The sequence below is a fragment of the Cyrtonyx montezumae genome, unplaced genomic scaffold (assembly GCF_038088225.1).
Source record: "Cyrtonyx montezumae isolate F1298 unplaced genomic scaffold, pur_monq_1.0 scaffold_0, whole genome shotgun sequence".
Taxonomy (NCBI): Eukaryota; Metazoa; Chordata; class Aves; order Galliformes; family Odontophoridae; genus Cyrtonyx; species Cyrtonyx montezumae.
In genome coordinates this window covers 16,543,213-16,819,940 of record NW_027071824.1, presented here as the reverse complement: position 1 = coordinate 16,819,940, position 276,728 = coordinate 16,543,213, and the positions used below count along the sequence as shown (strand labels likewise).

The 276,728-nt window shown below is 52.0% G+C and overlaps 12 protein-coding genes and 1 long non-coding RNA gene across 23 annotated transcripts; 7 read left to right on the top strand and 6 right to left on the bottom strand.

Annotated features, from left to right (window-relative positions):
* Window positions 1-89,096: 89,096 nt before the first annotated feature.
* Window positions 89,097-97,544, bottom strand: MRPL14 (mitochondrial ribosomal protein L14). Its single transcript, XM_065755560.1, has 3 exons — window positions 97,500-97,544; window positions 91,442-91,535; window positions 89,097-89,738 (listed from the first exon to the last, which is right to left on the bottom strand). The coding sequence occupies exons 2-3, from the start codon at window positions 91,513-91,515 to the stop codon at window positions 89,372-89,374; spliced, it is 441 nt and encodes a 146-aa protein (XP_065611632.1). The 5' UTR covers window positions 91,516-91,535; window positions 97,500-97,544; the 3' UTR covers window positions 89,097-89,371.
* Window positions 97,545-97,719: 175 nt separating this feature from the next.
* Window positions 97,720-134,145, top strand: TMEM63B (transmembrane protein 63B). 3 transcript variants are annotated; one of them, XM_065755540.1, is made up of 24 exons: window positions 97,720-97,738; window positions 117,742-117,940; window positions 118,545-118,624; window positions 120,217-120,255; window positions 123,844-123,934; window positions 124,605-124,642; window positions 125,399-125,541; window positions 125,777-125,828; window positions 126,120-126,228; window positions 126,403-126,473; window positions 126,982-127,062; window positions 127,221-127,344; window positions 127,635-127,768; window positions 127,916-128,053; window positions 128,270-128,423; window positions 128,756-128,862; window positions 129,693-129,779; window positions 130,919-130,984; window positions 131,112-131,274; window positions 131,409-131,514; window positions 131,615-131,782; window positions 131,901-132,016; window positions 132,302-132,382; window positions 132,828-134,145. In XM_065755540.1, the coding sequence occupies exons 2-24, from the start codon at window positions 117,764-117,766 to the stop codon at window positions 132,987-132,989; spliced, it is 2,487 nt and encodes an 828-aa protein (XP_065611612.1). In that variant the 5' UTR covers window positions 97,720-97,738; window positions 117,742-117,763; the 3' UTR covers window positions 132,990-134,145. The 3 variants fall into 3 exon arrangements, with proteins under 3 accessions (XP_065611612.1, XP_065611603.1, XP_065611620.1); XM_065755531.1 differs by having other exon boundaries at window positions 97,721-97,738; window positions 132,825-134,145; XM_065755548.1 differs by lacking the exon at window positions 120,217-120,255 and having other exon boundaries at window positions 97,721-97,738; window positions 132,825-134,145.
* Window positions 134,146-135,874: 1,729 nt separating this feature from the next.
* On the top strand, window positions 135,875-147,983 carry CAPN11 (calpain 11). 2 transcript variants are annotated; one of them, XM_065755505.1, is made up of 22 exons: window positions 135,875-135,971; window positions 137,760-138,042; window positions 138,549-138,618; window positions 139,820-139,938; window positions 140,043-140,176; window positions 140,268-140,436; window positions 141,231-141,314; window positions 141,401-141,486; window positions 141,705-141,779; window positions 142,769-142,929; window positions 143,001-143,170; window positions 143,359-143,370; window positions 143,707-143,918; window positions 144,065-144,104; window positions 144,339-144,404; window positions 144,683-144,740; window positions 144,833-144,897; window positions 145,641-145,709; window positions 145,814-145,892; window positions 146,315-146,431; window positions 146,505-146,563; window positions 146,774-147,983. In XM_065755505.1, the coding sequence occupies exons 2-22, from the start codon at window positions 137,797-137,799 to the stop codon at window positions 146,798-146,800; spliced, it is 2,118 nt and encodes a 705-aa protein (XP_065611577.1). In that variant the 5' UTR covers window positions 135,875-135,971; window positions 137,760-137,796; the 3' UTR covers window positions 146,801-147,983. The 2 variants fall into 2 exon arrangements, with proteins under 2 accessions (XP_065611577.1, XP_065611584.1); XM_065755512.1 differs by lacking the exon at window positions 143,359-143,370 and having other exon boundaries at window positions 143,001-143,163; window positions 143,688-143,918.
* LOC136060743 (uncharacterized) lies at window positions 146,426-151,205 on the bottom strand. The gene is made up of 3 exons (XR_010623390.1): window positions 151,120-151,205; window positions 149,512-149,669; window positions 146,426-146,664 (listed from the first exon to the last, which is right to left on the bottom strand). It is a non-coding gene; the product is annotated as an uncharacterized LOC136060743 (long non-coding RNA).
* Window positions 151,206-151,536: 331 nt separating this feature from the next.
* On the top strand, window positions 151,537-165,343 carry LOC136060673 (uncharacterized). Its single transcript, XM_065755408.1, has 31 exons — window positions 151,537-151,953; window positions 152,966-153,073; window positions 154,223-154,375; window positions 154,729-154,860; window positions 154,939-155,130; window positions 155,207-155,290; window positions 155,414-155,532; window positions 155,640-155,754; window positions 155,975-156,061; window positions 156,247-156,362; window positions 156,444-156,588; window positions 156,799-156,890; window positions 157,101-157,173; window positions 157,272-157,394; window positions 157,503-157,759; window positions 157,881-158,001; window positions 158,135-158,320; window positions 158,524-158,679; window positions 159,248-159,468; window positions 159,789-159,966; window positions 160,107-160,253; window positions 160,420-160,773; window positions 161,412-162,788; window positions 162,865-162,945; window positions 163,038-163,124; window positions 163,222-163,313; window positions 163,383-163,468; window positions 163,609-163,675; window positions 163,898-164,058; window positions 164,429-164,578; window positions 164,900-165,343. Exons 1-31 carry the CDS (start codon window positions 151,546-151,548, stop codon window positions 165,133-165,135), a joined length of 5,904 nt encoding a protein of 1,967 aa, XP_065611480.1. The 5' UTR covers window positions 151,537-151,545; the 3' UTR covers window positions 165,136-165,343.
* An 879-nt stretch (window positions 165,344-166,222) lies between these two features.
* SLC29A1 (solute carrier family 29 member 1 (Augustine blood group)) lies at window positions 166,223-189,241 on the top strand. Of its 4 annotated transcripts, none has more exons than XM_065755473.1 (13): window positions 166,223-166,372; window positions 182,625-182,707; window positions 183,316-183,397; window positions 183,607-183,782; window positions 183,968-184,107; window positions 184,255-184,389; window positions 184,556-184,653; window positions 185,014-185,104; window positions 185,223-185,314; window positions 185,459-185,567; window positions 185,844-185,929; window positions 188,119-188,318; window positions 188,668-189,241. In XM_065755473.1, the coding sequence occupies exons 2-13, from the start codon at window positions 182,679-182,681 to the stop codon at window positions 188,777-188,779; spliced, it is 1,350 nt and encodes a 449-aa protein (XP_065611545.1). In that variant the 5' UTR covers window positions 166,223-166,372; window positions 182,625-182,678; the 3' UTR covers window positions 188,780-189,241. The 4 variants fall into 4 exon arrangements, with proteins under 4 accessions (XP_065611545.1, XP_065611536.1, XP_065611527.1 ...); XM_065755464.1 differs by lacking the exon at window positions 166,223-166,372 and adding an exon at window positions 172,342-172,391; XM_065755455.1 differs by lacking the exon at window positions 166,223-166,372 and adding an exon at window positions 176,944-177,215.
* Window positions 189,242-189,907: 666 nt separating this feature from the next.
* HSP90AB1 (heat shock protein 90 alpha family class B member 1) lies at window positions 189,908-195,434 on the top strand. Of its 2 annotated transcripts, none has more exons than XR_010623384.1 (11): window positions 189,908-190,117; window positions 190,242-190,448; window positions 190,640-190,799; window positions 190,995-191,128; window positions 191,564-191,872; window positions 192,254-192,419; window positions 192,606-192,796; window positions 193,066-193,213; window positions 193,474-193,742; window positions 193,870-193,981; window positions 194,199-194,289. XR_010623384.1 is itself a non-coding variant. In XM_065755392.1 (11 exons), the coding sequence occupies exons 1-11, from the start codon at window positions 189,971-189,973 to the stop codon at window positions 195,010-195,012; spliced, it is 2,175 nt and encodes a 724-aa protein (XP_065611464.1). In that variant the 5' UTR covers window positions 189,908-189,970; the 3' UTR covers window positions 195,013-195,434. The 2 variants fall into 2 exon arrangements, 1 of the variants encoding a protein (XP_065611464.1); XM_065755392.1 differs by lacking the exon at window positions 193,870-193,981 and adding an exon at window positions 194,903-195,434 and having other exon boundaries at window positions 194,199-194,532.
* Window positions 195,435-197,685: 2,251 nt separating this feature from the next.
* On the bottom strand, window positions 197,686-203,666 carry SLC35B2 (solute carrier family 35 member B2). 3 transcript variants are annotated; one of them, XM_065755373.1, is made up of 4 exons: window positions 203,619-203,666; window positions 200,876-201,069; window positions 200,220-200,380; window positions 197,686-199,038 (listed from the first exon to the last, which is right to left on the bottom strand). In XM_065755373.1, exons 2-4 carry the CDS (start codon window positions 201,030-201,032, stop codon window positions 198,100-198,102), a joined length of 1,257 nt encoding a protein of 418 aa, XP_065611445.1. In that variant the 5' UTR covers window positions 201,033-201,069; window positions 203,619-203,666; the 3' UTR covers window positions 197,686-198,099. The 3 variants fall into 3 exon arrangements, with proteins under 3 accessions (XP_065611445.1, XP_065611440.1, XP_065611452.1); XM_065755368.1 differs by lacking the exon at window positions 203,619-203,666 and adding an exon at window positions 203,383-203,485; XM_065755380.1 differs by lacking the exon at window positions 203,619-203,666 and adding an exon at window positions 203,406-203,412.
* A 641-nt stretch (window positions 203,667-204,307) lies between these two features.
* Window positions 204,308-212,547, bottom strand: NFKBIE (NFKB inhibitor epsilon). The gene is made up of 6 exons (XM_065755494.1): window positions 212,102-212,547; window positions 206,168-206,270; window positions 205,668-205,881; window positions 205,480-205,568; window positions 205,129-205,377; window positions 204,308-205,008 (listed from the first exon to the last, which is right to left on the bottom strand). Exons 1-6 carry the CDS (start codon window positions 212,437-212,439, stop codon window positions 204,943-204,945), a joined length of 1,059 nt encoding a protein of 352 aa, XP_065611566.1. The 5' UTR covers window positions 212,440-212,547; the 3' UTR covers window positions 204,308-204,942.
* Window positions 212,548-218,176: 5,629 nt separating this feature from the next.
* On the top strand, window positions 218,177-225,552 carry TMEM151B (transmembrane protein 151B). The gene is made up of 2 exons (XM_065736281.1): window positions 218,177-218,266; window positions 223,691-225,552. Exons 1-2 carry the CDS (start codon window positions 218,177-218,179, stop codon window positions 225,125-225,127), a joined length of 1,527 nt encoding a protein of 508 aa, XP_065592353.1. The 3' UTR covers window positions 225,128-225,552.
* Window positions 225,553-232,074: 6,522 nt separating this feature from the next.
* On the bottom strand, window positions 232,075-236,385 carry TCTE1 (t-complex-associated-testis-expressed 1). The gene is made up of 4 exons (XM_065735745.1): window positions 236,169-236,385; window positions 234,874-235,442; window positions 234,221-234,670; window positions 232,075-232,221 (listed from the first exon to the last, which is right to left on the bottom strand). Exons 1-4 carry the CDS (start codon window positions 236,344-236,346, stop codon window positions 232,075-232,077), a joined length of 1,344 nt encoding a protein of 447 aa, XP_065591817.1. The 5' UTR covers window positions 236,347-236,385.
* An 11,327-nt stretch (window positions 236,386-247,712) lies between these two features.
* AARS2 (alanyl-tRNA synthetase 2, mitochondrial) lies at window positions 247,713-264,276 on the bottom strand. Its single transcript, XM_065755420.1, has 22 exons — window positions 264,042-264,276; window positions 263,736-263,924; window positions 263,315-263,460; window positions 262,373-262,567; window positions 261,700-261,844; window positions 261,113-261,258; window positions 260,720-260,828; window positions 260,077-260,115; window positions 259,154-259,265; window positions 258,489-258,616; window positions 257,623-257,773; window positions 255,680-255,849; window positions 254,580-254,693; window positions 254,047-254,187; window positions 253,715-253,852; window positions 253,217-253,326; window positions 251,904-252,012; window positions 250,438-250,563; window positions 249,908-250,018; window positions 249,027-249,110; window positions 248,808-248,918; window positions 247,713-248,462 (listed from the first exon to the last, which is right to left on the bottom strand). Exons 1-22 carry the CDS (start codon window positions 264,258-264,260, stop codon window positions 248,298-248,300), a joined length of 2,958 nt encoding a protein of 985 aa, XP_065611492.1. The 5' UTR covers window positions 264,261-264,276; the 3' UTR covers window positions 247,713-248,297.
* A 50-nt stretch (window positions 264,277-264,326) lies between these two features.
* On the top strand, window positions 264,327-274,749 carry RNF8 (ring finger protein 8). Of its 2 annotated transcripts, none has more exons than XM_065755431.1 (8): window positions 264,327-264,455; window positions 265,682-265,810; window positions 267,370-268,110; window positions 269,050-269,112; window positions 270,972-271,061; window positions 272,029-272,136; window positions 272,683-272,887; window positions 274,422-274,749. In XM_065755431.1, the coding sequence occupies exons 1-8, from the start codon at window positions 264,366-264,368 to the stop codon at window positions 274,565-274,567; spliced, it is 1,572 nt and encodes a 523-aa protein (XP_065611503.1). In that variant the 5' UTR covers window positions 264,327-264,365; the 3' UTR covers window positions 274,568-274,749. The 2 variants fall into 2 exon arrangements, with proteins under 2 accessions (XP_065611503.1, XP_065611512.1); XM_065755440.1 differs by having other exon boundaries at window positions 272,683-272,894; window positions 274,422-274,558.
* Window positions 274,750-276,728: the final 1,979 nt, after the last annotated feature.

Here is a 276,728-nt window from a genome sequence, read left to right as displayed (position 1 = left end):
GTGTAAGGGATTGCCATGTGTTGACTTCTTGCAATATGCACTGATAACCTGGATGTGCAGCATGAAAGAATAAGCTGGAACCTGGGAGGTGCAGGCATGCCAAGATCTACTTGAGGCTGCCCACGCAGAGCTGTATGGTCCTGTATACCTGAGACCACTTTGTCTCATAGAAGGATTGATCAGAACCCCTGTGTCATCATCCCTCAATCCAGGACGCAGGGCAAGAGAGCACTAATGACTCTATAAAGATGGCATAAAGTCTCCACTATGTCCTCACAGAAGACACAGCCCACCATTCAGACTGCTCAGCTGTTATGCCTGCAAACTCTAAGTAGAAGAGCAGCTGATAAAAGGCATCTGTTAAATCCATAGGCAATCCAATGGCTTTTTGATTCACAGTGCCTGCATTCAATATTCTGCTGGAACAAATGTAAGTTTTCATTTGATGGTGTACCTAGTTGGATCCCTTTTTGAAATCCTGTGCTGACCACATCAGATCTTGCAATTCCTCTCCTCCTTGCCAGGATGCACTTACACATTGGCTGCCTTAGTAGTTGAGGTGGCACTTTTATTTTGAGCACTTCTTTTTGTTGGTTTCCGCAACCTCCTGAAACCAGTTGGTGTATTTTTTCCCCCTGGGCTGAAATTTCTCACGCTCATGCTCAGCCCCTGGTGATGAAAGTTTGATGATGATCTGCTGTTGCTGGTGTCTTAACTCAGCAAAGTGGTGATTTGGGGCTGGAGCAACCGGACCACCCTGATAAACTGATTGGAGGAGGTACGGCACAAATTGTGCCTCCTCATTTACTGTGCGCACTCTAATTTGTGTATTCCTGGATGTCTCTTCACCTCTGCTTAGCTCCCAGCAGTGCCTGCAGTCCTGAGCAGCCTCTCTGCTACCTGCTGATCCCACACACTTGAGGTCTTGGTATAGGGCTTACCCCTGCATGTTACTTCATTTAAGAGACATTAGCAAAGTGGTTGATATTGTTAATCAGAAGCACAATCAAAGAAAGCCTGCAAGCTTAAGAAGCCAAATCATTGCAGGATCAGACTGCTTTTCATTTAACTTCTTCCTTTGGCACAAACTTTGGCAAATCCCATAGGACAAACAGGCTTATTTACAGTGTGCTGCTCAGTGTTGTTTCCAGGGCTATCTTGATTGCTGCAAAAGATGTCCATCCAGCTGGCCACCACTGGATGAGGTGGCCATCCACTATAGAGAGGTGAGCTACCTCTGTGTAGGTTCTTATGGCTCTCAGGTTCTCCTTCATTCCTCTTTTCCAGGCTGCCTTCACCCCGCCTTTTCCAGTCCCCTACATCTGCCAGTGCCAGTAGATCCCATTAGACAACGCTTTCCCTGCCCTGTAGCTAAGCCCTTGGCAACATGATCCCAGCTGGGTACTTCATGTCTGTACCCCGATGGTAGCTCAAGATCAGTCAAAGGTGATATCTGAGCCCACACCCTATACCTTACATGGCCCCTGTGTGCCCTGCAACTGTTGGAAAGAGCTGTTCTGGAGAGCTCCATGAAAGGCAACACTGGGCAATGGCAGAGGACTTTTCTTCTCGTCTCAGCCCGTGAAGAGCCCAGCTGAGCAGACACCTCAACCTAAATGTCTGAAAAGGAAGGGACGAAGAGACAACAGAGAGCTCAAACCCCTTGAAAGTCATGGAACAATCTGAAGGTGAAAGCACCTGGCGTTAGCCAAATGCTATGGGGACATGGTGGGGAAGCATATCCAAAATGGGTCTAAGGTTAGGAGAAGGTCAAAGCACATCCATGGTTCCATGGTCCCAATTGGCACTGAAGAACCGTGGCTAAGAGGCTGGATGGTTTTGCAAAGGTCATGCTGTTACCTTTGAATAAAAAGCAGTATGCACTTTCAGGTCTGGTGGTGGGAGGGAGAGCTGGGGAGAGCATGTGGTCCCATTCTGGCCTGCCATTGGAGGCCAGCCGGTTCAGCTGGGGAAGGAGGGAATAAAACACCTTCAGTGGCAGTCAGCAAGGCCAACTTTCCGTTTATAGCAGCCCTGACGGTGGAGCGAGAGACACGTGGGGAGAGCCTGCTTAGAGGGACAAGGGGGGTGGAACGCTAGCCTGCAAAGTCAATAGTAATTCAATACCCTCCTGACATTTTTGGTTGGCAGAGGGATAGATATTTAAATCACAATCCTCTCTCTCCTTTAACCTCCATCCCTAAATAAATAAATAAATAAATTACAAACCCCCCAGTGGCCCCTGTTTTGGCCTGCCAAGAACTCAGAGCATTTGCAGTGCACTGTCTGAGCTGTGTTTCAGTCACCGTCAGCTGAGCCTTTTCCTTGACATCGCAGATGCTCACTCCACTCCAGCTTTTGGAGGGGTGTGGAGGACCAGGTGCCAGCAGAGCTGTCCCTGGGATTTGGCTGGGACCCGAGCATGTGTCCCCAAGTTGCTGTGCAACCAGAGGCACAAAGCACGGCACAGCGGTGCATACGTGCTGATTCGCCCATGCAACAGCCAGCTCTTGCCAGGGTTGCTGACCCCTGGCACGGCACGCACCAGCCCCAGCTGGGTCTGTCAGGGAAAGCAGAGGTAGAGAGTGAGAGTTTGGAAAGAAATGGGGGAAGATGGGGAGAAAGGGAAAAAAACTCTGGTTTCCATTTGCATCCTCTGTCCATGTGTCCAAATCCGCAGGGCAATGAATCCAGCAAAAATACATTACACTCACTGCACATGGATGAATGACATTAGAAGTCCTTAGAGATATTTAAATCACTTTCTAGCTGCCTAACTCTGGCTCTTGGAGGCAGTTTTGAGGTGAGGCGGTTTGAAAAGCTTGGTTTCATTTGTTAGCAAGTCCTCCAGTTCATACCCAGTGGAGAAAAGGGATTAGCAAAATTTAGGATTGCTATAGCAAAAGACAGTAAAGACAGAACGTTGTCCTGCTAGTAGATTTCCACTCATTCTTTTGTAAGCCCATAAATAAATATTTCTATAATGCTGCTGATTGTTTTTAATATTAATCCTGAAAATGCTACTCCTATTTTTTACATCTTTTTGCAATTCCAAGTACATTCTTTTATTAAAGGAAATCTAGTCTGAACTGAAGAAAGTCATGCTCCATGGCCATGTAGTGAGGAATTCTGATTCCCTAGTTCAAAAAATACAGGGATCTCCTAGAAGGAGTCCAGCAGAGGGCCACAAAGATGATTAATGACCTGGAGCATCTCCCCTGTGAGGAATGGTTGAGTAACTCGGTCTGTTCAGTGTGGGGAAAAGAGGACTGAGAGGGGATCTGATAAATGTTTATAAATATCTAAAGGGAAGTGGGAGGCAAATGGACGAGGTCAGGCACTTCTCAGTGGTGTGTAGTAGTAGGACAAGGAGTAATGGCCTGAAACTTGAACAATGGAAGTTCCATACTAACATGCGGAAGAATTTCTTTACATTAAGGGTGATGGGGGACTGGAACAGGTTGCCCAGAGAGGCTGTGGAGTCTCCTTCTATGGATATGTTCAAGACCCGTCACACCTACCTGTGAGACTTACTGTAGAGTACCTGCTTCAGCAGGGAGGTTGGATTCAATGATCTCTTGATGTCCCTTCCAACCCCTGCGATTATGTGACTGTGATAATTTAAGATGCCTCTGTTTGGCCTAGAATACAGTACTGGTGGCACTGGGTTATGGATTGTGTCTCTGACTGAATGAACATGGAAACATGTTCAAGGGATGTTTTGGGACACATATCATCACGTTTCTCCAAACTATAGGGTGTTCAGAGCCCATATGGATGTTCTCCACAATCAGGTGAGCACTCCTCTTAGATCATCTAACCCCAGCCTTAGCTTCAGCCCTGCTGTGTTCCCCACATGAGCGTGGGTATCTTCTTCATTTCTGCATCCAATAATCTCTAACCTCTTCCTTGCTCTCCACTAAAATGAGTCCATGCTCACTTCTTCCCATCCCACTTTGGACAAACCTAGATTTGAGACCAAAGCAGTCAGCAATGACAAGTTCAATTTTAAGGTCTAAATTTTGTTTCGAGTATTTTAGGGTTTTTTTTCCTTTTTTCTTTTGATTCCTCTGGAACTGAGGAGGCTGAGAACATGGAAAGCTAGAACTTCTGGCAGCTACCTTTGCTACTGGCACAACTCCATCTGCTTAGCCACAGCCTACAGTGCCCTTGGATGGGTCACAGAAACCCCACTGTTGAGAAAACATCCTCATCTCACTCATTTCTACTGGTTGCCACTATGCCTTTGCCATGCACACCTTAAGAGGAAACCACTCTTGCACTGTAACTTCACTGGTTTCTTAAGTCTACTTGTTTTGGGGCAACAACACAAGGGTCTCTCACTGATATCTCACCCAGAAATGACAAGTCAGCCAGCTGCAAGAAACAGGACCTAGAGCAACCAGAGACTATGCTGGGAGTCTGGAAGAAGGAACACTGGCAGCAGCCAGCATAGTGATGAAGGAGAAGGGACACAAGGCCAGCTCAGTGCTTTAAAGGAGGAAGAACACATCAGAGGCATCTAAGACAGCTGGAGATGACCTGCTTCAAGGCAGGAGTTGGAATGCCATCCTTCCCATGGGAATGCAGGTTACATAAGCAGTGGCACCACTCAGCCTGTCCAGAGGCCAGACTGCTTCTTTATAGATTTCTGCTTTCATAAACCAAGTTGAGTGAACATTGCCCAAGCACCCCAGCAGGCTGCTTCTTACAAGTCATCCTCATGACGTTCTCCAGGCATCTCTGACCAGCAGAAACTTATCATTTGTCCTAAATAAGATTAAATAAGTTTGAAACCCTCAGGCCTCTGATCCTTCTCAGCCCTGGCTGTTCTGCATATCAGTAGATACTAGCATGTGAAGTCCCTTTTCTTCAGAGTTTCATTGGCAAGGAAAAGAAGTCCTCATGCCTGAGGACCCTTGTGTGGGTCCACAGTTGCATTCTGAATTTGGTATTTGAAAAGTTATTCTCATGTGAAGAGAGTCCCACAGGAGGAAGCAAGACAAAATCAATTGTACAGATCAATACCTCTAATGATGTGCTTCCTGGTGACAGGCCAGATGGCCAATTGATGGTAAACAAAGTCTGAGCAAAGTCTGGACACAGCAAGAGCTTCCAGATGGGAACCAGAAGTTTAGAGCTCATCAGAGCCATCTCCACACACACATTACAGGCAACAACCAAGCACTAATAAATGATTAACAGAGCTGTTGCGCATTAGCCTCAAGCTTTTGGATCCCCCCCACTATTTCTGGATGATTTAAAAAAAAAGCAGATGAGAAAGATTTCTTCTGCTTTTGGAGAAATTAATTAGATATTCAGCTCTCTATAATACTAAGAAGGCTTTTTCCCATTCCCCAAATTCTTCAGACTGCAGATCAGTCCATTCATTTGAAGACTGCTCAAAGAGTTCCTTCCCTTCAGAGTGTATCCAAAGCATTAAGCATCCAACTCCTCCCTGAGGCTCTACAAAATAACGCAGTAAGCTCTTTTCTCCCTTTGTACAGTAAATGATCTTTTATCTTCAAATTTCTCAGTTCTTCATAGTATAGGAAAGAGAGATGAAACCTGGACAAGGGAGCTATTGCTTACGTTGAAGAGCTGATTGAAGGAAATTACTTGGACTTATCGCCTCCTTCAGACTCCACTCCTGCTTTTCCACTTTCTCTTCACTTCCTGTATATTTCAGCTGATGATAATCTGAACATTCATCTGCTGCTTCTGCCTCTTGGTCCATTTTTCCTGTGTTCAGATATATTTGTACCATCTTGGGTGCTGCACGCACTTTTCCATGGTGCAGTCACACTGTGAGGCCTTTGACAGACTGAAGGGAAGGAAGGTTTATCTCTTGGAGTGCCTCCATTTGTTTTGTCAGGAGCAGTTCCAGCTTTCAATAATGGCCTGAAATTGGTGGGATTCTGACATCCAGTGATGTCCAGATATAGCACAAGTGCACACTCACATCTGGAGCTGAAGTTGCTATTCCTGCTCCAGCCTCCTTCTTGAAGACAGACATCCAGATTTAGAGAAGAGTACCCAGAAGGAAGAGCTAGCACTAGAGAAGATTTTCCCTGATATCTTAGCAGAGCATAGTAGCTCTGCACCAGAGAGCTTCATCCTCATTCTCTGACCTTCAGTTCTCCCATTCAGTAATCTTATTCATTATACAACAGCAGGATTAGACAGTGCCTGCTGGTTGACACGCTCTGATGGTCATTAATACCTGCTGGCACAGAAGCAGGCACATGCCAGTACTCCTGTGTGCTGATGAAAAGGCACCATTTCCTCTCCCACTTCAGCTCATGCTGAGGGTTCCTGAGAAGCAGCATTGATCTTTGTGTCCAGGTGTGTGCTTGTGGCTCCAATATTCCTGCTGCTCAGGGCAATGCCAGCCAACAGAGAAATGGATGAGGCCAAACCACATCCCTGCTGAGTCTTCATGGGGCCAGAATTCATCAGCACTGTGTCACATTCTGGAAACTTCCAGCGGAACATTGTCTTCAGGTACACTGGGGCTATCTTGGCGTCCCACAGTGCATGGAGCAAGGAGCTAGCACAGGCTAGATAGTGCAGCTACTTAATGCACTTTGCCTTCCTCCAAGTTTTGTAAGAGCTTCTCCATCAAAATAGGCTGGATATGTTCATCTGCAGCCCTCTAGGAAGTCCTCCAACACTCTGACTCCTTTGGGGACCTCTGCCACCCTGGTGAACACTGGAGAATTGATAGTGATGGAGAGCTGTGAGAAGAGGAAGGAAGGAGAGGATGGAGTTCCCCAGCACTTTTGCATTTAGCCATACTTTGATGCCCCTACCCAGAGGAACTGGCTTCTAAGACTAGCCTCAGAGCAGAACAGAGCAGAGCAGTGAAAAATACTTGGCTTGCAGAGAAGATAGATGAAAGGAACTGTCATAGAAATGTTTTAACAAGCTAGAGAAAAAGAAGGTATCCTGAATTCTCAGTTCTACAGTCCAACAGCAGGACACCTCAGAGCTCTGCACATGACCTTACTGTCATCAGATTAGCTGGAACTCACTACCTCAGGGTGCTGTGGGGCACAAGAGCTAAGCAAGATTTTTTTGAGAGGAAGGTAGTACTTGTAACACTCTCCAAATGTTCTGTTGGAATAGGAACTATTTAAAACATGCCAGACTTCCAGCAGAAATATGTACATTCTTGATTCTGATAAACCATTCTCAAGGCCATGGGGCTGAGCAGGAATTTGCCCTCCAGCTTGGTTAGTCTAGAACCAACCACTGCAGAGCATCTTGCAGAATTTCTCTTGAGGAGCTGTTAATTATCACTTTTGGACTTAGAGTGGCCTACAGAGCTATAGAGCCATTAGAATGACTCAGATATCTGCTATGACCAGAATGGGCAGCATCTGGCCACCCGATCGGTGAATATTTATGGTTCTGACCTGACTGTGATGTATGGGAATATAAAACGCTTGAAAGAGCAGGGTAGTAAGTGTAGAAATGTGCATGACAGGTATTGGCACAGAGGGATTCATATTCTCCAGGTGATAGATCTGATGTTGTAAGGCAAACTGAATTTAAAACTACGCTCCAAGACTGCTAGCAGCATCCCACACTTCTGTAGTGCAGTGAGCCAGACAAAGGGTAGCTACAGCTCCATCAGCAGGACTGTAAGCACGCTCGTGCTCAGTGGCAATCTCCCCCTCCTGAGGCTGCTCAGCCTCAAAGGCTTGCTGTCCACCTCGTTGAGTGTGGGACTTTGATTCAGTTCCATGCAGGCAGCCTTGCAGTTCGGGCCCTGCAAACAATGGTTTGGCCACTCTGAGAGCAGTGAGCATGAAAAAGGGTGTGTCTGGAGCTGAGCCAGGCCAGTTCTCTCATGTGAGTTCAAGCAGCATCCCTGCTGAGTGTCCACGAAAGCGGTTTTGGCAGGCTCCCTGTGGCTGGTTCCAGTTCAGGAGAAACCTCTGGTAGATTTGGAGCAGGCTACATGCAGATCACAGCTGCATGCAGCCAATAGCACAAGCCCTCTCTGCTGGAAGAGAAACACCCTTCCAGCACGCGTGATCTTGATGTTTTATTCAACATATTGCACTGCTCCTGGGTGTCACCCCTTCTGCTCTCCCCATCCCAAAAGGTCCTCACTGCCACATCTCTCTGCTCAAACATTTTTTCTCTTCTCTGCTCTTCCCTTATGCCCTCTCCCAACCCTCCCCCTCAACAGATACCTCTTTCTCCTCCACTTCAGCCTCATATCTCACCCTAATTTGTGTGTTTATTAATGGAAGCACGGTTGACATAGGAAATTGTTTTGCTTAAACAAAAACTCTGCTGACAACCTGTGTGAAACAAACAGCCACCCTGTAAATTCAATGGGACAGGTACCATTTCACCTCTGAGAGAGATCCCCCAGCAAAAATCATCTGTATGAAGCTAAGCTGCAGCTAACAAACAGGAACTCTGAACTAAGCTTGCGAGGGATGAAATGGTAAAACTGACCTTACTGGAATAAGTTCATTCCCCTTTGCAATTATCTGGGGACAGACTTCACCTCAGGCTGAATAAATATAGCAGCTCAGTTTCCAGAGCTCCAGTTACTATTTCATACCCGGTGCTCAGTTGTGACTTGGCTTTGCTTCAAACAGAGATGGGTAGGTTTGCTCCAGCTGATTTGTTCTTTAAGTGAAAATGAGAGCTGGTACACTGCCAGCAATGCAGTGCCCATGTAGTGCATGATGTTAGACAGAGAATGCAGCTTTAGACCTCGGGCTGAGAGCTGGGCTGTGACACCAGCGCACCAGCTGATCTTCAGGTTCAAGTTTTAGCTTCTTGAAGGAAAAAGGGGATATCACAATGAAATACCAGAGTAACCATAACAGTTTCTTCCAATTTCTTGCAATCAGTATAAGGTCTCATTTGTAGAGATCACAGATCATCAGTTTGAAATGTAAGGAATAAGCATTCATACATCAGTGTGAGACCCTACCAGAGAGCAGAAAAGCCAAAACAAATGCTAAAGGTACTCCCTGTTGGTAAGAAGAAAGAGTTTTCTCCACCTCTTCACCATAATCCACTCTTGCATCATTTGTGTAGGTCTTGGTGCAGCATCACAGCTGGGCAACCATCTAAGCCCACCTCTGGGGTTTTAACATGGTAGAGGACACAAGCTATGAAAAAGGGGATCTGTGCCTCATTCTGTAGGTTTTTTGAGGCTGTGTGATTTGTGACCTGCAGTGAGGATTCCTGAGCATCAACATAAAACAGTTTAAGTAGGTTTTAATTGTTTATTTTCATCCAGTTTCAAAGTGTGTTCTCTTGATGGCTTTGAAAATCTCAAGTTCATTTTGAAAATCCAAATCTAAATAAATAACCAAATAACCAACCTAAGTAAATAATCATGTACTCAAAGGAGATAAATACTGATGCAACTTGTTCATCACAATATTTCATAGAATGATAGAATCATTAAGGTTGAAAAGATCATCGAAGTACAACCATCAACCCATGCCTGTGACCACTCTAGATCATGTCCCTCAGTGTCACATCCACATGGCACTGGAACATCTCCGGGGACAGTGATTTCACCACCTCCCTGGGCAGCCCATTCTAGTGCCTCAGTACTCTTTCAGAGAATAAGTTCTTCCTAGCATCCAACCTGAACCTCTCCTGGCACAACTTGAGGCCATTATATCTCATCCTACCACTGTTATCTGAGAGAAGAGGTTGAACCCCACCTCATCACAGCCTGCTTTCAGGGCACTGTAGAGAGCAATAGGGTCTCCCCTGAACCCCAGATATGCAGCGGTAGAAAGGAGTGGAACAAGGTCTGGGAAACTCCTTTTTTGACTGGGAAAAGATCTCTCTCACCTAGGACACAGATGTACATGCATACATAGTGCTGGTAACATATCCAACCCGGCTTTGGCCCCATGTCCTGTAGAGGTGAGTGTCACTCATTGCAAATGGATCTCACAAGCTCCCAGACCCAAATATGAGCTGCCTTGTTGCCGGAGGTCAAGGGAGGTAAAGACTTGACATCAATACGCTGGAAACAGAAAACAAACACACACACAAAAATCCCTAGCAAGAAAGGACAAGCCAACTTAACAAGCAATTCCGTTATCCGTAAATAAAAAGAAGGCAATCACAACATGCCTTAAGGCTGGGGGAGCCAAAAGCCATCTCCTGTCTGTAGGTGACTGATGGCTCTCGAGCTTTCCAGCACAAACTTGCCTGGTGTCGTTTGTCACCTGTGAGGAGGGGTAAGCCTCTCCTGAAGGCTCCTCTGTGCTGGTGTGTGTGCGTGCGTGCCTGCAACTCACGGAATTTCGGCAAAGACGCGTAAGAGGATTGTAGCCCTGGTTCAGCTAAAGACTTAAGATTCTGCATAATGTGTTAAGAGGAGCTTAAAGCAATCCTACTACTCTGCCACAGAAACCCTGAACAGCAGCCTGTCTGTTCTCACCTTTTCCCATCTGCTAGCCAGCTGTGAAAGAGCTGGCTTGCCCTGAGGCTGTTTAAAGGAGCAGGTGCACAGGAGGAGGTTGGGATTCTGCCTCTGTCTTCTCAGGGGAGCAGATTTTTGTTCTCATTACAATAAAATGATACTGTGCAGGTCACCTGATGCAAAATGCTTTCAGTGTGGTGAATCTGAACTTTGCAAAAGCTGGAGGCCACTTGGAGGTGTCTCAAAAGAAAGAAGGTTTCACAGCTCTGAAAGGGAAGCAGAGAGCCAAAAAAACAGCAGTTCTACATCTCCATGGCAGGAAATAATCTGAAAGTGGAGGAAAAGTGCCCTCGGCTGAAATGATATCATCCGGGAGGACGCATGCTGTTCTGGAATTAGTTATCATGACTATGGCAACATAGGTAAGCACGCACTTGAGGTGAGGCCAACTAGTTGAGAACTTGAGCAAAGATGGTAAAGGGTAGGGGAAAGGGAAGAAAAAGGCAAGGCACTTGTGAATCAGAGCAGGATGTCAGGCAGTGGTGAGGGCAAAAGGTTGGATGAGGGTGTTTCCTATTACTCATCCGCTGGGAAAGTTTGGTTATTGACAGCTAAGACATACACATCCTTATTTTTAACTTCTCCATGTCTTTGTCCCCTATCTGCAAAACAAAGCTAATGTAAAATCCTTTTTGCATTTCCTCGCCCTACACTCTGCATAAGTTATAATTGTTCAGGGCCATGGAATGTTTTTTCACATGTACATGTACAGTGTTCAACTCCTCTGGATCCTCCAGTCACTACTGTAAAATAAAGAAAGAAATAAGAATGCGGATCTGATTTTCCAAACATTGGCACTGATCAGAATGTGCAATGCAGAATGAGAAAAATCTAGAGGAATAAAAGGTATTAAAACATGGTAGGCCTATGGATACTGAAAAAATGACAATTTCACCTGAATTTGGGTGAGGCAGGGGAAGGAAGTGGGTGGAAGACAGAAGAATTCCATGCTCTGTGTGCTTGGCGGTATCTAAACAGAAAATGGCAGTAAGAGCAGACTGGTGATACAGAATGACCTCTGATGTTCATAACTGGGCAGCAGTAAGGTGGTGTGTCTTATGAGATGCATCCTAGATGAATGTAGCAGAGAATAGGACATATAAACAAACTTTATCTATTTTTGAGACTACATTCTGGAAAACAGTGACTCTGGGATGCTCTGATGGATTATGCAGATAATTCATCAGAAGTTGGCTTCAGAACAAGCAAGAAAGCCTAACTTCTTCCTGGCAGCTAACTTAGAAGATATGTTAGCAGTAAGGATGTGATTTTCCCACTGGCACAACACTGATAAAACATATATTGTAGGATCACATGAAGGGAGAAGCAGAATGACTGAGAAAGGTTCAGAAATTAGTTATAGGCATTACATAGAATGTTTACGATACTCTCCAATGTGAAAAACTATTCAGGATACCATACAGTCTATGAGAAGACAGTAAAGGACACTCATGTCTTAATGCTCTACCAAGGAAAAATGCATCCAAGAGAAGAAAGAGCTATTAAACTAAAAGACAACCCTAAAAAAGTCTGGTTCAGAAGATCAGACCCATCAAATTCAAACTGGATGTAAGACACACACTTCTGGGGAGTTTGTTGGGGGGGAAAGGGTTGTATGTTTTTCTAATGCTTTATCATATCATTCAAGAGTCAATGAAAGAAACAACTGAAAACATTTCCTGAGGAAAGTGGTAGATTTGTCATCATTTGGATTCTTTATGTCCAGACTGCAATGGCTGCTAGATATGTGGTCTAGCTTACCAGCATGTATCGGATTTGATAAGTAGTGGGGAAGAACAAATTGCTTGGACTGCCAACTGGCTAGGCAGAGTCTTTCATGTTGGGTTTGCAAATGATGTGACGAGATCAGCCACTGCGATCCTTGTGGCTGTAACAGTCAGCTCCCATAATGAATTTTCCATCTGTTATTCTGAAAATTGCTTTCATAAACAGCCAGTGAGGTGGACTGACCTACTGTGGCTGTGACCAGAAAGTCTCCTTCTTCAGTTCCAGCTCAAAGCTAAAACCTTTGTTGGCAGTGCCTAGTGACCACACTCCTTCTGAGAAGACAGATGATGAGAAATGGCCGTGATGGGATTTCTCCACAATGTCCAAGCTGCACAGAGTTTGGCATACAGGCATTGCTGGAAACAGAACAGGAATCTCAGCAGTGTTGTCTTTATGTCTAATGGCACCGATTTCATCATGTAAGTGCTATCTTTGGAAATCTGTGCACAGGGTTAGATGGAAGCACTGATCTTTTGTACCCATTGAGACAATGACTCAGTTCTTACTCGGCATTTTGCTGGGGGCAGCATTAGATGTAGAAAATCAAACATATAAATAATAACTATCATCACATTCAGGGAGTGGCAACAGATGAGTTCAGGTCTAATCAGGAAACTTCAGGAAGACAACGAGTTCTTATGCTTAAGCAACAGTAATGGAAAGTACAACACCTGGCTTCAACTCTGAGTTTTGCCACTAAACCTATGCAATCTCATGCACATCCTTCTCCATGCCTCAACTTCCCTATCAATGAGAAGAATTGCAGTCCCTGTCTCTCAACCCTTGCTTTACAGATTCCCAAGGCTGGGGGTTGTCTCTCTTCAAGTTCAGGTGTCATCTTTCCTTACCTGTTCTTGAGTGATGCCCAAAAAAGAAAATTACATTTGGCACTTTTTTGTGTGTGCTTTTTTTTTTTTTTTCTACAAATTATCTGATTATAATAACCCTCTTGTCTGCTGAGTATTATGACAATTTAGGGATAAAAACACATAGCCTTAGGTGAGATTTCAGTGGAACAAGGAAGATTGTTATTGATGACTGCTAAACTGTTTATATTTCTGTCCGTCATAAGTCACAAAACTGGAACAGATCTACTATGCTAAAGTTCATACACTTCTTTCAAAAAAGAAGAGAGAAAATTCCTCGTCTATTCTGCAGTCCTTGGCTTCATATCTTTTTAAGTTAAACCAGTATTCAGATAGTTGTCCACTAAATAAAATTGATTTCTCATCTTATTTCCTACTTGTCTCTCTCCCTGCGTACTCTATTCTTCTCTGCTTGCATCATTTAAATGTGTGTGTGTCCCTTCTCCTCTAGAGCGATTTTGATTTAATTTTGTACTGTGTTCACGCAGAAGCTTGCTAAGAGGTTATTAATATCATTGGGAGCTTTTCCATTCCTTTCCATGAGCTCTTGAGATTCATTCATATTTTGAGTTTACCTTTAGCACCTTTAGTGCTGAGAGCTGATTTATTATTTCTGGCAGGTATGGGAGACCAGACAGTCATTCCATAATGAATGGGTGTTGTGCACTTAAAAATGTTTGTGGAGAAACCAGTGGGAGCAAAAACTAGAAAAGGGATGAGTCTGGGGAAAGACAGAAATACTGGTATGCAAAGCCCCCTTTGTCCAATGCCAATGAAAAAAACAGTCCACAGAAGCATTCACAGGAGCAAGAAACACCAGATGTCTCACGTACTGGGAAGAGAATGGCACAAACTATTTCTGGAGAAGAGATTGAGGTTCACTGAAGAGATTTTGGGTAGTGAGTCACCATTTGCTAATTCTTTCCCACATCAGAGAGGGGATGGAAATATTCTTCCCTAAATCTTTTGAAAGCTACCAAATATCTACAAAATGCTTAAAGGACTTTTGAAAGAACCTAGCATTTGTCACTTCCCCAGTCCCGCATGATGATGAGGAGAAATGAAATGCTCTTCACCCCTAAAGCAGAGGTAGGCTGTAAGTACTGTGGCTTCCTCCTTAGAATGCTGATGGATAAAGAGAAGGAGGTCATGGAGTCACTGTCCCTGGAGGTTTTCAAGAAATGTGGAGAAGTGGCACTGAGGCATACAGTTTAGTGGGCAATACTGGTGGTATGTAGACAGTTGGACTTGGTCTTAGAGGTCTTTCCCAACCTTAATGATTTTATCATTCTAGAGAACAGAAGCGAAGTTCCAGAGTGGGAAGGAGAGTCCCAATCACGGTGAGCTTGTGTTTGGACCCAAGTTAGAAAATTCAGCACAGGCCCAAGGTACTCAGCCCATAGGAGAGATATCCATGTGAATAATCTGTCAGTGCATGGACAAAGATGCCATCTCCTCATAACCTTTATGTCAGCTTTACAGACCAAGACCAGGGGAGAGCTCTTTCAAACAGATGATTAGTAAAGTAATTATGGCTCCCAGCTAGGTTTTTGGGTAATTATTTTTAGGTAATTATGGTTCCCTCTCTAGGGAAAGCTTCTTTATGGCTTCTTGCTCAATTTTTAGCATCTCAGTGAATTCAGCACTTCTCAACACCCAGTCAAGATAACTAGAGGATGGAGTAAGAAAGGCCTTCACTTCTCTCTGCACTGAAGCTCCTTGCTGGGAGCTGAGACTAGTTGCAAATGCATGCAAGGTGGGCTGCTGGAAGCTTGTCTCCAAGCACTTCTGCTAACAGGATCTAGAAATCCAGGTTCTGTGGTGCACAAGTTTTACTCTGCTATTTTAACTTTATTCCAACAGAGGCAGCTAATTTTTATTCAGCAGTGGTGGCTTCCAGAAACAGAGGGAGCTCCCATCCATCTTTGGACGGGTGCTGAATAGAAAAATGAAAATAACTCAATAAAAACTCCTGGAAACAGAGATGGTGACAGCAAAAAATAGAAAATAAAAAATAAAATAAAATAAATAAAATAAAATAAAAGGGAAAGTAACTTTGTTATTCATCAGGCTATTACCTTTGGAAAGGAAACCATGTAATTGAATATTTCTCTGGACCATACATCTTCATTCTCCTAACTTGATATCAACAGCTGCCAGGTGGTGCCTGCACAGGCCATCCAAATCAGATTATGTTATCATAGTTCTCCAATCATCGCCAAGAGCAGAATCATGGATATGAGAAGGAAATCTAGTTATTCAGGTACATGTTACCCTATTAAAAGTTTGAGGAAAGTACATTGAATCGTTATAATGGGATTAGAGTTTCAGTTCTCAGGGTTGCCATGACTCTGTGATTTTGGTGTTTTGCTGTTAGGCTTGGGGACCAGAGCTCCACTCCGGCCAGTTGCAGACAATCCATCATCATTGAGATGACAATTGCATCATCACAGAGGAGTGGGCACCAAGAGTGTAAAGCTCCTAGGAACCAGTCTTTTCTAGGTAGGAATGCCTCTGGAGCCCACACAAGAGCTGTGGAATTATCTGCATGTCTACTCACATATGCAGCAAGCAGAAGAGCTAGAAGAAAAAAGCTTTGTTAAAGAAGGCATCGACCTTCTAGATTCTCTCTCAACACTCAACTTTCTGCACCACTTTCACAGGCAAGATAATGTTTTGCTCCAGAGCCACCAACACTACCAAAGTTATGAAGTAATGCAACTACCACAGAGGTGAGTTTCTCTGTTTGGTATCTGCTCTTACAGTCCAGCAACACACCTGCTTATCCGGAAAATGCTATTAGTGGTAGTGTAGGCAAAAGGGCCATAATCTTCCAAAGATCTTTTTCCTGGTGCTCTCGTGGAGAGTGAAGAGCCTTCTAGTGAAGGCAACATTACTTCTCAAACTATTTCTACACCTAGGATAACACTGACATTTTGGGATCATTTACTAAGATCCTGTTCATAATATTCACAAAACTGACAAGACAGTTAGAGAACGGCCAGTGCTGACATCTGTCCACACACACTGTCCCAGGAGGAATTATGGCATGAGGTTCAACCCTTCACACTTCTAAACCACACAGCCACACTAACCACAGCCACACTTCTAGATTAGGGTGGCTCCACCAGATGAGCTGTGTACCTTCTGCCCATTCCCAGCTTTCGGTGATACAGAATCAGAGAATCATTCGAGTTGGAAGGGGCCATTAAAGGTCATCTAGTCTAATCCCTCTGCAATGAACAGGGACATCTATAGAGATACCTCCTTGAACAAGTAGCAAAGAAAAAAAAAAAAAGAAAAAAAATTGAAACACCTTCCAAACCCTCCACATTTCCAAATGTGACTCTTGGGTAAACAAATGATAGCACTATAGCAGTGTCCCAGCAGAGAACGAGACACCTTTCTATCCATTCATCAAATAACTAAACACATGCAATGCTTTCTCTTAGCCTACCCTTGCATCTGCACCTGAATGAAGCCAGACAGGTAACGTGCATCTGTAAAGTGTTCTTGTACCCAGGATTAACTCCTGAAAAAGTTACACATTTTAAGCCTTCTGCTGTCATAAAGTCTTTTGCACATATTCCCTCCCTGCATTGTTAAACAGACCTGACAATGTGCTCAGGGATAAATCTCCTGACAAAGCGATTTTACTTTTCTTTTTTTTTTTCCCATTTCATAATGTATTTTGTAATCATTTTAATCTTCACTTTTGCTCAGGAAAAGTAGATTTTAGATCCCGGTGTACTGAGAATACCCAAGCTTTTGACATGTGGGGAGGAAGAGGCTGTCCCAGAGCTACTGCAGTAACAGCCTCCAGCCCTTCAAAATAAGTGCTTATTTTCCAATGGAAATAAGCTGAGCTGAGAAGGTGTTTAAGCCTGGGAGGTTTCTCCCATTTGAACGCATACATGGGTTAAATGTGCACAACCAACACACTGACTCTTAGAATAGGATTCCCCAGGAACCCCATGACTCAGGCATCCCCAAAAATGGGACCAGCTCATGGGGTCTTGGCTTTGGTTCAGGCACTGTAGACCCTTTTCCAAGGCATTTGCTTCTGTGAGGTGACTGATAGAGGAAGCAGAGCGGTGGTGGGATCCTGTGGAGGAAACCAGAGAGCAAAACCCCTGCCCTGTGCTGGGTTTGCAGCAGCACACAGCCCCGTGCTGGAGGCAGCCACAGTGAGCTGCATTGTATGAAATCCTGGTCCTGCTCACAGCCTGCCATGTGTCCAAGAAAATCCTCTTTCTTTTTTTTTCTCGTTCTCATCCTCTCTCCCCGCAAAGAAATCCTTCCCCTGAATTTCTCAGAATCAGAGGGCTTTGGCCATTTAGCTGAGATTTCTGGCTGCAGCACAATTATAATTGGTCTCTCATGGACAGGCTCAGCGTGGAGGCCAAAAAACTGCAAGGGTTATTAATGGCTGAGTTCCCTTCTACTTCCTAAAGGCCAGACAGGCAGGGAAGTTAGAGGGGAAGACTTGGGGCTGAGCCACCCCTCTCCTACCGTTACACACTGTCCTGGTGCTTCAGTGCCTTCTTTCAGACGCAGGCACCAAACAGCACAGTAGGACGCAGATTTGGAGCCTAGCAGCCCTTCTGGTGCTCATTTGGGGGCCTATCTTTGTGTTCCCACAGCAGCTGAGGAGCGCACTGGGGTGAAGAAGGGCACACAGCCTTCCAGAAGCACCTGGTTTGCCACAGGCATGGTCGGAAGGATAAAGAGACCCAGCTGGAGCGGCAGACTGAGGCATGCAGAGAGACACAGACCCCCACACTCACAGCCCCTCAAATAAAAAGAGTGTCTCAGGAGAGGTTTGAATTGAGTGAGAAACATACTATTAAAATTATTAAATCCCCATTCAACAACAATTGTGTGGCATGCTGCCAGCTGGCACCAGAAAGGCATCTCTGCTTTTCCTTCATTGCCCGACACACACTGTGACAAGAATACATCCCTTGTTAGCTGAGAACCTAAGAATGGGAGAGGAGAAGCCAAAAACCTCCTTGAACAATCACCATCGAGTAAACAGAACTGTGCTTGGGAAACACATACTTTGAACATTTCTTTCCTGAGGTTTTTGGGGAGAGGAGATATGTACATGGGTTGTGAGCATGAGCATGTTCTCACTTGGGCATATTTCTGTGGTGTCAAATGGGTTAGTGGCAGCTAAGAGGAGAGTCTGTGATGCCTTCATTTTGTAGTGCAGGATAAAAGTCTGTGAAGTTGAGAATTTAGGGAAGTATGCCAACATAGCAGCCTGGGTAAATTTGGACTGGCACCCCATGCTGGTCACGGCTGCTCCCAGCCTTTGATAAGGGGTTGTCTCACAAGAGCTCTCAGTAATCTAGTGTCATTCCAGTGAGACAATTTCTTATCAAAGGTCATGTCAGAAATTTGGAGACAAGGGAGGAAAGCGAGACCAGTAAATGTAGCTGTCATAGGAAGTAGTTTATTCACTTTTTAATGTTCCTTAAATTGTACCTCCCACTGTCAGAACAATTGTATGAAAGCACTGGGAAAATCTGCTGTTTGTTCATCAACAAATCAAACATCAACATGCTGCTGTGGGTAAGTAATTTAGCACTGAGACTTGTACAGGGAGCCAGCACTAGAGGTCTGGAAGAAGTGAGTTACAGAAGAACTAGGGCCATATCCAACTTGTCTATAGACAAGTCACAGTCAAAAGGAACCATCACCCAGCATAGTTACTGGGTTCTTGCAAAGATACATCCTTTCTCTGTCAGTGTGCTAGGCCAAGGTGTTCTCTTCTGATAGCTGAAACACTGGTTTTACCTGAGCAACATTTGCATTGACCTAGATGAGTGAGCCAGGACAAGACTTGGCCTGTGCAGTCACTGCCTGGTTTGATAAACAAGAGAACCAACAAGTTTCTGTCCTGTCCTGGCTTCCCAATGCTGGCCAAGAGACTCTGTAAAGGACAAGGACAAGGACTCTCTAGGAGTCATAGTTGCCAACTCCTACCCAGAAAGAACTGCCCAAACATATGTTTCCTGTGACATAAATGGCCCCACTAAGTCCTATTTCTACTAGTTTTGTGTAATCTTTGGCAGTCTCTTAACCTCAGTTACATCTGAGATAGATAGCTTCAGCTCTGTGGACTGGAACAGGCTAGGCCTCATCTGAAGCTCCACAAGTCACCAAGGTTAAAGCTCACCAGGCACTGTCTCCTGAGCAGGCTCAGCACCAGTCTTCCCTGACGTTGCAGCCAAACAACCAGCATGCTGGAAGTGCCATGGTCTGAGGTACACATGCAATGAAAAAGTCAAAGACTAAGGAGGTGTCCATACCTTTTTTCTAGGCTGCAAACAGTTTGCAGTGGGTTTGTACAGCTCCGTGTAGATCTCTGCCTCTTCATCATGGAGTATCCAAACACTTTACAGAACAGGAATTCAACTCAAGGCTCTCTGAACAATCAGTGCTTTCTGGGCACATCAGAGATTTGGAGAGCATAGAAAGCAAAAGGGTCAAAAGATGCACATGTAGCACCTTGGTTATTAAGTCCCAAATTTATCACATCTGTTGAGTCTACACCAAATCATTCCTTTCATTTCTGCCTATACCCATTCCCCATTACTTGCTCTGCTAAGTTTCTAGTTCCCCCACAAAAGATACATCATCCCTGGGACCCTAATGCCCTCAGCAAAGGCACAGCACAGCAGCCCAAACCAAAGACCGTGCTCTACACCTTGGGGATAAAGTTTCAAAATGACTTGCTTGGTATCTTCATCTCAGAAAGCCTTTAGACCCAAAGACCTCACCTCCTCTCACACTACTGGACTCTGATAGATACTAATTAATAGCAGTAACTAGCAGCAGTGCTTTGTCACAAGCTCTGTCCATTAATCTGAGACCAGAAAAGATTTGATCCCTAGTGATGTTTTCTTTCTCCCCAACCACAGTTTGTCATACTGGGCCTCAATCTACATCCAACTCAAACCTGAGCTGAAGAATGTGTAGTCGCTAATGTATAACCAGGGAGTGAGAAGCTGCATGCGAGAACAGCAGACAGCACCCACGTGAGAACAAGTGGCAAGCGTTGGGGGCGGCCTTACTGTGCCAGTGCAGAGCATTGCTCTATGTCCTTTTCACAGGATTATATCAGGAGACCTCAATCTGAAGCTAGCTCCACTCACAGCCACCTGGCTATCACAAAGCCAAGCACTTCACAGAGGAACTTAAGACTCTTCCCTTCTAGGTGCTGGTTTTAAATCCATACTGCCAAAAGGTGCCTAAGATGTGATTAATGCCAAATCTGACACTTACACTATACCATTATGTGTGGAGTCTGTCTGGAAGGAAATTTAACAGGGAGTTTCCTACATCCTTAAGCAGTGAGAACCTGGCATCAGAACTTGCTTCTTGATGGGCTAAGATTGGATTTACTAAGCCTGCTGTCAGCCTCATCTTCCTTATGCTGTGTGATGAACTGAGAAATGCTGAGGCAAATGGGAAGCATCTTCCAGGATGACTTTAATGTTCATATACACCAAAGACACTTAATGACTGCAAAGACATAGATATATGTGGTCATTTAGGGGGAAATACTACTGCAGTCCCACAGAGAGCATGTATGTCAACCTGCTGCACTCTCTGATGCTAGTTAGTGTCACCAAGGCTTGACAAATTGGCACTCGCTTGCAGTGGGCGAAGGCAGTTCAACTAAAATCCCCCTGGATCAGCTGAGGCACTCCAGTGTGTGGGCACTTGGCTCTGCCACACAAGGCCCATGCTGCCTACTCCCACTCACGGCAGCAACACTTCCTAACGATCACTGATGAACTCAACAAGGGTATTAGAGGAAATGAGTGTGGACTTCGTGGCTCAAATGGTCCTAGTAGGTATCACTGAAGGCACACAGACAGGACAGGAGCTCTCTCTGCATCCCACCTGCTGTTATTAAAGGAATGACTCCAAAGCTGCAGCTTCTGGAGCTGTGTAGCACATCCAACAGATATGGGATGTACCCTGTCATGCCCCAGACTGCAGCATCCACTTGGGAGACAGGACTGCTTGTAAGAACTCACACACACTATAAAGCCAGCAATGGCACTGAGGAAGGACAGTGCTGGGAATCACAAGGCCTGGCTTCTGCCCTCAGCTCTGCCACAGCCTTCAAGTTGATGCTGGGCAAAGCACATCCCTCTCCTGTGCCTCTGCCTGAGGAAATGATGCTCTTTGAGTTAGGAAGAGGAGAATCAGGACAAATCCCTGTGCTCTGGGGACAAAGGGCCCCTGCAGGCTGAGGCAGATAGAAGATGAGAACACCATATTTGCCTGGCAAATCAACGTGTAGTGTCAAAAGATGACATCATGGGATATGAACAAGCATTTACTCTCCGAAAGGGAAAATAGCAGAAGCATGTGTAACCATTTGCCTTTTGTGCCAACATACTTTCCTTATGTAAAGAAAGGCCTTGTCGGCCCTAAGGAGGCTGAGAGATGCCCATGCTCCTCTGGGAAGGAGGAACTATCAGGCCAGGATGCCAGCATACCCGCCTAGGTAAATTTGTGCATGCACTTCAGGTTATAATAGACCTTAGTATCTGATAACAGAGACCTGCTGGAGTCTGGCATGAGGACAGAATGAATCAAAGGTTATGCCACGAATTCCAGTTATGCTGATAGGCATCTACAGCCAGAGGAAGGAGCTCATGAATAGCAACTGAATACTGATGGGGAGGGCTGGAAAACAAAAATCAATTTGGGGATGACAAGTACGGGTTATTTTGGAGCCCAGCTGGACAATCATGTCCATATTTGCCATGGAATACAGGAAGATGTTTTTCCTGATGAGTTCCCTGTGATCTGTGCCATTACTAGTTAAACAAAGTAAAGACACTGGAGTAAATACACTAAATAGGTGCCACGTCATTCCACGGGTCTCTCCTCGGAGAGCTCATCAGCAGACAGGCAGAGATCAAACACGCAGCATGTATCTAGCACTAGGGGAACTGTCTGCATACAAAAACAACAGAAGACCAACCTGACGTAGCACAGAGTTGCCCTGACCACTGCCTGCCTTTGTCTCACCATCTCATTGCATGCTGGAAGTCAGTTTGTCACCACCACTTGCCTTGTGCCTTATCCTTAGCAAATCCTGGGTGCACTAGTGCTCAGTGGTGCACACCAAGGTCTGAACAAGTTCACACAGAGAGTGGGACTCTGCATCTATATACACATGGTGTTCCCATACAGCCTAATGTAAACAGAGCTTTAAGGTCCTCTGGCACCCAAATGGGCGCAATGGGATGGGATGGGAGGAGACGAGACATAATGGATCATGACAGGGCAGTAGAGGATAGAATGAAAGAGAGATGCAGCATGGGGAAGGACAATTCAAGCTGCTAGCACATGTCATCATCACAGCAACTTGTTTCCTGGTTCCTCTGCAGGAATGCTGCTATAAAAACAGTTACTAGTGATGTGTCGTGTCAGGCAGTGACAGAAGCCACCTGCTGGGAGGTGCACTGGGCACTGATTTGTAACGACTGAGCACTCACCACTGTGGACTGCTGAAGGCTTTCTCCAGACTCCTGGCTGACTGGTGGGGAAAGCACTCTGAGTCCAGGGAGGTTTGGCTTCAACAGAGCTAAAACTGAAACTTCAGATGCATAAAACCCCATCCATCTTGTAAATACAGGGAAATTGGACTAAAACTGATACATTTGAGCCTCAGTGAACAGATTAAATCACCCAATTAAATTAGCAAGCAGGAGAGCTTAGTTTTAAATATTAATTCAAAACTGTTTTCCATTTATCCTTTTTAATTATTTTCCCTAATGAAAGGTTGATACTCATCAGGCTATAACCAGTAAGACTGTTGACTTCGAACCACGCATGGCCTGTCTACTAACTTTGTTATTTACTGTTAACAGTAGACAGTTTTATCTACACATATTTATTTAAGCTTTACATGCTTTTATTAGGTCTTGACTATTACATTTTTCTACCTGAAAAATGGCTCATTATTCATTTCTAATTTATTATGAGATTCTCTTTTTCTTTTGGGTTGATTTATATCAGGTTGCATTTAGAATGAAATTTGAGTCTGCTAAAATGTCCAAAACCATTTTCTATTAAACTCTTAAATTTTTATTACTTAAATAAACAACCACATTAATTGCAAAACAGAAAATAAAAAGTAATACTAAACAAAGGAAGTACTGTCAGAGGCTGGTGGGTTAAACAGGTTGTTCCAGGACACCATATACCCCAACATTTCAGATCTGCTGGATCTTGTCCTCTCGTTCTTATTTTCCTTGTAAACCAGAGGGGAAAAACAAGCTTGTCTGCTTTTTCCCAGACCTCATACAATTTCTCAGCTTTGAACGAACAAGCCGTTGAATCTAAGTTACTGAATAAACTGAAATGGAAAAATAGTCATCTCCTACTCACAGAAGAGTTATAGTACTCAAAAGTGGATTTAGCACTTACCAAGCTTTAGTTCCAAATGCTTAGGCAGTGGTTTGGTTCAACTTCCTGAAATGCTCTGGCAGGAAGCATGTGTTCTTTGATACTTCAAACGAAACAAAAAGAAGCTTTTTATCATATATACTAGAATTCCTCCCCTGATACAGATTGTCATTGTTTCACATTTATTTGTCATTTTCTTTCAAAAGAGAGAAAAAATTAATATTTCAAAATGGACTATAAAGTCTGTTATTGATATTTTATGTTGTCTGAGTTGGATGCTGAGAATAGTTTGGACATTAGGTTCCTGTCCAGTGACCAGACTCCTTTAAGCCTCTGTTAGCAGACTGTGGGTGCCTTCAGCATCACAAGGCACTACCCAAGAGACCATGTTTCCAGCTGGGAATTATAAGCTCCTCCAGCAGCTCCCTCCTTTGCCTGTTTTTCATGTTACAATAATCGGGGAAGTCTTTCCACACTGTTGCATTACGGGAGAAAGAACCTGTAAAATATGAACAGAGCTTGCTCAGATTGGCAAGGCACCTGGGCTCAGAGATCCCATGCTCCCAACTGCTCTGCCCATCCAGGCAGAAGGTCTGATCCTGTAGGAAAAGGGAAACTTCTCCATGTGGAACACTATGGAAAAGGTTGGCACACCGTGTCTTACATGGTCATTATGCTGCTCTGTTATATTTTCAGTTGGCATTACTGTCCTGTTTCCAAAGCATGTCAGCTGAGGAGTCTCTGTTAGTGATTTATACTTGGCACTTCCACGATAAAAGCTTTTGCATTGCAGCTCAGCTTGAGTTAAGATTCCTCTCTTCTTTGTGCCAACATCACTTCACCAAAGTGTCTCACCCCCCTGCTCTGGCCTCTGTTGATGGCAAATGCTTCAGGGGAGGTGAATGGAGGACCTTTGTGCCAGTCACCTGTCTGCTCCTCTTCCATCTCTAGTGCTTGGACCATTGTCTTGCCTGGTGCGAACACACATGTCATCAAGAAGCAGAACTGTGTCAGGGTAAGATCCTCCTATCTTCTTCACTGGCTTTTCAGTGAGATGAAGCGATGTTCTGCCTCCTGAAGATCAGGACCTGGAAAACAAGATCTGCTGGAACGGGAGAGAAAAACTGGGTTTCTTAAAAGGTTAGCTAATGCTGCTTTAGCTAAAGCCCACCACAGCCCAATTTCTGGAGGCTTATGGCATCTAAATCTTGGATTAACTCATTATGCAGTAGAGCTTTGCAGTCCACCCACAACACTTCCCAATGTGAAGAATTGGGCCTCTCATGAGGCTCTTTGCAGAGTTTCTCACAAAGCTCTGGATATCCTTTTCCAGAATGGGATTTGTAAGGGACTCATTATGAGCAGGACACTAATCTGCTCCTCCACTGTAGCATGTGGGGAAGAGAATCTCAGACAGCCTCCTGCTGCATTTGAACCCTAGTTGTTTCCCAGGATAGCCTGGTGGGTACACCGGTATGCACCCATTTCAGCCCAGAGCCCAGAATTAAACCGTTAGAAGCATTATAGTGCTTTCACAAATGTGAAAGAATAAATGTTAGTAATATTTTTCAGTGGAAGAATATATCCTAGCTCCTAAATTAATTTAAGCAGATGATGCACTACAAAAAACCAGCGCTGTCAGAAACTGTTCTCCAGAAGTCAATACCTACATTAGGACCCACAAGACAGGGACTGCCAGAAGCTCAGTCCCTCAGGAAATCACGGTGGCCAAAGTTCTAGTTCTCATGTTCACCGTTTCAACTTTTTTAATGCCTGCAAGGTCTTCTATTTGCAGCTCGCTCTAGACTCAGAAGAAACCATTAACCATGTCTAACTGCCTCCAGTCAGGATGGAAACAGAAAGGTACGGAGGGAACATTAAGATCAAATCCCTGAACATAAAAGGAAATGTAATGCAAAAAAAAAAAAAATTGAAAAGTGGAACGGCATACCCCATGTGCATCATTGATAAAACATTTTGCAATCCTGGAAAACTTAATAGTTTCTTTGGTATAATCTTTATGACCTTAAAGGAGTGATAAGGAAGGTAATAAAAAACTGTTTCTGAAAGGTTATGCTTTTTCCTAGACAACTCAGTTCTTCCTTCTCTTTTCCAAGGCTGACGTTCAAAAGGGAAGCCTGGAACATACGGGCTGTGTCAGAACATGGAAGCCGTTTATTTAACTTCTTCCAAGACATTTCCTACGCAACCTTGTGGAGCAGGGCAAGAAAGGGAGCCCTGTGGAGTGGCAATGGCGTCTGAGAAGTGGAGGGTGCATAACTCAAACTGCTCAAGTTTATTAGAACAAAATAGGTCAGCGGAGTTGCCCAGGGGGTTACGTAAGGCAGAAAGTAGCACTCCACAGGAGAGGAGAAGGGAGCCTGTTAAAAGGCAAAGCCACTCCAGTTTGTTTATGGCCAGAGATAACTGCCCTGTGTGTGTCTGCTCTCCATAGCCGACAGAGTAAATCACACTTTTTATCTCCACGGCAGATGAGAATTTGGACTGAGCTGTTGTTTTGCGAGCTGTGGAGTAAAGCAAATGGGGCCGTTATTTATTATTATGACTAGCGTTATTATTTTGTTCCTGTGATCCATACATTTCAGTCTCTATGTAGAGAATTTTATCACCTGCCAATAGTTTGCTTGCAGAGAACATCAGGGAGAACAGTAATAGAAAGAATTAAAGCTTGATCTTACCTGAAAAGCATATATAAGAAAGGTGAATCGGCAGAGGTTTACAGGCAAGGGAAGTGGGTAAATGTACTTTGACATCCTGCAGAGCAAAGCTGGGAGCAAACACTCCCACCCCAGCCCAGAGGTCAGGGCAGAGGCGGACAGAACATCTAGGAATGTGGAAATGCTCTGTGGCCTGCTGATACACCTGTCCTTGGCACCACAGCCTCACACTGTTCTGCCTGCTCCCTCTGTGCCAGACACCCAGACCTTAAACATTGTCCACTCTGTGCCAGCTCTCCAGCCCATAGGATGCACAGGGCAGAGAAGTCCTGGCTTGCAGAAATGCCACGCGCCCTCAGCACATCTCAGAGAGGGTTCATTCAGTTTTGGGTACCCATATCCCAGTCTCACTGAAAATGATACAGAGAACAGTTGGTACCATGAAAAGCACCAAGCATTATTTGTCATAATTCCAAAGCTGTCATAATGAATTAGTGCTCTTTGCTGGTTTTCAGACCAGGTCTGCACCATCCTGCAACTCCTGGCAGCTTTTGAATGGACCATGACCTAGGAAGCTTCTCAGCAGCTCCAGGAACAGGTCCATGGGAGAAAACACAGACATCATGTCACCGAGTCAATTGCTTTGAGAGCTAATGAGAGAAACAAAGGAGCTTTTTCTTCCATGGGAAAATGCTGTATCATCAAAATCTACATTTTTCATAAGGTTACATCAGTGCCAATGGCAGCTCCAGGAAGAAGGTTCTGATGCAGGGTAGAAAGAGGATGGTTATTTTTATTTTGGAGGAAGGTGGAGAACTGAAGGAGAGAGACATGGAAAAAGGTTGCAGTCTACAGACTAGTAGATTCACTAGTCAAGAAGTGAGAAATGAAAGAGCTCAAGGTTTGCTGTCTGATCTAGACCAGGGCTGAATCTGTTCAGTTTTTTTGTCTCAGCAAACACCTATGTGCTAGATAATAGCTGGAGGGCAAGAGGAGAAAGGTGTTTCTCTCTACATAATTTTTGCCAGACATGTTTGAAAAGGCCCAGGTTCATCTTGTGTCAGAACAGCAGTTCTGACATTCAGCAAATGCCTGTACATGAGGACTCGGCTCTAGTCAGACAAATGGTTTGCACCCCATCTTCATCCTTCCTGCTCAGCAAGCAGCAGTAGCATCTCTGACACACATCAGGGCTGTGTCCCTCGAGGATCAAATGCCCTGGGATAAGAAGCGAGTCCCCTCCTCCACTCAGAACACCACTTCCTTTCTTGCACAGAAACTTTCTTCTTTAATGGCCACACTCTGCCATGCCAGTGCAGAGCAGGCTTTCAGAAGGGACAGCACTGGCTTCCCATGTGATGCAGTGATTTACTCAGTAAAAAACTATCTGTCTGGAGCTTGAGTAGAATGCTTTCACCTGCACTCAGCCCTTTCTGGAACAAGCCCACAGAAGCACTGCAAGTTCCCATCTTGACCCATCAGATAGGTGTCAAGCTGCTACTGTCATGTCCACCCAGCGCACTGCTCTTCAGGGACACTCTTCCCCTGATATGCCTGGCCCTATCTCACAGGCTCTGGCTGCTGGGTGAAATACATTTTCTTTTGGCAGCAGATGCCCTTTTTGAGCTGGTTCTGTTCTTTTTCAGAGATTGCCCACAGCCCCTGCAATTCACTCAGCAATCTTTCTTCCCAGTACGTCTGGAAGCACGGCTTTTTCTGGTTCATTTGTACCAAGGCACAATTTCAAAAGGGATCAGATATGTATTTTTTCTTCAGTGGGACAGGCTTTGGCAAAGTGGAAATCCTCTTCTGGTGCGGCAGGTCTGCTCTCTTAACCTGTAGCCATTTCGGCAGCTGGCAGGGATATTCATTCCTCCTCACATGTGACTGGGAGACTTCATTCCTGAAAGGGAAAAGCCCAGCTTGAGTTGCACGCTCCGGGGTGTTACAGGCCTTTGAAACTGCATTTTCTAGTCCTTCGGCTTCTCGCAGGCTCAGAGAGGCCAAAATTTAAAGCAGGTCTGTGCTCTAGTGAGTAACTGATGTAATTACGCTCACTTGTTACAAGGGGAAGCTTTCACAAGAGGGGGGAGGCGGTGGCCCCTCGCCAGGAGGTGTGTCCCCGATGACAAGCCACAGAGCCAATCGCAGGCCTGAAAGATCATCACATTCATACCAAAAAGAAAAGAAACTGCCCCAGGGTATTTATATTGAGGAAGGGAAAAGAAAAGGGAAAAAAAAAAAAAAAAAGTTGGCAAAGAAAGAGAAAAGGAGTCTGAGAACCTGCAACTTTGTTAACTAACTCCGCAGCGGAATTCACAAAGGCCAGGCCGGTTCCCTGTGCAAATCTCGCTTCCCCTCTACTCCCTCCCCTGAAACATCCCTGGAATCGATCCGCAAGCCGGAGCGAGCAGTTCCGCTGCCCGGAGCGGTGCCGGCAGCCCGCGGGCTGAGCACTGCTCCTCCGTCCGAGCTCTGGCAGCCTCGGAGCCACGCGGGTTAATGATCGCCTCTGCAGCCCCAAGTGGGCTCCCGGCTCCCCCTATCTATAGTCAAACCGCTGGGGAAAGAGAAGGCAAGTTTAGCTTTAACCCAGGGGTAAACGGTCAGCATTTCCAAATGCTGAACCACCAAAAAACAGCCAGTCACAGGTTATTTATTCCGCTTGCACAAGAGGACCGTGCGGTCCAAAGGATGAGGGGCCTGCATGGGTGCAGAAGGTCTGTTTTGTGCCGCATGATCCGGGGGGGGAAGCGCTTCCTCTCCCCGGGCAGCGCTCGTTCCCTGCCCTTTCTGCCGCCGTTCCCGTTCGGACAGCGCGTTCCCCAGAGGCACAGGCCGTCTCCGAGCCGCTCACAATGGGGCTGTAATCTAACCTCAGCGCGAGCACGCTGACATTCATGATAAAAACGCCCATCGAGCAGCCTCCCTTCGCAGGCTACCAGGGAACAACTCGCGGGGCAGGGCTCTGGCCGGGCTCCCCGCTGCCTCCACCGTGCCGACGACACGGCGAGACCGAGCTCCCCGCGCCCCGCACCGAGCAGCACTCCCGCACGGCGCTCCTCCGCCCCTCCCGGGAACGCCGCGCCCGCAGAGCCGCCGGGGGCCGGGCCGGGCCGAGGCGCGGGGCTGCCCTGCCACCTGCCGGCACTGCCGGGCCGCGCTCATCCTGCGGCCCGACCCGGCCGGGGCCCCGAGAGGAGGAGGACTGTTCTCCTCCGGGCACCTCCATGTTGTCATCCGCTCCTGGTCACGCTGCGCTTTCAGCGCTGAGCTTTTGTTCGCTCTCCGCCCCCCCCCCCCCCCCCCACCATACAATCATCCGACTGTGGGACGATCTGACCACCCGGACCCTCCCCTCGCAAAAAACACGAGAGCGGAGGAACTCCTCTCCGTCTGCCTCTGAGCGAGGTGGGGAGGAGAGCTCTCCCACGCGGGGCTGGCCTTTCAGCCGTGTTCCGCTACGGCGCTGGAGTATCTCTCTGGCTCCAACCCAACGACTGGTTTCTCTTGCCAACCAACTGTTCTGTAGTGGCCATGGTGTGTGGTCGCCTTGGGATGGGCAACAGGCTTATTCTAACACACGTTAGGACTTGGGGGTGGGATGGAGGCGAGCAGCTTGCTGACGTACGTCTAGGTGGTGGCTTTCAGGCCAGGCAGAAGCTTTAGGGGTTCAGCGTGGTGCCCTGTTTGCCAGAGGTGATGGTCACTCTGAAAGGTGTGGCCTCTTCCAGAGGTGCCCATCTTGGAGCAGCTCAGGAGAGGACTTGTGTTCAAGGAAGCCACACCAACACCCAGATTTGTTGTCAGAGTCACCTGCCCTTTGCTGAATGTACATCTCTGACCATCTCGCACTGACAACTGCTGTGCAGTCCCTTCTCCCCCTTTCTCCCTCCACTTCCAAGCTGCTTCCCTCTAGCAATGCTCCCCCTTCTCCTTACCCTGACACTGTAGCTCACTCCTCGCTAAAGACCACCCATTGCCATGGTAACATTGCCTCTTACAAAGTTGTCAAGCAGACACAAAGATATGTTTCTCCCCTGCTTTGCACCCCCCTTCCAGCCATTTTGATTAATAGGCCGGGACTCTGCTTGCGAGAAGGAGGTGGAGGGCCCTTTCGTTTCATTTTCATTGTGGAGGGAGAGGTTATTCCAACCTTCCCCCTGTGAGTGCTGAAGCCCAACACGGGGGAAAAGCTCTCTTTCATGGGCCACCTGGAAGCCCTTAGGGCAGCTGTACCACAGGCTGGTACTGGTGATAACAGACACTGGTAATACTGGGCCAGCATGGGGGAACAGTGTCTGCAGGTTAGAGGGGGTAGAACCATGAAAAAGCATAAACATGGGAATTAAGAAATGCATGAACAGAAAATCTGCTGTGACTCTCTTCTGCTGCTACCTCCTTGAGTGGCTCTGGTTGTCTTCCTGAAAAGATTTCTTCAGCTTGTGGAGATGCAGCTCACTGGCCTACCTCCAGGACTGCTGGCAGCCCTTGCTACCACAGCTACATCACCAGCAGTGGTGCTACTACCTATGCAGCAGCACTGGCACTAATGTAAATCTACCCTGGTTACATCCATGGCTCACTGTAGCTGTGGCCAGGACTGCACTGGAGACCATCACTTCTGCTCACTGATCTCACTGGCTTTTCTTTCTCTTCTATGCACATCTGTCTCTCCACTAACGATGGATTTGCCCCAGATTTTTGCAACCCTGAAATAAAACCTTTTCAGTTTCCTCTTCTTCATGGCTTTTCTCTGCCTTCACTTTGGCCACGACACTTTTTCCACCTGAAATTGGTGAAGGATCCCCAGCAGTCTGCCTGCTCCCTTCCAGTTTTTCATTCCTATTGCATAGTCACCATCCCAGCCTGCCACATTTTATCTTACCTTCTTTCAAATCCTCCAGTAAGCCTTTGCCTCCTCTACACGCTCCCCTTCCAAGTTACCTTACTGCCATCATCACCAGCCTCTGCTTCACTTCTCCGTGATGTTTGTCCAGAGGTGGGTTTGTGGTCACCATGCTGGTGTCAAATACTGCTACTTGCCTCACGCTACTGCAGTGTGTCTGCGCCAGGTTTTTGCATCACAGCTGTGCAGCAGAGCTCTGTATGAACATCAAGATCTGTTTGTAAACGTGATGCTGAAGCTGTTAGCTGTCCCAAAGCAAGATTGCATTGCAGCACCCGAGAACAGGCTTTGAGCATTTGCATTCGAAACAGTGTTGTTAAAACAAAAATAACAACAATAATATTTTTTTTAAAAGCAGATGGCCTAAGGAGAAGGTGCAGTAGTATCAACAATGACTGTGCTTCTGGCAACCCAAAGAGACAAAACGGCATTGGAAGGAAAGGGATTTTCTCTCCAGATACCTTTTGCAGTAGAAAGTAGAATCTGAGATAATACTAGAGTTCCTGCCACTAACATGAAGAAAAGCAGTAGAAACTGTTTCTGATATACGCACCTGGGCACGTCCCAGGATAAGCAACGTATTTCAACCAAATAAAAGTAAGCACGTAAGTGATTCCAAGCATTAATTATCTTTAATGAACTCCAATGTCAAAGTCCCTCTGACTCGCTGCAAGTTTTCCATCCTCTAAAAGTTAGAAGGAAAATGATGGTAAACGATTCTGTAGCAACAATGGACTTTCCCAGAGTGAGAAAAGACCAAGAGAGGAAAACACCAAGCTTGAAGTGAGCAGCCACACCTGACCCTGCTGCTCCTGTCCCTACGTGTTCCTTCCCCCGTGAGGAAAACTGTAAACTCAGCAACACCCATGACAATCAGCAGGGTCAAATCCAAACATGAATTTTGTTTGCAAGTCAGAGCTTGGCCTTAAATCCTCCTCTGGTCCACCCATCTTCCAACCATTGTTCTGGGCCAGCCTAAGGAACCCAAATGTTTACCAGCACTCTGCCCTAGCCTTCTGCTTGCTCTCTTGGTCTTTTTCTGTAATGCTTCTTTCCAGACCTTTTTTTTTTTCCCTGGAGTTCTCCCCAGCACTCCACTCTAAGCGTCCACATGAAAACAGCACCCATGCCACACTAATTTTACCATCCCAATCCTCTCATTACTGTCTGGTCTCCTTCGCTCTGAAGTGAAGGAAAAGGTCAGGCATTGCCATGACAATTCCCCTCTAACAAAGAGTGTTCATCCTATAGGATCTTTCTTGAATGCCATACCTTAGATGCAGGGCAAGCAGCTTCTACACCATGTATAGTCACAGGACACACAGACCTTCAGAAAAAGCAAGATAGACCTTAGGTGCCCTGTGTCATTCTCTGCACATTTGTCTCTCTTCACTACAAAAGAAGGTCAAGGATTTATGGGCCCCTCCTCTTGTTTTAAAAGACATGAATTAAAGCTCTGCTGGACGCCATGTTATTTTACCCTGTCTTTTTTTAATTCCTCCCTAAAAACAGACCACAATCCCACTAGAAAAGCCTCTCAAAAAAATAGGATACATTTTCTCCTCGTTCCTATGCCACTGCTTGCCCATCTATCCAAAGGCAAAGCCTGAGTAGTTGCCATTCTCCCAGGGCAGTGAGGTTTGCTGCATTCAGCTGTAACTACTCATTCTTAGGAAGGGCACACAGGATCCTATAGATTCCTTAGAGCAAACCATGTTGCTTTAAACTTGTAGAATACCTCTGTGGTGCACATAGGATAAATCTACATCATACAGACTCAGACAAGATGTTGTGGGGCTCTCACTACCAGCCCTTAACAACATAATAACAGATCACCTAGGCTGCTTGGGAGGATCACAGTCCCTTCTGGGCTCCCACCTTCTCCTCTGATTCTTGTAGTGCTGCTATGGCTGAAGGAAAGTCACTGTTATAAAAAGGCACATATTACTCACAGTGTTCTTTCCTTGACAAGCTTGTCTTTGCTCCACCAAGCTCCCAGCCACAACAAGACACTTTGTCCCCTCTTCAGATCCTTCTCCCTGTCATTCCTTACCATCCCACACCACTGCCTTCCCCAGAGGTGCCCTCCTTCCCCCTGTATCTTTCCTTCTCCTCATTTGCATGGTCCAGAGAAAGAGATGGGACTGTTTACCAGGAGATAGCTTAGTGGAAATTAATTCTCCTGGCTAGGTCATACCTGATCCTGAGAACAATTTGTATTGGCTTATGAAATAATCATTTGGCTTGTTCTGATTCCAGTGGCAGGTGCATCTATGAGCAGCATGAGAGGATTTTCAAGGTCAAGATGTGATACTGCTTCTCCTCTTCACACTGAAAGAAGCCAAAAGATTTTGTATATTCTCAGGTATAATCTCCTCAAATACTTAATTAGAAATTACATAGAAAATTACGGCTTTTGTTTTGAAGGTGCACCACAGAAGAGCAAGAAGCAACAGAACAAGCTGTAGCAGGAGAAAATACGATTAGATATTAGGAAATGTTTTTTCACAATTAGGGTGGTCAGACCTGGAACACACTGTCCAGAGATTGTGTAACACCTGGCCTTGGTGATCTTCACACCTCAATGAGACAAAGTCCTGATCTAGCTCTGAAGATGGACTTGGTACAAAGATTGGCCACACTGTGCAAAGGGCTGGACCAGCTGTCCTTCAGAGGTCCATTGTAATGCCAAGGGTGTGATCAGATGACCTCCAGAAGTGCCTTCTAACCTGAAATATTATGGGTGTCATTAATCTGTAATTGCAGAAGCCAGTTGCATTTCCCTGTGTTACAGTGCCCTATGTAACACCCTGCAGCAACTGTGAAATCCTCTCTGCTAGTTCGTGCTGTCTCAGTCACTGGTCACTTATGGTGCCTCACTGGAGAAGCCCAGGTGACTTCCAGCAAAGTGAAGGCTAAGGAACTGCTCTGGCAGTCTCCATTATACACCCTCAGGCCACTTGCTTTGCCTGCCACGCTACAGAAAGAAATTATTACCTGCTGTCCAGTAACCGGTGTCCCCAAAGTACCTGCTTCCAGCAGCAGCAGTGGAGGAGCCAAGAGAGTGACAGAGGTTTGAGAGGTGCCTTTGGAGTGGCAAGCAGCTACCTTTTGGGGTTTGCATGTGGAGCATTGCATGCAGATAGATACATCCCATTTCCCATCCATCAACATGCAGTGTGTTTCCCCACCGCTGACTTCCCTCTCCCCCAGGGAGATTTATAAAACCGAAGGGTGAGCTAGGGGCTAGAATTCAGCCCCTGTAGATGGCAAAACTCATGGACTCAGTAAACACACTGTCTTATTACCCAGTATTGCTTATTCCTGCCTGTTTCCTATCCCTTGCCCTTTCAAGGGTTAAAGGCAAAAGACCTTTCTGCCTTTTTCTTGAACTACTCAGCTGACTGCCCTTCAGATTCACTGAGCATGACAGGAAAAAAGATGGCACAAATGGCCATGAAGAAGAAAACACTCTCTTGGACCCTGTGAGGATGAGAAATATAAAAGAAAAGGAGCAGCTGGAATTGGTGCTGCAAGAGATCTAAGTAACACTGCAGGGCCTGGGTGGGATAAATGACCCAGCTGGATTCTTGGTGCTGTTGGATGCAAACAGGCACGACAGAGACAGGAGCAGGAATGATCCTCCTTGTTCAAAGCCTTTCCACACACCACGGAATACCAGCAGATACTAACAGAAAGCGTAATGGTGAGAGCACAAAGACATAATAAAGACATAATAAAGCAGCAGAAAAATCAGAGCTGGCATCTGCTGTAAAGCATGAGCAGCCCAAGAAAGAAATCAATAAATTCCTGCCTAGTCACATAACACTAATGGCAAGGTCCCAGTGCTCAGTAGTCATGGAGGATTTTAATTACAGTTCCCACATATCTGCTGGGAAATGCACAATGCTAAACACCAGCCAGCAGGGTTATTCTCAAAGGGTTTCAATGCCATTTTCTGTTTCAAAGCACTGGAGAGATGTGTTAGGCTGCTAGCTCAGTAAACCAGCAATGGGATATGGAGCCTTTCACCTCGAGGTCACCTTCTAGTGACCCATGGTTATTACCATCTGATTGCTGCTGCCTGTGTGAAACGAGGTGAGGAGCTTGGACCAGCTCTTCGTGGCCAAGCATCTCTATTGCACTAAACCCAGTGCTGCAATTGTTGCTAATTGGCCTCTCTGTCAGAGAGCTTCTGCAAAAGGCTGGGACTCCTCAATCCCTGCTCCTGGGGGGCCATGTCCCAAGGCAGCGTTCCTGAGCATCGCCTGTCCAACATCCCTGGGGGGCTCTGACCAGTGCCCTGGGGGCTGGAGCTGGGATGGCTGGGTGGGCTGGAGCTACCAAGGGGACTTTCCTCCTGGGAAAGGAAGTTGGAGAGGAGAGTGATTCCTTCGGGCAAGGAGGATTAGGAAGGGCCGTCTCCTTTAAGAAAGGGAGAAGCCCCCCTTTCAGCAAGCTCTCCCAGATGACGAACAATGGCATGCCACCTCCTTGCCGGCACAGAAATGATAATCAGAGGTTCAGCAAACAGGAGAGAAAGAGAGCTGCTCCCTGCCCTCCGCCCCCCATCGCATGACTGGTGTCACACGAGATGAGGTGGCAGATGGGTCGTCCAGACCCAAGGGCTTTTTTAACCCTTTCCTCCCCCTGCCAGACTGCTCCCAGAGGGGCGTGGAGGGGGACAGCTGAGAAGGGAGCCTGGTGGGGGGCTGACTTTGCAGAGGCAAGGAGTCCAAGTGGTTTGCACGGAGGACCATGCTCTCTCATGGCAGTTTTACAGTGTTAAACTGGTTCTTTGTTCAAAAGATCATATCTGCATCTACACAGAGGTATCTGGACTGTGTGCCAGGCTCTCACCCCAGAGGGGGGAGGTGGGTCCAAATGGGATGCAGGGAGTGGACTTGTCTCAGGGGAAAGGCAAAACCATCATCCAACCCCACAGCTTGATCTGCTTCATTCTCTGGGCATTATTCACACAGCTCGACAGGGGATATTTCACCTTCTCCTCTCCACCTTGGCACAAGCATTGGCCCCATAAGCCTCGGTAGCAGTGACCCTTTTTGGTGGCCCTGGTACAAGAGCAAGGCTTTGCATGACTCCTCAGGGTCATCTGAGGAGTCAGGGTTTGCTCTCTGGCTTCTTCCAGCATGTGCAGGACCTCGTCAGCTTGAGGAATGGCTGCAAGATGATGCACGAACCCAGTACCTGCCTGTCTCTGGTGGCCTCTTCTCTATGGCTATGATTTGTACTATCAAAAATAAAATAAAAAAAAAGAGAGAGCATGGAAATCTGTGCTCTGTTACTGTTTGCATTGCTTCAGTCCCTGCTTGCACAGACCTCGGGTTGTGCCACTATTTATGACCAGCCTTTAGTAACATTAAATATAATAGGTCCTGGCATAAAGGTTAAAGGGGATTTGGGACATTTTCAATGAATTCTGCAGCATTTCCAGCTTTCTTTGGGAGTGTTTTGTTGTTCTGTTGTGTCATGCTTCTCATGTGCGTGCTGCTTGTACTTGATCCCTCTGGCACATTTTAAAAGGCCATACCATGCAAGGGAACGTAGCTCAGAAGGAGGCCATGTGTGCTCTGTTACTGCAGCCGGTGCTTTGCTTTGGGAGACATGTTCAGTACATCACTGTTTCGCAATGTCAGCACCATCCAGAACCACACCACTTTGTTGGTGCCTTTGCTCCTGCCTCACAGCCTCACCACCAGCCTAGTTAGCAGTGAAACAGTAACACTCATGTTTAGTCTCTGCTTGGAAGCAGAACCTCAGTAGCATGGGATGGGGGTCAGCAGTCTCTGAAGGGCAGCACACCAGGCTGCAGTTCTCCCTCCCAAGGCTGATCAGTGGTATCTTGTCCTCTGTGGGAAGCAGCAGATGCCCAGCTCCAGTTCAGTGTTGACATGATGACCTGGGAGTCCAGGTCTTGTAAGGAAACATGTTCAAAGTACACCATTGCTGCCTTCCACTGTGAACAAGCTGTCTTGCACACTCTCACTTTTCCTTTCCACACCTGATGGTGCTATGAGATGCCATAGCCTGTCAAGCAATTTGGGCAGGGGGGACTGGCAAGCCTCTGGCATGGTTGGATGAGATGATCTTAGTGGTCTTTTCCAATCTTAATCATTCTATGACCCAGGACTTGAAAGCAGTCTTTGTGGATTCAAGACATGCTCTTGCTTTCCTCTTCCATGTCCAGCCTCCCGGATGTGCCTGGAACCAGCACGGGAGCTGGGCTCGGCTGCAGCAGCTCCAGCAATGCTGCAAGGTGTGAGGCTGTGCTGGAGCAGCACAGGGCCAGGAGCAGACCCCAAGGAGCTGGGGAAACCCCACAGCACCAGGCGTGCAGGTTGTGTTGATGAAATGCTGGAGCAGCCTATGCTGCACAAGAAAGCTCTTGCTTTTTTATTATTATTATTTTTTTATTTTCCGGTGACAAAAAGAGCCCATGAAACAGATGTGCGGAGAGCTGGGCCGTTCGGGATGCAGCTCTACACTTGAGCTGATGAGCTGCACTCGCTGTCTCCCACCCTCCTCCCCATCCTGCGTACATGTGTTCCAAAGGACAATTACATCTGTGTTTTACAAAGTGCATTGCTCATGAGAGGAGAGGAAGCCCCCGCGCTCCCTCCCTCCCCCACTCCCCCAGGCCCCCGTGAAGTCTGCTCGCCTCTGGTTTCTTCCCCCCCGCCAGAGCCGGTCTGTTAGCAGTTAAGTTCCCCAGAGCTTGTCCTGTAATAACCCCGCTCCAGCTGCTAATTAGTACCAGCACCCAGCGCTGGCTGGCGGAGCAGGGCTGTGCGCGCTCCTGCAGCCCCTCTGGGTTGGGGCGGAGATGCTGCCCTCACCCGAGGGCCGGGGCTTTGCCCAGCAGCGTAGGGCTGAAGGGGCTCGGCCAGGGAAAGGGGGGCTCTGGCTGCACTCTGTACCCCGCTGCTAATTGGAGGCAGCAGTCCTTCTGTCTGGGCTGAGCACAGTCATCCTAATCCTCTCCCTATGACATCACGGTGTGTTGCTGTGGATACAGTGATGACATCCCAACATTGCCACAGCAGCATATGGCTTCGCAGCAGGGAAGGCAGAGAAGGTGCCATAAGATCTGGACGTCCGTGGGATGTGGTCTGAACAGCAGAGCTTCACAAGGTGCCCTTTGCATGCAGGCACTGCTGCGACCTGCCAGGGCTTAACCGGTAACACACAGCCCCATGCACGAGGGGGGATTAAAGCAGAAGGGAAAACTACAGGTCCTGGGATGGCTGCGCCTCTGGTGCTGCCTCGTCCCTTGGAGAGCTACAAGTGGGAAAAGGGTTGTTCTGTGCTCACAGCAACCGACTTCAAATCCTTCAGATGATCTGTGAGAGTGTATTACTATTTCACTTCCAAGAGAAGCTTCATTTTACCGCCAAGATCCTTGCAGGCATCGCATTTGAGTCCCCTGCACAAAGCAGAAGGACTGCTGTGGCCATTTGCCACACGGAGATCACAACACCCACTGTTTTGGAGGAGCCCCTCCCACTACCATGTACAGAATTTCAAATATTTGCTGTCAAGTCACAGGACACAGCAGAACACACGCACACTAGCACACACACACAAAGACGAGGTTTTTTTGTCTATTAAACCAGCAAACACAAGGAGAGTGCCACCTCTCAGCAAGCGCTGAGCAAGGAGAATAAGGCTGCATCTGACAGGCTGCTCGTTGTGAAATGTTTGTGCCACTCCTATTATTATTATTAGTCTCTTGTTGTACATTTCCGAAGCAATTAACTCCTTAATCCTCACAAGGCCCAGGGGAGGTAAGGCAGTCACTGCTCATTAAGGGAAATGGTTGTCAGTGGGGCCAAATGTTGGGCTACAGGAGGCTGATAGAGAGGAGGATGCTCTGTCAGGAGGCAGAAGTTCTTCCCACCTTGGCTGCATCCAGGGGATCAAAGCAGACTGGCTTCTTAATGTGAGGAATTTCAGGAATCTGCATGGGGAAGGAGCTTGGAAATGGCAGACGTACCTTGATGCTCCAGAGAGTGGAATGAAAAACTGGTAAATGTAAGGTGCTAGCAAAGATCTGCTGGTGTGAGAGATGTTCAGAACAGTCCCAGCCCGTGGTTGGAGAATTTGGGAAACAGCAGTCTGGGCTGGCTGTGAAGACCAAAGCTTTGAGAGCTGAGGAGCAGAAACCATACAGTCAGCACTTGCCATGTCTCTGAGCTAGTGGAGTAGTTGTAGGCGACCTCAATATGGAAGAGCAGCGAGAACTTGCAAGCCAAATGTTTTTCATTAGTGGTTTATTTTCTTGGTGTGAGGGATAAAAGCAGAAAAAGCTCAAGCAGCTTCCAGCATTTGAGGGGAGGGAGGAGGATGACTGCAAAGGATCACCCTCTCCCTAGGCAGTGACTGGAGCTTGGCACAACCTGGAAGCAGGGAAAGAGGGAACTGCAGGGCCTGTGCTGAGCTTGGCACTAAGTCTGAGAGTCTGCTTCCAACCTCAAAAAAAGGAGCTTAGAGATGGAGCACAGACAGGACGCCAGCAACATGTAAACTCAGCAGGGTGGGTGTGGAGCAGGGTGAGAGCATTAACATGGGATGGAGAAATGGGATTTGAAACCAAGGCAGATATCTCAGAGCATCTCTGGGTAGTGAGATGAGGAGAAAAGCTGAAAGAGTCAGCATTAGAAGGTAGTACTCTGGTGAGAGGTCCCAGGGCTGAGGAGTGAGCTGATATAGGATGGTGTCTTCCTAATGGTCAAAAGGAAATCTTTGTGGCACCCCTCTTCCCTTATGTTTGGAGCTGTGTTGACCTTCCATAATCTCCTCTAGGTTACAAAGGTTGAGCCCTCCAACTAGGTAACTCTGTGTTTCATGGTGCCTTTGCAACAGCTGTTGGCATACTTGGGCAGATTTTCTGCTCTGGGAGCCATCCTCTTGAAGATGTCACTGCATGGTTTTGTTCACTCTTCTGAGCACTTGGATTTTTTGGAGGGCAAGGTGGCAGTCCCAGAAACAAGGGCCAGTCCTTCTAACCACAGCAGGCCAGCCTCGTTCAAGCCCTGCTGGCAGCTGTGAGCTGTGACAGACTGTAAATCTGAGGGCTGGAGCAGGAGAACAGCTGGGTGGCCATCAGAGAGGGCTGGGAGGGGAACAATGGTGGGGGGAGAAGCTGGGAGCCATCAGGGGCACTGCCTGGCATTGGATCAGTCCTAGGAACTGGCAGTGTTCAGCAGATGCTTATCCACTCTTTTGGCAGTCCCTGGCCACCAGCTTCCTTTGACAGCTGAAGGAGGGAAAAAAGGTTACTTGATCCCAAACCTGAAGCTGATGTGAAACACAAGTTTGCTTCTGAACTGCTTTAAAATATAGAAGTGCAAAATAGGAGAGGGAAATGTAATTAAATACACATCAGATATTCACTCTACACGATGACACTTCATTAACTCATGTCCCCTTTACAATCAGATTGTTTATCTTTTGTTGTTCTGCTTTTCTAAGTTTGCCATTTCAAATGGTTTGGAGAAGGGATTTTATTCTCCAGATATCACACCTGGACACGTCTTCTCATCGCTTGCATGTGGCTCCTGCTGGAGGCTTCCCCGGCCTGCCAGGTACCTTTGCATTTGGAGCACCCTCTTGCACTGATGAACCTGAGAGCCTCAGCTTTTGCTGCAGATCTGTGTCTGGGAACCGAATCCCGATCCAAAGACCCTGAATGCCTTAGCTGTAAAAGTCTCATTGTGAAATCCTTTGTTTGAGCTGCCTCTTCAGACGTGTGGTGCTGCTTCTGGAGACCATAGACCACCCTAGAGCACATTTCCTCCTCAAGCCCAAAGTGAATGCATCGTTTAATTACCTTCAGGGCATAAACCCTATTCACTTACTTGCCAGGGCCACAAACCTTCCAACAGAAATGCTCATAATTTGCAGAGAACACGATGCCTGGTTAAAATGGAATTCACAGTGGGGAAAAAAAACAGTCGTCTAATGATTGACCATTTGTATCACAGCTGTCTTAAGGATGAGGGAGACTAGCGACCGGCTGTGCTGCACACTTGGAATAGGAAACCATCCCTGGCTCAAAGCTTTATTGTTTGGGCAGGGTCCCACCAGAGGAAGCCCTCTGCACGCCCTGCCTATGTGATGTGAATGGAGGCATAAAGAAAGTTACTTTTCCAGCATTGTGCTTCAAATCCAGATGATTCAAGTGCAAAACTGAAAACCCCTGAGCCCCACCCGAGTGCCTGACCTGCAGGACATCCTGCCTCTCTGATTTTCCCAAGCCTTTAAGCTGGAGAAAGCATACAGTGTCCAAGGAAAACTCTCTTTCACAGGCAGCCACAGCCACACTCTGTGGATCCAGACACCAGAGTAATGAGAACATGCAGGAATGTCTTCTACCACTAGAACATACATCTCAGTCCTCAGTCCCAAAGGCACTGACTGACTTTTAATTAGCAGCATGTGTCCGAGGAGACTGGCAAGATGTCTCCAAATTCACCTCTATCTTAATTGCATCAGGAAGCTGCCTTCTGGGGCTGATCAGCTCCCAGTTCCTGGCACATGTCACACTAACAGAGTGAGGCTGCAGCTGGCAGGCCTTCCTGGGTGCCTGCTGGGGATTTAATCTCACCAGCCTCCACACAGCAAGTGCTGCACGTGGGAGTGCAAAACCATTCAGAAGTTGTGGTGTCAGGAGATGAGCTGTCCCTCTGTGCAAGATCAGATTCAGGGAGCCAAGGTGATGCAAGAGGGGTTTATCTACAGAGAGCAGTGGGAAAGAGTGGGGGAAAGAACAGGAGGTTTGTACAAGGAGCATCCACAGGGTGAAGCTCAAGTTGGATTTGCCATAGGAAAATCTTACTCTAGGATTTCAAATTATTTTGACTCCAATTCAGATTCTATGTGGGTGGAGGTGTGTGTAAATAGGAATGCAAGCATGTGTACACACAGAGCAAAGCCAGCCAGAAACCTTCACAACCAGTTCGCTTCCACCACACGTGCTCCCGGCTCTGGAGACAGACACAACCCTGGCAATGAGCAGCCACACTTTGTCAGTGCAACCCATCCTGCCATCCCTCATGCCAGCTGGGGATGTGAAACACAGAGCTGTGGGGTCCAGAGCACATCCCTTCCCTACTCACCCCTCTCTCCAGTCTGGAGAACAGGCTCCCAGTGCCCACCTGCATCTTCATCATGATATAACCCTATGGGGACCAGGCAGAGGAGCTGTGGTGGGAGAGGCTGAGCTGGAACCAGCAATGGAGCTGAGCCAACCTCTGGCTTTACCTTCCTGACTATTACTTATTTTATCTCCTCCTGGGGGGCAGGTTCCTCCCATGACTTCCCTCGCACTAAAGGTTTGATTCCCACCACAAAAGCACAGCCTCTCAGAGAAGACTGCTTTCTTAAGCCACTTTTTTGTTTTGGTTTGTGTGGTTTTCAGGGTGGGTTCCCTCTTTATATCTGTGAGCTGAGTGCTCTCCTAATGGCAAAGTGTGTCTCCCAGGCCCCCTTTCCTGCACACCTAAGCGAGGAGATCTCTTACTGGTTCTGTTTTAGTTGCTCAGAGGCTGACAGAACACGATGAAATAGGGCAGAGCTTGATAGGGAATAAATTTCTCCAGAGGAGAGAGGGAACCGCAGACGCCTGCCCTTCTATTCCTGTTTACCTTTGCTTTCAGGAGGTCAATTGAATTGTGGGCATAAACTTACACTGTGGTTTGCAAACTGATACTCTCCAGAAGTGCGTTCTGGCGTCACAGAACATTTCGTGTTTCGGTTTCTTCTTTCCTTGCTCTTTTATGGCTGCATAATAACTTGCACCATATGTATCTCAGAAACAGTTGTTTACACAACATTTTCAAAGCATCACAATTAACATTACTTTGCAGAATTCCCATGAAGATATCCCTGACACAGTAATGACCAGCAACTCGTTTCAAACTTGGACTTCTTCAGCTCCTTCTGTATGTTACATCTGCAGGATTTCTCCAGAAGCATACAACAGTTTTTAGACTTCCACCGTGTGTGTGCTGAGGAGCAGGAGTGGAAGGCAGGGGCTGGATTTTGTGCAGTGCACCTTCATGAGGCCCCTCTATCCACTTAGTAGTGTTACTCCTTTCACATGGCACATGGCCATCCCCATGAACACCCTGTGAAACTCACTGCTGCAGGACACTGTGGGAAGAACTTACCCACGTGGCTCCAACAAGGCTCTAGGCAGCCTTCTGGAGAAGGCTGTCACTACTAAACACAACAGTCCAGCCAAAACTCCATCTTTGGACACGTCTGCTGTGTTAGCTGGTAGAAGCTAGGGGCCCATAGTGGGGAAAGATCATTCATCAGAGGTCTGATTTTTATTCTGTACCCCTGAACTTACACTTGTAGTTGTTGTCAAAGTCAGGAGAATGAACAAGGTGGACTTTTGATCTGACCCAATGTAGCACTTGGTTTAAATTTACATTGGCTGAGCATCAAGCCTGCTTTCTGGCACAGCGTGTTGTGCAATCCATGTGCTCATTCCTCTTGTTGTCCCCACCATCCCACAGAGGTTAGTGAGTTTGCATCCCAGGGAAAGAGAGAGTGCTTCTGCCTACAGTCACGTTTGCCCTGCCAGGCCTTGCCCAAGCTTTCTCCAGAGCTCTTGCTCACAGAAGCGCTTACACATATTTCCAAGAAAGTGTTTAAATTCTACTGACCTTAACAGATATCCTGGAGTGAGGTTTTACCAGCTCTACCCAAGCAGTGTGACGGCTCTCTCCTCATTTTCTCATTTATCTTCTGTTTTTTTTCTTTTATCTACGATCAGATGGGCACTGAGCTCTAACACAACTGCTTCAGGCTCTCCCATCCTACCTAGAAAATATCCAGTTGCTCAGTCCTGGTGCAGATCAGAGGAGCTGCTAGCTTAGGGCCACAGCTCAGAAGGAGATTTCTCTGCCAAAGATATGAGTCAGTAGGCTCATGAAAAGCTCCCCTAAAATACAGGGGACATCCAGCTCTTCAAGTCCCCCTTCTCCAGGCTCTGAAGCCAAAGTCTTTAGGCGGGAGCATCTAGGGCTGCCGGGATTTCTCTTTACACATCATGCAGGCAGTGCTGTAGAGCTGTACTGTCGTATTTGGTGGCATGTTTGTGTTTTTATCTTCCTGAGATCCCTCCAACACTCCCAGATCTCCCAGGTCTGGAGCTTGACACAGTCTTGTCCAGCAAAAGTAATGAAAGATGTACACTGATATGAGAAGGATGCGTAATTCAGTAAGGAAGATATATGAGAGGATATAAAAGTGATGCAAATACCTTCTGGACAAGAAGGAACTTGAGGACTCTTTGAGGAGACACCCTGAGATGCTCAGTGATGAGGGATTCCAGTTGCAGGAGAAAGCCCAGGATGATGAATACATGTTAATGCAGCCTGGAGCACTTGTGGGCTTCACAAGGTTCTAAGATATCTGTAGAAATGCCTGGGGAGAAGTTGGGCACCATGTATAAGGGCTTGGGAAAGCATGCTGCTGAAGTCCCAACATTTTTGCATTACCCAGTGTGCAGCTAGCACAGTAGGTCTCAGAAAGATAACATGGTGAGAATGGCCCTGGGCTAGCTCTCATCTGAATACCCTGAAAATGGTGGGTTATGTTACATCAGAAGGGAGAAGAGTAAGGGGAAACTCAATACAGGTGTGCTAATGGTCTCACAGGGGACAGCAAAGACCACCTCATAATAACAGAGGTGACAGAAAATTTAAAGGGTGGGGAATTCCAGTGAAATAACAGACATCTTAGCACTATCCCTGAACTTAGCCATACTCAGAAGGGGCCTGAATAGCTAGAAGGCACTGGGCCATTACAAACAGCACTAAGTTATGCAATTTTTATTCCCGTTCCTACTGCTGGCTTCTGAGAGTCAGCCCAGGGAGTTCAGTAAGTTTCCCCTCTGAGGGAAGGGGGTGTGCTGTCTGCCTTAAGTTAGCTCTGTACCATCAGATCAACTTCTGTAATTTTTCATGCAGTCAGCAAGGCTCAGGATCACTGTAAATAGTGGCCATGTGCGTCAGAAGGGTTTGAGTTATCCTGCTCCGGGGCCTGTCTTGGTTGCTCATGGACTGAGCTGCTTAGCTGGAGAGGACACCCATAACAAAGGATGAAGGCAGATGTGCTGGCTCCATACTTGCCCCTCTCAGCCCTGACACCTACCTCAGGGCCTCTGGTGCTGGTGGGATGGATCCCACATGGATATTTCCAATGCTGTCGTCAATGCCCAGTTATCCCTTCCCTTTTCTTTTCTGATGCTGCAAACCCCGTTGCAGAGTTGGCTAGCACATCCTCTGTTACCTTCCAAGATTCCCTGCTTGTCACACCTGAAGAGAAACCCAAAGCATCCCACATTTGATAGCCTGCTTCCACTTTTGGGTAATTTGGCCATCACGGTGATAGTCTGAAGAACCACCTGAATTTTCAGGTCACAGCGAGAGGGTCTGATTCTGACGGAGTGGATCCTGCATCAGGATCATTAGGGACTGTGCATGGATTGATGGGTTGAATGCTGCACTAGATGATCTTAGTGGTCTTTTCCTGAATGATTCTGTGATTCTAAGGCTTGGAAGAGACAACAGCCATAGGGGCTGCTCAGGGTTGTCAGCTTCCACCTGTCTGAGGACTCTAGTGCGGCTGAATGTCAGCACTTGACTTTACTCATCAAGAGTTATTTTCTTGTGGCTTTCTCTTAGCTGTAGTTACATCCTGTCTAGTCATTAGCAGCTCCAGGCCGTCACAGAGACTGAGGGAAAACTGCTCATCACTCATCAAATGCTAGGTTTATTTGCATGTTTTCCATTTTTACGCAGTTCTTTAAAGTGAAAACAGATGTCACAGGATTTTTATCTTCATTATCTTTGTATGGTTTTTATCCCCATTAAACAAAACAGAAAACTGCAAACAACCATGTTTTCCATCCAGCAACTACAAGGAGCTCCATGAGACAGAACAGCCCAAAGCTAGGTAGTTTAGATACACAAAAGGTTCAAATACTCCAGAATGGGACTGTTGTGCAGTTGGGGAGTCTTTATGGCTCTAGCTGATCCAACCTACAGAAATCTGCCTTTCTTTATCACCTTCTCTTATTCTTTCCTTCACCCCTCAGATAACGTTTGTATGAATTCCCTCCTCTCTATCCTGGAGATCCCTTGGCCTCTGGAACACGTTGTGTCTGCCCAATGCATTGCTTTTCAGAGCAGCCTCATCAGTTGCACTGTGCTCCTGTCCACAAGCTTCAGATGCTTGGAGTGGGGCAGAAGGAGCTGATGGGCACCAAAGAGTATGTGACTAACCTAGTGACCAGGCATCGTGTCCAGGCTCAGCTGCCTGGAAGACAGCCCAGAGGAAAGGAGAGGGTTTGAGGAGGGGTATTGTTGGGATTAAGCAGCAATAGAACAAGAGGTGATGGCTTCAAGTTGCACCAGGAGAGATTCTGGTTGATATAAGAATTTCATCTCAGAAAGAGCAGAGAGGCAATAGCACAGGATGCCCAGGGATGTGGTGGAGTCACCATCCCTGAAGGTGTTCAGGAAATGTGTGGATGTAGCACTGAAGGACATGGTATAGAGTGACCAAAGACATGAGCTGATCCTTGGACTAGATGAGCTTCATGGCCTTTGCAATCCTAATGATTCTATGATTCTGTGATTCTAAGAATGAAGACAAGGGAAGGGAGTTTCAGCATTGCAACTCAGTGATGGCTGCGCTGCTCCCAGAAGACTCCATTGTGCTTACCAGGCTCCTGCCTCAGAGAAGTGACTGCAGCTTTACAGCAAAAACACTGTTTTTTACCTCTTCCGGTGAAAACATTCTCACGTCTACTTCAAAACTGGAATTGAACAAAGCCTCCTTCAAGCTGTATTACATTGCATCCAGCTTGGATGCTGGATGGGGTGCTGCTCCAGCAACCAGAACTGCAGCAGCATGCAAAGCTGAGACCTTATCTTTGCCTCTGCACTGCCAACTTGCACAACACTCTAAAGCATACCGTGCTGTCACACACCAGGGTCATCTGCACAGGTGACAGGCACTGTTCACGCAGCACCACTCTGCACAGGCTTTGACCAGGCTGTGCAAATCCTCCTGCAAACAAAGCAGATGGGGCTAAATCTGCTGCTTACTGAGACAAAAGAGTGATGGGATCAGAGAGGAAAGAAAAAGAAAGAGCTTTATTCAAGATCACAGAACAGGTCAGCAGCATTAGGTAACATAATGCTGGACTGAATATCCAAGTACGGGTCCTCCCTGCAGGACTCCACCTGTACCTAAGCTAGTCCACTTGGGCAGGTTTTGTTAGGGAAATATTTATGGAGATGCTCACGGCTTTTGCTCAGGTTCGCAAAGACATCAAATGTGCTGCAGCTGTGTATCACCAGTCGGTGGTGAAAAAGAGAACAGACAATGCAGAATGAAATAATCTGTTTAACACAAAATAATGTTTTTTGGGTCCTACTTCTAGAAATAAAAGAAATATTTGAGTAATCACATAAACTATTAAACCTTCTAGCATCGTTATGCTGTTCACTCCCCTCTGTACCAGACGGGAAGGCCGTAAGACCATTCTCCAATCTGATTTTTGATAAGGCTCTTTAAGACCCTCTGTAAATCTTGTCAGAAAAGGTATTTGGCATTAAAAAATGCTTAGGTGAGAGTGCCTGGAATGCAGGGCAGTGCCTTGTGGAAAGATCTGCCTATGCTTCCTGCAGGGCTCAGGCCATGTCCTGTTGCCTCTGCCAAGGCAATGCCAGAAACTGGGGCACCCTGGTGCACGAAGCAAACGTCAATTTCCAAAAATAAACAAATAAATAAATAAATATCCCACTTTTCTTCCTTTTTTTTTTTCCTTCTACTAAACTAATGATACGAAATACTGCGAAAGGATACATAGATTTTGCTCCAATTATTTGCACTAGGTGAACTTCTCCCTGGCAGGACGCTGTTTCACATCGGAATCGTTGTTTCGTCGACAGATGTAAATCACAGCCTGGCTGGCAGGAGAAGTTCAGACAGCTAAGATGGCAGGAATCCATTGCTTTCAGCCATTCTCTCAGAAAGCTTTTTCTATATATATTTTTTCTGACAGCTTGTAAGTTGGTTTTTCTGTTCTTTTTTTTTATACATAATTAACTTAATCAAATTTCTTTTTTCTTTTTTTTTTTTTTTTAAAGGAAGGAGCCCAGAGATAGTCTGCAGCCCCTCCCAAGCGCCTTTCTGTCTGGGAGGAACTCGAGATCCAAATATTGAATGTTCCACTCTGGCACAGTGAATAACACACAAATATCAGCTGTGGTACAAGTGAAATGCTTTGGTGAATCACTGGACGGTGCCCGAGGCTGCTAATATTCAGTCACATCCTATTGTTACATTAGCAGTCCTGGAAATGAAATGGTCTGAAACCTATCAAGTATAAAACAAACACAATAAAATAATTAAGTGCAGATCTCCTAAAAGTAACAAAGCACACCCTAAGCTTCTCTTTCAAATCAGCTGTGTTGTTTTTGTCTGCAGGTAGTCATAAGTGGACTTTTGAAAGATTCAGAATGTGCTCTTCTTGCAAAAGCAGTGGCAGAGGGTGTGATGAGCTTCTGGATTTTAAGGCTAACGAGGGCTGTGCAGTTCATAGCAGAGACCTAAGCACCTCTGTATGAAGCAGGGGCTCAGTTACATCCTTGCATTGCTGAACCTTGTGCTGTGTTGGCAAGGAGAGTGAATTAACATAAGGGAGAGGCATGGCTAGTGTCTGCTTGGGGCTATCATGTGATGCCTAAACTTGCACCTACGTAAGAAAACCTAAGTGTGCTGAAGAAAACGCAGAGCTGACACAGCAAGGAGGCTGCATGTTCAGCTTATGCTGCTGCTGGAAGGTGATCTGCGCCAGAAGGGCATCTGCAGAGGAGTGGGAATGAGGTGAGGCCCACTGGGAAATGGGTCTCAGTCTTCACAATTCACCAATGTCCCAGCCTAGCTCCTCCAAAGCACTACTGCCTTCCTTCTGAACACCTTCCACTTCAGACTGCTGCAAGCCTAGTTCCCATCCTGCCTGTCACAGAATCACAGAAGGACTTGGATTGTGTTGGGTTGGGTTAAAAGGGACCTCAAAGTCTATCCAGTTCCACTCCCTGCCATGGGCATGGCTGCCACCCACCGGATCAGGCTGCTCAGGGCCCTCTTCAACCTGGACCTGAGTGTCTCCAGGGATAGACATGTCCCCATCAGTCAAGGGACAAGGGGTGGCAATGTTTGCATTAAAGCTAGCTGGTGCTGAAGGCTGCCTCCACCACTGGCCCTGCAAAGGACACATCAGCAGCATCAGGGCCATCAGTGTCTTTTTCGTTCCAATATTTGCTCTATTTTTTTTTAAAGCATTGACAGTAAATACATCAATTAGGAAGGTACAGCAAGTGGGAAACACAAGCTGGGATGGAGAGGTTTGCCCAGCTATAAATAGTGGTCAAATAAACAGGCAGCTGTGACTTATGGGCTGCAGCACGGAGCTCAGCACCTGTTACTAGGAGACTTCTTACCAGTTTGTTTGTTTGCTCTGAAAAGAAAAACTGTTTACAATGATAAACCCCAGGCTAACAGATTTTCCGCTTTCTGGGAAAACATTACTGCTTAACCATCACCTGCAGGTGTTTTTCCTGCCCATTGTGCAGTATTTACACTGCTGCTCACACCAGAGCTAGGAGGTGCTTTGGGCAGCATTAAGGATCAGGAGCTTCCCCGTGCTTCAGCCCTGGGTGAAGTGATGTGCTGACAGTGTAACCATTCTGCGCTCAGCACTTTGTGTCCATCTCCCAAAGAAACAGCCAGCATGGACACAAAGGCATAAGGAGCCCCAGGCTCTCCCCGCTCCCTTCAGTGTGTGCCAGCACGCCCCATGCAATGCGTCTCATTTCTTATTTACATTCACCTCGCTTTAAATTGCGGTCCCTGCTGCTTGTTATGCCTCTCTCTGCTAGATTAAAGAGCCCTAAAATGTCACCCTGGCAGTGTTATCAACTGCCCTCTGCTATTATTGCCTTGCAGTAAATAAAAGGCACTTTCCAGTCATTATTTTATACCCCACAACCGCACTACTTTTCCAGATAATTAGTTTTCACTCCTCTTATCTTCATTCAAGCCTCACCTCCCTTTCAGTGCTTCTATTGCCTGCTTGGGGACCTCCCCTATCTCTCCTCTGACCTTTGGGAGAGGAGCAGGGCAGCATCCAGGGGTTCTCACGGAGAGGACATCTTATCTGCTCACAGCCCTGTTCAATATAGTGCTCAGCGCAGCCAGTGTCTTTGTGCACACCTGGACACACCACTGAGCACCTGTGAAGAGAAGGTGATGGCTTGCTCACCTGCAAAGCTGCCCCCATTTAGGCACAATCAGCTTGCACGAGACCTGTCAGTCTGTATGACTTAGTACCTACCTGTAGGAGCTTTATACCCATTTGCCCAACTGCCTTTCAATAGGATACTGTACATGAAAATGATTTAATGTTATGCATTGTTCCCTTCTTTCATGGACTGCATAAAAATATTACGGCAAAACACATTCTGATCAAGCTTTCTTGGGAAAAAATAAGTGCAACAACTAACTCAAGTGAAGGTGCTCATTGGACTCTTCCTCTCTTTTCTAAATCATTGTTGGTTTTTTTTCATTTTGTCAAGAACTCATCCAAGTCCCCAGTCACTGCTTGATAATACATGGGAAGCAGGAATTCATCTTCAGGAGGTCAGCCCAACTTCCTAATTCAGTTTGAGAGAAATTTAAAATCTAAGCTATTGAGTGTGCATAGTGAAAAGAACATCAGGAACCACTGAAGGCCACTTTGGATGACATGCTGCCAAAATGCCCTTTAAGGACTGCTAGGAAACTATGTTTAGCTTTCAAATGTAGAGTTTAAACCTGCTGGTATGCCTTTACAAAATAGAGGCAGCAGCACTCTTCCCCAGAATATCCTCACCACACCATACTAGAAATGGAGATTTACTACTTCACTTTGTTTCCTAGTTACCAACATTTTTTTTTAGTTTAGTAGTAGAGATGAGCAGTGAAATTTGGCATTCATACTGTGACTTCATCAAAACCCTTTCACAAATCTCATACTGCATCTATATATATGTATGTGTATCTGTAACAATTGTAGATTTTCTCAGGCAGTCTTTCCAGAAATGTTTCAGTTATTCACTTTTATCCTGGATGCTCACCCATTCCTGCCCCACACCCCTTCCCCAAAGCCCCATCTGCTACGGGAGCACTCTCTCTCCTCTCCTCTCCCCCTTTCCAGCTCTACCAGTCCCTTTACATTCATCACATTAAAGAAAACATTTCATGGTCATCTCTTTTATCTCCTTCAGTGAGCAGTTAATCAGAAAAAATGCTTTCATGTTGCTAAATCGGGGCCAGTGGGCAAAGCCAGGCTGACAAGAGACATTTTCCTCTGCCACTAACCTGGGCTAAATAGTATTAATTACAGAGGCTGAGCTTTGATTGCTGGAGTGTGGTGGGGCTGGCAAGAACTCTCCACTGCCCCTCCACCCAGGCTCTTGCTGCATATCTCCACTGACACTGGGAAGGAATCAATGGGAGCTGGAGGTGGCTGAAAGGCATCATTTGGGCCTGGAGCTGTGCCCCCCTCTGGGCTGACAGTTTCATTCCCCAGGTGGGAGTCACCTCCCATCACACCACCAGCAAGCAGCTGGTTATGTATATCAAAACATGGTGGATGCCTGGAGATGTTCCTGAAGACACTCAAAGTCAGGCTGGATGGAGATCTGAGCACCTGATGCAGCTGTAGATGTCCCTTTTCACTGCAGGGGTGTTGGACCAGCTGGCCTTTAGCGTCTATTCCAACTCAAACGATTCCATGAGTCTATGAGTCTATGATTCTATGATTCTATGAAAACAGGCCAAAGATCCAGATGCATGAATCATCCTGAGCTCTGCATTGCATGGCTACAACATGGCTGCTCTTTGGACTCTGACCACCACTGACTGCTTTCCCTGCCCTCCTCCCAGCTCAGCAGAGCTTTATGAAAGAGACCACAGTACGAATGTGCATGGCGGTCAGGGATCTTCCCTTGGGAGGGGAGGCACAGAGTGGGGCTGGAGTCCAGCTGTGGTTTAAGCCAGTTGAGGTGGCCATCCCTTGTGACTGCGGTGATGAGCTCTGCAACCATGCAGCTGGTGAGCAGCACAGCAAGCACAATGCACAGGGAAGTTCCAGGCTCCCTACAAATTCTGTCCAAACCAACATTTTGAAATGTTTTTTTTTGTTTGTTTTGTCTGCTTACTGCTGTATATCAAGGCCTGTTGCTCTCAGTGTAAGTATAGCTGCTTTTTCACCGCATAAATACTGTTGGTATGAACTCAACTCTGTGTCCTTTGCAAGTCCAAGTCACTTCTTTCCACTCCATGGTACTGCAGATTCCAGGCCCTTCCTTCTCCTCCATGCCGCAAATTTCCATAGCCCATCCCAGACCTCGAGGTGATGATTTCCTCTACCCTACACATGTACAGATTGAAGCAGCATCATTAGTTCAGCTCCATTTCTTCCCAGTCTAATTTTCCTATCTGCTCTTTTCAAGGGAGCACAGATCTGGTCTTCCCAAACAAAAACAAAATGTTCTTCATTGGGCACAACCTTGGAAAGCCACCTGCATGATCTGACAGTTTAGCTCCATTTGGAGCGCTAAGAAACCGCCTAGGGTGGTCAGGACCCAACAACCAAAACCAGCAAAACCTTCCTATGCCAGTAGCTTCCACAAACAAGATGCTTAAGGCAGGACTAATTGCAGTTCTTTTGGAAACAGGGCCCTTTGGACAATCTGGATCTCTAGGGCAGAAGTCTCAGTTTTGGCTCGAGTCAAGACTTGTCCATAGTTGAATTTATACCTTCAAATTAAAGTGCAGCACTTGTGGGAAGAAATAAGTAAGGAACACAACCACTCCCCATTCTGTCCTTTTTCATGCTCAAGTGTATTTCACACATTGGGAGCGGTGTATTTACAGGAGGCTGCAGTTGCATATGTTGTCCTGGAAGTGATGTTGAGGGGGCACAAATTGGCAACCCAATGGCTAGGAGAAAGCAAACGTCAAGCAGGGCAGTAAAGAGCCTAGGGGGCGAGCTCATTCTCTGGCTGAAAGTTTCAGCCAACATCCAACAGTGAAGAAAACTAAGGCTTGAGTTGCCATTGCTCAGTTTAGAGTTAATGGCCTATTGATAGGAGTGACAGTTCAGAGCTTGTTGCAGCATACTTCAGGCCACAAACAATGAGGCTGCATCTTTCTGTAGTAGCTTCAAATATTTAGGGCTCTCATCATTGCCAGAGAGATGCATGTTTGTTTATTTTTTATAGTGAAAATGTAGATGATAAGAAAGGCCAGCCTGGTTCAAGTTAAGCCTCTATCTAGCCCAGCATTTTGTGGAGGCCGCTTTTAGTTGCTTCTGTGAGAAAGACAAGCTCTGCAGCAGTGGAATAATGTATCTGCCTAAAGGATTCCTCCCTTAGAAGTTGTCGCTCTTGCTTAGAAGTTGTCTTCTGCCTTAAGGCAGGATCGTTTATGTCCAAAGCTACTTGATTTGACTTTGTTCTTCCTTTGTTTTCAGTTCTTCAGGCTGTCAGTGTGAATAAGAGATCTTTGGTTCTGGAATTCTCTTAACAAATATTGGCTACCGTGGTTAATTCTGGGGCTGTTGAGTTGCGGAATAAATCTTACCTCCATTGAGTTTGTGGATGATGTCTTTGGAGAAGGTAGAGTGTGCTGGTATAGCACCTCCCTGAGGGTTCTCACAAGGTCATAATTCCTCCTTGAAAATCTGCATATGCAGAGCCAGACCATCCTCCAGCTTGAACAATGAGCCTGAAGCTCTCATAAGCTCTACATTCAGGATTCTGCTGCCACTTGGTGGCATCCACTCTCTCTTCCTGTCCCCAGGAATGCTTCCTTGGCTTCCAAGAGGTAGCACTTATGAGAAGAGCACATCTGAGCTCTGCATTGTAACTGCCCTCTGAGTTCCCAGGACCCATTCTGGAACCGCAAGGAGCTTTTCCAAGATCATTATTTCCTGTTTGGATCTACACAAAAGCATCACGGATGCTGGCAAAAATTCTGAGAGGATCTCAGGTGCTTTATGGCCAATTTGTAAATGAAAGAGTTTAACCAAATCTGGCAACACTAGAAGTGTTTTCACAAAGCAGACCAAGGCCTGCGTCTGTCTGCTTATAATTCTGCTCTGCAGCAGTTGCAGACTCAAGGGAAAGAGCAGGTGGGCGAAGAAACTCTCTAGATCGTTCCTCTTCTTCACTGAGACTGAAAAGCACAGATGTCACAAGAGCGGGCAGCAAGATAGACCTGCTTTGGACACACTAAGATCTAGTGAGCTGTGAGATTACCACACTGCATTTCACTTCCTGAGGCCACAGGTTGCTTTGTCCTGGGTCAGCAGCCACAAGCTGCTCAGACAGGATGGGAGGTGGCACTCCATGTGGCAAACCCACGGGAAGTGCTCCAGGTCCACCTTTCCTTTGTGGCCAGGAGGCAGCACACTGCTCCCACATGCTGCAGGTGGCAGCAGCAGTGAGCAGGCTTGTGTTGGCTGGGAAACAAGAGCCATCCAGCACAGGGCAAAGCAATGGGCCTGCCCAGCGGGTGACCTAAGTAGGGATGCTTGCTTTGCAAAGGACTAGAGGGAATCTGGCTCAATGATCCTGCAGATGAAAGGACTGATCTCTAGAGTTGACAGCATTCATATTCTCTTCCATGTCAAGACAAAGTTGAAATCCACCCAGCTCCCGCGAAGATGATGAGTTACCAAGGACCTTCTGCCCATCCCATTCCAGTCCCCTGCCAAGTGGCAAGAGCTGCATCTCCTTCCTCTCTGAGCTTCACCACACTGCAGCCCTCCAGCAGCCAGAGTAATGCAGGGCAGCTACTCTCTGCCTGGGTAGAGCAACACAGGACAGGAATGGTGACATCAGGAGCAGTAAAGCATGAGAGTAAGAACAACAAGGTGTGACCCTTGAAGAGGGAGGGGGGTTGTCCAAAAGCAGAACAGGGAGAGGAAAATGGGATAAGAGTGTTGTGGGCAACACATATTAGAAAATTCTGTACCATGGTGCAACTCTATGTTGGCAGGACACTGCTGCCCAGAGGCACTTCATAGTCAGGCTTGCAGAGCAGGGATTCAAGACAGCATCACTGCAGCAGGCCAAGAGGACATCTTCATGACACACACCAGAGCTGTCCCATCTCCTGCTGTTCTTCAGCTCCTGAGAAGCAGGGGAGGAAGGGATGGCCAAAGAAGGGGGTCAAGGGTTGTAAATGCTGAGACAAAATAAGCATCAAAGCCATTGCAAGCTCGGCAGCTGATATTCCATACTGATTGGTCTACTGTCAGTACATGCAGATAGGAGGAAAGCTTTTGAGGTCATCCATATCCAGTTGTTGAGCATGTGGGCCACTGGGAAGAGCCCTGGGTTTGTGCCATGGCCCACGTAGCTGTAAGCCACTAGCCTGGCTGAGTACAATTGTCCTCCCTGAGATGGAGGCCAGCTAGAGCTCCATCTGCCTGCACGCTGCCCTGGCTTGCTGCATCTTGTTTCATGAGGTAGGAGGCACTATGTGAGGCAGAGGCCATGTCTGTGCCCCAGGGGTATCTCTCTCCACCTCAGGTTTTGGGGTAACTGGCCTAGGCAATTAAGAGCGGTGGAAGGTGCTGCAGAAGTTCTGGGACTTGTTACGTGAACACATCAAAGAGGGTCACTCCTTCATGTCGGCACGCCGTGCAGACAGCTCTGAAGAACCCCTTCCAAGGACAATATGAGGGAGAACTCCAGTAACCTTACAGTGTGGAGCCCTGCCAGTTGCTTAGAGCAGCCGCTTTGGCGGCTGCTAAAGGGGCGCCTTCTCTGCTTCCACCCTAATTGCCCTTAATTGGCTCCTGCCTGTTGGCAGCAGAACAGCAAGGGCTCTCCAAGGCTTGCTGCGCCGGAGTGACTATGCTTGGAGAAGGATGGCAGGCCCCTGCCTTGCCCCACCTCCCTCCTGCTATCCCCACCCACGATAGCAATACAATAGCCTTCCAAAACACAGCCTTTTCTGTCTTTGTAGGGTTCTGTCTTTCTAGGCTCTGCTCCCTGCTTCTCTGGAGGGAGCTTTTCTGGACCAGTGGGGCAGGGAACTGTGCAGGGCCTGTGTCCGCCAGCCGCAGGGCTGTACACATAGGTTCATAGTTCATAGGTTCATAAGGTTGGAAAGGACCTACAAGATCATCTAGTCCAACCATCCTCCTATCACTATCCCTACCCAACTACTAAAGCAAATCCCTGAGCGGAAGGAGCGAGATAATAGGAAAGGCTAAGCAAACAACAGCTGTCCCCTCTGACCACATTCAAACAATGGAGAGCCCAATTGTAATTGGCCGTTTACTCAGCACAAAGGCTCAGGCACACACACTGGGTGACACCTATTGTTGGGCCAACGCCGGAGAGCCCACATCAGGGACAGCCATGGCACAAAACGCCCAACCTCTGCAGAAAAACTGGCACTGCAGGACAGCCACGCCTGCAGGCAAGCGGTTCATTGGTTTGTCACCCAGCACTGGAGATTTCCCTTCTCGCACACTGGCCTTCTCCTGGCTGACAGGAAGCAGAGAGCATGGTGGGACTGGGACAAGGGGGATATAAGCGTTGTCCCTTCATCTAGCTCAAGAGCACACATTGTTGCAATGAACCCTGCTGCTTGCTGGGGCTGCAGATGGAAACGTTAGAGCCTTGAGGCCCACCATGCAGAACTACTATCCTAGGGGAATCATCTTGTCCCACCTTGCACATGGTCCCACTTCCTGTTGAAGTGCTGTTGTCTCAGTGCATCCAGGAGCTGCCTCTCTGGCTGATTTCCCCACTACTGCATTCCTTGGGGAGCAGACAGGACCCCTCTCCTCTGCCTCTCTGTGTCCTGGTGCAGAGCAAAGGCACGTGAAGCACAGGTCCCTCACTGCCCCCCTTTTTGAGAAGGGCTCTTCAGGACACTGTGGGCCACAGAAGCACCCCTGGCTCCAGTTTCCTGTGGCAGACCTCCCTGCCCCACTCCCTGTGACACCCACACAGTCCATCTCCTTGTGTCTGCAGTGAAGCCACAGCATGAGGAGCACCTTGTAGCCCCATCCAGGCACGTCCCCACTTTCTACCTCCCCACTCCCAGCCAAGCCAAAGCCTTGCCGCAGCAGCAAAATATAGCCCAGCATCTCACTGGTCCCTCGTGGTCGACAGCGTGCCAACCAGGGCCAGTGTGTGCCGGCAGCGAGCACGATGTGAGCTGACAGCAGCCAGGGAAGGCAAACACGGGCTCCAACACAAACCAGACTCCAATGGAGGGAGCTGCAATGTCTTTCCCGCGGAGGTTATTTTTACACTGTTTATCAAAGGCTTGCTGCTCTTGGCATCGGGGTGGCAGGCTATTTTTGGATGCCTGCTTTACCTCTATGCGGAGATGGGCTGGCATAAGCTTGTCTCCGCTTCTGCCTGGCACCCACAGGCCTCCCACAGTCCCTGAGGTTTGCCCCGCTAAGGTCATCACTGCCTGCTTGCTCACACGCAGAGCAACTTTTTAAATAGGAGGTCTGAGCTCAGGCACAGCTTTGTAATTAATCTTTATTAGCAGAAATCTTTGCATCCATTCCTGCTATCAGCGGTGACACAGCTGCTTGGGTGTGGGCAAATTATGCACTTTGTCCTGCTGCTGTCCGTCAGAATGGTGACATATGTCCCAATCTAAGCTCTGGAGCTTTGTATTCAAATGATGCCTGTGCAGCTGGCAGTCCACGTGCTGCTGGAGTGCTGCTTTGCTGCCACTGCCCTTCAAGAAGAGCAAGACAATATTTCCATACTGGGAATATGGGACAAGTAACTAGGGCAGGCTGACTGAACTCAGCACATGCCCTCTTCTCTGTGGATCAGCAAAGGCTATGAGAGGTTTCCCTGAGGTTCAAGGTCAGGAGAGGTGGTGTGGTGAGGTGAGGGGGCTCAAAGTAACTTCAAGGGGATGGTTGGGGCGCAGCAATTGTGTGCCAGAGTCAGTGACAACACAGACTAAAATGGCACTGCAGAGCAAGCAACTAGGACTTGAGGTTAATAATAAGCTGCTTGAGCCTTAACTGTGCAAAAGAAAATCTGTCCTTAAATGAAGCTCACTGGGATGGTGCTTGGCCCCGATATAGCTATCCACAAGAGGCAAAACAAATGACTGGCCTCATTACTGAGCATGGCTCACACAAAGCGATCAGCACTGGCCGTGCTGCCCTTGGGATACCAGGAGACAGGTCCCAGAAAAGCCGCCTTCAGCACATTCAGGGATTTCCTTTTGCTAACAAAGCACAAATCAGCTGAAGGAAGATTTTCTACATTCAAATATGACTTTAGAGCATCGAAGATATGTAGAGGCCAGAAATGATGACAGAAGAAAGCCAGTGCTGGTTTGACTGAAATTTTGGACACAAAGAGGAAAGATGTGTCTATTCTTACAGGAAGAAACTGGATTAAAAGGTGAAAATCTGTCAGGACTGTCTGGATATCCTCCAAGCCGGGAAAGCATGCACAACCATGCTCTTCAGTCCTACAGGGAGACAGATTTCTCTTGAATGAAAGAATGGTGAGGGTACCAAAGCCCCATCTGCATATGCTCAGGAGAAAATTAGGAGGAGCCCACTGCTACATGTGACAATAACACTGCCTGCTCCCCCAGGAGGTAACAGTCTGCATGGGCAAGGCAGGCACAGCAGGGTAGGAACTTTGGGTAAGAATTTCAGGGGTGGAAGATCAGCGAGCTGGAGTTCAGTGGGGTAGGGAATTAAGGAGTAAGAACCGAAGGAGAAACATGAGGCAGGGAAGGGAAATGCCACTCCACACTGAGGACAATGATATCCAACAATACCTGCCATTGACAGTGAGTGCAAGATTTCTGTGCCAGCTTGAGGCTATCTGTCTGGGGAAACACAGCCACTCCAACTTCTGAGTTAGAACATGTTTATGGCAAATCCCTTTGTGTGCTGAGGCTGCTGGTATGTAGCTACAAGATGAGGAGAAATGGCTTTAAACTGGAAGAGGGTAGATTTAGACTAGACACCAAGAAGAAAATCTCTACTGTGAGGATGGTGAGACACTGTAACAGGTTGCCCAGTGAGGCTATGGATTCCCCCACCCTGGAAGCATCAAGGCCAGGCTGGATGGGGCTGTGAGCAACCTGGTCTAGAGGGAGGTGTCACTGCCTATAGCAGGGGCATTGGAACTAGATGATCTTAAAGGTCCTTTCCAACCCACACCAGTCTGTGATTCTATGATATGATTCCATGACATGGGATCACACTGCCAGCAGGAGATCTCACTGTGGGCATGGAAACATGAGATGTTGCTGTGGTGAGTAAGAGCTTGCCACGTGGCATGGTCATACATGCACATTCATCATGAAAGGGTCCAAAGGAAAAGTCATGTCCTTCGCTCTTCCTCTTACTAACAGGGAGGAACTATGGACTGTACGATGAGCAGGAAACCTATAGCAGTGACCACGAGAAACTGGAGCCTGCCTGGACAAGGGATGAGTTCACAGTTCCCATCCAGAGACCTCAAGAGGACAGGGTTTTTTTGGAGGGAAAATAAGAGAAGGGAAAAAAGGAAGACAAACCGCCAGCCAAAACCGGGCTTTGCACAGCCTCCTGCCAAGCTTGCCACTTACCCTGATGCCTGGGCCAAGAAGACCAACCCTGTGGGCCACCACACAGCCCTGGGGGACCCAGGGGAGGAAGGGAGGTGATGGCTTAGCACTCAGCAGCAATCCCCTGCTCCTTCAGCAGCACTGAGAGGAAATGTGAGGCAGAGCAGCTGCTGTGGAGACCATCCTCTCCTCCTTTGTAGGGGGGAACAAAGAGCCCGGGAAGGGAAGGAAGTGGCTGTGGCAGTGGGGTGAGCACCCACTGCTTTCCAGGCCGATGACGCCCCTTCTCCTTTCTCCTTTTGCTGCCCATTCGCTGCTCGCACCCCTTCTCCCTCCCTGCACAGCAACTGAGAGAGAGGAAAAAAGAAAAAAAAATAATAAATGCAGAAAAAGGAAAGCGGGAGGAAGCGCGTGGGGAACGTGGGCTGGCAGGGAGACAAGGAGGGCAGCCGGGAGCTGCTGCCAGGGTGCTGGGGGATGCGGGCACCTACGTGCGGCCTGCAGCGTGCGAGGGCCGTGCGTGCCGGGCCACAGGCAGGCCTGCTCCTCCGCGTGCCCCAGCCGGCAGCCCAGCAGCTGGCAGCAGCGCAGTGGTGGCAGGCTGCAGCTGGCCATGGGTGGCACGTGCCACCCGGCACATCCCCAGGGCCATGAGAGTTGATCACGAGCTTCTCAGCCGGCTGGAAAGCTTTTCTGGCACCCCGACCCGCCTGCTGGTTTCGGCTCAGGAAGGAGGAACCGTGACTGTCCCAAGGCCACGTGCCTCCTCCTCTGATTCCGTGCTCAAGAGCGCACTGCCTCTCTGCTGTGCCAGCAACATGCAGGCTGCGCACAGTGCTTGTGCTCTTGAGGTGTCCGCAGGGCAAAGAGAGGTCCTTACAGCCCTGCTCACAGACACCTCCCCACGTTCACCCAAAATGCACGCTTCATGCTCAGGCACACTTCCGCATTCACATCAAACCCAGAAGGAAGGCAAGGGAATGTGCAAAGTCAATGGGAAGGAAGGAGAAGGCAAAGGGAAGGCAAGGAAAAGAAAGGAAAAGAAGAAAGAGCAGACACAGTGGAACATTTTTTAAGACACGGTTTGTTCCCATGCATCCCTGTGCATTATGTCATAGGCCAGCTAGGAGTTAACTAAACCTTTGTCTCATTCTCCTCCTCATCTCCCAAAGATGAACGAGGTTTCCAGCTGTTTCACAGCCGGAGGTGTGCTGAACCCATGAGTCAGCAGCTTCGGTAATAGTTACACACATGTGGGTGACACCACCGGGGTTGGAAAGTCCCAGCAGTGTCAGGCACTGGACAGCAGGCACGTAGCAGCTCGGCTGCTCCAAGCCAGCCCTGGCGTGACCACAGCCGTGTGCCTCCATGTGGAGGGGAGCACACACTGCTCTGAGGCAGTTCCCGCTGCCACAGTCTTCATGTTGATGGCTGCCAGCCTTGTGTCACTGCTACCATGTTTGCCCACTTTTGGCCCAGACAGTGCCCCTGGGCAGCATCTAGCTGCCAGAGGGCAAAAGCATTAAAGGGTGTTAAATATATAAGCAGGCCTAGCACACAGTGACCACTGCACGAAAGCAACTCCTGACATCTTCCTGTCCATACTGCGTCTTGCTGGCCTGGCCCAGGCCCAGACCTTGGCTCTGTCCCTGCCCCTCACCCCTGCAGCATAACAAACCACAGATATCTGTAGTGCAAACACACTATAACTCAAAATAATAATTTCCCTTGTGAGAGGTGATGTAGGTTTCCTGAAGCAGATGTGTAAGTAAATACCTATAAAACGTGACTAAGCTAGATTGGAGATAGCTTGCACACCCTTCACTCACCCTGGCCTGCCTTTGTCATGCTCAGTGAGGTAGGACAACCTGGGCAGCCTGGCTCAAGAAGCTACTGTGAGTAGGTGTGCGAAGTCCATGCTTCTGGGTGCACCCAAAGCCTAAAGAGCAGACATGGGGGCTCTTCAGTGCCATGCTTCTAATGGATGGATATCTAAAGTTCTGTTTGTCTGTCAGTTTTCTGCTTGCCATCATTCATGGCAGAAATGTGGGGCCAATTGCGATGCTTGCACCAACTAAAGGTCCCAGGAGGTTTGATTCTGCCTTTCTGCCTCTGGAAATACCTCAGATTTAACTCCAGTAGGAGCATTACACCTGAAGGCAGGTGAGGGAAACCAGGATTTTTTTGCTCTGTGACAACACAGAAAAATTGCTGACAACACAGAAGAAGTGTTGAAGGCCCTTTTACAAGCACAGACTTTTCATGGGAAGGAACTCCTTCCTTCTCCTTGTCCCCAGCAGGAAGCAAGCAGGTCACGGGGGGGAGGGGGGGAGGAAGATCAAGAAGCAGAAAGCATGGATGAAGAGCTGAATGAGTGACTGGGTCAGACAGAGAAAGGGCATGCAAGAAGGAGCTGAGTTAAGGGATGAACTGGATGAACTGGAAATGAAGATGTTGCTCAAAGGGAATTGCAGGGGTAGTTTAAGCAGAGAACTACCTGGGAGAGGGGCTGCCTCCATGGCTGCTCAGCCTCCACTGGATCCCAAGTGAGCAACCAGTTAGCAGCCATGTGAGTGTAGAGGGAGATGAATAGGTGGGAATTACCAGCATCCGGAAAGCTGAGGAGATGTCCAGACCCAGAAAGGCAAACATAGAAAGGAGCAGGAAATGCAGAAGCAGCCAGGTCTCTTCACTGACAGGAGGCAGGAGAATGAAGGAAATGATGAAGCAGAGCTGGCACACCAGGAAACAGCCTGGCCCCGCTATGCACTGCCAGCACTGCTTTGAGGAGCTTAGCATCTGAGTGCTCCATTAGGGAAACGCCGCTCTGGAATTAACCTGCTTGTTAGTGAGATCATTCTTTCTTCTCAGCTGGAAACCTGACCCTGTCTCCAAACTTATTTTCCAGACAAGAAGCTGACGTTCATGGAAAACTTCAGGCCCAGGGTCTAAATATTGAGACTTCGAGCTTGTCAGTGCTGAGGTTCAGCACTGAAGGCTGCATAGCTACCTCAGATGTCCCTCTGCCTCGTTGCAACTCTGCTGGTGGCTCAGCTGAGGAACGGGAGTGCACCCACAGTGTTGTGGTGGTCCATCGCACTCCACACACAGTGGCCAACTTCCAGGCAGTCCATGGGCTGGCTAGCCTGAGGTTTGCAAGAAAAGCAAACCTGATGGTCTGCAGACAGAGGCCAAATCCTGGTGGCAAGGGGCCAGGGCATAAGAGGGCTCAAATGGCACATATGATATCAGGCCTCCTGTCTGCTGCAAAAGGAAACTAATCCTACCTGCACCTCCAGCAGCAGGAGGAGGGAACATGCTTTTGGAAGTGTTTTCTTGGCTTGAAGGATCTTATGTATGAGTGTGGATGTGTCAAACACTCTCAGGCGTAACTTTTGTCATGGAGTCATGCCTCTGCCAAAGCATCATCTTGCTTTTGAGGTTTGGAGTAATTTCCACCTGGCCATACCTGAGACATGAGCCCTGGTGTCGGCAGGCACACTGCACCCATTTGGCACCACCTGCCTTCCACGCGGCTCTTCCAGAAGCATTCGGCCCATATCCAAGGCAAACAGTAGTAGTGATGCCATGTCACTGCAAGCATCTGCAGGAGAGCCAGCCGCAGGCAAGCAGCCTTTGTGGAGCTTGGGGGGAGGCTGGGCCAGCTCTCGGCCCTCAGCCCAACATTTGCCATGACACCCAGATAATATTTGTATGTGGCTGGCAGGTGCTTTGGCTGAGGCGGTGTTTAAAGTGTGTGGTGAAGGTGTCAATTATACCTTGTTCCAGGCACTGTGGAGAGCTTGAGGAGCAGCCAGGCTTGCAGGCATCTCCCCTGCTTCCGGCCTGGGTTGCACACAGGCTCCTGCAAAGCTGCATAAAGCAATAGGGGAAAGCAGCAAGGTATCTCCCCAGCAAGTACGTGTCCTCAAGGCAGGTTACACTACTGTAGGCTGCTGCCAGCCTCCCTCTGCCCCATCCCCATTTTGTTGGAAAGGGGCTGATGATGTCCCACAAGAGGAAGGCAGACAGCAGCATGCTGCCAGCGCTCCAGCCCTGCACTGCCAGCTGAAGCCAGGTTCCCTGCTCAGTTTGGAGAGCTTAGAGCACTGCAGTTGGGAGGCTGGAGGGAACCAACATGCCAGGTGTCTGGATGGATGGGTGGCCCCATGGGGCTGAGATTCCCCGCTCCTAAGGCACTGAATAACCATTATCCAAGCTGCCTACAAAGGCAGTGGGCAGACGTGATGGCAAGCACAGCCACAGCTCTGCACTTGTGGGAACCAGCGGAAACCCTCCCGCTTCCCCCTGGACTCAGCTCAGCTGCGCTGGCAGATTTGCATTGGCAGCCCGGCAGCGGGGAAGCTTGCCCACCCCTTGCCCGCACGCTGCCAGCGTCCTGCCAGCACCCAGAGCTTTTCACCCGTGTGAACTTTTGTCTCTCGTGTGAAAGGGGACCATTTTCAAAAGGATCATTTAAAGGATCATTGGCATCTTAATTAGAAGCGGGCAAATGGCAAGGGAGCTGTACCTTTGGCTTGAAGCACACCTTTGCTGAGGCTGCTACAGGGCCCCCTCTCCACCACCAGGTGCTTGAAGAACTCAGCTCACACACTTCGTCCGTCCTGTGCTGGCAGCCCATGCAGCACCCTGCAGCCCCCTGTCATTCCCACGTTACACATGGCTCGGTACGTGCCCCCTTCATCCCCACTCCCAGCCTCCCGCTGCTCTCCCAGCTCCAGCTTCAGCCCCCTCCTGGTCACCCATTGCTCCTGACCCTTTTGTCACCTACAGCTATTCAGTCTGTATCCATTACTAAATGAAGCATCCTCTGTGAAGCGTCAGAAAAGCACCGGCTGTACAATGTGCCCGGAATGAAAAGGAAAGGCTGTTAACACCACTTGGAAAGAGGCCTGCATTTGACAACAAACACGGCCAAGTTTCGAGCTCCTTGCTAATTAGTCTATTAGCTATATGAGTATAAAAAGCCTCTCACCATCCCGTGCCGCTCCACTCTTGCTCTGCAGCCCTGTCACCTCAGGAATCCCCTGCCCCGTCTCCATGGCGCGGTGCTACGTAGGCATCACACCAGTGGCGGCCTGGCCACTCGCCTGTGCCTGGACGCCAGAGCCAGACGGGGATGGTTCCTCTCCATGGATTTTCTCTGATGGACAAAAGCTGCCTAAATGAAGGAGCCAAATCCCAGGTGCTGCTGGGATGTTCAGCCAGGAGACGAAAGGGCATCCTGCAGCACCCCGTGCTCACAGCATGGATTTCCCCAGATTGACCATGCCAGGAACACCCTGAAGAGAAGGTGCTGGGGACAACCCTGGGGTTGGGGACAATTCTCTGGAGATCCTTCAAATGGGAAATGAGTAGAACCATTTCCATTCCTCCTGACGCCACCACCTATTTGGCAGCTTTCTGGCAACCCAGTTGGTCAACCTGGCCAAGCATCCATCCATCCACCTGTCTGTCTGCCCATCCGTCCACCTGTCCACCCGTCCATCCAGGGAATGGGTTAAACAGCCCTGTCCCACCCGGTGAGGCCAGTCTGGGCTTCCAGGCATGGAAGGGAGAGGCTTACAGCTGGGGCTCATTACGGGGCAGCCATAAAGAGGGTGGAGGCGCTTCCTCCCACACTGATCAGAAGAGCCTCGCAACTGTGTGCCCTAGAGCCAAGGGATGAGGTCCAGGGCTTGTTTACTACCTCCTGTGAGACAGGGGAGCATTCCTGGGGTTTTGTCTGCTTCAAGGAGAAAGCCAGCTAACCATACAAGAAGGAGATATGTTTATGTGCTCCCTGAAGTTAGGGACCACTTGGTGACAACATGCACTGTTTTGGTTGACTTCTTCAGATCTAGAAGTCCTGGTCTGACATGTTTGCCTTGGGATTTTTATTCATCTAATATATCCCCCTCTGGGAAACAGGAAGGAATATGGTTTCCTAACCTTTTCCTAAGGATACCCTGCTCATAGCACCAGATCTGCAGGGACAGATGCGCCTCTGCTGCCTGAAAATAGAGGGTTGCAGCAGCAAAGGGGCCAATCCACTCCTGTTACACATGTTGTTGACATGCAGAAATCAAGAGAAAGGAAGAGACAGCCTCTCTGACGTGCCAGTGATGCACATGGATATAAATGAGCAGCCACAGTGTGCTGAGGGATTGACAGCAAAATCTTTGGGCACTGAGCTCTCTTCACACGGACAGGCTGTTCAAAAGACTCGGAGGTCTAGGAGGAAATTCATTAAATCCTAAGGGATAAAATAATGGCACAGGAACGAAGGAGAAGCCATTTTGTCCTGAGGATGGCATGTTGCCTGGCCATCGACAGATGAGTGGAAACCCACATGCCAAGGGATGCCGGAAGCATGGCTTTTTCCCTTGGAACGATGAGGAGCTCCAAATGCAAAATGTATGACTCATTCTCTCAAACACCACGGTCAAGCATGGAGAAGAGGAGGTCATGGTACTCCTCCAAGCTCAGCCCCCAGAACAAGCTTGCCAGATACCAAAATGAGATGTTATGAGACATTTGGCTGGTGTAGCTGGTCTCCCCACTTCACACCCTCAAGGAGCGAAGCAGTGCTGGCTGGTAGAAATCAACAGTGCAGACACAATCCTTTTTGGTTTCCAGTGAAAGCTGGGAATTTCTGGAGCTGTTTGTATCCCCTGAGGGTTTCTGGGTGAACCAATGTACCTCTCCATCCCAGTAGGAATGAACCAGCTGCTGGGGCCAAGGACAGACAGAGAAGTTACTTTCTGAGGTCTGTGTTTCGTTCTCCAATGTGGCTCTTTTCTTCTCCCCTCTACACACAGAGGATTTGGTGCTCTCTATGGGATGGCCTTGTCAAATACTCTTGACCTTCTACATGAAGCCTTGAAGGAAGGTATTCCCCTTAGTTTGATCCCCCACCATTGCAGTGAGATGAGTGTGGAACAATCCTTTATTAAAGGGTCATGAAATCACCGAGGTCACTGGTCTGTGAAGTCACTGAGGAGCAGAAAATGGATCATTGGCCTCTGAAAATCCTATAGAACTGTGGGGAATGTCTCCACTCCAGCCCTCCTCTGCTCTTGACAGCTTTTTACACCACAGAAGCCTCCCTTGCTTCGATGCTGTAATCCAGGCAACAGCCAGCCCTTTCCTTGCCAATGCCTCCCTTGATGTGCACTGTGGGTTGGCTTTTCTGTGTCATCGAGGCTTAGGGCCTAGTATTTCAATCCAACCTCCACCCAGCTTTGTGAACGTGCTTATCCTCCACACAGAGACAGGCGTTGGCTTCAGCCACTCTTTGAGATGCTTTTGGGTTTGAAGGGGGTGGTTTGTGTGCTTCACAGTGGGCTGAACCATAAAAGCATGAGGAGATTTCTTGTGCAAGATGTGCAGCTGCAGGCTATGGCACCAGGCATGTGTGAAAAGAAAGGCAGCTCAGACCTGCCTTTAGCAGAGTCCTGGTGAAGGCTGGCACAGCTCTGATGGACTGCTGTGGATTAGCTTTCCTCACCAGCTTTGTTTTGTTCTCCTCCTAAAGAGGAGCTGCAAGGCCTAAGGAAGAGTCTTCCATCTCTTGCCTTCATAAAAGCTCATTCAGGGACTGATGTTTGCTCCACAGTTGCATTTTACCCTGGATTAGTGGTTTAACTTCAGCCACAATAAAAGATAGTCTTCATACATCACTTCTCTAAGTATTCCCTTGATATTCAGCCAGAAAAGGATGAGGAATCCATACAGAAAGCTTTCTCATCTGCTTCTTGCAGACAAGAATGATGCAATGAACCTTTCTGGTTGTCCTCATTTCTGCCTTTGACCACCTTGGGTTTGAAAATTTGTAGAGAAGGTACTCGGTATGAAGGTGATAGGAGCTCCTATAGGCTTAAAGAGGTGAAAGTCTGACTATCTAATCTTATGCCTACTGGAGATGGAGAACAATCCATTCTGTTCCTTTTTTTAGGCATATTAACGTATCTGAACGTTGTTACAATTTCCCTTCCCTTTTCTCCTTTGCAGACTAAACAAATATAGTTCTTTCAACCTTTACTCATAGGTCATGGTTATTAGGCTGCTTCCACAGACTCTAAGCAGTTTACACCTACCTCAAACTGTACTGCCAAAAACTGTTGACATCCAGAAATCACAAGGCGTTCCCAATTCTGCATGAAATCGAATGGTTGCAGCATATGCGGTATACGTGGCCCTTTTGCTTACATGCCTCAGTAGAGGCATTTGTTTTCACATCTGTGTGCTGTCAGGTCAGTAATGACACCCGTGTCCTTGTTGCCCTCTGGATATGCACACAGCGGATTATCTTCCTAAATTTTGAGGCTTGCATTTACCCTCACTGAATTGCATCCTGTTTATATCCATTTCATCAGTGTCACAATCTCCTTGAACTCCCGTGCTGATCTCCAAAGGGCCTACAGCTGCCACTTGGCCAATCATTGGCAGCAAGTGTAATATGCCTCTTCCAACCCAGCACCCAGGCAGGCAAGACAAGCAGCTCACCATAGGAGAGCCAGGGCACGACATCCACATCCCCTACAGTCCCAAAGCCTTGTTGTATGAGGCAGTCCAGCTGCTGACAATCTCCACTGGCTATTACTTCTCACCTTGCTGTCTCAGTCAGGCCTACAAAGAGCTTGCCTGCTGCAGGGACCAGCAGGTCCACAGTCAACTAGCTGCATTTCCACTCCTTTGAGGCCAGGTACTATCTCTCTGCCTTTTCTTCCTAGTCATCTAGAACCTTGTGCCTTATTCCTTAGGTGATTATTACCATTCTGGTAATAATGGTTTCAGACAGGATTTTGGCAGGGCCAGCTGACAGAGAAGGAGGGCCTCACGTGAGGTCAGCACTGAGAGGATGAGGGGGGACATTTTTCTGCACTGCACAGCCTCTGCCCCATTAAGGGAGCCCACAGATGCCAAACCAGCATCTTCCACAGCACACAGAGGATACGTGAGCTTGCAGACAGCATCCTGCAGCATCTGGCCTGTTTACATAGCAGGGAGTTTTTGTTAACATCAGGAGTTTGGCCAACGAGGGGAAATTTTACAATTGCACCACTGAGCTCTGTTGATTCAAAGGAAGAGTTAGCTTCAAAGCAGAGCAGCCTCCACGTAGCCAGGCTCACGTAGCCTGGCCAGCTGCACAATGAAGCGTTTGAGTGGAGGGCCTGTAGGCTGCTGGATGGATGCACAGCATTCACACAGGGCAGGGAGCACTCTCGCTAGGCAGCTGGCAGCCAGGGAACTGGGGAGCACCCTGGGAACAGGGCAGGCAGTGGAAGAACAAAGGCTGGGGCATGAGGCAGGGCTGGGGTGCTCGGTGACACCCCCTCCATCAGGCAGGAGCTGGCAGCCACCCTGGGCACCCGGTAAGGGACAGGGGACCAGTGGGCCACCAAGTTCCCAGGCCCCTGGAGGGGATGTACAAAGTGCAGTGCTGCACATCGGTGAAGGGGGCTGCCCTGGTCTCCCTTCCCAGGGCTGCTTTCTGTTTCTTTTCCCAGACAGGAGAGGCCCAACTCTTCGGTGAACCCTTTCGCCTTGTCCTTACCTCTAGCCATGAATGAATTTATTCTTTGCCCTGCTTTTTGGTCCAGCGGTTTTCCCAGCCAGGCAGTGAGAGGGGGAGGTGTGACACCACTGCTCGCTTGCATCTCCCCTGCCCACCACAGAGCCAGGCAGCCCTGCACACCATTAATTACAGGGGACGGAAATGCCCCGTGCCCGATATCCGGTGCGGCTGAGTGATGACAGCCCGCTAATCATTTCCAGGATTTGTGATTGGAGTTAAAGGGCTCGGTGCTCCCTCAGCAAGTGTGGGCAGACAGCTGGGGGAAGGGAGCAGCCCCTGCTCGGGAAGAGCAACGATTAAATTGCACTGAGCATTGCTGTGCCTCTGGGGTGGTTCAAGCACTGGCCAGAAGAGAATTTATTTATGAGCCTATGGGACCACTACCCATGTCTCAAAGGAGAAGTCCCAACAGAGAGCGGTTACAGCTTTGCCAGATGCAGACCTTCCTCCTCACGTACCCAATCACCTCCATCATGGACATGGTCCCTCACTACCTCCTAGTGCTCTTGTGTGATGGCAGGTCCTGCCTGGGAGAGGCTTCTTGCACACCTCCTCACTGCAGCGCCCAGACCCAGGGGCTCTTCTTGCAGGAGCAGCACTTGGTCAGAGGCCCAACTCTCCGGTGGCCCCACCAGCTCCAGACATGACACGTGGTCCAGAGGTGCAGGACACTGAAGGCAGCAAAACCATTTATTGTTTCTCACATCTTTGCTTGAGTCAGTCATAGAACTGCTAAGGTTCCACCGTGCCCACCAACCATGTCCCTCAGCTCCACATCCACTTGGTTCTTGTACACCTCCACGGTTGGTGACTGCACCATAGTGGAGCTACACATCCAGGTTATGAAGCAACAAAGGAGCCTGTAATTGGCTGTCATGGTCTTCCCGTGCATTTCCACCCTGGCCCCAGCTAAGATCTTCTGAAGGGAGGCTTGGGGCAAAGTGCTGTGAAAATGGGATGGAGAGGGTTATGAAAAAGAGCCAATAAGAGGGTTGGATGCCTGGAGGGCTGTAAAGAGGCTTTAAAGGAGTTGTGTGAAAGAAAAAAGAGATTGAGCCATACAATAGAAATGTAATAATGTGCTGTCTGTGGGACACGTACAGGACAGACTGGGAGCCTCAGGAGCCTCCCACAGCTAGACAGCCATCTTCTGCAAGAGGGACGTCATTGTAAGTGATCTCTTGTGTCAACGAGCATTGGTGCCAAGCCCATACCTCTTGGGATAATCCTCACTGCTTGATTTCCCAGATAAGATTTTTACCAAGATTACTTGCTCCCAATTTAAAACCATGCAGATGTGACTTGTTTTCCACCCTCAGGTGGCTATATTCTCCTGACTGTCATGAGCAAGGCCAGGTGGCACCATGGGACATGGTGGTGATAGTTTGATGGCTGGACTAGATGATCTTGGTGTTCTTTCCAAAACTAATAATTCTATGGTTATACAATTCTTTGATTTCCTTCAGAGATTACTAGCACTGAAAACTCCTTCCTTCCTTAGTTACCAGACACAGAGTCTGACAGCCTTTTTCAGCCCCTGGCTGCCTCTGCAAGGCCAGGAGGGTGTTTGCAGAGGGTGCGGGATGAAATCCTCATTTGGGAGTTCTCCTCCCCCTCCTCACAGCCTCAGAGTGGAGCCCAGTGCCCAGCTAGGAGCCACTACAAGCAGTCGCTATTTGATGTGAAATCTCCATCCTAAGCCCAGGGCTCAAGATAGATACAATTAACAGATTTGATGAAACAGCTCAGATAAAAGAAGGTGCCTGTTGAATGCTGTACCAAGCCCTGCCCAGGGCTCTTCACATTTTGAAGAGCAAACATGCAATCAGGAGTGGGAATTAATTGCCAGGGCCGGTTTATCACGGCCCTCCCTCCCTGCCTCTCACAGAGGCTCACACCCCATCTGAGTGCCAGGCTGCACGTACGGCAGCAGCACCCTGACTAAGCCTCGCCCAGGGCTCACAGGCAGCACAGTCCCATCCCTACGGCCCAGCACCTCCTCCTTCCAGGCATGAGGGTCCAGCCACCACTCATGCATCTTCCTACAATGCAGAAGCTGCTCCCAGATAGAGCCAGTTCCCTCCAGGTAACTCCTGGGGATATAGCTTGCTGGCTAACTAGGGAATGGCCACGGGGCCAAGAAGAGCTGGGGGATGCCCAGGTGCTGATTTGCTTCCAGGAGCAGGATGGTAGCTACTGAGCATGCAGACAATGCAGGGAGTGTGGTGGAGGACCCAGGTCCAAACTTACAGCAGAGACGGGAGACAGGTGCCAAAATAGGACTGTGCACCTGCAGCTGTGGGTGGTGAGGAGTGGGGGACCCCGGCTAAGCCTTCCCAGCATGCTTCCTGTATGGCGTGGGTGCGCAGCATACGGCTCTGTCTCCCGGGCCCTCCCCTGGCTCCTGATGGGCTGCATCTCCCGTCACCCCATGGTGGCCTCTTCTGCCATTGGTCCCCAAGGGCTGAGTCCATCAGTGGTGTTCAGATCAGCCCGTCCCAAGTTGTTGGAGCTGTTCAGCATCTGCATGTCTGAACCATTCAAGTCCCTGCCACCACTGTGCATGTGTGCTGCTTATGTCTTTCTTTTGTGCTGGGTCCCTGTTGGAATATGTGGCACCTTGATCCAGAGACAGCCATGCCAGGGATGCAGCCTGTAGGGCTTGGGTCTTAAAGAAAACTTGGAGAATATTTAGATCTTGGGAGACAAAAGAGCAGACTTGGATGTAAAATATGCCAATGAAGAAGGAAATCTAATGAGCTCAGGGAGAGGGGCTTGTGGGAGGGCGCTGCAGGGAGCGTACTCTGAGGGATGGCAAAGCACAAGGTCTGCACACACACAGCAATTGCTGTGTGTGATGTGCTGTCAGAGCAGTGGCAGGGAAGGGATTCCAACATGACTCAGATGGGCGCTTAATGAGAGGAAGGAAAAGGTCCAGAGGACAAACAGCAGGCAGTCAGGTGGAGAGCCTCCTCCCCAGGGCACCACTCCCACCCTCATGTACTGTGGGTTCCTGCAAGCAGGACCGCTGCAGCAGGGGGAAGGCATCCACTCCACCTGTCCAGCTCACATCAGCAGAAATGGGGGAGCTCCTCAGTGTGCAGTCTCATAAACCACAGCAACAACCCAGCACGGAGGTGAGCTGGTGAGCTGCTAGCTGCAAAACTCACCCTTCTCCTCACACCATTTGAGTTTGTGCTGCATTTCTTGACTCCTCAAGTGCATGGCAGAGAGCTGATGGACAGCATGGGCTCTCACAGGATGTTTGTTCCAGAGAGCATATGTGCTGTCCTGAAATGGCACAGCGTGCTGCAAAGGGCTCTCTCTACCACTCCTGAAGGATGTGCCCAACCTGGCACTAAATCTGGCTAGCCCAAGTGCCAAAAGCAACAAAGCTCTGGTCCCATAGACTTCATGAGTCATTTACCCCCAGCATGAGGCCTGGGCCGTGTCCTCGTGGTGACTAACTGTTGGCACCTGCAGCTCCCAGGTGCCTGTATGCTAGGTGTATATATCCACCTAACTGTCACCCTCTCCCAGGAGCATCACACACACACACACAGCCTCTGGACTCTGCCACTGATGCCTTGCACAGCCCCTGGCCTCTCCGTGCTGCTTTGTTGCCTGCCCTTGTCTTGGCTCAGAAGCAGCAGACAGGGGACCCAGATCTCTCTGGGAACAAGGATTCTCAATGGCAGAAGTCCCCATAATGTAGCTCATAAGCCCTGGTGCCAAGCTTGCTGCCAGCCTCTGTTCATGATTCATGGCACCTGTCCTTTCTGGATCCTGGCATCATAGAATCATACAAAAGTAGAATCACTACAATTGGAAGAGACCTGTAAGATCATCTACTCCAACCACCAGCCCACTCACACCATGCCCACTGATCGTGTCCCTCAGTGCCACATCCACACAGTTCTCGAACACCTCCGGGGACAGTGACTCCACCACTTCCTTGGGCAGCCTGTGCCAGTACCTCAACACTCCTTCTGAGAATTTTTTCCTAATATTCAACCTGAACCTTCCCTGTCCATGTCAGAGCAGACAATGTCAGGTGCAAGAGATTCCCATCCCAGCCAGAATAGGGTTCCCTTGGCCATCCCAGTCCCACCAGCTGATGGGCAACTCACACATCAATACATGCAGTGTAGCTGTACTCACACGATGAGCCAAGGGCTCTTCTCCAGTATCTGCTGAGTGGTTTCACCTCCCTTGCTTACTGGTAGAATCATAGAATGACTTGGGCCAGAGGGGATCTCCAAGAACATCTAGTTCCAACCCCCAGCCATGGCCAGGGTGGCCACCCACTAAATGGTAGATAATATTCCATTGGAAATGTGAATGAAGAAGTATCCCTGTGCCTCCTCTGTGAGCAAACCCACCCTGGGGACACCAACCAGATGGGAAGGGAGAGACACTGGAGCCCCCCAGCTGTCATCCTATCACCCACACCAACCTCCCTCTCCCCATGCCCCAACACCAGCCTTTCACTGCTGTGAGTGCAGCTCTGCCTCCCCCAGCTCCATCCCTCTGCCATGCTGTTCCCACTGAGGGAGAAGCAACACAAGGGATCTCCAAAAGCCCTGTCCTACCCCCTGCTTCCCCATATCCCCTCCAATTCTCCCTGCTCCCTCCCTTCCTGCCCCTGCCGTGTCAGCCTGGCCCTGCTCGCTCCCTGATTAAGTCATTTCCTGACATTCAGCACTGCGCAGAATGACCAGGAGCCAGATGTACACAAGCAAAGAGTGGGAGCCCTAACGCTGTGTCCAACGGCATGTTGACAGCCTGTTGGGTGAGGGAAGGGGGAAAAAAATACAGAAGGAGGGAGGTAAAAAAAAAAGAAAACCCACAAACAGCTCAATACTTTCCATGTGCCACCACTAAGGAGGAAATTGCCTCCATTTGCTACGTGCAAAGTTTGGTGTCTGCACAGCGGGCCGGGAAGAGAAGGGAGCCTGTTTCCCAGGTGGGGAGGAGGAGCTGCTGGCAGTGGCAGTGTGCAGGGGGGAAGGCCCCCACACATCCACAAGGGACGGGATGGGACAGGGTGCTGGGAGGGGGCTGCAGGGAGCTGCAGGTGGCAGGGGAAATAGAGATGGCAGGAGGCTGTCTTGGCACAGTGCCGGGCTGGATACTGCCTGGATTTCCTGCTGCCAGACTGCCAAGGAGAGGGGTGAGAGCAGGCCCCAGAGACAGATGGGGCTGAGCCTTGGGCTCCTCATCCAGTGCTGCTCTTCCTTCCTGATGAGGGAAAGCCAGCTGTGCTTCCTTGTTCTATAGGGGCACCAGAGCTCTCTCGCCCCTCCAAACAGGGGCAGGAGCCTCCGGTAACACGCAGAACCCTTTTCCCTGTTCCAGTCCTTGCTCCATCTGCGTGCCAGCCCCACCATGCACGTTGGCCTGGCTGGCAGGGACAGCCCTGTGCCAGGAGGTGCCACCAAGTTGTCTCCTGCACCCAGACGGGAGGCAAAGTCCCTAATTAGAGCAGCTCTGCCACAACTGCTCCTGGCTTCTGCAACATGGGGAAAGTCCATGGACCATGCACCAGGTCGTGTTGGTGGCAAGAGGCACACCTGGGGACAAGAGGTTCTTCCTGCAAAGGCACCTCTGAGCAGATGGTGGGAAAATACCTTTCCTTCTCTGCAACAAGAACGAAGGTTGTAAGATTGTAAACATCAAGTCCTCCTGGTCCTGCTCCAGGCAGGCTAAACACCAGCTCAGGCCCCTCCCAAGTGCTTTTCCCATCACATCCGTGTGCTCACACCTGCTGAGGAAGTTCCAGCCCGTCCAGTCCGTCGCTGGAAAACCACTGCTCTGACCTGGCCTAACTGTGTCCCCAGAGACCTGATCTCATCCACACAGGTGTCCTGCAGGTGGGTGCTCTCGGGGCCTACAGACACACACTCACTCCAGACAGAGCAAAGTTGGGCTCTGGGCTGCTGCTGCTGCTGGGAAAAAGGCAGGATGAGCACAGCCAGGCAGCAGGAAATCATAGCAGCCCCTTGTAGAGACCACTTGGGAAAGTCCTCAGTGGGGAGAACATTCTGAAGGCTGTGGGGGTCCATCCACAAATCCATTGACCATAAGTTGCAGAGAAGCGAGGTGGTGTGAAGTACATCCCATACCACTTGGGCTGGTCCAAAGGCCAGAAGGCCTGGTCCTACATATCCTTGCAAGGCTCCATGTAGTGGTTGCCACTCCATTGCAGATTTTTTGAGATGCACTGAGATTGAGGCCACGGGAGGCCTATGGGACGCTCCAGGAACCAAGACCCTGGACAGCCCATTCCTGACCTTTTGCAAAGGGAGCAGGTGGGGAGCAGAACTTACCTCCAAACACCTCCTGGTGCTGGGACATCTCACTGTTCCCCTGCAAGGTGCCACGGCGTGAGCCTACTGAGGATGGTCCCGTCCATCAAAGTGCAGGGAAAGTGTCCTCCCCCACCACATGGAGAGAGCAGAAGCAGCTCCAGAAGCAGCCAAATTGAGTGCAAAGCCCTGAGACAAGGCCTTGGGAATCACTGTGGTACCCAGAGAAGCTAGCAGCCCTGTGCCCAGCAGGGGGCTTCCAGCAGGGACCCCCATTCATCTTCAGAAAGGTGTGGGGAGTTGACATCTTCTGCTTGCTGGTGGTGAAGGCACGGTGGGGACAACAGCACACCACATGCCTGGGGGATCAACAGCTCTGCAGACATCCCCTTCTATAGAGCAACTCTCACTCTGCTGGTTTATTAATACATTTCATTTTCTGTTCCTCCTCCTTGTCCTCCTCCTCCTTTCCCCCCATCCATGGACAAGGCTCTCAGAGCCCGAAGAGAGGCGAAAACCAGCACAGCTGCAAAGGCAATCAGTTGCGAGCTGGCAAGCGAGCACGCACAGCTGGGAGAGAGAGCACGCTCTCACACACACAAAGCAGCACCAAATGGAGCACGTGGATGGCGGCCAGCGGAGCCCGGTGACTCACACACGCCGGCCTCCATCAGCTTGCTTACGGCCGGGGAACATCAGCAGATGACTGAGGCTGGCAGGAGGCTCTGTGCTGAGCACCTACTGGCCACCACAGCCAAGGATGGGCAATGGCTCCGGTCTTCAGAGCCTGCTTGACACATGTTGGTGGCACCACCTTAACTTCCATGAGTCTGTCCCTGTTCTTGGGGTGTCCTCTGTCCTCCCCAAAGCACCTCAACACCACAGCAGGTCACACAGCGGCTGCCTGACTCTCCTTACCACTGAACTTCCAACATCCAGAGCATGGTAATGCCAGAGTGAGAGGTGTAGGGGACTCTGTGCTGATGTCCATACCCATCTGTCATCGCATGGTGTGGCACCATGGAGGTGGCACCATGACCAGGGACTTGAGGTTCCAAGCTTCTGTCCTCTTTAGTGCCTCCACCCCAGCACAAAAGCTGCCCACCCTTGGAGCCCTCCTCTTCCAGCACATCTGCATTTCCCAGCACATCACTCCATGCCACCTGGCTTCCTGCTCTCCTCCCTCCTCTCCCTACCATGAGGACCATGTGTGCATCTCAAGCTCCACGAGCTCCACTCAGCCCCCCCTTCCCATTCCAAGCACCAGTTTTCAGCTGGTTTCCACTTGGACATGCTTTACTGTCTTTAACAGAGCTTTGTCTCACTTGTTGGCTGCCTAGCACTGAACTATCTACACAAATATAGATGTAAAATATATAATTTCAGCCAAAATGATTCATCCGCTTCCAAGAACATTGTCAGGGAGAAATACTTTGGTTTCTCTTGCTTTTGTTACAGGGAAATCTGATGACCTTTCTTTTGAAGAGCTCCCGACGTGGCATGTTTCTGGCACACGGACCTGAAGTTTGGCAAAAAGAAGAGCAGGGAAGGCCTTTGCTTGTGTCCAGACTCACCCTTTGCTGCTGCCGAATCGGCCAAGCCTTTGAAATAATCCCTTTCACATGTGCTGCCCTGATATCACTCCCCAGCTCAATGCCCTGACATTTCCCCACTTGGGGGCTGAGCGGTGCTGCCAGGGCAGAGGTGTGGGTCGCTATGCCCCAGCACAGCCCTTCCTGGCACCCACGTGCTCCTTTGTCCCAGCCTGGGCAGCTGAACATCAGCAGCATGGTGTGAGAGCAAAACCAGGAGGTCCCAGGCAGCATCACAGGCAGAGGTGACAACCAAGGGGAGTTGGTTGTCAAGAGCATCAGGGCTTACATCTGGGGGCATCAGGATGAGATCACATCTGCAAAAAGGTCTCTTTGACACGAGGCATTGGGGAAATCTGCACACTACAGACATATTACTGAGAGTAATGTATCCTGTCTTAGCAGGAGGTGAGTCCTGCACGGAGCAGCCAGCACCCTGCCCTGCTTCTGGACATGTGAAAGGGGAGACCCTGCTGCTTTTTCCTGGGAAATGCATCTCCTCTTCCCCAACCCATGCCATGGTGAGACCAAGAGTTGGCATTCAGGCTGTGTCAGAGCTACAGGGAGCTTGCCCATCTTCCTGCCAAGTGCCAGCAGATGACTCATCTGCTGTGGGAATGAGGGAGCATGAAGCACAGAGGAATGGAGCTGCAATGGTCCGTTCTGATCCCATCATGCTGCTTCACTGGGGGATGCCTTGCAGCAGGGACACTGGGGCAGCCCTGGCACATGCAGTGGGCAGGGCTGCCTGCGGAGGAGCACAGGTGTGCTGTGACTTTGAGAGAAGAAGCGCAGCCCCCCATAGATCTGCAGCAGCTCAGCATTGCACTCCATTTGGCCAGGATGGATGGACAGGGCACAGGTTTCCTGGGCTCCCACACAGCAGGCCAGCACTTGGTGCCAGGGATGTGCATGGAGCCAGCCTGCCTGTTTGGGGACAGCAAGGCCAGGCCCAGGGGAAGAAATGAAGAAAGCCTCTGCTGTCAGCTGCAGGTTTTACAACCCTCAGTGAATGTCCTTGATCCCCAAAGTTCCCATGGTGACCATCCCGCCAGGAGCCCTGCTGGCTCCTTGCCATTCTGGCAGAGCGGGTACATCCTATCCCGTGCCCTGTGAGATGTGACAGAGCTCAGCACCTGGGGACCAACAGCTGAGGCACCTTGTGCAGCACCCGCTGACCAGGCTGCAACCAAAGATGCCCACGCATAAAAGCAGACATTGTTTTTGGTCCTGTTCTTGGTCTGCATGGTGACCACAGCAGGGTGAAGCAAGGCACCTTGCTTGCTGCTTGCTGGCATCATCACAGAATCATATAATGTTTTGAGATGGAAGGGAACCATAAAGGCCAGCTGGTCCAACTCCCTTGCAATGAGCAGGGGCACCTACAGCTCCATCAGGAGCTCAGAGCCCCATCCAGCCTGATACTGAGTGTCTCCATGGATAGGGTGTACACCACCTCTCTGGGCAGTCTGTGCCGGTGCTTCATAGCCCTTACATGAACAAGAATCATTACAACAGAGGGAGGCGGCTGAAGCGAACGGAAGGGGCTAAGGATGTGAAAAATGTTCCCTTCTCAAACCTGCCATCAGCCAATTGAAAACCTTTTTATTTGCACTGGGAGCCGATGCCAAGTCTCTGTCTGAGACTGGGTTCAAACGCTCCAGCTATATAATCCTTCCAGTCTGGGCTCATAATGGAAACGCCAGCAGACCGTTAAGCACCGCGGTGCTGCCAGGTTCTGCTATAATTAAACACACACAGGAAAGGTATAAATAACCAGGTTCAGTGGGGGGGCTGCGGCTGAAGGATGCAGGGGAGCTAACACTACCCTGGGCCAGCTGTGCTCTGTAATGTGGTCAGATGGCTGCGAGCAGTAGTGCCCTGGGACCCCCGTGTCCAGCAGTGCACACTGCAGGATGGGGACGCTCCCTCTCTCTGCAGGACCAGCTCCACGCACCTCTCCCTGCTGGCTCTCTTCCTGGGACTCCCAGCTCGGTTTCTCTGAGTTTTCTGGGCCAATTCTTCTACATGTGTAGGAGCATCCGGGGAGCATTGGTAAATAGCACAATAAATATTTGTTTTCAATAGCCCCACCACAAGCAGACAATGAGGCGGCCGCCGCAAAGCAGACACGCAGGATGATAGGGCCACGCATGTGGCCCCAAACCACCACAGCCCGTGTCTGAAACCCGAGGCTCGCCTTTCTATTCGAAGACATAAATCCAGCAGGATTAACATGAAAAAGACCCCCCTCAACTGCAACCAGGCGCACGCATGCTCCTGCACACACATACGTTTGTGTATGCTCGTATATTTCCCCGACCGCAGTCACCGAGCATCAAATCTGGCACTTTCCAAAAAAAGACAAAGCTGTTCCCAGCCTGCAGCACGGGCTCTGACCTCAGCCCGCGCCTCCCAGCTGAGCTAGCAGTGCTCCCAGCCCCCAGAACATGGAGGCAGCGCCGCATGGAAATGTGAAAGAGACGTAATTCCAGAGGATGTGAATGGCTAATTCTGTACATTCAAATGAAACAGAGGGGAAATATACTGAATGGAGCCCATGTATAAGATCATATGAAATGTAAAAAGCCTTGTTGTTCTGCGCACACACTGCCTCTTCAATCCAGTTCTGCTTAAATGCCCATTCTTTTCGTTTGGCATCTCCTTGTCCCTCTATGGCCGAATCAAAAGAGGAACGAAATAATGACACAAAGATTTTTAAAAACTCAGCCCCAGCTGCAGCAGGGAGAAGCCTGAAGCGAAACGTGAGAGCGTACGGCTCTTTGTTAGGGTTTCCTTGGCTATAGAATATGGTATATGAAACGCCTGGCGTATCCCATTCGGTCCTATGGAGGGAGAGCTCTTAAGGTGGCTCCCCCGGGTTTGGGGCGGCTGTGGGGAGCCAGCCCTGCATCTGCAGGCAGCGAACGTCCCACCTGCAGGACCCCGCACCCCGGGGCTGCTCTGCCGGAGGTGGGTGGTCCGGGTGGGATTTTTCTTTCTTTATTGTAGCTGCCACTTTGCATTGGGAAACCTAACTCAACATTCCTCACCGGGACATGGTTCCAGTTTACTCGGGCTTCTAGGAAATAGATACACTGTTTTCCATGCACAAATCAGCGGCTCAGCACCACCTTCCCCAGCCTCGGGCTGAGCTTTGCATTTAGGAGCTGGTGGACAGTCGGTGCCCCGATGGCTTCAGGCCCCAGGTGCCACCAGCACATCCCCAGCGTGTCCCCAACACAGTGGTGCGGGGGGTGGCAGCCACCCAGCAGGACCAGCGGCACTGAGCCACAGCCACTCAGCGTGGCGGGGAGCTGGTCTGAGCAGCTCTAAGCTACGTTGCTTAACCTAAACAAATGCACTGTAAACTGCAACACGAATCTCTTGTCCATGGGCTGCAATGCTTTCCTTTCCTAGGCTCCTCCAGAAGCAACCTGCTGGTGCCCAGTGCATTTTTCCCAGGACTCACTGCTGTCACAGCCACCAGCCTGTCTCGTGTAGGACGGGATCCTCTCACACCCCTTGGGACACGTTCACATGGGTTCCCCCTGGGAAAATCCAGTGATGCTGAGATACTCAGAGCCAGCATCACAGCACTGAAGGCTCAGCAGCCAGCCCTGCCACCTCAACAGGTGACAAAGCCATTCAGCAGTGCAGACAGTTCCTGCACTGCACATTATCCGGGGCAGGCTCAGGCCGTGGGGTCCCTGCACATCATGCCCACTCTTGAGGAAGTCTATCTCCCGGGCTCCTGCTAGCACATCAGGAGACATGTCACTCGCTTGTCCCCAGGGCCAATGAGGAGCAGCGCATTCCTTCGCAGCCTCTGGATGGTCTGCATGATGCTGGCATGTGTGGCTGGCAGTATGCTCTTGCAGAGCAGTGGGGCACAGCCAGGGTGGGCATGTGACACCCTGACTGCTATTCCTCATCCCAGGGACTGTCACACGGAGTGACAGTCACCCAGCAGCAGCACGCAAGGCAGGTGAGTCCAGCTGTGGTGACAGTACATTCGTAATTACTTCATTGCATCAGCTCTGCCAACCGCTCACCTTCATTACCCAATGATGTCCTACGTGCCGGGCAGTGCGTGCTCCTGGTTCCTGCTTCCCAAAACCCCTCCATATCTGCCCCATGCAGGGGCATGACCCAAACCTTCCTGATCACTTCCCAAGGATGGACTGAGGCCTGGAAGAAGCCACCTGGTACCAATGGAGCAAGGCAAGCTCTCTGTATGCTGTCAGCACTCCGCACAGAGCTCTGGAGGGCAGCGCCCTGTGGGCAGGCTTGGCAAGGAGCTCTGTACCTTGGAGCTGCCTTCCCACAGCGGTAGCTGGAGCTGGTTCTGAATACTCAGATGGTTTTAATGTGGAAACAAAAGCCCACGAACTGTCAGCTCTTCCCAGCAAGGCACCATCCCATGGCTCAGCAAACACAGGGCGTGGAAGACCTGCAGATGCCAAATAGCGGCTCTCTCCTTAGCTCGAGTCAGGCATGCAAGGGGTGCCCAATCCACCTGCTGCCTGATGATACCCACATTGCCCACATTGCAGGCAGAGGATCCCACCAGATTTAGGAAGCTGCTGGAGTGTGGAATCCTTTAGGGTGACACCTCGCAGAGGCAGCAATGCTACACAACTGGTTTGGACAAGACGTGATGAGAAACCCTGCATCTCACTGCAGAATGTAGGTCAAGCAGGTGGAAATGTGGGAGCTGTGGGCAGGAACCAGCACCCAGCTGGTGGTACGGACAGGCAGGGGCTTGGGGCCACGTCCTGCAGCTTTCCCCCAGCAGCACTGCCTGGGCCATCCTGGACAAAGACTCTACAAGATCTTGCCTATGTCATGGGCTGGCACTGCAGGGACGCCGAGATGTGCCCCCACCAAGGGCTGGAGGAAAGGGCTGCAGGGAAGAGCAACGCTGGAGCTTCTGGTCCAGGGAGTTACCGCTCTCTGGGGCATTCTCCAAACCTCCCGCTGAGTATCTCTGCACCTCCCAAGCCCTCACACAGAGCCAGGCGGTCAGGCTGCTCCCCACCACCGTCCCACCGGGCTGTGTCCGGACCCCCAGTGCCGGGGCAGGGGGCGGGAGGCAGCGGGTGCACGGCGACATCTCGGCGAGGACACCTTAAGGTGGATGCGTGCGGCCCGCGGCTGCCTCCCGCTCCCCGCGCTCCTCGCTGGGAAGCAGCTGACTCGGGGCGGCTGCCAGCGCTGCTGGCTGCTGGATCCGGCCGCTGCAACGTGCAGTCTGACATGTAAACCCCGGGCAGGCCTATGCTAATGGCTGGGGGAGGGCGCCTGGCTCAGGAGCGAGGGGGAACGGAGGTGGAGGCAGGAGCACAGCCAGCAAATTTCAACCCCCCCCCGCATCCATCTGCCTCCCCTCCTCCTCCTCCATTCATAAAATCCGGGCGGCACTGCCATCTACCGTAGCGTGCAAAGGCCGCCCCGCCAGCCTGCTAGGCCTGCGGGCAGCCTGCAGCCCCTCCAGACCAAGAAAACCCTCTCCCCACTGGCACCCTGAGGCCCCCCAGCCCACGGCCTGCACCCTCCCGTGACGCAGAGGGGACCCTGTTCCTTGCTGCCGGCTTGGGGTTTCCGTTCAGCCCCGTGAACCCCAGCTACAAGAGGAGGGCAGCAGGCAGCAGACTCCCACCCCTAGGAAGCCCTAAGCTCATGTTTCCAAACACCTCCGTACAACCGCAGTCCTCAGCTGAGATGGGGAGATAGGGGAGATGAAAGCCCTGTGCCTCGTTAATTAGGGCTTGAGGCTTTCAGAGCACATGGTGGCCAGGACAAGAGTGAGAGATAGCTCTCAGCCATAGGCCTCAATCGGGAGAAACCCTCCTACAGCCAAGCTGCCCCTCCAAGAGGTGATCATGGCAGCAGCCACTTTCCCAGCACAGCAACCCCCTTCCAGCTCCCCACCTAGGGAATGGCTATCCCCAGGAACCAAAGGGCAGTGACACCACAGCCCAGTGGGAAGCCAGAGCTCTGAACTGCAGTCCCCTGGCAGCTCCTATATTCCCCAGCAGCCCCCAAGCCCATGAAGCTCTTTGTTTCCCAGCACCAGGCCTGAAGCTGAGGGAAAAGGGGCAAGGGGTGGGCGTGGAGCAGACCCACAGGACAGCCCGCACGTGGGGCAGTGCGTGCAGCATGCATGCAGGTGGGGGAGCACACTGCTGGGGCTGAATGGGGAGCACTGTGTGAGCATCTCTGCAGGGAAGGGTGAGAGAGGGAGGGAGAGGGAGGGAGAGATGGGAAAAAAAAAAAATCCCGAGTGCAGCGTTTGCAAAATGAGCTGGCAGTAAATAGCTGGAGGACAGACAGCATCTTGGTACGTGAGGCGCAGCACGGAGAGCTGCACCTGAGCAAGGCTGGGCCACGGCTCGCTCCACCATCACACGTCACCTCCTGATGCATCCTCCCAGCCTGCCTCCCTCCCACCACCCCCTCCTCCACCGTGAAAAGGCAGTAGGAAAATGGGTTCCCCTTCGTGCCTGGCACGGCCGCACAGCAGGGACCCGGGAGAGCCATGGCTGGGCTTCACTTGGCACCCCTGCTTCGGGGGGGTATCTGGTGGCACCCTTTTTCCTGCTGGGGACCCCTGTGCCAAGCCTCGCCCCACACCCTTCCCCTCCGAACGGCGGCAGCCGTGCTGCCATGCTCCCAGCTTGCCGGTGCCGCTTGCTCTTTGTTCCCCTCGCGGGGCAGCGCGCTGTTGAGAACCGACACAACTTATCTCACCCCATGGCGAAACATAAAGGCCAAATCAATCCACGGAGCACCTGCAAAGGGCAGCACCCTTCCTCGCGTGCCGCGGGGACTCTCCCGTGTGCCGCAGCCTCCCCGAGCTCGTGCGGTTGACAGCGGGTGCCAAACACGCGGGTGGCTGCGGGTCCCCAAACCCGGACGTGCGGTGACACGGCCCCGAGCTGGGATCGGGGACACGCGGGACGGCGTCACGGGAGCTGCGCGGAAAGGACGGCGTGGGGTGACACCGTGTGGCCGCCGACCGCCTTGCAGCCTGGCGGTGAGCTCGGGGAGGGATGCGGAGGGACGGATGAGAGCCCAGGGCTAGCTCTGGGCCCGACAGCTCTGCGGGAGAAGCAGCGGGACCGTGGGCACCCTGCTCCCCGGGAACAGCGGGCCCCCTCATGGAGTGGACTTGGGATGGCACAGGTGGGGGCAGGGAGCTGCCCACCTGCCCTCAGGAGACATGCCGAGGTGCAGCACAGCAAAGAAAGGGTGAGGAGCAGCTACGTGTTGCTGTGCAGGGAGAACTGATCTTATTAATAAAAGCTGCTTCTTCCCAGGGTCTCGATAATCTCTCCTGCTACAGATTATTTACAGCTGTGGAATTTAATACTCCAATGAACAAAGCTCCCCGAAGCAGAAGGGAGTGAGCTGTTAACCCTTCTGCACAGCTCTTGGCAGGGGTTTGGCATCTCGATGCCATAGCCACACTGCATCCCAGCGCCTGGTACCAAGCTAGGCTGATGGCACAGAGCTGGCTTTATCTAGGGGAGCATTGCCTCGGACGTCCTCATTTGCCAGGAGCACCCAGCCTGTGCACAGCATCACAGCAGCCTACACCTGCCCTAAACCCCCAGTCTGTGCCTCCCAAGCTACACAGACCCTTCACTCTTGACTTGCAAGTGCCCCTTTCCCAGCTGGCAGAACAGCAACGGTCTCCCAGGGATCTCCTTCACTCTTCAGTCACCCCAGGCAGCTAGAGATGGAGGCTGTATGAGGGCCAACTTCCAGAGGCCCAAAATTGGCACAGCCCATTAACTCTGCACATCCCTGTTCTTAAAAATTTTAAGATTCACTCAACTTTCCTCAGAAATGCAAGATGCTACCTGCCAGCCATGAGCAGAGCATTTCACCAGAGTTTTCCAGCAAGCAATGTGAGATGCTGTGAGTGCACTAGAGCAGACACCAGCATGCCCAGGAGCCACAGTGGGTCAGATTTGAAGCCTCATGGCCTCTGTCCTCAGCTCACCTGGCTGCAAGTGAGGAACCTTGCTCCACAAGGCAGAGCAAAGCATACTGGGGCAGAGTAGCAGGCCAGGGAAGCCAGTAAAACCAGCTGTTCTCTGCTACCATAATCAGGAAATGTAGCTATAGGCTTGCCCAGGGCTGCTGAGGGCCTCCTGGAAGAGGACCAAGAGCCAAGCAGAAACATCAGGAAGCAAGGGCTGAGATAACATCTCCCATCCTACCACCTCCTCACTTCATCACCTGCTCAGAGATGTGAGTTTTCTGCTACTGGTAAAGATTAGCAAGCTAGAGCAATTAATTCTTTAAACCTGAGAGATGCAGATAATAGGGGAAAAGAGAAGAGTGATATGGGATGACGTGGTCTGACTGGGGAGGTTTGATCCAAAGCCTGCAGCTTTCAGTGGGAAGCATTCCAGTACCCAGCCTCATAGCTTGAGGCTCACTTTTATTTTCTAAGAGCCACATTAGGGAACAGAGTTTTATGGCCTCCAGCCACCTTCAAAGGAAGCTCGTATTTCAGGAGCCCAGGTGACAGCCTGCTTGCAGCGACCAAAGCACAACGACCAGGCACATCACCTCCCCTTGGGGAAGGTGTGTGTGCTGTGTCTGCTGAACATGGTCACCCTTGCTGCCCCACAGTGCTCAGGCTCATTGTGAGCTGCGTTAACCAGCTGTGCTTGCCAGTATCCTGGAGCAAAGAGTTCCACGGAGTAACTGGTGCCACGGGGGAAAACAAAAACTGGCAAATGAGCCTGACAACTTGCTTTTGACATATGTCGTGTCCCCCCTCCCAGCCCACTATGTGCCCTGCTCCCTTTCCTGATCCCACAGTCCCTCTGTCCTGCTGGCGCAGGGCCACGAGCCTGCCTCCCAGCCTCTGTCTCCAGGCAGATGGAAGCCATCAGCTTCCTGCAGCATCCCTCAGCGATAATCTGTCTCGCCCATTTCCTTTTGAGACACCCCTTCTCATGGCCAGCTAATCCCCTGTTTGCCTTCCTCTGTCCGGCCCCGGGCCCCAGCAGCCAGCCCTGCCCCATGTCTTTTCTGGGCACTGGCCACCTCTCCCCTGCCTTGCAGAACCCCCAGGACCCACCGAAGAACATCTAGGCACAAAGTCCTGGTCATCACCAGGGATGATGGCTCTTTGTGAGAGCTGAATCTGACTTTAAGCCCCACATCCAAACACAGGAACAGCACTAACACAGGGATTCAGGCAGAGCTGGCCAGGAAGGCACATTTGCAACGACCTGTGAGCAATTCTTTGGGGCAAAAGTATGGACCCTGGAAGGACTCTGGCTTCCAGCTTCCTTTTCTCTTCACAGCAGCTCACAGCTCCTCCACAGGCTGAACAGGAGATGAGAGAATTCCTCCTTGGCATCAACCCCTGCTGGGAAACTTTCCCATAGAAACATCATTTTAATGGCAGAAAAATAACCATAAACAGGGAGTGGGGAAGGGAAAGACAGCCATCCTCCTTTAAGGAAAGAACCTGCAAGAATCTCTGCTCTCAGGAGAAACCCAGTTAATTCCATTACATCAGAATGCTTGGGTTGGAAGATCACCTGGTTCATTGCATCCTGAGCATAGCATGGGACAGGCTGCAAGCCCAAGCAGGCAGGAACCCCACAGAACAGGGGCACATGTGTGGGGCCTGCTCGAAGGAGAGACCCTGGTGAGCAGCTGCCCCCAGTGAGTGCCTGGAATTTGCCAAGCACAGACACAGCGTCCCGGAGCAGACATTTCTGCTGAGGCCACGTTTCTTGTCAGGAAAAGGCGCATACAAACTGCAGGAGCTGCTCGGTGGGATGTGCTGAGCTTAGCTGTCTGCATGTCTGCTTATTAAGCTCTGAGGTTAAGGATTTAGTTCCACATATCAGTTTTCTTACAAATAAAGTGTCTCCATGTTTTAATCTCAAGTCTGCTCCATTGTCTTGCCTGCTTCCTCTGGTGCCCCCTCCCCACGACCTCTATCCCTGAGAAATGCTGTAAAGTTATTAGCAAATATTCTGTGAAATATTTAATATCCAAACAGCAGGGTCTGTGCATCCCATGAGGAACTCATAGCCCTCATGGTCAGGATAAGAAAAACAAAAGTCGTTTGGAGGTCCCCATGTCCTACCAGGGGACTGCTCCAAGGCTGGAGTTGTTGCTAAGCAAGACCAACCAATCTGCAGAGTAGCTTTGTGAGTTATGGACCATACCTCTCTTCCACCTTGCAGATAGCCTTGCACAGAAACCAAACATAGCATTGGAAAGCCTGTTTTTCAGCCTTAGGTTAGCAGAAGCAATTTTCCTTTTCTGTTCACAAAGGGATATACATTATGAGAAAATTTACATCCTCCCACCTTCAGGAAACACACACCCTTTTCTATTTGAAATAAGAAGTTTGCCTCTGCTACACTTATGAGTACCCCAGCTGTCAGTGCACCTGCGCAGGACCCTAACCTGAGCAGCCCAAGCAAGACCCAGCTTTGCAGAGGTAAGTCTCCAATGCCTGAGTTTGCAGAGCACCTCTCACAGCTCCACAGCTGCAGGAGCCACTAGGTGGCCAGCGTGCACACCCAGGGATGCTTGGCCAGTAACTGCAGCTCCTTCTAGGAAACAACAGGAGGGGACCCAGCCACGCTTCTGGTAACACGCTGTATGGTTCACTAACACGCCCAGCAAAGAGACATAAACGTCACCTTCCAGCAAAGAAATCTCTCCTTGAAAGCAACTGTGCTCAGACAGACTGGAAAGACTGACATCAGCTGGGCACCTGCTGTGCTGCTGCATCCAGCAGGCAGGCTGAGGGCTTACTGGCAACAGCCTGGGGCCTGGGAGGGTCTAGAGCAGCAAATCGAATATTTTCTGGTCCATCAAAAGCAGCAAACAAGCAATGTGCTGTAGGTAGAAGGCAGTTTTGCCTGTATTGAACTGGGAAGCCAATAGGCTCAGGCTCCTGTGCTTCACAGGGAAGTTTTACTACGGAGAACAGTGCAGCTACTTAAAGCTCAATTTAAACACAGATCGTTTCTTGGGAGTAATGCAGCAGGAGGGAATCCAGGGCTCTCCAGTGTCCCTTTACCCACTGCAAGCACCAAGTTTCTCTGCCTGACTCCATACAAATGAAGCAGTCTGGCTCCTGGACTGCAGACAGCCCTGAACACAACAGCACAGCACCTATTCACTGTTGTGCCAAAGGATAGGAAGCACTTCCACACAACAGCTGGCCTCACCAATGAGTACATGCTGCCCATCAGCAATAGCTAATGGACAAACCCAGGTTCCCTGATGCAGTCTCAAAAAGCTGTCCGGAAGAATGTTTCTTCCTGTCAAACTTCCAGTCTGAACCCAACCATTGTATTGTCCAGAGAGAATAGAAGTTAATTTCCTGAGGTTGATCAGGTAGGAAGCATAGGCTGTCTCAAACCTACCACATTCTCCTTCCCTTCCCAGCTCTGCTATATCCCATTCAACCACACACCACGAAAGTTGTAAGCCACTTCCCAGTTCCATTCACTCCTAAAGCCTTCTTTCTGAGGTAAATATGTACAAACTAACCCTTTTATCAAAGGCATCAATAATTCATAATACTGTTCTCATCTCTCTTACTTTATTGCGAGTGAATCCCAGAACCACTGGGCCAGGAACTGGGCTTTGCATCTTGCTCCAGCAGGACTGAGAGTGGTGGAAATAGGGAAAACAGAGCATAAGCAGTACAAAACGGGATGGATTTTCATGTTCTTACTTTAATAACTGGAGATCAGAGTAACACAAGCAGAGCAGTGTGAGTAAAGGACCGTTTCCCAAACACAGAGTTTTCTCTTCTGGAGAAAAACAAGGCATTTCAGTATTTAAATTAAGTGTCTGTATTTCATAAACAGGGAGACAGACTCTTAGTGAACTTCAGCTTCTTCATGTTTCACCTTTTTCTAGAAAAGGACCAAGGACTAGCTACTGTAGGTAAGGATACGAACAGGACTGCCAGAAATCTTTCTTGACTCTCACACAAAGTTGCGAGCAATGGCCAACACTTTGGAGAACTCTCCTTCCCTCTGCCGCAGGATATAAGGTATGGGTGTTTTTATTCTAGTTCCTACCGGATTTCCATTGTCTTCTATGAGCACCACATTGTTAGAATCAAACCTGGGAGTCATGTGAGGACCAGGCATCTTGTGCCCTACAATCAAAGCCTTCTTCTTTTCTCCTCTGATAGCCAGAAGGATCTTATCTCCTACTTTGCCAACTCCGCTCTTGTTATACACGTGGATACACTTTGGTGGCCGGTGGTACGGCGTGTTTCCCAAGGCACTGTTGTCCACCACTCGCACACGAGTAAGTTTCTGTATTGCTTGGCATGCTCCACTGACACTGGCGAAAGACAGGAAAGAATGAGAGACAGATCTCCCCAATAATCCTTGGGGAGCAAGGGCAAAACCAACACTGGATCTTGTCACTACAGAACCACTCAGAAGGCGCCAGCAACAAATACATACCATACGAATGACACATTCACTGCATTCAATGTGTCCTTTGAAAGCCAGATGCTACTTTGAGCTTTGCACACTCTTCAGTAAATGTCAAACATAAGACAACCGTTCTACTCTGAAACATGACTAGAAGATGGAGCGAAGAGTGGCTTGCATTTATTGCCTTCTGGTTTTCTTTTTTTCTAAGCAACTGCAGATGATTCAGTGGAACTTCCAATTTGCAAGCAAAAAAAAATGTGCTCACTTCTCCCACAAACAGCCTACAGGAAGCCAAGACTCCAGTCGGGCTCTCTGGATCCTGTACACAGTTCCCAGCAATAAGAGCCTATCTCCTTTTCAGTGAAGTCCACAAGGTGCTATCACCAACCCATCAATGAGGTCCTCCTGAGGCTGTGCTAAGCTGCTACCAATTAGAATCTAACAGAACATCACCTTCCCCGTGTGGGAGAAACCCAGAGAGAAGCATTCTCATCTGTACCTGTTTGCACTGTGGGATTATCAGGAGTAAGAAATAAGGGGGATACCCTGCATGGTTTTAAATTGATGGATCTGACTTTGAATACACTTGGAAGCAGCAGGAATACACTGAGAAAGAATTTAACTTCCCTTTCAGGAATGGCTCTTTTATCACACTCCATCCTCTGCCTGCAAGGTTATGACTGCACAGCAGAGAAGGCAGAACAGTGGAAGCTGGAAAGGAAAAGTATTGTCACAGGAAGGAGAAAGGGAAATCTAGGTTAGATGAAGTCTAGAAAGCAGCAGTAGCAAACTGACAGCTACAAATGTGTGACTGCCCAGTTACTGCTAGATAAGATAACTGCACAAGGTGGGCTTTTCTTCTCATTTCTGATGCAGTCTTGAGGCAAAAGTCCCCCACATCCAAAAGTAGGCTCACCACACAGGAACGATTTCCCAGTTAAGGTTACTGACTTGTCTTCCAGCAGCAGCACTGCTCACCTCGGGGTCTTTGCCTCCTTCTCACTGTCAGCACATATCCTTCAAATACATGGTGGAGGAGCCAGCAAGAAGAGGTGTGCTGCTGGACCTTGTTCTTACACATAAGGAAGGTTGGGGATTTGAAGGCTGAGGACAGCCTTGGCTGCAAAGACCGTGAGATAGTGCTCAGGATCTCATAGGTAAGAAAAAGGGCAATAACCTTGGACTTCAGTAGAGCCAACTATGACCTGTGCAAGGATCCAGTTGGAGGTATCCTGTAGGTTAGAACTTGGGAAACTAAGGGAGTTAATATTCAAACACCACTTCCTCCAAACTGAAGATTGGTGCGTCCCTAAGAGTAGAAAATCAGAAGTGGCAAGAGACTCACATGGATGAGCAAGGAGCTCACATTAAAACTCAAATGGAAACAACTAGGGAACACAGAATGTCTGCAGAGTTTAGATCATGTCCTGACTGTCAGGAACCTGCATCTGTTTGGGTTCTCTTTACAACCTGCAAAGAGACATCTACGATATTTTTCTTATATTATTATTTTTTAATTATAAACACTATATCTTATGCTCAATTTACTTAATAGCATCTCTTTCAACTAAGAAAATAAAAGCAAAAGCAGGATTTGAAAATCACCTGAAATGCCGCTGGGTGATTGTGTTCCTCAAATGCGCTAAGGAAAATCCCAACTGCCTGTGCAAGAGAGCCATTTGGATTCTGGTAAGCCACCCTGTGTAAGAAAAAAGAGAATTATGAACTCTATAGGCATAATACAGATTTTTTTTCACTTCCTTTTTCTGATGGCAATCACACACTAGAATCTCAGCAATTCTTTAGATATTTGCAATCCACAGCACACAGAGTTCTAACAGCATCTCCTGCTACAGAGCACACAGAAAGTGCCCCCATCTGAATTCAGCAGAGAATGTAATTCAGATTCTTATGCTATAAAGCAGAACTCAGTATCCCTGCACTGCAGTCTTTTGCGGACAAGGTTAAAGTCCCTTCTGTGCACTGTGAACCATGTAACAACAAATAGGTTTGAGAATTCTGGACGTGAACAGTTTCTAATTTAGAGACTAGAGTGACTAGTAAAAGCTACCAATGTTACCTACAAGACCAGGTGAAAAGCCAGAGATGCTCTGCAAGCTGTATCAAGAAACAAGTCGATAGACAAACCAGCTCAACCACCAATGAGGGAATGCCCCTTGCACATACACAAGCTGTCAAGCACTGTTTGGAGCCCAGCATCTCACCCCTACCAATCTTGCTTTGTTACAGCTGCCCAGAAGGAAGAGCCTCCCATACCCTCAGAGTACTTGCTCAACCCCAGCCAAAACACTACCATGACTGCAGCAGAACCAGGTTACAAGGCTGATTTCTGAGGTGACCACACCCTCTTCCCTAACTGCATCCTTAGCCGTTCCCTAACCCCATTCTGTCAAACTGATCAGGACCAGCCTGCAGAGTCACTCGTAACAGCTTATCTGACCCCAGCTCACTTTGCCAGACATGGATTAGGAACAACAACCCAGGCAGCACATCCAAGCAGCAGAAGGAAGCAGCAAGGACCCCAGTGCCATCCAGTCAGCTCACACAGAGCAAAGACTCTCTCTGAGTGCAGCTTGCTGTGTGACAACGCTCACCTGGACCTTGGCAGCATAACCACCAACTGTCCCGCTACTCTCCTGTCTGAACACTAAAAACATATGGACCACTTATTTCTCTTTGCCAGTGTTGATGAACATAAGGCCAAATTCTAGAGCACCACGTTGTAAAACAGTTTTGGTATGTTTTTTTTGTTAGATAAAGCTGACCTAACTCCCTACAGCACTCCCAAATATACAGCTTCAGTTGCTCTTACTACAATCAAGTAGAAGGCAGAATAATTTTTCACTTTCTCTTGACTCTTTTTCCCCCAATGTTTGCTTACCTGGGGACATGCACACGTGTTAGGGTTGGCAACTATCCTAGAAAGCAAGCATTGCTGACAACAGGATGAGAAGCACTGGGAATCTGCACCACAGCAATTCTGCTGCAGCACTGCCTGAGCAAAGCATGCATTCTCCAATACGTGACAAACCATCTCAGCCATCACCCAGGCAAGTGTGGAACAGATAACAGCTATAACCAATGCTTACATTTAGTCAATAACGGAACTACATTTCTGTTGGGCAGAAGACGAAGTCTCCAGATGATTCAGGGTAACCATTCTGAGCTCACCTCTACCACACCCTGTCCAAAACAAGACCCCAAAGAGGCTGTATTTTTGCAACAGCGCCTCACCTAAATGCACAAGCCTAACAAAAACAAGGCCCTGCAGTATTCACAGTGTTGCTGGCTATCAAGGCATGATTACCTGGCCTTCCTGCTAGGATTGCTACACAACTCCAACTCAGCTCCCGCTGTAATCCCACATCCTGTGCCAGCAGGGAGGAAAACCCATATCCTGTTCTGCACTCGGGTGTACTGTTTCCCAGCATGAAACTCAAACCCAGAGTGTAACAGTGTTCCCAATTCCTCCAGCAGCACAAGGCCTCAGAGCCCCTCCAGAGACCTAAACTAGCAGCAGTGCTGAGTCAGCCTCTCTATAGACTCTGAGAGGTGTGTTTTGGGGTGTCCACCATCACCTCTACTGCTACACAGGGCTAACAGAGTCCTGCTGGTTCCCGAGCCTGGGCTGCAGGACAGGCACAGGAACATGCTCTGCCCACTGTCAGAGGGCAGCAATACCACAGCCAGCTCAGCATGCTCAAGGCCTTGTGTCAGAGTCCCAAAGTGCTGCCTAAACCCTGAACTCACTACCCAGTCTCAGGAGGAGTCACTGCTTATTTCTACCCTGTGGCAGCAGTGAAGGTTTGAAGTTACAAAACTACCGAGTGAAGCATCAACGGTTTAAAAGTATCCAAAGACTGTTTATTTTTCCACATGACTCAGTATCCCTTCTCTGCTAGGAATTACTCCTCAGTATAATAAGATGTGTCATAAACTAAGAAACTCTGAATGATTGATTACTTGGAATGCAGCATCCTGTTCGGAATTGTGTAAACAGAATATCTGCAATGTGCAAGAAGGTTCAGGGCAGAGGGAAGAATGGTTCTATGGCACGAAGCCCAGCACGCAAGGAAGGGTGCAAGTGGGTTTCTGAATAATGAATCATACCCCCAGCTCTTGGAACAAGCCAGCTTCCCTTCCAGAAAGGAACAACCGACCCTTTGGATCTGGTTCCAGCATTCCTCAGCCTGGCCCAGTTCTACCTCATTCCCTCTGTGGCTGGGAACAGGCACCTGATCTCCTCTGCCCTTTGTTTTGCCCTTTGTGGAGGAGCTACGACCAAACTAAACTCACAAGGGCAAAGAAGTCATTCACTGCCTCAGGAGCGCTCAGAGCTGGTGCCAAAAGCTAAATGCTATTATGGAGATAAAAGTCCTTTCCAGTGCTGATGTTGTCTCACACCTTCTGAAGAAGGCTGTGCTTAGCACATGCTTGGGGGATGCACGTGAACTGGGTTTGCTCTCAAAGGTGGATCTTCAATTGTGGCCTCTTATTCACTTCTCAGAGTCACACGCCAAGAGTATTGCCATAACTATCAAGCACAAGAAAAGGTGCAGGAACTCCTAGGAAGTCTGCTGTTGATATTTGATATTGCCCAGCTGGCAGAGGAGTGCACTCTGCTGTAGCCCAGACAGGGAAAACAACACTGCTGCTTTGCATTTAGTCACTGATACACTCTTGATCAAGGAATTATCTTGGAGGAGACTTCTGGAGGTCACCTTGTCCTGCTCAAGGAGGATTACTTCAAAGTCATTCATACTAGGCAGCAGTAGTATTAAACAGCACCTCGTTCTAGCAGTCGCTCTATCTCATGGCTGGAGAGACTCAACTTCTTGAAATCTGTATCTTAGAGGCACTTGGCTACTTCCCACTCCACAAACCAGTTAAAAATTCACAGACTTCAGTTTGAGTTCAGATTCTGAAAAGGGGGAGGTGTCTGCTAATTAAATACTCACTGGGGTGACCCAATTTCTACTTCACTGAGTCAGCCTGAACAAGCAATAACCCACTACAGCAAACACTCCCTTCTCATCTCAAGGGCCCTTCAGCGTTACCACATCCAGTGCAACAAACTGACACCGAGTTCAAAACTCATACCACAAAGCCTTCACCAGTTTCACACTTCTGGAAGTTAAGAGCCATATTAAAGCTACTACCTTCACTGTTTTCCCAGAAGATTAAAGAAGTGATTAATATTTACCATAGGCTAAAGTGGTTTTTGAATGGAGGAATTCTGGAAAATGCCATCCCAGATAACAGAAAGGGACCACACACAACTGTTGCGTAAAAGACATGCAAACACATGAGTAGACCACCTCAGGAAGCTGATATGAAGCAAGGAAATCCTCTGGATAACGAAGGCAGAATTACATACACGCTTTATGCCCACGTCAGAGCACGCAAATGTGTCCCCACAACATGCATTTCCATCACTACCCCTGTGCTGGCTCCAGCATTCACGTCAGTCTTGCAGCCTGCTCAGTCTCGTGTTCATCATGAACATTGGGAGAGCACCTCAAGAGATTCCGACAAGAGAAGAATCACTCCCATTTAAAAATATGGATGCACTTCACAACACTCAGTATGAATCTGCTGTGCTAATGTAGTCATGGGAGCACTAAAAACATCTTTGTCTGAGCACTCAATGGAACAGTGAAACAGCTCTGACCAAGTTTTTAATTAGCAGTGCACAGCTTGAAACCCAGTCAAGATGTCGTTCTTACCTTGCCTGCATCCTGGAATAAAAGTACTTTTAAATAGTGCTATTAGCCAGCAATCCAGTATCACTTTCCTTCTTAATGAGAATTTGGAAATGACATTTGCTCCCTGTTCCCCCATGAAGACCTGTAGTTCCACAATCATTCTGTTATCTCTGCTAGTAACTCACCGACACCAACAAGCCACAGGGAGAATCAACGGATGTGCAAAGCAAGTCCTGAGGCCAAGCAAGCCAAAGCTGCTGTCAAAATACAAAATAAAACAGGAAAAAATATCCTCAACAGCAGTGACCTGATCTGAACCATCAAAGAGTGGTGGCCAGCATCCTAAGAGATGAAAAAAGACATGCTCTGGGCACTACAAAGATCTGAACTGCATCTGTCATCCATCATTAAAATGCAGGAATTAAATCCAACACAATACATGCAATGTAAATACCTAAACCCCTACTCGGGCACTGTGGGTTTATTTATGGAATGCCTGACAGGGTGCACTGCAAGAGGCAGAAGGGAGTTGTGGGGCTCGAACTATTCGTGGCCCTCCTTGTAAAAGAAGTCTGTGAGCATTAAAAATACACAAGACATCCATTACTGAGACATAATTGGTTTTGCACTAATGACAAGCAGAAAGGCCAAATTCAGAAAGAGGAATTAAGTCTTCATGGATTCCATTTATGAATAGGATTAGATATTAAACAGGATATTTATTGAGCCAAGTTAACAGCAGCAACACACTGCAGGTGCATCTGTTAACAGGTCTCCAGTGAAACACACTAACCTCATTTTCACCATCAGGAAAAGCAGATAAAAAGAGCTCAATACCTTTAATGGAAAACTTACTTCATGTATTTTAAATATCCATACATCCCAGCTCTAAGGTACTTATATCTATTTCAATATCTGAGCACACTATTACATTACATTCATATTTGCAGTGCCATACTAAAATAACAATGGACTGTTCCCAGTGTACCAGCAGGAAATTAAGCTACAGAAAGAACTTCCTAAGGTCAAAGGAAAGGGGTGGCACAGTAGGTATCTGATCCCAGAAGCACTGATACAGTCTGTGGGGATGAAGGCAAAACCCTTCCTTGTTAGGGTCTTCTGGAGTTACACATAAATTGAGAGAACCACCTGCAGTCCCCTAACTCATTGCTACTATCTCCTTTTGGTTGCACCTTTACTATGTGTAAAAGCACTGAGGTCTCCGAATGGGACCGCAGAAAGCAAGCCACAATCCCACATCCTGTTTCCAGCCCTAACCTGGGTGACCAAGTCCCAGCCAGCAAGGTGTGATCACAAACCAGAAAGCACTGAAGAGTGTTATGGTGGGGAGAAGGAGCCAGGCAAGGAGAAGGCGGGGAGCAGAGGTTCGACCACCGGAAAAAAAAAACAACAGCGAAGAACCACTGACCTAGGTCAAGCGTCCACAGAAAGATGAACGACAGCAGCTCCCTTCAAAAAGGAGTTCGTCCGAAGGAATTTTCTGGCAGGTAACCAGAGGGGCCCAGGCTGCGCACGCTTCCCCGTGCCACACAGCACCACTTGTACCAGCCTGTACTGCTCAGGGCACAGGAATCCCGCTTCGATCACACCATGTGACAGCTCCCACCCCCCGCGAGCCACATCCCGGCAGCACAGCCCCGAAAGAACCGTGAAACAAAGCCAGCGCTCGCTGGAGAGCATCCTCCGCGTTTCCCTCCTCCCAGGCCCACAAGACCCGCACAAGGCCACCCGCAGGCCGAAGCCAGGCCTGCACGGAAGGCCCGAGGATCGGCGGCTTCTAGTACCGACGGCAACGGGACATCCGCTCCCGCACAGCCACTCCCAGACGCCGGCTGCAACCCGCCACGCCGCACAACCCTCCCCCCTGCTCACCCCCGCTCCCGAGCCCACCCACCTCCCCCTGGCCCGCCGCACACCTCAGCGGCACCGCGGCACCCCGCCCGCCGGCAACGCGCACGCGCACTGCACCGCCCGCCGGCAACGCGCACGCGCGTAAGGCCCGCCCGCTGCTGCGCAGCGCTGAAGCCACGCCTCCTCGAGGCGGCGCCCCGCCCCCAGCCGACGCCGCTCGATCCCTCCCGACGCGGCGCAGCGCGGTACCGCAGCGCCCGGCGGGGCGGCAGCAGCACGGGAACCTGTCCGCGCCTGACACCGGGTAAGCGATGCGGTATCGCGGGCGGGAGGCGCGGCTGGCTGACTGAGGCGGGGGGCTGCCATCTTGGAGCTGGGGAGAAGCCCGCGGCCGCGCCGTACTGCGCTCCGGCGGCGAGCGGCGGGGCTCCGGCCTGCCCGGAGCGGGCCCCGTGCTGAGGGGGGGGCTGGGACCGCGGGGCCGTTCGCTCCGTCCCCTCCCCGTGCGCCTGGCTCCGTGTCTGCCTCGCTGGTTGTTCGCTGCCCGCTGCTGCGGTGCCTTCTAGACGGCCCCGCCCGTGCGTGGGACAAAGCTCCGTGAGCCCCGTGCTGCGGCCGCACCCCCTTAACGGCCCCCGCTGCGCGGACCTTCTGCGTTCTTAATGCTTCCGGAGCGCTCGGAGCCGGCTGCGGGAGGGCCGTGCTTTAAGGACGTGGATCCTAATGACCGTAATTAGCTGGCGTCCGCCTGGGAGGGCCCTTTTCGTGCCGGGCTCTTTAGCGGTCCTTACGGGCTGGGGCCCCCCTGCAGCTCTCACCTGGGTGCGATAGCAGCGTGAGGGGGATGGAGCTGGGAACGAGCTGTGCTTGGGCTCAGCGGTGTGCTTGGTTGCCCCAGGTTTGCTCTATTTCCATCGGATCGGTAACCTTGGGAGGAACCGAGGCTGCTGTGTGTTCTGAGGGTGTCGGTTTTCCTGTCAGGAGCATTGCTCTGAGGCTTGCGATGCTCCGGTTTCTTCCCCTTTAACCTGAGCGCAGAGTCACTGTCCTGAAACATCCCGAGGTCAGGAGTTGAGGCAGCGAAAGGAAGGTGCCGAGATGTGTGCTACTGTTATCTCCATCCTTGGGCTTTCACAATGTCACTGGTTGTGTTTCCTAGCAAAGAAAATGGACTGGAAACGCTCTTTCTTCTGATAAATGTTTATGCGATAAAATAAGGTTTGCTTCTTTCTAAGAACAAAGATGTGAGGAACGTCTCAGTGAGCGCAAGACGCACAGCAGAAGCCTGTGCACTAGTGTCCCATCCTTCTTGTCTTCTAGTTGTGCTTTCTGTGAGCTGAGGGCACCAAGTAGGGTCCTGCCAGCTGCCCACACTCCCTCCTGCACCCTTGGTGTAGTGGTTTTGACCTCGGTGTGCATCCCTTCCATCGGTGCCCATCCTTGCCATGGGATCTGAGTGCTGAATATCTGCTGGTGCTGCTCGCAGTTCCCTGCTAAAGGAGGCCCCAGTGTGGGGTGTTGTGCTGCCTGTAGGCATCGCGATTAGGGATCCGATGGCAGATTTGCATATCAAAGGATCGGCGGGTGCTGCGTTCTGGTGATGGAGGCAGGGATGATGGTAGGGCTCGCTGGGGAGCACGTTACAGCTTTCCCGGGGCTTTTTTAGTGCAGAGATGAATGGGGATGTTTGGAAAACGCGTTTGTTTCCACATCTTTTAAGGCCTTCTTTAATTAGCAGCTGTTTTCCAGGGGGGTGGGAACAAAGGAGTGGGGCCACACCTCCTTCTCGGGCCTGAAGCCCCTTCTCTCCCGTCGGCATCTGCCCTCGGGTGAGTCTGCGTTTCCTGCCCGTGCTGGGCTGCATCTCCATCCCCATGGCAACCAAGCAGAAGTAGCCATTCCCCTTGGTACCGGGTGTTGCACTGCCCTTCGACAGCCCGGCCCATGGAAGGGACACGGAGGTGCCGTGCCCCAGCCTAGCCATGCAGTGGCTCCGATGGTGGAGGCGGCAGGGAAGGGAGTGGCTGGGCTGTGTCCGTGGGGATGCTTCGTGACTCAGAGGAAGGCCTTTGTCTGGTGTCAGAGCGGTGCCTCCTGCTCCTCCCAGCCCCCCCAGGGCCTTGCTGAAGCTGAGCGGGCAGAAAGCAAGCACTCATCTGCAGGCATGGTTCTGCTTCCATCCGGGGTCTGTGCCATGGCTGTGGCTATTGAAAGCCTGAGTAGCTCTGGTACCTCCTACTCTGGCTGTAACGATGGATTCCTGATAAATACAAGTAAATAATAATCTAGGAATTATTTTTATTTATTTTGTGTGTGTGTTTGTATATGTAGTGCAAGAGAGAGGGCATGATTTGGGGTGAAGCAGAGGCTCGCAGAGTGAAATGGCTTTTCTGTGAGGCTGCAGGCCTGTGGTTGGCACTGCCTCCTTGCTCTGTGTTCTTCCAGCCTGGAGCTGGGTGCCTGCCCTCTGCTCCAGATACAGATCAGCTGCAGCAGGCGGAGGCTCCCTCGCTAAGTGTGAGATGTGAGTGCTTTCCTCTGTGTGTCTCCGCAGCATTTGTTCCTTTTTGCTATGTTCTCTCTATGTGCCGTGCAATAGCTGAACAGTGCTGCAAACATTTCCATTCTCCCCACTGCTTCTGCATGTCAGTGCTGCTTGCCTGCCTGCCCATGTCTCTGATCTGCCTTCCCAGGATACCAGCACCTGGGGCCAGGTTTGTAACAGTTTGGTGCTGGCAGACTTCTCTGCTTCTTCCAAGCTGGGTCTATCAGCTCTGGAGGCAATGGCTGCAGGTAGGGCTCATGTCTGGCTGTACTTGCCATACTCTGCAGGTGTTTCCTCAGCCTTCAAAACCCAGCTGCCACTCCTTTTCCCTGCCTAAAGAAGGCACTGTAATATTCCAGTGCCCTAATCTTCCTATTCTACTCTGACCTGTGTTCTTGCCCCTTTCCCTGGAGGTGCTTATGCTAAATTCCTTGCAGACCTCAACTCTGGGTGGCAGCCAGTGGGGCTGTAGCTTGGACTTGATGCTTTCAGTAACTAAACAGGGACCTTTAGTAGGCTCTGTCCCTGGTCCCTTCGAGGCTAGAGAATCTTGGTACTATCTGTTACTTAAAGGAAACCCAGATGGCTGCAGTCTCATCTCCTGCTTGAAGCAGTCATCAGCATCTGGTGTCTTCTGCTTGAGGGTTGGGCAGAGCCTTGTAGCATTGCAGACTGTGGAGGCTCTGCATCTGACTTAATGCGTGGGCTGTTGAACCAAAAATCTAGTGCCAGGGGTCTAGGGAAGATCTTAAAAGACATGCATCCCTCCATTCTGTGCATATCATCTAGCTTCCCTTTGCATTTAACCACTGGGCTCTGGAGGCTCTTAGGTGTTGCTGGTGAGTCTGACATCTTCCCCAGGGTGACTGTGTGTGCAAGCTGGTGGTTTGGTTTGGCTGGGTTCTTTTCTACACTTGAGGCATAGACCTGCTAACAAATTACTGTGTGCCTGTTACACTGTGGTAACTGCCCAGAAGTTTGTTGTTACTCAGTGCAGAAAGGCAGCTCGCTTGGCGTGACTTGCCACCTTATAAATCTGGAGGAAGGAACTGAATTTGTGCTAGACACAAAATGGTGTGAAGACTTGCTGCAGCAGGAGGATGAGTGCTGTTGGACAAAGGGAAGAACTGAGTAGAAAAGAACAAATGCAAGGTGACAGTAAGTAGGAACTCTATCTTCACCTGGTATAGAAGGTCAGGAGTGATGAGAGATTTAGAGGACTTAATTTTAAAGAGTGAATCCAAGCACACATGAAGTAAAAACAGGTGATGATCATTTAGGTTGATTAGATGTGATCAAGTAGACAAAGCCTGAAATGAAATTCACATGAGCGAGTACATTATAGGATAGAGCAATTTTTGTGTAGTGAGCAGCCGTGTTTAAGAACATCTAGCAGAGGGAGGTCTCAAGATTTGATACCCTGATACAGAGGGAGAAAGAATAGGACTACAACCAGCTAGTCTAAATAAACTGGAATAAATAGCTGGGCAGCTAGTGTTGTGCTAAGAGAATATGCTGATTTAAAAAGCCACCCGTGTGTTTTTGTCTGGAACATACGGCATCACATCAGTCAACTCCCTTGCCTAGAAGGATGGCTCGCTTAGTGGCTGAGCAGAGGCGATGGATGTGATAGATCCTGACTTGAGTCAGCCTGTGTCACTGACCCATGTGTCAGCCTCATAAACAAATGGGGAAAGGGTGGGTGACGTGAAGCATCCCTCAGGTGGATGTGGGACTGGTTGAAAAGCTGCATTCGAAGTGCAGGTTGATGACATTTCTTTCTGATAGGAGACCCTGCCTAGGGCAGAGGCAGGGCTGGGGAAAACGTTGGTGTAACCAAGATTTGTGAGTAGGATGAGTTAGTGCTTTGCTGGGGAGGAGGAATACACAATGTAAGCCTTATGCCAGGCTGTGTTGGGAGTGTCTCCTCGAAGGTGCAAGAAATAATTACTGCTATCCCCAGCATACATGAGGGGTTACTGAGGGAATAGGCTCAGATCCTTGGATGTGCGCAAAGAGTGTCCAGCAATGCAACAGGAATTATTAAGGTCTTTAGAAATATGGTGTGGGAGGAAAGATGTAAAGAAGTAGGACTGAGCTAGCCTGAGGAAGAAAAACTAGAAGAGGAAACTTCCTCAAGAATGTACAGCAATGAACGACTATAGTTGTCTGTCTTTGAAGATGGGGTAAGAATTCATTTCACCTGTAGTAAAGGGAGCTTACCTGTAATGGTGGAGTCACCATCAATTGACATGGTAAAGCAGAAGCTATCTTGAAGGTTCCTGAGGTTTTTCTGTCTGTTTTGGGTTTTGTTTTTTAACAAATTAGCAAGTAGTCCTTAAATATGGGCATGTTATAGGTGACTGTGCCTCCAAGTGAAGAATCTCACCAGGTAATTGCCAGGGTGGAAGAGGCCTTCATAGTTTATATGAAATGTTTGTTACCTGTGGAGGAAGCGATGAGTAGCCATGGGAATATGACTTCTGCAGGAGGTGTTCAGGAGACTGATACTAAAATACTCTATCTAAATCCAGTGTCTGTGCTCAGAAAAGGATGTTGAAAATTTGAAGAGAACTACAAAATAATCTGAGGGCTGGAGATTTATCTTTATGGTGAGAAACAGAAGGAGATCAATCTGTTTATCTAATCAAGGAAAAGATTAAGGTGGGACTTGGTTATCCTACATAAGCTAACACATCTTATGACTGTGTGTCATTAGTTTGGAAGGGTAGTGATGCCAGGCTGTAAAGGATAGCAAAAAAAACGCTGGGCTGTGATCGCTTCCAGGGCCCCGTAGGCAGCTGGAGGCCTGTCTTCACTCCTTCCCTTGCAACTTGTTACCACTTTCTCAGCACTATGCATTTTGGGTTTGCTGCTTCAGCCTGGCTGTCTGTGTTAGCCCTTTCCTCGGGACTATGCTGCCTTGTGAGGAGGCACCTCCAAATAGGAAGCAAGCACTAGCCTGAGCTCAGCTACTACAGGGTGTGATACCCTACACTCACTCTCTGTGCATGTGCCCGTGCAAAATCCCTGTCTTTTCTTGCTCCACAGCCTGTCTCTTTATAAGTATCCCTTCCCTTGTGGCACTTGGCTTCCTTGCCAAACAAGTACCTGTGAGCCTACCCACCACCTTTCAAACTCACCACTAGGGTCAAGGATGAATAAAGCTAAATATCACCCTTGCCTCTGGTCCTGGTCATCCTGTGGGCCTGGGCCTTGTCACCTGTGGCTGCTGTTGTACTGAGTTTCACTAAGTCAGCTTCCAGTCTGAGAAGCAACATTTCTATCGTAGCCCAGTGAACAAACCTTGAGAGGGAGATCGGCTGAGATGCTGCAGCAGATGGCTTGCTGAAATCTCGCTACATCCATGACTTCCCTTTCACCCACTAATGCTGTAATGCTGTTAAAAATAAAGATGATCCAGTTTGCCCGATGAGGATGTATCCTGTGTAAATCCCTGCTGCCTCGAGCTCATGGCATCTTGCACTCTCACGTCTTCATATTTTATTCTCGTCTGTGGTAAGAGGAACTTCAAAGCTGATGAATAGATAGCTCTTGACTGTTGCTGCAAGTCAGGGGAAAGAAATGCTTTGATGAGCATTGGGGGAAATCCCCCCCTTCAATGTGTCACTGCTTTTTGTGCTTTCTCTCAAGTGTTATTCCATTTGGATGAGAGCAGAATTTGGCTGTGCAGGAAATAACCTCAGTAGGCGTTTGTGTTTGTTCTGGGGAGTATTCCAGGTGTTGCAGCCAGAGTTGTTCCAGGAGAGATGTATGAAGCAGGAGCTGTAGTTCTCTTCTGGTAGGCACAGGATGTACCTCTGTAATGGATGAAGGCATGAAAATATTACTGGTGGTGGTGATGTTTCATCTGAACCGTGCCTGCAGATGCATTAGGTGATTCCTTCAAAACACCTGCAGTTTTCTGGCTGGCTTGAGGTGTGGGATTGCCTCTTTTGGTTGCTCTACTGATAAGTTATTTTGGCAAAAATGCTCCAACTCCTCAGTCTGGTTTCTTCCACCACCTCAAAACAGCTAGAAGCAGTTTTGCCGGTATTACTGCACCCCCATCAATAGACCTTTGCCTGTGCAGACATGTTCTCTGGGGACTTTGCCTCTGTGTCTCAGACCGTGCTGGAAGATGTCTGGGGCTGGCCTGGTCCTAAAGCTCAGGCAGGGAAGAGAAGGGGACTGGGTAATTGAACCAGTAGAAGTGTCCAGTTCTAGAGAGTTTCCAAAGTGTGTGAGTGAATGATCTATTGGTATGAAAAGTGCTGAAAGCACGTGGCTGGTAAATAGGGAAAAAAAGCAGGTTTCAGGTAAGGGAAGTTTGTTGTTTGGCTTGTGGCATGTATGCTCTATTGTTTGCACTGCATCTTTTCAAGAAAAGGGCTTTTTAGACTTGTTCATGAAGGTGAACTAACCCATCTGTGTGATGGTGCAGGCTGTACTGTGCATTGTGGCTGAATGGATGCATGGGCTGGGAACACCCAGCCTAGTCCTGAAAAGTTACGAAGTGCAGCTGTCTGGCCCACAGTAAATGTGCCTGCCTGCTTTCCCTCTGCTCCCTGTCTTTTTCCCCCTGACTGTTTTTGGCCTGCCCAATCACCACTCCCAATCTGTCACTGCCTCCCCATCTTCCAGAGCATCCCTGGGGTTGTTGCTGCCTAGATGCTGTCTTGCACTGCTGTTTGCACTACTACTTTGCAGAGCTGGCTCTGGTAGCCCCAAGCAGAGTTTTGGGTAGCACCCTCTCCTTCTACTCCTGTGTCAAGGCTGGCCTTGTTATTCCTGCTCTGTCTCTCAACGTACAGGTTCATGAGTGTTCATGTCTCATTTTGCCAGCAGACGCCTTGAGCAGGATGAATTTCAGAGCCCTTCAGGACAGAAGTGTTTTGTTCCTTCTTTATCGTGCACTGAGAAAAAAATTCTATATCATTTGGGGAAAAGAGATGCTTCTTGGGCTCTCCCTGACAAAGTCATGTGTCCGTACCACAACCCTCTTCCTTTAGAAGAGGGAATGTACCCTGTTCTGACAAGCCTGAAAACTGGTCTTGAGTGGAAGACTGAACTAGCAATGGCAAAACTTGATAGTGCACGATGCTGTTCTCTTGGATAGGCAGGCAGCAAGCTGCTCCAGTGAGTTAGTGCTTTGGTCTCCCTGGGAGGGCTTGCATGGGAATTTTCGTCTTTGCCAGGGAGAAGATGAAGTGTGGGGTGTATCAGCAGCATGCCTGCGACTTGAGGCAGCAGGAATGGCTGTGGGTGGGAGAAGATGAGCTGGATGGTGATTGTGGGGGTGAATCTGTGAGTGTTGGTGGTGGGAGGGGTGGGTGGGCCAGGGCACAGACCTGCTTGCCAGCAGGTAGCTGGGTATGTTTTTCCCCCCAGCAACTCCCTGCTGTGGTAGAGACCTATCACCCAAGTGATGTTCTGAAGCACTCCTTCACTTCATGCTGCATGACAGGTGCAATTTCAAGGTTTATCAGCAATGAGAAGCATTGTTGAAGGCATGGATGTGAGGATGAGCAGATCTCCTAGAAGGAACTCTTGTCCTGCAGATGGCTGGCAATCCCTAGGTTCTACATCTGATGATGTCCTGTCACTAATCGTGTGGTCCAGCCAGGCCTCTGGACTCCAAGTTGTGATTGGGCATACATCGAGTTGTCTGAGGCTTTCTGGTGAGACCACTGGACAACTTTCCCTGTGCCTGTTAGGAGAAGTGGAAACTCAGAAATCGATTCAAGTCTCTTAAATCTAAGTGCACGTCCTCTCCAAACTGTTTGAAGCTGATAAGTGCAATGGTATAGAAGATGGATCCTGGAAATGGTAAAGGGGAATGGAGCCAAGAGGTCCATTACCAGTTTAGTGGCATGGAGTGTGTGCTAAGTGTCTGAAAACAGGAAAGCAGTAACTTTCTCCAAGAAGGAGAGGAAAATATGAGGTTCTAAAAATGAGCCTGGCACAGAGAGACAGATGGGCTCAGCCAGAAGGAAGGAATGGAAAATGCGGTGGTGGCTTTAGGAGGAGCCAGGAGCCTGCACTGGTGGTTCTGCCTGGATGGGCTTCAAGACTCTGATCTGCCACCATATGGATGTTCAGCTCAGTAACATCACTTGAGGGTCTGTTTCTTGTGGGGTATGCCTTGGACACCACAGAAAGCCTGCATAATTTAGGGAGCCCTGGGAGATACTCTTTTCTCACCTTTTGTTGTTCAAGTGCCTGGTTCCTGGATAGTATTCCAAACAGGAGAGGTTGTCCTGTGGGCCTGGGCTTCTTAATCCCTTTTTGAGCCCAAACTGTCATGTGCTTTCTCTTCCCACAGCTGTGGGCAGTCATGTATACTTGCTTCATGCCCAGGGGCTCTGAGTCGATGTGAAGGGTGACCCTGCTGTGGAGGCAGGCGGGGTGGCAGCTGGGAGCCGTATTCCCATGTGCTAGCCAGAGGCCTACCAACTGGTAGGGCTGCTATCCCTTCACAGGAGCTGAGCACTGCCAGACTCACTGTCACACCATTACATCAGCTGCTAAACTGCTAGAACATCACGCAAGCTGTCAGGAGGCTTTCAGGGGCCCTATGTTAAATCTTTTCTTTGACACCATGTTTCGAGAGCCTAGGATGGTGGCTTCTTCTTGTGTGGTGGATCTAATCAACAGCATTTTCTCCCTTTCACAAGATCTGCCTGGAGTTTAGATGTCTGTTATTAAAAAGTGCTGAGTGTACCCTCAAGTCCAATGGCCGTTGGTGAGGGAGCTGCATGCGATCAGCCATCCTGCAGCACCCAGCCCTAAGTCACCTTCCCACAATCTTCCCATAACAGGAGGAGGGTTTGACTGATCCAGAGCGCTCATACTGTCCTGACTCATCCAGTACTCTGCTTCCATCACTGGAGCACTCAGTGTTGGTAAACAGCATGTTATAAATAGGCATCTGATGCTATATTGGGAAGAGTTCTGCCTGCTGTTGAGCACAAGCATTGTGGGACCTAAGTCTGGCCACCATGGGCTTGGCTGGTGCTGGTTGAGCCTCCTGCACTGAGTGGGCTCTGCCTTCTCTGCCCAGTCACACAGGTGTCACGTGCACTATTTCAGGGCAAACACTGAAGTATGAATTGAAGGGGCTGTGGAGTTCTGATGACCCACGGAAAATGTGAGTCAACCTCAAGGTGTTTGCACAGCATGGAACCCCTCTGTGTTACCTTGGTCCTCTTGTTGTCCCATGTGAGAGAATTGGTCACCCCGCTGTGGGTCCCCAAGCCTGGTGGCTGGTGTGGCCCTGACTTCCGCACTCGGGATTCCTCGGAGGCTTTGATCAGAATGCCAGTGAGGTGGCATCAGAAGAGGGCAGGCTGCCAGGGGTGAAATTCCAGCCTTCCTGCTTGCTTTCAGGGCTGTGGCCAGATCACGGCGTCAGGCCTCCAGTGTAAGTGGACAGGCGGGCAGCTGTGTAGGAAGGCTGGAGCGGGTGCTACCATCCTGCATCTTGTACTTTTCCACATGCAGGTGCTGGTTTCAAACAGGTAAACCCAGTGCTGGAGTATCAGGATGGCCCCTCTGAGCTGCTGGGATGAACTGGAAGAGCCAGGCCAAAGACTCAAAGCAAATAGACTGGTGTGTGAGCTGAGCTGGGTGGTACTATGTTTCCCTCACTGGTTTAAAAGCAAAACAAAAAACAAAAACAACTTGATGTCCTTTAAAAGGTTTCTGCCTTATCTCCAGCATGCTGTTTGTGTCTTTCTGTGCCTGTCTGGGAATCAAGTGGTAGGAAGCCTGTCGTGTGCTAAGGAAGTTCCTCTCTGTGCTTCATATCTGTAGATAATCTTCCCCAGCATGAGGTTTGATGGTTTTGTTTTATTGCTTTTTTGTTATTTGTTTTCCCAAATAGTTTTTTGTTTTATTTTCTGGGTGGTTTTTTTTTTCCAAAATACCCCACTGTGCAGCAGTGGAGATGTGAGGGCCATGTTTGTTGTGTGTGGTAGTATTTGCCAAGTGCCTGATAAGCTCTAATGCTGATGATACGAAGTAAGTCTGGCAACTGGGTTCAATTGTGTTCCAGTATTTGAAAATGAGACAGCTAAGAGATTTGAATGTTAGCTGATTTTTAAATGGTGAAAACTGAACTTCATATGAGAGTTGGTACTTGTTAAACTACTGTATTTATTAAAAGAAAAAACTCCTCTACTCTAGACAGTGTGGTCACTGTGGGAGGTGACTGTGCTGGGGAGAAGCAGGAAACGAGAGGATAAGCTAGGGAGACAGAGATTGAGTTTGTTGATAACTGGCTCTGGTGTTACTGAAGGAGAGCTCTTTTACATCTCAGGATATGGATGCAGAGGCAGTGTTTGATAGTTGTTGCTTCAAAGTGTGCCACTGGATTTTATTTCTTGCCATCAAAGATAAATTCTAGCTCAAATACTATACCCCAAGTTGCTCAACTGAGGGTGGACTGACAACCAGTATGCATAGCCAAGGGTCAGTGAGTGTTCAAGGAAAAACATCAGGTGCTCGAACCAGAGCACACTCCTTGAGTCTGTCCCTCTTTAGGTAAACACTTTAATTTACCCATGTGCTTAAGTTTGAAGCACTTCAGTGAGAGCATTTCAAGATAAGTATGTACTTGGGAACTTTCCTGAGCAGGGGTGATTTCTTTTGCATGAAGATCTTTGGAGAAACATCTTAACAGGCATTAAGTCCATACAGCTGCCAAAGCTAGATTTGTGTTGGGAGAAGCAGCAACCTCATCTGGGTTATTACTTAGTAATCAATCTCTGAATGCTATAATCTGTTAATTGCTTTTATACTCCTGCTTCTGTGATACATTTGTGAAGGCCAAACTTTGCTCCTATAAGGAAAATTCTGGAGGAGTTGTTAGCTATTCTGTCATGTTGCATTGGAGGCCTCAGCTGCAGCTTCAACAGGTGATTTGTCATTCTGTATAGTACACGTTGTATGTTGTCTGATTCAGGAACGAGATACGGAACAGCGTGTTCACTGATATCAGCATATGAACCAGCAATGGTTGTGGAAGTGCTGTAGTGGTCTTTGGGGTCCACTAGCTCCTTTGGATTTGGGTGTGTTGCTCCTCCTGACTCAGGGCATCTGGGTCCCAGCCATCATTGCGTACACAGTATTTTTCCCTTGGCACTAAAAGCAGTCAGTGGAAGCACACAGCATGAGAGTGTGCTTTGGGAGGGAAAGGGGCAATCAGAAAATATGGTCAGAATATGCAGAGGGTCTTGTGTCCCCTGATATGTAAAGATCAAGGCTCAAACTCCTAGCAGATGTTTGCTCCTGTAGCTTGTGCTTTGTTACCTAGAAGTTAAGGCCATTGCTTTGGATCTTGGTATTACTTTCTCTTAGGCCAGGCAGATGCCCAGTATTTGTTCCTCTGTGTGTAGGTGACCCACCTAAGCCAGAGAGCCCTTCTTAACATCACCACTGGCAGCCCTCTGTGCACAGCATCTGATGGATGCATTGTTGCTGCAGGTGTCATATTCAGGTCAAGCTGGGATTTCAGTGTTCTTATTAAGTGCAAGAAAGGGCAACAGGCAAGAAGAACCTATGTTACCAACTGCAAGTCCTTGGACTTCCATAGGTTTTGGTAATTGCTTTTGTGGAGCAGTGCTCCGTGTAAATGATGATTCAGAGTGGCTTTGCCCAATTGAAGTACCATTTCTTTGTTTATCCTACCATGGAGGTGGGGCTCTAGATTAAACAAGGCTTGCCCTCCTTCAAGTCTAAGTAGCTGTTTGATCTCACCTCTCTTTATTTGTGGACCTGGGAAGCAGGCTGCTTGCCTTGAAGTACTACTGCTGTGTTCTTGGGCTTGGCTGGCTACCCTCATCTCTATGCCCAGTGCCCAACCAGCACTTTGTTCCCTGCATTCCCAAGCATGGCCTAGCTCTTGCCAAGACCAAAAAGTGGAGAGAAACCAGGGAACAGAACAGCCCACTCAGCATCTCTCAAGGTCTGGTGGCTGGCCATATGCCCTGCATCCTCAGCCTGGTCTGTGTGTGCACTTCTGGCCTACCTCAAGAGCAGGTCTACCTCAAGAACTCATTTGTTCTGCCCAGCAGACACAGGCTGTTCAGGGGCAGTTCCCTGTCTCTGGAGCAGATCTCTTTGGCAGCATCAGAACAAGCATCCTGGAGGACTGCAGCACCTTGCAGCACTGTAATGTACCAAGTGGGGTCCAACAGTCTTCTATCCGTAGTAGTGTGCAGCAGTGCTCTGAGACAGTGAGTCTCAAAGCTGTGTTTAGTATCAGTCTCATTTTGTGACCTTCTCTATTTATTCAGCTCTCAGCAGGAGCTCAAAATTGGTCTCATAGGCTGGGCAACTTACTTGTCTTCATTTTGGAAGTTGATAGCTACTGGGACTGGGTACATGGGGGGAATTATGTGCCTTAAAGCATATTTTTTCAGCATCACAGTTTCCAAAGTTGGATGTCATGGCCAAGGTCACCCTGCTGCTTGTGGTTCTACCAGATGCTGTGTCAGCTCTGTGTGCAGTCCCCTCCTCTGTAGTGCTGTTGCTGAAGGTCTAGCTCCTATCATTCTTTTCACAGAGGATGCAGGATGCTGGCTGGTTCCTAGAGGTTCTTCCCTAGCTGTCCTGGCTTGCTGGCTGCATCCAGACCTCTTGCTGTGAGAGCCCTTTGCTGATGTTGGCTGCTGTTGAGGAACACTTGACTTCTTTCCTCCTTTTGCTCTGGCTACTGAATCCCTTCTCAGGGTGTAGTCATGATGAGAGCTCAACTCTGCGCGCTGCAGTGCTGTGATTGCAGTTGACCTCTGTGGCTTGCCTGTGCTGTAGATTCTTTGTAACCAACCCTGTCACAGAAGTGTTACTCTAGCTATGCAGTAAGGAAGGTGAGGAAAAGGTTAGACCATCTCCAGCCTGAGTGGCAGTCTCTGCGAGGACCATACAAAAGGATCAGCTTTGCTTGTTATAGGTAGGGTGCCAGTGACAGAACTTGGAGCGGATGTTCCCACCAACATGGAGAACCTGCTGCAGCAGCTCGTGTGGCATCCTGACTTCTTGCCTGTACAGATATTAGCCCTCCTGCCTTCACGAAGGAAAGGATTTCCCTCTAGTCTTCCTGGTTTTGCTTCCCTTTGTGTTTCCTGCTGGTTGAGATCATGACTGGTAGCCCTTTCCTGTTAGTGCCAAATAAAGGAGGGCTTTTTTCAGAGCTGCTAAGTGTTTCCAGGGATGTTGCTCTAAGCAGCCCACGTGCACCCTTCTGTTCCAGTTTCTGAACTGATGCAGGCTTTCAGTTTTCTTGGGTCTTTGTGAAGCAACTGCTCAGTGCACGAGCATGGGGCTTTTCTGCAGTACCATCTACAGGAACTCCCCCAGTTCCTTGCCTGTCCAGTGTCATGCTGTCAAATCCTTGTATTCAAAGGACTGAAAGGAACTTCCCCTGATAACCTCTGGGTGAGCAACTTGCATGATGGGGAGTGGGGATGCTCCTAGGACTGATGGAATAGGATGTCCTGCCAGCCTCTGGGGGGCGGCAGCTTTGGCAACTGAAATGTTGCTTGCTATCTCTTGGTTATGTGCATCGTTAGGGGTTTCCTTAGTGAGAAGTGCTGATCATGCTGTGTAGGTAAGGGCTTATGCCCAGTGGATGAAATTTCTGTATATTTTGAGCTCTGCTGCAAGAAAGTAAAGATTCCTGTCATGCAGAAGTGAGGAGGAGGAAACAGTCAATGTGACCTTGACAGACTAGCTCAGAAATCTGTAAAGGAGGGATTCTGCATTCAGAAAGAAAAGCTGGGTGTGGATAAGAATGCCCAGCCTGCAAAGTCTGGTAAAGGACAGATACAGGACATGAGAGAAGGCAAACATGTTAATACTCACCTATGCACAAGAAGATTAACGTCGGAGATAAACAAGAAGCTCCAAGATGAGGTGAGCTTGCTTATAAACAAAGAGGATGAGAACTGAAAGAGATGCGAAGCTTCTAAAATGTTCACCTGTGCGAAACTGACAGGGTAGCTTTTGGTCACCTAAATTGAGGGGAATGTGTTAAAATCCAGAGCATGTAAGGGATCAGTGGGGAGATTGGTCAGTGTTTGAGCCAAGCCAGATGTGGTGTTCCTGAGTAGTTCTGCTTGATGGTGCTCAAAAGCCAAAGTAGTATCTGTGCAGTGAAGATTCTCTGTAAGTAGTCATTCTCACCTAAAGAATGTATTTTGGCACAGCCCACCTGGAGCAGGCCCTTAGAAACTTTGCAGGCAGACATTGAGCAATAGCATAATTGCTGAAAAGACCCATTCAAGATGGGACCCAGAAGGCAACCCCAGAGGAACTACTGATGTGCTGCTGAGAGCTACACATCAGAAGATGAAAACCAGTGGTGTTAGGGGATGCTGGAATTTCCATCCTTGCCTTTAGCAAACATCCGTTGGGAATGGGTGGAGTTGCTGCTGTTGAGGTGCTGGGTGGTAGGTGAGGAAGCCACCTGAAGCGCTGTTTTCTGGGGCTCATGTGTATAACCACAGCACCAGGAGCTCCCAGCCAGGGCTTTGTTACCATGTGGCCGCAGCTCCACAAAGTATACATCATACGTGATCATGAACATGGTTGGTCTTGCTACTAAATGTTTGTGTTGCATTTGCTGTATCACTCTCAGCATATGCTTGCAGGAAGCAAGGAAGACCAAACAGTAAGCAGTATTTGTTTATGAAGTATGTGCTGGCAGACAAACTTGGGTTCTTTCAGATAGATTTACAGCCTGGGAGCTTGAAGAGGAAATGACAGGTAGATATATTTGGAACTGAAGTATTTGATTCGGTGACTCATGAAATCTAATGCTCAAAATTTAATGCAAATCTGATTGGCCATGGCACTGCTGTGCAGGCTGAGAGGTGGTTGCTAGATTGCACATGGAGACATGGTGGCTGGTGTGGGCTCTGTGCCAACGGCAGAGGAAGAGATGAGCCCTTGGCATGGACTAGAGTGGGACACATGGATGGCACCCTGCAAGTAGAGACTTGTAAATGTGTCAGGTGGCCAAGTGTAATGTCATCAGGAGGCAAATGCAGTGGATCTGGAGGGCTCTCATAAGCAATCCGGAAGTGCCGGGTGCTGTGTCTGCATTGGTTGGTTTCCTGTTGGATGAAGGCAGCTGTACTCAGAACACCCAGGAGAGCACAGCTCAAGGGGATGTGAAAACTCAGTCAGGAAGGCAGTGACTGAGAGAACATCTTGAAAGGGCCAGTTGTGAGATGGAAAAGTTCCCTGAACTTCATGAAAGTTGTACTCAGAGTCGTTTATGAGAAAATAGCCTGCAGGAAAGAAGAGGGCTTATACTACCTAGTCAAGAGAACGGTGTCCCTTGCAGCACAGTGAGCCTCTAGTGTGCTGGCGGTAGGACCAGGTCTTCCTGAGCAGCAGGGCATGCAGGCAGCCATAGAGCAGTGTGGAGCCAGGAGCTGGCCATGACCGTGACCTACTAGTGTCGGTGGTAGGTGCTGTTACACAGAAGAAAGATATGATGCCCTTTGCTAGCAGATATTTGAAGTCTGATGCAGAGCCAGCTGGAAGAACTTTGTACCCAGGGCTTTTGTTTTGACCTGGATTTTACTTTGAAGAAGCGGAGCCTACCAGATGAAGGCATTGGAGGCCCAGTAGTTGCTGGGAAGCTGCTTGGCCAGCTTATACAGAAGGTGAGAGGCATGCAGGGAGCTGTGTGTTGACTGAGGAGGCAGAGCACCCCCCTGCAGCCAGAAAGCTGTCTGTCCTTCTCTCTGCTGCTCTGCCTTCCTTACCCATGTGGGGCCACTTGTGTCCGCTGGGAGTTGGAGAGAAGGGTTGCTGCCCTCATCTCTGTATATCTGAATCTGCAGTGCCCTGCCCTTGGGGCTGCAGGCACCCAGCTGCCTGTCTTCATTGCCCTCAGCCCAATAGGAAGTTGCCTTGTTGCCATAAACAGGTACAGCTCTGCCAGAGCATGGTCTCACTCCTCTAATTACCAACAGGGTTATTAAAATTTACTGAGAGAACAAACAGACATTGCCGGCGTGCTTACGTCTTTCTGGCTACATGTGTGGGGATGTGCTCTATTGATTTATATTTCCTTGCAAGCGTTTCTCAGGTCACCTCCTTGCGTCTGGCTGACATCAGTGGCGCGGCTGGTAGAGCTCGCCCACGTCCGTGCCTGTGCCCTGCAGCTCTGCTCTTTGCTGTGGGGTGGCAGGTCCCCAGTGAGCATCCTGCTGCCTGGCTGCAGGAGGCTGCCCAGTGTAATGACAAGCAGACCCTCTCCTGCTGCTCTGCATGCAGCAGGGTAAGAGGGAGGCAGGAGGACCTCTGTTCTTCCCCTTCTTTCCTGCTGCATACAGGAAATGGATGTGTGTCTTGCTGAATAAGAGGCAGAATTGCCTTTGGCAAGTCTTTCTATGCTGGCCTTGCTGTTGGGGAAGCTCCCTTGCAGACTGGGGAAGTCAGCATTAAACGCATCAGGCAGAAGGGAAAGGCTCTGGGGTTGAATGGGGCCATGTCTGATGTCCTGCTGACTGTGCTGCAGTGGGCAGTGCTGCTTGTGCTCAGGAGGGGTCAGGCTGGCCTTCAGCACCCCAGCTCTCACAGTACTTCCCTGCCTGAAGGTTGGGATGGAGCAATAAAGATGGGCACAAAGGGTTGACCTTTATGCCTCCAGAGAGCTCAGTGTCTCCAGGACCATGCCAAGGTGGGCTTCAGCTGTCCTTTGCCTCCTTCAAGCTTCAGCTAACTCATTTAACCATTAATGTCCTCCATATCTAAGGGCAGTATTCTCTGATGAAGGGAAGACTGAGAAGCATTTATGGTCACCCAGAAAGGTTTTGGGGTGCTGTAAGGTCACCACAGAATGACATTAAGAAAGATGCCAGGTGAAAAAGATGTTCCAGGCATCCCTTTAAGCTCAAAAGCAGTGTAAGTCTTGGGTGCATGCCACAGCTTTTCCACTATGGGCTGTTCTGGCTGGGGTACTGGACAGATGAGGAAGGTTCATTTTTGTTCTCTTTCAGTCTGTTCTCTAGGATTTAGGGGAAAAAAAGTACATATTTGCTACTTGCTTCTCTGAAATGTGACTTATGATACCCACAGGCTTGCTAAGTTTGTCTTGAATGTGTAATGGCTTATATAAATAACGATGGAGTCGTGGACAGTGGGAGCGAATAAGCCTTGTTCCTTTCAGAAGGAAGGAAGTGGGGCTATAAAACATTCAGGGATTAGGTGAATGGTTTGGTCTCTGCAGAAGAAGATCATACTTTCCTAATCTGTTGCAAGTCTTTCAGTACTTTACTACAGTAATAGTTGATAGGTAATACTTGGCCAGCTTCTGTAATTTGCTTGGGTGTTTAGAAAAACCTCTGAAATTGACCATAAAAGGCAGCAAACAGAGCTCTCCATTGGAAGAGGTATAATGTCCTGGATCAAAAACTGGCCCAGCGTCCAGAAATCAAGGGCAGAAGTGGATGAGCAATTTGCAGTGTGATGAAGCAGGAGAATGGGGTTCTCTGTTGTTAGTGACCCCCAAAAAATGTGTAACAGGGTATGCAAAGTCTGCAGTTATCCCACAGTTGTTCAGCTTCTTCAAGATGAAGCAACTCTCAAGAGGCAAGATGTACAGTGGCATGAAGGGAGGAGGGAGTCACTACTGAGAAACACAAAGTCCAGTGTATTGTAAGAAATGATTTGTCCTGGGACATCACTGGTCCCTAAACTACTGCAGCTACTCAGGGTAATGGTGTGTGCAGACCACTTATAGCAGTGCTTTTCCTCAAGGTGTACGGATGCAGTTGGAGAAATAAATCATGATCAGATGCATGAGGAATTTTATAAGAGATGCTGAGAGCATCAGAATGCTGTTCTGGAAGTCAAGGTCATCTCTCACATCCAGGATGTTGGATGCACTTCTGGTTAAGTTTCCTTAGGGTGAGAAGAGAGCAAGCAGTGCTTGGGGTGTATGGTGAGTGGGATTGGAGCTGGAGGAAACTTTGTGCCATGGGAAGTGGGGGGGAACTTTGTTTGGGTATCATAGGTGGAGGCCTAGAGACAGAAATGGCGAGGAATAGAGTTGCAGTGGGATAGTAAAGTCTTACACACAACACTGCTAACATCTGGAACTTGTTGCTGCATCCTTTAAGGCCTAGAAGTTTTCAGTGTTCTCCAAAAGAGGAATTGGAAGCATTTCTTTTTGCAGTGAGCACTCTAGACTGGCACTTCAGAAGAGCACAGCCCTTCCTACTCCCAAGCACGCGAGTTCCTTGTGACGAGTCCCAGCCTGCTGGTGATGCTGTCAGCAAGGCAGCTTGGTGGGGTTGGTGGCAGGACCCTGTGTCCCTTGCTGTCCTTTCTCTTCCTCCCAGCTGCTGTCACATGTTCCCTGCTCCTGAGTCCCTCTCTGGTTCAGCTGGGGTGAATCCTGCTGGCCTGTCCCCAGCTAGTTGCCAGCTGCGATCTCATGGCTTGGCTTCCTGCTGTTTTTCCGCTCCCTTTTGCAGCTCCTGGCAGCTTCAGTCCAGTGCTGTGAATGTGAATCTCTTACAGGACTGCTCAGTGCTTTTCCCGTGGGGTCAATGCCCCTCAGTGCTTGTGTGCAGAGGGATTTTGCTTGTTGTGATACGTTTGCTTAGCTGAGCTGATCTGGGCACTCTGGGCATTGCAGTGAGCTGTGTGACGGTCATTACCCAGCCAGCACTGCGTTGTGACACTGATAAATCACTGCAGCGAGGCAGGAGATTGCCAGGATGCACCCTGTGGCCTCTCTGCTAATGTCACCATCTCCTGTGGTGTTGGAAGGGCAAGGCTGGTGGTAGCAGCCATGCCGTGCATCAGGGTGGCAGGATGGCTTGTTGGTGCTAGGGGCAATTGGCAACTCTTCTGATTCTACCCACTGGGGTTGATGCAAGCCTTCATTACCTGATGGGGTTTCATCTCTGCTGACCCAAAAGCGATTGTGTTTCTGCTGATCTCTCCTTCCCAGGGCATCCCAATTGTGCTCAATTTGCTCTTGACTATGCTGATGTGGTACACTCTGTGTTGATGAGCTGCTCTGTGAAGGAACATCTGCCCATCTCCAGTGATAGCACTGTGCTGGCTGTAGCTCACCTGCAGCATTCTGTTGGGGGGGGAGAAGTGGCCAGCTGAACAGTAGATCCTGAGTTTCCTCTCTGCCCTCTGCATAATGCTTCCAAATCAGAGGAAAGAAAGCAGGCAGGGGTGGGAGCATTCTGTGGTGGGGGCCGTGGGAGCTGAGGCATGCAGTGAGCCGAGAGCGGTGATTCAGCCTAATACAGCTAATGGCACGCAGCCAGGCAGAGGAAGCTGTGGGATCGTGATGCAGCAACTGTCCCATAGCAGTTTGTTTCCATCATCCAGATGTGACTTAATGCCACCTCACACGATCACTCTTTCCTGTAGCTAAATGCCTTCCCTGCCAAGGGGAAGGTGCTGAGACGCTGCACCTTTGGGAAGAGAGGAGGAGGTAGTCTGTGAGTCCTAAATGATGTGAGAGCTGGGAGCAGGCAGGGGGACTCTGGGGCTGTGCCTGGTGGGAGCAGCTTACCAGAGACCCCATGAGCTTTTCCAGCACCCCTGGAAGCTCTGCAGGTTTCTAAACATGATCCTGTTCTTGGACACTGGTTCTCAGGGAGAACCTGTAGTACAGGAAAGCCCAAGATAGTGGCTGAGTGTGGTCCCAACTCTGATGGGACTATGCTGTTAACCATCTGGTGTGCACTAACCAGCCTTTTCTCTCTGTTCTCCAGGGAAGACGATGAAGCTGTAGAGATGCTTCCCTACGTGATTGCCACCCTGGGCTCAGCAGGGTCTTCCTGCAAAGCCTCCACATGCAGCAACAGCACCAAGGACTACTGCTACAGTGCCCGTATCCGCAGCACAGTGCTGCAGGGGCTGCCCTTTGGCGGGGTGCCCACCGTCCTAGCCCTTGACTTCATGTGCTTTCTTGTAAGTTTGTCTATGGCTGTTTTGGCACCTTCCCCCCTAATTAGTCATGAAGGGAGAATTGTGGTCTGATCAGAACTGAAGGTCCCGAATTCCATTCCTGGCTTTGTTGCTGGCAGATCTTGTGGTCTTGATTGTGTCCATTAACCACCCTGGGCCTTATGACTTAATTCTAGCATCACTGCACTGAGCCTGTGGAAAGGTGTTGCCAGTGTTCTGTAAAGGCACAGGTTAGGTTAGTCTTGTGTCCAAAAACTCCTGCTTGTTGTGCTGAGTCCCTACAGCCTTACCTACCCAAAGTTTTTGCGTGGTCCTCCTTGGTGATTGTGGGACCATGGATGTTGTAGCCATAACCTTATCTGCTCAGGACAAGAGGACTTTCTGATCCTGTGACCAGCTTAGCTGTTGTGTGTTGCATCCTAGACCTCAGTCTGCCTCCAGCCACCTAGACAGCCTAATTTTTCAGCCCTAAGGACTTGAGCTGTTCTACAGTCTCAGCATTTTGTTAGCTGAGCAGTCCTGTCCCCTTTTGCCTTCAGTTCCTGTGCCTCTGTAAGCAGAGGTGAGTAATGTCTTACCTCACAGCTGTTTCTCTGCTGTTTTCCAGGCACTGCTGTTTGTCTTCTCAATTTTGCGTAAAGTTGCTTGGGACTATGGACGCCTGGCCCTGGTGACTGATGCTGACAGGTAAGCATGGCAGAGAGGCAGGAGAAAAAAAAGCACCTTTCCTTGCAGAAGGGATAAATCTCCTTGTGTATGCCAGAGGCAGATGAAGAAAGGCATGCCAGTTGTATCCCTTGAGCTCCCAAAACAGGGGAAGTCCCTGCTTACCATCTTTTTTTTTGTTTCAGCATCCTCTTACCAGTGCAGGGAGCAGCCTCTGCTGGCTCCAGGAGCTAAAGCTGCAGTGTCACCTTTGGTCCCTGTGCTGACAGAGCTGCACAGGGGCTGAGATGGCCTAAGGAACAGCAGGCAGAGGCCAGGGAGGAGGGAAAAGAAGTCACAGAATGGATATGAACTGCCATGCTGAAGTCTTTAAGACTGTGAAGATGACTTTGCAGGATGTAGCTTCTTGTAAAGGGCACTCAGAAGCAGAGTGCTACATTTCTGGAACTTGCTCATAAAGCTGAAGCAGGATGGGCGGGGGGAGGGATGGCCAGGATGCCTGTCTGACAAGCTGAGCATGTGACACACATGAGGCTGGAGCAGGGACCTGCCCAGGTGGTAGTGAAGATTGAAAAGTGAGTGCAAATGCAGAGTTCATCCTGTGCATTTCATTTTCCCCTGGCTGGTCAAAGTGTTGAGCCATCAGCTGTTTTTTGCAGGGCAAAGTGTGAACAAACTACCAGCTATTGCTCCCATGCTCTGCTTTATAAGACCTGTGATGAGCCTAAAAGCAGAGTCCAATAGGACAAGACTGCTCAGAGAGCTCTGCAGAGACAGAGCAAGGGTGGCAGAAGGGATGTATTCAGTCATGTCTCCTAGTAAAAGTCAGGGCCCCTTGGCAGTGGTGATCCCACACTGAAGACAGATGTCTGGGATTTTTTCCAGGAGCATACCTTTGCTGTTCCTGTTTTTACTGTAAGCAGTGGAAAGAACGGTTGGTTTCTTCCAGTGCTGAACGAGTAACTCATCTTGGTGCAGCTGGGAGGTTGTGCAGACTGTCTTGCCCTGTGCTATACAGTGTCCTGCGGTTTTTTTACTTAGCGTGTGTGTTGTACTTTGTCACATGCCGGAGGCAGTGTGGCTTAAAGCTGTTGGTGGTTGGTGCTGCTTCTGTTTTATAAGTTCCAATAGCCCATGGCACCCAAAGGTTAGAATGAGGCTGAGCTCCAGCCTGCTCGGTCCCCTTGGCAGTACAAGTTTAGATTAATTTGGTGCAAGTAATGCCAGCTGGTCTGAAATCTGCAGGAGGAGTTCCTGCTGCTGCAGGTATCTGTCCCTGTGTGTTTCTACTGCTTCACCTGTCCAGGGGACAGGGTGAGCTTTTTATGGGGCTGGAATTTTTGACCCAGGACAGATGTGTGTTGGCTACCTAGGATGGAGGAAAGAGGGACAGAAGCTGGGTGAAGGAAGTGCAGAGAGTAGGTGGGCAGCCTCTGCAGTGTGTGGGTTGCAGTAGCTTGGGACAGCTCTGAGTTCTGTAGGAAGATCTCCTTCTCCAGCCTCACCACCAGCAGATTTCTCTTCCTCAGGACCACATGGAGCCCTGTGATGGAGGAGACCTGACGCCTGCTCCCCTGGTTGTAACCTCTCCTTTTCTGTTTCTGTGCCCCCAGGCGCCGACGATGGCAGACGGAGCGAGAGGAGCGGGAATAGTATGTTGTTTTTTCAGGGTCTTGTTTATTCTCCCCATCTCTCTTTTTGCAGTTTTTCCTCTTGCTTTTGAACTAATCTAAGTGGCTGGGTCTTCAGGGCTTGGATTTGTGTCTCTTGGTGGATTTGTGGTCTTCTCTCCCCCTTCCCTTTGTGTCAGCCACCTACCACAGCTGGGTGCACCCTGGTTTTCCCCTTACAGCCCTTAAATGCTCCCTGTGTGCAGCAGTGCCAAGGAGCTGCTAGTTGAGGCAATAGTGCAGTATCATGCACCCTGCTGTACCTGCCAGTGTCCTGCTGTCCCACTGAGGAGTGGGAAAGAATGAGCTTGCAGCATACATGTGTCACCCAGGTAGAGGGCAGCTGCCTTTGCCTTGTTGATTCCTCATGCTGGTGAGCTCCAAGAGCTGTTCTCATGGCAGGTGCACAGAGGTCATTACAAAGCTTTTATTTTGCCTTCATCCTTGTGAGGCTACCAGGACAAGAGCAGGCATTGGCCCTTGTCCCTTACCACCTACCCCAGGATGGTGGTACGCTCAGCAAGGCAGCAGCATCTTTGTCCCTTTTCCCCATGTAGGAGACTTTCCTGCCTTAGCATGACTAAGAGCATCTTCTAGCACTTTGGCCTGACTTTAGCTTCAGGGTACTCACAGTGAAGACAGCTGGCTGCCAGTTGAGCACTGTCACAGATCATAAGTTCATAAGTTCATAAGATCCCTCTGTGCTCTTCTCTCTTTCTTGCTGCTTTTATGCCAAAGTAAAAACCATTCCATTGCCTTGCTGATGTGCTGAGTAGTACACCACACAGTCAGCCAGCAGAGCCTGCACTGATCACTTGTCACTTGCAAAGCAGTGGTCTGCTACTGCCTCGAGAGGGCAGAGGGGTGCTCATATTTTTGTGACTGCTCCTTGGCCTCAAAGGGCAGAGCAGTCTCATCTGTGAAAGCAAAGGTGATGGTAGCTGTGGTACATGGCATAGAGGGAACGCCTTGCTCATACTTATTGCTTTCACTAGTGTATGGCCCTGTTTCCAGTGTGTCTGGCAGCTCTTGGGTGCTAATACACTGTAGGAGGGCTAGCAGAGCTGTCATGCTCGGTGTCTTAAAAGTGGCTTTTTAGTGGGGGCCATCTGTTATCCTCACGAGTGTTTGTCTTACTCCAGGGTTCTGCTTCTTCCTCTTCCTGTTACTCACCTGGGCTTTCTGAATCTTTCTGTTGCCCTCCAAGCCCAGAGCTTGAGCTGTATTGGTTTTGCTAGGCAGAAGTTTCTAAAAGCCTTTGGAGCTTAACAATGAGGCCACATCCTGGTCTGTGTTTATCTAAGTCTGGCAGCAGACTGACATCTAGCTATCTTCCATGCAGAGATGCTGTGGAGTGTGGTGGGTTAGGAACTTGCATGCAGCCTGGCACTGCCTGTCACTGTGTGTGCAGGAATGCACTTGCTCTATGTGTCCCTTTGTCTGAAAACCAGCAAGCTCCCTTGTCCTAATGCTTGCCAGAGAAGCAGAGGTAGCCATCAGCTCTCTTGGTGATACAGTCTGCCTCAGGAGGAGGTGGCAACCCATCCCCACCTTCATGTGTAAGGGTAGTGATGGCCCTGCAGGGCTTGTTATCCACACAGACAGCTTCTGAATTGCGCCACAGCAAACTGTCTGTGTGGCTGCCTGGAAGCCTCTCCTCTTGGAGCCTGGTGTCGGCAGTGCTTCACACCCAGTCCCTCCTCTTCTCTAGCAGCAGGCATGGAGAAGGCTCCTTGGGTCCCACCTTAATATCCTCTTAGTTCAGGGCAGCATCACCTCCTTCCACTCGTTTTGTTAGCACTTCCCTTTAGGGAACCTCCAGCTAGGTGCAGGTACCCTCCTGTAGCTCCTGCTCCATCCTCCCAACCTTGGGAAGGCTTGGCACCCTCTGTCTTCTCATCTCTGCTGGTCATGTGCATCCCCAGGTGTGGTTCGTCCCGCATGGAGCTGTTAGTTTGAGCTAATAATGTGGCACTCTTTGCAGATATTCCCTCTAGTGCTGCCTCGTTGCTTCTTTCCCAGTCAGAGAGCCACAAGCATGCAGTGTCATTACTCTGGGGTCTCCTCAGGGCTGCAGGCAGCAGAAATTCACCTTCTCCCTGTATCCAGCTGCGAAGGCTCTGGGATTTCAGAGGGCGGAAGGTCTAAGAGTTTGATCAAGGCTTGTACTGTCCCAACAGCAGAGCAGAGTGTGGGTGTGGGGCTGTGCAGTTGCAGGGCCCTGTGCTGCTGTCTAATCTGCTCTCCTATAGTCCTATGACCTTCAGCTAATCTCTTTTCTCCTCTGGGTGTTACTCCCAGCTATGGACTAAGCAGGTGCTGCTCTGCTCCGAGGGAGACCACATGTCCCGTCTCCTTCACTTCAGCAGAGTCACAAGGGTCTTAGCTTGTTTGCCATTCCAGAGTGTCACCACCTGTCTCTAGTCTGTGCTTCTCATCTGTTTCTTCTCTGGGCTCTTGTCCATCTGATCCTTCTTTCACCTGCACTGGTTACAGAGAGTCTGTTTTTATTCTCTTGTTTGCTTTTCTTCTATCCATATCTTCTTGTACCTCCAAGGTCCCAGCCTGATGTCATCTTACTAGTGCTATTTAATCTAGGTCTCTGGACCATCCATTTTATCTTCTCCTTTGCCAGCCTACCTCTCACCTCCATTCATGTTGGGGACTATTATTTGCCTTGGATGCTAGTGCGGCTGTTTTTTTCATTTAGGTCCCTGCCTGTGTCTGGAGTGCAGCAGTCGGGGTTATTTGCCTCTTGCCCTTCAGCCCACAACCATTTGTTCCTATCTGCCTCCCTGCTCCCTCTCTGGAGACTCACAGGCAGACAGAATACCTAGCTGTGAGGGAGCAGCTGGGCTCAGCCTGGCTTTGGTCAACACAGTGTGACCAAGCCGTCAGTATCTTTCTTTCCCTGTGTTTTCACTCACTGAGGCACTGGTATAGCAGTGATGTGCTCCACCAGGCTTTCATCCTTCCTGTTTCCTGAGGCAGCTGAGGTCTACAGGCCTGGGTAGGTACTGGTGGCTCAGAGATGGGGAGATGCTGCCAGAGCTCTCTCTCCCTAGTGGCCTGGGAGCTGCTTTCTGCCTCTTGGTACCTTTAGTGCTCACCTCTCTGCTCATCTCCGTAGTTAAGGTGCAGAAAGGAAAATAGGAGCCCTCACCTGAGCACCCCACTTGTGGCACTGTCTCCTTCACACCTCTTTCCTATTTAAACTCTGTGCTAAAGAGACCCAACCTCTCCTCTGTGGCAGCTGCTGCCAGCTCCCCCTCACATGGGCTTATGTACCCTTTGTAGGAAAGGCACGGGGAATGACATCCATAAGCCCCTGGAGGCTGCCAGAGCCCAGCCCCAGCTTGGGAGCAGGCTCTGGGTGCCATCTGTGCAGTGCTGCCCAAGGAAAGGGGTCTGTGCTTACTGCTGCCCTCTGCTCTTTGAGGCTGTCTTGTCTCCATCTCACCTGGGGCAAACTGTCCCGAATTAACTGTTGGCCTTCTGGGTGCTCTTGGTTCCTGGCTGAGCTGCCTCTTCCCACCTATTAACTTTCTCCCTCAATATTTGTCATTTTAGTGTAGCCTCCGCTCTGCACTCTGAAAACCATGACCGTTATGAGCGCCTCACCTCCGTCTCCAGCTCTGTGGACTTTGACCAGAGGGATAACGTGAGTAGCTGTAAGAGGCAATCTTGCCTGTGGGCAGCTTGGGAGTCTGTGGCTTGTGGGAGCCAAATGTTCCTCAGAAGGAGCTCTGCTTGCCTATCCCAGATCCTTAGGTCACACACCTTGTGGTGTGAGGGTATGGTACAGAGCCCAAGACAGCATGCTACTGTTTGGGTTCTGATCATGCTCTTAAGCCAGATGCCATCAAACCACCTGGCTTGATGGGCATCTGTCCTGTAAACAGTCTAGTGCTGCAGTCCTCTCTAAAGGGCAGGTGCAGCTCAGTAGGTTATGAAGTTCCTGGGAGATATTCCTCCCCTAGATGTCCTTTGAGAAGCACTGGCTTGGGCTGTTTCTCTGGTCCCTGCCAAGCTCCTGTCCAGGATGGCAGCTGCAGGACCACTGTGTGTGGCCTGTGTGATTAATTTTCTGAGCATCTCTTAGCTGTTGAGAGCTTCTGTGTTAACCAGGAGGCCGAGTTACCTACTGGTGAGGGACAGCCACATGGTAGTGTTGTGCCCTATTGGAGCTGCTTGCGATCGGGGCTCCTTGTCCTGAGTCCTATCTGTAGTGGGTCAGGGACACCAGCCTGGTTTTCCAAGCCTTTGGAGGAGGGAGCAGGGATAGGGGAGCACACAATGATATGAGGCCTTCCCATCTTCTTTCCGCACAGGGTTTCTGCTCCTGGTTGACAGCCATCTTCAGAATAAAGTAAGTGCCCCAGGATCTGCAGAGGGGACTGCATAAGGAAGAAGGGCAGTGTGTGGCACTGGGACAACAGCTCAGTGCAGCATTGCGGAGTCACTGTCCTTGTTTTCCCTTCAAAGAAGGGGCTGCAGCAGCTTGTATGGAGGGAACAAGCAAAGGCAAGGACAATACATGGAGCACCAGAGCTGGAGGGTGTGACAGAGATGACCCAACCCACATCTCCCCTGTCCCCAGTCCTATCTCAGAAGCACTGCAGAGGTGCTCTCTTCCCCGTGGCACCTGCTAGGGGCACTGTTGTGTAAGGAAGGTTCCTGGCAGTGAAGGGTGGACTAGAGGAGGCAGAGGAGATGCCGCCAGCCAGCCAGATGGCACTCAGGAATGGTCTCAAGTATTTCTGGGATCAGAGCTCTGTGGAACTACGTCAGTCATCCTGCACTTCAGCAGGGGAAAGCAGGGCCCAGCAGAGGGATGAGTGTTAGGTGTGGATATGCATGGGCCCAGCTGTCCATTCCCAGTAGCAGAGGACAGGGTGTGGGGAGCAGAGCTGCAGCAAGCTTTGCACAGATAGGCTTTTGCCTGAGCTGATTCATGGCCAGATGCAGGATGCAGTGCCCAGGGCATGGCTGCAGTTCTGTGGGGTGTGTTCCAGGGTTTCTCTGTGCATTCATACCAGCCACATGGGCAGCCCTCACCCTGTGCTTGTCTGCATTCCATCCAGTGCTGGAAGAGATTGCCTGATTTCATTTCTTTCCCTGGCAGGGATGATGAGATCCGGGACAAGTGTGGAGGTGATGCGGTGCACTACCTGTCCTTCCAGAGACACATCATCGGGCTGCTGGTGGCTGTGGGTGTGCTCTCCGTGGGCATCGTGTTGCCTGTCAACTTCTCAGGGGACCTACTAGGTGAGGGCAGGAAGTCAGGTGGAGAAACTGCTTTTAGTGCCAGACCTCAGCACACCAGGGAGTAATACAGATAAGGCTGACTCCTGTCCCACTTTGGGCATGGAGTATCTGAAAGATTGTCCTGGGTTTTGGGGTGCTTTGCAGGTGAGGTCCCTGCTATACCACACCCCACTGGAGCTCTGCTACAGCCCATTGGTGTAACTGAATGTACCTTTGTCTGCTTCTCTCTCCCCAGAAAACAATGCATACAGCTTTGGGAGGACAACGATTGCTAACCTGAATTCTGGGTAGGTGTGGACAGGGATGAGATAGATAACTGTGGCTCTCAGGTGTGTTTTCTAGATGCTCACCTGCTGCAGAGCCTTACCTCCTTGAAGGTTGTGTTTCTACAAAAGGCTGCTACCCCTGCTCCTATTTCCGTGTTGAACTCCTGGAGGTTGCTGGCGGGGCATGTGTGTCCCATGCCTATTACGCTGCTCAAGGCCCCAGAGTCTTTGGCAAGGGGGTCCCTGAGAGATCTGTCTGAGTTGTTGTGGCAACCTCGTACTGGCTTTAAGCACTCCTCTCTCTTATGTCAGGAATAACCTGCTGTGGCTGCACACATCTTTTGCCTTTTTGTACCTGCTGCTGACTGTGTACAGCATGCGTCGGCACACCTCCAAGATGCGCTACAAAGAGGATGACTTGGTGAGTGGGGTCTGACCACTGCCCCAGGCACAGCTTTTTGTGGCCTCCTCTCAAATTGGGTGGCCTGGGAGAGGGTGTCAAGCACTCCCCTTCCCATTGCAGTTTGGAGCTGTTGTGGTTGGTCTGCTTTTGTTCTGCCTAGTCAAAGTCAAATCTGCACTTTCTTCCTTTCAGGTGAAGCGAACTCTCTTCATCAATGGGATTTCAAAATATGCTGAGCCAGAAAAGATAAAGAAGCACTTTGAGTGAGTCTCACTATTTTCCTGATTAAAGGCTGCTATGTAATGGGAATGTTTTTAGTGGGTTGGTGCTGATGTTGCATGGAACAGCAATAATATGTTGAAAGTGCTGAGGCAGAAGCTGGTCAGAATTAGTGAGCACTCTTATTTTGGGCAGCTTGCTGCTATTGTCCTGTGTGAGTTTTTATCTCAGTGTACAATGTGTTGGGACATGCCCAGCTATCTTTTTGCAGAGCCCTGGGGGGTTTGGGCACATCATGAAAAATGGTCAAGTTCAGAGATGTGAGATGAGGACAGGAGGCACTCCAGCAATGACAGTGGGATGCTGTTCTGTTGCTTCTCTGTTTGTCGTGCCCTTTGTAAAAGAGTATATTTTTCTTTTTAACCAAAATCAAAACAGCAACAAGTTGTCTTCCATTGGAACCTGAGTGAAAACTGTGAGGGTAGTGTTTAGAAGCACTATGGAGAAGGGAGTGGATGCCATGTATGATGAGCAGCTATTTTCCATCCACAGGGAGGCCTATGCCAACTGCACTGTGCTGGAAGCACGTCCCTGCTATGATGTGGCCCGACTGATGTTTCTTGATGCTGAGAGGTAACCAGCCCCTGGCTGGGGATGGAAGGCAGGGCTGGGATGGGAAGTCACAAAAGATGTGAATGAGAAGAGTTCACACCCCCTTCTTCCTCAGGTCTGGTGCCGTGGTGGTTTTTCTCAGCCACCTTCTTTCTTTTTCTTCCCCTCTCCTGCTTCAGGAAGAAAGCTGAGCGCGGGCGGATCTACTTCACCAACCTGCAGAGCAAGGAGAACACCCCATCCATGATCAACCCTAAGCCCTGTGGCCACCTGTGCTGCTGTGTCATCAGGGGCTGTGAGGAGGTGTGAGGAAAGCTGGAGGCACTGGGAGGAGGGGTACTGTGGGCACTGGGTCCCTGTGCTGCCCACGCTGCACAGGGACCCAATGCCCACAGCATGCTTAGGTCCTGCCAGATACACAGTCCTGGGCCAGGAGTGTATTGTGGCTCTCCTGGCACTCAGCATCAGAGCTGCTGCCCCACAGCTTAGCCTAGGTTGCCTTGACTGCCTGCTATCTCCCCGCTGTGCTGCTGTGACAGCACCTGGGGTTGAGGTCCCCAGGTCTCTGCGCTGATACATGTCCCTCTGCCCAGGTTGAAGCCATTGAGTACTACACCAAACTGGAGGAGAAACTCAAAGATGACTACAAGCGGGAAAAGGAGAAGGTGAATGAGAAGCCTCTGGGGATGGCCTTTGTCACCTTCCATAATGAGACTATCACAGCCATGTGAGTACTGCAAGAGATTCTGTCCTTCCTAGGACAGTGACATCTTACAGCTTTCCTTTAAATCAGAAATCCCAGACCCAAGACATCCATATCAGCTTGTTTCTGCCCTGGCCCAACTGTGACAGCATCTCCCTTGTTCTTCTCCAGAATCCTCAAAGACTTCAATGCTTGCAAGTGCCAGGGCTGTGCATGTCGTGGAGAGCCCAGGGCTTCCTCCTGCAGCGAATCTCTGCACGTTTCCAACTGGACTGTCAGTTATGCCCCTGACCCGCAGAACATTTACTGGTGAGCAGCTGTGGGGCTCAGCAGGTCTGTGGAGGTGGAAAGGGAGTACACCTCCCTGAAGGTGGGGATCTGTCTGAAGGCTAACGATCTTATCTAGCTTAGAGGGGGAAAAGCCTTAGATTTGTTCCCCAAGATCTGTTCGCGCAGGCTGGCCTGTACTGTGAATGTGATATTTGGTGTGGCTGTTTCTGATGCCCTTTTTCTCTCATCCCCCAGGGAACATCTCTCTATCCGGGGCTTCATCTGGTGGATCCGCTGCCTGGTGATCAATGTGGTACTCTTCATCCTCCTCTTTTTCCTTACCACCCCTGCGATCATCATCACCACTATGGACAAGTTCAATGTCACCAAGCCTGTGGAGTACCTCAATGTAAGGCCTTCAGGGAGGGATGTGCATTGGTGGGTAGCACTGAAGCCTACCCCAAGGCACAGCAGCACCTGAAAGGGAGTTGGGTAGCAAGAGAAATTGTCAGCATATCCCAGCTCCTGTCAGCCTGAGAGCAAGGGAGAGGTTCTTCAGGAGAGGGTTGCATCCTGTCACAGGCCCCTCAAGCCCTCCAGCATGGGTGTGCTGCGAGGGGCTGGGCTGCATTGTCATGGCAGCTGGCACTGCGGACTACATCAGCAAAGGCAGCACCTGTGATAAGCACGAGAGCTGCTGCATTGTGTGTAACACACAGTCTCTTTCCTGCCTTGTTCCAGAACCCCATCATCACTCAGTTCTTTCCGACACTGCTGCTGTGGTGCTTCTCTGCTCTGCTGCCCACCATTGTGTATTACTCTGCCTTCTTTGAAGCGCACTGGACCAGGTAAGGACAGGCAGTGCCTGTTCCTGGCTCGTTGCCTGGTATCTTGATACCTTTCATTAATGCAAAGCTGTGATCAGCTCCTCTTGCTTGGATTACTCCAAGTGTGGTGTCGTGTGGCACCTTTTGGTCACCTTGGGGCCTGCTGTGGACAGCTCTGCCAGCCCTTAGCTGAGTGGTGGTGTGCAGAATGGGCTTGTATTGAGCGGAGAGTAATATACTCCTGCAAGAAGAGGAAAACTGGGAAGAGGTGGGGCCATTGCCTTTGGGAAATGCTAGTAGCAAGGGAAGTCTTGGCTAAGGTGAATGTGCAGCTGCACTATGCCTGTACTCATGTAGAAGTCATCACCTTTTCCCAAGGGAAAATTGCCTTGGCTGCCATGGCTTCTGACAGTAGTGAGTTTATTTTAAGTGCAGAGCACTGACAAACATGCTGTTTGTGAGGTATGTGCACAAGACCACCCCAGCTGTGTGGTGGGACACAAGGCTGCTAGGCAGCCCTACCCTTCTCAAACCTCCCAGGCCCCACCATGTATGAAGACATAAGCTTTTTCAGCTGGCATTTCTGGCAGCTGCAGATTACTGAAGATAGCTTATTCTCCCCCCCCCCGCCCCCCGGCTCTCCTCCACACACACACCCCCCTTCTCTCCCCCCCAAAATAAAATTACCTGCATTCTGCTTTCTTTCACTGTTACCTCTGTCAGCCCCCACCATGATAGCCTCCTCCCTGTGGCCAGGCAGGGCACACACAAGGGAGTTTTCTGTCTCTGCTGTGTGGAATCATTCTGTGTTAGTGAGGTGATAATGTTAACAGCTTTCCCTCTGCCCTCAGATCTGGAGAGAACAGGACCACCATGCACAAGTGTTACACATTCCTTATCTTCATGGTCTTGCTCCTGCCCTCGCTGGGACTGAGCAGGTAAGTGTGAAGGGAAAGGGAAGCAAGTGCAGAGACCTGGAGCGTGGAGGTGGTTGAAATGCGCTTCTGGTTCTCCTGTAGCACTTCCTTACTCTCCTTATTTCTATATAAAGCTAGTGAATTCCCCCACTTGAGCCAGAAGTGAGTAGGCTGTACTGCTTGGCTGGGTGGTCTCCCTATTTGTAGGCTGCAGAAATGCTAATCCTGCTGGATGTGAGCCCCAAATCTTCCTGTAGAGGCTATAGAAATGCCCTGTGGGACATCAGCTGCCAGGCATCAGCATGGGCTCAGCACTGAACGAGAACAAAGCAGGAAAACTCTGAGAGAGGGATGAAATCTGGGAGGTAGAAGCAGGATGATGGGAGGGTGTACTGCAATAGGAGCTTCTTTATGTATTGTAGGGTGGGCAATCTGCACCTCATAAATTCAAGATACAGCTCAGTGACTAAATTGGGCAGCTCCTAGGGATGATAGACAGGTCTTTTATCAGAGGCAGAATTAATTGCCCTCCATCCTAGCGGGTGACTACAGTGAAGTTTCCCAGCCAGATTGAAAAGGTCTTGTTGCTTATAACTTTGTGACTTAAGCAGGTGAATGTTCTCAGAAGGTTACATTTCAGCTATGTACCAGCAAGTGTGTCACACTTCCTTCTGAGGACAGAATCCATCCCACTGCTGCATGTGGTGCTCTGTACTCTGCTAGAATCGTGGCTCTGGAGGTGCCAGAAGATTGTACAATTTTATATCAAAACAATGCAGAACTGGAGAGAAACAAGATTTATTTTTTTTTAACTCTTATCTCTGTACTTGAGGTTATGGTGTACCTGAGTAGTTTCCCTTGTAGTCGGTCACCTGTTCCCTGAACTGTTGTTTCACAGAGGAGAGGAAAACAGTGATAGGATCAGGGCAAAAGGAGAACAGCATGCATGAGAATGGGAAGCTTTAGATTCCTTTAAGGGTGCTGTACTGTTTTTCCCAGTGTCTGATTTACATAATTGCCAATGACATATTCTGAAGAGGAACAATGAGGTCTACGGTCAGAGCTTTGGGTCTTTTTAGAGCAGTTTCCATATATTTGCATGTCTATGTCTGTGTACCCTGCTTCTGACTGTTCTTTTCTTCTCACCCCCTTCCCCACAGCTTGGATGTGTTTTTCCGCTGGCTGTTTGACAAAAAATTTCTTGCTGAAGCTGCAGTGCGATTTGAGTAAGTGGAGCAGGGAAGAAATTCCTTGTTTAACAGTGGGGGAGCATCCAAAGGTGGTACCCAGGACTCGGTCCCTTCTGTGCTGCGGGAGCAACTCCTGCAACCCGCTCTCGTTGCGCCTTCCCAGGTGCGTGTTCCTGCCAGACAATGGGGCCTTCTTTGTCAACTATGTCATCGCCTCTGCTTTCATTGGGAATGCCATGGACCTGCTGCGCATCCCTGGCTTGCTCATGTACATGATTCGCCTTTGCCTGGCCCGCTCAGCTGCTGAACGGAGAAACGTCAAGCGAGTAAGTGTTGGCACTGGGGAGGATAATGGGCTGCACCCAGGGCTGCGGTGGAGGCTGTGCATTCTGGGGCTTGCCAGGTGCTGGGTGTCTTGTACCCTGCTCAGGGCCAAACAGGTCTCTGCTCTCCCCTGCAGCACCAGGCCTACGAGTTCCAGTTTGGGGCCGCTTATGCCTGGATGATGTGCGTCTTCACTGTGGTCATGACCTACAGCATCACTTGCCCCATCATTGTCCCCTTTGGTGAGTGACAGCCCTTTGCCTCTCTGCACAGGGGGTATTTCCTCTTGTACAGAGGCACTGGGAAAGAGGACAATGTCCTTCTCTGACATTTCTCCCTCAGGTCTCATGTATATGCTGCTCAAGCACCTGGTAGACCGGTACAACCTGTACTATGCCTACCTGCCTGCCAAACTAGACAAGAAGATCCATTCAGGTGCTGTGAACCAAGTAGTGGCAGCCCCCATCTTATGCCTCTTCTGGCTTCTCTTCTTCTCCACCATGCGTACTGGTGAGTGCTAGGCTGGGAAGTGTCTAGCTGAGCAGTTCCCCTGGCTGCCTCCCCTTAGCACCACTGCACCATCTGTTGGGCTTTGCAACACACTAACATTGATTTCTCTTCATCCCAGGGTTCCTGGCCCCAACTTCCATGTTCACTTTTGTGGTCCTTGTGATCACCATTGTGATCTGCTTGTGTCATGTCTGCTTCGGGCACTTCAAATACCTCAGTGCTCACAACTACAAGGTGAGGTGGGATGCTGGGCAGGGGCTCAAGGGTATAGGAACTCTTCCCTTGTGATCACAGCTAAGCAGTGAATGTAGGGCAGGGGAAGGGGTTGCCTCTGCTTGTTCTTTGGCAGAGCCTCAGCTCCATGAGGAAAGTTCCCAAGGTAGCCTGGAGCTGGATGCCATCCTTTCCTTCTGTATGCTGCTCCCATTCCTACAGAGAATTTGAGGACAGCCTCACTGGAATGCAGCTCCTGCAGCTGTGTCACCCTGGCATTCTCTTCATTTCTGCTTTCTTCTCCAGATTGAGCACACAGAGGTGGACACCACAGAAAGCAGGCAGAACGGGAGACCTGCCACCAACTTGCCAGCTCCCAAATCTGCTGTGAGTCCCCATGTCCCTGCCCTGTTAATGCTCCTTACCTGGGTTTAAGAAAGCAAGTAGCACCTGTGAGTTTTTCCTTCTTGCCCTAATGCCTTGCTCCTTGCCTTTCTGAGGCAGTACCCAAAGTCTATCAGTAGGGGTAGGAAGCAAGTGTTGGGCTCTCTGCTCCTCATCTAGGCTGGGTGATCAATTGCAACTCCCCCACGTGCACTCATTTCCTTCTGCTCCTTGAGTGCTGTATGTGTGCTTCCTGTCTCCCTTGACTAGGACAGTGAAACCTCTGGGTGTGAAACCCTTCCTTGCCCTCTCGACATGTTCCACACTCAACCTCTTCCCTATAAAGTCCTTCACCCCTGGAGCTCTGCTGAATCCTGTGGGCTGTGGGAAGCTCTGCAGACCTGAAAGTATTTCTTTTTCTCCCCCCTCACCCCTGCTCTTTCAGAAGTACATCGCCCAAGTGCTGCAGGACTCCTCACCAGAGGGCGAAGCAACTGAATCGGAGGAGCAGGGGTCACAGGATGAGGAGCTCATCACTACTGATGGCATGAATGACACAGATTTCCAGTCGTGTGAGGACAGCCTGATAGAGAATGAGATCCACCAGTAGGGACTGCAGAGTGAGGGCAGGAGGGAGGGAAGGGATGGAGTCCCAGGAGCGGGGCAGGCTGCGCCCACTGAGACTGGGAGAGAGGATGCAAAGGGAGCGCAGAGCTGAGGGGGCCAGCTGCTACCCTCACCCACCCCCAGGGCCACTACCTTCAGTGAGGGCAGGGGCACTGCTGCCAGCTCTCCATTTCCCTGCCTCCGCTGATGTGCTGCCTGGCCCTTCTGTGGGCTTGCTCCTCACCTGCTACCTTTGTTGATGTGTACCCAGGCTGTAAACCCCTAGGGGCTGGGCAGGAAGGGGACCTGTAACCCTGCCAGCACCTCAGGAGTGGGGGAGGGCTGGGTGCTCTATGGAGGGGTCTCAGGCTGATGAGCACCTCTTGCATTTCCTCAACTGCTCCCTCTGTCCCATGTCTTCCTGGGCAAGGAACACAAACACTAATTTATTAGATTTACAGGAAGATGATGAACAAAAAGCTTTAATCAGTGTATTGGAAGGGCGGGTGGCTTTGTGCCTCGTGCCTGAGTAGTGCTGCCTTCCCTTCTCCCATGTCCTCACTTAGCCTCTTGTGGTATCCCCTGGGTGTGACATCCTAGATGCTGGGAGGCGAAGATGATCTCCCTTTCTTCTCCCCCATGTGTGCACTGGGTAGGGGGGATAGGCTGAACCCAGGAGAGCAGCACAGAGCAGCCCCTCGCTGGGTTGGGGGTGCCGAGGGTGTTCTCACAAGCAGGAGGCGCAGGCAGCCTCTCCCCATACTGCATCCCCCTCCTTCCCCAGATGCCCAGGTGGGGGGTTGCAGCATCATTTTAAGTGGCATTTTTTGCACATTTTCCTTTCAAACACAAATCAACCTGACCTCTGTATGGTACTGTAGTTCTCTCTGCTGCCCTGTGTCTGCAGAGCAAGGCTGGGCACGGGGGGGCTGTACTGGGGAACTGCTAGGTGCTATGGAGAGGGGAGAAAGGGGTCCGGACCACAGTGTCCTCAGCACCATGCAGTGTTGGGCTGCTTCACCTGCCCAGGACTGTTCCTTCCTTGCCTCTGCCTTTGTCTTCTCTCTAGTGATAGCTGTGTCCTGGGCAGGGAGAAGGCAGGAAGGATGGGAGAGGGGCCTGGGCTGTCTGTAGAGCTGAATGCAGGTGGGAGAGGCAGACTATAACCCCTGGCCCTCCCCTGATTAGAGGTTCTCGTGAGGAGGTTTTTGGTCAGCAGTGGTGGCCCTTAATTGCTTTTCCCCTCCCCTTGTGTAAAATGTAAAGGAAAAATAATAAATCTCCCTGCTACTGAGCTATATTTATTTCCCTCAACCCCTTGCCACCATCCTCTTTGGTGCTCATTGCTGATACTGCTCCCTTCCCTCTGCCTGTTGTGGGTGTGCTCTGGTTCCTGGAGCTGTACCCAGCACCCTGTGGAGTCCCTCAGACTAGGAGGAAGGGACAGTCATTCACCTTTCCAATCACCAACACCGGCCCTGGAGCTCAAAGCACTTTATGGACCTGAACAGCTGAGGCATTCTGCTGTGTAGGAAGATGGTCACTGGTGCTGGCTTTTCTCCCTCTTGCTCTCCTTTAGAGGAGTGGATCCTGCTCTTCAGGGCTGCTGCTTGGAGGATGGAGCTGCCTTTTGTGTACACCTCTCTATAGGAGGACCCCAAGCCTGGAGGAAAAAGGGGGGCAGAAGTGAAGAAAATGTGGGTCCTGGAGGGGGGGAGATAGAGCACACACAAGTGGGGAGAGGCATGATGCTTGTAATGCAGGAATGGGCTCAGTGAGATGGGTTGGTGGTCCGTGCCCCTGCTATGGGATGCAGGCTGGAGCTTGGCTGTGTGCTCTGGCCCTGCTGTTGGGATGCTGCCCACGGAGGGCTGGGTTGGGACTGGCACTGTCTGTGTAGAGATGTGTATAATACCCTGTATATATTTGTGTACAAAAGGAGGAGGAAAAAAAACGGAGCTATTGTTCTTGCAGTCTGTCTTTGTGCGGCGGGGGGGGGGGGGGGTGGGGAGGCTGCAGGGGGGTGGGAGCATGCGTGTTGCAGCAGGGGTGGGGGGCTGCATTGCCCCCTCGCCCAGGATTCTGCTGCAGGGTGGGGAAGTGGGCCTTGTACTGTGAGCTGCCTGTGTGAAAGCAGGGGGAGGATGATTTGGGAGCAGGGCAAGAGAGGAACGGACTGTGGGTGTCTCCTTTGGGAGCTGTGAGCCGCTGCCCTCGGTGGCTTTGCTGCTTGCAGCTCCGCTGGGGTGTGGCGGCAGCAGGGCTGCTGGGCCTATCGCTCCGGTTGAGTTGTGGAAGTGACTGCTGCCTGTCCCAGCAGGTGCGGGCTAGCCCTGCCCTGACCTCCGCACCCCGCTGCCTTTCACCTGAGCACTAGCGGCCCTCGCTCCTGTGGGAAGGAATACTGGGGCGGCCCGCAGCCAGCGCGAAGGGGAGCTGGAACGAGCGAGCGCAGCACCTGCTGCCGCGTTCCTGTGGGCATGGAAGTGAGGGGGGTGAGGACTCGAAGGAAGCCGCTGCCAAGCACGGGGCAGGGCACGGGGAAGGATTACACCGGAGCTCTAAAAGCAGCTTAAAAGGCCACGGAGAGGGGATGAAGCGGGGCGAGCACGGAGCTGAGGGAGCCTAGACAAAGGCCGGCTCGGCAATCAGGCGCGGGCAGAAGCCGGGACGAGGCCTCGAGGCACGAATCCGCACCTCCGCACGCATCCCGCTGCCCGCTCGGGGGGTGGGCCGGGCGGCAGGTAGCGGCCGAGCCCGGCGCTGCGGGCGGCACCGCCCCGCATAGCGGCGCGCTGAGTCACGGCGGGGCGGCTCCGCGCGGCGGGGCGAGCGGGGAGCTGCGGGCCGAGCGGCCGCTGCGCCTTTAACTGCCCGGAGCTCCCCCTGCCCGCGGGCTGCCCGCGCATCCTGCCCGCCCTAACCCCTCCTCCGCGGCGTCGAGCAGGGCGGCGGCAACGGCGGCGGCTTCCGCGAGGGGCGAACGGTGAGTGCCCGGCCCTCCACTTCCCTCCTCTATGTGGTGAGCCCGCGGCGGGACGCCACGGGGAGACCCGTCCCGTCCCGTCCCGTCCCGTCCCGCTGCGCGACTGCGGGGCGCGGTGCCCCACCCGGCCGTGCGGGAACCGCCCTGCCCTCGGGCGCGGAGCTGAGGCCTGCGGGCCGTGCCTGCCTGCGGCCACATCCCCTCGGGTTGCGGGGCTCGGGCCGCGCTGAGGCTGAGAGCGGTCACATCGGTTTCGGGGCCGAGCCGTCTCCGCCGAGAGCGGCTGGAGGCCTGCGTCCTATTGCGGTTGGAGGTTGTGTCTTGCAGCTTGGCTCAGCTCTGCTTGGCTGTACACTTCTGCTGCGTGCCCTCGGCATCCATCAGCATCTCCTGTCCCCAATCCGCTGCCCGACGACGCTGGGGTCTGCAACACTCTCCTGTGCCGTGTGCGTTTGTGACCTCCGCCTGCCAACCAGCGCAGCCTGCCCCAGCCCTCTGAGTAATAGGGCTAAGAATAACCAGCCCGGTGCCACAGCTTGGCTGCCTGCAGCTCTGTGCTGCGGCCCTGCCTGGGGCTGGACGGTGAAGGGAGGTTGTGGGGAGGGGGATTTCCCCCCATTGCAGGGCTGGAGTCGGGTGCTATGCTTGGGTTCCTTGTCCTGTAGCCCCACTGGGCAGCTTCTGGGAGGAGTCAGCCCACTGGTCTCGAGGAAACACGCACCTTGCTGTTGTCCTGGTTGCCAAGCGCACGGAGCAGCAGTTCCGTAGGTTTGGGGCTGTTGTGGAGGAGAGAAGAGGGACTGAGACCACCTTTGAGACAGGAGTGGTGGAGTGGAGCAGATGTTCCTCCTGGGAAGCTGATGAGGACAGGCCTTGTGATTAGCAGCCATGTCTGTGGTCCATAGCTAGCACGGTGCATCCCAAGAGCTTGCATCCAGTTTTGTGCTGCCTGCCTTCCCATCACTACTGTACCACTTTGGAAGAGGCAGAGGCCTCTCCAGAGCCAGAGTGCTGTGCAGGCAGCAGGCCGGTGCTGCCATCCCCACTGCTGCTCTCTGGTGTTGCTGGTTCTGGCAGATCAGTCCTTCACCCAGGGCTGCTCTGCTGCCTTGTGCTGCATAACCTGGGGCTTTTGGCTGTACGAGCAGGAGCTGGGCTGCACAGTCCTCCTGCTGGGCCTGAGTCAGTCGTCCTGTGTGCTGGGGAAGGGCTGTCACGCCTCTTCCTTCCCAGTGCCCCACAGATAGAGCTGCCTCTGCTCCCCGGAGGGCTCCTCCCTTCCTGTCTCGTTGACTCAGTGCTTGGGCAGCCGTGGGCGGCTGTCAAGGAGAGAAGCAGCCCGGCAGCTGCTTGTGCTCATCAGGCAAGTAGGATAGAGAAGGTCCGGGTGCCTAGAAAGCTGTCCCCCTTAAGAGACTTAGTGGCAAGGTGCACAGCTGGAAGAAGTGATTTTCAGAGGCAGAAAGTGCCTGGAATTCCTCTGCATTCAGTTATCGTATGCAGAGGATGCTGGGAGGCTCCGCACAGCAACAGGCACGCTTCTTCTTTCCAGCCTGCCGTCAGAGTGGCTCCGTTCATTCAGCCTTCCCAAAGGCACTGGGAGCATGACGGCTGGGCTAGAGGCCATGGCCCGCTTCTGAGCAGAAAAGCACTGCTGTCTGTGCTGGGTATGGGGCCAGGGGAGGCCCTCCCAGTCCCAGATCCTCACGGTGCATCTTCCCGTCTCAGGGGTGCTTTTAAGGGCAGCCCATGTCCAGCCCCAGCCTCACAGTGCCCATTTCATTGCAGCACACAGAGGTGGAGGTAGCAGTGCCAGTGCCCAGCTATGATGCCCTTCGGGGGGATCGCTGCCCGGCTGCAGAGGGACCGCCTGAGAGCTGAGGGGGTCGGCGAGCACCATAATGCTGTCAAGTACCTCAACCAGGACTATGAAACCCTCAAGCAAGACTGCATCGAGAGTGGTACCCTCTTCAGGGACCCCCAGTTCCCAGCTGGCCCCACTGCCCTTGGCTTCAAGGAGCTGGGGCCACATTCCAGCAAGACACGGGGCGTGGAGTGGAAGCGCCCATCGGTAAGTGCTGGGCTCGTGTCCCTCACCTGCAGAGTCTGCATTAATGTGATGTGCCAAGCTGCAGCTTGGCTTCCATTTGCTTCTTGCTGTGCTTAAAGTCCCTCATGTGCTTCACTGCTCATTCCCCAGAGGAATAATGCTCACTGAGTACTCAAAGAACATTGTGTCTAGCACGCCCTTCTCCCTCTAGGCAATACGTTGGGCTTTACAATGGGAGAGTTGTTCCATAGCTTCTGGGTGTGGAACCAGCATGGGTGTGACACCCTCAGTGACTGGGGCTGTTGGGGTTTTGTACCCTTTAGTGCCAGGGCAATGCCCACCTAGCCATTTCCTGATGAAGGTGATCTTGCCTTGCCTCCCTGTGATGGCCTTGATGTTGCAGTCAAGCAGTTTTCCCTGGCAGAAGGCAGGTGGGGTACATCTCAGAGATGATACTCTTCCCAAGTCAGAGCTGCAGTGGGCGCAGGTTCTTCTGAGATCCGACACTTGATTCTCTCCTCATGCAGGAATTAGTGGATGACCCACAGTTCATCGTTGGTGGAGCAACCCGGACAGATATCTGCCAGGGAGCTCTGGGTGAGTGCTGGAGTTCTCAAACATCGATCCAAAGAGCAGCAGCAGCAGCTGGGGAGGATCAGTGTGGTTGGAGCAGAGACATTTGTGTAGGAAGGTGCTGAGTGGACAGCATCTTTCTGCAGACCCTTGTGTTTTCTTGTGTGCCTTTCCGTAACCATCTCTGTACTCAAAGCTCCCTCCCCTTGTAGTGTGGTGGAAGCTGTAAGGCAGCAGGGGGTACTTTGACTCCTGCTGGCTCTAGGCTAAAACCTCACAAAAATGGAATAGCACAGGAGAGTGGTGTTAGTGGGCAGGACAGGCTGGCAAGGCTGGGAACTGCAAGGTCAGTGATCATCAAAACCAGATCTGACTGCCATCAGCAGTGTTTCCTGACCTGGATCAAGGTGAGAATGTTGTGCACCTTAGCAGACTGGTTCCAGGACTGACCACATTTAACATATTCAGCAACTTGGACAAAGCCGTGGTGGTAACTGTAGCGTGTTAACAGCCCAGGGCAATGTGGTGTTTCTCAATTGGTCATTAGGAGGGAAAGGTTTGAAATGCAGTTTTGTCAACCACAGCACAGCACAGGTTGTCCAGGCTCAAGGCTATTGTATGCCAGGCTTTAAAAGCAGAAGAGAAAGGAGAACCGAGGCAAAGAATGAAAAAAGCAGTACTGGCGTAGAACAGCACTTGTGGTTAATAGCACTTGGAAGGAGTGTTGTTGCAGTGTTATTTCTTGCAACTTGAAGCCAAGGCACCAGCATTAAGCTTACTGCTTGGTGGCTGAAAACAAGGGGATACTTGTATTAAAATGCAAAGCATAATTGCATTACAGAACTCACTGTCCTGAGATACCAGGAGCGCTCAGGAGGCTCTAGGTAACTGTCTGCATGGGGGGGCTGTTGATGCTGACTGTCACGGTGGTCTGAACATGGACAGCAGGTCACAGAGGGTTGTTCCTTCTCTGCCCTGAGCTAGTGCTTCTGTCCAGGCACCTGCCACTACAGTATGTGGACTAGGAGCAAGGGGCATTGGCCCTTCCCCAGGCTTACCATTTGTTTTTTGAGCCAAGTGCAGGGCACTGTGCAGAGGAGAATGCTACCTCCCTGCTGGCTGCCTTCCTGACGCAGCACCTCATTTACAGGGAGAGCAAAGCAGGGACTTCTACACGGTCTGGCAGCTGTCACCACTGCTGGCTAAGCTAATTCTCCTCCCCCAGGTGACTGCTGGCTGCTGGCTGCCATCGGCTCCCTCACTCTCAATGAGGAGCTCCTGCACCGTGTGGTGCCCCATGGGCAGAGCTTCCAAGAAGACTACGCTGGCATTTTTCACTTCCAGGTAGGCTGGGAGCTCCTGGCTCTGCACAGCTGGGGGCAGGATGGGCTGTCTGGGGGCATTCCCCAGGGGATGTCCTCTCCCGCTCACCCCTTCTTCCCCCCCAGATCTGGCAGTTTGGTGAGTGGGTGGACGTGGTGGTGGACGACCTGCTGCCCACCAAGGATGGGGAGCTCCTGTTTGTGCATTCGGCAGAGTGCACAGAGTTCTGGAGTGCTCTGCTGGAGAAAGCCTATGCCAAGTGAGTCCCACCAGTGCTGGGGGGTGGGGCGGCGCGGCAGCAGTGTGTGCCCTCGTCACCTCACACGCCCCTCTCGCTGCCCATTGCTCAGGCTGAACGGCTGCTACGAGTCACTCTCGGGGGGCAGCACCACTGAGGGCTTCGAGGACTTCACCGGCGGCGTAGCGGAGATGTATGACCTCAGGCGGGCACCGCGCAACATGGGCCACATCATCCGCAAGGCGCTGGAGAGGGGCTCCCTGCTGGGCTGCTCCATTGATGTAAGCGTTACGCCTCTCTTCACAGTGAACCGTGGGTGTTTTCTCTTCCAGTGAGGGCCAAAGTGAGGGCTCACAGCCCTCCTCCAGACCCAAGGTGGTCGTTTTGCTGGGACGCTGGATGGGAGGGGATTTATTTCGCCTCTCAGCAGAGCACCTTTTCAAGAATCAGTTTGACAGCTGAAGGGCATGGGGCTGTACCTTAGTGACTGGGAATGGTCGTGGTTTGATGGAATAGGAAACATCCATGTGAAGCCAGGCTGCTGAACAAGGCTCTGCCTAGAGCTTTGGCTGCATCCTCTATCAGCGTCTGCGTGGTACCTGGGCTGGGGACTTCTCTCCCTTCTTAGCCACAGACAACAGAGTGCACCCTCTCTGTCACCACTGACAGCAGTACTGATTGGATTGGCAAATCAGAGTAGTAACAAACACAACTACCACAGTTAGCTGCTGCCTCCATTGAATGTGTGGCTGGTGTATAGTTTTGCTAAAGAGACTGCTGCAGTGCACATCACCGTGATCCATGTGTAAGCTGTTTTTTATAGCTGATGAGGACACTGTCTCTGTTTCTACTGAAAATACTGTATTTTGGGAGGCACAAAACATTTTCTTGCACTTTCTGAAGTTTGAGTGGTTTCACAATGAATCTTCAGTGCTCCTGACTGGAGCATTGCAAAAAAAAAAACAACAAACAACCAGGGTCATTGTCTTTCCAATGTCTCAGCCTCCTCTAAGAAAGGGTAGAGAAACAGAACCACATTAACCATATTCAGCTGAGATTTGCATGTTCTTTTCAGATCACAAGTGCTTTTGATATGGAAGCAGTGACCTTCAAGAAGCTGGTGAAGGGCCATGCCTATTCTGTCACAGCCTTCAAAGATGTGAGTTGGGTACATAAGTCTGTAGTAGCACTAAAGTGCTGTGGCCTGTGATGTGGGTTTGACCTCCTACATTTGGTGGCTGGCAGGTGAACTACCGGGGTCAGCAGGAGCAGCTCATCCGTATCAGGAACCCCTGGGGTCAGGTGGAGTGGACTGGAGCCTGGAGCGATGGGTGAGTTCAGATGGGACTTTAGCCAGCTGCTGGCACTGCCAGTGAAACAGCTGGGACACCTCTTGCACAGCACTGCTGAGTGGAAGTTCACAGCGTGCTGTTCCCTTCGTGTTGGGGAATGGGTCTTTTGAGGGCTGACTCCAAACTGCATAGCACTGGAAATGTCTCAGCTCGCCTTGAGTACTTCTCATCTGCTTGTTTTTCTCTGGCTATTCCAGCTCTTCTGAGTGGGACAACATTGACCCTAGCGACAGGGAAGAGCTGCAGCTGAAGATGGAGGATGGAGAGTTCTGGTGAGTGCCAGAGCAAAGTGCTGCTCTTCTTCAGGAGCCAGGAGTTGGCTGAATGATCCTTGTTGATCCCTTCCAACTCAGAGTATTCTATGATTCTGATGGTTTTTCTCCCTTTGAGGAAACTAACCACAGCTAAATCCACGTAAATTCTTAAGAATGATGAACATCCTTTATTCCACAAATCTAGCACTGGGCTTTAAGCTCAGTCTAGACAATATCACTGTCCTTTATTTTGTAGAAGTTGGCTGTGTGCAGTTGTCAGGTGGTTGAAAGGGGAACCTGGGTACTTGAGAAGGAACTGGAAATGCAGAGGGAGCAGGAAGAAGTTTGTTGTTTTTTTTTCTTCTGAAACCACCAAAGCAAAGGGGCCACCAGTGAGCAGCAGCTTAGGGAGATGTTGGAAGCCTGATGTGGGACCCTGCACTGCAGGGGTGTTTTGTAAGTTCAAAGTGTGACTTTTCAGATGAGTCCAGATCTTGGGTGGCTTTTAAAACTGATGGTCTGAGTGAATCTCAAGTGCAGGTCTTGTGTTTCTGCATGTTGGGGTAATGCTGGTTTTGATGTGCCTCCTCTGCCACCATTGCTGGCCACCACTGGAGATGGGAGATTGAACAGAAGGATCCCTGTCACCCATTGTGGTAGGCAGGCTGAAGTGTGTGTCACCTAGACAGGCTGCTTGCCAGTAATCTTGGCTTTTGTGCCCCCAGTACTCCCATCCCAAAGCCACCTGTAACTGTCTTGGTGCCTCTGTGCTTTTCCTCCACATTTCTTTGGTTCCTTAAGACTCAGAGTGAAGGACTTGGTGGGTACCAGCCCCCCCAGAGACAGCCTGGCTTATACGTGTCCTGTTCCACAACAGGGCGCCCAGCATCCAGCTCTGGGATGATTTCCATCTCTCTCCACCTAGCAAAAGCAGCTGTGGCTGAGTCCAGAGCTGCTTGTGCTCCTCAGCCACATCTTGGCGTCAGCCTCTACCTGCTTCCCCACAGGATGTCTTTCCGGGACTTCATGAGGGAGTTCTCCAGGCTAGAGATCTGCAACCTAACCCCTGATGCCCTCACCAAAGACGAGCTCAGCAGGTGGCACACGCAGGTGTTCGAGGGCACGTGGCGCCGAGGGAGCACTGCTGGGGGCTGCAGGAACAACCCAGGTACCTCCTGCGTCTCCGCTCTTAGTAATGTGACTCACCCAGGTGTATCATCCATATCTTCTTCCTCCCAGCCACATTCTGGATCAATCCCCAGTTTAAGATCAAGCTGCTGGAAGAGGATGATGACCCCGGGGATGACGAGGTGGCCTGCAGCTTCTTGGTGGCCCTGATGCAGAAGCACCGTAGGCGGGAGCGGCGAGTCGGGGGCGACATGCATACCATCGGCTTCGCTGTCTACGAGGTAACCCCAACCCCAGTGCTCCTTCCTTGAGACTGGATCAACCCTGCTTGTCCCATGTGGACCTGGCACCCTAGATCTTAGGGAATCCCTTCCCACCTGATTTGGCCAATCTGTGGGTCACCCTCTGTAGCTGTCATAGGAATGCCAGTGCTGGGATTCTGATTCTTTGTCTTCTCTCCTCCCTGCAGGTTCCTGAGGAGGTATGTCCTGAGCTGCCAGACCCATGCACCTCTTGGAGGGGAGCACAGGAGTGGGCAGGAATGGGTTGATGCAGACCCACAGGCGTGTGTGCATGCATGTGCCGTGTGATGTAGGATTTCCACCAGACTGGCAATGGTTGGGACATATGGTTGGGTGCTGGGTTACCTCTGTGTGGGAGGTATAGTCCGTGCCAGGGCTCTTCCACAGGGGTGCAGTGGGACTGTGGACCTGTTCCAGCAGCGATGCTAGAGCTGTGGGCTGAGGATGTCCTGCCCTGCTCCTTTGTGGGTCTCCCTCTTGCTAGGCTTTTCCCCACAACAGCGTGTGTTCCCCAGGCCCAGGGCAGCCAGAATGTGCACTTGAAGAAGGACTTCTTCCTGCGAAACCAGTCACGGGCACGCTCTGAGACCTTCATCAACTTGAGGGAGGTGAGCAACCAGATCCGGCTGCCCCCTGGCGAGTACATCGTTGTGCCCTCCACCTTTGAGCCACACAAGGAGGCCGACTTCATCCTGCGGGTCTTCACTGAGAAGCAGTCAGACACAGCGTGAGTCTCCACCACAAAGCCTTCTGCTGCCTTCCAGCCCCCTGTCCTGCTAAGGGATGCGATGGCCCAGGCCATCACGTGTGTTGGTCAGCACTGGGGCAGATCCCACTGCTTTCTCATCACTGTTTCCCCTCTTTCTGCCCCAGGGAGCTGGATGAGGAGATCTCAGCAGACCTGGCAGATGAGGTAGGAGACACCACTCTCCTTTAGCTGGGGCTGAGGAGGGGGAGGTGTGGGCAGGATGTAGCTGCGTGGGCTTGGGATGTCACTGTGGCAGAGACAGGCTGTGAGGGTCACAGTGATGGGGACATGAGAAGGAATAAAGGTGAGAGGAGTTTCTCACCCAGCTCAAATATTTGCTGAGCCTCTGAGGCAGGGCAGCGCCTTGGTTTGATTACTAACCTCTCTTTCTGGCCTCAGGAGGAAATAACCGAGGATGATATAGAGGATGGTTTCAAGAACATGTTCCAGCAGCTGGCAGGGGAGGTGGGTACAGATGTGCCAAGCCCTGGGAAGCCTGTGGCAGTGTGGGGTGTAGGGAGGGGATCCAGACCACTGGCCATCAGAGCTGCACAGGGTGGGGGCTTCCCTAAGGAAGGGCTCCTGGGGGCTTTCATGATTTCCCAGCTGCCTGCCTCTCCCATCAGCAAGCCCATAGTGTGCCTAGTCCCAGCCCTGCATACCAGTAAATGCTGAAATTCAGCTCAGCTGCCCCCAGGGGTGGGGGGAGGCAAGAGGTTCTACTAACTTTGCTTCCACTGCAGGATATGGAAATCAGTGTCTTTGAGCTGAAGACAATTCTGAACAGAGTGATTGCTAGACGTGAGTGCTGCCCTTTTCCCCTGTAGCCCAGGCCTGTTTGGCAGGTTGTGCTTTGATGCACATGATCCCCCTCCTCCTTCCTTCCTCCTCAGACAAAGATCTGAAGACGGATGGATTCAGTCTGGACTCCTGCCGCAACATGGTCAACCTGATGGATGTATCCTCTTGGCACTGTGGGCACGGGACAGCATTCCTGGCGCTCAGCCTGGCAGCCAGGACACTTCTCCGTGGGAACTAGGGCTCAGCTCTCTAGCTGTGCCAAGGCTGTGCAACCGGGAAAAGGGCAAGAAGGGGTCCTTGTGGCTGCACTTCGGGATGGCAGCTGGCAGCAAGCACCCAGTGTTTCACTTTCCTGTGGGTTTGTACACAGCAGCTAGCATCCACACTTCACCCTAGCATGGCATGCTGTGAGAACATGCAGGCTTAAAGCATTCTTGGTGGGGAAAGAAAAGTGCTGGGGTTCTTTCCCCCAAAATCATCCTATGGTTGAGGATGAGAGGTGTAAAGTAACAGGAGCTGTGGGCTGTGTTCCTGCTTGCACAAAGATGTATAGTTGGAGGGGTCAGGCAAGCATAAAGAAGTTGCTCTGAGCCCTTCTCCAGATATGCCCTGGGATCCCATTTGCTGCCTGGCAGCACTGTGCTCCCTACAGCCTAAGTACGGTGTTCCTGGGGAGCAGCACCACACCACGGCAGCTGCTTTAAGTACTGAACTTTCCCTTTTGGCTTGCAGGCTCTGATCTTGTCTATGCTGCAGAATGGGGAAGGAACTTAAAAAAGAGCTGGCCTGGCTGAAATGCCTCTTCTCACCTAACTCAGGATCTGATTGCTTTGCCTCTCTGCCTGCTTAGCTACACCACCCTTTTGCTGGCTGCTTTCTCCTTAACCCTCTGCTGTCCAGAAAGATGGCAGTGCCCGCCTGGGGCTGGTGGAGTTCCAGATCCTGTGGAACAAGATCCGCAGCTGGCTGGTGAGGAGGAGAGGGATGCAATGGGTAGCACCCCTCTGGGGCAGGGGAATGACCAAGCTGCAGGGAAGGCCTGCCAATCACGTCCTCTGTGATGGCTTTTGCAGACAATCTTCCGGCAGTATGACCTGGATAAGTCAGGCACCATGAGCTCATACGAGATGCGCATGGCTCTAGAGTCAGCTGGTAAGTCTGGAGAGGATGGGGCTGGGCTGAGGGTGGAGGAAAGCTGTAGGAGCCCTGTCCCAAGTAGCTGGAGAACCATGGAACCAGCCTGTATTGTGAGCTTTGAGCCAACCTGTCATGAGATGAGGCCCACGTCTAAGCTGGGTTCTCTCCAATGGACCCTTGCTTGTTGCTGGGATACACACAAGGTTGTCCCAGCCATCCTCTGACCTGCAAGGTCTCATCCTGGCAAAGTTGAGTCAGTGAACTAACATTCATTTAGCAATGGAATGTACCTCCAGGCAGAGCATCCCTTCCTCCTACTAAGGCTGGATTTAGTGGCCTTCCTTGGGTGGGATGTTGGCCCCTTCTGGTGAGGACATGAACTCTTGATAGTTGCATCTTCTGCCTCTTGTGGGTGCTGAGTACTCTCTACCTTCCAGGTTTCAAGCTGAATAACAAGCTGCATCAGGTGGTAGTTGCCCGCTATGCAGATGCTGAGATGGGTGTGGACTTTGACAACTTTGTCTGCTGCCTGGTGAAGCTGGAGGCCATGTTCAGTGAGTGCTGCTCCAGGAGGGGGAGGGCAGGGATAGAAGGACGTGTTGCTCATCTTGCCTTTGTGCCCTGCAGGGTTTTTCCACAGCATGGATCGTGATGGCACTGGCACCGCCGTCATGAATCTTGCAGAGGTGAGAGCTCGGTGCTCTGAGGTGGGGTGAGAGGGGTTGGAAATAAGGGGAAAAGATGCTAAAGCAGACAGCTGGGGTGGGTGATAGAAAGTCCTCCGGCCCTGTGGGTATAAAAGATTGAGAGATGGGAAAGGCAACACAGTCAGCTCTCATTCTGAGGGGCTTTGGATTGGTGTGCACTGGCTCCTGCTCATCCTCTCTCCTCTGCAGTGGCTGCTGCTGACAATGTGCGGCTAGGAGCCGGACAGATGCGCTGTGACTAGGACGCTCCGGCAGGCCAGGCCATCTCCAAGTGCCTCCCTTTGGGTCCGTGGACACAGGATAATCTCCCTCCTCTTGCTCCATCCTACACTGAGCCACCAGCCCTGCCTCTAAGCACGCCTTGCTCCACCCACACCCATGGAGCATTTTGCAGGGGTCAAAGCAGGCAGGAGCTGCCCTTCTCCTTTTCTGGGCTGGGTTTGCTTTCCACCCTTCTCCTCCTTTTATCCCACTCCAGAAGAGAAGGAGGGCAAGCAGCATGGGGTGCCTGTAGGTCACTGCACCTAGCTTCAGGGCAGCTGCTTAGAGGCAAGCACAGGGGAGCAGGCTGGGGCCAGCCACCCAGCAGGCAGGGGTGGGAGCTGTGGGGGGAAGAGAAGGAGGATTTGTTCTGCTTGCTCCAGTGCTGTCTTGTCCCCTGTGCCATGTGCTACCTGTCCTAGGGAGTATCAGCTGGTGCTGCCTTGCTTAGGAAGGGCGAGGAGGGAGCCAGGGTGAGAAGGTATACACTCTTCTTAATGCCATTGCCTTGCACTCATCAGCACTAAACATGACCAAAGCATGTCGCTGCAGCTGGTCAGGGCACTGTTGTTCAGTACCTCCTGCTGCAACCTCTTTCTGTGTGGCCTTCAAAGTGTCCCTCCCACCTCCTCACCCCCTACCCTGCTTTGTCCTACCATAGGGCTGGAGCCTATCATTTAAGCACTCTCCTACCACATGCCACTGTAACACATGCCATCATACTCCTCTAATCCCATGCACGCACAGCTGTACCACCACTACAGCCTTTCCCCGTGTCTGTCCTGGGCTCCCCTCCTGCTGCCACGGTGGAGTTGGGCCAAGGAGAAGTGGTGATGGCTGGGGGCATTTCTCCAGTACACTGTTGTCTGTCTTCCCCTTTCACCCTTTAAGCCCTTGGGCTCCTTTACCCAGCACAGATGTGCTCCTGTGCCAATGTATTTGCACTTCTCCATACTCCTCTCCCCTCATCTGTCCCTGTGGATGAGGGGTGGCTCCAGCATGGCAGTGGGTGAAGGCCCATCCAAGGCAGGCAGGCCCTTAGCCGCTCCCAGGCCCACGTCTCCAGAGGCCGTGCTTGCAGCAATAACCACTCCTGCCTGCTCTTCGTGCTCGGGGCAATAAACTTAGCTCTGTTGGACAGGGGCTCAGCTGGTAATGATTTATACAATGGGGAGGGGGTCCCAGCCTCGGCTGGTAGAAATCCCCAGCATGGGGTAGAGGGGGGCTGGGACCCAGCGCTGCCAGTGTACAGAGGGCAGGAGGCCCTATGGTGAGGTAAGGGGCTGCTGTGGGGCCTGTGGAAAGGGGGTAGTTCTTCCCCAATAGCATGGCTCAGCCAGGCCTGGGTGTGACTGGGCCCAACTTTCTTTCCCGGCAGTATGAGAGCTGTCAGCACTGTCCCAGCTGCAAGCCCCATGGCACACACAGGCCCCATTGTAGGGCACACACCCGCCCAGTTCTGGGGTGACAGGTGCCCCCTCCAGGCAGCAGCTGGTGGGTCCCCTCCCTGCTGGCCCCGACAGCTGGCAGCCTACTGTTTGCAAAGGGTCAGCAGGTGGGGTTCCCAGCTGCCAGTGAATGCCACAGGGAGTGGCCTGGCTTGTCCCCTTCCTGCAGCCACAGCATCCCATCCCCTTCCTTTTTGGAGTGTCCGCCTGCCTGGGAGTCTCCTGCATCTCTCCATCTGCTGGTGTCTGTCCTCCCCAGCCTGGCTGTGTGCGGGCTGTGGCTGTCCCCAGCAGCTGCCCTAGCAGCTGCATTCAGGACCCATCTCCCCCTTGGATGCTCTGTAGGAATGTCAGTCCTGTGGGTACAAACAACCTTTGTGTGAGCAGAGGGTCGGGGGGGCAGCCCCCTTCCTGCTCCCCTACAGCAGCAGCTGGGGGCTGGCAGCATGCTGTGGCCAGCACTGGTGAGCAGAGGCTCCCCAGAAAGGCAGCACATCCTTGGTGAGTCCGAGGGACAGTGTGGGTCTGGAGCCCAGCAAAGGGACCCGTGGGCAGGGCTGTGGGCGCTTGCTGGCAGCTGCAGGATTTGGCCTTTCTCAGCGGCGCAAGGAAAAGGGGAATGCATGCAGGCTTGAGCCTTTCAGGGCCTGGACGCAGTGAGTTAAACAAACTATTTATAGCGCTCGCCTCCCACCCCAGCAGTAATGGCCGGCATTCCTGCTGCGCCGAGCCGTGCTCTGCTGTCACGGGTGCTCCCCAGAGCGCTCCTGGCCAGCACTGCTGGCAGCCACACTGGGCTTTTTGGATCCTGGGGCTTTGTCCCCAGAGCTGGCAGCAGGGCACTGTGCCTTGCTGCTGGCTCACAAGGACAAAGGATGTGGGATGTGTCACTCACCAGAGGACTAGGGTTAACTCCCTCCACCCCTCTGGGCCTTGCTTTTGCCCGAAGGCCCTGAACTTCCAGCTGGGGAAAAGGGTCTCAGCACCTCTCTGCGTTCTGGGTACAGCACAGCAGGCTGGCAGGCAGGCCCTGCCCTGTGTGGGCTGAAGGTTGTGATGGTGCAAGCTGGCCCTGGCAGCGCAGCCATCGCTTCTGCTGCTCTCCTCTTGTGCTCTGCGATGGAGCACGTTCTGCAGCAGGCACACGGGTTGTTCCAGAGGGATTTTCCATTCCCCACCTGCAGCCCACAGAATGCCCCCAGGCAGGCACTGCATCACCTCTGTGCTTGGCTGGTGCCTTCCTTTCTCCTGGGACTACACGGACTGAACACACGGGAGGTTTCCTGACCCCTTCTGCTCAGTATCTTTTCTCAGCCATAGGTAAAGCTCCACGGGGAATAAGATCTCCATCCTCCATCCATCACTATGGTTGGTATCTGTGGGGAAATCAAGGCACAGAGAGAGGAAATGACTCACCCAGGTTTAGAGCAGCAAGCCCCAGAGCCTCACCCCAGGCTGCCCACTGCCCTCCCAGTACAATGGGACCCACTCCCTGCTAGGGAAGCACAAAGCCCCTCCTTTACCCCAGGGATGGAGGCTGCGCAGGATGAGAGCCTTCCAGCCCAGGCAGAGGTGAAGGCTGTGGGAGGCTGTTCCCAAGGCTGACATCACCAACGTCCTTCAGCTCCCAGAGCTCTTTCTGACCAAGGCACGTGGCAGCTCTGCACTGAGGCATGGCTGGCCCTTTCCCTCATCCATTCCCAGCTCTGCACTGAGGCATGGCTGGCCCTTTCCCTCATCCATTCCCAGCTCCCCATGAGGGATCTGCAGGGCTGGGAAAGGTCACCCTGGCTGGGCCACTCGAACGGGCTCTCTGGATGAAGGGTAGCTTGCACCAAGTGGCCTGGGGGAGGGGGGGGGGAGGAAGGGGGGGTAAGAGAGTGGGGGCTTTCAATCTCGTTTATTTTCCTAAGTTCTGCTTGAGCGGGAGCCAAGTGCAGGCTCCTGGCAGGGCTTTGGAGGGGAACAAGGGGAGGAAATGCGGCCAGACAGCTACTGGGAGCACAACAAAGGTTGGACGCAGAGGGAAGTGGAGAAACACAGAGGTGTACCACGGGCCTTCCTGCCCATGCTCCCCCAGCCCATGCGCCCTGGCTACTGCCCTTGGCCAGCTGAACCCAAAAGAAAGCCCCTTCCCCACTGACATCCCTATCGCTCAGTGCTTCCCCACCCTGTGTGCGTACACTCCTGTCCCTAGGGCGGCACTCTGCAGCACCGAGTGACACAGAGGAGTATTTTGGGTCCGCTTGCTCAGGAGCCTCAGCGCACGAGCCAGGCGCCGTCCCGCAGCTTGCACCGTGCCCCGGGGCAGGTGTTGGTCCTTCCTCGCCCCCTCCTTCCCGGCACGGCGACCGACAGATGGATCGGGGCCGTATCGTTTACAGAAGGCACGTGGGGGGAGGGGGCATTTAAACTCCCAGCTGCTTGTCGCTTTTATTGGTGACCCCCGCCTCCCAGATACCCGCGCCATTTGGGGTGCCGCGGCGCACGTGGGGCTGAACGGGACGGGCTCCTCCCGAGCGCCGTCCGAGGAAGGAGGGACCCCCAGGGCGCGGAGACCATCCGGGAGGAGGCAGCCCCGGCGGACGGCCCCAACGCCGCGCTCCGGCTCCCACCCGCTCCCGTCCCGGCGCCGCTCCGCTCCGCTCGGGGCCGCCGCTGCCGGAGCTCCGCGGGGGCCGCGATGCCCGCCGTGCCGCTGGCCGCCCCGCTGCTGCGCGCCCTGCTCGCCCGCCTGCCGCCGCTGGCCCGCAAGCGCCTCCTGCCGCCGCTCCGCCGCCTGGGGCGCCGGCTGCGCTCTCGGGAGAGCCGCCAGGCGCTGCTCACCTGCCTGCTCTGCATCCTCAACCTGCACAAGAAGGCGGACGCCTGAGGCGGCCCGGACCGAGGGCTCCCCGACCGCCTCGCCTCGCTTCGCCCCGCCGCGGGAGGAGGGCCCGGCCCGGAGGAGGGGACGCGCCCCGTCGGGGGCGGAGGGGCCGGCGGAGCAGCCGGCAGCAGAGGCCGCCCCGGCCATGGCGGCCGCGCCACCGCCCCCCGCGCCGCCGCCCCCCGCCGTGGGGCCGCCCCGCTGAGAGCCCCCGCGGGAAGGGGCGGCCCCGTCGCCGAGCCGCCCGCCCCGGCACCGCCGCGTCCGCGCCGGGGAAGGAGCCGGCCGGGGACGGCGAGCGGGGGAGCCGCGCCAAGCTTGGTGCCCGCGCTCCCCCCCCCCCTACCCCGGCCGCCCCGGAGCCTCTCGCGGGCAGCGGGAGGATGTCGGGCAGCACGGCGAGGAAGGTGCAGCCGTTCACCATCAGCACCAAGCTCTCGCTGCCCAAGTGCGCCGCCGAGTTCTCCGCCGACTCCTGCCCCGGCATCGCCCTCGCCTCCGCGCTGGACGGCCGCCGCGGGCTCCGTGCCGGCCTGGAGCAGCGCATCTCCCTGTACCTGGCCCAGGCGCGGGCGGGACCCCGCGAGCAGCCCCGCGGCCCCGGCCCCGGCCCGGGCGGAGGGGGAGAGGAGGAACGGGTGAGCCGCGGCGCCCTGGCGCGCTCCATCAAGAGGATCACGCTGTCCAACTGGCACGGGGGGGACGCGGGGGCACCGCGGGACCCCGCCCGTGCCGCGGGCGAGAAGAACCACAACAACAACAACAGCGGCGCGGGGACGGCGCACGTCAAGGTAATCGCGTCCCGTGCCCGTCCCTGCGGGCGCACCGCCGGGTCTCGGGACCTCGGCACCCCGGGGCCGCCGGGACGGCCGCTGTGCCCTCCTGCGCTTCTGGGCTCCGGGGGGCGACCTGGGACGGGCTTTCTCCGGGGCCGAGGACGGAGCGGGGCTCGGCCCTCGGGATGCGGCCGCGTGCGGGGAGCCGGGAACTCGCCCCCCCCCCCCCCCCCCGCTTTGACCAGAGGGGAAACCGAAGCCGGGAGAAGGGAAGTGAGTCACGGGGGCCGGGACGAGGCCGCTGCCCCCGCCGAGAGCGGGACGGCGCCCGGCAGCCTTCCTCCGCGCCCCGGCTCGGCGGGGACGGGGATCCCGCCGCGGTGTGACCGGGGCCCGCAGCTGCGGGACAGCGCCGGCAGAGCCGCGCAGCTCGCTGCCAGCCGCTCCCTGCATTGCCAATAAAGGCCAGGCGGAGCCGCGCCGCTCCTTCCGGCACGCGTACAGCTCCGGGCAGCGGCCGAGGGCTCCCCGCGCTCATATAAGGCAGCGCCATGTGCGCGGCCGGGAGCGGCCCTTCCTGTCCGCGCGGAGCGGGGCTGTGCGGCTGAGAGCGGGGGTCGGCAGCGCAGGGATGCGGGGTGCGGCTGGAGGGATGGAGCAGCCCCCCGTTTGTCAAGCGGCAGTGCCGGGGGCAGGAACGCAGCGGCTCCCCCTGGCTCCTCTCCGTGCTCCGCTCCATACCTACCCGCGGCTCCCTGGCTCCCTTCCCCTGCCTCTCCCGCTCACTCCCGTGACCCCTCCATCCCGCAGGAGCCCTTCCCTGTGAGTCAGCCGCCCTTTAGTCCTCGTCTCTTGGACTGCCAGGTGTGGCAGCCCACGGTGGGCTCGAGATTTCCCTGCCCTGCTTTGTTGTGCAGGAGAAGGATGCCCGCAGCTGGCACACCTCTGCATGGGGCAGGAGGCAGCTGGCACGTGGTGCTGTGGCCACTGGGACGCTGATGGGGATATAAACCTGGCCCTCCTCTAGGTCTTTCTCAGGAAGGATGCGGATGCTGAGGATGAGAAGCACGAGGCTGGCAGCCCTCGGTCCGGCAGTTTCTGTTCTCCCGTGGACAGAGGTTCCCCTTTTGGTATGGTATGTATCCCGAGCATCCCAGGCAAGGGCATGGTTTGGGGGTGACAAATGGGGCTGTGAGTTTGCCACCAAGGGGTCTGCTCAAAAATGAGGTGGAAGGAGCCTTGGGGATCTCCGTGGGGCCAGCAGGCACAGCGGGGCTGGCCTCGGGTTTGTGGCACCCAAAGGCAGTGGGCTATGAGATGTTGCTGGGTCCAGAGGCTGAAGATTTTGGAGTTGCAGGAGGGCCTGAGAGTCTGTGCTGCTATTTAAAAAAAAAAAAAGAGAGAGAGAAGAAAGAAAGTACTTCTGTAGTTCTTGTGGTTAGGCAGAAAGGCTTTGAAACGCGTCTCCCATGTCATCAGTGGGACAGCACATGCCAGAGTGCTTAGGGAGCCTGCGGCCGCTGCCTGGCCCTTCAGCCCTGCTGCCAGGAGGTGCCAGCCGGCAGGCATGCTGCCACTGGGTCCCTGCACTGTGCCACCCAGGAAGCCGGCTGTGGGGTGGAGGGCCCTGCACTTCCTCCATGCCAGGGGAGAGATGGAGGCTTGCATGGCCGGGCCTGGTATGAAGTGATCTCAGCTCCAGCTTGGAGTGGCAAGGTGCTTCCCGCAGTGCCCGGGTTTGGCTGTGACAGGGCTGGGGGCAGCTTTGTCCCTGCGGGTGGAGGGGCCTTGCCACCATGCTGGGAACAAAGTCCGGGTGGCCGTGCTCCCCCCAGCTCTGTGCAGCTGGGCCCAGGGCCGTGCTTGGAGTGGGGCCAGCCCCTCGCGCTGGCTGACCTTCGCCATGGCCCCCGGCAGAGCTGGAGCCTTGACAGAGCATTTCGTCAGCACCGAGCCCCAGGGAGAGGCCGCGCTTCTCCCTTCATCGGGAGCAGGGGTCTCCTTGGGTCACTTTGTGCCTTTCAGGTGACTCAGGAGAACCCCTGGGGTGTCACCGTGCTGTGGACACCACATGCAGTCTGCGTGCTGGGGGGGGTGGTGAGCACAGTGCCTGGAACCAAGGCCTGGGAACGGGCTGAGAGCACTTCAAACATGTTGGCAGGGCAGTGGGCTGAGGGCCGAGGCAGACCCACCAAGCTGAGCCGGGCTTCCAAGCCACGCTCCTGCCCTGGACGTGGTGTGGAAGGCCCTGGGGCAGCATGCTGACCCCTCCTCTGCCCTCCAGCTGGCGGGAACCCCCCCAGCAGCACCCCACAGGGAGAGCCCTAGGAGCAAGGAGCTGATAGCAGCAAGAAGCAGCGGGCAGATTGGTGCAGGATCCCCAGGTCTGCCTGAGCCGAGCCCTCCGCTCGCCCAATTCAACCGGGAGGTGCTGCAGGTGAGCGTGACGGGGCGTGGGTTGGGGCCCGCTGCCCTCCATGTGGGCCGTGGGGCGGGAAGAGCTGCGCAGCGGCTTCGAGCAGAGCCATTGTTGCGGCGTGAGATCATGCTTGGCCGCCTCCGCCTGGCTGTCAGCCCCGGGAGAGGGGGTCAGCCCGCAGCGGGCCCTGCTTCCTCCCCACGTGTGCGGGCGCCTTCCCGCCTTCCTCCTCATCTGTTCCCTCCCCGGCAGCATGGGAATGGGTAGCTGGGAGGGTGCAGGCAGGGAAGAAGGCTGCTCGCCTTCCTGCCCTGTTGTGCTAGGGTGGGTTGGGTCCATGCACTCTGTTAGAGGCTCTTCCCATGCTGCAGGCGGAAGGCTGGGTGCGAGGCAAGCTGAGGGACCTGAAGGATGGCTGCGACCTCCAGGACTGGGAACAAGCAGCTCAGACCCTGCAGAGAGAAATGAAGGACTTTGAGAACACGTTGATAAAGCTCAACCAGGTGAGCTCTCCACCGGCCCTGGGCTCTCGTGGTGGGGCACAGCCCTGGAGGCCCCTGTTGCTGAGTGTGGTCCTGCAGATGGGTGAGCAGCTGATGTGTGGGCCGAGCCCCAGCACGGATGTGGTGCGGAGGCAGCTGCTGGCCCTGCGGGAGCAGTGGCAACTCCTGAGACAGACAGCTGCCAGCCAGAGCCGGGCCCTGGGTGGGCTGCGCAGCCTGCAGGACTTCAGCAGGAAGGCGGAGTGGCTGGAGGCCTGGATGCGGAGCAAGGTGTGGGCTGTGGGCAGCGTGCCCTGGGGAGGGACGCTGGCCATGCCCCCGCCTGCTCACAGCCTCCCTGTCGCAGGAGGAGAAGCCTTCCCTGGCAGCCCTCCTGCAGGAGAGCCCGGACAAGATCCAGCTCACCCGCCGCATCCTTGACTTGAAGCAGGTGGGAGGCTGCTGGGGGCTGATTTGGGGGGAGCTCAGCCTCACAGCCCACTCCATCTCCCCCTTCCAGCCTGCTGGTGAGGCCTCACGCCTCTGTTTCTGCTTTCTGTCTCTGTGTGGGCAGGAGGAGCAGCAGTTCCAGAGCCTGCATGAGGAGCTCAATAGCCTGGCCCAGAAGCTAGAGAAACAAGGCAAAAGTGAGAGCAGAAGCATCTCTGCCCGGCGCAAGCACCTCAATAAGATGTGAGCAGGGGCAGCGTGGGCTGTGCAGGGCAGAGCTGGGCTTCCCACTTGTGCAGCCAGCATCACAGCACAGCTCACCTTTCACCTCTGCCTTGCCCTCTGTGTAGGTGGCTGCGGCTGCAGGGGACCCTAAAGGAGCATCACGAGGTTCTACAGGTGGCCCTGGAGGTTGCAGCCTTCCTGCAGCAAGCGGATGCCCTGCTGGATGTCATCCATGCCAAGGTACTGGCACTCAAACTCCAGGACCACGCACCCCACACAGAGTGAAGTTGGGTGGGGAGCACCCCATTCTCATGGGTTGAGTGAAGTCTGCCATGCTGAGCATCCTCTAGAGTTCGGAGTGGGATGAGAGCCAAGTGCAGCTTTGCTGGACAATATGTATGTCAGTGCTGAGAGCAGGTCCTATCCCCCTCCCACCACTGATTCTAGCTTCTTCTTGCAGCGGAGGAGTGTCTGCAGCATGGGGAAGCAAGGGGAAGCTGAGATAGGCCGGGACCAGGATGTCAGGGACATAGCCAGCCAAGTGATGGTAAGTACAAGGCTTCGAGTCAGAATAGCATCCTGGCAGACTGGTTCATATGCCTTACCAGGTCAGCTCTGGCACCCGTGGGATATTGGATGGCAGAGATACTCTGGGGAATAGCAGGGCAACAAGCAAACACCACATCCCTTGACAGTCCTGCCACTGCTCCCTGGCTTCTTCTTGTCCTCCAGATGCTGGATGTCACTGTGTCCCAGCTGCTCAGCCTGCAGCCCGGCCTGGCAGCTCGTGTCACTGCCAAGCACCGAGATGTGAAGGACAGCTGGGCCCAGCTCCAGCAGGCACTGAGGTAGGGCAGCTCCCACCTTGATCCCTGAACTCCAGTCCATCCTGTGCCTTCCATACCACTCTGCACTCTGCCACTTTCCAGGAATGAGAAGTCTCCGGCGCTGGCTCCAGCAAGTGGTTTCCCAGGGGTTGAAGCTGTGATCAGTGAGCCCTGTGGACGTGTTAGCATCCAGGAGCTGGAGGGGAAGAACACAGGAGACAGGCAGAAGAGAGGTCCCAATGTCACGGTGAGAATGGCGGCTCAGCCCTGCTGCCTGGCATCTCCAGGGCTGTGCAGTAGGGAGATGGGCGAGCCTGTGGGAAATTGGTCATTGGCCAAAACCCATCACTCAGCCAGGGATGGGATACAGAGAGCCATAGCAATGAGCCCCTCAGTCACACAAAGCTAAGTGGGCTTTGGGCTGGGTGAAGGAGGCATGGGCCCTTTTGTGCTACAGGTGCAGAAGGACACATCAAGGAGGATGGTGGAGCACATGCGAGGTGAGAGGAGCAGCCCCAAATCCCCAACATCAGGAGGGGACAGTAAGAGGTACGAGCTCGAGAGGTACCTGTTGAGAGTGAAATGAACAAAGGGGCACCCACTGGGACCCAGCTTGTCCCTTGCATCTAGAGTTCCTTCCCAAGGGGCAGGCAGAAAGGTGCTTGAGTTGGGGGAGCATCGTGGCAGCTCCAGCCCCTTCATTCCCAGCACAGCCCTGGAGAGGCCATTCCCCATGGCTGAGTGTCCCCTTCTCTGCAGGAAGAGGAGAGTCCCTGCAGAGGCTGAGCAGGGTGCATGGCCACTGGAGTCCCAGGTGCAGGATGCCTGCCAGGTAGGGCGGTGCTGGACCACAGCTCCAGCACTGGGGCTGAGCCCTATCTGACAGGGGATCACTGGACGTGTCTGTCCTGACCACTCTTTCCCCTCCAGGAGAGACAGGAGGCAGGAGGCAGCCCAGAGGTGGAGGCCATGCTGTGGGAGCTGGGTGAGCTGTGGGAGGATCTGCAGAGGAAGCACCAGGAGAATGGTGCAGTGCTGCGGGAAATCGATAAGGTGAACAACATCACCTGCACATTGGTACCCACAGCAGGGCTCTCTGAACCCCTGGGTGGCTCAGAGCTGGTGGTGGGGCTGGTCCTACCTCCCCCACTGTCCCTGTAGGCACTGAGGCTGGTGGGGGAGCTGGACCGTGTTGAACGATGGCTGCAAGCTGTGGCTGGGTCGCTCTCAGAGCCGGCCCCCATGCGAAGCCCAGTGGAGCTGCGCCGGGATCTAGAGGGAACAGACCAGCTGGAGAAGCAGCTCGTGCTGTGCAGCCTCAAGCTGCGGGCACTGCGAGAGGAAGCGACGAGTGAGACATCCATGGAGCATGAGGGAGCGAGGAAGATGCAGAGGAAGGTGGAGATGGTGGAGGAGAAGTGAGTAACAAGGGCGGACTGCATCCTCCCAGGTCACAGGGCGGGTGAGGAAGCAGACAGATGCTCCACCTGAGGAGCTGCAGGGGGTCCTGTTCTCCATGCCAGACACCTGTCCCCATAGGCTGGCACGAGTGCAGTCAGCACTGCGGCGCCGAGCTGCTGACCTGCGTGACTCCTTGGTGCTGTCCGAGTTCCTTCAGAAACTGCAGGAGGAGTCACGGAGCCAGCAGGGACCTGCAGCGGTGAGCAGCGGGGATGGACCAGCCCAAGGGTTGGTCTGTGGCAGGCACGGAGACCCTAGGGTGCCCCTCTACAGCCTGGCTGCTTAGAGGGTCACACCCCACGTCCCTCATGCCTGGTGTCTCTTGGCTTCAGCCAGGGAGCAGGCGTCATGTCTCGCAAGGGGCTTTTCCCCTGCTCTCGGTCCAGAATGAAGACAGCAAGGAGGTGAACAGTCCTTTGGGAGAGCTGCAGGAGGCCGTGGAGATGCTGAACAGTGCAGTGAAGGAGCGTGAGCGGGTTGTGGAAGTGGCAGCAGAGACGGAAAGCCTGGAGCACCTGGTAGGGGATGGGGTGTGAGGGTTGAGGGATGCCACCCAGGTTGTCCACCCACAGCTGGACGTGCCACCTAGTTGGGATGGGGAATGCACCTTAACTCATCCCTGTGGGGTACAAATGGAATCAGAGTTGCAACAGGAGGGTGTCCTCATCCCTCCCACACTGCTGCATCTGCACTGAGGCTCATCTCCCTCCTGCTCATCCAGGTGGCAGAGGTGTCCCCACGCCTGGAGGCCCTTTGTTGCGAAGCCAAGGCCCTGGCTCATGACACTGCCCAGGCAGAGAGCAGTTTCACCACAGTGAAAAGTGAGAAGGACCTCCCGGGGCTGCAGGGCCTGCAGAACCGGCAGCAGGAGATGGAGGTGAGCCCAGGAGCACCGTGGCCAGCTGGGTGCCTGGTGGGGAGGTGTCAGGGCTGGATGAGGCCATCCCAGGGAGATGCTGGCCTCCAGGGACCCAAGGTGTCGTCAGCTTTGGCACGCTTGCAGCATCCAGGCTGGAATTTTCCAGTGGAGCCCAGCTCAGGCCAGGGAAGGGAGAACACTTGCGTCAGCTCCCGTGTGCCAGCGCCTGGCTGCCAGCACCTTGCTCATCTTTCCGTCAGTAGGGAGGTGACTCAGGCGGGCATGCAGGGAAGCCACAGCCCTTTGCTTTGCTCATCCTCCCAATGCAGCATCGCTCTCTCCATGCCCTAGAAGAGCCCTCACACCCCAGCTGGTGTGCTCCTCTCCATCCCTGTGGCCCAGGATGCAGGAGAGCCCAGCCTGGCTGCAGAGAGTAGTGCTGCCTCTGGCTCTTTTGGCAGTGGGAAACGGGTTGGATGCATACTGACCAGAATGCAAAGTGGATCCTGTGCTCAGTTTAGGAGTTAAGAGTTCATTACTATGACATGCTAAGCATCCTGAACCCCTTTTTCTCTCTGGTCTTCAGCGTGCAGTTTCAGAGGGCCTGCAGGGGAAGCTGGAGGAGCTAGAGCGGAAAGCTTTCCACTTGCAAGAGCTGTGCCCCGCACGCCTATGCCCCATGAGCCAGGAGGCACAGCGCACGCTGCAGGCATGGGCAGGGCTGCAGGAGCTGCTGCAGGAGACCCGTGCCCGGGTGGAGCAGGCTGGTCGGCTGCGGAACTTCTTCAAGGATTACTTGGCCATGATGTAAGTGACAATGGGCTGCTGGGGTTGCCTTTGTGGCAGAGGTGCTGATAGTGCGATGTTGCCAGAGCTGGGGATGCTGGCATGTATGTAAGCAGTGCTCAGGCTAGAGCTGGGGGCCAAGACATCATTTGTAAGATCTCATGTGTCTCTCAGCTCAGCTGAGGGACAGCTGATGGGGGGAACTCAGACCCTGCACAGCCAGTGGCAGGTTTTGGGACACTTCTTATGACCACGTCCTCTAGGAGATGCGGACAGGTCAGAAATGCCTTCCCTAGCACTGAGCTGGTCTGTACCGTAGCCTGTCCTGTTTTTGCCCTCAGCTCCTGGACAGAGGATACACGGGCTCAGATCTTCTCAGAGAGCCCAGGCAGTCACGGTCTTCTGGAGCCCCAGTGTGAGGAGCTGGAAAGGAAGATCGAGGGGAAGCTGAAAGAATTTGAGAAGCTGGCAGCAGCAGGGCAGCAGCTGGTGGCTGAGGAGCACAACTTGAGTGCAATGGTAAGTGGTGGGCAGCCTCTTGTCATCCTACAGAAATCCTGCTGGAGCTGACCTGGAGGAGAGCAGGCTGTGGGCATGGAGCCTGGAGAGTGGTACAGGGTCCCTGTAAGCCACCCACCACCTCCTTTCCATCCTCAAAGATCCAGGAGCGCCTGGAGGAGCTGCACAGCATGCTGGGCTGGGTGCTGGTGCGCTGGCGAGCACAGAGGCACCAGCGGGACCCTGGGAACAAACAGGAGGACAGGAGGGATCCAGAGAGCCCCTTGCGACCATCCCCCACTGGCCAGGTGAGTACACAGCTGCACTGAGGGCTCTGGATGAAGCTGATGGCATGGAAATACGATATGTGTCATGCCGTGGGACACTCAGTGCTTCAGGCAGGACAAGGAGAGGATTGTCTTGAAATAGAACAACCCTTCCTCTACTGCCTCTTTCCTTTTTACTCCCCAGGAGCAGCATGCCCCATGTGCTCAGGAGAGCATCCTCAGCCCAGACAGGATCACGCTGTGCTCTGTTGGCTCACCAGGTGGTGACCCAGGTCCAGAGCCACAGGCGCTGGTGGGAGCAGCAAGCTCCCTTCCAGCATCACCTCTCTTGGACACCCCACTGGGAGGGGAGCGGAGCTGGGGGGAGCCTAGCAACTTGGGAACCCCAGAAGAGGCTCTGGCCTGGGATCCTTCTGAGACCTCTATGCTGCTGCTGCCACCACGGGGCCCCAGCGGGCTAGGGGGAACAGTCAACTTGATCCTGAGTATCAGCAAGAAGGGTGAGAAGAAGAAGGTGCAGATTGAGGAGGCACCGCGGATGGTATGTGGGGCTGCACTGTAAGTGTAGGACTATGGGAGCTGTGCCGGGGGCTTGTAGGGCATTTCCCATGGTGGCACCTGGCTGGGCTGTCCCAGGGCCTAAGTCTCTGCTAGATGCTGAGCAATTTCTAAGGGCTAAGGACGAACTCATGCCACCTATTTGCCTGTGCTCCCCTGGCTGAAGCTCCTCACCTCACTCTCTCTCTCTCCTGCTGCTCAGCTCCCTGCCACTAAACCCTCGGGCTCTAAAACCCTTTGGAAGCGTTGCCAGGGGCTTTTAGGAAACACTTGGGGTAGTTTAAAGCGAAAGAGAAAGCTGCCTCAGCTGCTGGAAGAGGTAACAGCCCGGGAAAGCTGCATGTGGGGCAGTGGCTGCATGGTGTGAACCCGCCTGCTCTGTGCTGCCCTGCTTTGCCGCAGCCACATGCCTGGCTCCAAGGGCAGGGGCTGTGAGGGGCCACAAGCTGCCTCAGGAACTGTGGGTAGCAGTCCCCAGGGTGCAGAGAGATGTGCTCCAGCTCCCCCAGGCCAAGCTGCTACCTGGAGACAATGTCCTGGGAGTGCTGGGGGAAGCTGAGTGGCTGTGGGAGAGTGTTTTGGGAGTGTGGCGGTCACCCCTCTGCTCCCTTGTGTCCACAGGCACTGCTGGAGGAGAGCTATGGGGAGAAAGGCAGCAAGAGTTCCAGCACACTGCAGCCTGCAAAGCGACCGCCTGCTGCATCCTGCCGCCCGCCAGCACCCGGTGCTGGCACACCGTCAGCTTCACACACCCTGCCCAAGGCCGGGGCCGGCTCCCTCTTCAACAGCCTGCAGCGGAGGGAGCGGGCGAGAGCCGAGCAGGCACGGCTGCTGACGCTGCAGGGCATCATGGGCTCCAGCTCCCTGCAGCCCCCACCTGAGGAGCGCAGCGGCCCCACTAACACGTGGCCTCTCAAGTGTGGCCGCAGGAAGGCGGGGGGGGCAGCCCCCAGCCCCCCACTCGGGGAGCTGCTGCTCTACGTGAAGAACCCCCTGGTGCGGGACATAGATGCTGAGTGTGGGGCGGCCCCCGGGCACCCCCAGCCCCGTTGTGCCTCCCCAGGGTCAAAGCCTGCGTGTCCCCAGCTTGCCCTGGGCTCCGTGCTGAGCCTGGAACTGCCCAAGGACCTGGGGCACCTCCGGGCTGCGGCACCACGGGAGGCGGAGAGGCAGGGCATGGGAGTGCAGCACTGGCAGCCCAGCAGCGAGGCCGGGCAGCAGGAGGAGGACACAGGGGGACAGAGTCAAGATCTGGGAAAGGCCCCTAAGGGCGAGCAAGGAACATGGTTTGAAGAGGTGAGCTTCAACCCCAGCTACGGCCGGCGCAAGGCCTGGGGCCTGGAGGAGCACGGCAGGCTGCAGCAACCCAGCAGTGCTAGTGAGGGAATCCTGGGCTCCCAGCCAAGCCGGCCACCCCGTGTTAGCACCCAGGAGCGGGACGTGCTGGCCTCCCACTCGTACCAGGATGGCAGCCCCAGCAGCAGGGCCAGGCATCATGAAGCTGCTCAGCTGGAGCTGGGGCCATCTCCCACCAGCAGCTCAGGCAGGGCAGGAGCAGGTCCCAGCGCTGCCTGTGCTTCCCCTGCTGCTACCACCCAGCTGTCTGTCTTTGAGTGGGCGCTGGGCCCCCCGCAGCCCCCCAGCCCGGCGCTGGGGACCGAAGTGTGCCACCCTGCCCATGGGCAGTTTGAGGAGGAGGAGGAGGAGTTGCAGGCCATCTGGGATGGGGCAGGCGAGAGACGGGCACCCAGCCACACAGCGGGCAGCCCCCCCAGCTCCAACACCACCGGCGGGCCCCTCATCCTCTCAGCAGCCAACAACATGCTGGTGGCCAAGTTCACCCTGCCCAGTGCTGCCCGGCTTCTGCACAGCCCACCTGGGGAGAGAAGCCACGGGGCCACCCCATGCCTGGAGGAGCTGCCACCCACAGCCCCCTCGGACAGCCCCAGTGTGTGGGATCAGCACAGACAGCAGGAAGAGGAGAGAGAAAGCAGTAAGGTCAGTGCTGGGCTGGGGGTCTGCCCTGGGCTGAGCCAGCACCGCTTCACCAAGTGCTGCTGTGTTCTGCTTGCAGGCTGCCACTGGGAAAGTGGACTTCCAGATGATGGAGGGGACACTGGAAAGGAAGCACGTGCTTCAGGCGGGGGGGAGAAAGGTACAGTTCCTTTAGGAGCAGGGAACTGGGGGCTCGAGGCCATGGGGTGAGCAGCCACTCTGTGTCACAGCCTTCCCTCCCACGTCCCACAGGCGAGCTGCCGTACTTGGGGCCTCTTCCACGCCGTGCTGATGAGGCAGACACTGTGCTTCTACCAGGACCGCAGGGACAGTCTCAAGGTACAGTGCCGTGGGCTGTGTGTGGGGGGGGTCCTCCCTGTTGGGGGACTGGGAGCTGCACGCCTCAACGCTGCTTCTGCCCTTCCCTGTGCCCTAGAGCTCCGTGGTGGCCCTTCCCCTGAACCTCTCTGGAGCTGTCTGCACTCCAGACACTGAGTACGTGAAGAAGACCAACTGCTTCAGGCTGCAGTGAGTACAGAGATGGTGTCTGTCTGCAAGGCAAGCTGGTCTCGCTGCTGACTTGTTCTCCTCTCCCAGGCTGAGGGATGGCTCCGAGTACCTGCTGAGGGCCCCCTCCCAGCCCCTCATGAATGAATGGGTCTCCAAGCTGCAGCAGAACTCAGGTGAGTGGCCCCTGTGTGGGTAGGAGGAGCAGATACCCTGCCTACGGCCCTTGGAGCTGTCAGGATGGGGACAGCCAGAGTTGCAGCTCTGCTGCTGATTTGTGCCTCTGTGCCCCAACATGCTGTTTGCTGTGTCCCAGGTTTCCCCGAAGTGGATTACTTCCAGGCAGCCACGCAGTGCATTGAGAGCCCAAGGGCTGCTGGGGGGTGAGTAACCAGGGGCCAGCCAACTCTGGGGGTAGCTCTGTGCTATGCTGATGGTGGGTGCTGCTCTCCTCTCACTGCACCTAATGATCCACACCATGGCAGCGGCATGCCATTAGGCACTCTGGGTCAGCAAGTACTAGCTGCTTCTTCCCATTGTCCCTTCTGTGGAAGTACTGTCTCAGCTCCGTCAAGCCCACCTGGTCCATCTCTGCTCTTTTCCAGGTTCAGCAAGGTGCTCAGCCCTGGGAGCCCCCACCTGCAGGGCCACCATCGGGCCATGACCACCAAAAGCCCAGAGATTGTGGTGCTACCCCGTTCTAACACCCAGCTGCAACTACCCCTGGGCACCCAGGATGGCCCAGCTGAGGGGACTGCAGCAGCAGGTGACTTCCTTGCCTTGGCCTCCCACGTCCAGGGCCCATAGGGCCTCCCCTGCTTGTTGCCTACATACAGCCTTGCACATACCGCCCCACATCCCCTCTCCACAGCTCTGAGGGGTGTGAAGGAGATGGCTCTGGGGGAAGCTGTAGGCTCTGGGTCAGTGGGGTGTGGGCCAGTTACCTGCCTGGGGATACCAACAGGTTTCCCTGTACTCTCTGGGGATGATTCCAGGTTGTCCTGTGGTGCCTTGCCTTGCTTCACAGCACTGTGTCAATTTCTTGAATTTGGGTCAAGGCAACCCACTCTTATAGGGACACCCTGCCTCCAGGGTCTTGCTCCCCCTGCCCCCAACACGTCTCTTTTCTTCTTCAGAGAACATCTGTGGGGCCACAAGCCCTGCAGCTGGGCCCAGGGACCAGCAGTGGTCACCCAGGATGTCCCCTGGGCTGTGGGACAACAGCTACCCAGATGATGACTACGGGCTGGTGGCCAACAAGCGGAGGTCCTACTCCTTCACCTCAGGTATGGCAACGCCAGGGCACATGTGTGTGTGGGGCAGCCCTGCCCAGCAGTTCCCATGGCCTCTAGTTCCATCAGCTCTGGCATGCACCCACTGGCATTGGTTGTGTGTCAGTTGGAGTGGTAGTGGTAGTGGGATGGGTCATCTATCCCACCAGGAGGCATCTGGGCCAGGCTGAAGGCATGGCTGCTCTGGGCTAGGTGCTGGCTTTGCTGTCACTGCCAGGAGATGGCACCAGTGCCCTCGTCCCTGCAGCCACCTGCATGGTGCTGCTCCGGCACAGAGCTGGTATCCCCATCCCCGCTCACTGCTCCCTCCCACAGCCACCTACCAGAAGATCATGCCTGTGGCCGTGCCCCAGGAGACAGCGGAAGCAGGGAGCAGCTACTCAGTCACGCTGTACATCAGTGAGCAAGCAGCTGCCATGCCCAGGGCACGCTGCCACTCCTTTGTGGCCCGGCCAGGGAGCCCACAGGATGTGCTGGGGGAGAAAACCCCGGCCCCCCCTCGTCCCAAGAACAAATCCGTCTTCAAGAAGTTCTTTGGGAAGAAGGAGTGAACCCACGCCTGTCCATTTTCCTCCTCTCAGGTGCCATCTTTGCACCACGTCTGCTCTCAGCACCAGCTCACCGCTCACCCCCTCCCGGGGTGGAGGCTGCACTGCCCCCCAGCTCCCCTTTCTGTCACAGGGTGCTCACCCCCGGCTGTCTCCCCACGTGCAGTACAGGCAGGGGTGGGAGGGTTGTTTTTATTAAAAAACAGATAGCCACTCGGTCTGGGAGCTTCTTCATCCAGCCTGCAGCGGGTCTCCGGGTCCTTGCTGGGGAGGGGGGGCTATCAGGGCCGGGCACCCCCTCGAGAACCTTGGGCCCACGACCGGGTCCTGCGGTTTCCCACGTGTGGGTTGTTTTGCAATAGCGGCACCGGGCTGTGCTGGCTTCAGCCTCCCTGTTCCCGGCTGTGAGGAAGGGGAAGGAGCAGCTCGTGCACACCCGGCTGCGTGCCAGCACCGAGGAAAAAGAGGAAGTTTCTGAGGCCGGGATCGGGAGCCCGAGCGGGTTCCGTGGCTCAGCCTCTCCTCCTCCGCAGGGGCAGGACAGAGCTTAAAATAGCCGGGCTGGCGGCCGCCCAGCTCCGCAGCGCGGGCGTGGGGCCGCTCCCCAAACCCCAGCGCAGCGCTCCGTGCCCACGTCGGGGGCCGGGTGGGGGCTGAGAGAAGGTGTGGGAGCGGGGAGGCCGCGGGGTCCCGCTTGGCTGCGGCTCTTGGCTCGGACACCTGTTTTTTTCCTCCCGGCCCGCGTGCGCCCTGCACTTCCTTAATGGGAAAAGAGGAGCGGCACGGGGCTGAGGGATGAGCTGGGCGTGGGCCAGCGCGCTGCCGCAGCGCACAGCCCGGCAGGTGCCGGTTCGTTCCGGAGCTGCTGGGGGGAAACCGGCGGAGCGTCCCCCTTCCCGCCCTTCTCCCCCCCCCCCATCCGGCCCACGTGTCCCAGGCGGCCCGCGATGGCCTGGGTCCGCTACGGCTGTGGCACCTGCTGACCCGCGGCACGTTGCGAGCGGTGCACGGCGGGGTGGGAGCCGTCCCAACTCCCCCCCCCCGCCCCGGCGCTGGGCTCCGCTGACGAATGCCGCTCGTCGTTCCTATGGCAGACGCCGCTTCCCCCCTGTAATCCGCGCCCGCACGCAGCCACCCTCCACCTGCTGAGCCGCCGGGAGCCGCGCCGAGCTGGCCGCTGCCAGAGCCCGGGGAGCGGCGGGGGGGGCCGCAGCAGGAGGGATCATCCCCGAGCCCGGAGGTAACGGCGTGGCGGAGGGGTGGGGGTGGGGAGCGGGGAGGGAGAGCCCCGCGGGGAGCCGCGCTGTGGCCGCAAGGTCACGGTGCCCCCGCAGCGAGCATTGCCCACCCCGCCGCGCTGCTCTGCGCGCTGACAAGGACGCCGCACCGGCACCAGGGCTGCCCCGCACCGCGCGTCCTTGGCGCGGGGCACCGCGCTACGACCTGGCGACCGCGGCGGGCGCTGCTGGCAGCCCCTGAACGGCCACGTAACCCCTCGGGGCTGCCCGACGGGTGCTCGGGCCCCGGCGTGCATCTGGCCGTGCTGGGGCAGTTTCTCGTGTGTCTTTGAGCACCGGACAGCCCTCCCTGTGCTACTCCGCCGCTGCACGACCTCCGCCTCGCTCGCCCCACGTCCTCGCAACCGCGTGCTGTCCCGTGACCCTTCTATTTGAGAGCTGACCGCCGAGCGCCCGCCCTCGGCCCTGGAGGCTCCCACTGCTCCGTCCTCCTCGAGTGTTGTCCCCGTGCCCTGGCGATGTGCGGCGTCTGGGGCTGCAGGCCCGCAGTTGGCAGTATCTGACACCGCGAGGGCTCAGCGGGAAGCTGCCCGTAGCTCCCCGGCTCCGCAAACGCGGTCGCCGCACCAGCGAAAGGCGAGCGAGGTTCTGGAGATGCCGGATCCCACAGGGACTTGGAAAAGGCAAAGAGCAGGCAGCGCCCTCAGCTCTACCTCGGGAGGAGGATCTCATGGGAAACCGACAGGGCTGCCGCGGGGGATGCGCTTGCCTTCTGTTCTGTCAAAAAGATCGCCCGGGGTCTGGGTCGTTAGTAGGTAGGGCAGGCTGTTTCCCTGGAGACTGCCTGCAAGTCCCGAGCAGCCGAGGACGGATGCGCCGGCTCAGCCCCCGCCGCTCCGCTCCCGGCTCCCAGCCCCGAGGCGCCGGGGACCTCCGGCCGCCGCCACCAGAGGGCAGCACCGCGCCGAGCTCCTCCGCGCGTTTGGTGCCGGCAGCGCCCCGTGTCCCCGTGCCCGCCGTGCGTGGGATGAGGAGCCGGACACTGGAGGGCTGCGGGACTCCCGGCTTAAGCATGGGCTGGGGGATGCTTTGGGGGCACGGTGAGCCTGGCACTCGGCGTCACTTGCCCAGGGAGAAGCAGGTGCTGCCGGTTTGAGGCATCCTTCTGGGGCACGCTGTGCTCTGCTCCGTGTATCTAAGCACCTGCGCATCAAATCCTGGTGGCATTTCCTTCTCCCAGCGCATCCCCTGCCCAGGGGCACGCTCTGCAGCGGGGCCATGGAGGTGGGGGGATAGCTGGTGGGGAGTGTAGGCTTTCCCCCCTTCCTTGGTGCTCAGTTTGCTCAGCGCCCAGCCATGGTTTTACCCTGTTTTTGATGTCCCATCACACTCTGCCGGTTGGCCCTGGGGCCCTATTATGGCCTGGGAATGCAGACGAGCTTGGCTGGCAGGAAGGGGAATAATGGGTGGCCTGTGTGCTGGAGCTGTGGGAAAGAGCCCTTCTGGACAACTCCCCAGGATATGTTTGGGAGCATTCAGCCACCGCTGATTTGCCCGGAGGGGAAAGCATGACAGGGCAGACTTCCTTCTCCAAACAGGATCCAGTCAGCCGTGCCAGGCGTTTACACAGCTGAATTCCTCCTCGGCAGCCAGCGGCTGTCAGGCTGGGCAAAGTCTGGGGCAGGCACTGCTAGGAGAGCTCCCGGGAGCTGTCTCTCTGCAGGTGGCTGCATGGTACGGTCCCTGTGATGCCATCCCTATGATCGCCATGGTACCGTCCCTCAGAACCCCATAGTGGATAAGCAGCACGGGATGCTGACACAGACACCAAGGGCTGGATGTGACATGGGTGCGTGTGATCACACTGCTGCCAAGGGCACTTAGGGCAGGAAGCATGGTGGCCTCACAGGACAGGGCACCGTGCTGGCCCTGGGGCTGCAGTTTCCCTTGGGGCGTCTCACAGGCGTTAGTTTGTGTAACCGGCAACCCACAACTGTGTGTTATCCCAGATTTCCCAAGGTCTCAGCCCAGCCCCTTGCAGGTGGAAGGTGCCTGCAGTGGGATAGAGGACGATGCTGCACCCGTGGTGCATAGGCTGCTGGGCTGTCATTCAGTAACCAGCTGCCCTGTGGCTCTGCTTAATAGCTGTCATTAGGCAGTAAATGCTTGTCAGAGGGAGCAAAGGGGCAGCAGAGCTGTAGAGGGGAGCAGGAGTGCGGAAAGGGAATAGGACTGGAGGAACTGCTATGGAAAGAGCCAGGTCCAGGAGGCAGCAGCAAGTGGCTTTGGCTGAGAGCCAGAATACCCCCCAGCAATGAAGGGGAGCACCAGCCCCATGTCCCTGCAGTGCTGCCCTGCCATGGGGGCACCCTGGGCCGCCTCTCGGGCAGATGGATGAGGCTGGAGCCCCACACATGCCCGGGCCCCTTGCTGAGCCAGCAGACAATGGGGTTTGTTTGTGCTTGCTGAGGTGGAAAGGCCCCCATGGCCCCATTTCAGCAACACAGCCTGCATGTCCCACAGGTCCAGTAGTGGGAGGATGCAGAGGGGCAGCCTAGCCCCCTGCCAGTGGTGATGGCACAGCCAGACACACAGGTGAGCATCACTCCGAAATGCAGGGCAGTGACAGGAGAGCCCTGTCCCTAAGGGACTGGTGAAGGAAGCCTGCACTGAGTTCAGCAGTGGGCTGGGGACCTCCAGAGCATGCAGGGCCGCTGCAGTCAGATGCATTATAACTGATCTCCAGTAGCCTATAGGGTTTTGCTCCATGTGACCGATTAACATGCTCCTTCACCTGACACAGCTCTGCTCCACTGCCCTGTCACACGTGTGTGGAACCGGATATGGCCACTAATCTGCTTCCACCCTGCTCCTGCTCTGCATGCTAATCCTGCTGCCTCTCTGCTCCGTGGGTACAGACTCATGAGTGGCTCCAGGCTCATGGAGTGCTGCCAGAGGGTTTGGCTTAGGACAGGAGCTGGCTGCTGCCATCCTTGCTGAGAAATGGGCAGAGCAAACCAGCTGTGTGTGCCTGGGGGGCCTGGAGGTGCCCCCGACATGCCTGCTGCATTTTATGGCCCTGCCTCCTGCAAGCAGGCAACACAGGTGGCTGGGGCTGCTCTCACTTCTGCAAAAGGCCCTTTGCAAGAGGAGTGCCCCAACAGCTCCATGCCCACAGCATCATCTGTGCACCCCAGAGTCAAAGCAGCCTGATATCCAGTTCCCACCAGGAGGCTGTGGCGCAGCCCTCTGTCAGGCACTGGATTTGGGATGGAAAGTGTGGGTGTGGGATGGGCACAGGATGGCATGCAGCTCCCCGCTCCCTGCCCACCCGCAGGCCGTGTCCTCGCGCTACCTCAGTTTCTTGTCTGTGGCAAATGAAGGGGAAAAGAGATCACATCCTGCAGGAGGAGGGGGTGGGTTAAGGAACGTATGGCTGCAGAGCGCCTGCAGAGCTCCGGGGGAATGCTCAGCGTGGGTGCCAAGTGGAAAAGCTCCTTGGGACGTGAAGTGCATACAAACAGTCACCAGCTCCTTCTAAAACTCACATCTTGCCTGAGAGGCACAGAGAATACTTCTCCAGCTCATGTGATGCATTACCACGGCCTGGAACAAAGCTCACGTTTTGCTTTCGCCTTCAAAAGCAGCTGTTTGTTTGCCTCCCTGCTTGGATTTGGTTGCTTTAGTGGAAGCAGGGAGTTGCTACAAAAAAAAAAAAAAAAAAGAAAAGGCAGCCTTTTGCAATGCTTGGCAGCAGGCATGTCTCAAAGGGGAGCTCTTCTTCTATTTATTCTCCTGTTGAAAACCAGTTGTGGGCACAGTGTGCAAACTGGGCTCCTGGTGACGGCGTTGGTCTGCTTGTGGTATGCAGCTGAGCTTTGGGAAGGGGCACTCCCCAGGATGAGCAGCACCAGAGCAATCCCGTGTTTTATAAAGGAGAGGCTCTGCTGCCTGCCTTCCCTCTGCTCACACGGCACAGCAATCAGGCAGCAGCAGCACTTTGTCAGCATGCCTCTCCATAGAGGGGGGAGTGCTGCGAGCCTGGCCCTGCTCAGCCTTGCTTTGTGCTCCATGGTGGTGCAGTGCAGTTGTGCTGGTGCTGGCTGCTGGGTGAGGCACCAGCTGTGCCTGGCTTAGAGCAGGAGTGCTTTCCGCAGCTGTTCTCCTCCTGGGAGCTGAGTTATTGTGCAAACTTGGCAACTCCAGAGTTGCTCGGCAGCAGTGATCAGCACAGGCACCGCACCCGGCTGGGATGGAGCAAGGCAGCAGGGCCCTGCAGCTGGCTGTGTGCTGGTCTGTGTGGGTTCATTCAGCACAGCCCTTGGTGGCATCCCCCAAGGCCACGTGCTAGGACAGCGCCGCGTGTGCTGATCTGGAGGCTGCAGCACCCCTTCAAGATGAGAAACGGGGTGGCAGCCTCATGTCCTGGGACATCCCTGAGCCCCAGGCTGGCTGGTAGTGGATGCTCTCCAGCAGCCCTGAGCCATACCCTGGGAATGTGGTGAGGGGCAGAGCGGGGAATGAGGCAACGTGATCCATCGTGTTGGCGATGGTAAGAGCTGTGCACACTGCTGCTGGCAGCTTGGGGTGAGGCAGCTGCTCCCACTGCTCTGCTCACAGAGATGTAATGGAAAATCGGGCTGAGAGGAGATGTGGTGCTTCTCCTCCTGGCAGCATCTGAGAACTTTGTCACCACCAGCTCCTGCAAGCCCTTGTTTGCAGGGCTATTCCCATAGCTTGTAGCTCAGATAGGAGTCTATAAGTGACACTAACTCCTTGTTGATGCTCAGATGTTTGCTTATGCTGCTGGGCTGCGAGCACGTGCTCTCAGCTGGAAGCATAGGGCCTGTGCCAGCAGGGTATGAAGGTGAATCCCACAGAGCCCACATGGCCCCATGGCCAGCAGTGCAGCAGATCCCAGGGCCGGAGGGGTAATGCTAGGCATCCCAAAGCAGTGCCACTGCAGCTTCTGCTTTGCTTTTTTTCCCCTTCTATCCATTCTGGGTATTCACGACGCTGGCTCGTGCTTGTGCCTTGACTCTGCTGGGGGAAGGCAGGGAGAGGGAGAGGGGAGCAGGGCTGTGCCTGCTGCTCGCCCTGAGCAACGCCTTCCCGAGCAGGGCTGTCGGGGAAGGCAGGCTGAGAAAGGCAGCCCCGGGCAGGGATCCGTCATTGCCTGCAATACACCACGGGAACTTAATTGCAGATGGGAGCTTTTAAATTTAATTTGGTCAGATACGGATCTCCCGGTGTGCGGCAGCCTCCTGCCCTGTCATCCAGCAGCCTGCTCCGTGTGTCTTTCAGAAACACAGAGCTGCAACACGTAGCCGACGTGGGCATCTGTGTCATTACTGCCTTCTGCTCCGGCTTTGAGGACTTCTGCTCCCGCAGACATTTTGCAGCTCTGGTTTAAAATGAAAGCGTGGTGTTTGGCTGCAGTTCCGCGTGGAGATGCGCGCTGCGGAGCATGGTGCTGGGAGCTTGTAGGGAATCCGCAGGAGAGCTTGGCGGCGTCTCATTTCCAATTTTAATTTCTAAGCCCAACTGACGGCTGCCCGCGGGGAATGTTCTGTTTGTTAATGCAGAAAACATCGGGAGGGAGCTCCCAGGCTGCGCGGTGCGGCGGGAGATGGAGCAGCAGTGCCCTGAAACACCGCTCAGATAAAGAACGCCTGAGACGCGTAAGCTCGCAGCCGTGGGACAAAGTACCCTCGGGGAGAATGTCCCTCGGCGCTTAAGCAAAACCGTACGCTCTACGCCGATGGCTCGCTACGGGCTGCGTACGGGCAGCTCGGGGAAACGGGCGCGGGGCGGCCGCTCGGTGCTCGGCGACGCAAAACCCGCCGGGCTCCGCCGCTCCCCGCGGCCGCCCCGTGCCTGGGGGTGTCCCGCGGGCCGCCCGGGGGCGGTGCGAAGGGGCAGGGCCGGCGGGCGGGCGGGCCCATAGGGGGAGCCGGGGGCGGGCGGTGTGGAGAAGCGGCGCGGCGCGGCCGTGCGGCGGCACTGAGCTGGGAGCTGCAGGTGGGTGCCGGGCCGGGCCGTGCCCGCGCGTCCGTGTCCCGGGACTGGGGGAGCTCCGGCGGGCGCGGGGACCGCGTGGCGCCGGCGGCGGCTTTCGGCCCCGCCCGCAGCACGCGGGGCGCGGAAGGCGGCAAAACGGAGAGCAGACCGCCTAGAGCGGACGGAGGGCTGGAGCGGCGGGGACTCGGCTCGGAGGGGCTGGGGGAGACGGACGGACGGACGGACGGGGCTAGAGCCCTCGAGGGATGCTCGGCGCTTTGGTCGCCGCGTGGGACGCGGGGCTTAATCTCTCGCGCGGGAACGCAGAGTTCCCTTCCGTAGTTGGCGGAGCGAAGCGGGGAGCGCGCCGGCGCGCACTGTCGGGGCGCCCCGCGTGCTGCGGGCGGGCCGGGCACCGGGCGCGGCTGGGTGAGCTGCGGAGCTCCGAGCTCCGCCGGGGCTGTGCCCGTCCGCTCTCGGGGGGATGCCCCGATCCGCGGGAAGGCGCGTCCGGGCTCACGTGCCGCCGGGCCACACGTGCTCCCTTCACTTTCCCCCCCCACCCCCGCTCAACCCGGCGCGGCAGCTTCTCGCGTGGAGCTCCGAGCGGGACTGCCCAGGTGTGGAGCGAAGCGATGCCCGCGGGCGGTGCCGACAAGGGTGTCTTTCTGTTCCTCGGCGAATCGGCTGCGTCCAGGAGCACAGAGAGCCCCGTGTGCGCGCTGCCGTGCTGTCCACACCTCTGCAGTTAACTCTCCGGTTTTGGAGACGCGGTGCTGTGGGAGGAGGCGGGGGCTGAGCCCAAGGACTGTGGGATCTCACACAAGCGAGCCTGTATCCCTGGGCCCTGCGCGTTCCCAGGGCTGGGGGCAGCAGGAGGGGTTCGTGCAGCTGTTGACCGCAGCTGGATGCGCTTCCTCGCTGCTGTGAAGCAGGAAGCAGCTGCGATGCCCCACAGTTGCCTGTGGCGAGAGGACACAATTGAGGGGACTTATGTGGGGGACTTCTGTGGATGCCGGCACGGGAAATCCCACTGCCCTGCGGCAGTGCATCCCAGCCTGACGGCACTGTTTCCGCTCCCAGCCCCTGCGGGCTGCATGCCTTCCTCGTGCTCCTTTGGATCTGCTTCAGTCTGCAGAGCATGATGGCACAGTGTGCTTTTCTCTCCGGTCTGAGAGTTCTCTGGTATGGCAGCAATACACACACAACACCTGCACCCTCCTGAGCTCTGCTCTGTCATCACCTTTTGCTCTCAGGTTGGCTTGCACTCAGCTTGCTCAGAACAAGGGCTGTGCCGGGCACAAGAGTGAGGAAGAAGGGGATGAAACTTACTGCATCCTGGCCCAGCCCATGGACCTGGCTCATGGTAGAAGGGCACTTCCATCCTTCAGTTTTCCCACCCCACACTGAATGATTAACTGCTGGCATTGTTTTCCCCATCGTGGCATCCTTGCTATCATTATCTCAGGGTGAGATGTTATTAATGAGCCTCCTCCTCTTTGAAGCCGAGCTGTAGGCATTGTTCCTGCCCTGCTGTGACCTTGTTGTGGGCTGGGGGGAAACCAGGGTGCAGAGTGCAGGGCACCTGATTGCCCATGCCCGCAGCCCTCACTGCCCTGTTCTGCTTGGTTCCTGAGCTGAGACAGGGCTCACAGTGGCCATGCAGTGATGGGGCACTGGGAGCAGCCACCTCCCCTGGCCGGGTGGCATAGCCCTGATTGGGGCCTCTGAGGCTGGCAAGTACCCACTGATGCTTTTCTGGGATGAACACTCACCTCAGTTGTTTCTCATCCAGCATAACAGCCAAGCGTTTGGGAATTGTTAGGGGAATCTGCAAAGCCCACTCTTAACTGTTGTCGGAGCACTATTTGCTTGCTTTTGTTGCTGATTCAATCTGACCCCGAAGTGCAAACTGCACTGACCTCTGCACATCTTCCTGAGCACCCCTGGCACCAAGCTCTTCCTGCTGACACCTATCAGCCTGTTGCTGGCCCTGCTGCTGCTGTGCAAGGCAGGAAGCAGCCACTAGCTCCATGGTGAGCGAGCAATCTCACTGCCTGCTGGGTCACGGCAAAGCAGCCAGCAGGAAGCAGGGCTGATTGCTGCAGTTTTGCCTTCTTCCCATCAGTGCCACTGGGATTTGTTGTAGTGCATTTCCTTTAGGTTTTGCCTGATGGGAAAGCACCTTGCTGTGAAGTTTCCAGTGCCTGTATTGACAGCTGGAAATGCACTCAGCAAGCAGCCCGTGGGGCCTCGAAGATAGGCACATGGCAAGGAGCAGGGCAGTGGGTGCAGATGGATCGAGGCAGAGGTGGTATGCAGTGCTCAATTTGGTGGGGCTGTGTTGCTCTGCAAACTTCCACTGCATGAATGCAGTGAGGGCTTTGAGGTGTGCAGCTTGCTATGAGAGATTTTCTGGGGAAGCCCTGGGGAGCCTTCCTGGGGGAAGGGGTGGGTGACCGCAGCTGGGAGCTCAGGGTTGTGGGAGCAGAGTGCTGTGCTGTGTGGTCTCAGACAGTCAGGCCCTGCAGGTGTTGTGCGGCGGTTGTAGATGTCGTGTTGGTTGGTTCCTTGCGCCATCCTTCCGAGAAGGGCTGTGTTACCCACAGCTGTGGGAGGCCATTCTCCAGTTGCAGCTCAGACAAGCTATTATGAAGCAATTCACCATCCCCTGCAGCTCCTTCTTCCCACCTTCACACACCCTTGTGGGCCTTCCCAGGAGCAGATCTCATAGATGCCCTCACCCCTCCCTGCTCCCCACATTAATCCTGAGGAGGCTCAGAGGCAGGCACAGCCCTGTGAGCCAATAATGTATTTTTCACTGTGCGCCATTCCTAGATGAGCAGCAGCATCAGGGCTGGCTCCCAGCCCCGCTGCCACAGGCTGGGCATGCTGCCCCAAGGATCCTCGTGGTGCAGCCAGGCTGTGGTGTGTTGGGCGGTGGCTGCCTGCAGGGATGTGGCGGTGACCAGAGGGACTGTGCCCTGCCCGTCCCTGTCTTGTGGCTGTGTTTGTTCCTGCTGCTTGTGGGAGAGAGCCTGAGGTGCTGTTTTTCTGGGATTTGAGCAGAGGTGGGAGGGAACTGCCGTCACCCTGCCCTGTCCCACTGGCATAAAGGCTTTCCTGTCCCACCAACACTGGGAGTAGGAGGTTTATTCTCTGACTTATTTCCTCCAAAGGATGTGTCCGCCTTGAGCCAGGGATGCTCAGTCTGCGCATTGTGCTCACTCTCGTGGGGGTGTGCCACCGCCGTGTCCCCCTCCATCGCAAAATGGCCACGGTGAGCAGCAGAGGGTGGCTCAGGGCGTGTGAGGCATTGTGGCCCTGTGAGGCCTAGTTGGCAGCAGCATTGCGTGGGCTGCAGCAGCTGCCCAAACCTGCTTTCCTGCCTGGCATCCCATTTCCAGCAGGGCTGCAGGCATTGGGTGCCGAATGCAGCAGTCAGCCAGGGCACCCAAAATAGCATGTGTATTTCTGTCCTGTGGCAAGGAAGGGAGCCTCTCCCCTGCCTGTCCCAGTGCCCTGCAGGCTGCCCTAGGCCAGGTGGCCTCCTGAATCCTGCTCATGGTCTTACTGGTGGATATGGCCCTGCAGCCCTCAGAGCAGGAGCTGTGTGGAGATGTGCGCCTCACCCTCCTCATTCTCCAACCCTGGGGCTCTCTCCTGACCCAGCCTGTCTGGGTTTTGTGCCTTTCATTCACCCTTATCTCCAGACCCGTCTATCCATGGGTGTTTGCCTCAGCCCTGTTGCCATGATGAGGAGGCTGCAACGGGGCAGCTCTGCCCTCCTTGGTGGCTGTCCTGGTGGCAGTGGCCTGTGTCACTGCTATGGTAAGCGTGGCAAGGAGGACTCACTCCCACCCTCTGCTCCCAGCTGATTTTTACATTAATGGTGTCCTGCCCTTCACCCCAGGGGTCCCACTGGGTTTTCTTGATTGGGGAGCGGAAACCCAGCTTCCTCCCATTGTGCCTCTTCCTGCTGTGGCCCCAGGATGACCCCTTTGCCCCAATATCCCCCCAGAGCCTGTGGGGCTACTGGCTGTAGAAGAGACAGGAGATGATGTGGGGGTGCACATTGGGACCACCTCTTCTTAGTGTTGTGGTTGTGTGGCAGGAGCTCTGTAGGGCCTTTGCCTCCATTTCCCCTTCCCTTCCCACCCAGGCAGTCCTTCTGGGCACTGAGCACTGCCTGGGAACCCCAGAGATGGTTCCCCATAGCTTCTGCTCTTTCTTTGTTGGCTTCCGCAGATGCACTGATTGGAGCCCTGAGCAAATTCCTCTCTCCACCCTGGGGAGAAAGTGGCTTTATTCGTCTCATTTTCCAACCCAACGCTGGAAAACCATGACCTCTTCCCAAACTTTCCACGAGGCATGCTGGTGTTGTGCTATGGAGTGAGTGGCCTTCTCCATGAGATGCTGTTGTGCCCCAGGGAAGACAGCGTGGGGGTGCACATTGGGAAACCAGTGCTGCTGTCAGCTTTTTGCCTCTGCCTTCCCTCTGTGTCTCCCCACGAGCAGGGCTGCAGAAAGCCTTCAGGGCTTCTTGGCCCCGTCCTGGTGTGAGGGGGTGCTACCTGGAAGCTGTCTAGACGGGATCTACCAGTCCCTGCCTGTAGATGTGCTCCTGAGAGTGGCTTATCTCTGCCCCTCCGACACTGGCTATATCTGGGAGCTCCCTTTCCGTGCGCAGAAGTGACGTGGCTTCCCTGCCCCCCCAGGACTGTTATCTCCATTCCCATCTCCAGAGTGCTGCCCTTGGAGCCATCGCCCGCTCAGAGCTTGGTGGGGTTTTACCAAAGTCCCAGAGTGAGCAGGACCTGGGGTGAGGCCCGCCCTGCCTTCTTGGTAAGCAGCATTAAAGCACCCATCCTGGGCTATGGGGGGATGGTTGCTGACCCAGATTTGGGGAGCAGCTCTTGCTGGGATGCTGAGCAGCAGCACCCACCTCTGCTGTGGGGTTGCTTGGGTGCCGGAGGGATTCACTGGCTGACGAACAGGCATTGGGGTGTGCTGAAGGATCAGATGTGTGCTCTCTGGCAGGACTGCACTGCTGGGGCCTCCCTTCTGCTGCTTGCCTCGTGTTGCTCTATGTCTTCAGCCAGCTCTGTGGCAGGGCTGGAAACCCTCATGGCATCCAGAGCAGGGAGGTGGGGACCCCGTGGCCTCGGGGAGCTGCAGCTGGGAGGAGGAATTTACGGGCAGCAGTGACCATGCATGCTGTCACCAAGGTGCTGTTGATGGCAGGTGAGCGACCTGACGCCAGGCATGTCACAGGGGTGTAATTGCCACGCTGAAGACAAAGCGTGCTTTGCCTGTCAAATTAGACACGTAAAAAGAGGGTGTGAGAGGATCCCTCCTTTCCGCCTTGATTTACGCACATGCCTGGGTGGCTGTACCTGCCAGAGGCCCCTGGGAGCTGCTTGGGGCTCCCTGAGCCTCCTTGATAAGGGGACTGCAGACAGCTGCTGCGTGTGGCTCAAAACATACCGTGGGGCTGGATGCCCCCCCGCCTCCACACAGCACCCGGCAGCCGAGATAACAGCCCCATGTGCTGGCAGTGGGGACGTCCAACCTATCTCCTGCTCGATGGGGAGGCTGGAGGGATCCTGGGATGCAGGCCCAGAGAGTGCAGCCTTCCCTTTTCCCAGCTGGTGGGAGGAGGCAGGGTGAAGGGGGCTCCTGGCTGGCAGTGTCCGCAGCTGGGATGCTTCCCTGGGAGGTGCTGAGGGGTAAACACCATGCACCTTGGTGTGGCTGCAGAAGTACTTTGTGATGCAAAGAGGAACGGGAGGGGGAGAATATGACGCTGGTTTCTAAGAAGGACTGGTGGGAACTTCTTGGAAAAATGGGCTGGTAATGCTGTTAGTGCTGCCTGCATGCAGCAGCCCAGCAAGCCCCTGGGCATGTGCTGGGGCCCGGGTCTCCTGCAAAGCCACATGGCTTTGCAAAATGCATTTGGGTCTTTCAGCCCAGGTTTTAGGGAGGGAAGGTCTTTGCATGGCTTGAACATTGGTGAAAAACAGGAAACAGGGCGTAGGAGTAAGCGGTCAGTTTCTGCGGTGGAAGGAGATCGCTGCGTTCAGTCCCATGCTTTTTCAGCAGTCATGAGTGACCTGGAAAAGGGAATGAGCAATGAGCTGACAGAGTTTGCCTGATGCTATCGAATTACTCAGGTTCATGGGGACAAATGCCAGCTACAAAGAGCACAGAGGAGCATTACAACAGCGGGCAGCAAGAAGATGAAATTCAGTTTAGATAAATATCGAATGATACACAAGGGGAAATAATCATCCCAAATCTGCAAACAAGATTACGCCCTGAGCTGGCTACTTGCAGCAAGACCTGGGGTTATTTCGGATAGCTCAGTGGGCAGCCAGGGTCATAAAAACGCACTGACTCCCTGAAAAAGAGCCTCTGTCACTCCTTGTGAATGACAAAGCACAAAGAAAGTAGGAGAGCCTCACACTGTTGCCCCAGTCTACTGCTCCTGTTGTGGCCCCACCATCTCCAGAAGGGTCTGGGAGAGTGGGAAAAGATTTGGAGAAAAGCAGCAAGGAGGATCAAAGGCACAGAGCTGTCTCCCTATGACTAAGTGAGTTAGAATTTTTCTGTTTGGAAAACATGATGTAGGGTGGCTGGGATCCGTGCCTGGAGAGTCATGGCTGGCATGGAGAAGGGGTCGATGCATATCCAGTCTGAATCCAAGAGCAGGAGCTAGCGGTGCTGTGCCACGGGGCAGTTTCGTGCTGCAGGGCTCCCAAGTTGCAGAGGAGGTAGAAAAGCTCACAAAGTGAAGCCTGCTGTGAGGTTATAAAACAGAACAAGCTGAGGGGCAGAACTGCTTGGAGATAGGAGAGCAGTTAGGGAGTTGCTATCCATGTCTGTGCCACGCACATACTTAGTGGGCGCTGGCTTTAGCCCTCTGTTGGACTTTGTTTTGCTGCAGGGCATGGCCCCCACTTTGACTCGGTCCCGGCACCTCAGTGAGACATGCAGCCCCGCCTCTTGGGAAAGGCAGCAGGCTGCTCGAAGCCGGGGGTGGAGGCATGTGGGAGGGTGACTGCAAATGAAGGAACCAGACTGGCGTGGCCAGAGCATGGAAGGGGAGTCTGGGTGTTACTGTAAATTGGTCGGTGAGGAAACCCTAAGACTCAAGGTGGGGTGTTAGAAAGCAGGCGTTTGTTATTCTCAGCACTGGGTGTATGAGGGGATCTGGCTGGAGGTGGAATCTCGAAGCTGAGTACCAAGCACCAGGGTTTCATGTGACTTGCACATGTGTGTCAGGCCTGCTCCCTGCCTGGAATGGGATGTGAGCTGTAAGGGGAGGCATGTGGCTCTCCCCCATCGTAGTGGCACTAATAGGAAGTGCTGACCACATCCCTACAAAGCTATCTGGCACGAGCAGTGGCAGGACGGTGCTGAGGTGCTTGCAGCTTGCCTGCCAGTAGCCCCTTCACTAGGGATGGCAGAGGTGACAGAAGGGGCTTTGCTTCAATGACTTGGAGGAGACCCTCCGCCATAGGAAGCCAGACATGCTCTCTGCTTCCTGTCAGCCAGGAGAAGGCCAGTGTGCGAGAAGGGAAATCTCCAGTGCTGGGTGACAAACCAATGAACCGCTGCCTGCAGGCGTGGCTGTCCTGCAGTGCCAGTTTTTCTGCAGAGGTTGGGCGTTTTGTGCCATGGCTGTCCCTGATGTGGGCTCTCCGGCGTTGGCCCAACAATAGGTGTCACCCAGTGTGTGTGCCTGAGCCTTTGTGCTGAGTAAACGGCCAATTACAATTGGGCTCTCCATTGTTTGAATGTGGTCAGAGGGGACAGCTGTTGTTTGCTTAGCCTTTCCTATTATCTCGCTCCTTCCGCTCAGGGATTTGCTTTAGTAGTTGGGTAGGGATAGTGATAGGAGGATGGTTGGACTAGATGATCTTGTAGGTCCTTTCCAACCTTATGAACCTATGAACCAAACATCACTTCCAAGGAGGCGGGAGGAGCTGCTCTGTGCCCAGGAGTAAACGGATGTCCATGTGGGGAGGCCCTGAACCGCTCCTCCTTTCCCACGCTCGCAGGGCAGGGTGGATGGCTGCGCGGTCCTTGGAGGTGCTGGCAGTGTATGGAGCACCATCCCATATCTGTTACCGTGTGGTTGATCTGGATTTGTGATTGCAGGGCTGCTCTCACCTGGTTGGAGCGTGGTTGCCACCTGTAGCTTGTGTTGGTTTGTCTGACCTTTTCTGTTTACTATAGTGTTTTTTGTAAGAGCTGGCAGCTGGACGTGTTTCCTGCCGTAATGAGCACTGACCCGCGTGCCCCTTGGCAGGGATTGTCTCTTTGTGGAAAAAATTAGAAGGCACTTAGCAAAGTGAGACAGAAAACAAACAAAGCTGGCAGGAGGCTGCGGCCGGGCACTGCCGCCAAGGAGGCTGGGCTGCTGCTGCAGGACGGAAGCAGGAGGCAGTGGGGAAGGCAGTGCCATGTAAGCACCTCTCAAACCCCACTGCTGTCCCACTGCCTGCTGCTCCAGTGCTGTCACATGCTGCGTGCTGCTGCCCGCCTGCCAGCCATGCTACCTGATACCTCTCCTCCACCTGCTCCTCTGCACATGCTGCCAGGGCCATGTGGCTCTGGCCCTTGTGACCTGATCACTCCCAAGAGCAGTGGGGCTGTGGAAGAGGGGGGATGCACTGCTTTCAAATTCACCATGCATAGGGTGGGATCGGCAGCTGGGGCTTGCCCCAGTACTGTCCTTTGTATGTATATCTGTGGCAGAGCTCCCTTCTCTGCTCCTTGGGTCATCACTGTGACCCCCAGGAAAGCTGGGGGGTGGTCTGGGAGCAGAGCTGGGGGCTTGTGTGGCTGAGTGCTGCAGAGTGGGCTGGGGCTCTCCACCTGTTTCTCAGGGACAAGTGGCCCCAGCGGTATTTCTTCCTATGGGGGTGGCAGTCACGCTGCAGGCCCTCTGCTAATCCAGTGGCAGGGAGTGTGCTGCCTCCTGCCTGCAGGAATGCTGTCAGGCTGCCAGGAGGGGATTTTCAGGAGGGGATTTTCCTGTGTATCCTCTGTAAGCGTGGGTAGCTCACAAGGGTGAATGGGAGCTGCCTTACCCTATGGGAAGGCAGGAAGCCGCATTTTGTCAGGCTGCCAGGACTGCGGGCAGGCTCCCCTGCCATGCACGACCTGCAGGACTGCACTACCCCTCACCACCTTTCTCAGAAAGGCAGTTGATGTGAAGGACATGAGCTGTGCATGGGCCCTGCGTTGCCTTTAATGCAGGCTGAGCCTTGCCAGAACTACAGATCCCAGCATGCTGCTTTCTGCCAGCCCCCACAGCCGCCCTACCTGGCAGGCAGGCTGCTGCTGGCAGGCAGAGATGCTGCAGCCCACAGCCGCGCAGGAGAGGAGGGAGGCTGGGCAGGCAGCTGGGGGGGGGCACGGCCGGCGGGGTGCCGGGGGTTGAGCACGTGGAGCCCTGCTGAAATCGCTGGAAGAAGTGGATGAATGCCCCATGCTGCACCGTTCTGAAGGGAAAACAACAAGGCAGGCCTGCGGCTTCTGCAGGGGGGCTGATTCTGCCCTGCCTGAGGGGTAGGGAGGGGGCCAAGGGATGAGGTCTGGCTCAGGGGCCTAGGGGCTGTGTCTGTAGGGTGGCCTCCTATGGGGAAGGTGGTGCTGAGTGGCAGCAGGGGCCAGGCCCAGAGCAAGGGGTGCTGAGAGGGGGGGAGCAGTGCTCGGGGTGCCCTTGGCTTTCCTAGGAAGGGCTGCTGGAGCCCTAGGGAAAGGGTAGGTGGAAAATAAGGGTTTATGTGGGTGTGACCTGAGAGACCACTGGATAAAACATGTCCTTTGTTCCTCTGTACCCCAAGGACATGTGGAGGGTGGGGGGGGTGGGGAAGGACACAGCTCGTTGCGCATATGCTTTGCTCACAGCCTGAGGATTGAGGGCAGAGCCATGGGCTTACAAATCCTTTAAGAGTCTGCAGTGGAGTGGCAGGTGGCTGGAGTGGAGCAGCACGGGCATGCCATGGAGGCACGTTTCCTTTTGGAAGGACAGGCTTGGCGTCCCCTGAGCAGCAGCGTAAAGCGCTGTGTCACAACCCCTCAGCTAAGGGCTCTGAGCCACAAGTCTCCCAAGCTGCTGAGCAATGCTCTTGCTGTTTCCTGACTCTTTAGTCCCGTGGAACCAACCTTGCCATCAGGTTAAAACCAGTGCTGCCCCTGCCTGGCCTCCCTCCCTCATAAAGCCTTCTGTTTGCTTTCCAGACAGAGAGCTACCACGAGACTTGCTGGGACCCGTGCTGACCCTCGCCACACAAGATGACAGCAAGAGATGGACCACAGGATAGGTAATGCCAGGCTGTGGGGTGGGCACAGGGGCATGTTCAGGATACTGGGAGATCTGGGATAATGTGGGGCTCAGCACCTTGGGGTTTGGGGCCCCAGGTCTCACTGCCAGCCCTATGGATGTGTGCTCTGTGGCTGGGCAGGGAACAGCTGGCTCCATCTTTGCCTGTGGAATCCATTCCCTTAGATGCTTTATCAGTTTTTCCAAAGCAAATGGGCTGTAAACAGTCCCCAGCATTGGGACATGGCCCCGCTGTTCCTGGCTGATGGGGCTCCCTCCCAGCTCTGGCAGGGGTCACTGCGTGGCTGGGTGCCACATGCAGGGAGCGTGTCCTCTGCCTTCACAGCTTCCTGGAAACCCTCCCTTGGCTACATTCACTGAGAAGAGCTCAGGCCAGATACAGGGTAACAAAATGTTTTGTGCTGTCCTTTATCAAGAGTCAGCTCTGCTTATTAAGAGCACTGGACCCACAGACAACACTGAATTGTGAATTTCATCCTCCCTTCTCTGCCTGGTGACTTTCTCTGTGGACTTGGAGACAGCCAAAAGTGACACCTGTCCCCTGCCCTGGCTGTCGTTCTGCTCCATACCTCTCTGCGCGTTTTGCAGGTACAAGGCTGTCTGGTTGATCTTCTTCATCCTCGGCCTGGGAACACTACTGCCATGGAATTTCTTCATGACTGCCAGGCAGGTGAGGGCTTGCCCTGACACTGATTATCCTTTGTCACCTCTGGGCACCAGGCAAGAGTCTTAAGTGTGGGTAATCTGGGTGGAACGCATGGCACTGAGGTGGCAGGGAGGGGTTCTGTGATGGGTGTGGGGCTGGAGAGGGGTTAAGAGTGACCTGTCTTGGGGAAAGCCTCGTGGCACCTCATCTCCACCTGGTTCCTTTACTTGCAGTATTTTATTGACCGTCTGGCAGACCCAAAGAACACAAGCTGCCTCTCGAACCAGACCAGTGTGGGCACTGCCTCAAACCTCTCCTACTTGCAGTCCATGTTTGACAACTTCATGACTCTCTGCTCCATGGTGCCCCTCCTCATCTTTACCTGCCTCAACTCCTTCATCCATCAGCGGTGAGCCCTACCTTATCCTTGTCCCTGCCAGTTCCCACATCCTGGCCCAACACTCTGCCAAACCATTCAAGTCCAGAGGCAAAACTCAGTCCTCCTGTGCTGTGGTTTGGCTGTGACTGCTGCAAGAGAATTTTGCAGACCTGTGTGTACTGGGCTTTCCTCAACCAGACCACCCTCTCTTGCAGGATTCCCCAGCAGATCCGCATCTCAGGCAGCCTGGTCGCCATTGGGCTGGTGTTCTTAATCACTGCAGTTATGGTGAAGGTCGCCATGGAACCTCTTCCCTTTTTTGTCTTCACCATGGTCAGCATCATCTTCATCAACTGTGAGTAAAGCTGTGGGGAAGAGCCCAAGGGAAAGAGGAGGTTGGGGTCCCTTCCTGGTCCTGCAGAGCCGGGGCACTGGCTCCCCACAGAGGTGCAGCCTGTCCTCACCTTTGGTTTCTCATCTCTGCTTATCTTACCCTTTGCAGCCTTTGGTGCTGTGTTGCAAGGCAGCCTCTTTGGACTGGCAGGGCTCCTGCCTGCCAGCTACACAGCTCCCATCATGAGTGGGCAGGGCTTGGCCGGCATCTTTGCTGCTCTGGCGATGATAATCAGTATCAGCAGTAAGTCATTCCTACCCTGCAGGTGACAGGGCACTGCTGTCAATGAGAGACAGTGGGGTCACACTGGACTCTCTTGGTGTGGGGGGTGACAGCAGGGCCTCACTCCTTTTGCCCTTCTTCATCCTTCTCCTTTTCCTCCTTGTCTCTTCTCTTCCTGTGCTCCCAGTTGGTGCTCAGCAACCAGAGAGCTACATTGGTTACTTCACCACTGCTTGTGTGGCAATCGTGCTGGCCATCTTCTCCTACTTCCTTCTACCTCGCATGGTAAGACTTTGTTTTTAGTGGGGAAGAATGTGAGGGCACGAGACCTTTGCACGTCCCAGCACAAGAATCTTGTCCCGATAGCACTCCAGCCTCAGTTTCTGTCAGCTTCCATCTCCTGGGTGACACTGGCCAAGTGTCCAAAGGAGTTCTCTGGTACTTCTCACCTCAGATACCTGTGGTATCCTTAAGATAATGTGGAAATGAGCCCCTGGATGAGCAGGAGAAGCATCAGTGTCAGAGACACAAGTGGAAGGAAAACTTGGCCCATCTTGCACTACATCCCATTATCAGCATGGTCTCTGGTGCCAGTTCCCTTGCAACCTTTCTTCACCCTTGACTGAGTTCTTTTTGTGCCTGCAGGATTTCTTCCGGTACTACTCCATGAAGGACAAGACAGAGTACCGTGTGTACAATGCAGAGCTGGAGACCAAGAGAGACCTGATTAAGAAAGGTGAGGGGCTGAGAGGAGAAAAAGAAAGAAAGAAGAGCTGAGAGGAAGAATGAAACAGGACTAAACTAGATCCCTGCTTGCAGGGTCTGTTATGCCATGTTTTTGTCTGTCCCTGCAGATGAACCCAATGGGATGGAGCAGAATAACTCAAAGGTCATCCCTGTTCACAGCCCCGATGAGAAGCCCTCAGTCGTCTCCATTTTTAAGAAGGTCTGTGAGTTGGAAGTAACCCCTGTGCTGCCCCTTGTGTCAGGATATGGACGCAGGTGCAGGAAGGCATGGGGAGAAGAGACCACCCCTGCACTGGTCTTTTGCCCTGTGTTTGGTACCAGCCTCTTTCTTTTATCTCCCTAGCTGTGGGTCATGGCTGTGTCTGTCTGCTTAGTCTTCACTGTCACCATTGGGGTCTTTCCTTCCATCACAGCTAAGGTGTCCACTAGCCTCGGAAAGGAAAACAAGTGGGGTAAGTGAGGTCAGGTGTGGGGTATGCTAGGAGGAGACTGGAAACAAGCTAAATGGGAGGTGGGAAAGTGGGGCTTGAAGTAGTAGTGGTGCCTGAGGGAAAGGGGAGACCATTGTGCATGAAGGCTTGGATGCAGAAACCAGTCTAGCTTGGAGACCATTCCAGCTGTTAGTGGGAAACTAGGAGGACCCTAGACCTGAAGGAGAGTCTCCATGCAATCAGCAGGTGGGCCCAGGGCACCCTGGGCTTTTCACTGATCTTTTTCTTCTCCTGCAGGTCTCTACTTCATCCCTGTCTCCTGCTTCCTGATATTTAATGTCTTTGACTGGACAGGACGGAGTCTTACTGCCCTCTTCACGTGGGTAAGATGGGGCCAAGGAGCACTCTCCATATCCATGCCTTTTGGCCATGGCTCTCACTGGGGCTGCCATCCACGGTTTGGAGGAGGAATTAGGGACAGAGCTGACTCCTGCTCTGACTTTAAGCCCTAAGCAGAGATTTAGAGGGTTAAGGAAAGGGTTAGAGCTGAAAGCCACAGCATTGCCCTGTTCTCCTCCCAGCCTTCTTTCAGCATGGCTTGGATGAAGCTGTCTCCTCTATTTCAGCCTCTGTAAACAAACCTTCACTCCAGCTATGCAAACAGCCAGGCAGGATGGCGGCAGTGAAAGAGGGTGAAAGACAGGGCAGCTTGAAATAAAACCTCTGGCCTCTGCACAGTACATAACTGCTTTAAAGAGCATTGTCCTGGCAGCACAGCAGAACCACACTATGCAGGTCATGGATCTATCCCTTCCCATGCACAGGTCCCTTGCTCTCATCTCCCTGTGCCTTGGGCTGAGTGATGGGAGTCATAACAGCAGTGTGTGAGGAAGGGGTCTGTCTGTGTCTCTTCCTGCCCCTTTGCCCACCCCCCAAGTGCCGTTTCCCCTGTATTGTTCAGGCTGTTTGTTTAGAGAAGCTCCTCACAGCAGCTTGCAATGCGGGGTCTGTCTGGCCCTTGCTGCGCTGGGCTGCCTTGCTGCCTAGAGCTGCTTCTCCCCTGGCCATGGCTGCTGGCTGCCCCCGGCCTTGGCTGCAAGCTGCCTTGACTGGTGTCCAGGCCACAGCCCCAGTGGTGCGATGAACCAGCAGGAGACATTTCCAAAACAGCACTGGGTGGAAAGTTTGACTGTTGGTGTGGTTTGTGCCTCATTTCCCTGGTTGGGGCCGTGCTCCCTGCTCTGCAAGAAAAACAGCCTGCAGCTCTCGCTGGTTTGCCTCAGACACAACAGTTGGCATCACCTTTGCCATCTGTTCATGAAGTGTCCCATGGCTATAACAGCTGAGAAGGGCTGCCAAGCTGGGGGCTTCTTCTGACCCCAGACCACAGGGCCCTATCATTGCTTCCTTGCTGAGGGGACTCAGGAGAGAGCCAGGCACATCTTGTACCAGGGACTGCCTTCATCCTCGCCGCATGGCAGCATGGTGACTCTTGCTTTGACCCAACTTTGCACATCCAAAAACTCTGTTAGGGTTTGGGGAGACCATAACTCAATCCATGCCTTTCCCAGCACTGTCCAAAACAGTCCGAACATAATCCCTTTCCCAGATTGCTGGATCTCGCCCCACTTGGCTAGGGGATGGCGTGGGAGGTTGGAGAGCTGTTTAAAGCCCAGTTCACAGGCCTTGGGGTGCCAGAGGGGATTTACCTCAGTTGGCCTTGGCCTGCACAGTGGTTTGCAGCAGGAAGAGGTTGCGTGTGTGTGCATAAGGCTGTCCTCACTCCCTGTTGTTTGCAGAAAGGGCTTAGCAGTTGATCCCAGACCCAGCTCTGTATTTTGGCTCTAGCACTGCTGGTCTCCAAGTCAGCTAAGGATGGGATTTTCAGAGCAGTGACCAGCTGTGGTGGGACTGGTGGCCCATCCATTTCCTCTGCACGCTGACCTCCTTACCACAAGTCCTGCACCCAGTCACAGCAGAGCAGCAACTGAGCAGGGGGTGCTTTCCAGGCTGACACAGCCTGAGAGAGGTAGGGAAAGAGCAAGTAGTATTGAATATTGAGCAAGTAGTATACTCCTCAATCTTTTTGTTCTGGGGAGGGAGTGTTTCCCACTCATAGTTATGCTAACAAATCTGAACTGTCCCTGTTGCCTCTCTTCTTGGAGGACAAAAACGCACTAACTGCATGTCCTCTGGGGAATGGCCAGGTACTGGATGAACATCTGGCTTGAGGAGAGAGTACTCTAAGCATCAAATAGTTGTTACTGATGCAGGCAGAGCCCTTTGGAGCTGCGTGCAGGAGGCTGCAAGAGCAGGACAGTGAGAGCCAGAGGATGGCAAGCAGGAGCTGTGGGTCTGGGAGCCATGCACAGAGGGGCTAAGGAGCTGCTCTGATCTGCCCCTTGCATCAATTGGTGATGCTGGAGTTTGTTGCAGCAGTCTCTCAGCAGCTTTGTCTTCTGCATCCCCTGCAGATGCAGTGCAGTAGGGACAGCCTCTTTGTAGCCCTTGCTGGCATGGCAGGGAATGGGGAATGCCCATTTCTCAGCTGTGCCCTGTGTTTCTCTCCTAGCCCGGGAAGGACAGCTGCCTCTTGCCGGTGATGGTGGTTTTACGTGTCATCTTCATCCCCCTTTTCATGCTGTGCAATGTGCAGCCCCGAAACCACCTGCCTGTCATATTCTCTCACGATGCCTGGTACATCATCTTCATGATCTTCTTCTCCATCTCCAGCGGCTACCTGGCCAGCCTGTGCATGTGCTTCGGGCCCAAGTGAGTAAGCTCTGGGGATGGAGGAAGAATTGGTTTTACCTGTGGCTGGCAGCCTGAGGCCGGCCCTGGCATCTGGGTGTGCTGCAGCACTTCAGCACAGGGGTCATGGAGGGGTGTCCTCGGTGGTGGAGCTTGAGTCAGCAGCCTGCCTGAAGCGTTTTGTCTTTTTGATGAGCCTATGATAATTGGAGGCAGGCTCTTGGAGTGAGGTGGGATTTCTTTTTGCCATTCTGCTGCAGAGGATTACTGATTCTGCCTCTGCTGGGGCCTCCTATTGCTCAGTTGAACTCCAACAAGGGTGTGGGCCATGTGTTGCTGAGGATGAGTCTGACACTTGTTTCTTTCCTAGGAAAGTACTTGCCCATGAAGCAGAGACAGCTGGAGCAGTCATGGCCTTTTTCCTGACGCTGGGCTTGGCCCTAGGAGCTGCCATCTCTTTCCTGTTCCAGATTCTCATCTAGCAGAGGCACCCAGAGGGTGCAGGGACACCGAGATGGCTCCGCATCCTCCTCTGAGGCCCTGGACACCTCAGTGCTGTGGGGTGGTAACACCTCACTCCTGCCCCTGCCATATCGCACTGCCATAGCAGATGTTCCATCCAGGGACAGTTCCACTCTCCCAGGGTTGGCGTGGCTCCTGCCATGCCCGGCTGCGTGATGCCTTCAGGCCTATGTGCCTTTTCCTTCCCCATTGCCATGTGTAAGACTCCCAGGACCTCACTGAGGTCCAGCTGCCTCCTGTGATGCGTAAGCCCCCTAGCTCAAGGCCGAAAGCCATTGCGAGCCTCCTCCTCTCCGCCAGGCAGAGCTGAAGGCTGTGCTATCCAGTGTTATTCCTCTCCTCTCCTCCTTAGGGTGCTTGGAAAGAATCCCCTCTGCATCTTCTCTCCTACGGAGGAGACTTGCAAGTGGGGAGAGCCCCAGCCGGCCTCGCCGGCCCCACGCTGCCATCAGCACACCCAGGGCTGCACTGTTTGAGGGACATAAGACACCCACGTCCCATCCACACCAAGATGCTTCTCCCCTTCCCCCCCCATCCGGATAACCGGTTGCTCATCCTGCCTTTGTTTGCAAGAGGACAGGACATCTCCCCGCCGCAGCCCTGCCCTCGGCTGCCCCCCGCCCTCTGTAAATGTTATCTGTACAGTTCGCCTTTTTCTATAAAAAGACTGAAACCCCGTGTCTGCGTCCATTGCTGCGGGGAGCGGGCCGTGCAGTCCGTGCGGGAGCGCCGCCTGCTGCCGCGGGGGGAGAACTGCACGGCCTCAACGGCCGCCCGCTCGCAGGGGCCGCCGCGAGCCCGACCGCCGCCGGGGGTCGCGTGGAACTCTCTGGAACGTCACGACCGCGCCGACGCTGTGCTCCTCCGCGGGCCGTCGCCGCCGTTAAAAGGGAGCCGGGGTGGGCCCACTGCGCGGCTTGAAGCCGCGCCGCGTTTCAGCGCTGCAGGGCCGCTTTAAGGCGGAAGGAGCCGGCGGGCGGGGTGGGGCGGGGCGCACCGTGCTTATATAAAGGAGGCCAAGTGGGTTGGCGGTCTCTTTCCGCACCGGCCGAGCGCAAGCGGCGAGGTGCGGGGCCGGGTCCGGTGTGCTTTGGTCGGGTGGGGCGTTAACGCTGCAGCCCCGGTACGAACGGCGCGGGTTTGCTTTGCAGATGCCCGAGGAAGTGCAGCATGGAGAGGAGGAGGCGGAGACGTTCGCCTTCCAGGCGGAGATCGCGCAGCTCATGTCGCTCATCATCAACACGTTCTACTCCAACAAGGAGATCTTCCTGCGGGAGCTCATCTCCAACGCTTCCGACGTGAGCCCCGGCCGCGGGGGGGTCTTCCTCTGCTCGGGGGTTGCGGTGGGGTGAGGCACGCGGTGCTTGGGGGCGGCTGCCGGGCAGGGGGCGGCAGCGAGCGGTCCCCTGCTCTCTCGTTAAGGCGCTGGACAAGATCCGCTACGAGAGCCTGACCGACCCTTCCAAGCTGGACAGCGGGAAAGACCTCAAGATCGACATCATCCCCAACCCCCGCGACCGCACGCTCACCCTGCTGGACACCGGCATCGGGATGACCAAAGCCGATCTCATCAACAACCTGGGCACCATTGCCAAATCGGGCACCAAAGCCTTCATGGAGGCCTTGCAGGTAGGTTGCTTTTGGCTGCCCCGCTCCCTCGCTCGCTGCCTGCCTTCCCGAGCGTGTTCCCACACCTCCGGCAGCAGGGAGGTGCTCGGCTGCCTGTTGGCCCTCGTTCCTTTAGCTGCGTGTTGACCCAGTTGTCTGCTGATTGAAGTGGTTGCAAATGCTTCCTGTGTCCTTTCTCTCTGGCTTTGCAGGCAGGTGCAGACATTTCTATGATTGGGCAGTTTGGTGTGGGTTTCTACTCCGCCTACCTGGTGGCTGAGAAGGTTGTTGTCATCACCAAGCACAACGATGATGAGCAGTATGCTTGGGAGTCGTCAGCTGGGGGCTCCTTTATTGTCCGGACTGACCGTGGTACGTATGGCATAAAACCAGGTGTATCTGTGCTAGAAACGTGCCTTTTCCTGATGCTTTAAAGAGCTTGGGCAGTCCTTTTAATCTCTTGTTAACATCATGGTATCAAGTAGCACTTACATTCCTAGGGCTGGTCTTGCTTATACATTGTCCTTCTACACCTGAAACCCAAACCTTTGCCATCTCACACAATAGGTGAGCCCATTGGACGAGGCACCAAAGTGATCCTGTATTTGAAGGAGGACCAAACAGAGTATTTGGAGGAGAAGCGTGTCAAAGAGGTGGTGAAGAAGCACTCCCAGTTCATTGGCTATCCCATCACACTTTATGTACGTAAGAGAAGTACTGTGGGGACCCCTGGGAAAGCTGGAGGGAGGAGAGAGGGAGTTGGGAGGAGATGAGGAAAGGGCAGCTACCATCTTCTGTGACCAAGGAAATAAGAGATTGGAGGTAAACATAGTTAATATCCAGATACGTGTTTGGTCCTTGATCTGTGCTGTTGGATGCCATCTGAATTAGCCGTAATGGGAGGAGGATTTCATGACTGCTGTCTTTTCTGACACTGTCTTTGGTTACATAAACGCTGTGAGGATTTCTAGGGTTGGTCTGGGGAAAAGCCCTGTTTCCAGGCGTTACACAGACAGGACAGTGAACTGCACCCAAGAGGGTACCCATTTTGCTTGTCCAGAGAGTAAAGGTTTTCTGGTAGCAGCTGCTAGAGGCTAAAACTGGGTTTATGACCCTGATTCTTATCCCTTCCACAGGTGGAGAAGGAGCGTGAGAAAGAGATCAGTGATGATGAGGCAGAGGAGGAGAAAGCTGAGAAAGAAGAGGAAGAGTCTAAGGATGAGGAGAAACCAAAAATTGAGGATGTGGGCTCTGATGAGGAGGAGGAGGGAGACAAAGGCAAAAAGAAAAAGACGAAGAAAATTAAGGAGAAATACATTGACCAGGAGGAGCTTAACAAGACCAAACCTATTTGGACCCGCAATCCTGATGACATCACCCAGGAGGAGTATGGCGAGTTCTACAAAAGCCTCACCAATGACTGGGAGGACCACCTGGCAGTCAAGGTGGGTCCTGGGAGAGATATGGCCCCCTTCTGGCTTGCACTCAAGGCCATAATTTTGGTACAAACACTTAGTGCTGTAGACTGTGCTGATTTCCATGCAGGTAGAGGGGTGGGCATTGCCAGTCTAGAAGCTTGAATGGGAGAATATTGGTCCTTAGAGAAGTGTGACTTCTCTGTCCAGGCCTACTGGATGCCAGAGAGCCCAGGCACGCAGTGGGGCTGAAGATGGGGAAATACTGGCTGTACTGCAGGAGACCCTGCTATGCCCCCCTGCCAGCCCTAGTGCTGAGGAGTGGTAGTTCAGCCTGCCCAGTGTAAGTGCTTGCAGGAAAGCATAGAAGGGGTAGACTGTGGCAGCTGTTTCTCATTTCTGACCCCACAGCACTTCTCTGTGGAAGGGCAGCTGGAGTTCAGGGCCCTGCTCTTCATCCCACGCCGTGCTCCTTTTGACCTCTTTGAGAACAAGAAGAAGAAGAACAATATTAAGCTGTATGTGAGGCGTGTCTTCATTATGGACAGCTGTGATGAGCTTATTCCCGAGTACCTGAGTAAGAGCCCACCTACCTCAGCCTCCCAGGTTGAGCTGGGACCCCCCCCCAGCCTGTGTGCTGCTCCCAGTGCCAAGTGGCTGGCTGAGATGCCAACTGCTGTGGGCTGACTGCAGTCCCTGTCTTAATGTTTCTTTTACAATGAAATCCAGAGGTCTTAATTGAATTTCTGTTTCCCTTACTTAGACTTCATCCGGGGTGTTGTGGACTCAGAAGACCTACCTCTGAACATATCTCGTGAGATGTTGCAGCAGAGCAAAATCCTCAAGGTGATCCGCAAAAACATTGTGAAAAAATGCTTGGAGCTCTTCACGGAGTTGGCAGAGGACAAAGAGAACTACAAGAAATTTTATGAGGCCTTCTCCAAAAATCTGAAGGTGAGAACTTGGACATACTGTATTTGGGGGAGGGAGGGAGCTGTGACCCATCTGCCTTAGGAGCAGGCTTGTTCCAGCACCGCTTCTTTGCTGTGAGGGTGTTGGGGTTAGAGGTGGGCTTCAAAAGTGCCTCAGAGAGCCTCTGTGGGCAGCTGGTCCTTCTGACTTCTCGTGGCTTAGAATGTATGGTTAGGAGATAGCTGTGTCTTGGGGATAGCCGTGTGTGTAAGTTCTGTCCTGGAGACCATGTGCATGTTTTCTGCCCCCAGCTGGGCATCCACGAGGACTCAACGAACAGAAAGCGCCTGTCAGAGCTGCTGCGCTACCACACATCTCAGTCAGGTGATGAGGTGACATCACTTGCAGAGTACGTGTCACGTATGAAGGAAACGCAGAAGAGTATCTACTACATCACAGGTGAGCCAGATTTCTGTGCACTCTTGAGGCAGGTTATCTGCTCTACCAGCTTTAAATTCTTCCAGGCAAGTCTTGCTATCTTCAACAGGCCCCCACTACTGAAATGGCCCAACTCTGGGCGCTGGGGGAAGGATACCAGGCCCAGAGCCCCACCAGCAGCCAACTTTACATTAGGGGCTTTGAGAGACTGGGGCTTTTTATCACACTGTAACCAACTCCTAAATCTTTGTGGTATCTTGATTCTAAACCCATAAACACAGGGGAAAGCAAGGAGCAGGTTGCCAACTCAGCCTTTGTGGAGCGTGTGCGGAAGCGTGGCTTTGAGGTGGTGTACATGACGGAGCCTATTGATGAATACTGTGTGCAGCAGCTCAAGGAGTTCGATGGGAAAACCCTTGTGTCAGTTACTAAGGAGGGGCTGGAGCTACCTGAGGATGAGGAGGAGAAAAAGAAGATGGAGGAGAGCAAGGCCAAGTTTGAGACTCTCTGCAAACTCATGAAGGAAATCCTGGACAAGAAGGTGGAGAAGGTGAGATGGTTGAGGAGCTCAGCCCAGGGCTGTGTCCTGGGCTGGTGGGAGGAGGGCTGGACCCCTCCATGATGCAGGCAAGGGTCCCAGCTCAATGCATGCCTCTGATCTCCCTCATCTCCTGCAGAGGAGCCGCTAAAGGAGACTGAAGGTCCCAGCATGCACTGCACCATCTTGCTCTAAGCAGCCAGGCTGCAGGCGAGGGGCACTGACCCAAATACGTGCATTGATGGGAGACGGTAAGTGTGGGAAACGTAGTGGGTACTGAAGGTGCTGGCTGAGCTGTCCAGACTGTTCTGTGAAGCAATTTTGGAGCTGTTTTGAAGGATCCCCGTTTGCTTTGGCTTGTCCCCAGGTGAACCTGGGGTGATTATGTGGGGTGTTGTGTGCTGGGGCTGGGTCCATTCCTGGGTATACTGGGAGCCTTGCTCTGCTAACTCTTGGCTACTTTGTCAGGTAACTATCTCCAACCGATTGGTCTCATCTCCGTGCTGCATTGTCACCAGCACATACGGTTGGACAGCGAACATGGAGCGCATCATGAAGGCTCAGGCACTGCGGGACAACTCTACCATGGGCTATATGATGGCCAAGAAGCACCTGGAAATCAACCCTGACCACCCAATTGTGGAAACGCTCCGCCAGAAGGCTGATGCTGACAAGAATGACAAAGCTGTCAAAGACCTGGTGGTCCTGCTCTTTGAGACTGCTCTGCTGTCCTCTGGCTTCTCCCTGGAAGATCCTCAGACCCATTCCAACCGTATCTACAGGATGATCAAACTGGGGCTTGGTACGTGTCCACGCAGCTCGTGGAGAAAGTCCTGGGCCAGGCTAGCTCTCCTTATGAAAGGGTTTTTTCTTAACCTGCTGTGAAATCACATCCTTGAGACTCACAGAGGGTGCAGATCCATGGTGCCTTCTCACCAGTAAATGCCAAAAGTCTACCATAGGTAATAGGGCCCGTGTGTTCAGAGAGGTTGCTTATGTTCGGGTTTGTCTCAAACTGTCTTTTTAGGCAGAAATGTAAATCAGGAAGTGCCGTGGCTTGTTGTAACTCTTGAGTACTGTCCCTTGGGCTCTGAGGCAGCCTTTGTTGTGGGATTATGGGACTCAGGTGTCTCTCAGAGGCTTCATCTCTTCTTTCCCCTTTTTTCCCCTAGGTATTGATGAAGATGAGGTGATTGCAGAAGAGTCCAGTACATCTCCTCCTGATGAAATCCCACCTCTGGAGGGTGATGAAGACTCGTCCCGCATGGAAGAGGTGGACTAAAGAAGGAAGTCTCTTCCATCTCCTTCCAGGCGTCTGTCCAATCTCATGTCTGCTTAGAAAAGGAGTCTCTGGTCCCACCAGCTGGCTCCTTGGTGGTGTCTTCTGGATTAACTTTTTTGGTAGTGAGGAATGGAGACAGGATTCCCTGTTTGTCAGTAGTGGGCAAGTCATGCAGCCCTGGGCATGTCTGTTGTGTGTGTATTTCTGCTTATGTAAGAGCATCTGATGGGGGAATGGAGGTGTGGAGGGGTCAGTCTGCCTCTTTCTCCCACCCCATGGGGTCTCCCATGCTCAGCTGAGGTGAGGAGAGTCCTTTCTCTCCAGCCCTCCCCAGAGTAGGATTGTATTTTGGTTGGCTTGGTTATTTTTGATTGATTTTTCTGATGTTTCATTCTACTGGAATTAAAGTGTCAAAAGAACAAGGTTTACGGAGAAGGTTCTGTTGTGTTTCTAGGCTGAGGCTGGTGATGCCCAGAATGAGGGAGGTGGTGAGGGTGCTCAGTTCCAGAGGTTTGAGCTCTGGGAGTTAAGCAGAGCCCAGCTGGTGCTGTGCTGAGAGTTGAGTCCTTTCTGAACTGCTGTGTGAAGGCAGGGTCTACTCTGACTGGATTTGAGCTCTGCTTTAGCAGATCTGTTACTTCCCTGCTTTGGCACCACGGAGAGAGTAGGTGAGGAAAGGACCTGCTGTGCAGGAGAGGCGATTCCCAGCTCTCTGCCCACAGCCCTGTGTGACCTGCAGCTGTTGAAGAAACCTTTTCAAGCTGTGCTTGTTATCTGAGTAAGCTGACAGGACATGAGCGTGTTGCTGCTGGCTGGTCTAATCAGAGCATCTCTGCGCTGAAGCAGTGGCGGGTGCCATCTGCTTGTTCCTTTGCAGCACAGAGTAGAGATGGGGATGGGAGGGGAAGAGTAACTGCTTAGGGCTTCAGCTGCCTCTGTTCAGCTCTTCTGTCAAACTGCTTTTGCAGGTTTTGCTCTAGGCTTCCTTTCCTCCCCCATCCAGCCTGCTGTTTTGGGGCTCCTGCAGCCTTTTGCACTTAGCAGCACCTTGCATTTACCTGTTTCTTGGATGACTGAGAGGCCTGGGGCTTCATCTCTGTCATCTGCCCTGTACATCAAACTCACACCCCAGCTGTAGGGCTTGTCACCTTCTGCCACGTTGGCCTCTGGGTTTGGGCAGAAGAAAGTGACATCAAGCCATGCTGCCTGCTTGCCAGCAGCCCCAGGCACAAAATGGAGTGGACTTTTCAGCCAGCATCCATCTTGAAAAGGGAAGTAGGGTGCAGAGCATAGCTCTGGTGGGAGCTGGAGTCATGCCTGCACACTGAGGCACTGCAGGGCACAGTACTGCAATAGCACTGTTTGGGTGCAGGACAGTGGGGTACAACTAGAGGTGTGTTAGCCAACTCTTTCAGGGTGATTTTCTTCCTAGACAGGAAGAAGGAGACTTACTATTTCTCCTAATTGGGGAAGTTTTGCCAATTAAGTGAGCCCAGCATTGATTCTTTCCAATGTAAAGCATTTTCCTTGTTTGTTTTTCCCCATTCTCATTTAAATTAGAAAAGGGGTCCAGTTCTGCACTGTGGTACAAAGAAACTTTACCACTCCTTCCCTCTTCATCCCCCAAACTCTTCCCCCCCCCACTCCCCTCCAAAAAAAGACACCTCAAAAACCCAAACATGTTGTCTGTCAGCAGACTGTGAGGCAGACACTTGGGGGAATTTGAATTTCTAAACAAAGAGTGGAGGCAAGGGGGAGGACCAGCTATAAGTGGGAATGGGGAGATACAGGGATAAAGAAAACAAACAAAAAACCTATTTACCCCTAGGGTTCTAGATGCAGCATATTTTTAATAAGATAAAATAAAAAGAAGAAAAAAGTTGCTTTTCAAAAGTACCAAAACTGCTGACTTGTCAGTCAGGTTGTGATGAGAAAAGGGTTAATAGGTACAACCCAGGCTTTGGGGAAGAGCAGTGGGAGCAGCCTCCACTGCCCCATCTGCTGCTGCCTGGGGGCAGGCACCTGCTCCTCCATCTTCTTGCCTGTAGAGAGGGGATGAGGCATGACAGAGGGCTCTGTCCCCTCCCACAGACCTCCAGGCACTGTGGGGCTCTGGTAAGGCCCCAAGAAAGCTGGGGCTGATGCCTCCAGTTGTCAGGAAAAAAAAAAAAAGCAACAAAATATGGGTATTTGTGCTTCTCTGAATGGCAGCTACAGAATCCAGAAACCGAGTTGCCCTGAGGCAATGCTGGGGATTCTGGGCACTGCAGCCTTTGGCCTGTAACAGCAGCAGATGTATCTGAAAAGCAACCTAGAACACAGCAAGCCTTGGGAAATGCATCGGCCAGCCTTTGTCTCTGCATAAAAATCAGCCTGGGCTAGGAGGAGCAAAGAAAATTGACTTAGAGCTGAGGTGAGGGACTGACAAACTGAACTGGGAAGTCCTGGCTTTGACTCCAGCATCCCCTCCCAGAGCAGATCCCAGGCCTCACGGTAGGACAAGTCCTCTCTGAGCTGTGCCTGTCCTACCTGGAGCATCTCCTGTGAAGGAAGCATGAGGCTGGAGGGGCTGGGAGTTTCTGTCCTACTCCCCCCCCAAGCTCAGCTCAGGACTTAGCCTCATACAGAGGCGTTTTAAAGACAGAGCTAGTGTTTTTTTCCTGCCCTCTCCTCCTGCTGAGCTCTGTAGTAGTGACAGATGTGGAGGTGCACAAGCAAGACGGTGCCGCTGAAAAGAGCTCCCTTGTTCAATCAGTGACCTTAGAGAGAAACCATGACACAGGAGGGGCAGGAGCACCAGCAGCCCCACACTGGTGTACCCCTGCAGCTGCAAGCCCCTAGGCCTGTGCCGTGGCTGGAAGGCTCTGACCTATTAAGGCAAATAGGAAGATTTGGAGCTGTGGCAGCCCAGAGCGTTCCCTGGGCTTGTTGCAGCCTCTTCCCCCAAGAAAAGCAGGTGGAAAAGTAAGCCACTTGTCCAGCCTAACCAGCCCACCTGGCTCCTCAGTGGGTTCTGACATTTCAAGCAAGCGCCCCTCAGCAGAGGCAGGACAGCAGGCACAGCTCAGAGGCCCTGGCCTCAGCTCCTTAGACCTTTTGTACAGGGGTCTCTCCTGCTGGTAGTTTCTTGCTGCGCTTCTTCATGCGGCTGCGGGCATAGACACGGAGGAAGAGGGCCACGAAGACAACAGCTATTCCCAGTCCACCCACAACAGTGACAGTGTGCCCATAGATGAAGCAGGAGAGGAGAATGGCAAAGGCTTGGCGGAGAGTCATAATGATTGTGAAGACAGCTGCCCCAAAGTGGTTGATGGTGCAGAAGATGAAGAGCTGGCCGCAGGCAGAGCACACTGACAGCAGCACCGCGTGGGCTGTGAACTCCGAGTGTCGAGCCATGAAGTGTACTGATTCTAGCAAAGCACCCTGCTCCAAGAGCGAGCCCACTGTGAAAAGGCAGGAGAAGACATTGACACCGAACATCATCTGCACTGGAGACATCTTGTAGGAGAAGAGGGCATCCTGCCAGTTGGATGTGAAGCTGTCGAAGATAATGTAGCCGGCCAGGAGGACTACACCAGAGAAAGTGGTGACAGTGGACACGTGTCTGTTGGGAGCACTGGAGAGCAGGAACATGCTGACCCCCACGGAGATGAGGGCAGCTGTCAGGTATTCCCAGTACTCGTAACTCTTGTGTGACACCAGTTTACCCATCATCATTACAGGGATCACTTTCGAAGCCTTGGCCAGCACTTGGGTGGGGAAGCTGATGTACTTGAGTGCCTCGTACTGGCACCAGCTGCTGAGGATGTTGGAAAGGGAGGCAAAGGAGTACTTGTACATAGCAGCCCCATGGCGTGGCTGCTTGGTCAGGGCACAGTACAGACCAGCCACCGTGAAGGCCAGGATGCGGTTCATGAACACTAGGAACTGGGAGTCCTTGAACTTCTCACCAGGGTCCGTTTCAGTAGCACCGTATGTTCTCGTCATCACACGCTCCTGGAGAACACCCCACGTGAGGTAGGAGGCCTGCAAAGCACAGGAGGAGCACAGGGAATTAGGATCCAGGCCAGGACCTACAAGCAACCACTGGAAGAATAGACCCCAGGAGATCCTTGTCTGCCCTATCACTGCCTCATCTTCTTCATAGCAGTTCTTCCCTGAGACACTGCGAGACAGGAAAGCTCCTGTTGTAACCAGCCTACTTTGTCGTTACACTTAGGAACAACTAGACCTAACCAAAACCATCCCTGCTCAATTACAGCCCCTTCAAGAAAAGAGAAGCCCCCAAAGCAATAGCTCAGTGTACAGAAAACACTTGTTTTAAACTGTCTGTTCATCCAGATGGGCAGGATCAGAGAACATTACTGATGTATAGCTCTATTTTTGGTGCCAGGTCCTGGCAGCTTTCCCAATGGCCTCTGTGTTAGTTTTCACTTCCAGCTCTCCAGGCCCAGTTCTTCCACCCAATTCAATTCTAATTTCAGACCCAGCAGACAAAATTGTGCTCCGGGGCTGATCGCTACTCTGGCTGTCACCTCCACTACTCATGCAGCCCTAGTGTTATAGCACTGAGCTTCTGACAAAAGTAACATGGACTTTTCTCTCTCAAGGAACTGAGGCAGAGAGAAATGAAATGGTTTGGTGGTGTCCTCAAAGCAAGTGCTAAAATACTAAGCCAGAGTGTGGGCATCTTCTGCTGGCTGCAGTATGTGTGTTTTATATAATAGTTATTTTTAGTCCTCACACAACCAAAAAGCTGCCTTTCCTAATGATGATTACACTGTAGCTGAGGCTTAAGGAAACTAAAATTAAAAGATCCTCCTCTCTTTTTGTAGCTGAATTCAGTACTTCCCCAGTATCCAAATCCAATCTATCAAGGGCAGTACCCATCGGTCCCAGAAAGTGACCCAGAAGAGAGCACCCTAAAAATCCTTCTCAATCTCAGAATTTCCCCTGCCCATGGATGCAGGGGACTGCAATTGGACAGATGAGAGAGGTCCCAGTTCAAATGACACCAGAATGGTACCTCAAAGGTGACACAGCAGCCTTGGTGGATGGACTATCCTAGTGGAGAGGCTGTGTCCCAGCCTCCAACCCTACCCTGTCAAGGACAGCACTGCATCTTCGAAGAACTGGCAGTCCAAACTCATTTTCTAGTCCCTCCTCCCCGAGTGGGACAACCACACACACATGCACAGGGCCCCTACCTGTAGACCAGCAGCACAGAAGAGCAGCTTCAAGACCTGTCGGGCTGTAGAGGACTCTGCAGGCTCTACTCGGGGTGGCAGGGAGCCATCCTCTGGATGTACAGACTTCACCTCAGAGCCAAACACACAAGATTTGATGACAGGGAAGCAAATACCTCGGCCTGAAGGGATAAGAGAACACAGAGACAGAATTAACCACAGCCTGGGACCATATGCCACACCAGCTTGAGAGGTGTAGCCTCGCTCCTTACTAACCTTCTCTGTGACTAACAGTCATTTCATTACACTACATGCATCACCAGATAGAGATTGGGGCCCTTAGCAGACCGGGAGACAACAACTTCCCTGTGCAAAGTCCAACTAGCCTAAAAGCGAGGAGACTCAGACAAATTCTCATATTACTTAAGCAGACGTGGATTGGGCTGTCTTGGGCAGACTCCAAATCGTTCAGAACAAACTTCTGTATCTACTGGTATGGGAGCCTGGGGGAGATTTGTTTCAGGACAGCTCCTAGGGATGGAGGTCTATGCCCAGCTAAGGGCTGGTCCAACAAAGCAAAGCAAGAGCAGCACCTGTCAGTACTGACTGGGAGTGACAGAAGGGGGTGCAGAGAGTTCAAAGGAGGCAGGGTATGGGAGGGAAGCTGTTGTCCTTACCTGTCTCCAAGTAATTCCTTCTCTTGAAGTACTGGATGAGGAGGAATCCCGGTATTACAATACTCGCATAGCCAGCAGCATTAATAAAGAAACGGAAGAGCCAGAAGTCCCCCCATGAGTCCTGCAGGGCAGGGGGCATTTCTTCACCAGTAGCCATGGCGGGGAGAGCAGCCAGCAGGAGGGGAACACAAAATCTGCAGAGACAAAGGCATATGTTAGGCAACCAGCATACAGACTGCTCCCCCTGCCTACCTGCACCACGCACCTCCCAGCTTGCTCCCAAGCAGTAGGCAACACCCAGATCCCACCTCAGCAATGACAGCAGTTATCACAATGCAGAGCAGGAAAGGCCTTCTGGAGTTTACATTTGCATCTGTTAACAGTGTTTGCTCTGGCTTAGGAACACATGGACTTAAAAGCTTGGGCTTCCAGGATTGGAGAGGATATTTGAATGCTGCTGTAAAGGGCTGGTTTTGACAACGCCTTTGTTCAAAAAGCAAGAAGCACCTTTCACCTCACCTTTTCAGGTTAAACTTTAGCGCAGCTAAACACAGATTTCTTTCTTCTGAGTGGAAAAAGAAAAGGTCATCAAACGGAAAGAGACTCCTACCTAGCAGCTCATGTTACAAGCCTGTAGCCAGAGCATCCTTTCTTTCAGGAAAAGCACTTCAGAGACTTCCCTCAAACTGCACCAGGTGAGCAGAGGAGAAGAACCAGGGGGCATATGGCTGCCAGGCTCACCCATCTCCCTCCTGGGGCAGCAGTCAGCCCTGGGGCAATGTGCCAAGGTTTTCCCTGCAGCTCTGAGGAAATTACCAGGGTTCCCCCACTTCACAAGGCACAGCCAGAGACCAAGGTTGGGAAGGAACTTTCTCATCAGCTGGCTTGTTGGGTTTTTACCAGTGCTACCTGTCTGTAAAAACATCTAATATTCTTCAGCATTAGTCCTGAGGGGTGATCTAATCAGCTTTATGACAGCTGTAATGCACCTATTGTTCTTCCCACTGTCCCCTCCACTGCACAAGCAAACCCAGAATAGTGGGCCACACCAAGAACAAAAGCAGCAGGTACACAACAAGGGGGAAGCTGAGACAGACTTCTGCACCCAAGGCCACTGGCATCCTCCTCTCCTGCAGCAGCCTGCTCCAAGGTCAAAGCAGCTTTCCGCAGGAGGGAAGGATGTACCTTTGGTCCATGCTCCATTCCTGCCTCTGTCTCCCCTGCAGAAAACCCCCCATGGGTCAGTGACGGTGCTGTGGGGCTGGTTACATAAACACATACCAGATGAAGCTCTGGGTGCCTGTGATAGAAAGGGACAGAGAAGATTTTAACTCCCCCTGCAGAAAACAAATGAGTCATAGGAATTTAGGCACTGTGTACCTTTCCCCAGTATAATACAGCTGTGATCTCCAGTACGCATGAATCTCAAAGTCCTGTACTTATAAAGTTAGGCTTGTAAAGGCAAAAAAGTCCCCTGCCATTTCACGAGCAACATGCTATCCCTTCCCACTGTTCTCCAGTCCCCTGGAAAGGCCTCAGGGCCTTTTCTAATCTTCAGTTGCTGCGGGCAGGCCTTGGTGTCCAACAACTTGACATAACCAAGCTGAACTTCACCCTTCTGTGACTTACAGGACACTGAAATTCCCATCTTGACTAGAAGTTCAAACAGCTTGGAGCAGGTTTCTGTGTCTGCTTCCTATTTCCTTGCTCCCTCCCCATTAGAAAAGAAAGCCTGACATCTCCGTCCCCACCCTCCCCTCCCTCAGACCTCTCTCCTACCTGGAAGCATCACAGGCTGCAATGGGTACTGGAGGACGTTAAGGAACACAGCTCAGCAGAGGCACAGGGGGCTGATGATGCCCACGTGCTCCAGGTTTCTATGAGGTAATTCTGGCTGACCGCAGCAGCTCTCTTGCCAAGGAGAGGGTGCAGAAAGGCCCTTTGCTTTTGCAGAAGTCTGATACAGACTGCAAGGCCAGTTGCTACACTCATAGCCACGTCTCCCTTCAACTTTAGAGACCAAAAGCCTGCCACCCCTACTGAGGGCTGTTCCCCGAGCGGCCCCCCAGCACCGCTCTCCCATAGGAGGATACAGCAGGACAATGGCTCTCTATGTCTGCACTGGCAGCTCCCAGACGCCAAGCGCCGATTCAGGGCCGCAGGCTCTGCTCTCCCCGCCGAGGCTCGGAGGGAACAGGGCCGCGAGTGTTCCAGATGGGAGGGGGCCGCGCGGGCGGCAGGCCGAGGCATGAAAGACGCCTCAGAGCAGGACCGCAGAGCTGAAGTAGGGGGGGCTGCTCTTGGACGCACCGCCCCAGAGCCGGGCTAGGCCCCGGCCCCACGCCTCGGGCTCCTGACTCAGCCGAACTGACGATTTGGGGCTGAAATGCCGCCGGCCCGCAGCCCGGCGCATCTCCAGCACCGCTCCGCTTAACGGGAAGCCTCGGGTCCGGACCCCCAAGGTCGGAAAATCACCCAGTCCGACCGCCAGCCCATCACCGCCTTACCCGCTATAACGAACGTCACTCACTCACGCGGCTTCTCCCCATCCGTGCCGGCCCCAGCTCCGCGCTGCAGGGCGGGCTCCGCCTCACGCCCCGAAACCGCACGGCTTTTTCCGCCCGGGACCGGGGACCGCCGCCGGGAATCGCGAAGGAAGGAGGAACCTCCCACCCCTCGGGGCTGCGGGGTTGGTCCCCGCCCGGCGGCCCCATCCGCGGGCACCTCGGGCCCCAGCACCCACCTGCGGCCCGCTCCGCTCCGGCCCTCTCCCGGCCGCCTGCCCTCGGCCCGCTCCAGGCGGCGGCGGCGGCGGCGGAACTCCCACTCGGGCCCGCAGCGCCGTCCCCACAGCGCCCCCTGGCGGCGCGGAGGGGCAGTGCAGCAAACGAGGGGGGCGGGGGCAGGGCCGGCTGCTGCCACGCACTAACGGTTTACGACACTCATTAAAAACAAACAAACCAACCAAACACTTTTATTATTCAAATAAAAAAAAAAAACAGGTGTAGATCACTTGCTTCTGCCTTTCTCCATGTGCTCCCACTCCTTCAGGCCCACGCGCTGCGAGATACTGCTCTCACCCAGCACTGGAGCTGCCCCGCAGGGCAGCCAGACCCGGCCAAGGTTAGAATACAGCCCCTCGCTGTCAGCCCGAAGGCTGCTGGGGGCAGCGGAGCAACGAGTGCTGCGTTCCTGGCAGCATTCCCTCACATCTGCCTTTGCAAAAAGGGAGGAAGGAAGCTGCCAGCAGCCCCGCAGCACATCTTGGGTGATTGCGCCATCCAGGGATTTGCACCACTCAAAAGCAGCTGCTCCACGGCAGCAAGAGGGGAATTTCCCTGGCTGCGGTGGTGGGGTCAGCACACTGGGTGTCTGTTCCCACAGCACCGTTGTGGGCTGGTTCCCCTAGCCCACTGCAGCATGTGGTCCTCACGCGGGATAGAGGCAGGGATGGAAGGTGAGGAATGAGGGGATGTGGAGATAACCCAGCCATCAATTCAGCCTGTGAGCATGCAGAACCCAGGGAAGACCCCATGTTTTCTAATCAACCTGCCACAGCAGGAGCCAGGTCACCTTCCCATGCTCGCTGCTAAAGAGGACACCATGGGGGAGTGGAGTAGGTGGGGTGACACAAGAGCTGGAGCACCTGCAGCCAGAACAAACGTTTATTACAGTGAGCACTAGCTGCTCACCCACACTTGTTCTGATGGTGGCTGGGGTGCCAGAGGATGCTCTGCCCCTGTGCAGTGTGATGAGGAGTCCTCTCCTGGCTCCATCCCCTATCAGCAACAGCTTGTAGCCCCTGCAGTTCAGGCCCCTGGCAGGGAAGGAAATTCAATTAAGTCCTGCTGATCTGTAGCACAGACCTCACTGGGCACAAATCTGAAAATAAAGCCTCCCACGTGTAGTGCTCATAGTGCTGCCTCCTTTCTGCCTTCAGAAAGGCAGCCTGAGGCCCATAAGACTTCTTCTCCTGGCAGGGATAATACACAGCTCTGCTCCCATTGCAGGCATCAGGGCGACAGCATGGGGTGAGGAGGCCAATTGTGGGCCAGCATGTCCACCGCTCACTCAGAGCACACGACGGGCTTCCCCGAGATCTTCAGATCATCAAAGGGCAGCAAGGCAAGGAGCTGCAAAAGACAAGGGTTCGAAGCTGTGAGCATCCCTGTTGCGTCTCTGCCACCACCCCAAAGCCCCCAATTCCCCCACATGCTGACAGAACTCCTGGCATCCCCGCTGGCCTCACTCACATCATCGTTGCCATCAGCCAGGTCCTGGGCCGTCTCGTCTTCCATGTTCCTCAGTAGGGTGTCTGCCCCAGAGTGTGAGAGGATGGCCGCGATGGCAGCATCCTTGCGGCCCACGGCCAGGTGCAGCGGGGTGCAGCCATTGTACATCTGGGCGTCCACGTAGGCCCCATTGTGCAGCAGGAACTGGACAGCACTTCGGTTGTGGCACTCCACTGCCATGTGCAGCGGGGTCTTCCCACTTGTGCCCTCCTGTGAGTGACAAGGACATGGATGTGGGGTCTCCCTGCAATACCCACACCCCATAGACAGGGTGGAGAGGTGCATCCCCGCAGCAGCCCTTTCCAGCCTTACCTGAACATCAATGTTGGCACCACTCTGCAGCAGCAGGGACATCATCTGGATGTTCCCCTTCAAGGTGCTGATGTGCAGACAGGCCAGACCTGGTGAGAGGAGACAGAAGAGACAGCCAGCATCAGTGCCAGTCCCCCACCAAGCTCCTGGATTTACAGCAGAACCTTGGGCCACCTCCCTGATCTCACCTTGCCAGTTCTGGAGCTGCAGGTCCTGGAGGTGCCCAGGGGGCTCAGCTGTGCCACGCAGCAGCTGCTGGGCACAGCACAGGTGCTGTTGCTCACAGGCCAGGTGCAGTGGGGTGTTGCCATTGCGGTCCTGCAGCCCGGGGTTGACTCCTTTGTGGATCAGTGCCTGGACTACGCTGGGCTGCTCCAGATAGACAGCCAGGTGCAGCGGGGTCTGGAGAAGGGAAGCAGAAATTAGGAGGTGGGGTGTACTGTAGTGCCAGCCCCCAGCAAGCAGACTGGTGGCATGGGGTTGGCACCCCTCCACCCCTAGTGTCAAGAGCTGCTCTCCTGCCTCCCAAAGTATTGCCTTCCCCCTCTTTGGAAAGGGACTGCTCACGTGTCCTTATGCCCCGCAGCAAGCAGGCAGGCTTCCCTAGGGAAATGGCTGATGGAGCGGGCACCCAATAGGGTGGCAACTGCCTGCTTCCTGCCTTCTGCACATTGCACTCGTGTCATACCTGGAAAAGATCATTCTGGATCTCCAGCAGCTCTCTGGGAAGCTGAGCAATGAAGCAGAGTGCCACATCTGGGACACAGTGGATAATGGCCAGGTGAACCAATCTGCACAGGGAACAGGGTTGGAAAAGAAGGAAAAAATCAGTCCCAAGTGCCCCAGTTCAGGGGCAGAGATCCTCCACTGCTGCAGTTGAAATAACCTCCCCACCTCCCCCAGCTGCCTGTCTTCCCACCAGTTTGCAGCTCCCAAACCTTCCCTCTCTCCAGGGCACCTAAGCTGCAGGGTGGGACAGAACCACAGCCTAAGGTCCCCAGGGCAGATCGTTGGGCTGACCACAGGGGAAGTGACCCACCTGTCCTCTCTTGGGCCACACTGAATGCTGGCTTGCACCCAGGCCTCCATCTTGGGGAGGATGGCAGAACCTGGGAGGCATTTTGGACAGCCCAAGAGCCAGGTCTGGCCACTGAGCAGGAGGTTTGAATTCGGGCAGGTGCCAGGGAAATTCCAGTTCCCCACTACTGGCTCCACATGATGACGCTTCTGCTATTTCTTGTGCCAAGGCAGGCAGCCAGAACTGGGCAGAAGACTGGCACCAGAGCAAGATCACCTGCGCGGCACAGCCCTCGTGCCAGCCTCTCCTCCAGCCCTCACTGATTTCCTCTTCTGCCTTCCACATCCTTCCCCTTTGGCACCACTGTGCCAGGGCTGGCATGCAGAGGGATACCACAGCTCTCTGAATGTCTGGCTACCTGCAAACAGCCCTGGTACTCACATCCGCTGGATGCTCAGGCTGCCCCAGCCGCAGGGTGGATTTCATTCTCAGCCCACCCGTCCCTTGCCCTTCTCCTGCCGCAATGCTTGTGTAGGTTTTGCACCGGTCCTCGCTGTCTCCGTGCAGTCAGAACAGAAGTGAGAGCAGCAGCAGTGGGCCCGAGGGGAATTTCCAGCCCAGCACCCCCAACCTACTGCACCCCACCGGGCGCAGGGTAAAAGAGCAGGACATCCCTTGAAGGCTGGAGGGAGGCAGGAGGGGCTGCAAGAGGGCTGCACAGCCTGAGCAGCCCAGCAAAGCTGTCTACTCCCAGGCACCCTCAGCCGAGCTCCACTTTCTGCAGCGAAACAAGCAAGTTCCCCTTTGCCCTGCTGCCTGCGGAAAAGTTGCGTCCTTGGGGAAGCCCTGGGTCACACTGCTGCAGGGAATTCCCCGCTGGAAGCAGAGCCACACACATTTTGCCTCCATGAGGCTGCTGGGTGCCCCTCACCGCTGACGCTGCGGGGCAAGGCAGGGGATGCACCAGGACCAGATGCAGAAATATGGCAGTGGCAGGTGCTCCCCCACCTTCAACTGCTTCCCACGGCTCTCAGGGCTGGCAGTGGGCAGGGAGATGCCCCAAGAGATTTGCAGCAGGCTGAGGCTTCACCTTGAGGCGGCCTTTGCCTACCACCAGGGACAGCCCCTGCCTCTCCACGCCTGCTCCCACATGCGGAGGAGATGGCAGGATGTACTGCTCTCAGGTATGGTGCAGATAAGCGCGTGCAGCTCGGGGACTTTCCAAAGCAATTCGGGTTGAACTTTAAACCTCTGCCGCTTTCACTTTCCAGAGCCAAACTTGGCTCCTGGGGGAGAAAGCTACGCCCAGCTAGGGTGAGCTGAAGAGGGTACCCGGGAATGCCCCATGCCCCATAGCATGGGGACAAGTGCGTCAGTCACAGGGGGACATGGAAAGCCCAGTCCTCTGCCAGCATCTCCCTCGCCCTTGCCTGAAGGCTTTGTAGCTCAGCATGTGTGGATATCCACACTGCAGGAGTAGCCCAACCAGAGCCCCTTCCCACCACTCAGAGCTCAGGCTTTCCCTCGAAGCTGCTTCAAAGGATTGCTTTTTTCCTCCCACCCTTGTCTTCCTTCTCCACCCAGGCACAGCCTCCTCACCTGCTTTCATTTCTGCATTTGCTCCCCTCTTTCCTCATTGCCAGGCCTCAGCTTCCTGAAATGACTGCAGAGGCGGCGAGCTGCTGGGGAATGGCACAGCAGCCACTGGGGTCAATGAGTCCTCTGGGAGTATTCGAGCAGCACCCTTGTCCATAGAGAGCTGTGCAACCAGGAAGCATCTCCTGCTAAGCTGGGAAACCTCCCCAGGAGACATTAGGTGCAGGCTTTGTGCAGATTGCTGTCTTTTTCTGGCCACAGCCAAAAGCTATCCTATCTGGGACGCCACCACGGGCACAAGGAAGGAGAGGTGCCCATGTGCTGCCAGGTAGAGAGCATCCCAGCCTGAGGATGCTGCAAGCAGAGACATGGGGACAGGGTATGGTAAAACCCAGCTTTGACACAAGCAGAGTTCCACCAGTCCTCTGGATAACCTTCGTCATGTCTCTAGAATAGGGGCTAACTGTGCAGACCCTTCCATCCGTGGAGCATGACACCTTGTCCTCAGGGCACTCTCCATTGCCATCTCTCCCTTGGAGTATCCAGAGCAAGGGACCAGGCATTCAGTGGAATTCACCCCAACACATTTTGATCCCTCTCCAGATAAGCTCAACAGGAATGCTTTGCTCCTGGCTCCTTGTTTTGTCTGAGCAGAGGAGGAGGAAATCGTGCACACAGTTTGCTCAAGACAAGCTTGTTACCAGGAGGAAATGGCATCAGCAGCGACACAGAGGAGCGTGAGCAGGGAGGAAAAGAGAGGGGGAATTCCACACTTACGCTGCTGCCCCCCTCTGGCCCTTCAACTTGCACTGCTAACTGCTTCCTCACACACTAGCCCCAGACTCTGTCAGGCAGCGTGGCACTGTCACACTGCATCCCACTGCTGCACAGCTCTACGCCTCCCTGCATGCAGAGGTGGTTCTGCCCTGCGCTGAGATTAGGTGTACTCAGCATGCCTGTCTGAAGAATGGGGCTCTGCCCTGCACCAGCATCTGTGCAGGGAGGTGAGCCAGAAGCAAGACAGCCTGTCCCAGGAGTGTGAAAATCATCTCAAACCCCAAAAGACCCACTGGCGATGGCAATGCCGTTCTGCTCTTCAGGAGGCAAGTCAATTCTCCTAGTTCCCACGCACACAGAGATAGCATCCCCTCAAAACAGCCTCTTGCTTGCAGACAGTGGCTAGACCTTGCCAGAGCCTGTACAGAGCCATTGCTTAGTCTGGCACACACGGTGCATTGCCACGGGCTGCTCTCTAGATGAGGCATTAGCCCAGGGGCTCAGCTCCACCACCCACTCACCAGGGGGGATTCCCATCCCCGGGGTGCAGGGCCACCCCGTACAGTGCCCAGCTCAGACACCATCCTTCATGGTCACATCTGCCTCCTCTCTTATCCACAGTGAATGCAAAACCACCCAAACAACCCAGAACCAGCAGAAATCAAAGTTTCCTTCATTAACCCAGCTGAGCTCATGCCTCCCAAGTGGCAGCCAAGCAAGGACAGAAAGCTCTCCCTGCCTTTGTACTGCCAAGCCAGGCTCCTGCAGCCCAGCACGTGGAAATTTCCAGCCCTTTTTCCTCCTCTTGCATCCTGAAGTTCCCTGCGTCTCTTGCCAGCTCTAGGGTAAACCTAAGCATGCAGAAAGTCGGAAAACACTTCCTCAAGCCCAGTCTGAAGCCATTAGAACAGGGAAAAGCCTCTCACTGGCACTATCTTGAGAGGCAAGGCTCTCCTTAATACAGGCAGGCATCTCTAGAGCAGGGCCATGCGAGATGGGGGAGTTAAGATGGCCACATATTGCTGAGTGCCTAAAAGCAGCTCCTAGCCCTGCAGGATGGCCTTACACCCAACAGCTGTGCAAGCAGGCAGAGGCTGGGTGGGTAGGCCCTTCTGCTACACAGTCATGCAGATCCCAGAGCATCACCACCAGTGGGGACCCAAATTAACCCATAAGCAGTCCTCCAGAGCCTTTGCAAAGACACCTTGTCCCACAGCTCACAGGCACATGATTTCTTATCAGCAGATGGGGCAGCACACATCGCCGGTAGGAGGAAGTTGGGCTTCCTCCGCATCTCTCCTTCCCTGAGTAACTCCAGCTCTGTCTCCAAGCCAGCAGGGGCTTCCACAAATCCAAGCAAGTGAGATTTTCCATCCCGCCCCATCCCACCTCACAGGAGCTGGTCCTACGCCCACTCCTCTCCCAGGACGGCGGGCTTAAACATCTGCCTGGCAAGGCTGGAAGGGAGGGGGTTTCCTCAGCAGCTTCTGACAAAGGCTGTGCTTGTTTGGAAGCCAGGGCACAACGCTGGAGCTGCCTGCATGGAGCTCACCATCCCTGTGACTGGAAAGCCCCTCTCTCAGCTTCCACGCAGAGCAGTCCCATCAGAATCTCATCTAGCAGAACAGGAACTGGGTTGAAAGGAAGAGACGGATGCTTGGAGGAGACCGCCTGGGAGTACAGAAGCAGGACATCTCTATTTCTGACATGGAACAGGAGGGATGCACACCGTTCCCCTAAGTGCGAGGCCCTGCCCTTGCCTACCGTGGCAGCTCTGGGAGCTGTGTGCCCCATTGCCACAGCCCTGACTTCCCCAGGACAGCAGGGGAAGAACCACAGAGGGGGCTGGAGGAGGGGGTGGCTGAGGCTTTTACAGATGATTCTTGGAAGGTGGCTGCTCTTGTCGAGACACCCGCGCATCTCAGCGGTCAGCACCCCACGCCTCCTCATTAGCCAACTTCCTTCCTATGCTAGCAGCCCCTCTGCCTTTGGGGGGACCTCAGCCCTACTCCCCAGCAGCGCTCTGTGGTGAGCTACCAGCACAGGCAGTCCCAATTGCATTGAGCAGAGTGCTGGATGCTCAGCACTGCTAAATATAAATGCTGCCCACCTCCACCGCAGGGTCAGGAGGAGAGACAGGAATAGAAAAGGCAGAAGTCCACAGCCCAGCCGCAGTGACCTCAAGAATACATTTCCTTCCCAGCTCCTGGGGCAGTCTCAGGAGGCCCTGTGCCAACACCCCCAGCCCCAGTGTGCAGCAGGCTCCCCCCTCCCTCAGTGCAGATTTACTGTTCTGAACTGCATTGTAACTGAGAGAAAACAGGAGAGTGGCTGCAGCCACTGGGAGAGCTCAGTGAGAGTAACTCCAGGCAGGAGATGCTGAGGCACTGCCAATTGATGCTTCCCAAGTTAACGAGCTGCTTGCATTAGGCTCTGGCCAAGCAAGTCGGGCAAGCAGCGGGCTCAGCTGCCCTACGAGACAGACTCGAACAGCACACGCATCTCCAAGCAGCTGCACCCACTGCACCCACCGGCTGCCTTCCTGCAGCGCTGTTTCCCCAGGCCTGCCCGAAGCTCCCCACTGGCACGTTGGCTCTAACGCTATGGCCAGGGGCGTGGGAGCTGCGTGCCGCCAGCCCCGCTTGCTGCAAGACCAGCCACAGCAAATATCCCACGTTAATGAGCTAATTAGCAGCCGTGCAGGCTCCCTCCTTAGCAGGAAGTAAACACCGGGACTGGCTCCCGCCTCCTGCAGTCCTGGGAGCACGGTAGCTCTGTCTCCCCGCAGCTCCTGCTCCAGCCTGCTGGCTCAGCCATTATTAAGTCATTGCCTTGCTCGTATCGGTGCCCTTTGGTTTCTCTTCCTCCTGCTTTATTACTTAGCATTAAGCACCAGCCTGGGCTTGGGGAGAAGCTGTGACAGGCACGCTGCGCTCACACCGAGTGCGTTTGTGATTAAAACCCTCCGCGGAGGGAATGCAGGCAGAGGATCGTGATGAGCTGAACGCAGCTACTAGCGGCCAAGCCGTGCTACCCTGGAGCGATTCCTCCGCCCCTGGGAGAGCTCTGCGGGCGCGGAGAGCCCCCTGCCCTGCCAGGAGCTGGGCCTCCCCGTCCCAGAGGCGCCGAGCATCCCCGCGGCTGCCAGGTCGTTCCCCGAGAGCGGACCCAGCCCGCCGCGCGTCCCAGAGCCTGGGCTGGCAGCGGAGGGCAGGAGCCGCGTTCACTTACGTGTCACCGTCCTCCGAGACGTAGGTGAGGGCCTCCAGCTGCCGTCGGTTCGTGCCGTCGGGCGGCGGCTCCGCGGTCGGCAGAGCCTCGGGGAGGGCACCGGAGCCGTAGCTGGAGTCCAGGCGCTCCTCGGAGGGGGTCGACGGCTCGCAGGGGCCCGGGCCCTCTCCTACGTCGGTCGGAGTTTCCTCGGCGGTGGTCGGCGGCTCTGTGAGGGTCGGGGTGTCGGCGGGGGCCGGGTTGTCCCGCCCGCCCGGCAGCGAGCGCAGCGACTCGATGCCGGAATCGCACTGCCCGTCCTCTCCCTCCCAGCACTCTCCGCCCGCCGGCCGAGCCATCCCGCAGCGTTCAGCACCCGCCGCCCGCCCGTCCCGGCCCCAGCCCCGGTGCCGGGGGGCTCATGGCCGGAAAGCCAGCGAGCGGCAGCCGACTCCGACGCTGCTCCGCGGCTCCTCCTCCTCCTCCCGCCCGCACTGACTCAGCCGCGCCCGGCCCCGCCCGCCCGGGATTCCCCCCGCTGCGGGCAGCGGCACCGCGCCCGCCCCCGCGGGGCCCTTCCTCAGCCTGAGGCTGCTCCCGGGGCTGATGGGCTGACGTCCGTGTGCTTGCACCGGCAGCCCGGGGCCGCAGCGTGCCCCCCAGGCGGGACGGTGGGCCCCGCTGCTTCCCCCTGGACGGGTGTGGCTGTTTGAGTGGCAGCCCTGTCGTGAGGGGACGAGGGGAAATGGTTGCAGTCTAAAAGGGGAGATGGAGAGTGGGTGTATTGCTACAGTAAGGGCGGAGAGGTGATGGATCAGGTTGCCCAGAGAGGTGGGGAACGCCCGGTCCCTGGAGATGCTCAAGGTCAGGCTGGACGGGGCTCTGAGCACCAGACCTAGCTGTGCATGTGTTCATCCCAGGCGAGTCGGTCCAGATGGCCTTTAACAGTCCCAAATCAAAGCCATCCAGCTGCGTCCCTCAGGGATCTGTGGGCTTTATCTGGTTACCTCCCAGCACCCCAGGCAGTGGGCCCTCCACAGAAGGCAATCTAGATAGCTCTGAACGTGAGTGACACTTGGAAATCAGGTTTCACTTGCTGCTTTCATTACTTTTATTTTCACTTGCTCCTCTCTCACATGCAAGGTGCACACCTTCCTGCTGCACCCAGAAGGAGGGGAAGGACCTGCTCATTCCCACGTCTACAGGGAACTCACCTGGGCAGCACTGGGCAAGCGGGCTCACAGGGCTGCATGCAGCGTGCTGAGGACCTCCTTTCCAGCTGAAGCTGCTGTAGGCTTGCATCACTCTCTGAGCACTGCCCAGCCAGGCCTGCAGCTGCAGCCCTGCTGCGTGCATGCTGCCCCCAGAGTGCCTCCAAGCAGGTGGGAAGAGAGGATTTGGAGTGTTAGGGCAGGAGCAGCATGCCAGCAGGCAGAGGAAGCCTGTGCTGGCATCAGTAACCTCCAGCTGCCCTCCCACGCTCGGGTTCTGTTTTGGTTTCTTCAGTCGTGTCTCTGGCTCTGCCTGGATGCAAGATGACAACTGCTGAGCTTCTCCCACACCTCCCGACTCTGCCTGTGGATCTGGGTCATACGCTCATGACACCCTCGTTCGCACCCTGCTGGTGGCTGCATCCCAGTTCAGCAGTGCTGCAGATGTCGTTTCTGACCCTGCTGCACACAGCTGATAACTTGCAGGGCCTCTCGTGGGGTAGAGTCCATCTGGGCTTCTCTTGGGTCTTGGGTGCTACTGCTTGTCACAGCCAGCCCAAAGCGAAATCACAGGGGCAATGATCAGCTTGGAGTCTGCAAGTCATAGACCAAACCCTTACACATCTCTGTGAGAGCCATTGAGCAATGCCAGGAGGTGCTCCCCTTCTTCATAGACTCACAGAATCATTAAGGTTGGAAAAGATGTAAGATCATCTCGTCCAACCACCAGCATGCCCACTGACCGTGTCCTTCAGTGCCACATCCACACAGCTCTTGAACCCCTCCAGGGATGGTGACTCCACCACCTCCCCGGGCAGCCTGTGCCAGTGCCTCACTGCTCTTCTGGAGAAGAGGTTTTTTCCTAATATTCAACCTGAACCTCCACTGAAAGTTCTTCCCACAGAAATTTCTGCTCTTTCAGCTTTATGTACTCAGCTGCTGCTGGGTTACCCATAAAATACTTCCCCAAATGCCTTTACTGGTTTTTATATTGCACTGTACTGTACTACAGCTCCATCATAAAGTTATTTCTTGTGACCTTTGCTGGCCAGCTTTTGTTGCTCCTTCACGAGGCTTGGACTCTATCTCATGCTGACTTCCTAGCATGGGGTACCTGTCCAGACTGCTTTGGACACACTACCTACCCTGTAGGTAGCACTGCAAGAAGAAACATCCCTGTTCTTTGCGAGGTAGTCGGACTAGATGGCCTTTAAAGGTCCCTCCCAACCTAAAAGAATCCACAGTCCTGCGAAATATAGAGATTCATTCCCACTAGAGGTCAGTGTCCGCTCACGGCGCCGGCAGCCACACAGCCAGGCGCCCAGCTCGGACGCAGTGCCAGGCCCTGCTGTGCTATTTTCAACACCAGGGATGTCTCGAGGTACCCTGAACAGCAACCCAGCTTGCAGGCTGGGCGAACAAAGAACCCAGACGTGCTAACTGCATTTCCCTCTGAGCTGGACGCTTCTCGTGGGACCCCTGTCGGATCTGTGACTGCAGCAGCAGGGCTCCGTTCACCTCCGTGCAGATGGTTGGGAGTGCCTCGGTGTGCGTTCATTGGAGTGCACGTTGCTGCGGGCTCCAGAATCCTCCCAGGGGAGGTGGCAGATGTAAGAAGGAGGTGGCAGATGGCCTTGGAGGACAGTCGATCAAAACCAGGCGTAATTAGATGGTGAGGCTGTGCCCGAGGTGAGAAATCTTGTCACTTGGGGCTCCCTCTGTAGCTGTGGAAGCCAGACCTGCTGCCAGAGCCTGGCTCATGCACAGCATGCCTCCTACCCAGCTGCACCCTTCCACCTGCTCCACCTCTCCCCTGTTCCCCACCATTCCAGCACTCCCCCAGCACTGCTGCAGGTGGCTGTCCCAGTCAGCGAGCTGTGCAGTGCTGCTGAAGCTATTACTCATGCAGCTCGGTGCTGCTCTCCAGAGAGTCAACGTGCCAAGCTGCCAGGCTGCATTAGGGCTCGTGTCTCTCCATGCCTGCATCAGTGTGAGCTGGGAATAGATTTGCGCAAGCCACAATGCTGCAAGCAAGGAACCCAGGAAGAGGAGAGGAGGGAGAGCTGGCCTGGGTGGCAGGGGAAGGCTGGCATCCCAACGTGCAGCATTCAGGGGCTGAGCACAGGTCACAGCAGTGCCACTCACCAGGAAAGAGGGACTGGCCTGTGTGGGCTCATTACTCGAGGGGGATATGAGATCACCTGCTGGGCTACTGCACAGAGGAAAGCCATTTGTCTGTGCCAGAAGCCTCTGTGGAGCCTCAGAAATAATTGCAGTGATGGAGAAACAGCCTCTCTTGGGGCTGAGTGGAAAAAAAACAAACTGCACTCAGGCAGCTCGCTGGGAAGGGGAGGATGGAAGTGGGTGTCAGAGGTGTTCCCAGGTGTGAAAGGTACCGCAGAGCACAGGCAACAGGACCTCACAGCATTTCAAACCACTGCACCTAACTGTTGTTTTAAAAGACTTTCAAAGCTGGTTCCTCACCCACATGGTGGCAGTTTGGCCAGCAGCAAGGAGCCCTGTGGGCTCCAGTGGGTTTCCTCTCCACTAAAAATAAAAGGAAGTGAAAAAGATAAAAATATGCTCTCCTCCTGCCAGCAGCCTGGCTGTAGCCAAAGGAAATCTAAGCGATGGCACAGATCTCCTGGGATCTGATCCTGGCTGTCCATAAGGCTGAAGAGCAGTAGCAAAGAGCTGTGTTTAACTGGAGCAAAAAGTGCATCCCCAAGCCCATACTCCCCTTGTTGCATTGTTAAGGAGCAATTTAATTGGAACGACACTTTCTGGAAGGCTCCAACAGTTGCACAAAATAGCCTTGAAATGCCTAAATATAATTGGCTGCAATCTCTGGGCTCAGAAAATCCCATGGCCAACACGAGGGGGTTCTCTGTTACACATCTTCTTAAGAGGGAAGAGGAGGTAGACCACCAGGAGTCGTTAATTGATCAGGAACAAAAGATTGAAACTTGATTGTGCCTGACTGATTGGACTCAACAAAGCTACAACCACTATTTATATAGGTATGATGCTACAGGATGTTGCAGCACGTCCATTGTTAGTTACACTTATGGTACAAACATTGGAACAAGGAGAGCTGTCTGTGCCTGCCTGGTTTGAGGTAAAGCCTCTTTCAAACATTTTCCAGAACTGAAGTGCAGATTCAATGTTGAGGTAAAAACTGACACCGTACTGAAGCAGGAGTGAAAAGGATATTTCCTGTAAGCAACCATGCCCCTGCATTCCCTCCTGAGTGTAGAAACCTGCCACGTGCCTCTTTTGATGGCTGAGAACTCACACAATTCAACTGAGACTGAGCTGGGCACAGAATTTCTTTGTGACATCTCAACTCAGAGAGACAGAAAATGTCAGAGTCAAAATTTACCACTGATTCAACACTGGTGAATGAACAAATTCACTGTAGTAAAAGCCACCGTGGTCTAAATACAAAGATGTAGACTTATATCACTCTTTTTTCCTCCATCCACCCTTTGTGTTCCCAGGGCTGTTCCTAGAGGACGAGCATCTCTCACACTCCAGTTGGTCCAGTGGTTGCAGGAGTCCCTGTCACTGTTCAAAGTAGACGTCCATATATGCATGCAGATGACCTGCAAATGTCTGCTAGTGTGCGTGTGACAGTGTACAATGCTGCTGCAGGCGCCTTGGTGTGTATGGGTTGTGCCAAGGTGCGCACAATGCTGAGTTCTCCTGGGCAGCACAGGATCCAGCACAGAGGATGGCTATGCCACCCTCGGGAGCCAAAAGCTGCCTGCAGGATTGGGAAGGGGGTGCCTGAGAAAGAGGCAGTGAAATTCAGAGCAGGCTGTTCCTGCCTGCTGCTGTTCCCATGGAAACAGGGGAACGGAGAGAGGAAATCCATCCCAGCCTCTTCGGAAGGCAGCTCCTTTGCATCACCCCACTGCCACACCTGTCCCCATGGGAAGCGGTGGCTGCAGTTCTCCCAGGTGTGTCTCCTCCAGTGAGACCATGTGGCCTACAGATGTTTCCTTTCTCATCCCAGGCAGCAGAGCAAACACGCATCCCAGCCCTAAGGCTGAGCCTCAGAGCTCACAAAAAGTGAGGCGACTTCCAGCAAATTCTGCAGCTTATGTGGGGAAATCCAGGTTACGGAGTCACTGTCCCTGAGGTGTTAAGAAACAGAGATGTGTCACTGAGGGACATGGGTCAGTGGGCATGGTGGGGATGGGTTGGTGGTTGGATAAGATGGTCTTAGAGGTCTTCTCCAACCGGAGTGACTCTATGAAAAGCCAGACACCTATTTCCCAAGGTTGGCCTGGAAGCAGGTCTGCATGTGCAATATCTGTATCCAGGTGGATCTGGGCCCTTCCTGTGCTGTGTGCATCCCCTGAGGATGCTGCTGTCTCCCTCAGGTCCCCCAGTCCCCAGGTGGGATCTGCTAGGCAGCACCAGCAGTGCCAGCTGGCCGCATGACAGCCTCCAGCCGCCGAGTTACCCCCAGGAACGGGCAAAACGCAGCCGGAGCTGCCCCACATCGCCGTCCCCAGCCGCGAGGGGAGCGGGCAGCGGGGCCCTCCTCCCCGGGATCTCGGGGCGGCCGTGCGGCGCTCCCCGCATCCCCTCCTCAAGGTGACCCTCCGCTCCCCCCCGCCCCCCTCCGCCTCCGTCCCCGTCCCCTTCCCCGGCGTCCCTCCCACCGCGGCTCCGCCCGCCCTCCGCTGCGCTGCGGCGGGGCCGGGGGCCGGCGGGCGGCGAGCGCTGCCGCCGTGCCGCGGTGGGGCTATGCCGCCGCGCCGCCCGCCCCGCCGCCCGCCCGGGGCCCGGGGAGGCAGCGCCCGGCGGCGGGCGGGATAATGCGGCTGCGGGCCGGAGCCGGAGGCGACGCCAGCGGGGAGCCCCCGCCGCCGCCATGTCCCCCCCGGCCTCGGCGGCCGCGGCCAGCGAGGGAGGCAGCAGCACGTCGGTGCCGCCGGAGGAGGCGGAGGGGGTCCGAGAGGAGGTGAGGTGCCCCCCAACCACCCTACCCATCTGCATGGGGCCGGCTTTGCATGGCGCGCTCGCTGACCGCCCCGCCGCTAGCCGCGCCGCGCCGTGCCCGCACAGGTACGGACCCCCGGAGCCCCCTCCCCTCCCCTGCCGCGGCCCCGCTGCCCCGGGGCGCCCCCCCCCCCCACCCGCTCGGTCCTGCCCGGCCCCAGCGCAGCTGGAAGGAGCGCAGAGGATGGGAACGGAGCCGGAGATGGGGGGGAGGAAGGGGGACCGTCACAAAAGGAGAACGCCGGGGCTTTGGCTTGCTGCAGCGGGAAGAGGTGGCCGCGCTTGGGAAAAATGAGTCCCGCTCTTCCTCACTCCTGCCTCGGGGCCGATGCGGGGGAAGACGCGGCCGGCAGCGGGGTGAGACCCTTTGTCCCAGGCCCGGATCGGGCTTCCCACGGGGATAAGCGGCCACCGCGGTCCGTAGGGAGCAGCGGCAGCGCAGGGAGAGCGGAGCGCTCCTCACCTGCGGGAGGCGGCGAAGGGCAGCGCGGTGGGGGTGCGCGGGGCTGCGCATCGCCGTCCGCCGCTGCTGGGGAGCTGCGGTTGGCGGTGCTGCATAGTCCCGTGTTCTCTGCCTCCTCGGCTCGGGAACAACGTACGTGCACACGCGGAGTTGTCCTATATATCCGGTCGTATATTTAGACATAAATAACCGTGGGAGAGGAATGCTGAAGTTCAAGGACTGGGGAGCTGTGCGCATAGAGAGTACTCTGCGGCTCTTCTTCAGCTCCTGTTTCCTGCTGCTGTCCAACAACCACTGAATCCCGGGTCTCCAGACAGACCCCGAGCAGCGTGTAGTGCAAATACATGCCTGTATCACACCTGGACAAGGTCTCTTGCCTCCTGAGCCCTGCCGGTGTTGGTTGTTTTGTGAATCAGTGCTATGTCCAAGGGAGAACGGTGCCTTCCGAGAGGTGCCACCACGAGAGCTGGGCTGGATGACACAAATGCAGAACGGGCAAGCATCCCTTGCCTCCAGCATCCCCTGCCTCACAGGGTCGTGAGAAGATGGGCCAGGCTGTGATGGCTCTGCAGTGGCTGCCAGCTGCATTGTCAGTGTCACTGTGTTCCGTGAGAGCAGATGGAAGGGCTGGAGTCTGTGACCTGCACTCATGGGGTTAAGGGGTGTCTTCCCTCAGCCAGCAGCTGTCATGGACTGCCATGGAGCTGCCATGGAGAGAGGGAGGCTGCAATCTTCTCTTTACACAGATGTCTGGGTACTGGAAAAGCAGAAATGGGATCTGTCCTGTCTGAAGGTGCCTTGTCTCTACATGTCTCAGGTCACTGTATGTAGGAGCCCCAGGTCTCCAGGTGCCCTTTGGCTCATCCTAGCAAGGCTTGCAGTGAGCCTGAGCTGGCTGCAGAGGAGCTGCTGTGCCATCCAAGGACCTGCTTCCTGTTGGCATCACAGGCATACACCTACACTTAGCAGTGGCGGGCTGAATCTCTCTCAGCAACACATTTCCACCTTGCAAAGTATGAAGTGTTGAGACACAGGCACTTCAGCCTGAGAACAAGCTAAAAAATTCCCTTGTTCTGCTGCTGAGGTGAAATGTGATGGAGGGAACCAGTTCTCTTCCAAGTGTAAAATGGAGACCTTGGGCCCGTCACAGGAGCTGGCTGCTGGCAGGGTTCCCTGCCTCCTAGATGCTCTGCTTTCCCTTTTCCTCTGCAGTTGGCAGCGCTGCCAGCCTGCGCTGAGCCAGCTGCTGCTTCCAGGGAAGTGGTTCCTGAGCTGGGACTGTGGGGTGTCATTTTGGCCCAGCTGGGACCCTTCTGAGCATCAGTGGCCAGTGTCTGCCCAGAGTGCAGGAGGAAGGTGGCAGTCCCTAGAAGTGACAGGGTCCTGCAGCACTTCTGGTGTTGTTCAGTGCTGAGAGCTGCAGGACCCCAGAGGTATGGGTAACAAAGGGACTTCTGCTATGTACTTGGCCTTCAGGGTTCTGGGCAGGCTTATCCCCTTGAGGGACATTTAAGGGTTCCCCAGATCTCGGTATCAGCAAGCACGTAACAGAGCTCAGCTCAGCAATGGGCCCCTCTTGGGTGCTCCTCTGCCCTGTGTATTGTGGACATTTCAGTTTGATTTGTGGCTGCTCAAGAGTTATCCCACATTCCTTTCCTGTCCTCTCCTGAGCAGCAGCAGCTGCAGGCATGAGGATCCATCTTTCACCTCAGGATGATGTCAGAAGGCCTTGTGAGGCCCACAGGATCCACCTTCCCCTTGCCCATTTCAGATGCACTTTATAAACACGCATGTAGAAAGGTGGCTCGCAGGCACATGGGAGGTTGTGCTATAGGACAAGAGAGAGCAAGAGGTTGATTGGGGTCACACAAAGGTATTGGCCCAGCCAGGGCCGAGTCCATTCTCCCTCCAGCAGAGATGTTGGGGTGCACTTGCATAGCAGATCTGCTCACCTGTCCAATGAGCAATGGGGGTTGCTCGTGGTGATCACCCTGCTTGCAACAGAGCAGAGCAGGCCTTCACCTCATCCCACCAGACTGCAGCAAGCAGGCGGCTGTGGCATTTATGTGACAGCCTGTGCTCCTCTGAGTGACATCATTCTGGGACAGAAAGGATTTATCTATCCCCAGCTTTCTCATCTTCATGTTCATTTGCTGCTCTTGGCTTTTGCAAGGCTGTGTGAGAGCTCACGGAAGTGACCTTATTCGGTGGGGAAACCATGGAGCTGTCTGTGTGGCTCCTGTGAGCCCCCGTGCAGCCCTGGAGAAGAGCAGGGATGCTGCATTTCCTACCAGGATTAAGCTCTGCAGCTGGCTCCTCCTCCAGCTCTGCTGTGGTTGTGTCCCATTATTGGCACTTGATCAGCTTTCAGAAGCCCCACTGGTGCCACTGATGTGGATGTGTTTTACCTCAAAAGCCTAGAACAAAATGGGATTGTAAACAGCCTACAGCAGGGGTTAGTGTGACCCTGTAAAAGCGCTGCAGTGTCTGAATGCTGCGTAGTCTTAGGAGGAGACTACTGTGTGGACTAGAGCCCTGCTAACACAGTTCCTGGAAGCGAGCCGTGGCTGCATCATCCTTCCCGTGCCGTGCCCTGGGTTCCCTACCTGCAGCACTCTGCCTGGAGCTCTGCAGGGCTCCGGCTGCATCACCCGTCTGCTGAGCAGGACCTGCCAGCCCTACACCAGCTGCTGGTGGGGACAACTTGCAAGGCAGAAGGCAGCTGGGGGAGAGGTTCAGCTGCCTGAGTGGTGGTATAGCGCAGGAGAGCTTGTGACTGCAGTGAAGGCCTGAGCAAGCAGGGCACAGCACAGGCAGCTCCTGCAAGGTGTCCCTGCTTCGTCTCCCTGCTCCCTGTTCTCTTCTTGCAGTTCACATCTTTCCCCTTGTGATGCTGCTGCCGCTGGGGGTTGCACTGGGAAGAGTGTGGTGTGGCTGTTCTCCCAGGCAGAGCCACCTGCAGCTCTCACTGCTGCCTGCAGAGCAGCACTGTCTGCATCTTCCTCAGCTCTATGTCCTTATCACCAGCTCCTGCTCTCAGCAGGTTGCCTCAAAGTGGGGCCTCAGTGCCACTAATGGTTGGGACCCCCAGAGGGAAGTACCGTTGTTCTCTTCGTGGTGCCAGCATCCCTTTGATGCATGGCTGCCTGCTCCACTCATCACAGATAGGCGGCAGGGAAGGGCAGCGCTGCCTGCAGAAGAGAAACCTCTGCTGGAGAGCTGGGCTGGAGCCAGCCCTGCTGATCACTGTGGCAGAGGTCCCACAGGGGAGGATTAGTGTGTAGGGCTCTAAGGGACCAAGGTGAGAGCTGAGATGCTCTTCAAGGAGAGCAAGAATCACAGAATTGTAGGGGGACTGAGTGGATGAAAGAAGAGGCCCAGATCTTTTTCCAAGCCTGCCAATGCTTTGTGACATCTAGTTCTTCCTAAAATGTTTTTTTTCATGCCAAGAGTGAAAGTGACCTCCTCTTTCCTGGCAGTGCAAATCCACTACATTCTTTGGGATCCTCAGATGACAGGCTCCTGGCATCCAGTGGCCTGGGAAACAGGAGGACATTGGCTAGACTGTAAAGTCATTGTTTGCAGGGGTTCCACATTCCCTCGGTCCTGCCCTGGCTCTGCAGGGCCAGGTGAGTCTGCTGGCACACCCAGGAACAGAGAAAGGATGAGGCCAGGCTTGAGGATCATTGCCATGAGTGGTGACATTACAGCTGGCTTTAGCCTCTGCAAAGGCACAGGTGAGATCAGGTTAAGGCAGCATGGCTCTGATGTTTTTAGGTGTTGACATCGAGGGGGGAGCTGGGCTCAAGGCATAAGTAAGGCAGAGAGAAGGGTGCCTGAAGCCATGCTGCATGCAGTTGGAGATGGTGGGCAAAGCTGAAAGCAGCCTAGTGACTTCTGTGGCATGTGCCTGAGGCTGGGCTTCTTGCCACCTCTTTTGGGACATCCCTTTGGAGATTGCTGGGCTCAATGACATCTGTGCTGGACAAAGATTTCTGTATAAGAAAGTAAATCACTTCTTTGCATGTCATTCCTTTGGGTTTGGTAATGTCAGTCTCATTGACCAAACAAACAATGTGATAGATCAATATTCAAGACTTCAGACAATTGGAGAGTGTGTCAGACGTTTCCATAAGTGGGGGATTTCACAGGTCTTTGCTATGGCTGTAGTGAATGCACCAGTGCAATCACTTTAAGAAGTGCTATTGCTGAAATCCTGCCCTTTAATCATCGCTGTAGACACGAGAGCATTTTTCTCCATACAGAAAGATGAGCTTTTTCACTCAAAACCCAGGGCACACAATTACGTTTGCTGCCAGCCCTGCCTTACATCTCACCTCTTGCAGCTGTTGCAGGTCTGTGGGGTGTTCTTCACTTCCAGTCTGAGCACCTTTTAGGGTACTATTCAATATTGCCTTCTCTCCATCCAGAGGTGGCTACACTTCAGTTGTGGAAGAGCACTTTCCTGTTTGTGCTGGTTATGAAGCACTTCAGAAGCACTTTGGAGCCTCTGGGCTGCCAAGTGGTGAAGTGAGTGAGGATCGCTATGACCAAGGAGAGGCCTCCCCTGCTGCATAAGGTCTCTGTGCTATAGGCACCCCAGGTAGGAGTGTTTGTGGTAGGAGCAGCTTGAACTATGAGTAGTGATTGGGAAAAGGGGACTTGCATGCAAGGGGACGCAGGCAGTGGGATGGGATTCAGTGTGATGTTTGAAGGAGGGGACCCATCATTGGAGCAGGCTGTATTGGTGGGATTGGCACAGAAAGCTGAGGCATGCAGGGGAAGATCCATGAGCTTCCATCTTGCTGTGCTTGACATCTGTTCCCCCTGGCATCGTGCTTCCTGCTTGCCTTCCTCTTGTCCCTCCAGCCTAATGACGTCTCCTCTTGTTCTCTCTCCCCTTCTCCTGGCCCTCTGGAGCAGCAGCGGCCGGTGAAGCAGTCTCTCAGCAAGTCGCTGTGCCGAGAGTCCCACTGGAAATGCCTGCTGCTGTCTCTGCTGATGTATGGCTGTATGGGAGCCATGACGTGGTGCCATGTCACCAAGGTGACCCGGCTGACATTTGACAGCGCCTACAAGGGCAAGTCCATGATGTACCATGACAGCCCCTGTTCCAATGGCTATGTCTATATCCCCCTGGCCTTCCTGGTGATGCTCTATGTGGTGTACTTGGTGGAGTGCTGGCACTGCTACACCCGCAATGAGCTGCAGTACAAAGTGGATGTAGAAAGCGTGCATGAGCGAGTGCAGCGGATGCAGCAGGCGACCCCATGCATCTGGTGGAAGGCCATCAGCTACCACTATGTCCGGAGGACCCGACAGGTGACCCGCTATCGTAATGGGGATGCCTACACCACCACCCAAGTGTATCACGAGCGGGTCAACACCCACGTGGCAGAGGCTGAATTTGATTATTCCAACTGTGGAGTTAAGGACATCTCTAAGGACCTCATTGACTTGGAGAGCTACCCAGCCACACGGCTCCGCTTCACCAAGTGTTTCAGCTTTGCCAACGTGGAGTCAGAGAACTCCTACCTGACCCAGCGGGCCCGCTTCTTCACCGAGAACGAGGGCCTAGATGACTACATGGAGGCCAGGGAGGGGATGCACCTCAAAAACGTGGACTTCAAGGAATACATGGTGGCCTTTTCCGACCCAGACAACCTGCCTTGGTACGTATCCCACTATGTTTTCTGGGTGGCTGCTCTGCTGACCCTATCCTGGCCCCTGCGGGTGCTAAATGAGTACCGCACTTCCTATGTCCATTACCATGTGGAGAAACTCTTTGGGTTTGACTACGTGGCAGTGACACCAGCTGAGGAGCGCTCCTTCTGCCGGAGGATGCCCCGCGTCAACACGGTGGACAGCACCGAGCTGGAGTGGCACATCCGATCCAACCAGCAGCTGGTGCCCAGCTACTCGGAGGCCGTCCTGATGGACTTGGTGGGGCTCTCCAGCTGCACCAGCTACTCTGCATGCCGCTACGGGGGCTACCGGCAGAACTGCGAGCGGTGCCACAGGACTATAAGCAGTTCTTCCATCTTCTCTCGCAGTGCCCTGAGCATCTGCAATGGCAGCCCCCGCATCCCCTTCAGCAGCAGCCGCTTCTCGCTAGGCCGCCTGTACGGCTCGCGGCGCAGCTGCCTCTGGCAGAGCCGGAGCGGGAGCCTGAATGAGCAGAGCTGCCCCACGGAGCAGACCCGCCTCTCCAGCCAAGTGACGGTGGAGGAGGAAGACCCCCCTCCTTATCAGGATGCCCTCTACTTCCCCATCCTCATTGTGCACCGCAACGAAGGCTGCCTGAACCACGACCACCGTCATCTCCACCGCAACGGGTCCTGTGTGGAGACCTCACTGTGAAGACGGAGGGGAGTGGGATCTCATTGCCAATGGCATGGCCCAAGCCAGCGTGGGGTTTGAGAGAGGAGCACTGGGAGGGCGGTGGCCCAGGGGAACGAGGTGGGACAGAGAAGCGGCTCTGACCTCCTGGAGGGGTGAGTGATGGCACTGCCCTGACGTGGCACAGAACTCTAGATCGACCACCACATGCAAAAAAAAAAATCATCCTAAAACCATCATTCACAGCGTCAAGATCTGGAGCAGGGAAGGAAAAGACAGGCCTGGCACAGGAAGGGAGTGCTGCAGTGGGTGCTCCATCCCCAGGCTGGTGTGCACTTGGAGGAAGCAGCAACCAGCAGGCAGACCCTGCTGCACCTCACCTCCCTTCTCCCCCCAGCTGCAGCCAGACCATGGCAGGGTGGGGGCAACAGCATTGCCCGCCTGTGTCTGAAGGCCCAGAGCACCCAGGCCCTGGCCCTGACCGGCAGCTTAGAGAGAAGGCTGAGCACCACAAATCTAGCTTTCCCCTACCCCCTGACTGTGCTCTACCCTCACCGTTTGTTTTTTGGACTGTGCTCCAGCTGTTACATGCTCTCACTGTGAAAGGCATCACCATCTGGAGGACCCGAGGTGCAGCTCCTACAGCACTCTGAGGGTCAGCATCCCCTGGGTGAAGGACTGCCTGTTTGGGATGGCCACAGACAGGCTGCCCTGGGTGCCTCCAGGTGGAGAGGAGTGCAGCAACGCTGATCTGCTGGTTGGAGGAGGGCTCAGCTGGAAGGAGAGGTCCCTGGTGAGGTGGGGAAGGGGAAGGGATGGCACTGGGACAGCAGCGCGTGGATGTCAAGTTGATGTGTCAATTGGTGGAGGTCTCTTCCTACCCTAATAGCTTCAAACAAGCTTCAAGGAAGGCCCTGGTTGGTTCAGCTATTGATCACAGACCAGCAGGGTGGTGCATGTATGCAAGAGAGAATTTTGCACAAAATCAGGCTGGTTTCTGGCTGCATACCAAGCTGCAGGCTTCTGGCAGCATGGTTTTGGCAGGGAGCTTTAAGGAGAAGGGAGGGAGAAATGAAAAAATACACTGGAGCATTGGGAACCTCAGGCTGAGGACATGGGGAGCAAAGATGGCACTGCTCCCCAGCCTCACCATACTTCCCTCATCCAGCGGGGCAGGTGATGGCCAAGCAACATGTCATGGGTTGCAAGAGCAAGTCCATTAGCACCTGGTCATTCAGACGTTCACGTTGTCAGAAGTGCAAGATGTAGTAATAAACCAGCACGGCATCGCATTTAGTCCAGCTACTCTTCTTCCTGCCACCCTATTAACAAAGGGTCTGTTTTTTCAGTCGTGCTGCATTGCTTCACCTACAGGTCCTGGGGTTTTGGGTGCAGATGCCTTGTTCCACCAGATCAGCCTAAGTTAAAGAATTATCAAGAGTGTATTAGGTTTGGAATTGGACCTATTGCAGGGTCCTTCTCTAACAAGCATCACATATCTGTTGGATACACAGGGAAGCCTTGATTGGTGACATCCCTGGGATCTGTAAGGCTTTGCCCTCAGAGCGGTTCCTTCTGCTGTTTGTGCCTGTGTGCCCTGGACAGGATCTCTTGGCCTTCAAGTCAGTTTGTCCTCCTGGGATCTCAAGGGCTAGACTCCAAGCAACAGTGGTTTGAACAGAAAATCCCTTAAAATCTTACTCTGTTATGCTTCTGTCTTGCAACCTACCCTTACTTTCGCTGCCAGACATAGATGTCTGAAATAAGAGGGCCTCTATGAGAACATGGAAGCACAAGATCTCTGGTATGGGCACATCCTCCTCTGCTTTTTGTTCCTGGTATTATTGGCACAAATTCAGACTGGGTGAAAGTGGATTCAGCACCGTTGTCTGCCCTGGGATTTCCATGCTCAGTGGTTACAGTTGTCTCGCTGGGTGCTTGTGCATCTCTCTCCAATGGCATAATGCAAGCCCAGGCCAGTACTGAGAGTCCTCACAGTGTGTATGGGCTTCAGTGTCCTGGTGAATCAGGAGACATTTGATCAGTGAAGCTGTACTGGGTCACTAGTGAGGAATTTGTGTCCCTTCCAACACAGTCTCTTTGAAATCCCCAACACAATGCTTAAATCTGGCTGCAGTATCCCTAGCCTCCAAGGTGCCTTGGACAGATGGATTCAGCAAAGGTTTGGCAGGCATTTTAGTTCCCTAGGGCACGGAAAGTCCTCCAAAGAGGAACTGTGCCCTGTCCTTTAGAGTTCTGCTGGTCCCTGGCTCTCTTTGGGCTTCTTCATAAGGTTTCTGTTCAGTAGGACAGGGAGAAGGAGTCCCAGCTTTTGGCCAACCCCAGACCTTCCAGAATCACACTCCAGGCAAATACTCAGGGTTAGTGCTGGGGAAGCTGCTGACTCCAAGCAAGCACAACCCTCCCAACCCTTTCCTCTTTCCCAAAAAGGCACATCAGATACACAGCACAACCCTGTGTAGCCAGGTGTATCTGGGGTCTGAAGGCTGTATCGTAAGAGCCCATTAGAGACTTAGGGATGAGCCCGCGCTGGGTTCTTGTTTCCATGGGCATTCTGGAAAAATGAGAAAGGAGTCACATTTCATATAGACATAAATGGGCTGGGTTCATTCCTACTGTAACTTTCTTGAAGCCCATGGTGCTATGCCAGCATGAGCATGGCTTAGCAACTCTTCAGAGTGATCTGTCCTTGAATCCAGACAAATTAATCTGTTGCAGTGTTGTTTTGATGCATATAGAACTCACGCTGGGACTTGTCCAACGTGAATGAATGTTGAATTTCTACTGTCTTTTCAAGCAATGGGTTGAATTGTTCTGCTTTGCTGCCTCCATCACAGCTGCTCCATGAAGGGAAACGTTATGCTCATGGTTGTGATCATGTTTACTCCCTCAAAAGCCAGTTAATGAGCAAACTGACCTCCCCTGCACTGGGAGAAAAGCCTTCTCCCACAGGACTGCAGCCTTTCTACATCCAAAGGGAAACAAGGTTCCAAGGACAGAACTGAACCTGCAGGACCCATGGCCTCATGGCCTCCACTTCTTCCTTCCCTCCTCAAACCATCTGTCTCACTTGGGGAAGGACAGTATCCTCGTGGAGTTCAATGAGCTCCTCTTCCTGCAGCCCACAACCAGGCTCTACTATCAGATACACTGTCCACCTATGCAACACTTCCAGGAGCTGCCAAGTTTTGAGGAGCCCGTGACAGTATGCAGCGTGTCTGTCCAGCACTGAGAATAAGCACAGCTGCTGCTGGAAAGCTAACTGGCTTTTATTCCTCCCCTCCTTCCAGTGGAGATTGTTTTTGTTGGGGCTTTTTGTTCGTTTGGTTTTTGTAAACCTCAGACTTCCAGGGAAATGAAGCTTGTGAGAAATCCATGACCATCCTGAAGCCTCCCCAGTACTTCGAACTTTGGGAGTGGGTGTATCGCCTGCTGTGGTTATAATATAGTGGACTTCATAGAGCAAAAGTAACTTCACACGCAGACACGAGGTTCTTTCACTCTCCATCAATGCAAGCTGCTTCTGCAATCTTAGCTACTCACATCACTGAAAGAAAAAAGCCTAGCTAGAATGTGTTGAGATGACTTAGTATTTTGTATCAGCCCTGCTGCCCAAATGTCCATTAGCAGTGCTGTCAGCCAACGTGCCATGAATTCAGACTTCAGGTGGCAGCCCGTGAACCTGTCAGGGTGAAAAGGTTTGGAAGACCCACACCTGAGTCTGTGTGCATCTCACATGCAGAGAGGGTGTGGGTTGAAAACGGACATACCTCTGGTCCAGCACAGGGAGAAGTGTCTGAGTGTTGCTTGGGTGCACCTCCAAGGGTAAGTCTGGATGTGTTGGTGACTTTGGTCTGGTATGTCCCCTTCGTTCCTGTAGCGAGTGGGTTGCAGCTTGGCAGGGCATTGCTAACTGATCTGTGAGAGGAAACTCCTGACCTGGTTTTTGCAGGAAGATGGTGCAAAGTGTCACATTTGCTGCAGTGACTGGCAGAGAGCAGGGATAAAAGCATGAAACAAGCTGTGTTTGAGATGAAGCTAATCCCTTGCTGGCTGGCTGAGAGGTGAGAACTGTTGGATCTGTTCCCTTGCCAATGCTTTCCAGCTCTTCTCACCCTCCTCAAATCCAATGCAAAAATTAGAATTCCTCTGAGCTCCCAAATCACCTCAGCTCCTGGGCCATGAGCTCACATCATTCCAGTCCTCTCCTGGGAAATGCTGGTGGACCTGTAGTGACCTCACATGCATTGGTGGAACAACCTGCCAGTCAGGCTGCACTGCCTCTGAGCACTGCTCACTGAGCACCACTTGCATGGCCTGTGCTTGTGTTCATCGCTTTCCTGGGGAATTGCACAGCACTTCTCTGAGCCTTCATAGGAGGGCACTTAGAGCTTTCTGGGGATAAGTTTATGAGACTGAAGTCAGGAAATGGATGTCCTTGGTATTTTGGTCTTGCTGCCTGAGTGAAGGAGAGACAAAAGGAGAGACAAGGCGGCTGTTGGGGCTGTGCGGGACCGGGGGACCCATGGAGGCTGGCAGAGAGCAGCTGTCGGAGGTTTTGCAGATGTGGGGATTTCTGTGGGACACATGAGGCAAGGCAGGGCGGGAGGCTGCTGTACACAAGCAGCTGTGTTGTGGGTCAAGGATGGAGAAGTCCTGGGGCAAAGCGGACTTTCAGGGCAGGCCCTTCCTGCCTGAAGACACATTGGATGCAGGAGGCTTTTCCCAGCTGAGGTGGCCAAGCTGGGCCTTGCTGCGTTGTCAGAGCAACACTGCTGCCTCCAGGCCCAGCACTGACAGCTGGAGCATGTGTCACCAAACCGCAATGGATAATGCAGCCACAAGGTGTAAATGTCACTAATGAATAAATTGCCTTGTGCCTGGGAGAGGCTAATCCATCATGGCCAGGGATGGGGATCTGACAGGGCTGGCTATTTCAGGCGCAGCCTGCAGGGAGGAAGCGCTTCACATCTTAGCTGTCCCCTCTGCCCAGGGAGGCTGCTGTGGGGCCTGGCTCTATGCTCTGTGCTGCTTCTGTCCGCCCAGACACACCAGCTCAGACCTCAGCCCTCTCCGCTGCCACCAGAGGAGAGATTGGGCTGTGTCCCCTCTGTCAGGAGACACAGGAACTCTACTATGCTGTCCCATAGGCCACGCACACCCCCCTTCACCCTCCCCTATGGCTAGATACCACTCAGCAATGCTTATGGCCAGCAGGTAGCCGACAGGCAGGGATGGAGTTCAACATGGACAAAACCAGCCCTGCCAAAGCAACGGGATGCTGAGTGTAGTGCTGATCCCCATGCATCCTCCTGCTCCTCCATCCACAGCCGGTGCCCGAAAGCAGCCTGCCGTCCTGTTGGTGACATATGCCAACATGACACCTTGCAAACCGGTGCCTCCATTGCTGAAAGTGGAAGCCAAGAGGCTCAGGAAGCCGCCACCGGCTCCTCACCCTGCCTGCGTGAAGCGTGGCTCACCATCTGCCATGTCCGCCAGCCAGCCCCTGGCGCCTGCATCATTCTCCTGCCTCCTCCTCCCCGTCCTCCCCTGTCAGTCTGCTGCAGACCCACGCATGCCCCATGGACAGGGGCATGCTCCCAGCCTGCATGGGTGCCTGCAGCTGGTGCTGCCTGCACCTGTAACCCTGTCTGAAGGTGACGAGTGATCTGTCAGCAATGGCAGCATCGCACCTGGAGAAACTGCTGATGCTATAAGCTGTTGGGGCTTTAATTGTTACAGTTCATCCGTGGTTTGAAGCCTCGCACACTGGTGGTAATTGGCTGCTGGTGTCCAAGCAGTTCACAGGAGGCACACAGCTCACACAGCCCAGGTGCATACCAGCGCTGGTAGCCTTGTCTGTGTGCAGCAAAAGGAGCCGAGATCATCCTGGAAAGCAATTCAGTGTTTTTTCAGACAATGCATTTTTCACAAGCCCTTTTCTTTCTATCCCTGGTCCTCAGTGGCTGTGCTGGCCAGTGTGTGTGCCATCCCATCCCTGCTCTCCTGGCACCAGCCTTCATCGCACAACTGGCTGTCCAGCATGGCCATGTACCTGGAGCTACCTGCAGGTTTTCCTAGGACCGGACACTCCCATTAAGCCCCGAGCCCGCCCACACTGTTGGAGCTGCTCCTTCAGCCTGAAGCTGACCTGGATCTTGTCTGCTGTTTCTGAACACTTCTCATCTCATTCAGGTGTGTCATTCAGTGGAAATATTTTGTAAATGCAAATAAAACAAATCTATTCAATACCTCGGTTTCGAGGATGGGAAACAAATAGTTAGAGGAGCCCGGGTGGGAAGGTTTTGCAGCAGCTGCCCCTGGCTAAATTTCCTTGCAGATGTAGCCTCTGAAGCATTCACAAATGGCTCAGAAAGGCACTGTAATGCTCTGCAAGGACTTTGGGGTGACCCGCAGGGCCCCTCTTGTGAGGCTGCTGGTACTGGGGACAGCCTCGCACTCGATCCTTTCTGATCTATATGGCCATGGATGGCATCAAGCGGGTGGCCTGTGTTCATCAGGCAGAGCAAGGCACAAGCGGGTACGTGGAGAACAAATTATTTTGTGAGCACTGGGAACAGTTTTTACTTTTCAACTATGTCAATATGATCTAGCTCTGTCCGTCTCTCTATATATGTACAAACAGTATATCACAATGTTGCCTTTTTTGTTGGAAATATCAAAGTACAAAGATTGTAAACCAAATCGGTGTAATAAAAGTTTCAGATGACTCATGGAGGTGGCTGTCAGCAGTGGTTCTGTGGGTGTGTGGGCTGCTTAAAGCTGGGAGAGACCCAAGCTCTTGTGTTGTCCTGAGTGGAGGGATCGGAATGGGGTGCTGGAAGCTTCCTGCCACCACGTGTGCAGGGGTAGGTCGGTAAGCTCAGACATTATGTGAGAAGTCAATGGTACCTTCATCTTCTTGCTTGCTCTCTGGTCAGAGAGGCTCAGCAGACTGCTGCAGCATCCCGGTTGGCCCACAGCATCTGACTGATGAGGTATTCGCTCTCCTTGTCCACCTCTGACAGGCGGAGGTCAAACTCAGTCAGGGTCTGGTTACACTTGAGTCCTTTGAGCAGCTGCTTGCCACCATCCTGCAGCAGGTGAGAAAGAGCCTGTCAGATAGTGCCACAAGTGGCTAAGGCTTCTTCCAAGCCTGAAACGTAGCTCTCTAGAGAAGGACGTGGAAAGAGTGTAGTACACCTTATGCAGCACACAGTGATGTGACACATGCTAATGACTCCCTCTGGGTATCATGTCAGGAATCCTCAAGCTCAGGCTGGGTAATGGCATGGACAGAGAGGATAACCTGTGAGGAGTCTGCACTGTCCTGTCCCTCAGTCTCCAGTACACTGCTGGGTGGGGATGGCCAGATGTGGGATTAGGTGCGCTGCTCCTCATCTCCCTTGGGTACCATTTCCTGGGGGGGACATCTCACACAATGCCACATGGGTCAGACAATGCAAAACAGAATCATAGAATGTCTTGGGTTGGAAGGGAACTTGAAGCCCACTGCTGTGAGCAGGGCTTCCACCCACCAGCCCAGAGCCCTGTCCAACCTGGCCTTGAGTGCCTACAGGGATGGGGCGCCCACGGCCTGATCCAGCTTGTACCAACATAGACAACTTTAGGGAGTCGTCACACCTTGTGTTTCCTTCCCTTGCCTGAAGCATTGTCTTTAGGGGTGCAACAATCTGACTTTTTTTTTTTCCCCATAGCTCTTCTCTTTCAGATGTTCAACACATGCCCTGACCCCATCCCCTCTGTGCAGGCAGTCCTCTCCCCAGCATGCTGACTGTTAGACCTTTTGCTAAAAAGGGCAGAATGTGAGAAAGGAGAGAAGCCTCTTCTTGAACAAATACAGAGGTCAGAATTTGATGCATTCCTAGCAGAGATTTCCATTCTCCTATGTATAAATTGAAGATAAAAACACTTCACAGATGGGTACTGAAAGAGCTCATCAGATGGAAAATGTTAACCATGAAGATTACTATTTACTAAGCAAAAACCCTTCTAATCCTTTCCAACACACGTCCCTTTGTATCATTACACTCAAGCAGTTTTCCATGTCCAGAACAAAAAAAATGAGATCTCACAAAAGGTCTGCTGCTATCAAATCCTTTTAAAGCCATTGTCAAACATATTGATGCCAATATTCCTGCCAGCAGGGACAGCTGGTCTTGCTGTCTCTTTATTGTGACAGTGAGAAAAATTGAAGCAGCACTGAAAGTTTGAGAGCCGGCATGATTGAATTTAGCTGTCTAGTTTCAGATTTCTAAGTTCATCAGCAGAAGAGAAGTGGTCTGGTTTGTGGGCATGTTGCACACTGCAGTTCTTAGGGATACAGCAGGATCTGCAGCAGCCCCTCTGCCTGCAAAATGTGAGCTTATGGCTCAGGAGCCACATACAAACATCCAGATATGACACTTCAGAGCTACTGCACTGCCCCAGAGCTGTGGCGTGAATTACAGGGACTCAACAACAGAGTTAGTTTTCTAACAATCTCCTCTGAGTGTGTAATGGACAGGATTGATTCTGGAAAGGGTGAAACTGTGTTCTGCTGCATGCCAGAGGGCACAGCAGATTCAAAGTACAGAGGATAAGAATAAGGTGCTCATTTTGTGCTGCCTATCATTTTCATCTACTCCCACACGGGTAAACAGGCTGTGATTTTCCCAAGTGCCTGGATTTCAGCCTCCTGTGGGGAAAGCCCCTCTCTGCCCAGAAACTAAAGCCAGCTCCTGCCTGAAAGCCCCGTGAGAACAGCTTGATGTTGTTAGTGATACAAAGGCGTGTCCCATGGAAGACCTCCATCCTCCTGTCTACTGTTCACTGCTTGCAGCTGATAGTTATCACAGCAAGACTGCAGAGCAAATGATGCATTTGCCCCATGGCTTGGTGGCAGATCAGGCTCAGCATTTGCTTTGCAGCAGAATCTCAGGATGGGTGAGGTTGGCAGGGGTCTCTGGAGGTCACCCGGTCCAACCCTCTGCTCAAGCAGGGCCACCTTGAGCTTGCCCAGGACCACGTCCAGACATCAAACCATGCATCCATGCAGGGTGCCAAGCTGCAGGGAGAAGGGGCTTCTCTTACCGGCCCGATGGGGTTACACGAGAAGTTGATACAAGTCAGGGTGGAGTTTTGAGAGAGGACCTGGGAGAAAAGCACAGCTGTCTGCTCTGCCAGCCTGTTGCCTCCCAGGTGGAGGGATTTCAGGGTAGTGTTGGCCAGCAGGGCGCGGCCCATTGCCTCCCCACCCTCGTCCTCCACATGGTTGAGGCGCAGATTCAAGGAGGTCAGGGTGCAATTCTTTGCCAGCGCTTGTGCCAGGGCCCGGGCGCCCTCATCACAGATCTGGTTGTTACACAGATGGAGGATTTCTAGCTTGCTGTGGTTGATCAGCTTGCTGACAGCTCGTGCCCCCGTGTCCCCGATGAGGTTGTGGGATAAGTCCAGCTCCACCAAGGAGGGATGATCCAGTAAGTTGCGGACCAGCAGCTTGGTCTTGTCATCATCCACGTTGCTGTGTGTCAGCTTGAAAACCTGTGGGGGTAAAAGACAATAAAACAGTCAAATCTTTGGGCTGGGCTTTGCACAACACCTCAAGCCCCTGGCTCAGCCGGATTAGGATTCACCTTCCTTTACAAAGGGAAGGATGCTGCCATCAAGGAAAAGTAGCCCCTGGGTTTCTTCCTCTAGGCACTTTCAAATGAGCTGAGGAAGAAAGGTTCATTTTGGGATGTTACCTTCAAATTGTGACATATCTTCACGGCAGCAGCCAGGTTGCAACAGTCCTGGTAGGTGAACTTAAAGAGGTTCCACTCAAAGTTCATGCCACAGTCCTTCACACCATAAGTAAGATGAAGCTCTTCAAGGAGAGGGAGTGCAGGAACGAGGGCTCCCAGGTCATAGTGGTGAATGGAGACGTTGCCAAACCCAAAATCACTCCCTGAATCAGAAAGGTCATCTGTCTCCTCCTTTTGGTCCTCCTTCACTGGCGGCAGGAACTGATCAATCTCCAGTTTCCGCACATAGTCTCTGCAGAGCGGGATGAACTCTAGGACCTGGTTGGGGTCTGTAGTGTTAGGGACAAAGCATTTCAGGATATTCTCCAGGTGACGTTCAAAGAACATCTGCTTCCAACTTCCTCCGTGGTTGGAGATGTCACACACTTGCCAGCGCTCGGTGCAGCACCTCTTCCAGTAGTCCTCATCACTTATTAGGTTGGCAGTGACAGTAAGTGGAAGGTGAGTGGGAAGCCTGGCCAGCACCTTCCCTTGGTCCTCAGGCAGAAGACGATCTAAAACAGGGTTGTCTGGGGAAACAGAGAAAAGGAGAAGTTGGTCTGGGATGTAGGAACCAGGGGTGGCCTTACAGTTCAAGCCCACTGCTGATGCTGATTCACCTTTCAGTATCCATCAGCTGGCACAGGGAGCTAAGATGGCAGAAAATTACTGTGTGTGTGTGTGTGTGTGTGTGTGTAGTTACAGTTCCAGCACGAACACATTCTTAGACCCTTCTTTGATCTTTGCTACTGCTCCACTGAGTGATAGGCTGTCCCTTTCTTTCCCCTCTCCCAGTCAGTTCCAAATGAGACATGCTTTTTATATTTTGCTATGCTTCATCCTCCCACCTGCCTCAAAAGCACATTTGCTGCCTGAGGATAGAACTTGTCACATCCCCACCAAGGGCTGTGAAGGAAGCCTGAAGCTGTAAGCACAGCGTGTATTCTGAGATGGGAGAACTTCTTCATCTCTTTATGAGCACTTGGCATCATGAGGCTGCATCTTTGTGTGCTGCTGTAATGCGTGACCAAGGAGTAGAAACCATCGACCTCAGAGCCCTGCCTGTGGCCAAGCTGAGTCCAGCAGGAAGAAGAAGCCATAGGACAAGGCTTGGGTAGAGTCACGTCCTGGATAGCAGCCCAGAAGATGAAAGCCATCCCTGTAGCGTACAAGTACATCCTGCCTCGCTGCCTCTCTGCTCCCCTAAAAACCAGCACTCCTCTCCATGTGACCCGTGGCAGAAGCACCTTGCTTACTTTTGAAATTCTGGACGATGTGCTGCAGGCAGAGCTCAGCAAGCGGAGGGACAATGACAAGGCACCACTCAGGATCCTCGATGATGCGGTGCACGCAGTAAGAGTCAGCGGTGAGCCTGCTCTGGGAGGGACCGAGCCAGGGGACAGCTCTGCCCCTGCCACCTGCAGCCTCCTGCATCCTACTCAGGGACCACTTCTCCTTCGGCAGGAGCACAAGGAAAATGGCTCGGGATCAGGAAAACACCACTGCGCTTTCCAGCTGGGCTGCCTGAATAAGAAAAAGACATCCTTAGATGGGGGCTGGCCGTATAGGTGCTCTGCCTGTGCTGTTATTTCATCATAGTTTCAGCCAGTCCTTCTGCTTCTCTGCTTGCACCCGGAGCACTGCAAGAAAGCAACTGTTTGTTAGCCTTATCTTTATGCAGTACCTTGCATAAAGAGGTCTTTAGATACCCCATGGAATTAACAGATAATAAGGTGGTATTCATTCAGGTGTTGAAAAGGATGGACAAGAATTGATTGCTTGCTGTCTGTTTCAGGAAAGAAATAGGCAAAGCTGCCAGAATAGGTTTAAAAAAAAGGAAGAAGGGTGCTCTACACACCGTTCATGGCTAAACTGGGGAATGTCTTGCCACAGGATGTTGTGTGTGCTGGCAGTCTGTGGAGGCTCCAGGATAAGTTCAAGGGAAAGAAACTCCTTGTGAATGAGTCAGTGCTCAGAAGCCACACCTGGCTCAGTCTGAGTTGAAGATGGGTGGAGGTGGGGAGAGCACTGGAGGGAAGGAACACATGTGATTTTCCACCTGCTTATAGCCACTGCCAGAAGAGACTATCCCCTGGTCTGATCCAGTTTGCCTGCCTTTACAGACAGATGCTTATAATAAGTGCATGCACTTTTTAATACTTTGCTCAATTACTCTCCTGCTGAACTCCTTCCAAACATCCATTAACTGATGAGACAGTTCAGACCTGTCCAGACCCACCCTGAGCATCAGCAGATAAGACCTAAAAGAACCAGCCTGGAGCAGAAGGCAGGATGCTCAGTCCTATTAACTCTGCAGTGCTTTCCCTGACTAAACTTTCTATTTTCTGCTTCCCACCCCAACCTCAGGGGCAGCTCCCTCAGCCATCACATCCATGTGTGCGGTGACTGGAAGCCCTGATGGGTACGAGCAATGAACCTGCCTCTTGAGCCCTGGCTTCAACAGGAGCACCCAGGCTTGTTGAGCTTCTGTCAGGGCATACAGAGCTATGCTGACACTTACTGGGCCATACTGGTTAGAGGCACCTAACAGCAGCATCAGGCAGGATGCAGGCTGGCAGTGTCAGAAGTGAGAGCAGCTTCCTATATAAGACCAAGAGAATGGCTCGGTGCAAAGGGCAGAGACAAAAGGATGTTGTCCTGCATAGAAGCCACACACCCCTTCGCACTGTGTCCCACAGTGTCCCTCAGCCCTACAGCCCTTCAAACCCTTCTCTGCTGTCCCAGCTTGTGATGCCTCAGTCAGCATGATCCCATTTCCCTGAAAGCTTTGTAGCAGGCTTTGCTAGCTTTCTGCCTCTGCTGTTGAAAGAGGAGAGACCTGGATGCACAAACCATGCTGAAAACCGAGCTCCTGGTGCTTGCTTGCAGAAGTGCACAGCACAGTCAGATGGCAGCGAGGTGGCATTGACAGAGGTGAGTTGACTGGGGAAAATGCTTTCTCCTTGCTCAGCCCTTCATCCTATTCAAAAAGCATCTGTGTCACTCTGTCCCCCAGGCCAGCCACAGCTAAATGGGGCTTCTGATGGCTTCTCTGTGACCAGAAAAGGGCTGCAAGATGGTGAGCACGTATTTAAACAGCAAACCAGCCTTTCAGTTGCAACTGCTTTGCTCTGGGAACGGAGCGCTGCTCAAACATTTGATTCACCCTGAGTACGGCTACGTAGCGGGCTGAGGGGGCATTCCCACCGGAGCTCAAACCCGCAGGCAGCTCTCAGGACGTTGCTGCAGCACCATGGACGTGCTGGCAGCTGTCCCTGCCTCTGTGCTGCGCTCACCGTGGGCAGGTGAGAGGAGGAGGCTCGGGCCGGCGGACCCGCACCCAGCAGCACCACCTTGCAGTGCTCCCTGGCACTCGCACAGGAGGGCTGATGCTAAGGATCCATTAGGACAGCATATTACAGCTCCTAAAGGGACTCTGCAACGGGCCTTAAGTAAAGGGAAAAAAAAAAAAAAAAAAAAAAGCATGTCAGACGAGGAATCTACTTAAATCTAAACATAATGGGATTTGTCTGTAACTGGATATCAGGCAGGATGAGGCCAGGCAGCCATGTGGGAATACGACTCGTAGCCACCGCGACCCAGCCAGCACCGAAGGCCAAAACACGGTCCTGGGTGACACCAGCGGAGGTGAGAGTCGCTGCCGGGAGGCAGGAGCGGGAGAGCTCTTTAGGAAGCGAGGGGATGGGGATGGCACGGAAAGCAGCGGGCTGTCCCCACCCCACAGCCGGTCAGACTCACAGCCCAGCTCCCCGCTCCCCAGCCTCCCGGCTCCCAGCCGCCCCGCAGCCCCCGCCCCTCACCGTCGGGGACGCGGCCATTGCCGGTGCGGCTGTCGGTGTGCGCCGCGTATCCAGGGACGCGGTGGCTGCGGGGCGGGCCGTGGACACAGCCCGGCAGCGGAGTCACCCGCGGGGAGCAGGCGGGGTGGTGCCAGCTCTCATGATACTCTCGCAAGTCTCGAGGTAGATGGTGTTTTTGGGAAGCTGTGCTGCCTTTCGTTTAAAACATACCTCCTGGTTGTGAAGATGTTAGGAATGTGACCCGAGATTACCCTAAAGACTTCACAGCAAAACAACAGACATTTCGGTCTAAAAAAGGCATCAAGATCCTGAGGCGTGCTGCGTGACTTTCAGCGGTGCGAAGCCAGCGCTCGGCAGCAGCGTGCTTCCTTCTGTAGGCGGGTGACACTGCTGTCCCCCACCTCTGGGGACAAGCCAGGCAGCCTGTGGGTCAGGCTGGTGTTTGAACATCTGCAGGGCTTTACAGATCTTGAAAAGTAAGAATGAGGGCGATACATAACCATAAATGTTTTCTCCTCCACTGGGCCGAGCCTTCAAGCAGCCAGCAATGGCGAAGGCTTCAGCCCACCTCATGGTAACAAGGTGCAGATGATATGCTTTGAAGGCTTTGGGGTCTACTGGGATCCCAGAGACAGTATGGCCCATGTACTGCAGTCAGTTGTGGAACGGGATGCAATCAGACCTTGAATCACCGAAAACAGGGAGCGGCACCTTCAAAATGGCTGCACTAACTCTTCCTCTGATGACTGCCTGAACATTTATTTCCATGCACGTGTTCCAGCAAGGTGTGCAGTTGAAGGGCACTGTTGCTCCTCAAATGTCAGCTCAAATGCAGCTGGCTAGGTGTAGAGGGTAATACTCCCATTCCCAATCCCCCTGTTTGGATCTGAAGGAGGGAAGCGGGGAAAAGACCCCTTTCTGGCCCCAGTGACTGGGACATCACCCCTCCTCTGTCAGGTTGCCTGTTGCCCCAGACAGCAGCATCTCTGGTGCCTCTGTGCACTGCCAGCACCATTGCCTTTGCCTGGAGTTTGAAGACAGCATAGCTTTGGTAGAAGTTATGATTACAATAACTAACTGGGAGTGGAGCCAGTGCACTGACAAGGGGAACACATCCCACAGGGCTTCTGAGGCTGGGATACTGTTGAGGCTGATGGCTAGTGTATGGGAACTGCTGAATCACGGCCTGAACTACTGATTGGTCACCTGAGGTGAGCACCAAGTCAGCCATGGGGGACAGGTGAAGGTGATATACCTGTGTGATTGGAAGGGGTGGAGCCTGGCTCCACCTCTCCCAAACCCCATTTAAGGGGTGACCACCACCAGGGAAGGGTCTCTTCTTGGAGATCCTTCTCATGTGGAGTCTACAGCGAATCTTTATCATCCTAAAGGTAAGCCATCTTCTTTTGCATTACTATTTGTGTACCATCTGTATAGACCTACTTAAATATACCATCTTCTATACTATTTTTTTGAGTACCATCCTTGGGGATTATTTACTTTACAGATGTATGGTGACGACCTTTTTGGTGTCCCACGCATGAGACTAAGAATGTGTCATCCTGCCTGGTTTCTCCCAGTCTGTTTTCCTTCTTGTGTTTGTAAGGACTTGCTGGGTGACAAGTTTTGTAGGGATAGCACGGCGCCATGCTGGGAAGAGGAGAGAAGGGAAACTCCTGGCTTGATCTGCCACAGAGCTAAGCTCATAACTGAGCGTGAATTCTGTGGCACCAAAATCTCACGCTTTGTGAGAGGGCACAGCACAAGAACTGCTGACAGCCCTGCAGTGATGGCAACAGCTCTGTGGCAGTGTCACTGGGTAGGGGCTGCTGCCATTCTCAAGGGACAGTGTGTGTGATGGTGTGGCTGGGCTGCCCAGGTGCTTTCCCTCCTGCAGCACAGCAGCTCTCCTTGACTCTAATCAGCTGCTGGATTTCTCCCTGATGGAAGAAACTGCCTGCCTTCTTAAGGACTGCACAATGCATCTGGCAAGGCTCTTGCCCACAGCAAGCAGCAGGCTGTGTGCTTGTAGTGGCATCTGGAGGGAACAAGCAGTGGAAGGGGAGAAAATGAGTGCATGAATCCTCCCAGCCAGCTCCACTAGGGTGTCTCCTGCAACCCATTTTGTCCTCACATCACGCCACAATGGCCAGAAATTACCATGGCAGTTTAGGACACAATTTTATCCAAGTTCTTTGTGCCATATGGGGTGGCTTCTGCACTTAATGGCTTATGCAGGGCACCCGAATCTGTCAGGCATGCTTTGTTGTGACTGGTACACTCCTGGGGCATGGCTGGAGACTGCATGAGAGGGGTATTTGCTGTGTTTAGTGTGCACCTGGCACAAAAGGGACTTGTCTGGGCAGGAGCTGGTGAAGTTTGCCCTTGCATTTGGGGGCTCCCCTTGCAAAGTGGATTGTACTCTTTCAGTGAGAAGCTCAATGAAGCACAGAGAGTTGCCAAACTAATGGACTGGACAAAATGAAGACACTGAGGAGTGGAGACAAGATGCAAAGCTCTGTCTCCAGGCCTTCCTCCTCTTGGTTCCTGCTGGAAAATGCTGCTTAAAAAAGTGGTTGACATCTCCTGCAGTTCTGAAGGAAGCAGTGAAAGGAACAGGAGAGTAAATAGCTCCCTACAAAGCCAGCACTGCAGAATGGAAGGAAGGAATGGGGAGCTCTGCATGGATGCATACTGCCTCTCCTCCAAAGCTTTCCAGTCTCCCTGGGTACCAGCAGGAACTGCACAGCTGCTGACAGCTATTAATAGAGGGGTTGATTGTGGATTCTGTCTCCTCCTGCTTCCTGGGAAGAGCAGTAATTACCCTTAATTAGCTTGTATTTGGTTCCACCTCCCACCTTCCAGCCCCCTGCCCTGCTCATAGGAGCCAGCCCAGCTGTTGCCTGCAGTGTATGGTGAGGATTGGTGCTCAGTGTGTCCTGCAGGCTCACCCCTGGATGCTGAGAACAGCAGGAGCTGTGGAGCTCATTTTCTTCTGGCCTTTCTGCTGTGACACAGGAGCCAAGCAGGAGGGGAGGGGAATGGTCCTACTAAAGAGCCTAAGGATACTGGCAGGTGGGAGGCTCAGAAGCTGGCAACACTCCACCATGGGAAACCCCTTCCTTCTAGGATGCTTGCTGCTCCTGGCGGGGTGGACACTTTTTCTGATGCTGGTGCTGGAATTCCCTAGGCTAGATAGCTTAATCAGCTCTTCTTGTGTTTCAAATGCATTTTTCAGATCATATGCTTTCTTGACAGAATCTTGAAAACCTCCAGGCAGGCCGGAGCTGTGCCCAGGGACCCAGCAGCTCCTGTCTGCAGCCCCTCTCCTTGCTGCTGGAGCACTCTCTCCTTCCCTCTCATTGAGATCTCTACAGCATCAGGCCAGAAGATTCAGCCCTCTCTGCTCACTCCCACTCAGCCCCTTGCATCGCATCCAAATGCCAGATGGCAAACTAGCTCCAGCAGGAGCTGTGCCAGACCCCCCCTCCCTTCCTCTCCATCCTTTAAGCTAGAGAAAAACCATGAAGAACCAGCACAACTCTACCAGTGGATGCAGACCCCAGGCTGTTAAGCTTTCCTCTGCTTCCCTAGCCATCAGCCCCAACTGTGGGATTGAGGTGGGGGACGGTGGCAGAATTCCAGGCTGGGAAATGCTGGAGAAGACAGGACCTCTACAGCTCTCTCAGAACCCAGCCTGTTATAATTAATGGCTAAAATGGAAGATGTGGCCACAGCTGCTGCTGGCTCAGCACCATTTGACCCTCTGAGCAATCCTTTCTCTCAAGGGACTTTGACACCTTCTGCTGGATCTTCTTGATACTCAGGTCCCCTTGCTGCTGGGTTGCTGCCACTCAGCTCCATGGAGGGGATGGGGAAGACAAGCCTCTTCATAGAACATAGGAGACATGCTCAGAAATAGGGCTAGCTGCAGCAGGTTGGGCTGTGAGGGTGGTCACCATGGTCACCCAAAACTTTTACTAGCTCTATTTGTCCCTGTGGGATGGGTTAGTGCTACAGCCCTGCAGCTGCCAGAGGAATGCTGGTGGGACTTCCAGGTGGAGGAGGGGCAGGATCTGCTGAGTGCCTTCTATTCCTGGCTGTGTTTCTTGCAGCCTTTGCAGCATTTGGAGCAGGTGTGAAGCTTTTCCCTTCTCTGGCTGGCAATGAGAGCCGATGGGAGGCTGTTTTCCAGCACCCCATGGAGATGCTTCCTTCGCTTTACATGGTCTCTTGCATTGCTTGGGAGGTCCATGGTATGCATTTCAGCTTGTGGATGTGTACTGTTCCCTCTCCTGCCCTAATTCCAGCCTCTCCCTATTGTACTGTACTTTGATTAACAGCAGCTACTTGCAACTAGAGTAGATGGAGTGGATCAAGTCCTGCAGCCCAGGTGGTGTTGCATGGGGAGCACTTGGGAAGCTCAAGGCAAGCAGTGCAGCACCTTTCCCTCATGTGGCTGCCGGAAAGCAGCTCAGAGACCCAGGGGCTGCTCCAGCTGAGGGCAGTGCCCCCTTCTCTTGGGGGAGAACACAGTCCAGTGCAGCGAGGACAATGTCATCAGCACGGTTGCTGTGGCAGGAGGATGCTGATGGGGTAGGACAGCCTGGGAGCTCACTGCTGAGGGCTGCTGAGCTGATGTTGTCCTTCAGTGCCCTCTTTCCCCTCCCCCTATGCACCTTGTCCCCACTGGGGCTGCATGGCCTGGTGCCAGGGGCTGAGGAGCAGCCAGCTGTCACTGCCCTCCCTCCAGTAATGGGTGGCAATGCCCCAGCCTCCTCTTCATGCCCTCTTGTCCTTTCTGTAGGGAAAGCTGTCTGGATTCTCTTTGCATCCATGGAGTGCACATCATGGCAGGGCTGGCCTGGCTGCAGCCATCTCTGGGTAGGCTGCTGCTGTGCTTCCAACAGGGCAGGGGGGAGAACTGAAAGCCTGAGTGAGCAGAGCAGCCAGGCTGAGCCAGGAAGCATCAGTGGTGCCGCTGTCAACACTGCAGCTGAGGAAGGCAGGCAGCTTCTTAATTATTGATAGTGCTTATAAATAAATGCTGGGACGGGGAAGAGAAGGGTACAGCAGAGCAAAGAGCTGCTTTGAGATGGGGGAGGAAATGTGAGAACGTGGCTGTTTTAAAGGTCAGGCGGTTTTGCATCTCCTTTCCTCTTTCTCCATAAAACTTGGTGATATTTGAGGTGAGGACTCACCTTCCTCAGGCCAAAGTGGGCTGGGGGAAGCAGCATGTGAGTGGGGGCAGTGGGCAGGGAATGCTGGCTGCAATGTGGGACAAGTGAGGAGACAACAAAATTAGTAGAGCAGCAAATCCCAATCCGAGTGTAAATAATTCCTCACCATGTGAAAAGAAGGTCTACATAGCTTCTGATTTATCTTCCTGTTCCTGGAGCTGTAACCTGTGCAACCTCTAGTGCAAAGGAGTGGGGCAGTGTGTGAGGGGAGGCTGGGTGAGGACCGGAGGGAGATGGAGATACCAGAACCTGTTTTGAGGACTACAATAGCAACCCCACATCCGTGCAGCCTCAGGAGTGTCACTGAAAGGCCAGCTGAAAGCACAGGAAGGGCTCAGGGCTGAAATGGCAGCAGGGCCTGGAGGATGACAGCCCTGGTGGCAGACCTTGAATGACTGTATGTGATGGCACTTCATAGCTTACTCCAGAGCCCTCCTGCAGGAGGGACTGCAAGAGCTACAAGGGCACAGGGTGCAGTGCAGAGCTGTGCTCAGCCAGCCCCAACACAACAGGACAGGTCTCCCTGCAACCCCTCTGCAGCGTTAGGGGAGACATTATGTGTGGTGGGAGGCAGCAGCCCAGCACCTGGGGCTGGCCATGATTTTCCAGATGCTTTTCAGAGGAGCCTGGGCTGCAGCCCAGTTAATTGCTGCTCTCAGCAAGTGTCACAGAAACATCGGCTGTAATTGAATCTCCAGGGCTGTCTGCAAAGCATGGTCATCCTCACAAAGTGAGCTGGCTAGCTGTGAAGGGCAGACAGCACAGGTGAGCTCTGAGATCCCCCATGAAAATTACCTCCTTGTGCTGCCCCGGCTCGTGTCCATTTGTGCCCCTGGGGCTTGGCCACCAGGGCTGGGATTGGAGAGCTGCTTTGCGCTTGGGGCTTATCTGACCCATGGCAAGTGGCATAAGGGTCCCCACAGGCATTGCTCCCTACATTTCTACTATTTTTTTCCTTCCTCCTCAGCTGCTGTTTGGGAGAGATATAAACTGCCTCAGTAACAAGGGTGACCTATCTTGCTATTGCATGTGATGGTGGTCCTCAGCTTCTGCAGGCCCCAAGGCTGCTGAACAATTATGGGTGACATACAACTTGGCTCTTCCTGTTGGCTCGATGAACTGTGCAAAACGCAGACCTGCAGCAATGCCAGGAGTCTTGGGGATGTCCCTGAGACGCATGCTGGGGATGGCCCTTATGGGATCACACGTGCAGCTGGAGAAGCCTGGCCTGTGCTCACTGTTCTGCTGCCTGCTCCTCTCCTCAACAAACCTTGAGCAACTTGTCCCACCATCTCTCCCTGCAGGCTTTCAGGTACTCCTGATGTACTCCCTAGCAAGCCCTCTTTGGAGATGCTCACCAATTCATCTAGAGCTCCCTGCCCTCCAACCGCAGCCCTGTGCTGAGGCTGATGCACTGTCAGAGAGTGGGACACGGACCCATAGCTACCGAGCTAGAGAGTTATGTAGCCCACAGAGCTCCAGCTCTCATCCCACCTGTGCAGCTCTTCCAGCTAGGCAAGGCCTAGGTTGGTTGGTCCTTTACAGGAAGACAGGTAGCTGCCTGAATTGAGGCTGGCAGTCACATGCTTTGCATGTGCCCTTCGGGGACCTTGGGGATCCATCTGGGCTTACAGAGCTGCTGCCAACTTGACAGCACCTGTTCACAGCAAAAAACTCATCACTTCTTAATTAGTTTTCTGCTTCCCACTGTCCTGCGTATGTGTGCTTGCAGACTGTGCTGTTTGGAGTTGCAATATGTGCGCAGGGAACTGTTTGCACCTTAGATCCCTCGTCAGGGAACGTAGGCTGCTATTGTGGTGAGAGAACTATATTTAAAACTCATGTTTCATCCCCTCAAGCTCTCCCAGCTGAGCACTGCTCTATCTACTGCTGAAATAGAGAAAGGTGGCAGCTAGGCCCATAGCATAGGACACGAGTGTGTTGTCCTCCTGCAGCAGAAAAACAGGAGGAGTGGATGTAGTTCAGCACACTGGGATTTAGGCAGGAAAACAGCATGAAACGCAGGGTCAGTGATGGTCCAGTGCAGCCACGTCTCAGAAACCATTTTTACTGCAGCAGCCCATTCTACCAACCTGGTGCTTCCACACAAGGAGATGGATAAAAGAGCTAGGATGTCACGCAGCTAGGTCACTGCTGCCCAGCCATCTCAGCAGGCTCCTTCCCCAGTGCTGAGAGCCCATCAGCTCCTGTTGTAGAGACAGGATTCCTTCAAAAAGCCCCCGAGGACCCCACCACTGCTTTGGAAGCCTCTGCTGCAGCAGCTCTTGGCTGGCCAGGAGAATGCTGGTGGGGACTTGCACCTTCTCAAGATAACATCTCTGTACATAGAAAGTCAGCACACAGATCCCCACACGTTAAGGGACTGGGCAAAAATGTACAAGGTGTCTAGTGGCTTTAAAGTTGTAAGAAAAATAAAAAAGCATGAAGGGAGGTTAAATAAGTAAGGCTGCTATTGGCAAGCTCAGGCTCTGCTTTTGGAGTATGATGCAGAAGCAGCTCAGCCTCTCCTCCTCCTCACACACCTACTCCTCAGTACCAAGAGGAGACATCTCTAGCAGCAGCTATTAATATACTAAAGTGAATGCAGAAGCTAAAGGGAAAAGCATTTTCTCAGTAAGACAGAGCATCCCTTCCCCTCCCCATACCTGGTACTGCTGTGGCTGGGATGAAACACAGCAGCTGTTCAACATCAGGCATGAGCAGTACTTTTAACTGATGGCACAAACTGTCCCAGCCATCCTGACGCCCACAAACGTTGGCTTACAATCTCCTTTGCTAAAAGTTCTACCTTAAGCTCACTGGACGAAGTAACATTTAATGAAGGAGGTCTAAGTTCTATCCTCTTGCTGGAGGTGTAGGAGCTGTCAGTGCTCTGGTGAAACTCAGGATAGGATGGAGCACCCCCAGCCTCTGAAGGCTGATCCCCATTCCTTCTGCCTCCAAGCCCTCATATCAATATCAGGCACTTAACCTGACACTAAATCTTAGATTTGGACAGTTACTGAGATGAGAAAGAAAAGCCCTTGTCCTCTTAACACCATTAAATCCACCACCTTTCTTCCTCAGGTGAACTTTTCAGTGAGGAGAGGAGGCTCTGCTCACAGCAGATGCAGACTGCTAAGAAAAGTGGCAGACGTCTCTAATCAGGAGACAGTCATCCCCCACTATATCCTCTTTACTTCGCCTTATTTATGTGACAGCTGAGCAATGGGCAAATACATCAGCTTGCAGAGCCTGCTCTACAGGCCTGAGCTGAGAGCAGCAGCCGTGCATGAGAGCACTGCTGTATCCCACTGACCAGAGGGTTACTGCTGAGTCTTGCAGCACATGAAGCTCAGTTCTGTCCCAGCTGTGTAACACAGTTAGAGCCTTGCCTTCTTCAGCCACCTAACAGTCTGCTCTCAGATACCAGAAGCTCCTTACATCAGTCTACCACAGCTGCCAAAAATCACTTTCCTTGCTCTGCTTTCCTTGTGACCTCTCAATCTAGGTCAGTTTCTTACACAAAAGTATTTTGGCCAGAAACTCTAGCCATCACTTTAACAATTAAGTCTGAAGAAGCAATGTGAAAGGAAAGGATATAAAAGGGAGCAGAAGAAACAAGTGTAAGAACATGCACTCAAAGGAAAGAGGTGGAGGTTGAGATGATTTTGTTCCCTTTGTGCTTTAATACCAAGGACTGTCTACAGTTTTAACCATTGCATAGGCTAGGCAAAAGGTTGTGCACACAGGCAAGAACTATTCTTCCCATTTCTAAATTACAGCAGCATTTTTAGCAGGGAAGGGTGTGGGGAGTCTCTGCAGGATGGGACTGCTTAGACAAGAGCATATGTTGCTTTTCAGGTTTATAGGGACAGAACAAACTCCATTCTGCCAAAATAGAGCAGAGAAAAACATATGTGCAGATATGAAAAATAAACACCCAACCAAAACATTAGAGGGATCAAACACTCTCCATCCTTTAATAACTTTGGGATAAGATAGTCATCTCATGCTCTCACAGAGCTTCCCAGTGCTGGTCTTGAAGCAAGAACTGCATTGTTCCAGAAGCAGCTGCTGCCTTCCAAGGCTCAATCCCCATATGGCCATGCTGAGAACAGGCAGCATCATACTGTCAGTGGTACCAGGAACTGACTCCTTGCTCATTCCTGATGGCTAGAAGTGAAGTGCTCCACCACAGAGGTTGTAGCAATGTTCACTGTGGTGGCTGCTAAGCCTTTCAGATCAGCACAGGTTAATGTGTGCTCTACATCAAGTATCCACATAGCTTAAGCTGTCCTGACACCAAAGCATCACAGTTATTTCAGAGTTTACTCCGATAGAATTCCAGTGCAGTAGTCAGGGCTCCTTGCATGCCCTTGGCACTTCCACTGCCCTTAGCGACAACAGGAGAACCTCCTGCCTTGCCTTCCATCTGTGTACAGACAGCCACGGCCCAGTCAGCAGCAGAGAACGTGGGGAGGCAATTCTGGGGAAGAGATGCACACTTTGAACTGTGGAGCACTCTGCAGTCTGGAAGAAGGAACCTTTCTCCCCTCATCCAGTCTGGACACTCACTACCTGGGGGAGACAAGACTGAGAGGAGACTGAGCTTAAGTGTTAGTGTGATGTCCTGCCCCTGGGCAAACACATCCTGGAAGCAAAAACTGAAAGATTACTAAGTCCCAGTACAGTCATCTCTGGTCATTCTTCAACATAACTAATCAGAGACACTGGGTAGAAAGCCAGGAAAAAAATCAGCCAGGACCTGAGCAGTGCACCCAGTCCCTCTCTGCAGGCAGGTTCCCTGTGACTCTGCCACACTTCTGCTTACCTTGGACACCTGACAGGCACAAAGCACCTCCCCAGAATCCTGAGGGCTCAGCAGCAGGACTGATGTGCCAGGTGACTTGTCACAAAGCTGGTTCACTACCTTCATTAGGATCTAGGAGAGGAAGGAAAAGACAGGGTCAGGCTACAGCAAGGGACACTGATGTGACTGCATCCAGCATCCAAGCTACTGCTGGGCCAACAAGCAACGTGCTTTACTCACAGACAGGGAGTCAGCTGGGACAGTATCAATAATGACAGGTTGGTTGCAGTGTTTTGCTAGCAGCCTTTGTGCCTTCTCTTCAGCCTGCAAGAGAAAACACACAGCACTTGAGGGGCACAGGATGATATGGATGAGTATATAAGCATGCAACACATGTATACAGGGAGTAGAAGTGCTGTTCTGTATGGCAGGGTGGATATTTATGTTAGCAGAGGCCAAAGTAATACTGGAAGACTGAAATCTCCACACAACCCTCCTGCCTCAAAAGCAAGCAGAGATTTCAAAAGGGAAATAGATAGTGATAAATTCAGTTCTCAGACTCTTCTCTCCTTGGCCTATCCATTGCCACATGTATCGAGGTGGGTTCCTGTGGCAAGATACTGCTGCTTTAATTACAGGACAGACCATACTGAGAATATTAAACCTCCAATAAGAATTTCATAAGGATTTTTAATGTAATCATGTAAATTAGTAACAAAAAAGAGTGGAAAACCACAGCAACACCCACGTGAATGGGAGAAAGGCTCTTCTGCCACTCTACTGCACGACCTTGTGAAGAACATTTTCAGGGCAATATCATCTTCTCCATGTATTAACAAGTAGGCAATACCCATCTACCTGTTGGTGTATGCAAGAAGTCCTATCCTCAATGGTAAACAGATATTGGGATTTTGCACGTGCCAGAAATGCAGTTTATTGCTGCGTTTTATAAACAACTCTGGTCAGTGTCAGTGAAACCAACCCAACACGGGGCTCACACTGCACTGTGTGATTGCACCCACTTTCCCCTGCCTTTTGATGGGACTCCAGACACAGGTTCACTGATGGACACCACACAGTGCTATTAGCAAGCTACAGTGAGTGTGCTGCTGTCACAGTACCTGCTGCACCTCCAGTTTCTTGATGGCTGTGTTGGCGGTTCGCTGCAGGGATCTGAGGACACTCTGTAGCTCTTTTCGTTGCCACTGGGGCATTGCAGTGCTAGCCACCACCTGCAAAACAGTCTGCTTTGTAAAGATACTAAACTGTACCTAGAAATAAAGCACCTGTTCTCTGGAAGCTCAGACTGGAGCCTGCTCTCCTTCCACTTTCCTACACTCCCACCAGTCCCACACTCCCAAGCCAGTTGCTCACTGTGACAGGTTTTTCAGCTGAGCATCTGAAACCTGGGGAAAAGCCTGAAACTCCTTTTTTTTTTACTGCTTAACTCTCCCCACTGCTGCCTCCTCTGATATTCCCTCAGGGAGCAGAGTTACCAAGACACTAGTTGAAATCTTTATGAACAAAGGCACCAGCAAGTGGCAGCTTCTTTCTATTGACCATGGTGATATGTGAATCTACTGGGGAAGTCATGTTGCCTCAAGAGAGCCATCCAACGCTGGGATCTTTCCGTACACAATGTAATCCTTACTTTGGTCAACTGTCCCACTTCTTTGGAGAGGTTCTGAATCTCAAGAAGAGAGGTGCTCCTCCTCTGCTTCATCCGTATTGAGACAGAGTCCACTTCCGTAGCCAAGCACTGACCTGCTTCTCGAGCCTGGAAAGAGGGAGAGAAAGCATTTCAGATGCAGCAACAGAACAAACAATCAGGGATGGAGAAAATAAGAGAGGTGGCACTGAAGTGCTGCTAAGTATCCAGGTGGAAGACAACTACAGTCAAGCTTTAAGAATGACTGTCCCCAGAAGACTCTGGAATAGAGAGCTCCTCTCTAGATCTACAGCCAATACTAGGTGGTCACACCCGTGGGACCAAGCTGTTGTGTAGCCATGTTTCTTCAGCAAGAAGTCCTCATCGGGATTTCAATGAGGAAAAAACTGGAAAGCTCTTATAAGTGCATTAACAAATGCATTTTTGAAACTAATGACTGAAGAGACCAAAGAACATGAAGACATTTTTATTGCTTTCATCAACAAAGGCTAATACAAGCTTTTTTTCACTAGTGAAAACTCATATGGTTTGGAAAATTTCCTCCCTGACAGATCTTTGTGCCCACAATGGTCCTGGGAGACCAGAGAGCATATAGGAAAAGCTGAGGACAGAGCTGTTCGGCCTAGCTAGGATACACATCCCTCATTCCAGGTTACTCCCTCACACCTGCAGCCTCCCTTGTCTAATGAACACACACACACAGCTCCTTTCATGGACTCTTCAGGTCAGCACGTCCAGCAAAGCATGCAGACTTGCCCTGCAGCTTTTCCTTTCTCTGTATTAAGAAAAAAACCACAGTGGGAACAGAGTGGTGCAGTGGGCAGCCAGCCAAAAAGCAATAGATTTTGCAGGGGTGGGCTTTACATCTAGTCTTTCCAGTTTCGCTGTCAGTGGGTCATTTTGACTGCAGCCTTTGAGAAAATATGTTCATGGTGTAGGGACCCTGACACTTCTGCAGATATAACAGGGATCTCACAGGCTGCTTACTTTTTATACAGACCCTATCAGATCAGAACTACAGTTTGTCAAGAAAGAGACTAAAGAGAAGAAAAAAGTCTGCAAGAATGAGGGCAGAGCCCTGCAGTCATAAAACACGTACAACTGCGATAGGTAGGAGGCAAAATCAAAGCACAAAGGATTACACCTTTAAATACCTACCCAGTGATTGAAATTTTTAGTCCAGAAGTTTCCTGATACTCTGTACTAAATTTCTATCTTGGAAAGAGGGGTCTGAGGGAAGGAATGAAGGTCAAGGAGAGAGAAGTTTAGGGCAGCTGAGGAGCAGATGTGAACAGTGAGGGACAGCAGCAGAATTGCACCCCGGGGTAAAGGAGAAAGTGAGATCAGACACAGCAGTGATGCTCCAGCCCAAGCAGAGGGAAGTTAATTGCCTAAGCAGGAACTTACACAGTTGGACTGGGCTGAAATCTCAGTTTCTCCTTTCTTACCTGTTTGGCTTGTCTCCCTGTCACTGCAATGACACGACTAATCCCTTTAACAAGCTGACGTTCACTGACAATGGCCAGATCCTCCATAGCTCCTGTCTGTAGAAGGTGTCTGCAAAGTTGACAGAGAACAAGGAAGAAACAAGCTGCTCTCTGGAAACAGAAATCCAGAAGACTGCTTTCATTTTAGACACAACTCCAGTACAGCAGCCTCTACTCAGTCCCAATAGCTTCAAGCTTTTTTAATTCCTAAACTCCTGATGGCATCTGGTCAGGCAAGAGACAGGAGAACTGATGCTACTCCAGAAGAACCTCTGTGCCACCTTCCCAGCAGGCTACTGACAAATACATTTAATAGCTAAGTTCTCCTTTCCTCTAGCAGTAGGATGGATTGGGATTATTTCCTTCTACTCAGCTGCTGCTGAACCTTGTAGAAAGCCTTTTTTTTTTTTTTTTTAAACTCCAACTCTTCCATTCCCTTGTCAGATCAGCTCACACACAGGCCACTGGTCTGTAGTCATACTGATGCTGTGCAGATATAGGGAACTGATCACCTTCCTTTTCTTCCTTAGCTATGCAAAAATGGATACAAAAACTACAGTGTCTCAGTGACTCTGTTACCACAAGCAATTATTTCAGAGAGCATAATTAGAATTGATCATTTCCACTCCCATGCAGTTTCTTGTCCTGCTCCTCCCACATGATGAGAAACTTGCTCATTTCCAGCTTTACCTACTCAAATGCCAATTTGTTTCCATTTTTTTTTCCATATCAGCATCATACTAACGATTAACTAACTCTTTCTACTCTAGTACCAGATCATGGCTAAAATAATTACAAAAATCAGACTGGACAGTAGTTTTTACAACTGTCCCAGAGACTTCTGAGGGGTCTGGATACCTCCTGCAAACCCCAAACCAAACCAGGTGTGACAGGACACAAATCCTGTTTCATACTCTGCAGCAGCCTTGCAGCTTTCAAGTGGATTTCAGACTATGAAATGAGGAAAAATGCTGTGTTTCATTTTTTTTTCCTCACCCTGGCATTCCGAAAGCTCCACAACAAGCCTACTCCATCCCTGTTACAGGTAAGGAAACCTAGTTGCACAGGAACAGAGTGTGTAACTTGGGAATATTTCTCTCTAACTCAGCCACCAGTGCTCCCATATGAGGTCTTGTATGGACGATACTCACAGGGACACAGAAATCCTCACATAGGCCTTGTCCTGGGATCAGGGTGGGTAACAACTTGAAAATTACAACAACACAGTCTGCCCACAAACACACTTTTTTGGATTATTAGTGAAAGACACTTACGTCCCACAGCAGAGCTCCACAGAGGTTTGCATTGCAGCCTGAGAATTGCTGGTTAACACAGTCTCCACAGGAATTCCCAAGGACACTATCCTCACTGGATCTGGATACCCCTGACAAAGGAGACAGGGATCAGCAGTTAACCATACAGTCCTTCAGGGACACTTACAGACTAACCACATGGCTTCAGATTCCTGCCTTACTTTATTCTCATTCTAGAATGATTTAAGAGTCAGGGGCACTATAAATAGCTAGTATGAGGAGAAAAACAACTGGGTAACACCAACAGCTGTTAGTCTGAAGAAGTGAGTAGAAAGCCTGTGCATCACCAGTCTCCACATATTATAACAATGGTCCTGAGATCTCATCTCCATGCCATTTATCCCCCTGAGTTTTAGGGATCAATTACCCTCCAGAAACCTGCTTCAACATCTCTTTGACCCAAATGATTCCTGCTAAAAGAGAAGGCTCAGAAAGCAGCGTCCTGCCCTCCTGTCATACCTCATCTAGAGCACGGAGTCCCTGAACTCTTCTTGCCAGTGCAAGTGGGACCTCAGCCATATATACAGCCTCATTTCGCTTGATCACATCCTGGACCACCTTCTCCACTTGCTGCAGCTGCTCCACGGTCACAGGGCCCTGAGGAAGTAAGTCTGCCTTCAGGAGAAGCCTCCTGAGAACAAAAAAGGAGCTTGGACACATCACCTCCCCATGTCTCATCTTCCCTGCTCGTAAAAGGGAATAGCAAGCATCAAGTAACTACAGCGAGAGGAGAAAAAATCCTTGAAGAGAAGCCCAGTACTGAGGTACTGACACCCCTGGGAAAGAGTCACCTTGATATTAAAGTCGAAGCGCAGCTGTTCTGCTGTCACATGGGAACCCTGTTGCTCTGTGCTGTCACCTAGAACGTGGCGGAGCGCGAAGTTCAGCAAGTGGGTAGCAGTGTGGTTTGTCATGCAGGCCAACCGCTGGACCTGAAAGCACAGACAATTTGGCATGGAGTGCTGGTTTGCCACAGCTTGGGGGAGCAGATGATGGCACAAAGAGATAAGGGAAAGGCTGTATGTGAGGAGACGGTGGTGAAAAAAAAACAAGCAGCACAGTTGTCAGATGAACTTATGTTACAGGGCAGATTTAACTTTCTTTCCCAAGGGATCACCTCTGCAAAACTGCAAAAACTAAACTGGATACTTCCAGACAGACCTGCAGCTCATAGCAGACTACAATGTCATTTGCAAGTTTAACCCTTCTGCTGCACACTGTAATAAAGAACAGTCAGGAGTAAAAGAGACGAGGCTCTGAAAGGATAGCTCACTCAGGATACCACAACATTCTCAAAGCAAGGCTGGGAAAGGGTTAAGATTACCTCATCCACAAAGAGCTGCACTTGGTCCCCAGCACGCAGGGTTTCTACAGCAGTGACTTCATGGATCACGTAACCACCACAGAGATGAACTGACTCTACAGGGAAGAGTATGTCCTGAGCAAAGAGAAACAGAAAAATGAGTTAGGACACAGAGAACATCCAACTCCCTGTGCTAGATGCTTGCTTGATCCCATTGGGAAACATAACTCTCATTAGCTCCAAAGAGACAGGAATGGGATGGGAAAAGCAGGGACAAGCCAACATAACCAAAGTGCCTAATCCCTTCCCTGCATCCAGCCAATCACTGCACATGTTCAGGCTGTCAATCTGCAGTGGAGGGGCAGCCACAGCAACTGTACTAATGAATCTTCCTGACAGGGATGTTTGCCTAAGAGAAAATGGACAGCAGCTGCCAAGGCACATGTTCCAGACATCCACAGTGTTGCTCCTGCCTCATCAGGCTGGCAAGAGGAACGTGATCCCCCCTTCAGCTTAGGAAGATGTACTTATCACATTCTGTAAGGCTGAAAAGGCAGCATCAGTGCCCAAAGGCGATTCTTAAGAGCTGGTGTGCAGGAGGGAAGAAATACTGCATCCCATGTAACTAGGGCCAGAGCCCTTCCTCTTGGCAGGGTAGAAAAACTTACTTCAGAAGAAGAAATCCTCCCTGATCCTTTTGAGAGGAATAAGAGTTTTTCTATCATGTCTTGGGTTGGGCGCTGCCCAAGTGCCGTTGTCTAGGACTGGCCCGAGACCAGTTACTCTTCTCGTGGACTCTGATTATTAATTGCATTCTCTTTGCATTGCTGCTCTAGCTGTTAAGAGTGCAACATATTGAAGAGAAACCTAGGAATACTTCCAAGACTTCCAAAGCAAGAAGAAACGTGAAGAGCTGAGAGCGAGAAAAACAGAACAGCAGATCCACCTCTACGAGATCACTGCCGTTCCTCCCCTACCCCACCAACCCCAAGGCAGGGACAAGGAAACTGTCAAGAGTCAGCAGCTTGCATATTAACACTGCAAAATGGCCCACCACTTGGAGAACTCTGTCTGGCCTCAGTATCCAGGAAACCTTGGGTACCACCATCAAAGGGTCTCACCTGCTGTCCTAGGCGTATCAGGTAACCTTGGTCAGAGGCTTGCCCACCCTGCTTTGCATAAAAGTTAGTCCTGTCCAAGATGACGCCACAGCGCTGCCCTGCCCCGACCTCCTTCTGTAGACACTGATCTCTGTACAGCATCAAGATGGTGGCCTGGCATGGGCTGAACTCTGCCAAGGGGAAGAAGATGGCAGCTATCAGTGTGAACATCCTGTCAGATCACAACATGAAAGGAGGCACCACTTCCCTGTGCCACCCCTGCCAACATCCAGTCCAAAATGAAAGGTGGCACTTTACTTTGATTTGACAGGAAAGGAACAACTATTGGCCAAAAGGACAAAGGATCTGCTATTTGGAATCAAGTCATCACTAACTTTTCCAGTGACAGACTTGCTGAGTAATCAAGCAGGGACACCCAATCTAGATTCACATGAGCCCAAAAGAGAAAGACACGCTGGACACATCTGCATCATATTATACTGCGTGCTTGGCCAACCTGACTGCCTTCTACAAGGAGATGACTCGCTTGGTGGACAAGGGAGGACACCTTCCTTGATGAAGCAAGTTACTCTCTCAGCATCCTTGAAGTCAAACTCAGACAACGTGGACTGGGCAGGTGGACCATAAGGCAAGTGTATAACAGGCTGCACAGTTGGGCCCCAGTGAAAATTGCTCAGTGTTTCAAAGTTCAACTGATATTAGCAGAGCTACTTGCGGGCTGATATTATGGCCAACACCTTTTAACAACTTTATTAATGACTGTCTGCATCAGGATAGGATGCACGCTTATTCTGCTTTTCTGTCAACAATTGGTCACATTGGCTGATAGGCTGAAGAGCAAGGCTGCTTTTCAGAGAGATCTTGGCAGGCTAAAGAAATGGACTCAGAGTAACCTTGGGATTCTCAAGAGCAAGCTGAATACAAGTCAGCAGGGTGCCCTTGTAGGAAAGAAGGCTGCTATCTTCTGGACTGTACAAACACACAGTTAGCAGGTCAAGAAAAATGATTATTCACCTCTGTATGTTGGCATTTGTGACACAGCACCTGGAGTACAAGAAATTCTGACTGTATGTAAAGAAAAAACCTTTCACACTAAGAGTGATAAAAAATGGAACATTGACAACAGAAGCAGAGGGACCTTCATCCTTAAAAATACTGAAAGTATAACCAGAGAAAACCCTGAGCAGCCTGTTCTGACTGTGAAGCTGAACCTCCTTAGGTTAAGAGACTGGACATTCAGAGATTCCCTCCAGCCCCAATTATTCCATGACTCAGTGACTGATGAAGCAAGACAGTGCTAGCTTGGAAAATTCAGCCAATGTCTTCATTTTTCCTCTACTGTGCTCTTGCTGTAGTTTGTCTAGTTTGAACTATACACTTGCTGTATAATTCTCTTTTTGCTTGATGTGGATTGCCATCAGAACACTGGATAACAGGCTGTACACAGCTACCTCTAATTGCTTGAGACAGCCACACCACCTCTCACTCTGTGGTTTAGCCTTATGCTTTCCCTAGAGCATCAGCAGCCCCAGTTATCTCAAAAGATAAAAAGCCTGTGCTGGCATCTAGTGGTCTGCCAATGAAATAGCAAGAGCACAGCTTTAAGAACCTACAAAACACCTTGCATAATCTTCATAGCACTCACACTCATAAGCCTGATAGCTGGGAACAGACTCACCTCTAGCAGAAATCAAGTCACTGCCTCAGTATCGCATGCTAAGACCAGCTCATTTCTCACAGCCTTGTTAGCAGCCCAGCAATACCAACAACAGCTACTTTGACAGAGGTTACAAAGCCCAAGAAAAGATGCAGCAGAAAGGTGGACAGGTTTGAACTAAGAGTTATACATCCTCCTGCATGTACTAGGTAGTAAAAGCAGGGTCATGAGGGATTCCAGCTCCCTTAGACAAGGTTTGCCCAACACGTGGGATTTTCACACTTACCGTACTGCCCACGCTGCCCAAGCTTGTAGGAGTACTTTGGAGAGTCATCGGTAGCAGGTATGTCTCTCTGCAGCTGGGCCAGAGAGTGCACATCGAGGTGCACAACTGTGCCCTCCAGCTGTTGTCCTTCCTGCGGGCCACGAGCCTTCCGCTGCAGCAGAGCAAAGGCAAAGTTAGATGTGAGGTACCTGGCCAAACCCAAACCAGTAACTGGAGCTTTAAGGCTTCTGCCATCTTCCTGGGAAAGGCTACCTCAGATCTGTGCTGATGCAGGCAACTGCCAAACCAATCTGTTCCTTCCAGCCCTACACAAACACTCAATACCACACTGTGCTACCCCTGAGGCAAGCCATAGCAACAGTTAAGGTGACACTACCTGCACAGCTTGCTGCGTAGCTATGAAACTTCCAGGCCATTAAAACTCAGAGGAGCAAGACCTTGATTTGATTACTGTACAGGGCAGGCAGTACAAGTCTTCCAGCACTGCAGAACTTGAGGAGATTATGTAAACTCTTCACAATTCACTTGTCATGTGGGCTGTCCAAGCTGGATCTGTTTTTGGGGCTACTGGACTGCATCACTAAAAGGGGTTGTTCCTAACATATGTAATTCTGTGACAACCTCCATTCCTCCATACAACACTGATACTGATCTGAAAAGAATCGCCAGCAAACTCTTCTCAGTTCTACAACCAGAGGTAAGGGCAGGGTGACCCAGCTGCTGCTTCAGGCTCACTTCCCCTTCAGGGAAAAGGCACATGGCCCTGTGGTACATCTGAGAAGCCTCAGCAGTGACAGGAATTCTGCCACAGTGCTCACATGAGAGGACAGGCTCTGAATTATACTCATGAAGAGAGTCTCTCTTACCTCAGCATCCTCTAGAACAAGTTCATTAAAAGCAGCTGAATCCAAACGGATACCCTTTTCTTCAAGCATCAAGTCAATCAGATCCAGGGGGAACCCCAAATTCCCATAGAGAGACCACGCTACTTCAGCTGTAGGAGAAAAAATGAAAAGACGTGAACTACATGTGAGCATGGGAAATAAAGTTGTCTCTAAAGTTGCTTGAGTAGGACCAATCTGATATGTGCCTTGGTAACTGGGTTCACATATGCTGTGTGCAACTGCACTGATAACGAGGAACGGCAGAGAAGCCACACAGATTTTAGTACAGAACTGAGTACAAGTGGAGCCATATAACCACATCTCTGCCAAAATTTAGTGCAGCACATCAAAGCAGGCAGCTGCTCTGACTGGGCCCCTGAGTGCCTACTTTTGGCTGCGTCTAGTAAGAACCCAATTAATCAATAAATAAAGCAGCAACAGGAGTTTCTAACTTTCCCAGTTCCTAGTTTGTTGTGAGAATGATGTAATAGGAAACAACTGCAGTTTGGAGAAAGGAGCAATATCTGCTTTTAAATTTGACACTGGAGTGCCCAGAGCTGGAACATCATCCAAAAACGCATGGAAGAGGTAGCTACAGTTTTGACTGCAATCCTTAAGCACAACTCTAGCTGAGGGAGGAGGCTCACCTGGGAAATCTGTGGAAGGCTTCATCTGCTGCACTGTCCGCTCAATGATGCGCCTCCCACGCTCAAGGGAGGATAGAAAAGCAACTTCATTCTCATTGATGATATCCATAACCTGCCCAAAGAACAGAAGGGTTAGCCGTAACACCTCAGGTAGCTCACCAGCTCAGCTCAGCTCAGCCCGGCCACCTCTGGGCTCACTCCTAGAGTCAGCTCAAAGCAATCAAGCAGATGTCTAACAAATGCTCTTTCTGCTTGAACCAGAATCCATCATTATGTGGCTCCAATACACTATTAAATAGTACCGAAGTCATTGCTCCTTCTATTATCTCTGATAAGAAAATACTGATCATGCACCTGGGAAGAGCTGGATGCTGACAAATGCTCCTTGTTATACATTTGTTATCTGTGACCCAATTAAAATTGCATGGCTGAAACAGAGACAGAAATTGCCTTTCACAGCTGCTGTCAGCAGAAGCAAGCAGGGACTAGCCTTAAATCCCTAAGCCACTTTAGACAAAGGGTACCCAGGCTAGAACAGACTGTACTTGCATTCAACAAAATAGCTGCCCTAGCTTTTTCAGAGCAACAGCTGCCTTTTATCAGAACAAGGAGTCCCTGCTAATGATCTAATAGAGCTCCCACAACAAAGTCTGCCAAAGATACTTCTCATGAACAGATAGTGCCCATGATGCAGACAAGCTCCCAACATATCCCAATCTATACATGAGAACCAAGCTATGGAGTAGGCTATGCAAAATCCTCCAGCTAAGACCTGTGCTGTAGTGACCAAGATCAAGCTATCCTTAAGCGCAACTCTAGCTGAGGGAGGAGGCTCTTGGTCACTAAGAGCTGGCTTCTGCCTCTAAAATCAGTGCCTCACAAAGTCCATAAGGGGGAAGCTTCTTTCCAGGGGCCTTGCTTACCTGGTCTGCATTTTTCCTCAGCTCTGGATAGGCATCTCCCTGAAGAGTGAGTAGCAGTTAGAGATAACACCATCCTCAGCAGCTTCCTTGGGGAAATCTCAAAGAATGTCACAAGCATTACAGAGGTCTCTCATGAAGGTGAGTCTGAAGGGAGCCCTAGCGCCTCAGGGACAGTATCACAGTGAGAAAGTCACGCTCATACTTATAGCTGCTGTCTCCTGGCCATCTCCTCATGACCCTACTCAGCTAAGCCTTGCACAGTACTTCTGTGGGAAACACATCAGTTCACATTGGGAAGAAAGCACTGTCATTCAGGTTGTTGTTAGTAATCATGGGGACCAACTTCAGAAAGCTTTAACCAGATATGACAGCTTGGAAGCTATTGCCCTCAGGAAACAAGCCTGTACTTGCATATATTTATGCTTACTCGGGCTGACTGTATCATTAGTAACAATAGCACAGTCCCTCATCACAAATGATCCACAGACAAGAGATGTTTACTGCTGTAATGCACAGCACCAGATGTACCCTCCTGGAACACCTTTCTGTCCAAGACTGGCCCCTGACAGCATACAGGATAGGGACACAGAGCTGAAGAGAATATGTGATACTTGTCTTCCCTAAAGCAGTAGTTTTCACTCACCAGCACTTCCACTACAGTAGGCACGAGGGAGGCCAAGAGCCCACGTGGAGCGTGAAGGACTTCAGAAGAAAAGCGAACAGCCCTGCGCAGAATCCGACGCAGCACCAGCCTGAAAGCAGGGCAGAATTCCCCAAGCAGTTTGTGAGCATCCCTGCCCACAACCCAGCGCACTCTAAAAGCAACCCCTCTTTGGCCTGATCTAATTGCCAAAAGTTGGCTGCTCCATGTACTCTACACCTAATCCAAGGATGAGATGCAGATCTGAACCTCTTCCAGGCTCTCACCTTCCTGTCACATACTCTGCATCTTCAGTCTATATTAGCACCAATCCTCTAGCTCATATTCCCTTCTGGACCTAATTCCTTTCACTGTGCTGTTTCCATTTATCCTTACTCTGCTCCAGAGAGGCCTGGGTAGATGCCGTCAGTGATGCACACACACAAGGTCCGTACATGATCTGCCACAACACGGTAGGCCATATCCACACGCGCAACATCAGCATTACCAACCAGACCTTGGTATCTGGGCCCCCCACAGCCCTAAAAGAGAAAGTGAGGAGAGGACAGATCAGCAGCAGGGAATGGCAGCAGAAGGGAAAGTTCCAATGCAACGCAGCAGCTATGCTCGACATCATGCTTCTCAGCTACTCAGTGAATCTGAGATAAATTCATTAAATCCTTCCAGAACATTACAGACCAAAAGCTCTGTACCTAAGACAGGTCAGCCAATGTCCTGGCCCTAGGGAATCTAAGACATTTTGAATTAAAAATGGATCATCAGTGCTGCTATATTAGTGGACTTCCAGTGAGGAATTCCCCAAGCTTTCCTTGGTGCTATGTGGGGCCTCACCAGACATACCTCCTGCCTCAAAAAATACTGCACAACAGCATGTATAAAGAAGGCAAGGCTGAAGTATGGCACCAGGCAGACAACCTGCTCCAGAAGAGCTTTCACTTAGCTGCGACTCTGAACAGGATCACCTTGTGAATGGCATCCAAGATGGGAGTGAAGAGATCTGTGTCGTAGTTGGAGCGTTTGTTCTGCAGAACGGACACCAGCCTTTCTAAGCCCATTCCTGTATCCACATGGTGCTGAGGCAAGGGAAGCAAATTCCCCTCCATTTCTCTGTCAGCAAGTTAGGAAAAATAAAAGGCAGAAGAAAAGCATTGGTCATTTCCAGGCAAAGAAAAGATGATGTACTTGAGTTGCAGAGAATGGGAGAGTGACAGGGGATGGAGAGAGTAGGTAATCCAACAGATGATCGTTCAAGGACAAGACTAACAGCAGCCTGCCTTGGCACTGACAGGCTCTGTCATCAGATCATCAGGATGTACTGCAACATAAGGAAAAAGGGTTTCCCTAAACAGTGGTCCAAAGCTGCCTTCTCACCCAGTGTTTCTCTACGCTGCTGCAGACCTGAAGAGACCTCTGGGATGCAGCAGTGAGGGAGGGGAGACAGAATGAGTTGAAGGAGGACTGGATAAACAAAACAAAGGGGGACCTTGAGTCCCAATGGACACATCTTCCCTGCTTCCCCCTTGCTCCTCTACTGCCACCTCCTGGACAGCAGTGAGGTGTCCAAAGGTACACATGTACGATTCAGATGGCATGTAATAGCGAAAGGCTCTGGAGATCAGAGGAGATGCCTGGTACCTGCTATACTGCATGAAGACCAGGTTCCAGATCTCCACTACATCAGGGCTGCCCTGGTTCACCAGTGCTGAAGCATTTCTGCCACCACCCACATAGTCATAGTGGATCTCTGTGCAAGGACCGCAGGGACCTGTGTCACCCATCTCCCAGAAGTTGTCCTTCATTGGGAAAGGAAGCACATGGCTGGCAGGCACTCTGGAAAGGCAAACAACAGAGGTGGCAATGTTGGTACGTGCACACAAAGCTCAAATACGACTATATCACAGGGACAGTTAAAAGGATAGATACTTCCTGACTACTGCAAACTCAGTATCCAAATGCACTGGGACTTGTTCACTTCTGTTCACACAGAATTAGCCTCCTTAGCAGCAAAAAGCTAGACCAAACGAGACAGGACCCTCACCACTGCTCAGAACAGGCAGCAAAACAAGCCTGGCTCCTACTGATGCAGATAGATGTGTCACTGGGTTAGTGGAGACACTTTTCTCCTTGGAAAGAATGAGGAAAAATACTGACCATTACAAACAGCACACAGCTGTCTGCCTTGGGCCCAGTTCAGATATAGCCTATAACAAGCTCCCAAATTGCAGTGGCTTTATCTTCTCGTTAAAGCAGCAATTGCTAGCAGAATGCAGACTGCACAACTCCCTCTGGAGAGGAAGTAAAGGATCGCAGTCATCCTTTGCACACTACATCCAGGCTAGAAAGCCTGAGGCATACAAGTACAGACCAACTGCACCTGAGCAGCAGCTTAAAGGTAAAATGATCCAGAAGATGAAGAGTCCAACTTGAAGTAACCCAAACAATGAAGAAACTAAGTGAGTTTAAAACGCAATTTTTGTCTCCCACATCTGATTTCCATCTATTAAAGAGCAAATGAGAGACTATGGAGAATGGGATGTCAGTATTTGCTGCTTAGAGCCCCTTCCCTAGCATGCTTACCCCAAGCTGAGCCATACATCCCTGCACTCCTCATCTGCACTCAGCCCCAGTGAAGAGTCTCCGCCAAAATATGTGACATAGAGACGATCCTTTGGGATCTTGTAGACCTCTGTCAGGAGCTCCCAGGCCATGCTACACGCCTCCTCCTGAGGAGATAGGAACACAAAGGAAGTACAGGAATACATAAAGGAGTGAGATGAGATGGTTCTTCAGAATGACAGACACCAAAGGAGCATGTTCCAGCTCTCCGTAAGCACCTGCAGTAATTCAGCACAGTAGCTGACCCCTCAGCTTCATGCCACAGAATTTGGAGCTGCAGTACCCATGAGAGTGCAGTGTTGGTATCACAGCACAGCCACGATGCTCTAAAAAAAGAGGGCCTGCATGCTCCGCGGGTGAGGACTTGCTCTTGCCACCTCACCTTGAAGTAATCCCCAAAGGACCAGTTCCCCAGCATCTCGAAGAAGGTGTGGTGGTAGGTGTCGCGGCCCACGTCCTCCAGGTCATTGTGCTTCCCCCCAGCACGCACGCACTTCTGGCTGTTCACTACCCGCCGCTGCTGCGCCAGCTCGCTGCGGGGATGCACCGTGCCCAGGAAAATGGGCTTGAACTAGAAAGCGTGAGACAGAGACACGTACTATTGCTGGCCGCTACCCGGGCTTGAGTTCCCGAAGCAAATGCAAGGAGGGAATCCGGGCAGCGGGGGGAGGAAGGGCCGGGCCCGCACCTGGTTCATGCCCGAATTGACGAAGAGGAGGCTCGGGTCGCTGCGGGGCCGCACGGGGGCAGAGGGCAGGCGGCGATGGCCATGCTTCTCCTCGAAGAAGCGGAGGAAGGCGGCGCGGATCTGCCCTGCGGGCGGGCACACGGCCCCGCGGCGGGGACAGCAGAGCCACGGGCGGCGAACCGCGACAAGCAAGAGGCGCAGCGGGCGGACCGCCGCCATGTTAGCCGAGGGCGGAAGTCGGCACGGCGACTTCCGCAAGAGACGGGGACCGACGGGACAGCGGAGGAGCGCTGGGAGCTCACCCGCTGCGGGGCCGAGGGCGGCATGGCGGCGCGCGGGGCCTCGCGGCCGGTCTGGTGCCTGCGGCGGGTCGGGGCGGGCGGCGGCTGGCTGCTGCTGGAGGCCGGCACCCAGGTCAGCGGGGCGCGGGGTGGTGGCACTTCTGTGGTAGGGTCGAGGGGGAAGGCCTCCATAGAGTGGGCGTGGAGGAGACCAGTGGTGATACAAGGGGAAAAAACGAGGCCGGACCGGCTTCATTCATTGCCGGTAACATCGGGGGAGGGGGTGAGATCGGGGTCTGAAGCGTAATTTCCTGCTCGCCTCGCTGGTGTGGTCCTTAACGTCAGCTCGTCTGCACAGAAGCTATGCGTGATCTGACTTACTGGGATTAGTACTACACAACGTATTCGACTCATGTGCCTAAGTTACTTAGGTCGTGCTTTGCATCTGGTTCAGCTGTATGTTAGCAGGACATAGGGATCAGCGTTCTCGGGTGGATTTGTGTGCACGTCCCCCGGCTCCGTACTCAGCAACAGGTGCATGTTAGGGAATGTGCCAGCCTTGCAGCACAGGCTCCATGAGTTGCATGGAGAATCTCCCTTAGGTGAAGCGCCCTTTGCTGCTGCACTCTGCTGCGTGGTAATCTCTCACATGAGAGAGGGAGAATGGAGCTGTGCCTTAAATGGTAGCCTGCAATTAGATCAGATTTAACAAGTACTGCGAAACTGTACCGTGACCTTATGTCTGCTTCTTGCAGAGGATGCTGTTGGATTCTAAACGGATGATTTAGATTACTTTCAGACTGGTGATAAACAGCACGTAGCTTAGGTATCATGCTTTAAGGGAGCAATTGCATGTGCATTTTTTGATGACAGTTTCCTGCACTATTTTTGTCCTGTGTCTTTCCTGTTTGCTGATAGTTGTGCAGATGCTGTTAGCGAAAGAAGAGAGTGAGACATAATTTTGAGACCCATCCTATTGCAGTGGTTTGAAGAGATGCTGTTTAGTTAGGATGTGAATAAAGTATGACATGGATAGAGCGAGAGCTACTTTGAGCAGCTTTGCTGCTGGGAAAATTTTCTGTGAAACCAAGGCTGTAACCTATCTTGAAGCAATCACGTTTTTATCAATGGGGGAGGAAGAGAGTGCTTCAAATTTCACTTTTTAGTTACTCCTGAATTTCAAGCAAAACAGACAAGTGAAAAGCCACCCAGCAACACAAAACAGCACCCTATCCTGAACTCTTGGGAAATAGCTCTAAGATGCTAATCATGGTAGAGTTCTGTGGTACTTATGTTCAGTTCATTTGGCTTTTATTCACCATCTTGCTGATTTTTTTGTTTCAAATGCTTTATTTTTAGGTAACTGTCGGCCGAGGTTTAGATCTAACGTACCAACTGGTGTCAAAAACCTGTCCCTTGATGATTTCTCGTAAGCACTGTGTTTTCCAGCAAAATGCAGAAGGGCAGTGGACTGTTGAGGATAATAAGGTACAGAAACTGACCAAAGACCTTTTGCTCTTAATTTTACTGTAGACAATGACCTGTTTGGGATCAAGCAGCATATGATCTTTGAATATAATATGGTATTAGTGTGATGGAAGGTCCATGGAAGCACATCGTGTCTTTTGCACCCTTGTAGCAGGAAGCTTTGGTCTGCTGCAGTTGGGATGCAGGCCTTACTGTTTTCTGTATGTGGACTTGTCCCTTGGTCTAGCATTTTCAGGCAATTACAGTCCTACACAGAGCACTTTGCAGTCTGTGAACTTGCTTTGTGTTCCTCTAATTTAAAATAAATAAATAAAAACTTGGATAGCATTCAAGAAGATAACGTTCTTGAACTGCTAAGAAAAAGGATACACTGATATTGCAGTGACAGAATTGCTTTGATCATAACGAACGGCAGTAGGAATCTGTTGTTAGAAAAAGCATGCTTTGCATTATCTTCAAATGTATTCTGCTTAAGATCCTTCTCAGCTGAGGAAAAGTGTTGAGATCAGAGTCTTCAGCTATGTCTGTCTTTTTCAGTGGTGATCTGTTTTCCTTTTTTAATCATGAACTCTGCACTTTCTCAATCGTGCTGAAAGCTGTAGAATCAGTAACTTGCCTTAAAATAGCACCAGTACAGCAAAAAACGTTCAATACTTCATACAGTCTTGAAGGATGTTTAGGTCAACAACAGATTAGCCGAAAAGGAGGGGAGTGCCTACTGTTAAAATTACTCTTAAACAAGGCTGTAATGTAGTAATTCTGTAGTCTTGAAATTTTACAGTGTTTGCTCGATTGGAAATATCTATGGTAGCTTAGCTATTTATACCTTTATGTTATCACTGCTACCATTTTTGTGAAGTTGTTTTGTTGAATCTCTTTGAGCTATGCCAGTTGCTCATGATTCTGCAGTTCATCTTGAGCACAGCTCTATTTCTCTGTTCTTGAAAACTATTTCTTGAGCTAGTGCCTAATTAAAAGACAAACAAGAAAAAACCAACGCACACCCTTTTCTGATTGGAACATCATCTCTTGAAGAAGCTTTCCCTTGTCTATATTTTCCTTGTATTTATGAGGACTCTCATTTTTTTTCTTCATTAGGCAGTGTAAGCTGTGCTCATTATTCTTTTCTAGTTTCTTCTTGGATTTCAGGTGACACTGTTAAGAATAATTAGTGCAATGTTCTTTGTTCTTGTCAATGATATATTGCAGAATTTTTCAGTGGACTAATTCTTTTTTCCTCTGAAGCTTTTGGGTAGTTTCTTTCCTTTAGGCTTCATTCTTTTTCATCTGCACAAGTGCATATATATATTAATTTTGTTCTTGGTGCTTGTACACAAAAATCTGAAATGTAGTAATAATAAAATAAATAATGTAATGCACTGACTGTCTTAAGTGAAGCACTGAGCCATTAAGTTGGCTATTACAAGCTTTATTTAAAGAGGTGGCCTGTTCTGTCTGCAATACTGCAGAGACTGGATATGTTTACAGTTGCCAGAAATAACTTGCAGATGGCATTGTAACTGTATATTGAATCTTGCTGATTCTTTGTTTATATTCAGAGTCTAAATGGAGTTTGGCTTAATAAACAGCGCCTGGATCCTTCAAAAACCTATCCTATAGCAGAAGGAGACCGTATCCAATTGGGAGTGCCTTTGGAGAACAGAGAGACTGCCGAATATGAGTATGAAGTAATTAAAGAGGAGTGGGAGAAAATCAGACCCTTTTTAGCCCAAAGGAGTGACCTGGGGAAAGTTAAGAGCTCAAGATCTAAACGTAAATTTACTTCGGAGGAATCGGAGACATCTGGATCAGAAGGCCCTTCAAATTCCAGATCCAAAAGGGACAGATTGTCTTGTGATGGTGAACCTTTGAGTAATCCATTGGGAAGAGTAGGAGAGGCAAAACAGTTGACTCACAAGAAGGATGTCAAGCTGACCTCTTCTGGATCAAGTGAGGACGATGGTGATCCAGTGCATGGTAGCCCTGATAGCGCTGAGAAAGCTGTGGCTGTTGCTCACAAGGACCAGAAGCACTCTGCTCTCTCTCAGTCATGGACTGGCCTGGAGAAGCTGAGGAAAACTCTCATAGATATAAAGAAGTTAAAAGTCAAAGTGCAGGAGAAACAGACAGCAGTTCTGAATGTGAAACAGAAGCGCAGGAAGGCTGCTCAGAAGACAATCCTAGCAATGGAAAAGGAGCTGCAAGAGTTGCAGGACAAACTGTGCACAGAACAAGTGCAGCAGCAGCAGCAGGTGGAAGAGCTGGAGAGAACGTTCTCTAAGGAGCAGCAGAAGCTAGAGGTATAATGATGCTAATCATTTTCGACTGTGTGTTTTGAGCTTTTTTTTAATTACAAAATTAAAACTCTTTGATTCCATGTGGTTACAGAGAGGACATGTTAAAAAGTATTCAGGTTAAGTGGCAGTTCTTTCTAGTATACAGCTGCTCCTGGATGAATGCTAAATTCACATGAAGAATCCATTTCCTTTTTCAGCAAGTGTATCATTTTTGCCTTTCTCTTTTTAATTCAGAGCTTGAGGAAAGAGGATTTTTTGATTATTTTTTTTTAACATGAGAAAAATAGTCTCTTCTTGCTATCACAAGTGCCTTTGAGCAGTGTATGTGTGTTGATAACTTCTTTTAAATAGGAAGTTACAAGTCTATATTCCTGTTTGGGTTTATTTGAAATCTGGTTTAAAGCATGTAAGAATTCATCTGGGAGTTACTTTCTTGACTTACCAGTTACTTCCTTTAAGGTCTGCTGCTAAAGGCAAGATACTGTATTAGAAGTACAGGAGGTTTGGAGTTATATGTTTAAGATAGAGGGAAGTTCACCTGAAGCTGTAGCTCTGTCTGACCTATTTAAATGTGTTCAAAGCTATAGCTGCAGGTTTTTTCTCATGTGTAAGCTATTGCTGGCTTCCTGGCTTCTGTGAACATTGCAGAGTCTTTGGAGCTAGAGTAACATGGAATTGTTCCAAGTATGGAACTGTAAATGATACATTCATTTTAGCTCTTCACAGTAAATGAGCTGTAATTTCAGTAGTACACACGTATCACTAGAGTGGACCTTCTCAGGTGTTGCTGAAAATCAGTATTGTTTCTTTAAGTATATCCTCTAAAGTTAATGTACAGAACAATCCTTTTCATTTCTGTGTTATTTTCAATTCTTTTTTTCTTCCTCCAGTAATTTTCTTACTGCAAAAATGTCTATAATTTTGGTGTTTGTTTTTTTTCAGGGAGTAAAATGGCAAGATGGGGAAGAGAATCTGAAGGAGCAGTTGGCCCAGGTTCTGCAAGAGGCAAGTAATTAAGACTACTTGGTCTAACTATGTAACTCATTATACTTAAATCTCATTGCTGTGGCCTCCTGGTGGAAGACTAGGACTGTGCCTGAAGTACATTTTGAGCAGTCTTCATCTTCTGCAGACTAAATCACTGTTAGAAAGTGATAGGCCTCTCTTTTTGGGAGCTGCTATTTGCCAGCAGATAACATGAGAATGTGTGTTTTTAGAAAGCATTAAGTAGCTGTAGTGATTCTACTTGAATCTGGTTCATATGCTGGTGGACTTTTTTGTGAGGTCTGTCCTCTGGTTATCTGTTTTTGGAAAGTGCTTTGGTAGCTTTAAGCCGCAGGAGAGATTGTCACATGCTTAGGTTTCCTAGGCTTTCATTCTGAAAGGCCTTTCCTTTTGGAAGGCTAATCTAAAACGAAAAGATTCAGCCAGCCCTTCTGTGTAGGTTGACAGGCTTTCATGATACTTATGTGTCAGATGCCTCTTGATGCTCAAATGTGACGGGTACACTCAAGATAGTGAACAGAAAACCGAACTGGAATGTAAAGTAAATTACAGGTGTTGCCAAACAAGTAGAGTCATCAGGTTGAATTTTAGCATGCCTTTCAAAATGGAGTGGCCTGTTAAGACAGGCTTTGAAAGTGGAATGAAATCCTGCAGTCACTTATTCAGCGATACTGGAAGGTGACTGGAGTAGTATGTTGAATTTTCTTTACGAACTCACATGCTACTGCACATCATATCATAGGCTCAATTTTTGCTTTGAAATGTTTACAATCAGAGTAGATGAGCAAAGATGTAAGAACACATGCATCCAGAATGCTGCAACAGCAGCTGGAATCATTGATATTATGATTGTGGAGTGATGCCTGGAATTTGCTGTGTCCGGGTAGAACATTCATAAGCTGTAATAATAGCCCAAAGCCTTTTGAGTGTTGGTTGCTTGTGCAGGTGTTTCTCTTGGTTATGAAGTGGTTGTTTGCTACCACTTTGCAGTTTTTATTCAGTGAAGTAGCTGGGAAAAATCAGCAGAAGTCCAGCTAATTACCAAAAACTTTGATGTGATAGTTTTGGGCATTTTTCACTCTGCAGCATTCCACCGACTTATATAAAGCTTATTCATAATTATTTTAAAATATAACAAGAACTTTTGTGAACAGCCTTTCTTGCTGTCTCTTTTCCATGTCCTATGTCAGTCCTGCCTATCGTTTCTGGTAGAACCCAATATTGTGTAAGCTCCAACTCCAATTAGAGACAAAGTACACAGAATACAGCTGCTTAGATTATCCATAGTGAGCTTCAGTAGTTGGAGTAAGTTCTGTTCAGAGATGTTCCTATCATAGTGTCTGGTGTGCAGGTTTGTTTTGCAGTGACAGGGCTGTGCCTCATGCATGTCACTTATTGTCAGATTTTAATTATTACTACCATGTCCTTTAGTGAGTTTTATTATGAACAACATATGCTGTGGACTTTAGGCCTTTTATTTTTCTCCTCATTCACTATTGTGTGGCATGTATATGATGTATATAATGCTGCTTGTTTTTATCTTGTAAAACTGCAAGAGTTTACATGTCATTTGTGTCACTGCAAGAAGGGGGTTGTCTAATGATAGATGAAAGAGTAAATTGGGAGAGGAACTGAAAAGTATCATGCTGCTGGGAAGGTCACAAATAATTGACACTACATTGCAATTTTCGGTTCAGGGTAAACTACCTTAATTTAACACTCTGGCTCATATAGACAGGTGTTGCTCTTTTAGGAGTAGACAGGAGAAATGGGTATGCTTAACATCATAATTAGAACTATGTATATTTGATAGGGTGGCTTATAATAACACTCTTATTTTTGGGATGGTATCATTACAGCATCATGCTCTGATGGAAGAACTGAGCCGTAGTAAAAAAGATTATGAGGAGATAATTCGAGCCAAGAATAAGGAGCTGGAGGAAACCAAGGTAAGGAATAAAACCAAGCTCTCCATAAGTGAAATATGATATGCTGTGGCAGAATAAATGGTTTATTTAAGTTTTGTTTTAACTGTGTGTTGCCTTCTGTGGTGAAAAGCTCTTGTATTCTGATCTGGCAGCTGATTCAGATTTCCAGAATTGGCATGGAAGTATGCAAGAGTTGAGGGCGAGAGTAGGGAAAAGTAAATATACTTTTTACCCAGTTTGTGAAGTAGTATTAAAAAGTTATTATCAGATCTTTCTCTGTCAAACAGGAAGCACAGGAAACCTGAACAACATGTGCAGGAGAAGCAAGCCCATTCTGTTCTTCCATTTTTATTTTTTATTTTTTAAGTGTATTGGAAAAGTGATTGCTTCATTTTCAGTTTGTGTGGACTCAAGTGAAACTGTAGTGTGTTCCAGCCTCTGTCAAGATGATGAGTGGAAGATAACTAAAGGGATCTTGTCCTGTGTTCTGCCCTTGGAAATTACGATGTTTCATGCCTCTGGCTATTTGCTTTGCCTAATTTAACCACAAACAACAAAATGTGTTGGTCAGTTAAATGCCAGTAAATATTTTAAATTCTCACATTTACTTTTCTAATGTTTGAGGTATTTTGTTTTGCTCTTTACATCAGACTTCAAACTGTTCTGTTAACTTAATCTAAACTCATGCCAAGAAGAGGTTAAAAAAGATTTTGGGAAAATTGATCTGGCTGATAATTTCTTTAGGCAGAAAGGGACTTTAGTAATGGCTGTTCTTTCTTGCAAGCACTCTATAATGGACTGGAATATTCTCAGTACTGCTGTAACTACAGAGAGGAGGGAGGTTACAAATCTGGGTACATAACAAATGTGGACTTGATGTGGAAGAAGTTGAGGCTGAATGATTTTCTACTTGTGTTACCTTCCTCCACAAGTGCAATTCCCACTATTATTGTTGTTCATAACTGACCATATTTGTTTTTTTCAACAGGTGGAGAAGGAAAAGGTGAGAGCCCAAAAAGAAGAAGTGTTGAATCAGATGAATGATGTCTTAGAGAATGAGCTGCAGTGCACGATCTGTTCTGAGCACTTCATTGAGGTATGTTTAAGCCAGTATGGCTTTGCCAGTAAAGAAGAGACTTGAAAAGCTTTCTCTAGTTCTGCTGAAGCAAAAGTCAAGCTTTTTTTTCTTTACTTCTGTAACTTAACCAACCCAACAGGTGACTTGTGGTAAGGGTTAGTCCAAAATCCTATTCTGTCTGCTCTAAAAATTCTTCTCTGGGCAACGAATTCAGCTTTAATGTCTCTCTTTGCATAGATATGAATACTTAATCCCAAGATGCATTCAGGCTTGCAGGAGTTATTAGTGTTTATACTGGTGTTCTGAGGTGCTGCTGCGAGCCTGCTCAGTCATTCTTTGGTAGAGCTTTCTTTAACAGCATAAGATGTAAGAACAGGTTAGTAAAGGAAGGGAGGTGCAGTGATCATCAAGTTCTAAACAATTTATGTTGTTCAGATAAACTGTTTTGGGAGAAGTAAATTGATTTGAGAAGCTGTAGGAAGATGATGCTTCAAATGTAGACTGTTCATCTGTTCACATTTTGCTAGAATTACAGTTTCCTTAAATTTCCCTTAAATTCCACAGGCAGTCACTCTGAACTGTGCACACAGCTTCTGCTCCTACTGCATTGATGAGTGGACAAAACGCAAAGTGGAGTGCCCTATCTGCAGGCAGGAGATTAAGTCAAAGACACGCTCTCTGGTGCTGGATAACTGCATTGACAGGATGGTAGAAAATCTGGATGTGGAAATGAAAGAGCATCGCCTGACCCTGATCAGAGAGCGGAAAGGTGAGAGGTGGGTGTATGTGGCATGATGAGTACAATCTCTTGTTTCATCTATTTTGTACCACTTTCTTTGGCACCTATATACTAAGGAGATGCTCAGAACATGCAACAGAAGTACTACATTCATTATTGGTAGAATCAGCAGACTGAGATGGGGAGGTGATTTTAAGATATGTTGTGTAACTAGCTTCACTGCACAGTAAAATAAAATAAAGACTTTGGAGAAAGACTTCAGTATGAATTTCACAGTCCAGCTGGAAGACTTGACCATCCTAAAAGTAATTCCAGAAGATTTCAAAGAGTTTATTAAAGAAAAGCAAAGCTTAGGCCTTGAAAGATTGACCTTTTTGATTAAACTGTCAGCTACATTATTGCAAAAATTCAGCAAAGCAATGCCTAATGATAAACTCTGAGTTAAGTTTGATGTGCTAGAAGTATGTAGGAATCTCTGAAGGGAGTTTTGGGTATATGTCATGTAAACAAGTGCATGGCTGAAATGGCAGTTGCTCTCCCATACTGATTCTTAAGGAATTTATCTGTTTGGCCTAAACATAAAAAATTGTTACAGCTAAAATACTGTGTATGACAAAACGGGCTGTGAGGAGAATTCCAGTATGGAAGTATTCCTCTTCTGCTTACCCCCTTCCAGTGTTGTTTCTAGAGCAATTGACACTAGTATCTAGGTGCTGAAATGTACAACTTCTTGCTACTCCTTCAAATTTCTATTGTTTTTCCTTAAATAATTGTCCTGCTTTCTTCCTCGTAAATGTGAGTGCATGATCCTTTATTTTGCAGCATGTCAAGCCTTTTTGAAATCCTTCCTAATGAAAGGTGCTTTTGAAATATTTTAGGTTCTCTATGGTGATATAGAATGTCATGGCTGAACAGTGTTAGTTCTAACCTGAAATCATCACCTATTTAACTGAGCCAGACATTCCCTCAAGATATGCTATGCTGCTCTGAAGCTGTCCAGCATGGCTTCTCGATTTGATTTCTTGACCTTTGCAGAACTGATACTGCTTTTGTGTAATAAGCACTTCTGCAGAATATGCTGTAGCACTGTTGAAGTGTCTTGTCAGGTGTCTTATGGTGATTAACTTCAGTATAGTGGACACCAGTATAACTCTTAAATGCTCTTTATGCTTTTAAATGCATGGAGGTTTTGATGAGGCCTTAAGAGTCCTGAACAGTCATTACTTGTTGAAGGCTTCTTACCACATTTTGTTGCATTCTTCTTTCTTACCTGGCAGAGTGTTGTAATAATTAACCACTACCTTTTTTCCAACTTCAGTGTCTTACTGGAAGGATCCAGATATCTTCCTCACACGTGTATCTTAACATGAAGAGGCATATGGGAAACTTAACAATGTTCTTTTAATGCTGAAAATTAAAGCAAAACAATTACTGTGCCCTGTAGTTTGAAGGAGCCATTACAAACTGTCAGTGAGAGGCTACAAGATTAAAAGAAAAGTAGTTTTTTGGCAGCATTTGAGGGTGCAGGAACTAATACTAATTTTTATATCTGTTTTGAATGCAGAGAAATTGAATGTGTTGGTGAACCCAGCCACGGACAATGACAGCAGTGTCGTTCCTTCCATCTACTCAATCTTGTCAGTCAGCAGTTGTGACAGCGAGGACTCTGAGGAAGATTGTTACTATAATGAAAGCTACTGTGTTATCTGAACAGCTGTTTTGCCTGCACACTGACCAGAGCAACCTAATGGAATTTGTTTACTACTGCTGGATGAGTGGACTGGACATCTGGAAGGAGAGATTCTATGAAGAAGCTGGAACTGAAGCTGAGAACTAGCAACATTTGGAAGAATGACCTTATTTTTTAAGTGAATGTACAGAAGCTTGATCTCTCAAACAAAACTGGGATTGTGGGAGAACAAACTGCTATTATGCTAGATGGTTGACTTATAAAACGTAGGTTTCCAAGATCAGTTCTGACATAACTCAGTGTGGTGTAAATATTTGAATGCATCACTTTTGACTGAATGAGATGTGTAAACGTGTATACCAGTTTCCCTTAATTCACCCAGCAGGGAGAACAAAAGATATATGAGAACTTGGACATTCGCACCAGCTAGCAGGAGAGGTGTATTAGAAAAACATATCAACATGGGGTTTTCCTCTTGACTTTCATGTCAGCTGGAGTCATCCTAGGGCTTTCTGGCCAATAAGTTAAAGGGTGGGTTATGGACCATGTCAGCCTTAAGTGTTTAAATATAAAATAAGCTTGGCTGCTGGCTTGTTTGTTCAGTTGACGTTACTCATTTTCTATTGGACGGGGATAGAGAAGATTGAATCTTCCAGAATTCCTTAGTTTGTGCTCTTTTCATCAGCATCTTTGGTTTGTTCCTTGCACAGAAAGTTTTAGAACTGTGAAACAACACATTCAGAAGTTATTAGCAATGACTTCAGAAATAATTCCAGTTGATGTCAGCAGCAGAGAGGAATCTTGGCCTCTTTAAGTACTACTATTAGTTGAATAAATGAAATCTGCTGTTGACAGGGTAGTTAAGCTTTATCTGTAGGCAACCACAAGTAACTGTTTAGTTCTTGTTTACAAAACACTGTTATTGAGCTGTGGCTTTGCTACCCTCTGAGCTCTTAAATCATCTCTAAGACAAAACAAGTCTTGCCTCATCCTGTCACATCTATGAAAGAATATAAAATTGTCTGTGAAAATTACATTTTCAGTGGCATATGTTTTTGACTTAGCTTTTACATGGGACTGTTCATTACTGTTAGAGAAGGATGAGGGAAGCCCTCATCTGTAATATTTATTTGGCTGTTTGTACGTACTTTCTTGTTTCTGTGTTTATTTTGCTGAAGAAGTAAATTATATCCATTAGTGCATTAGTCTTCCTTGGTGCGAGCACTGAGATAAATGTCTTTCTCCTAGTTATCCTAGAATTTTTTGAGAAGACCCAGATTGTTTCATGCTTCACGTTTTCATTGCTGTAAGTAGTTTGTCTATTTTAAAATTATTTGACACACTGTATGCAGGAATTGATAAAAGATGTCCTAAGTCTTCAAACCTGTGTTAGCAGTGGCTATCTTACCAGTCATTTAGAACAAGCAGTTGTATCTCTTATTTTCTCCTACTAAAGGAAGATGCCATTAAAAAGGTGCATGACTGATAATGCTTTCCTAAGAAAGTAGTGCGTTCTGGCTGATGTGAGCGACAGGACTTGAACAAGAATTATCTGATGTGCGGACCAGGCAACTTTCTTAAATTCTTAATGTGAGGTTTCTCTGGAGAAGGAGTTATTACATCTTAATTTTCCCCATGTCCTTTTAGTGTTCTAAAATATATGGGCTCTTGAAAATTTCTTTTGTACATTCACACTCTCTAGAATGTTTGAAAGGACTGCACAAAACACTAACAAAATACCCTGACTTTAGAACAGGAGTTGCTGTTGAAGAGAAGTAGGAGAATGTTCTGGTTGCCTAGGACTGTGAATTCTTGTACTATGTACTGCTTCTGTGTTGCTTTGCTTTTTTCTTTTTATTTTTTTTTAATTTTCCTGTTTCATTTTGCTAAATACATTTATTTTCTTATGTTGGTGTTTATGCATGTTTTAGAAAAGGATGATTCTTCTGGTAACAGTTCTTCGGTATGCTTTGAGAGTGTGCCATTTTCACTAGAATATATTCTTCATGTAGTGCAAGGGGGCACACTATGAATAAAAGTGGTATGCTTAGCCTTTTAAACTGTGACCAGTAAGTGCAACAAGATATGTATGGGTTAATAAACTTTTTCTACTTATTGATAGGTACCTAAATTGTAAAGGTTCAAGGAGAGAGGGTAAGCAATAATGCTGTTTGGTGTATC

Coding starts and splice junctions, on each gene's coding strand:
- TCTE1 (XM_065735745.1), bottom strand. CDS start 236,346: ATGCAGGAGGCTGCAGGTGGCAGGGGCAGAGCTGTCCCCTGGCTCGGT. Junction 235,443..236,168: donor CATCGTCCAGAATTTCAAAA/GTAAGCAAGGTG, acceptor CTGTTTCCCCAG/ACAACCCTGTTTTAGATCGT. Junction 234,671..234,873: donor AGATATGTCACAATTTGAAG/GTAACATCCCAA, acceptor TTACCCCCACAG/GTTTTCAAGCTGACACACAG.
- AARS2 (XM_065755420.1), bottom strand. CDS start 264,260: ATGGCGGCGGTCCGCCCGCTGCGCCTCTTGCTTGTCGCGGTTCGCCGC. Junction 258,617..259,153: donor GCCTTCCACAGATTTCCCAG/GTGAGCCTCCTC, acceptor TTTCTCCTACAG/CTGAAGTAGCGTGGTCTCTC. Junction 254,694..255,679: donor TGATACGCCTAGGACAGCAG/GTGAGACCCTTT, acceptor CTCTTTGCTCAG/GACATACTCTTCCCTGTAGA.
- MRPL14 (XM_065755560.1), bottom strand. CDS start 91,515: ATGGCTCTCTTGCACAGGCAGTTGGGATTTTCCTTAGCGCATTTGAGG. Junction 89,739..91,441: donor ATCACCCAGCGGCATTTCAG/GTGATTTTCAAA, acceptor GTCTTTCGCCAG/TGTCAGTGGAGCATGCCAAG.
- CAPN11 (XM_065755512.1), top strand. CDS start 137,797: ATGATGCCCTTCGGGGGGATCGCTGCCCGGCTGCAGAGGGACCGCCTG. Junction 141,315..141,400: donor CTGTCACAGCCTTCAAAGAT/GTGAGTTGGGTA, acceptor GGTGGCTGGCAG/GTGAACTACCGGGGTCAGCA. Junction 143,919..144,064: donor GAGAAGCAGTCAGACACAGC/GTGAGTCTCCAC, acceptor TTTCTGCCCCAG/GGAGCTGGATGAGGAGATCT.
- RNF8 (XM_065755431.1), top strand. CDS start 264,366: ATGGCGGCGCGCGGGGCCTCGCGGCCGGTCTGGTGCCTGCGGCGGGTC. Junction 265,811..267,369: donor GGACTGTTGAGGATAATAAG/GTACAGAAACTG, acceptor GTTTATATTCAG/AGTCTAAATGGAGTTTGGCT. Junction 272,888..274,421: donor CCTGATCAGAGAGCGGAAAG/GTGAGAGGTGGG, acceptor TTTTGAATGCAG/AGAAATTGAATGTGTTGGTG.
- TMEM63B (XM_065755531.1), top strand. CDS start 117,764: ATGCTTCCCTACGTGATTGCCACCCTGGGCTCAGCAGGGTCTTCCTGC. Junction 124,643..125,398: donor ACAGCCATCTTCAGAATAAA/GTAAGTGCCCCA, acceptor TTTCCCTGGCAG/GGATGATGAGATCCGGGACA. Junction 125,542..125,776: donor CTTCTCAGGGGACCTACTAG/GTGAGGGCAGGA, acceptor CTCTCTCCCCAG/AAAACAATGCATACAGCTTT.
- SLC35B2 (XM_065755373.1), bottom strand. CDS start 201,032: ATGGCTACTGGTGAAGAAATGCCCCCTGCCCTGCAGGACTCATGGGGG. Junction 200,381..200,875: donor AAGGAATTACTTGGAGACAG/GTAAGGACAACA, acceptor TTATCCCTTCAG/GCCGAGGTATTTGCTTCCCT. Junction 199,039..200,219: donor TCTGTGCTGCTGGTCTACAG/GTAGGGGCCCTG, acceptor TGTGCTTTGCAG/GCCTCCTACCTCACGTGGGG.
- TMEM151B (XM_065736281.1), top strand. CDS start 218,177: ATGTCCCCCCCGGCCTCGGCGGCCGCGGCCAGCGAGGGAGGCAGCAGC. Junction 218,267..223,690: donor CGGAGGGGGTCCGAGAGGAG/GTGAGGTGCCCC, acceptor CCTCTGGAGCAG/CAGCGGCCGGTGAAGCAGTC.
- LOC136060673 (XM_065755408.1), top strand. CDS start 151,546: ATGTCGGGCAGCACGGCGAGGAAGGTGCAGCCGTTCACCATCAGCACC. Junction 163,125..163,221: donor ACCGCAGGGACAGTCTCAAG/GTACAGTGCCGT, acceptor CCTGTGCCCTAG/AGCTCCGTGGTGGCCCTTCC. Junction 163,469..163,608: donor CAAGCTGCAGCAGAACTCAG/GTGAGTGGCCCC, acceptor GCTGTGTCCCAG/GTTTCCCCGAAGTGGATTAC.
- HSP90AB1 (XM_065755392.1), top strand. CDS start 189,971: ATGCCCGAGGAAGTGCAGCATGGAGAGGAGGAGGCGGAGACGTTCGCC. Junction 193,214..193,473: donor GAGTATCTACTACATCACAG/GTGAGCCAGATT, acceptor CCATAAACACAG/GGGAAAGCAAGGAGCAGGTT. Junction 193,743..194,198: donor TGGACAAGAAGGTGGAGAAG/GTGAGATGGTTG, acceptor CTACTTTGTCAG/GTAACTATCTCCAACCGATT.
- SLC29A1 (XM_065755473.1), top strand. CDS start 182,679: ATGACAGCAAGAGATGGACCACAGGATAG. Junction 184,654..185,013: donor ACTTCCTTCTACCTCGCATG/GTAAGACTTTGT, acceptor TTGTGCCTGCAG/GATTTCTTCCGGTACTACTC. Junction 185,568..185,843: donor CGGAAAGGAAAACAAGTGGG/GTAAGTGAGGTC, acceptor CTTCTCCTGCAG/GTCTCTACTTCATCCCTGTC.
- NFKBIE (XM_065755494.1), bottom strand. CDS start 212,439: ATGGCTCGGCCGGCGGGCGGAGAGTGCTGGGAGGGAGAGGACGGGCAG. Junction 206,271..212,101: donor GTCTCGGAGGACGGTGACAC/GTAAGTGAACGC, acceptor TTCCCTGTGCAG/ATTGGTTCACCTGGCCATTA. Junction 205,378..205,479: donor GTGCCAACATTGATGTTCAG/GTAAGGCTGGAA, acceptor TGTCACTCACAG/GAGGGCACAAGTGGGAAGAC.